This window comes from Coturnix japonica, chromosome 21 (genome assembly GCF_054131305.1).
Source record: "Coturnix japonica strain WE chromosome 21, WE-NBRP24, whole genome shotgun sequence".
NCBI classification, from domain to species: domain Eukaryota; kingdom Metazoa; phylum Chordata; class Aves; order Galliformes; family Phasianidae; genus Coturnix; species Coturnix japonica.
This window is the reverse complement of record NC_140683.1, coordinates 5,299,238-5,582,691: the sequence shown is the minus strand read 5'-3', so window position 1 is coordinate 5,582,691 and position 283,454 is coordinate 5,299,238. Positions and strand designations below refer to the sequence as shown.

Sequence of the window (283,454 nt, the reverse complement as noted above, 5' to 3'; positions counted from 1 at the left end):
AAGGATTTAATTCATTGGGATTTTGGGATCGGACCTGGCCCTGTTTTGGTAACCAGGGCAGTGCATTCTGCTTGGGGCAAACCAGCAGTTCCCATCCAGAGCTCTTCAGGCCCCACCTGCAGGGCAGGTTTAACCTGTGGGAACAGGAGGCTGTGGGTCACCGTGGGGTTGCTGAGCCCGGGTGCTTGGTTTGCTCACGGCTGCTGCTTTTCCTCCAGGGCCGGTCGGCCGGGTGCTGCACCATGGGAGCGGAGGCAACACCATGTCTGGGTTCTGCAGCAGAGCCTTGGGGCCTCTGGGTGTGTGCAGGAGGTGTTGCAGGGCAGGGATTTCTCATGGGGAGCAGCATTGTAACCCACATAACTCCCCACATCCCCTGGACTCAGGCACTGTGGGACTGAACCATGCACCTGCCAGATCTGCTGCTTGGACCCATTGGCCCCAGGTTTCCTTTTGTCACCAGTTCAATCCAATGGATGGATGATGCTCTTATCCCTACTGCTCTGCTGTGTGGGGCTGGGAGCAGAGGCTGTATGGAAAGCTGGGGACTGTACAAATGAATGAAGTAAAAGTGACTCTACCAAAAAAAAAAGAAAGTGTTGGCCTGTCTCATAGTTATCAATGTGGAAAGGACAAGCACACAAGGACTGTGCAAATGATTAAACCCACAAACCTGCTCCAAAATGAGCCCTGAGCTGTGGGGCTGGGGGCTGCAGGTGCTCCCCCCCACCTTGACTGTGGAGTCAGTGTTTGTCATTGACCCCATTGGGTGGGCTGAGGGTCCCAGCAGGGAGTTAAGGGCTGGGACTGACATGCAGTGATTTGTTGACTTTATTGTGAAGGCAATAGGATGGTTGGGGTGGGGAGCAGGAGTTCCTGTGTTCCAGGCCTTTGGTATATGTTTTGCTGTGAAAAGGTGAAATCCTGCATGTGCTTTGGAGGAGAGTTAGGAGGAACTCCTGGCCCTGTCGGTAGCTGCAGAAGAGGAATGTTATAAGGAGCTATTCATCATTGCAATTACTTTATTAAGAGTACACAGTGTGCTTGGGAGCTGGAAGAGATGGAGCTTTGGGATGTTTTCAGCATTATAAATACCAGTTGATTACATCACCCAGCTTTTAAAATAGGATATGTGCAGCCTTGGTGGCAGAGGGGCTGCAGAATGGAGCGGTGTTGTCAATGGGGCTCTAATAGGGGTCTGACACCCCATAAGCACAGCACTGCCATCGCTCTGCAGCAGCACTGTGTGACCTCACCCTGCCTTCAAACCCCACTCTGCTCTGAGCCCTGGTTTGCAGTTTCCTGTCCTGTGTTCTGCAGGGGACGCCCACCTTGGCAGTACCCATCCTGCAGCTGCCCCGTGGCACTGCTGTGTTATCGTGGCTGTGCACCAGGGCTAAAGTCCGCAATGGGAAAATGCCCGGTGGACTTTAAACCAACGAGCCCAGCTGGAAAACCTTTAACTGTTTCGTGGCAATCTCTGCTGGGAAGCAAACAGAGCAACAGGGCAGGGTGCAGGCAAAGGGGTGATGCATGTGCTGTGTCCCTCATGTAGTCCCACATCTTGCTTTCTGCTGGCTGTGCTGTCGGCCCCTTGGCTCTCAACCTGGCTGTGCAGTGTGGGTTGGGTCCCCAAAGTCTGGTTGTAGCTGCAGCACCGGGCTGTTCTCTATTGGGCCCATCATCTCACCCTGCTGCAGGGCTGGGAGCTGCCCTTGGCTGTGCAGCAGGCAGGGGGTGGGCATGGCTCTGCTGCATCCATATCAATGGGAAGCAGCATCTGTAGCTTAAAAAGGAGACCTGCTGCTGCTTTTTCCCCTCTCCTGTAGGCCTCCTTTATATGGAGGGGGGTCATTCCAGCATCCTCACCCTTAATCTTTTTGGCCTTTTCTTTTTGCTTTTGCTTTTTGATCCTCCAACAGGGCCATGGGCTTGTAGGGTGCATAGAGCTCAGCTCCCATAAGCTGTAGGGCATTGCTGCCATTTCCAGGCCCCTTTCTCCCCACTCTGGTTGAGGCTGGGCAGGCTTTTCCTGCAGCCTCAATACTCTGCAGAAAGGCCCCATTCAGCTCTAAGGGCACGAGGCCAACACGGGAGGGATGCTGATGCTCAGAGCTCAGCACTGGGCTGGCATTGCGGGTCCGGGTGGATATGGGGAGGCACAGCTTCATATGGGAGCCCAATGGCTTCCCCTGGCTGTGCCGTCAATAGAAGCGATTCCAGGGTGAGACATTCCAAACGTGAAAGCCTTTATTGCTGGGTAGAGCTGGGTTTGTTTTGTTTATCATCCATTTACTTGGCTTTGGAGGCGTGCCCAGATCTCTCCAATTTGGTGTGCGTGGATGTGTGATTTAGGAGGATTCAGGTTGGTGTTATTTTTTTTTTCCCCTGCTTTAATTTCACTTCCTCAAGCTGACAGGCCGGGTGAAGAAACTTCTTTTGGATGATTTCCTCTATAGTTTGAAGGGGATGCCTAAAAATAAAGAGGGGAAAAAAAAAGCTGAAGTGGGGCTGGCAATCAGAATCCATGCGCTTTGCTGCTGGTGTGGCAGCAAGGAGAGCTCTGAGTGCAATGGGGTTTCATATTGGGGTATATATGGCCATGGGCAGCCCTATATGCCTGCAGAGCCCATCGTGCTGCAGTCCCCACTCTTAGGCACACTCATAGCATGCGAGCGGCCCATAAAAATAGCTGTGCATGTCTAAAGCTTTGCCAGCTTGAAGCGTCGGTTTCCTCTCTTTGGTTTGATCTGTTCCGCAGCAGTCAGGGAGGGGGAGGGGAGAGAAAAATCCATCTAACACTGGAATATAGAACTGCAGCCCAAAGGAAGCAGGGATGGGGGGGAGGAGGAGCAGGTAGGTGAGCATGGAGCACCTGCGGCCGCTCGGAGCTCTGTGTGTTGCTGCTGTTCTCGGTGGAGTTTGGTGGGTTTCGCAATTGCTTTTGGGCTTTCGAAATGAAGAGCTGGGATTTTGCTGGGCGTTCTCCTGGGCCGGCCCTGGGTGTGCTTGGTGACAGGGAAACCACAGCGGGGAGGGGTTGGGGGGGGACATGGAGGGCTGTTCTTGGTCCATCCGTCCTTTTAGTGCCTGTCAGCAAAGAGATTGAGATGAAGGCAAACTTCTCCCCTTGTGAGAGAAGGAGGGAGGAGGAGGAGCGAGAGGAAAAGATTTTCCCCCCGGGGATCAGCGGTGATAAAAAGGCTCTCCTTTGAAAAGCAACGAGAGAAAAGAAGTGTGTCTAATCCTGCAAGAGAAGAAAGGCGGAACATCCCTCCACTGAGAGCTGCCCTGGGGATGGAGGGACCCCGTGGGGATACGGGCGTTTGGGCTGATCCCTCTGCAGGATGCTTATTTGGGATGGATGAGGGTTGGCTGGGAGGAGGCTGTGCCCCACTGCTCTCCCCGTGCTGTCATTGCAGCTCATGAACAGGTTTTCTTTCCCTTTCTACCCTCGGTTCTGGGGTTGGGGAAGAGGAACGGGGAGATGCTGTGTGATGACAGATGCTCATCCTTGCAGTGAGCATCCAAGGGACTGGTTGCTTTTCCACACTGGGCCTGGAATGCTTCCATCATAAGGCTGGGAGCCTTGATTCCAGTGGGTTCCCCTTGAGCTACGGGCACCATCAGCCCTGCACAGCCTCCTGGTTCTGTCCTGTCGCTGTGGTTGATGATTTATCCTGAGTTGCATCCGCCCTGTCTCATGACTGGGGTGAAAAACTCCACGAGGGCAGCTCAGGGCTGTGAGCTCAGAGTTCCTTCCCTGTGCCCTGAGCTGCACCGTGCAGTGCAAGCAACGGTGCCTTTGGGGGATGCTTTTAGAGACCAGAGAGGTTCACCTGGCTGCTGAGAATTTCCCACGTCCCCTTGAACTGAATGATGATGACATTTAGACAGCTGAAGTCCATACTGTGCTGTAGTTAAGGAGGTGGTTTCTGACTGAGGATTAGGGAGAGGCTGTCAGTGTTCTGCTGTTGGAGAATGGGAAGCACTGACTGACTGGTGGGTGAGGATGGAGTGTCCCTGCGTGCCATGAGCCTTTCAGGAACTCTGCATTAGCACGTATGGGGTGTCACCTCCTGCCCTGTCCTGCCTGTCTGTTGCTCTCCTTGCAGGGGGAAAGCAGCACTGAGGTTTGATGTCCCTGCTGGGTTGGGGCAGCCAGCAGCACTTGGGGTTTTGGCAAAGCCCCCCCACCCCCAACTCTACCCCCCCCCGGCCTTTGTTTGTATACAAGAGGGAGTGAGTGACTCACAAACCCTCCCGTGGAAAAGGGATCAGGAAATTAGCTCAGGCTCTTGTGAAAGACTTGAAGCCAACTCGAGACCTATAATTAAAGCGGGTGTCAAAGAATGAAGTGCAAATTCCTCCGTGGGCATATCACTGGGAGGGAGGGCAGTGCTGGCCCAGCAGCAGCTCCTGGGGGGGGCATAGGGCTGTGTGTGACCAGGCTGGGACTGTGCCTGTCTGTGTGCCCCAATCTGGGCTGCACTGTCTCTTTGGGGAGAGCAAACCTATACAGGAGGTAATGCCAACGGTGTCCCTTCCCGTTACCATCCATAAAGGATCTAGCTGCAGGACAGTGCTTGGAACAGGTTTGCTCCATCTTCTTGCAGTATTAACATCATTATATTTATTACTGGCTCCCACTGCTGCTTCTTTTCCTCTCTTTTGGGACATGACCAGGGCTGTTCCAAGCACTGCTCTGAAGGATGGGCTCCTGCTTTGGGAGGGGAAACTGAGGCAAGGAATTGCTGCTGGTGGTTTGTAGAGTGCTCACTGTCCCTGCTTTTCCCTACCTGCATCCCCTGGCTTTGTGACAAGGACACAACAGCCCCTGCTCGGTCCCCCAGCAAATGTCAAATCTGCTGAGCAGATGGAAAAAAAAAAACAAACCCCAAACCCAACCCCACTGCACAAGGAAGAAATGCTGGTGTGTCCTGGGTGGATTAGCAGAGACTCCTCGGCGGATTCCTCCGAAGGGAGGTGCTGGAAACCGGCCACCAGCCGGGCCTGCTGCATTTTTCCTGGATTCTCTTCCTATTCGGGGACTGAACTTTTGTCTGAAAAATATGTATTTTTAACTCGGCGGTGTCTGAAGCTCGGCTTGGCTTTGGGCTGTGCTTGCCTTTGTGTTGTTTGAGATGGAGGCAGGGCTGAATACTGCCACCAGCCCAGGGTGGGAGATGAGGATGGGAAGGTTCTCCCTAACCCTCACCCTGTGTTGGCTACAGCTTCCCTGGGAACCAGTATTTGAGATGTACCCATCCCCAGTTGCTTGCTTGCATCCCAGCTGCTGCAGGGCACCTGAGTGCCAGCCAGCCTCTGGGGCTGCACTTTGGCTGCTGTGAGCTCTGCAGGCTGTATTTCCATAGGGTTGCCATGCTCTGTAATGCTATTAGCTCACTCCCCCCCCATTAGCACAGCGCCTGCCTGAAGCAGCAGGACCATCCGGGCTGTGTTTTTTCTAATGAAAACAAATAAAACAAACCCATCCGCGGCGCTGTTTACAATAAGGAGCTTGGGAAGAGTCAAGCTGAATATTGCTTCCTCGCTGAGTTTTTTCGCACACGAGTTTGTTGCTGTTGGCCAGCTCTGTGTGCTGGGCTGCCGTCAGCCCCCTGGGGTGCTCAGTGTGGGGACACACATGGCTCTGACATTGGGAAGATGCCCCAGCAGCGTGGTGGTTTGCTAAGCAATGAGGGTCTGGCCATGGGGATCAATTTGGGGTGAAATAATGCTTTCTGCAGAGGGATGGAGGGTGGGTTGGCCCACACTTGTGCTGCTCGCATCCATCCAGGAGCATCACTGCTATGGTTTGGGGTGGGAGCTGTGCTGCTCCTGCCACCCTGGGGATGGAGAGGGGATACAGGCTCTAGGAGGGGAGGTGGGCAGGGAGCTGTGTGTGTGTAGGGATGGCTTCCAGCTGCACACAGAGGCTGAAGTCTAGCTAATGAGTCAATGGCAATTAATTAACTCCAGGGCACTTAACAAATCTTAACTAATTGTTTTGCTCTAAGCAAGGTCCGTCCAATTACCCCACGGGTTAGGCTGAGCGTGGAGGTTGCAAATTGCACGTGCAGCTTTGCAGCCTGAGCATCTCTCTGTTCCCCTATGGAGGTTTCCAGTGCTGGTGATGGTGGCCTGGGTTGTGATGGAGCTCTGAGCCATGTCAGCAGAATGCCACGTTGCCGTGGGTGGTAGCAGTGGTCGTGTGGGTACATTTATTTTTAAAGGGAACAGTTCGGCCCTCAGGTGGTTTCCAGTTTGTTTATTTATTTACTTCATTCGAATGGCCAGAGAAGTTTGCAGAAAGGTTGCAAATGGCGGCTTAGGGTTAGGAAAGGAGTCAATCTCTGAGGCCCCATTGTGCAAACAGAGCTAATTTTAGACCTCAGAGCTTAAAATAGATGAAAGGGGGAGGGGGGGGAAGGGCTTTTCCCCTAGGCCAAGGGAGGGATGCCCCAAGGAAGGGATGCAGCCAAAGTCAATAGGGGGACAGTGGGCTGCTGGTGGGTGGGGGAGCTGATCCCACTGTGGTGCTGGGAGCATTGGGCAGCATGGCTTTGTGCTCTGTTTCTATGTCCCCATCCCCAGCTTGGAGGGGTTGGGGTCTCTGCAGAGGTTAGGAAGCGTTTGGTGGTGGGTGAAGTCCTCCTGTGAGCAAATATTCCAGCTATATTAAAATGCTTTGGATTTTCAAGCCAATGCAAAGCATATCGAGTGGTGCCAAGAAAAATTCAGCAGTCTCCAAAAACAGCTTTCCCAGAGGGCTGTTGGCTCCCACTGCCAGGAGGAGCCCGGTGGGTGCAGGTGATGCAGCCTTGTGCACCTCATCCTGGGTAGCATCACCAGGGTCCTTGCTCTGCTGGGACGATGCTGAGAGCGAGCAGGGTGTCTTGACAGCATCCTGCAGGCTTGTCAGCGCTTTGTAATCTCCTTTCTCCTCGCTCCCCAGGAAACTCCTTGCAAAGGTGTTGACAAATGCAGAGGATATTGCAGCTGAGGTTCTGCTGAGCCGCAGGACTGTGTGTCCATACCCTCACCTGGCTCCTGAGCTGCAACCCAGTGACCAAAGCGGAATAATTCCGGCCATTCTCCTCATAGCAAAGCTGGAGGGTGCTGAGAGCAGCTTTGCAAACCGACAGGCAGCAAAAATGCAAGGCATGTGTCCCAGCAGAGCGTCGCTCTCTGGGTGTTTTTGCAGGGCTGAAATCTGTACAGTTCCATTTGCTTGGGGTTAAAAGCTTGTCCCATGCTTCCCCCATCCTCAGTTTCCATGGGTGTGTAACCAGCAGCTCATCTAAAGGCTGTGCTGGGAGATGCTTTACTGTGTGCTCCTCATAGCTTCGACGTGCACCTGGGAGGGGAGGGAGAGGTGGGCTGCTGTCATATCATGGCATGAAATCAGAACCACTTTGCATCCATCAGAAGCACCCGAGCACTGTTAGGTGTGGGGGCTGCGGGGGGATCTTACCCTTCATGCACACACACACATACACATTGCTGTCATCCCAGTGCTGAGCTTGCAGAGGGAGAATTCCATCCTGCAGCCGGAATTTGGGTCAGAGGTGTTTTCAGTACACGGCGGAGGGATGTGATTGGGGCCCTTCTTAGTGTCTATTTGTTTTCTTTTGCTGGGACTTGTGCAGGTGGGGGGGCTGGGAGGACAGCCTGGTGTGTATGTGTGTGTGTTGGGGTGCTGGGATTTCCCAGGGTAGGGATGGGATATGGGATGAAGGTATGGGGTGGTGCTGGGGAAGAAGGGTTGGGTGCGTGGTGAATTCTCCCCATAAAGATCCCAGCTTGTATGAAGAAATGCATTGGTTGTTTTCAGCCTCTTAAAAACTGTTTTCATCCCTGCCATTAACACGGGGTCTAAAATAAGAACTGCAATTTGCAGGCACTTTTGCTATTAGCGATAGGCAGGAGTTAACCATTCGAGCTTAAATTAATTGTGCTGTATGGGGTTTTTTCTTTGCCTCCTCCCCTCCCTGCCCCCCCCTTCTCCTTATTGATGCATAATGTATGATGAGAAAAAGTGAAAAAATAATTAAAGTCTGAAGAGCGCTGCATGGATTCATTCATTATGAAATCTGGGTCAGCAGTCGGAGAAGGAAAACGAGGAAGGCGGGGAGGGGGGGGGGGAGGAATGTGGAGTGGAAAAACGGGACTTCAGAAAGGCTGTGGGCATGGGGGGAGTTTGCAAAAGGTCCTTTGGAGGCAGCCTGGGAAATACAGGCTGTGTGGAAGGGATTCCCTCGCTGAGCAGTGATGTGCTTCCTGAAGCGTTGCTTGCTGGTGGGAAGGGCTGAATCAGGATGGGAAGTTCAACCATGATGAAGCTGGGGTATGGGAGGGCTGCTTGGTGTGCACAGTGGGGTGATGGCCAGCATCCATAGGAGAGCCTGGATGGGGACAAAGCAGAATGCCACGTGTTTACCTTCCACTCCAAATTCTTGCTATTCTTTTAATAGGACTCAGTAAACCAAGAGACCCTTTCTCTTATTTAACCCCTGTAAGCGTGGAGATGTGCACAGCAAACATGGAGAACCCCTGTAATATCTCCTTGTCTGCAGGCACGTGCCCATTTTGCTTTATCTTTCTCAGGAGGTCCGTTTCCTGCTGATGCACAGATCTGTGTGTGTTATGTGGAGCCCACAAATCAATTGATGCTGAGTTGTGATGCTTCTGTTGTAGCGGTGAGGCTGATGTGGTGCTGTGGTCTGGTTTTAGGGCTGGATGTCGTCCATTGGTGTTGGGTTGGGGATGGGTACCGATGTGCCAAGGATGGGGATGATGGTGATGCTCCAGCTTTGGGGAATGGTGGTTTCTCTCCCATTGCCTTCATGCTAATCTATCTCTAGGGTGTATATAGGGATACTTTGAGGTCAGGAATGTTGGGAAGAAATGGTTAAACACGGAGGGTTGGGATGTTTTCCCACACCCTGAATGGTGGGGGAACACAGAATACGTATTGAATCGGAGGGAAGTAATAACGCTTCTAATTTTCCTGTGTGATTTAATAAAAATGTAAATTGACTTTGGCTGGATGACTCACTATGGAAGGTGGTGTCGATCGAGATTCATTGGTGGCTGTACGAAACCAGTTGGGCTTTGTTCCTTCCCCTCAAAGGCAACTGGAATTCCTCCGCTGTAATAATGATGTGATGTCCTGGATGGGGGCTGTACAGTGCTGGGGGGGGGTCACAGCTCCAAAGCCATGGGGTGAGGGGGGTCCTGGTGCCATGGGGAGGCAGCCCCATTGGGTTGGGTCTTGTTAGAGGGTGGGATGTGGCCCCACAGCACAGGGATGTCAACGTCCCACTGTCACCGAGTGTGGCAGGACGCTGCACTCTGACCTGAGTTCAGCTCTGGACACTAATGGATTACAAATAACAGTAATAAATTACAGGAGATGGGATAATCTACCTACTGTAATGTTGTATTACCGTGACTGTTAGTTATATATTAATGTATAATTGTATTACATGAGCTACATATGCATAAAGTTCATGCTTCGGGGCCTCAGCCAGCCTTTAACTCTCTGTGGTTCACAAAGAAACGTGGGTCAGGGCTGATTTCCCACAGCATCCTCTGCCTGGGCGTCTTGTTTGGTGATAGCTGGTCAAGGAAAGAGGGGTCCCCATGGTCCCCCAATTACCTGTGTCCCCATTTTGCTTTGGTTTGCATGGTGCCGGATGGCTCCCGGCTGGTGCTTGGTGTGACCACAGCCCCAGTTCTGTCGAAAGGAATGAAAGGAGAGCCTTTCCCTTCAGTTATTTTTAATGCACTGAACGCAACGATGGTTCTGCTTCAGCTCTTGGAAATGGGAGCGAGCTGCTGTTGGGTCGCAGAGCTGCTTCACATGCTTTTCCTTCATCCCATCCCCAGCAGTGCTGGTTGCCTGCAGGGTGGAGAATGTAACTGTGGAGGAAGGGGAGAAGGGGATTTCTGCCCTTCTGCCCATGCTTGGAGCACCCACCCCCACCATCCTGCCTCTCTGCTGCAGTCTCCGTCCTCCCGCAGGCGCGAGAAGCAGGGGCAGGAAGCTCAGCCTGCTGCCAGATGGCTCCAAACGTAGCATCTGTAATACTTGATCAGAAGAAATTACGGCCGAGTCGCTCTCCCTGATTAAACAGCCTGGCCAGATCTCCTGCCAGCCAGCTGGGAGGCCTCACCCTCCCTGTATTGGTAGGGAGGTGACAGAGATGGGGACATGGGATGGAGATGGGGTCGGACTGACACCCCGCAGTGGGGTATTACTTTCACCTCTGTGACTGCCCCATGGCACAGCGGGCATCCCCTGCTGGCACCTTGATATCCCAGCTCTGCTTCCTGTGGGATGCTGTGAAAGAGGAGCGTGTAGGAAGTTGAGTGAGCAGGGAAACAGAGTGCAGGTCTCGAGCTGCTTCTGAGCTCTGAAAGGTCACTGAAAAGCTCGCAAGCGGCTTCGGAGCAACCTGTCCTCTGGCTCACCCTGCCCTTGTGCTTGTACTGAGCTCCGTGGCCAAAGCGCAGCACTACTGCTTTCAATGGACTTGGCTTAGGGACGGCTGTTAGATGAGTTCACTCTGTCTGGCTCCATCTATGCTGGTGAAATGCAGGCGTGGACTAACGCCATTCAATTCCACTAATACCGGTGGAAAATCTCTGGCACTGAGCACGTGGTTTGCAGGGAGCACATCCAGGTTTGCTGCAGCGGTGCTGGGCTGGCATTGTTTTCTGAAGGGAAAACAGGAGATATCTGTACTGTTAAATGCATGGGATTGAGTGTAGGCTGGAGCAGTGCTAAGTCAGGGCTTGAAGCAGTGATTGAGCACCTGGTGGGAAGGCAGGGCCAACCCAGGGGAGCTCAGGTGTATTCAATGCACTGAGTGACCAGAAGGGCTGGAGCCAGGATCCACCCCTGCCCAGACCTCATTTAAGGGTTGGAAGTGAAGGTGAAGGTATCTTCCTGGAGATCCCTGCCTACCTGAGGCCTTACAAAGGTAAGCAAAATTTGTTCTTCTGTTTTTGTGTCTGTGGTTGCTCTACTGGGGTTTGTTCTTATTTGCTCCAACATAGGATTGTGCTGCCTTGCTTTTACTGCTGGACTTTTCCATCGTGTTGTAGCATTACAAATGCCATATCCCAGCATGTAGCTACTGAGCCCTGTGGCATCAAGTTTATACCCTTGGTGGTGAAGAGGTGGCTTTAAAGCAAGCTCTCATTTAGCACGTTTTGCACATGCAGGCAGCTGGAAGGTGCTGTGCCTGCTTAGTATCAATGCAGAGCAGTGATTTAAGCAGATCAGTGCAGGGCGATGGTGTGAGAGGGTCTGGCTTAGGAGGGGCTGAAGAAGCAACATGGTGATAAAAGTGAAGTGTGGGGCATTGCTCTATGGGGTGAGAAGGGGCTGCTGTGGGGTGCACCCAGGCCCAGCATCCCTCTGTGGGGTTGGTTCAGTGCAGCTGCCCTGCTCCTGTGCTCACTGGGAGCCTACAGCTCAGGAGGAATGTGCTGGGGGGGAACCATACACCCTGAGAAACGTTATCCCTTTCCTCACCTGTAAATGTTTCATGAGCAGATTAAATAATTGAAGCCCAAACGAGCCCTGCCATCAGAAGCAAGCGGCTCGGTTTCAAGTTCTGTTTAAGTATTTTTCTTGATAATGTCGCTGTGTCAATTAGAAAATGACATTGCTATTTAAAATGCTGTTCCGTAGCCCTCTTTAATTAAGGCAGCGATATAATACCAATCTGCTCTCATTAATGAATTTTTAACAATCAAAAATGAGGGCTGAATGGCGCACGGTTGGCTTCACGATTCTGGCCTTCCTGGAGATGCTGGGAAAGGGGAGGAGGGGATGGATGTGACCGCAGAGTAACACGTTGGCTGCTGTAAAGGGAAATCCGAGGCTTCAGCCTTCTGCAGAGGGGAAACACCATCAGTGTGTTGAGGCAGCAGGGAATGGGTTGCATGAGTTGCTGACACCCAGTAAGTGGCAAGGTGCTGTGCTCTGCCATTGAAGGGTTTGTTCAGTGCTGTTTGGGTAGATGGAAGGATGCTCCCTTGCCTGGCTCTTGTTTGGTTTCCCTCTTGAGCACCCGCTTGTGGCTCCATCCTTTCCCCAGATGCTTTGAGGATGGCACAAGGATGTCTCCATGCTGGTGTCGGGTGGCCGTGGGCTGATGGCAGCCCCTGTGGTGTGACCACAGCTGCTTGAATGGGTTGAGGTTTCCTGGCTGAGTTTGTGTTGCCATAGGGAAGAGAAGGGAAGCCTGGAAACCATCTTGTGGGTGATGGGAGGAAGTGTTTGGGGATGGGGCAGCAGTGCTGTGCTGAGTGGTTCCTCACTATAAGTAAGAGAGGTGTTTGGGGGGGCTCCCTGGGTCCCCCATAACAGCTCCTCATTGCAAGGCTGGGATGGGGAAGAATATATTCCTAGTTAAGAAACCAAACATTGCATATCCTTTGACAGTTTAATATGGTGGAGAGAAAAGTGAAGGCGGCTCTGAGCTTTTGCCCAGGAAGAGCCAGAGATGTGCTTACATCCTCCTGCAAATAATCTGGGAGCTGAGTCATCTGCATTTTTGCTGCTCTTGAGATAGGGTCAGGAATAAATGTCCCCAGCACATCAGATACACATATTTTTTTTGCGTGTTGACAATAGGCTGCATTAAGTAAAACGTCCCAGCCGACCTCTCACACAGACATCCTTGAAGTCTGGGCTCTCGTTGCTCATCTCCACTTCAGACGCCTCATGGGGACGTGCCTGGCTGGGGAGGGTGTGCAGACAGACAGACGGACGGGTTCGAGCGGTGCATTCCTCCTTGCCCATAGCGTGCCTTGCAGTGCAGGCTGCAGTTGGAGCTGGGGCTGTGCATGCTCGGACTGTGGGATAATTAATTGCAGAGGGGCAGGGGATGCAGCAGGGAGCTGTGTTTTTGGGGCTGGATAGCCATGAGGTGGCCTCACTTGCATCTGGACTTGCTGGGATGGCACAGAGGTGCAGTGAATGGATGGAGTGCTGCCCTGTGCATCCTCAGCCCCTGCAGCTGCTGGCAGCTCAGGTGTTGGCTCCTTGTGCTTAGGGAGATGGTCCAGAGTAGTGTCACCCCACTGCCCTGCAGCTCTCTATGCCATTGCTGACATGGTGAGGGCTCACCCTATGGCTACAGCTATCAGAACAGGTTAACGTGAGTGGTGCACAGCACTGAGCTGGTGGGCCTGCCCTGCAGTGCCCATCCCTGAGCACCTGAAGCTTAACCCATGGTGTGCCAGGCAGCTCTGTGCAGTGCTCTAAGTGCCAGCTATGGCTGTGCTGATTGCAAGGGGAAAAAACAGAGGCCTGGCCGTGCCCCAAAGCAACACGAGGGAACAGATTTCCCCATGGGGAGGAATGCCTTTTGTCATCAGCATGGTGTCAGACGTTTGCTGTGGGGTAGCTCTGTGCACCAGAGATGCACTTGAAAAAGGGAAAGTTTTTATTTTAGTTTGGTTTTCCCATGTCCATTGCTCGGGGTGTTGTTGGGTTTGCACTAAGACATGGGAACTTCCCAGTCCCAGGATGCAGCCATGAGCTCTGCTGCTGTGTATGGATGGCTCAGCTGAGCAGGGAGAAATCCATTCCCCTTCTCTGCACTTTGGCAATGGGAAAAACTTTCCAGGCTGGAAAGTCCCCTTCTTCTCTCACTTGTTGTTACTGTCCTGCAGCTTTTGGCACTCAGGGATTGCAGGAGGGACATCCATCCCTCTGGCATCTGCCTGTCTGTGCACATCCAAAGCTCTGCAAAAAGCCACAGCCCCTACAAAATGCACTTTTTGCCCCTAAAACTGCCTCCTTTTGGGGGCAGCCAAGACTGTGTCCATCGGTGCGGCTGCCTGCAGCAATACTCCATCACCCAGCCCCACACCTGCTCCTTCCCAGCACACGAGTTTCATTAACGTACTAATTAGGATGTCTCTGTCAAGTCCTCAGGGAGGGTGGCTGGGCGCTAACGAAGCTGCTGTCACAACAAACACAGCACATGGCACCGTGGCAGTGATGTATGGGGAGGCCTCGAGGCGCACTGCTTTGGTTTATGGAGGTGAGAGATGTTTCCTCCTGCTTCCCCATCCCTTGAGTTTCCTCCCAGTCTGGATGCCATCGTGATGCTGTTTGTATCTGTAGTGTTTTGGTGTGTCTAGAGGTGGCTGCTTTGCACACAAGGGGTTGGTTTTAACTTTGGGGTTTGCTTTAACCCTGTTCTCCCCAGCACCTCATGCAGTCTCTGCTGGGATCCATCTCCCAGCAGCGCTGGTGCTGGTGTTGCTGTCAGTGATGCTATTTGTCTGCGTGGTGCTTTCTGTGGCTGAGCAGCGTGTTCCTGTGTTGTCACGAAACAGAAGATGGGATAATTAAATTGCCCTTTTCCCAGAAAAAATATTCTTGTCTGCGTATGCCGGGGGCTGGAGGTGGCCCAGTGCCAGGGGCACATGGCTTGTGCTGCTGGGAGGTGTGAGAAGTGCCGGGTTGGGGATGGAGGTGGCAATTTGGGGCACTTTGAGATGGCAGTAGCAGTGCCATGGAGTGATCTTAGGGCACCTGTGGGTGATTTCCATCCCATAAGCAGCTCAAAGGCTCCGGGTGATGATAATGGAGCTATTCTGGTGTTAAGGCCCTGGGTTGGAGGTGGGTGTTGCTGTAACACCTCCATTAAGACCCCCGTGGCACCCATGTGGATGTCTGACATGAAGCTGCCGTGCAAAACCAGGGTGTATTTATGCTGTTTGTCACCCTTCATCATCTGCGTTCTCCTCCTCCTCTTCCTGCAGCGGCAGCTCCTCAGATCCGTCAGCATTATTGCTTTGCCTTCAGCTATAACCCGCTCGTTGACTTCCCAGGGATGGCTGTCCCCAGCCTTTGTCACCCTTTCTCTCCTCCCCTGCCCCCAAATATTAATGCCACAAATCACAAGTGACAGCAGCTCTGCTGGAGCCCCCCGCTCACTCCATCTCCTCTCCGGAGGGCAGTGATGGAGGGAGGGCTGGGCTGTGCCTGGCCGTGTGCTTCTCCCTTGGGGCTGTATTTGGCTCTGGGGTCAGAGTGCAGAGGGTTAATGCCTGTATGAGGTTGGGAGGCAGAGGTTGGGGGGGGACCTAGGCTGGGGCTGGCTGTGCTGGATGCTGGTTCCTTCCCTTCCCAACCCACGTGCCACCCCTGCTGTGTTTTCCTCTTCTCAATACTTTCCAGCCAAGACCCCCTTTGGCTTTTCTCCCTCCCTTTGGCACAATCCAAAGCCAAATCCCTGCTCTGTCTGGAATGTTTGGGTCTCTCCTTAGGGTGTGAAGTGTGCGATGGACACTCAGCCGAGGCACAGCAATGAATGGGAGCTGCTCATCCTGCACTTGACAGACAGTGGGTTTACTCAGTGGGAGCAGCAGGCACAAGGGAGGTGATAAACAGCTCTCAGTATGTGGGCATGTATGTGCATGGTCTTTGGCCCCGTGCCTCAGTTTCTCCAGCAGTGAGGCAGGAGTGGGAGCTGTGATTTGCTTCCCACATCTCCATGCATCCTCCCAGATTGCAACCCTGGGGGCTTCTCTGCTCCTCTCATCGCTTTAGGAGCTTGCCAGGGGAATGAGTAGGGGGTACCAGGTTCTTTGGGTACATGGGGCTGAATGGAAGAGGAGGGGTTATGTGGGCAGGGGTGGGTGGGAGCGTTGGGCTGTGTAATTCAGGGACTTCGGCTCACTAGCAGAGGTTAAAAGGGGAGCGGTGGGATCTGTTGGGAAAATCATTACTGCTAACCTCTGCCACTTGAGCTGCTCATTAAGCTCCCTCTGCACTTTCACCTGCCTGCCTCCTGCAAATAGAGTAGGAGGAAATTGCTGTGGGGGGGTGAGACTGCTCCCCATGGCCCATCTGTGTGGGAACAGCAGTGTTGGTGCTGGAGAACCTCCAGTTGTGCCTCCATCAGGGCCCCTGAGCATCCCCTAGGGCTGAAGGTTGGTGCAACTTCCATGTCACCCTGGAGCCATCCAGTGCTACAGCTGAGTGGGGAATGTGAACAGCAGTGTAAGGATGTGGGTGATAAAGGAGCAGTGCATCTGTGGTTTGCAAATGTTCCTCATCACCTCACTGGAGCCACACGCACCGGAGTCCCTTCATTGGATTACAAACGGAAATGGCACTTGGGCTCTATGTGTCCAATTCTGCAGATGGTTGGCACTCTGCTTGTGGTGTTCCTGGGTGACTGAGGACCCCCATAGACACTCCTTGAATCCCTTAGAGGTCTTTTATGGGGGTTCCACTCTTTGGATCAGCCTGTTGGGTCTCTGGAAGCTGCTCTCGGACTGCAGAAGTGGTTCTCCATCTGGGGGAAGAAAGAGTTGAGATACCACAGGAAATGCTGTTTGTCTGAGATATCTGCCTTGGTCAGAATGGGTGGAAAAAAACACCAATCTTGGTTGGCAGTCTGGCTTCTTTGAGGATCATTTCAGCCCAAAGAGCAGGCAGGGTGTGAGCACTGAGCAGGCACAGCGTGGCCAAGTGCTGGTGGCTGCAGTATCACCGTGCTGGGCACATTGGGCTGCCTGCACCCTGACAGCTCCAGCCTGGAGCAGAATGGGCTGAGTTTTGTTCAGCTTGCAGCAGAATTCCCTTGGCACAGTGCATTCCAACCATGGCATTTCCCAGGCAGCAAGAGGAAGCAAATTTCAGCTGTTGGGGACATGGGGAACAGTGTGGTGGCTGTCCCATGGTGCATGGGCTGCCCTGGAGCTTGTAGCCAAACCAAGGCTTTATTTTGCAAAACCAACCATGCTTGTGGGTTTTGATGCATGTCAGCCTCGTATGGCTGACTCAGAGGTCAATTTCCTGACTCTGGCTTCGGGTCCTTTTTTTTTCCTTATGGCAAACATCCGTTTTATCCCTCTGCAAGTCCATTATCACCAGCTAAACTGTATGGCCGGCTGTGCAAACACAGCACTGTGAAGGCATGGGGAGCACTGAGCTCTCTGCATGGGGGGGACCCCAAGGGCTTTTTGCTCCATCCCAATGATGAGGTGTGCGAGTTGCATGGAGCAAGGGGTGTGCGTATGTAGGTAGATGTTCATATCTGTTGCATGGCTGTGAGTTTGCAGTGTTGGAAGAGTGAGGTTGCAGGGCAGCGTTTACTCCAGTGGTGGGCTTGGGTTAGGGGTAGGGTTATCCTTGCTTGTTGGGGGGAGCATGAGGTTTGCATGCAGGGCAGTGTGCTCAGTGCTGCACTTACCTGGCGAGGAGGCTGAGCCTCCCCCTCTGAAGAGGAGGCAAAACTAATAATGCACCAGCCAAGAGGGTCGGAGCTGCTGGGAGCGTATTTATCACCACAAAGAAAAAGGCTCTGTTCCCTGCTTCTCCGCAGCGCCTGTTTATCACACACACACAAGGGATGGAGAAAATGTTCCATTTGTTGGCTACGGCCGTCAACCCACACAGTGTATAAATTAAGGGCTTTTTACATGCAGGGTTCCCGAAATAAAACACACACACAAAAGAGAGAGGAGTTTTGTATCGGCCCCGGCTCTTTGCCTCTCTCTCACTGTCTCTTTGCCCCGGCAGGCGTTGGCTCTCATTCAGGAATTCCACATTATCTCAGCCCGTTTCCAGCTTCCTCAGCAGGGAACAGCTCTGCTTCTGTCTTCCTGCAGCCACATCTGGAAAGCGTTATGCGGGGTGTCAGCCGTCAGAGCCGGGCGGCTGGCATGCGCTTCCCCCCCTGCTTGGGGTTCTCTGTCTCATCCTATAGGGAGATCTGGGGGGATTCTGTAGGGTTGGAGTGAGGGAGAGGTGGCTGTGGTGCCCTCGGGTTGATCTGGATGCCACCAGCAGGGATGCTCTGCGCCTCAAGCTTGTAACAGTTGTGGGTTTATCTCAATGGGTTTCTTAATGTGTAATGGGGGTATTGGGGCTGTAAAGACATTGGGGTGTCAACATCTCAATCCTAGAGTCAGTGCTGAGGGGGACACACAGCTGTTTGCCCAGGGAGTGATGGAGTCCCCATCCCCAGAGGTGTTCCAGAACCACAGAGATGTGATCAGTGGGATGTGGGCTCTGGGGGTCTGAGAGCTCCTTAGCCATTCTGTGGGGCAGTAACAGTGACCTGGAAGCAGACGTGTGTGCCGTAATGGGTGTGTGTGTGATGCACATGGGGGTCTTTAGCAGTGAGACATGGTGGAAGTGGTTAAATGGGCCCTAAGTCATCATCAGTGGGAATTAGAGAGGGTCCCCAGGGGCAGACTTCTGGCTTCTGTCATCTTTTGTTGTTGTTTTGGGGTTTTGCTTTTAAGCTGGTGGGCCTACTATTATGGTATTTAAAATTAAAAGGGGGGGAAAAAAAGGAGAAGAAAAAGCAAACAGGCCTTGGTTTTATAGACCCTACAGATACATCCGGCACCAAACTGGTCCCAGATGCAGCACTGTCAATAGCGTTACACGAGGGATCAATCCCATTCATTGTTTTATGTGGCCTCTTCAGCATCATCAGCTAATTAAAGCTAATGGTTCCCAGAGCAGCACTGACAGCGGCTGATGCTATCGGTGCACAGCCGGGGCAGTTTGCTGGGGCATTGCAGAGCTAGATCCTGCTCAGAGCCTCTATGTGTCACCAATGGGTGCTTGTTGCCCTCCAGGAGTGGGACCCTGGGGTCAACCCTCCCTTGGCTGCTGCCCTGGTGCCTGCGTGGAAGTGGATGGGCAAACACAGCATGGCTGGTTTCACTGGGACCTTGGACTCTGACCTCCTGGAGGCTGAATGGAAATCAAGCGTACTAAAATTAGCTGCTCCTGTCCCTACAAGGCAGGAACTGGTGGCCAGGGGAATCCTCGGGGTGTTGCAACCCCTGCCTCTTTGGTGTTGCAATCTGCCTCATTGGTTTCTGTTGTCTCACTGCAGCTCTGTTGGACCAGGTAATGTCACCTAGCAGAGAGAGCTGGCACTGAAGGTCCTTGTGTGAGGAATGTTGGTGCTGGTGTCCTTTGGATCTGCCCTTCTGTCCCTGTGCACTGCTGGAATGGAGTGGTGCTTGTAAGGATGCTCCCCCAAAAGCATATGGGTGCAAGGATGGTTTCAAAGCCTTTAGGATTTACACAGTATACTCCTCTTGTTGCTCAGGTCTGGACTCTGGGTGCTGTCCCTATGCTTGGGGGTTCAGATAGCCCATACTGCCCCAACAGCCCAGATCAGCTGGGAGGCAAAGTCCAGGCTGGTTAAAGGGCAGAGGAATAGGGGCAGGCTTACAGCACCCTGCTCAGTAAAGCGAGTTGATAATTAAATCCTGTAGCTTTTATATGAATTCCAGGGCATTTTCCTTGGGCTGGAGCCATCTGCACCGTGCACCCCACCCTCTCACTCCTCTCCCATTTGCTCTGTGCAGCTGAAGCTATTTGCTATGGCACTGGGTGAGCGCAGTGCTGCAGGGAGCTGTTTTTAATGGGGTTTGTGGGGATCACACAGGCAAAATGGGAGACGAAACTCATGGGGGCTGCAAGTGGATCAGGCGTTGTCATTGTCCTGGTTCCATTGGGTAACAGTGCTGTGCTCACCTGCTCAACTCTTCCATGTCATGAGTAGTTGTTTGTCCATGGGTGTCCGCTTAGTGGGGCTCTGGTGGGACTGTAGGCATTTCTTTAAGCCGATGGGATGCATCCCACAGCCCAGAGGATGCTCCAGCACCAGGAGGCATCACCCTGAGGAGCCTTGATTGGGGGGATGTGGGGTTTAACAGCAATTTCTGGCTGTGACAGTGTTGCCCAGGGTCCATCCTTTGGGACTCCCCCTTGGATTTGGACTGTACGCTCCCCTCTATCTGTGCAAGTCTTATAGAGAAAAGAAACTCAGCGCAGACTCCTTCCTCCCTTCCTATTTATCCCTCTCCTCCTGCACCTGCTCGCGCTGGGTGCCTCTTAACCAGGGTGTTCCCGCTGAGCGCGATGAGAAGATTTGAGCACTTATTTGAACTGCAGACTCAAAGGAAGCGACAGCAGAACTCCCCAGAGCTGTTACCAGCTGACATCTGGGCGCTCAGCCGAGCTCTGGTGTCAGTGAGACGTGCGGTTGAAAGAAGAGGAGGTGGGAAGCCCAAGACACCTGCAATTTGGTTAATAAATATTTATTCGGAGGTGACAAATACTCTTCTGGATAAAACAGAGCAAGCAGAAGGATTGCGAGGGAGTGACAGGGCGTGCTTTTAGAGGAAGGTTTTGCAGCGGGGATGTTGAAATGAGCTGATGATGTCGAAACCTGCGTTTGTTTCCCAGCTTGTGATGTCAGAATGCAGGCAGGAATCCCTCCTCACTGAGCCCCTGCTTGGGGAGAACCCCTCCTGAGCTGGGTCAGAGCATCGCTATGGGGCCCTTCTCTGTGCACCTCTTATGGGGTAAGGAGCAAAGGGGTGGGCTGGGAGCTGGGACAGAAGAGCAATGGGGACAGCCCATGCTGGGGTTGGTGTCTGTGTTTATTCTCACCCATACCATGTCCCAGGGAGCTCTGTGGCTCTGCCATCAATCTGTTCTTGGTTGTATCTCTCTCTGGGCTTTGAGCCCCAGTGATGATGCTGAGATGATTTGTCCCAGTGAGACCATCTTTGCACAGGGGACCCAATCACAGCAGACAGCTGATTTGTGGGCACTGCTCATTTTGGGGTGAAAGCTCAATGCCAGCCCTCAGAGATGCTCTGAGGACAAGGAGCTGCCCCTGCCCCACTGCTGCCTGCTCACCTTTGCTGTCTCAGTGATACCCAACCTCAGCAAACACCCAGCCCCACACAGGGAAGTGGTTTTGCTTCCCCAGGAGCAATACAGCTGATGTGAGAGCAGAAGGAAGGGGCTGCAGCGCTGCTCCTGTGGGGTCCAGGTTGTTGATACTGGGACTGATGATGAGCCTGTGACCTGGGAGGTTGGTGATAGAAGCACTGGCATCTGTTTGAGCTTAGTGAGAGAAAGCTCGGTGCCCATCTCGCCCAGCATGTAACTTTAATGTGGAGATAATGAGCAGTGATATTTATTTGTAAAAGATCTGGAGATATCACTGCCCGGAGAGCAGCCAGGAGCTGTCAGAGTCCAGCCTGGCCCCGCAGCTGCTGCGTGGGGCTGTAACCCAAGCGCCCTGCTCCGATTGCTTTTCATGCTCCAGCTCTGCTATCCCAGCAGGGCACGCAGTCCCGTGGCTGAGATTTACTGGAGCTGATGGTGGTTGGGCTGTGGCAGCAAAGGGAACACCCTGGGTCCCCAATCCCAGGAGCTGGGGGATATACAAGGCTCTTCCTGGTGGGGTCAGCACAAGGGGATGCTTGCGCAGAGATGCTCTCATGTTGTGTAATGGCAGGCTTAGGTGGGGTATGGCAGGTGGGTGTCCCGTCCTTATTAAGCTATCCCCTGGGTAATTACTAGGTTAAGGCCTGATGGGATAACGCTTCATTATTTTTGTGCTGTGGAGGGATTAGGAGCAGCAGGGATTTCTTGGAGCTTTATCTCTGCTAAGGCCTTGGGGCTGCAATGGCTCCTTGCACCCTTCCCAGCTCAGCAGTGCTGGATGTTGATGCAGTGCAATGAAATCTGTGCATTTCTCTTACATGATGTGAGACAGAGGGGGGAGAGGAGGTGTCACTTGGAAATAAACAGGGAAGTGGGTGGCAGAGGGCTTCCCAGGTGGCTTCTCCTTTAATTTATGGCCAAGGCAATGCAGAGCTGTTAGCGTGGCCTTTGGAGGCTGATTGCTGAGTGTCTCCTCCTGGCATGGGGAGCAAGGGAAAGCGTGCCTGGTACATCCAGCCCCATAAGCTCCAGGGCTGCTTGCACCCTTCCCCAGTGCCTGTCTGGCTGCTGGTGGACCTCAGTATCCTGTGTGTGTCCTAGAGATGCTCCTGGGATGGATTTAGATGGTAGGAATTGGAGTGAAACGCATTCAGAGGGCCCCAAGCTGAGGGCTGGAGCTGGCACAGCATGGGGAGCAGGCAGGCTGGCGGTGGGCCAGGCCGTGCACTTGATCCAAACACAGCTGGAGCTGATCTGATGAAGTGAGAGGTTAAGAAGAGAGCATCTGTTATCTAAAGGGGACACACAGTGGGAAACTGTAAGCTCTTTATTCCCCCCCTACCCCCCCAACCCTACTGCCTCTGTTCAGTGCATCATCACTGACTTTATTTCTTTGATTTATTAAGGAAGCCTATGCTTCCGGGGCTGTAATTAAGTGCCACTGTGTGAGCTTTTGATAACAGGCGGGTGATGCAGCAGCTGACACATTCACTGGCTGGTGGAGAGCTGTAGGACCAGGGTAACAGGAGAGACCCACCTTGCTGCTCCCTCGCCCTTCCCCAGGGCTCTGTTCTACCTTGGTCAGCCCTGATCCCCTCTGTGCTTGGTTGTACTGCTCTGACATCAACCACCCAGGCAAGCTTTCAGGAAGATACAGTTCTCTTTCTGCTCTACAGGCTGTGTTTTATACATAAATGGGATTATTTCAAATAATAATGCTTTGGAACTGTTAGCTGGAGATGCTCAGAGCTCCAGCACAGCATCACCCCAGCGAGGGTGAGAAGGAGGAAGGGTGAACACCCCACCTGTAAATAAAAAGTGACGGAGATTATGCTCTGCTTAATGAACTGAAGCATCCAACCTCCCGCCGAGCGCCAGCGCTGTTTATAAACTACAGAAAGGGCTTTATTTTAATGGGCAGTAAATCTCATTCATCCCAGTGCTGGCAGTCACGAGCACATGGGATTAATGGGATCGCTGAGAGGGGCTCCGTGCCTCCTCGCTCTGCTCCCTGTTGCCCTCCTTTGCCCACAGTGGCTGTTCTCCTCCCTTCCTTCTTTCCTTAATCCAACCCCCCTCCATCCCTGTGCTGATAACCAGGGTTATCTGGCCAGGAAGAACAGAGGGCTCTGTCCCTGTGACTCTGCATGTCACATCCGCTGGCTGCTTAGGGTTGTTTATTCACTTGAAAATTGCCCCCACCCTGGCAGCTGGAGGAGAGCTGAGCTCATATATGTATATATTACTTCTTTTTCTCCTTCTAAATGAAACCAGCATCCCCTCCTCCAGCACCCAGTGCCCCCATCCTGAAGCCCAGGTGGTAGCAAGCACAAAGTATTTTGTCTTGGAGAGGAAAATAAACAGAATGTGACCTTCTGGGGAAGGGGATAACACCGGAGCTGCTGGGGAGGGATGGTGATGAGTTGTTGTGGGCTAAAGCCACCCTGTTGAGGAGGTAATCAGGCCTGGCGTGACACACAGCTGTTCTGGGCGAGTGAGCTGATGAGATTTAAGCCGATCACTCTCGAGGCTTTGGGAGCTGTTGTCACCATGCTGGGGTGATGGGACGGGTGAGGGACTGCGGTGACATCAGTGGGGTATTGGGGTCCTCCTGTGCCACTGTATTCTGTGGGGCTTTAGGGTGGGATGTGGGGCTGTGAGCTGTGTCCCTGAGTGCTGTCCCTGCAGGTCTGGGGGGCAGGTGTGGATTTGGATGTGCCTCAGTTTCCCTCTGGACACAGCGGGCTCCTTGAGGACTCCTGTAACTCACAGTGTGATGTACTCCTAAGGCAAGATAGAGAAGAGCGAGTTATCTATTGCAGTTTTAGTTTAATATCCATAATCTGCCATTAATCAAAATAGGGCTGTGAGATCCTTACTTAGGCCTAATCAGTGCATAATGGATTATCTGCAGGAACTAATAAAAGGTAATTATCTATGCTTTGCAAGTTCCAATTACTGTACTTATATGATCAATTAATTCTTGTAGCAGCTCCGCAGGTGCAGGCGCTGTTGGTGGGGATGTGTTCCTTCCCAAAGCAGAAGGAATGGGACTTTGCAGGTAGAATAAAGCATCGCCCTGATAGCAGCCTTCACCCTTCCCATTGTCAGCCCTGCTCTTGTCAGGCTGTGGAGTTCATGGGGTGGCTGAAAGGAGGAGGAAATAGTGCAGAGATGTCCATGCAGTTGTAGGGATGGCTTAAAATGACAGTGAGTTGGAGGCCTGCTCTGTGTGTCCACTTGGGACCCGGCACTGTTGTGGTAATAGGAAGCAGATGTAGTGTCTATAGCGAGTGGCAACTTGTAGGGCTCTAAGAGGAGCCCAGCATAGGGACCAAGGGGTGGTGGTGGGAGGAAGGAGAGAGCACAGTTTTGGGGATGCATTTGGAGTGGTGCAGCAAATCTGGCCCCATGGCAGCAGCTGACCCTTGGCTGCCTCTAATTCAGGTCTCACCTTGTTGTCCTCCTTTCTCTGTGTTCATTCACCTTCTGTACCTCAACAGTGCATGTTTTGGTGTCCCTGAGACTGTGTTATGTCTGAGTGGTGCTCACCTGTAGTCCTGGAGCCTTATGGGTGGTGTTATGGGGACATGGGTAATGTGTGACCACCTCTGATCCCATGGGGCTGGGGCAGGAGCCTGGGGGTCCCCAGCACTGGGGGTACCAGATTGCACAAAGGGCTGAGCAATGAGCAGGATCCTTACTCAGGAAGGAGCAGTCAGGACATTTTGGGTTGATTTCAAAGGTTCTCATGGCACTGCAAAAGGATTTAAAGCAAGAGTTTGTTTCAATGCAGAACTGCCTTGAAAAAAAAGAGTCTGCATGGGATCATTTGACAGTTTCCATTGTTCTCCCCCCCTTCCCTCTAAACACAAAATTAATTCATCTCTGTAATTTCTTGGGAACAGCCTTGGTTTCATTGGCTTTTCTGTTTAAAGAAGAAAAAGCCAAGCCACAAAAAAAAACCCCAAACCCTTTTTCCCCAATCCCTTCTGCTTAAAAATGGAACCCCCAGCTCTTCCAGTGATCAGGGTGCAGCTGTGCTCAGTTCCCAGCATGGCTGGGGCTGTCCCTGCTGCTTGGGCAGGGTTTGGGACGTGGAGGTGTTGAAAGGTGATGCTGCAGGCATTGCACTTTGGTTGGGGTTTGCCAGTGCTGCATTAGAGGTACGAGGAGCTGGATGGGGGTTGGCAGCTCCTTCACCTGCAAGGGAAACTGAGGCACACAGATGATCAAAATCCCATTTGACGATGCTAAGGAGTGAGACCCATCTTTTAGCAACACCATCCCGTGGTGGGAACATCCCACAGCCTCCTGCTCTTAGGTTTGGGTTTAGAAGCCATGGCCACCAGGCTGGCCGTGCACAGTGGGCAGGATGTGCTCTTCGTGCTGCTGGTGACCACAGTGCTGAGCCTCTGCCACCCTCTTCTCTGCCTTTTGTTTCTGTTCCCCTCTCTTTTTTGTTTCCATTTTCCCCAAGCAAGCCACCACAGGCTCCTTCAAACATTCCCCCTAAGGTTATTCTCCTGTCTGCAGTGTGTTTTCAGTGCTGAACCTCTCATTACCCCAGCCCCCTATGCTGGTTTTCTACTCTTGACTTCCCTTCTGGATTGTAGGGACTGAGTCTGGGCACGTCAGTCCCCACTCAAAGCATGTCTGTACCTTTTGATTCCACCTTTACCTGGCAGTTCTTGGGCTGGATGCTGGGGGACTTGGAGAAGTGAGTCACTGCTTGCAGACCTGGTGCATGGTTGGGTGCAGGGTTAGGGGTCAGGTTAGAGTTAGTGATAGGGTTGGGTGGGGTTAAAGTTAGAGTTGGGTAAGGCTAGAGTTAGTGATAGGATTGGGTAGAGTCAGCATTAAGAGTTAGGGATAGGGTTAGAGTTTGAGAAGATTGCCAGGCAATCTGACCAAGACGCCTTTAGGGCTATAAGATCCCCAAATGCAGCCCTGTGTGATGGTTGTATTGAGTAGAGCTGGGCACATTCATGGTGCCAGGCAGTGCTTAGCATTCATTGAGCAATACTTCCATCCACACCAGTCATAGGTGCTGTTTGATAAAAGCAACCAACCGAGCCAAACTGGGCCAGTCAACCTTTGTGGATAGGATTTGCTTTCCTGTGTTCTCCTACAACCCAGCAGGTGTAAAAGACCAGAGTACATCTACAAATGCAACCCTGGGTGATGTAGTGCTGCTACTGGACACTGCTTGGCAGTGGGAGAAGCCAAGCAACTGTTGGTGTGGATTATGAAGCGTGTGGTTTGGCTTAGGGAGGATTGCATGCAGATAGACACACGTTCTGGGCAATCTTTGCATTTGTTTGCTTGCTTTATTTCAAATGGAAGCCTGTGCTCTGTGGTTGGACCCTCCCAGCTAAGCAGCTCTGTGAATACATGAGTTTCATAAGGAAAAGATGCTGGATGGGGAGCAACTGCTGTTACTGCAAGCGTTCTCTGACCTTTGTGAACAAAACCACTGGCACTCCTCAGTTTGCTTCTCTGCTCAGCCCCTTTTCCAGCACAGTTACTTTCTAAGCAAACGGTTGCAGGTTTTTATTACTGCCAATTGTTATTTAAATAGCTCTGGAGGTGTGCACAGCACCGTGCAAACATGGGGAGGGACAAGGTCGTGGCTCAGGGGAATGGCTGGGGTGGTTCAGAGGGGTGTAGCAGTGGTAATGAAGGCTGAGGTTGGTGTCGGAGCTTTGAGGCTTTGCATCAGCCCTTGGGAGGGGTCTCCGTGTGGTCCTGCAGCTGAAATGGGGCTGCTGATCTTTAGCGAGGTAGGCGATAGGGGATGCATTGGCCCTGCCACACCGGATTAAGCCACTGCACCTTCAAATGCTGCTGTGTGACGTGGGTGAGAAGTGAGGGCTTGGAAAAGAAAAGGGAAAAACCAGTCGAGGGCTTGTGCCACCGGGTAATTCACTGACCCAATTGTGCAGTGCTGTGTGAGGGGAGAGAAATTCCTTCCTGACCCTTGTGCTCATCAGCCTATGCCCTGAAGCATGAGATTTGATTTTCTTTATCTGGCTTTCTGTAATTGCAGATGTCATGATGGTGCTCCCTATCTCCCACCCCTCGGAAGTGGCATCTGCCTCACTTAACTCAATGGACCTTCCCCTCTGGGGGTTTGTTGCTGACCCCTTTCTGGGACAAGCAGGAATGGAGAATAGGTCCCACCCACTCACCTCTTTCCCCTTATTTGTGGCCCTGTTTCCCTCCGTTGCTGTCAGTGTGGGTCATTCAGCTCCATAATTCCTGCCTTTCTGCTAGAGGCAGAGATGGTGCAAAGCCCCACAGCCCCCATTGCCTTGCAGTGATCTGCAGTGCATTGCAGCAGTGGTACCTCTTGTCCCCAAGCCCGGGTATTCCATGGCAGGGGGTAGGGGGGAGGATGAGGAGCTTTGCTGAAAGGGTAATGCACGGGGAAGTGGGATTTGACACAGCCTTCAGTCTGAGTGCTCCTCAGGTTATAAAAATGACTGATGAGCACAAATCAATAATGAGGTTACTGTTCTCTGGGCATGCCAGGCATGAACCCATCAGCTTGGGTGTGATGCATTGCCATGCTGTGCTGGCATCCTCTGTCCTGCAGGGCATCCCCATCCCTACCCCTATCCCTACTGGTGCTCTGCTCTATGCCCTTTGCACAGAGGCTTGGGGCAGTGTTTCCGCAGCACCGAAGTGGTTCAGGAGGCCTCGTTTCCTTTTCCAAAGTGACTCTGGTATTTCTGGGAAGGAAGCAGCCTTCTCCTTAGATGGCTGCAAAATCTTTAGCGTTGCTCTTTGCAAATGCAGTCGTCAGCACATACTGTGGTGCAAAACAGATGTTGTTGTTGTTGTTATTTCTTGTTTCGATATGGATGCCTATGGAAAGGGATGTTTAATCCCTTTCCATGTTCAGCACTGGCTGTCTTTGCTGCCCCGCTCTTCATTTCAATTGTTTTGTTCTTTTAACCCAATTCCAGGTGTCACAAACTCCTTCTGCACCATAGGTGTGAGTGGAAGCTTGATCTGCATGAGGTCCCAAGCAGCATCATGCAGTGTGGGCTGCCCAGCTTTGCATTGTCCCTATGCCAATGGGTAACTCCTGCAGCCCCTTTTCTCCAATGGATGGGGCTGCTTCTGATGTGCCACACTGCAGCTATCCCAGTAGACCCAGTATCCAGCAGCTGGGTGCCCACAATGGCTCAGGAAGAGCACTGGAGTCACTTCCATCGTGGAGAGTAACCCTCAGGTCCCCAGGGAGAGTCAACTGCTTCACAGCAAGTGCATGGGGTTAATGGAGGATGGGGGTGATGGATGCGTGCCAAGAGCTCATCAGGGAAAATAGCATTCCTTCGAGGAAATCGATAATCCGGGGATGCTTATGTTGCTAATTTGCAGTGGGTCGGCTTCATCACGCCTGCTGGGTGTGCGGATGTGGGTTGGTGTGAGCGGGGCCTTTAGCTGTAGATTTTAAGTGGCCACATTTGTGTGCATCACCTGTAGTTCCCAATAGTGGGGCTGCTCTGAGCCGTTTGCTCTTCCTTCTCCCCCCTTATGATGTTGGTGGGAACTTCCCATGTTCTCAGTGATTCGAGATGCAGCAGAATGGGGAATGCAGGGAGCAACCCAAATGAGAACCTTTGGCTCCCAGAGCCCCGAGAACTCAGCAGACCTAAAAAAAGACCCCGGGCTGACCCTAAGACCTACACTGTGTGCTTGGAAAGGGTGAAGCAGTGTGTTTCCATATGACAGGTTGGCTGGTGGTATGCATGGGGAACCATCCCCTGGGTTGCCCCATTTGAGGTAGAATACAGAAGAAGGGCAGTTGGTACAAAGGGGATGCTGGGGGTGCTGAGTACTTTGTTCAGTGGCACTTCTTCTGCTTTTTCCCATTGTTGAAAGGGAAGAAAACATGGGATGCACTGCATGGGTGTGAGACAGACCCTGGAAGTGCCCCTGCTCCCACCCCACCTGTATGGGGCACATCCTTAGTGTGCTGCTCAGCTCCATCACTGCAGCGCTTGCGTCTCAGCCCCACATCCCATAACACGTGGTGGCACGGGGCCAGGCTCTGTGCTAATGAGACGGCTTCAAATCAGAGTTAATCATTTACTAGCCTGAATGCTGTCGGGGTGGATCTGAATTCCTGGCTCCTATAGAAGCGCTGTCGCGGATTTGATTGTCGCGCTCTCCCCAGAAGCTGCTTTGCCAAACGTTTTGGAACCAAAAATAAAACCAAACCCCAAACCACATGAAAGCAGCTGAGTTTCACGTTTCATTGTAACCCCAAATTCAGGTTTGCCAGAGGGTTTCAGTCGTTTTGCAAACCCTTTCCCATGAACCTTCAGCAAAGGCTGCAGCTTAACCTGTTTTTGATGAAAAACCAGGTGTGACTCCGCTGCTTTCAAACAAACCCGGAGCTTTGTGCCACGCTGGAGCTTGAGCCCAATTGCACAGAGCATTGTGCATGCTGTAGGAAAGCCCTATTACACACATCTGGGCCCAAGCTGCAGTTCCCTATGGGGACACAGCCACCATAGCGGGCCCATAACAGCCCCCAGCAAGCTGTGAGTGCATCCAGGTGTTATCCAGCCAATGTGAGCACCGTGCTGTGCTTTGGTTTGTTTTTAGAGCCAATCTCCATCACTGTGCAGGGAGTGCCAATGGTTTGCATGGGGGCATCCCATAGCATCCATCCCATTGCATTGCTTTGCTCTGGAGCAGCCAGGGGCTGAGTCTGGGTGTTGCTTAAGGAATAACTGTAAAACTCAGTGCTATGCAAAGAGCTCATGGCCTGTGCATCACAGGGTGGGAATTGGGCTCTTTGTGAGCCCAGCCTGGGGTTGTTGATGTGTGTTATTGTATCCACACGCGGATTGCTTTTTCGGCAGCGCCGGTCTTTCCTTTCTCCAGCAATTTCCTGAAATAACGTTAGGGAAATGTGAAAATCTTGAACTTTTGAACCTCCCCAGAGGATGGTGTGCAGGGGGTGGGTGGTGGCAGCAGGAGGAGGGGTCGCCGGCCCGCTGACTGCCGTTTATTTTGGCTATGGGGCCCTGGGGGTGCATGGTGGGGTTGGGAGAAGAGGCTCTCTGGCCCCCAGCCCCACAGAGGAGCCCCTTCTTAATGGCTGTCCCATTGGTGGGCTGTAGAAGCAAGGAAGGCAGAGGAAGTTTTCTTTTGCTTGCAGATGCTGGGAGGAGTAAGGGGTGCCTGGGCTTGATGGTGAGGGTAGGAGGTGACACGCGGGGTGATGGATAGGAGTGGGTTTTCAGCTGGGCTTTGGCCATGGGCAGAGGAAAGGAGAGGGGCAGACGGAGGGGGGGGATATGGAGAGCCTGGAAAGTACTTTTCCCTCTGATGAACTTCAGAGGCGTATAAATCACTGCCAGGCTGCAGCTGCGGAGCATGTGACGCTGGCAAATGAGTGTTCCTTCGGAAAACGGCCCGGCTGCGTGTTCCCTGCTCACCTCTTAAAGGCACAGCAGGGGAGTGTGGGGTGTGGGAATGGGGCTGGGGGTGCTGCATGCACCTGTGGAAGGGAAGAAGGTATGAAGGGGGTCCTGCAAAGCTCCCTTTGGTGCAAAGCTCCCTTTGGTGCAAAGCTGTGGTGTTGTTTGTGGTGCTAAGCTAGCCATGGTGCCAAGCTTGCAGTGATGCAATGCTTTCCATGATGACAGTGCAGTACTCTTCATGGTGTGGAGCTCTCCATGATGCAAAGCTCTCCACAGCGCCAAGTACTCTATGGTGCAAAGCTCTCATGGTCCAAAGCTTTCCCTGATGCTCTCTGTAGTGGACTCCTTTGCTAGGTGCAGTCAGGATCAAGATGTTGCTGTGGACAAGCTGCTCCAAAGTGGCTTGGGTGCATGTGGGATCTTTGGTCTCTGTGTCACGGTGCTGCTTCTGTGCATTGTGGGGACTTGCAAAGAATGGAGATGCATAATGTGGGCTCCAGGGCATGCCAGAATGTTGCGGTGACAGTCATTGAGCTTGCAGTGTAGGTGGCATCACGCTGGGTGCTGGCTGCCTGCTCTGCACAGCTGTACCAGATGCTGGGGCAGAGGGTGGAGGAGCATCTTCCTCACGAAGGCGTCATGGGAGGAGAGGAACCCAGTGCTGCAACTTCTGCCCAGAGCTGCTGGCATGTGGGAGGGAGCCCAGCCACCAGCAGAACAGCTAAAAATGACTCAGTACTTCCATAGTACCATTATGTTTCCGTGCAAGCAGTTGCCTGAGGGCCATGGTGGAAGCTGTACTTCCTCACCCGTTACCCCAGTGCTGGGGTGGGGGATGAGGTTCCCAGTGAAGCCTGAGTGGGGAGTGAGTTTGGAAAAGTGTTTGGAAGGCGCAATGAGGTTCTCAATGGGAGCACTGGGGGGCTGCACTGCTTTTAGTTACAGTGGGAGAGAAGCTGGGGTGTGCTGCATCTTCATTCACTGCTTGTTCTCTCGCTGCTGTTTGAGCAAGGAGAGATGGGTGGGCAGACAGGGAGGAGAAAAACCCAAACCCAGAGCCCTGTCCGTGGTTTACATGGTGAAGGAGATAAGTGAGGATTTGAGGAGAAAGGAATATCTAATTGTAACGTGAGCACAGATCCAAACTGAGAGATCATAAATAGAATTCTGTGCTGGGAAAAGCAGAGGTTTTTAAATGCTTTAGCACTGTTGTTGGAGGCAGCAGCAACCTGCCCAGGGAAGGGACATCTCTGATGTCTTCTATCTGTCATTCAGTGCCCATTTCTCTGGGTGAGACCCTGAGAGGTGCACACTGGACAGGGGGCAGATTACCATGTTACCTGCTTGCAGCTCTTCCCATTGGGACCCCTCCATCTGCTGGGGCTCCTGGGTTGCGATGCTGGGGCTGCCCAAGGGGTTAACCTGGGGCTGCTCTCTATTATGGAAAGGCTCTGGCCCTTTTGTGCATGATAGGAGCATTTTTAAGGGTTATTCCCCTTCCCAGGCCCTGCCTGTTATCTGTGGGCTGTCAAAGTGCCTGGAATGCGGAGACCCGCTGGACATTGACCCAGCTCAATTAGTGAGGCTATCTGATTGGACTGCGTGCAGCCTAATTAGCTTTGGCCTCCAACCAGGAACCCAAATACAGGCAGAGCATCCTTCCCTGCAGCTCACCTTGAGAAGGGGTTATCCAAGCTTGGGAAGAGAGAACCTTCCCCAACCTGTCCATCTGTTCCTCGTGGCAGCTGATTCTGGGGAGAAAAAACTCAATTTGGGGATAATCTCACTTCTGCCCAGCCCTTGCTGCTGAACCTTGGAGGTCATGTAAGACCGGAGGCAGCTTTTTTCCCTTGAAAAACAGCACGTGCTGTCTGGTGTCCAGAAGGAACTTGCTTTTACTGAATGCGCCCTGGCTCTGGCGGCTGCCTTCCCTATCTCATCAAGCCTTCCTGCAGCACGTAGGCACCCAGTTCCCAGGCTCCTTGCCCCGAGACCTCCTGCTGCTGTGGATGGGGATGTGGGGATGAGGTGAAGGGGTCAGTACGGTGCTGTTGTGTTTTGGGGACAGCAGTGTGGGGAATGGACTCTGTGGTTGGGAAACCCAACTTGGCTCGCCTTGGGTTTCCAGCTTTGAGTGCTCTTCAGGCACACAGAAATGGTGGTGGGGAAGAACCCCAGGGGATCCCTTGGAACTGGAGGTGAGCACTTCCCCATGGAGCCCTTGGAAGTGCTGTTTGTGGGCTGTTCTGATGTCTTCTGTCCAAAGGCTCTGTGCATTGCTATGCTGGGTCTCACCTGGATGACCCACACAGTTCTGTCCTTACCATCCCCTGTCACAGCTTCCCCTACTATCCCAAATTGCTTCCAGCTGCTGGAAACCCACTTTGCAGCATTGCCTTTTGTTGCCTGTGTTGTGACCCATGGTGTTGCAATGCCAGCTGCATGTTGGTGGTGCGCACCGGTGCCAGCCGCATTGGATCAATTAAAGCCCATTATGCCAAACGAATGACTGTAATTATCTCAGATCTGGATTAATGCACGTGCACAGCACCGTAACTCAATCCGTCTGGCTGACGATGAGCGGGTTGGGGCTGCTGGGAGTCAGGCAGAAGGGCTGCAGGAGTCGCTGCTTAGGATTTGTCTGATCCTTGGTGGGAAGATATTGAGAGCTTTGGGGTCTGGGCAGGGTGGGTGTTCTGGTTAAGGGTTAAGACTGCACAGTGCTCACATTACATGCATGCACCCTCAGCTCTGTTCATTTAAGATCTGTTTGCAGGAAGGGAGGGGTTGGGCCAAGCCCAGGGCTGGGCAGTGGGGGGGGGGATCAGGAGACCTGGTCTGGGTTTTCCTTGGGTTTGTTGGATCAAGGTTGGTGTGCAAACTTTTATTGAGCAGAAGCTGACTGCAGTGTCAGCAGTATCCTTCCCTTTGGCCACTGGCAAAGCAGCGGATGCTTTGGGGAAGGTATTTTTTCACTGGATCTCCAGGTTTTCCATTCACACCTTCCACCCACATGATGTTGGAGTGATTCTCTCTTCCATGTTGCTATTTGGTATTGTCTTATCCCATGATCTATGAGCAGTGGTGCAGCTCTCCTTCCAACAAGACATGTGGGTGGTCAGCCCCATTTTGGAGATGGAGCTGCAAGCTCTCCTTAACCAGAACCCTCAGCACTGCTTCCTTGCACTCTTTTTTGCTGCTTGTCTCCCTGCCTGCTTTGGAGAGGAAGACTTTAGGGTTTGGTGGAGTAGCTTTCCCCAAGGCATGGAGACAGGAGTGCATGGCTCTGTGTGGGTATGGGACCTTTGTGCTGGGGATGGTAGGAAGGGCACTGGGGATGCTGGTGATGCTTTGCTGGTGCTGCCCAGCCACTGCCATGCATGCAGCCCCAAACTTCTCCTTTTGCTGCAGCTAAAGCATGCCTAATACTTCCCTGTTCCCCTTGCATCTCTCTGCCTCCTGCTTGGTTTTCCATCGCTCAGAGCGTAGCACCCCCACAAGGACAATTAGATCACTTCCAATTTGCCCATGAGCTCATAAAACTGCAATTGAATGTAATTAAAAGGCCATAACGAGCTTCAGCAACCTGCGGGACCGCTGCGTTTTGCTCTTGCTGCATTGGTTTTGGAGAAAGGGATGAAGTCGGGGAGGATGCAGAGGACAGTGTAGGCATGGGGGGATCTGAGAGTCATAGAAACTTGGGATGGCCTGGGTTGGAAGGGACCTTAATGATCAGCTGATGAGGAGCTGTCTGCCAGCCCTGCAGCCCCAGCAGGACCCTGCACCTCTCCTCTGCTATTCCTACAGCAGGTTCCCAGCCTGTAAATCAGGGGCACTCTGAGCCGCTGACAGCAGAACAGAGCGCATTGTGAGAGCAGGGACAGCGCCGGCCCTTGAGGGATGAAATAGGAGCCTGTAATTTCTCAGGACTGTTGTGACATCTTTGCACAAGCGTGTGATTGAGTCACATTTGCTTTATCAGCAGAATCCTTGTTTGCTTGGGTGCACCCCTCCGCCCCCTCCCCACTCTCCCTGGCCCTGCCGCAGCGTTCCCCCCCCTCCCATAAGGTCACGCTCTTTTCTTGCTCATGCTTCCTGCTTTTGCCTCCTCCACCCATAGCACTGCTCACAGCGAGGAGGGCTCAGATCCTGCCCTGGAATATCTGGGGGATGCCAACCCCAAAAGTCAGTGTTGTGGGTCCTGTGGTGTGGAGCCAACAGAACTCAGGGCTCTGGCAGTGATGGGGTCCCCATGGGTGAGCATCTCCTGGCAGAGCCCTTGTGTTGCTTTTAGGGTAGGCTGTCAAAAATACAAATGTTGGTGAGCCCTTCCTTGCCCCTGCAGGTTGTGTTTCCATGGGTGGTGGGGAGGTTTGATATTATCCACAAAGTTGTGTTCAGAGGATGGAGAGTATTGAAAGGGAAGGAGTGCTTTTGCTATTCTTGCCCTTGATATGTTCAGGAGGAGAGCAGGAGCTGTAATGGAGTCGGGGATTGGGGCTGGGGATGCACTGAGTGCCAGGGAAAAGCTGCCCACGGGTGCTGTGATTTAATGCTGCAGTCTCATAAGATAGAATGTAGGTTGGAGGCAGCACATGTGCAGGGCTGGGTTGGCAGAGCTGCACCCTGTCTTGATGCTGTGAGCCTCTTCTGACCAAGGAGGAGACCCCAGGGGGACCTACAGCCCCCAAATGTGTCTGTGCCCCATCTGACATCACTGGGTCTATGGAGATGGGGCAGCACAGCTGTGTGGCTTTGAGGTTTTAGTTCGATCAAAGCAAAAACCTGCAGGGAGGGGGAACCCACTGTAAGCAGTGAAACTGAGCTCCACGTCCTCCCTGGGAGGGAAAGCACCGCGTGGCTGCAGAGATTGCTCCTAGAGGAGCAGAGTGAGGCAGTGATTTCTTAACACCCACAAAAGAGGCATTTACATGCACTCTCTCCTGTGCAGCTTTAGGGGAGGGCCTGAAAGAGAAAGGGGGGAAAAAAAGATGAACATTCAAGTGATGTGTGTTGGTTTTTTTTTGGGTGAAACCGCATGACTTCCTCGTGGCTGCTTTGGGGGGATGGGCTGATTCTCCTCACAGGGTGAAGGGCTGTGAATGCTGTGTGATTTGGTGTCTTTGGCCACAGGATGCTTCTTGCTCCTTGGTCCCATGGGTGCCGCTCTGCTAAGCAGAGGTGTAAAAAAACAAAGTGTGTTTGGTGCTGTGTGCCACCCTTCATTGGCTGCTCCCTCTTTGTAAGCTGCAAGTGCAGAGCTCAGGGGGAAGGTGGGTGCAAGCTGGATGTGACTTTGGTGCTATGGATTGTCACCTTGGAGGTGGCAGGATGGGATCTTGTGCTGGTTTAAATCCAAAGCAAACTCACTCCAGGCTGGGGGCTGTTGAGTATCACACACTGCAAACTTGCTCTCTTCCCCAGGGACCAAAGTGAGGACCTGACCTCTGGTGGTCACCACTCCCACAGCAGTTCCAGGTGAAAGCTGGGGTCAAACCCTTGGCTCCTACCATGCTACAGGGCAGGCACACATCTCTGCACCAAGGTTTTGTGTGGGAAAGCCTGCTGGGGGTGGGGGGGGACTGCTGTGCTGCTTTTGAGGCACGAGAGCAAATGGGCAGTGATTTTTCAGTGCTGAGTACATTTAGGGAACCTCTCCACCTACAGAGTCACAAAAGGAGCAAGGAGAGCTCACCACGTGTTGCATTGCATTGTGGATTCACGTGTGTTTGGCTGTTGGAGCTTTGCTTGTGGCCAACCCCAACGTTATCCCTGTGAGCAGAGCAGGAGGAGCGTTCTGACAGCCCCATCCTTACTGCTGGTCCTGACCCCCCGCCTCCAAACACAGCCCTGCAGTGTAAGGACTGCACACTCCGGAAAGGGAGAGGCTTCCCAAATTTAGTATTTCCTGCATTGCAATACCCAGAATTGATCTGTGTGCTGATTACAGAGGAAGAGGTGCTGAGAGGAAAAAAAAAAAAATGAAGAAGAAAATAAAGCAAATAGCGGAAGCGTGGGGGTGCAGGCACTGGGCTGGGGATGCTCGGCTGTGCCACCATCCGCAGTGTGGGTGCTGGGGGCTGGAAATGGGCTTTGGGGTTTCCCCCCTACCAGCAGCACAATGGATAGACCAGAAAAGGGTTTCCAGCAGAGCTAGGTCACTGTAGTTTTACTGGCAAAGCCTCTTAAGCATCAATGAAGATTATACTGGTGAAAGCTTATGCTGGTACAGTTTATTCTGGTACAAATGAGCTATCCTGGGAAAGAAAAAAAAATCACTCCTGTGCTGTTGTAATTGTTTCTGCTCTGGTCTAGGAGCGTTAAAATCACAGCCTGTGGTATTGCTGTGTCAGCAGCTGATGGGCTGCCTGGGGCTCACTGGGCAGAGCAGGGCTGAGAAATGCAGCTCTGGTGATGAATGCAAGTGCTGAATGCAGGAGGGAAGTGATGCAAGGAGTGCTGGCTTGCTCAGGTGCTTTAGAAGAGCTGGGGGCTGAAAGCTGCATCCCTGCTGCAATTGGGAGCTTCAGGCTTTTGGCCTCAGGAGTGCCAAAGGGAATGGAAAATAGCCGTGCAAAGCTGCAGAGGGACGTTTTGTGCTTGTCTGCTCTGCTCCTAATGTAGCTGGATGAGGATGGGGGCCAATGTTTTATAATGATGTTTTCTTATTGGAAACTAATAATAGTTAATAAACGCTGCTTGGCACAAAGCCATCAGGCCAAAAAAAACCCGAAACCAAGGAAGGCTGATTCAGCAGCTGAGATACTGCCTGGGGTCTTGCTGTACCCAGGATCTGTTCCCAGCTTTGGCTCTGGTTTCTTTCATGACCTTGGGGAGATGGTGGGGCTGTGCCAGCGTGGTGCTGCACTGCTGCAGCAAAACCAGGCATTGTAGGGTTCTTATATGCCTTACTTTCTCCAACCTAGTACTGTGCATCCATCCTGGGCTCTTCTGTTCCATGGTTCTCCCAACCAACCTCTTCCATGCATTGCTTTCCCCAGCCGTGAAACCATGATAGTGGCACCCAATGGATGCATTGCAAGAGTGAAGGGCAGTGATGAGCACAGTAGGTCAATAAAAACCCGTTATCTTGCAGAATGGGGCTCCTTCTTGTGTGGTTGGATCCAAACCCTCTTGCTCTGCTCTGTGCAATGCTTTATGTTGGGACACATGGAGCAGAGGCCAAAGCGTGTGCATGGCTCTGCGTTCCCCACACCATATGGCCCTGCTCTCTGTGTCCGTATCTTAGGGAAAACATCCCTTCAAATTCAGGTTCATAGTTCAGAGAGAGAAAAGAGCTCTGCTGCACATTCTTCAGCTGCTGAGCATCACTCTGTTCTCTCTCTCCCTACTGCCATGGGGCATCTTATAGGATATATAGAGGTCGTTGTGTTTAAACAAAGGACACACAGAGAAAATAGCCGCAATTTATGGGTGCGGCGAGAGGGGAAATGCTTTGAGAACTGCTCTTTTTTTTTCCCCCCCTTCTTCTTGTGTGTGTTTAGAAGCAGATGCTGAGTTTATTTTGGTCAGGAGATGGTCACACACACACACACAGCAGCTTTAAATGGCAAAAGGACGCAAGAAAAATGAACTCACACTGAAGCAGCCTTTGGGAAGTGACCTCCCCGGTTTGCTTAGCCAAAGATGTATCCTTCGGTGTAGGTGTTTATTTGCTTGGAGTTGTTTATTTGAAGGATGTTTCCTCAATCTGGGTGTTAGGGTTTCAACGTAGAGAGACAAGCACTTGGGCTGTGCTTGGAAAGCGGCTCATCCCAAGGCTCCCTGCTCTGTTTCCTTATAGCTGGGTGAGATTTGGGGGTGAGCATGCTTTGCCAGAGGCAAACATACCCTTGGTTGTTTGGGATCTCTGTAGACGAGGAAGCATTTGGAGGGGAGGAGTGGAAACTTCCTGGTGCTTTGGGCCATGCTCCTTCCGTGTGCATGGCTATGGGTGCAAGCACAACCCAACACGTGGCCGTGCCTACACACACCTCTCCTTGATTTGCGTCTTCAGCACGAAGTAAACAGGATAGGTGCGGGGTGTCGGGGAGCTCTGTGCCCTGGGGATGGTTATTTCAGGAGTGGGGCTGGGACAGTGGGTCGGGCCCACACGTGCTTTGCTGTCTGACGTGCTGCAGTCGGCACGGGCTGCTCGCCAGTAACCTGCCTGCGACCTCATCTCAGCAGCGCCTGAAATTCCCAGGACCTGCTTGTTGGAGGCAGGGCTGTATGAGCTTCCTTCACCCCACTGCCAGCACAAGGGCCCTGTTCCCTTATGCAGCTTCAGGGCTGTGGGCTCAATGCATCTTCAGATGTGGCTTGAGACATCCCCATCCATCGCCTCAACCTGGGATATCTCCATCCCCATCCATCATTTTAGACCCCAGCTGCTGCAGTGTATGAGGCTCCTCCAGAGCAGGGCTCCGTGCCCAGATGCACAACTATGCTGTGAGATAAACACCTCCTTTTGCTCTGAGCACCCTGAGAGTGAAGGACAGGAGGGTGACAAGGCACAGCCCTCATCCCCATGTCTTTGGAGCACTTTGTGGTGCCAAGCCCTATTCCAACCCCTTTAAAAAAGCCATAAAGCAGAGAACTAGGAAGAACGGTCCTGAAGCCTCGAGGAATGTCCTGAGGTTCCTGTTGTGCAGCACTCATGTCACTCATCTGCAGATGACGCAGTGGCTGGTGATTATTTTAAGTCAACATCCTGCAGGAGCCAACGAGAGGCCGAGACCCCAGGGAGCAGATGGAGATGTGTGCCAGGGCTGGGCTTTGCCATTGCTGGTGGCATTGGATTTGGAGCATGGGGTTGGGATGTGTGTACCTTGTATGTGTCCAAGGTGGGATGCTGGGTGCAGTGGTATGATGCTGAGTGCACTTTTGCAAGAGGAGCATCCAGAGTCTTGCTGGGGGTCTATGCTTCCCTATGGTGGGGTTTCCTCACTCACTTGGTGCTCTATGGGGGAGCTGGCTGGGCTCACTGTGGGTTTGTCAGGCACATTTCCCACTGTGCAATGCTTCTGTTGTTTAAAATCCTTCTGGTCTGTATCTGTTTGGCAAGAGATGTGTTTAGAGGCAGCAGACTTGCTTGCAGCTCTCTCTCCTCCCCCTCCCATTCCCTGGAGCCATGGAATTGCAGTGATGAGACAGAGCCTTGTTGCACTTACACCAGTTCTACATGCCTGTAGGGGCAAGAAGTGGGGACTGGGGAGACACCTGACCCCATGCAGGTGACAGAAGCCATCATTTCCAAGGACAGCATTAACTTCAGCAGCCTGCAGCCGAATGCAGTGGCTCCCAGACCCCACCACGAGCCCCAACTCTCCAGTCAAGGGGCTGTGCTGTCACCTGCCCCTCACTGCCCATGTGTTTGCTGCTGTGAGCCCAAGGCAGCTTGGGGGTCCTGGGGGGTTCCCATAACTCCACCCCACTGCCTTCCGGCTGCTCCCCCTGCAGTCAGCCTGGGGGCCACGAGCCTGCCCCTTCCTTGCCTAGGATTGTTTAGCAAGCAGCGTGACAGGATGAGGAGGAAACGTGCCAGGAATGGCTCCATGTCTCCTCTCGGGAGAATTGCTGGCTATTTTTAAACACCCCTCTCTCACTCCCATGGGACAGCGGAGCTGCTCAGAGCAGGGCGGGTGCAGCCCCCCCCCCCAGTGCTGCCTGCAGCAATCAGTGTATCCTCTGCACAGCTCAGCTTGCACAGCCCCCCCAGCCCTGTTCCTTGTGCATGGTCTGGTGGCCTTCTGCACCTTCCCTTCAGCATCGCCTTTAAATCTAAATTGTTGTCCTGGGTGGGCCCTGGTCCTCCATCCTCTGGTCCTCCATCCCTTAGTTCTATACCCTCTAGGTATAGAACCCTTTGGGGAGCAATGCTGCTGAATACAGGGGGTGAAGGAAGGAGGAGGGCAGTGACAGCTCTGGAGTTGGAAACTCTCTATGCTGGTGATTTTTGGGTTCTACGCCAAAAAGACCCAAAACAAAAGGGGATTTCAGAAGCAGCGCTGATGGAGGAGAATGCATTAGGAGGTTGGGGGTGTTGAAAAGCAGCCTCTGGAGGTCTGGCTGCAATACCAGATGAGACTCAAGCCCTTTTCTCTTTTTCTTTCTTCCAGATTTCTCAAACCAAGTCAATTCCCCATCCCTGAACTCTCCGACGAGCCGAGGCCCCATGGCCACCCCATCCCTGCACCCGTCCATTGGGCCGGGCATCGGCTCCTCGCTGGGCTCTCCGGGCCAGCTGCATTCACCCATCAGCACCCTGAGCTCACCCATCAATGGCATGGGGCCACCCTTCTCCGTCATCAGCTCCCCCATGGGCCCACACTCGATGTCTGTCCCCTCCACACCCAGCCTGGGATTCGGCACCAGCAGCCCACAGGTGAGGGGGAGGGCGGCAGGGATGTCTCTGGTTTGATGGGACAGAGTCATGGCTTTGGGGTTCTATCCAGACCCACTTCTGGTTACATTCTCCCAGGTTCTGAAGAGTGAAACCCCACTGTAGATAGCACAGGGAGCAAAACCCCATTTCAGACAGCGTGGAGACATAGGCAGGCACCACAGGGTGGCAAAAAGCAGAACCCAAAGGGGGAAATGAAGCCTGAAGCTTCCTGCTGCTCCACCATCATAAGGGGGGGACCACTGGGGCGCAGCGCAGGACCACAGCCATCCATCAGCTGTCCCCTCCCTGCCCACTGCCCCTCTTTCCCTTTGCAGAGGGAGGAACCGGTGTTGGTTTGCTGAAGATTATGTAAAGAAAAAACCCAACTCCAACCAGCAAGAGATAAGCTCTTTTTAAAAATAGCAAGATCGGGGAGAGCTGGCCAGCCCCTGCCACCTGTTGCTGGCTGCTTGCACGATATATGTTTAGTAAAAGGGCAGATTAAGGCATTGGCTACCACCTGCCACTCAGAGCTGGTTTATTTATCCCAAGCCCTCGCTGGGAGTCAAGCACCTGCCAGCACCTTTATTTTTAAATATTGGCCTGATTTATTTCCAGCAATAACGGGGTCTTTTTGCCCTGGCTGGGGAGGGACGTGTCGTGCGGGCACAGCCAACCCCAATGGAGATGCAATGGGAGAGGCAGTGGTAGGGTTTGCCACTGCCCCATAAGTTCAGAGGGAGCTCTTTGTGCTGCCTTTTATCCCATGGCAAAGGGAACCAGAATGGTACCTTAGAAATGGGCAGTGCCAGCTCTGAAATGGTGGGAATGAGCTGCCAGCCTGGGGGGGTGGGAAACAAGGAAGCTCTGCTGCTAGGCACGATGTGATGTAGGAGCTGGAGGAACCGAAATACAACCCAACCACAGGGCAAAAAGGGGAATTGAGAGCATGGTCAGATGGAGCTGGCGACATGGTGTCTCCCAGCCCTGGCAGCACAGTGCCGGCACCATCACTTGTGCACGGATGTGTCTTAAGTGGTTTTCCTCCAGGAGATGGTGAGAAGGTTTCCAGCCTAATGGCTCCTGCCATCTGTCCCCTGTCTGGGCACATTAGGGGCCCTGGCCCTACAGCAGGCACCTACCTGGGTCTGTATAGGAGTGTAGGAGGAGGAGGAGGAAGAAGAGGAGGGAGTGCAATCCCCCCATCGTGCACTGGCCGGCGAAGCGCCGGGGTAATGAGGCGTGAGACCCCAGCCGCCGGGTGGGGATCGCCCTGATGGAAGGTGGTTTGCATCAGATGGCAGATGCCACTTGCCATCAGGCCATGCCTCGTTGCCTCTGGAAAGGCAACAGAGCAGAAGGGTGTGGGGCAGCCACGCCGGGGTGGGATGGAGATGTCAGCTCCCAAAACCCCGGTTGCGTTCTCTCTGCTGTTTCTTCCCATGCAAGATCTGACCCAGCTCCTCCCAGCCTGAGCTCTGCCAAAAGACATCAGCCCTGACCTCGAGCATCTCGTCCTGCCTGGGATCTCACGCAGCCTCCAGACACAGCCCAGCTCCCAGGGGGTCACTGGGGACCCTATGGGGAGGGGGCATAAGCACTGAGTTGGGCATGAGCTGGCAGAGAGCCTGAGCAATTTGCAGTGAGAGTAAAGTCCCAGCCTGAACAGAGGGCTGTTTGCTGGGTTTTAGTGCATGTTTAAGCCCTCTTACTTAAAATTGCTGGGAAAACAACAACAGCAACAACAAAAAGTATAGTTTTCTGTAAGAGATGGAAGGGATGGACTTGTCATGCTGGAGGCTTCTTCTTCCCTCTTGCTCTGTGCTGCCCCAGGCATTGCTGGCAGCAGCCCGGGGTGCCTGGGGGCGTGGATCAGGAGCAGGATTAGGCTCCTCCAGAGCCTTTACACCATGCTTAGTGAATCTGAGCGTGTTATGGATGGAAAAAGAGGAAAGCTCTGGTTGCCATTAGACCAAAGGGGATTTGATCCCCTGTTCAATGAACTAAAAAGGGAAAGGAGAGGAGCCGAGGAGTCCCAGCGCATGGGGTTGCCACGTCATTGGGGAAGCAGAGCAGCAGTTCTGTGTCTCTGCTCCACGCTGTGTAGGGTGCTCTCCCATGGCACGTGCTCCCTGCTCTGCTCCAGCCATAGGGGAAGGAGTGGGGCTGGCGCCAGGGTGGTGTGGGAACCTCATAGCACGTGTGGGGCTGGAGCTGCAGGAGGAACTGGTGACTTCTCCCATCCTGGGGCTGACTCAGCTCTAGTAGGGCCGAGTTGTGGGGGTGGTGGCACCTCATGTCCTGGTACCCTTCAGAAGGATGCTCACATGCTTCTCATGTGAAGATTGCGGCTGGGGGGGGCTTGGTGGTGAAAAGCTTATTTTGAGCAGATATTTGAAGTCCTCTGCCCCAGCTCTGATGTAGCACCTGGTGATTGGCTCCAAAAAGTGTTCTGGGGGTGTTGCTAGAGCCATGTGCAGTGCTGCAACTTTGTGAGGCTCGTGCCCTTTCCCTTGGTGCTGCATCACATCCCTGCAGGATGCTCCTGCTGCTCACTGGGGTGAGTTTGCCTCTCTGTGTGCTGTGGTTTTCAGCCCTCTGCCTGCCAAGTATTCCCACCAGCTTGGAGGCTTGAAAGTCAGAGAAGTGGCTGTGGTTGTCTAATGGACAGAACACGAGCGCTGGGACATCCCTGAATTAATCTGTGACAAGTGCAATTGCCCAGTGTCACTATTAAGGGAGAGAAAGACAACAAGCTGAGACACAAATCCTGTCTGTCCTGCTTGGTTTTAGCAGTTGGCAGGAGCTGCAGAAGCCTGACTGCCCACATAGAACCCCATTGCACCTGCCCTGGGCTGGGTTTTGGTCCCCATTGGGTCCCTCCTGCATCCCTGTCCCCTCTCAATGTGTCTATAGGAGGACACAGAGACACCAGCACAGAGCATTTTTGCAGAGGGATCTTTCTGTTGGCACTGAGCATAAAATCTTGTTGCAGAGAAAACCCCGAGGCCCTGAAGGTGCAGATGGTTGCTGCAATAGGGATGGCAGCTTGGAACCTGCGGGCCAGAGCTGCAGCTCTGTCCTCACACCTTTCCTTCACACCTCAGTGGGTTACTGGGGCTATGCAGCCAAGGGCAGGGGCAGGATAGCAGAGCACAGGCTGCTGTGAGCTTGTTTCCATTGCCAGGACTGAGCTTGTCTCACACCTCCATGCCTCAGTTTCTCTGTGTGCAGGGGGGGAGCACAGTCCTCTGCAAAGCCAGGCCTTGTTGCACTTGGCTTGCTGATCTTTGGGGTCAGGTGCCCGTATCTTTCTCTGGGCTCAGCACTGTGGGTTTTACGCTGTTTGTCCCCTATTTCATGTGTTTTCCTGCCTGTACCCAATCCCATGTGCTCTCTGCTTATGTCCTTGTAGCTCAACTCACCCATGAACCCCGTCAGCAGCTCAGAAGACATCAAGCCACCCCTGGGGCTCAATGGAGTCCTCAAAGTGCCAGCACATCCCTCAGGAACAATGGCCTCCTTCACCAAGCACATATGTGCCATCTGCGGGGACAGATCTTCAGGTAAAGCTCCTCCTGTACTGCATGCTGCCAATGAGAGTGCTAAGGCACATAGGAGCTTAACACCATCCCCTCTGCTTAGGGACAGTAGTGCCCCATGGAAAAGGGAAAGCATCCCCAGGCTTGCGTTCTCCCAGGTGAGACGTGCTGGGCTCAGCTGTTTGACCTCCCCATCCTTCACACTGCCTTAATGGTTACGAGAGAAATAAACAGTTTGTCAGGCTCCTTGGTAGAGCCAATCCCATGCTTTATCCCCAGCCCCCAGTAGGGAGGACCAGCCATTAGCTGACTGTCCCTCTCTCTGTATCCTTTGATCCATGGCTGGGCTCATCACATAGCACCAGATAAAAAGATGTGCTTTGTGGAGTCTCTCTACTGGTGGGAGATAAAGATGTGCTAATTCCCTTTATTCTTACGCTGCTTTAAAAGCTTTCAGCTCAGTTAGTGCCCTGCTGTCTAGGTTTTGTGGTCTGGTGGGATGCCTCCTGCTTATCCTGTTGTGGTGGGGAGGGCCGTAGGGAGGTGCCCCCAGTCTTGCTGCATGGATAACCAATGGTGGTTGGGGCAGTTTGTAGCCCCCACAGGCCATCCTGGTGTTATGGAGATCAATGAATTCAAAGCCGCATTGCTGATGCTCTGCCTTTCCCAAATGCTGCCCTGGGAAGGATCATGGAACAACAGCTTTGGGTTGGGAGGGTCCTTTGAGAAGAACTGCAGGTCCACGCAAAGGATCTGTGGGGCACCCAGCACCTTTGCTGAGCCCTTTCACACCTCTGCAGGTAAACATTATGGGGTGTACAGCTGTGAGGGCTGCAAAGGCTTCTTCAAACGCACGGTGAGGAAGGACCTGACCTACACCTGCCGTGACAACAAGGACTGCTTGATCGACAAGCGCCAGCGCAACCGCTGCCAGTACTGCCGCTACCAGAAGTGTCTTGCCATGGGGATGAAGAGGGAAGGTAAGGCACTGAGCCCCCCCTGGGGTGCTGTGTGTCCTATGGGCACCTGGCTGTGTTGTTGGGGTGACACACGGGGCTGTCAGGGACATGGTGTGCCCTGTGTGTCTATAGTTGGGGTTGTGCTGAGCCAGGAGTGTTCCCTAGCAGTGCTGGCTGGTTAGGTTTTTTTTCTTATTGGGAAGAAAGAAGAAATTCAGTCTTGTAAAAAGATATCCCTTCCCCTTAGTGGAATTTAAATGAAGGATCTAAAACTCCCTGGCAGTGCCTCTTTGAAGTGCTCTTTTTAAATGCTGACTGCATCTCTCTGAAACTGCTGGCAGAACGGGCTTTTAGCAGGCACGATGGGAAAGTGACCCCGTGGTGCTGCTCAGGTCTCCGCTGCCTTCTCCCCTTACACCCTCACTGGGGCAGGCAGAGCTCTTTCCCTGCTGACATCTCAATGGAAAGCCCCTGGGGTGCCTTCCCTGGTCCTATAGATCTTTGGTGCTTGGAAACTGGAGCAGCGATGGGTTGGCACCATGGAGGTGGCTGTGCCTGATGCAGCAGTGAGCAGAGACCTCATTTGAGTGTGGTTTGGGGGAATGGGTTCTCCATCCCCTTGGTTTATGAGCAATCATATCCTGTGATCATCAGGTACTGCTCCGTGCCCACCAACAGCAGCGATTGCACGGGCATCACCAACTGAAGTCACAGCTCTATTAATTAATCTCTAAACGGTGGTGGAATTCCCCGGGGAGCTCGCGTACAGTGAGAGGGCTCTATTAATTCATCTTGATTAACATTATCGCAGTGAATAGCAAATGAATTCAGAACGATCAGCCAATTATTTAAAAGTGTGACAGATGGGAGCTTCGTAACTCTCCAAGCGCGCTCAGGCGGTGCTGCCATGGCACAGGGATGGCTTTGGTGGTGCATAGGGTATGATCCCCATGCAGGCAGAGCTGGGCTCAGTGCCTTGTTCCCTAGGTAGCAGTAAGCCTGGCAGTGCAGTGGCTGCTGGCAGTGCAGAGATGTCCCACTGTTACAGCACACACCTGGAGCTGGAGTTCTCCAATCTCTAGTTTTGAGTGGTTCTTTAGCACTGATCCACCTGATTTCCCAGCAGATCATCTCTGTCCCATTGCATCCATCCCACTCTTGCTGTCCTTCCCTATTGCCAGCCCTGAGCTTTGGCTGTAGTTGTCCCCACAGCACCTCATTTGGGAGCAGCTCTGGGCTGCATCGTGCACAATGGTTCCTTTAGCCCCAATGCTTGCTTACAAGAAAGCTGGCCATTATCCTCTGGTGTAAACTGTTACCTCTTTTAAGTAACATAGCTGGGGTAATGAGCCTCATTTCCTCACAAAATACTTCACTCTGGAGACCTAATTTATAGCCCCATAAATGGCAGACTCCTGCTCAGAGGAATCTCTCCTATAGCCCAAACGTGTTTGTGTGTCATGGAAGGACAGCAAAACCCTCTACATTAAGTAGTGAAGGAGACATTGTTCAGTGGTTCTCCAATGACTGCTCTACAGCCTGGTGCTGGGAAAGGGTAGGACATAGGGAGCTGTTTGGGTGGAGGCTTTAGGAGCCAGATCTGGGGGATCGAGGCTTATTGCAGGGAAGGGATTCCTTCTGGAGCATGTATCTCTGGCTGTTCCCTGTGAAAAGACATTACAGCACATCCTGATGCTGTATGAGCCCTATGGATTCTGGAGCTATTGAGGCTCCGATTAATAAGCAGCCAGGAATGTTTTCTTACTGTGAATTACTGCCAGCTGTGTGAGCATTTGATTTCTGTGCTGTCTCCCAGTGAGTACAACAAAATTCAGGTTACCTTCACTAATGCAAGGACTGTTGTAGTGGGGATGGCAGTCGGTATCCACAGGCATGACTCTGCTTGATCTGGCACTCATTAGGGTCTGACGTGAGACTTTGTTCACTATACAGCTTTAGAGCCTCTGTGTGTCAGCAGCTTTTCTATTTCAAGGGAAAAAGTGGAAAGTGAGTCAGTTAGGTGCAGTGCCATTAGGAGGGGTTGGCTGTGGGCTATACTGGGGTCCCTGTGTAGCTGCAGTTCACCATATGGAGCCCCAGCCCTGCATTGCCACCAGTAGGAAATGCTTTCCAGGAGCTGAGCCACTCTGGGGGCCCAGCACAACAGCCCACCTCATCCTTCTGCCTCCTTCTTGTCTCCAAGCAGCTTTGTTAATTGCAGGCCTCACTAATTGCACATGTGATTGTACCCAGTGGGATGGGTGCTGGTGTGTGTCCACCAGGGAACCTTCAGCACACCTGGAGACAGAAATCTGCCCCCTGGCATTGCTCTTCAGGTGTCACACCATTGCCTGGCTCCATTTACAGCTTGCTTGCCCTATGACAGGACCATCCCTGTGTGCCGACATCCTCAGGATGAACAGGAATATGGGGGAGAAAGAGCAGGAATTGGGTCTTCATTTCAGTGCTCTGAGCAAATGCAGAACCAGGCAAGTGGCCACAGCCCAGTGAAGGGGCAGAGTTCAAGAGCACAGTTATTTTTAGGAGTAATTTTGGAACGGAAAATGCTTTTCAGCTTAATGAGCTTGTTTCTTCTATCCTTTTAAAGTGCTGCTCTTTAAACCAGCTGGTTAAGTGAAGCTGGGTTTGTTTGTTGTTTTGAAGGATGCTCCGTGGTTGAGAGTAAGGGTTTGGCTTGTGCTTTACTCTCGTTGCTTTGGCAGTGCTGTGGTCAGGTTTTGAGAGTGAAGTGACCTCCAAGTTCTTGGTCTTTCAAATCCACTCCCTGCATGGATTGATTTCATGCAGATGCTTCAGTCCACTTTTTAACACTCCCATTTCCCTGATGTTACATTCGTAGCGTCGCAGCAGAATTTTGCCCATCTTAAGACACAACCAAGTGTGGGATTCAATTGAAATGTGGAAGAAAACGGCGCCGTTGATTTCCTGTATCACAGCCTTTGAGGTTGTTCGTGGTAATAAGAAGCTGCAACATAGGGGGGGTGGGAAAAAAAGGAAGCACAGATACGTGAGGGTGAAGCAGAAGAAATGTGCTCGGATCTGGTTTCCTATGGCAGTGCTTTCACTATAAATGGGTACCTGAGGAATAAGCACTTCAAGATGCACAGCTATGATGTAGCGTCATAAAAAATACCAGCAGAGCCCAATAAATTCCACTGCTGGTGAAATGGAAATCTCCCAATAACCCTTCCTGAGCACATGGTAAATGAACATCTACCCACTGTAGGCTATGGCAAATCCATTCTAGTTGGAAGGGGCCATTGCCATGGAACCATAGAATCATAGATCGGCCTGGGTTGCAAAGGCTCACAATGCTCATCCAGTTCCAACCCCCTGCTGTGTGCAGGGTCACCAACCAGCAGCCCAGGCTGCCCAGAGCCACATCCAGCCTGGCCTTGAATGCCTGCAGGGATGGGGCATCCACAGCCTCCTTGGGCAACCTGTTCCATTGTGTCACCATCCTCATGTGTCTCTTCTGTCCATTACTGGCTGTGGCTTTCACTCTACCCAGGGATGAGTTGAGCAAGGTGCCTTCTCTGCAGAGCCCACCTGTGGCATCTGACCCCAGAGAAGATCCCATTGTGTCAGTGGTCAACAGTTCATATTCCGGAGAATTATTCTCCTTCAAGAAAAGAAACAGAGTCCACAGTATTGTTCCTGGAAGGACGGACTTTTATCTTGGAAAGAAGTGCTCATTTACATCAACTCAGGGTAAGCTGTAATTACAGGGCGCTGAGGACCACAGTGCTGCTGTTGGGGGCACCCCAGCTGGCTGCTGCCTGGTGGGTGGATCCTACATTTTGGACACATGAGCCCTTGGAGATGAGCAGCTCACTGTAGTCTGCAGTCCATGGGACGAGATGTTTTGGTGCTTTCAGAGGAAGAAGCTGCCAAGAAGTGGTCTGAGCACATAAACTGCTGTGCTTGTCCTGGGAAAGTGCAGATGGGCTTGGGATAGCAAGATGAAAAGTGACAGCGAGCGGCCTTAGGCAAGAAGAAGCCAAATCAAGCGGAATAACACGAGCACATCTTCATCAGGTGCCATGGAAAACACAGGCTTCTGTCTTTGGCTCGGCTGAGACATAGCTGGAGGAGGCGAGGCTCTGACTGCAATAGCTTTTTTCTCCTCAAGTGGATCGCAAGTTTTAAGCCCTTCTCTTTAGTTAAAATCACACTACGAGCCGTATGAATCTCCTTGAAGCAAAAGAAAAGCATTGGCACAGCCATCAAATGGGGCTGGGGCAGATGCTCTCCATGACAGGAGTGTTCCTGAGACATGGCGAGTGGAAATCCTGCTTTACCTCCTGCTCTTAGTGCTGAGCAAGTGCTGTGCTATGGCCACGAACATCAGCGTGGCTGGGAATGAATGGCCTTGAGACCTCCAGGTCCCTGAGCTGCGTGCGCTGGGCTTGTCCATCTGTCCAGCAGCACACGTCAGATGGGAACAGAAGCATTCTCCAGGGCTGAACATGGTTGTTTCTTCTTAAATACATGTTGGTTGTGTCACCAGGGAGAATTTGGGTCGAGAAAAGAACGTATGGGAATGAGAGGAGAGATTGAAGCAGGTTTGATGTTAGCCTGGGAAAGTACAGAGAGAGGAATCAGAACCAGACAAGGTCCAGATGGACAGAAGGCACTGAGTGCTAACAGCAGCAGCTTACCTGGCCCTGGGCAGCCAGGCAGAAAACACTGTGTGAACCTTGAGAGCCTCCGCAATACGTACAATTAGAAGCAGTTTGCAAAAGTAACCTCTTGCTTTTTGCAGGAGAGCTTTCAGCCAGCAAACAAAACGTCCTGTTGGCATGGAGGGCTGCAGAGCTGGGCAGCAGGAGGGCACTGCAAAGTGGGCTGGTGTTAATAGGAGCAGTATCCATATAGGATAGCACGTGCTTTAATTTCCTGTTGTTTTATATTCTGGCTTGTATTTTGCTTTTTTGCACTCGGGATATGGAGTTGGTTTAGCAACCTGAAGGGTCTGATTGTGCTGCAGACGGCTCTGGTTTCACTGCTGCAATGCCTGTGCCCCTGCTGCTGCTCCTCACATCACACAGCCAGCTTCAGATCCAGCAAAGAGGGAAAGTGTTGGGGTAATTGTTAATAAATAGCAGGTTTCAGCGTGGCTGAGTGCCTCATTCAGCCCTGAACAAAGAGCTGGGGAGGTTCAGGTGATGGTCTCTCATGGTGGCAGCTCCTGTTGCTTAAGCTGTGTCCTGTGGGAACCATGGATTTAGGGCATGCAGCACTGTGATTGAGACAGAGATAGTTACCAGTGTAACTGCCTGCGTGAAGCTGCTTTCCAGGTTTAGCGACAGCTTTGTGCCAGCTTCAAAAGGAGATGATTAATAATCATGCTATTAGCATCTAACGAGCATTTTTCATCTATGTACTCTTCAGACATTGACTCATCAGCATGTGACATGCTTCTGGCTAGGTTGCTTCTCCTGCATGGGACCTGGGGCAGGTCTCTCCTGTCTGGTCGGAGCTGAGGGCTGGGTCCTGCTTTGCAAACAGCGCGTGATGGCACAACCCCACTGCTGCTCCAGGGGCCTCCGTGGGAATCCAGCACCAGCAGCTTCAGGAGATGCTCTGACTTTAGACTTTGAAAGTGACCCGTTTCTCTTTTCTTTAGGATTCCCCACTGCCATCCCTTCACCTCCTCGTTTTCTCCCCCTGCAGCAGCGCCCATCTGTTCCTCGCGCCCACTGAGCACACTGCTGGCAAGCTCAGGTTGGAGAGCAAGGCAGCAGGTGTGTGTGCTCTGCAGCTCGTAGGGATGCTGAAGGTGTCTAAGGCTCTGTGGAGCTCCGGGGTCCAAGCTCACCCCTGGCACCGCAGTCAGGAGCCCTGGGCTGATGCTGTCCCTTTCTTCCCCTCCCCAGCTGTGCAGGAGGAGAGGCAGCGGGGGAAAGACCGCAACGAGAACGAGGTGGAGTCCACAAGTAGCGCCAACGAGGACATGCCTGTGGAGAAGATCCTGGAAGCAGAACTCGCTGTGGAGCCAAAGACAGAGACGTACATTGAGGCAAACATGGGCCTGACGCCGAGCTCGGTGAGGCACCTGTCCCCTGCTCCTTCTGTGCTGTCCTTTGGTCCTGCTGTGTCCCTGCACAGGGATGCAGCATTGAGCTGGTGCTTGGTGTTGGCATGGCACTAACCCAGCAGCCAGCTTGTATTTGGGTCAGGGCAAGGTTAGCTTGTGGGAACCGGAGCTCAGCAATGCAGCTGCTAGATGAGCTCAGGTGAAAGCAAACCCCTCTGCCCAGTGCAACCAGCAACACTGGTGCTCTGCTGCCTGGCAGCCATAGAGAATGATGCTCATCCACAGCTGCAGAGAGGAACAGACGCTGCAAGGTGTAATTAAAAGGACTCAGGGAGATTTTGTTTTAGTTAACAGCCATTAGTGCTAAAAGCAGGAAGGCACTCCATGCTCTGAAGAGCTCATAGTCCAATCAAGGCAGTAAACAGAGCTTTGTGGCTGAAGTGCAAAGAGATAAGAGCTGTAAAATTGGGGCGTGACTTGTTGGGCGCTGAATTACGCAGCTGGGAGGCTGTGAGAAGGGGAAAGCTGTCGAAGTTGGCTCTCGAGTCCCTTTCCCATTGGAAGCCTGTGTTAGAGCAGGGCCTGCTGGAAGCAGCATTGCTCTCACAGGGCCTTGTGCAAACAGGAGAGAGCTGGCAGGAGGAAAGAGTGAGAGGCTGTCAGAGAGAAACTCTCTCGGTTCTTTTTCTTAGAAAATTCCCTTATCAGCATCCTTGCTTTGAGAAAGACTCACTGCAGAACAGCTGCCTCCAAATGTGAGAGCAAACCTAACCTTTGGAACTTGATTTCTAGGACAGAGCCTTCAAAAAGAGCCTTATTGCAGAGCAGCACAGGGCCCAGCAGTCAGAATGCAGTGCTGATTGCTCAGTAACCTCAGTTCCCGTGAAAGCAATGTCCCTCTAACTGTAGGGCAGCCCCTGGCTGTCCAGGCCTCCTTTAGGCTCCAGCTGGAGCTCTGGAGCATGCAACTGCCTCAGCCAGGACAGCAGGAACATGTGCTGAAACATCCCTTTGCAAATCCTATTGCTCTGCGTGTGAGGACTGAGCAGGGCAACCTTGGCAGGGTTTGGCAGGAGGTCTCTGTTAGGGGTTAGGATAGATGCTCTCTTTAGCCTTTACCTACAAGGGTGCTTTGTGGCTTGCTAAGTGAAGTGTAAGTCATCTTGCTTAGCTGATTCCTAAGTGAAACACTTCAGAAGCTCCTCAAGCATGGCACTGCTGCCCCATAGCCAGGAGCTTGGCTGGAGGGAGCAGCGCTGCCATGGCCAGCAAGGGGCTCAGAGAGCTCTCAAGAGTGGAAATACTTGAGGGGAGTTGGAGGCAGCATTGTGCTGGCTTGAAAACAAACCCCAGAGAGCAAGGTGAAATAAATGGGTTCGTCTGGCACTGCGTCTCCTCAGCCTCTTGTAGCAAATTGAAAGCTGGTTCCTGCATAATTCAACACGCATTACTGTGAACAAGGATGTGTGTTGCATCTAAATAGAAACAGGAGGCTTGTTGAAATGCCCTGTTGTTGTCGGGCTTCTGCTGTTGAGGTGACATTTGTAGCAGGTTTAGTGGCTGTATGAGATCAGCAGCGTGGTGATGGTGAAGGGGGGATGGAGGTGTTACCCTTCTCCAGTGCTCCACTGTGACGCAGAGGCACAAATTCAGACCTTAATAGATGCATGCAAACTGTATCCTTTAGCAAGGCAGGTTGGGTCCATGTGTTTGTGCCCCACACCTTGGCACATCAGAGCACTGCTGGAGGGGCAGCACCCAGGTGACACTCTGCTACATGCTCTTGTGCTTGTGGCTGTCACCTTCCTATCGCTGTCCCCTGGTGGCTGTGGGAGCAGAAGTGCCTTTGCTTTGCAGCCTGGCAGTGGTTTTATCCTCTAGCCATTGGGCTTTGGCACAGCTCTTAATGCTGATTAAAGGGGAGGGCAGTGGGGGGAATGCTTGGCTCTGTCCCAGCACTTTGGTTGGCATCAGGGGAGGTGGGTGCAGTCGTGGTATGAAGCCTGTGGTGGGGAGGGGTGGCTTTGCCTCTGCCCCTGCACCCTGGCAGCCTCAGCACTACCTTGGATGGGCTCCTGATTGCTGAAAGGCAAAGCCTGTAACTGAGAGGTTATATCCCCGATAGTTCTTAATCGGCCTTTAGCTGCTGGTTTCAAGTCACCATTTTCTGGAAGATGCCTCCAAGCTCTGGTTTTCCAGCAGGATCAGGTGCCCTCCTGTCCTTTCATTCTGTCACACTCCGGCACTGTGCCCTTGCTATTTACTGCAGGAGTGGATTTGCTTTCCATGCACAGGGGCAGTTCTAAGCACCGCATTGCAGAGCCCTTCCTGGAGGAGAGTAGAGCCCTCTGGCCCACGGGGGGTGATGCCTTCAGCTGCCTCTCAGCACTAAATTCTGCCTGGAAGCACCGTGATGGTTCCAGGAACTGAGATGTAAGGAGGAATTAGCACCGAAAGCCAAGTGCAGATCGTGCTGCCTGCAGAGCAGCCATGGTGCATGTAACCTGTGGGAGTTGGGTGCTGGCATTCCCCAGGGAATTCATACAGTTACAGAATTTGGGTTGGAAGAGATGACCTTAAAGCACATCCAACCCCAACCCATGCCATGGACTGCTTGCCCCAGAGCAGATCAGGCTGCCCATGGCCCCATCCAACCTGGCCTTGAGCACCTCCAGGGATAGAGCATTGCCTGAGCTCTCTTGAGCAGCCACTGGAGCTGGGGGACCATCCCCATAACGCTCCCCTCGACCCATGGTGCTGAGTGCCAGCCCGTCCCCATCCATCTCTGTGAGCAACAGGTGAGAATACTTTGAAGGCGGGTGCTCCTGCTCCTGCCAGATGCTGGTTATTTTAAGCCTGGGGATGAGAGATGTTGGCCACTGAGACACAGAGGTGGTGTTTGCTGCCAGGAAACAGCAGAGCCACCCAGGCAGGGGAACATAGGAATGGCTATGGGCAGAATTGTAGGGCTTTTTCCTTTTCTCAGAGTGGCATTTCTCATCTCCCTTTGGTTTGTGAGCACATGGTCAGCTCTGCAGTCAGTAAGGGAAGGGTTCTTTCCACACTGTTTTAGTCTCTGACCTTTTCCCTTTCAATCCCCTGGGACCAATGCATCCCTTATGGTGTGTCCACCTCCTGCTCCCTCCATGCAGCTGGGTAAAGGGCATGTATTGCATGCAGAGAGTCCCCCAGTGTACTGGGCAGGTACCCCAAAATCCACAATATTGAGGGAATTTGAGTGGAAAAGTGAGAAGTCAGCAGTGTGGGTGGCAGAAAGAAGGTGAGAAGGAGGGAGCACACCATGGGACACAGACATGTGCCTGGGGCAGCTCCTGCCTTGCCTGCACAGAACCCATGCCCCAGCCCCATGCAGTGCAGAGGTGCAACAAACTCTCCTTCTCTGAGTTTGAAACTGTTCTTTTAAGGACATAAAGAAAAATAATTGTACAATCAGTGCTGCTAGGTATCAGTGGGGATTACAGCGGGATATGTGGAGGGGCTCATACATCCTTGTCCGGAGAGGTAAACCATATATACACACTTGTGCTGGCAGGGTTTGTCTTTGCTGGGGTTAGACGGTCTCTTCCCATTCCTAATCACAAGTCCACTTGAGCTGTTAGCAGTTCCTTTAAACAGGGATTTGGTGTGTTTAGGCTGACTGTCCTCCTTGAGAGCAGATGGTTTGTGTTACTGGGTAATATTTCAAAGGAGAGGGTTTTTCTCCTTACTGTGATGCCCGCTCCATGCTGTGGGGTGCAATGAGGAGGTGCTTACACTTGGGCTGTGCACACTGCAGGGTCCCTGCAGATGATACCCACTTAAACTGAGCACAGAGCTCCCAAACTTGGGGAGCAAGCAGGCAGCACCCCCTTCCCTCCTTCTCCTACTCCTCCCATCTTTCTCCTTGCTTTCTCTAAACCTTTCCATCTCCTCTTTGCAGCCCAACGACCCGGTGACGAACATTTGCCAGGCGGCCGACAAGCAGCTCTTCACCTTGGTGGAGTGGGCCAAGAGGATCCCCCATTTCTCAGAGCTGCCCCTGGATGACCAGGTCATCCTGCTGCGAGCAGGTAAGCCCCGATGCACTGCATCCCTCAATGGTCACGCTGGGATTTGGGTGCTGGCAACTGGAGAGGCTTTAGCTGCATCTGAGGAATAGCTTCAGATCATTCCACTGCTAACTATGATTGACAAAGCCCCAAGGGATGTATTGCTGAATGGGATCCAGAATGTTGCACCAGCTGCCAATGGGCTGAAAAATGGCCCGGCCTTGTGTGTGATGAACGAGATGCTCAGGAAATCAAGGGCACGATGTGCCAGCATCCTCCTGAGCTGGGACTGGAAAGACAAGGGGGTTTGGGTCTGTCTGAAATGTCATAGAACTGCAATGTTTGATCATAATTAAAAGCAGACGGGGGAGAAAAATATATATCGCCTTCCCACTCCCACCCACCAAGATGAAAATGAAGTTCTTTGGGTTTATTTTAAATTTCCTTATGCTGCAGGGGGTCTGGGAGGTTACAGGCTGTCAGCTGGGAAGGAGGTCTTCTTCCAGCAAGTAAACGCAAGCCTCAGCTGCTGGCAGGTCCTTCACAAGGGCTAATGGGGGGGGGGAGCAGGAAATTACAAGCAGACTCGATGAGGGTGCATTGTAGGCACGAAGCTCTTCACATAGCTCTCATCATCAGAGAAGTGAGTACAAAGGCTTTGAGTCAACGCAGCAGTTTTGTTCCCTGAAACAAAGGGGCAGGCAAGTTGTTGGTGGGACGTGGGAAACCCCTTCCAGCAAATGACAAACTCAGTGGGAAGGAGGATGAAATTGGGATTGGAAAGGAAAAGACCTCAGTAGTTTTAATGTTCCCATATTTTCCTCCAGATGCACTTAGAGTTGTATCCCAAGTGCATGAATCCTAATAGTTCCTAAGGGTGGTGAGACATTGGCACAGGTCGTATCTCTGCAGACAGCCAATGTCAGGCTGGAGGGGCTCTGAACACCCTGTGGAGCTGTGGGTGTCCTTAATCACTGCAGGGAGTGGGACCTGATGGCCTTAAAGGGACCCATCCAACTCAAACCATTCTGTGATCCTGTAATTGCTGCAATTGTTTGTCTAAAGGAGGCTGATGGAGGTTGAGCTGGAGATTGAAGGTTGAACTGATGCTGTCTCAGTGTTGGTGAAGGGAGGGTGGGGGCTGCAGACACCATCATGGAGTTTTGTCATGGGTTCCCAAGCATGAGGAGCTCCCACAGGTTCCCCACTCCCAGCATCTCTGCAGGGGCCTCAGATAACCTCCCCCAAGTCCTTTAAGCTGTGGCTTTATCTATTATTGAGTGACGAGAGCACAGCTGCCCATGAAATATTTAAGTATTAAAATATAGCTAAGAGCCTCCATCAGGTGCACTCATGCATCCTCTGAGGCAAAACTAAGTGGAGCACGCATGGAGGAGCAGTGCTGGGTGGTGGCTGCAGCCTTCCTCTGCAGTCCTGAATCATTTAAAACCTTCCAACCTTGGGCTTTTTGGAGGAGGAAGCCCAACTTTTTTTCAGCTTGTTTTGCCTGGTTTTCCTTTGTGCCAAACCTGCTACGGCTGAGACAGCAGTAATGTTTTATAGGACTGAGAGGGGGAGAGCCTGGTTCTGGTTCCTTTTATAGGGCTGAGCCCACAGCACCTTTCCATGAGTCACCATCTCTCCAGGTCCCCTCCAGCTTCCTGCAGTCTCTCTATTCTCAGTGTTGCAATCGTTCTGCAAGTGCCAGACCTCACCCAGCGTGTAACCAAATAAATGGTCCCTTGATTGGGGCGGAACCGTCCTGTGGCCACTTAGGGAACAGTGAACTTTATTCCCTGGTAATGTTTTGAGTGGCACAACCCATCGCTGCAGATGTAGGTAAACACAGCACGCATGGACCTTGTGTTTATTGCAGTCAATGAGAACAGGCACATTGCTGTGGATGGAGGGGAGCTCAAGCTGGTTTCCAAGGCATGGTCATGGCCATGTGGGATGCCCATGGAGCAGTGCTGCTCCTCCAGATACCGAGCTACAGAAGCCATGCCATCTCAGCCATTGTATGCACTGGTGCCAGGGCAATGGATGTGGCTGATTCCCACACTGTGAAGATGCACGGCTCTGACCCATGGCCTTTCTGTTGTTTTCTCTGCAGGATGGAACGAGCTCCTCATCGCCTCCTTCTCCCACCGCTCCATAGCTGTGAAGGATGGGATCCTGCTGGCCACTGGGCTGCACGTGCACCGCAACAGTGCGCACAGCGCCGGCGTCGGGGCCATCTTTGACAGGTGGGAAAATGGAGCTGGGTGGGCAGCGTGAGGGAGCTCCAAGCTCTGTCCTTGTGTTCTATGTCCCCCAGTGGAGAATCTCCTATGTGTCACAATGAAAAAGCACTAGAAATACCCAGTGGGATCCATAGGCACATCCCAGCAGCTCTTCAGTCATTGTGTTTTGGGAAGTGCTTCTGGTACTTGAAGGGAGCACATAAAGGGGAGGAATGGCTGTCTGTGAGGGTGGGCAGTGATAGGAGAAGGGGGAATGGTTTGAAATTGAGACAGGGGAGGTTCAGGTTGGATCTTAGAAGGAAGTTTTTCACCCAGAGGGTGGTGATGCACTGGAACAGGTTGCCCAAGGAGGCTGTGGATGCCCCATCCCTGCAGCCATTCAAGGCCAGGCTGGATGTGGCTCTGGGCAGCCTGGGCTGCTGGTTGGTGACCCTGCACATAGCAAGGCGTTGTAACCAGATGATCACTGTGGGCCTTTTCAACCCAGGCCACTCTAGGATTCTGATTCTGATTTCTCTGTCCCAGCCTCATCCTGAGGCACTGACTTGGAACCAAACCACTGATGCTTCCTCACTCTGCAAGGAAATTGCTCTTTGGTGCTGGGTGACATCATTTGTTTCCTGTGAGGTCATAAGTGCAAGCGCATGACTTCACTGCAGGCTCCAACAGGAAATACAGGGCAATCACTGGAAAATATTTCAAGTCCGGCACCTGCAGAAGGAGCAAAGGGAGTAATAAAAATTACCAGCAGAGGAAATTGCTTTTAGATACCTGCCCTTTTTTATTATTATTATTATTACTATTTTTTATTTTTAGGCAGCTTTCTCAGGTGCCAAATTCACAGTGAACGCACAAAGCCAGTCCTGCTCATCTCTGCTCTGTCTCACAGGAACCACCAGTGTTCCTGATGAGCGCTTTTAGATACAGGAGGAAAATGAGGGCACATCCTGGTACAAAAGAGCCCTGTCCCATTAGACACCCGCCTCTCTCTGGGTCTGACACCTGTTTTGCTTTGTTTCCTGTTTGTGAATGCTGATGCCTGTGCTGCTGCTTGTGTCCTTTGCAGAGTACTGACAGAGCTTGTGTCGAAGATGCGAGACATGCAGATGGACAAGACAGAGCTGGGCTGCCTGCGGGCCATCGTCCTCTTTAACCCCGGTATGTGCAGCCACCTCCTCTTGTGGCTGATGCTGTGTCCTTTGGACTCCTTTTATTACCCATACAGCTCTCTTGCAATTCAGTGTGTGCACTGCTGAGAATGGGGCAGCAGGGACAGCTTACAGGCATGTCTCCTGCCAGGTCTGGATCCATGCATTGCCCCTAATGCCTCTCCTTTCCTAGAGGTGTTTTCCCCTCCCTCTTTGGAGGGGCTTTGGTTTGATCCATGTGTGCCTTCTCCCCATTCTTAGCATCCCAGCTGTGCAGAGTTGTGCTGCTGTAGGGAGTTGTTTCTAAACAGGAGCAAAAGTGGATCTAGGTCTTTAAGAAGGACACAGGTATGGATCAGGGCAAAGGCAGAACATGTTGTTATTATTATTGTCCCCGTTCCCTGATCCCACGCCAGGCTTTTCAGCAGGGTTCAGCGCTGTCTCTTGGTTTCGTTTTTCAGCTTGGCTTTTTATTTCTTTCCTTCTTATAATCACCAGCAATTTGTTGTCTGCTATTTGGGATGTAGCCGTATTTGGTAAAAGAAGGCGAATCTGGAGAGGTTCCCATCATGTATGTGCTTGGGGACAGTGACTTTGTCCCTGCTAAATCCAGGTCCTTGTCACATCATGGGGTCCCCGAACAGGGGCTTTTCTTACATCCCTGCTTATAGGGCTTGGTGTGGGAGGGAGAAATCCCTCGTGCTGATGCCTTGAAGGCTTCAAACCTTTTGCTGAGGGTCTGTGACCACTGGAACGAGCCAAATGGTTTGGGTTGGGATATGGAGTGTGGTGAAATGGTGCACGGGGAGGCCTTGTACCCATCATAGGGCTGGCAACTGATGCTCCCTTTCCTCACCCTTCAGACTCAAAAGGGCTCTCCAACCCGGCTGAAGTGGAGGCACTACGGGAGAAGGTGTACGCATCGCTGGAGGCGTACTGCAAGCACAAATACCCCGACCAGCCTGGGAGGTGAGTTGCTGCTACATTGCCCCACCACACTGCTCCCATAGAACTGGAGAAGAGTCCTTGTCCCATTGCTAGCCATTGACCCACAGCCCAGCAGGACCGGTCCAGGGGAGCCCTGGCTCTGCTGGAACACCCACAGGGGTAAGGGGTATCGTTTCCCTTTTGGAAACCACGGAGAGCAAACCACAGCTGAAACAGGACACACACGGAGTTAATTTTCAGTGGCAGATGAGCATCATTGCTGGGAAGTGAAAGCCTCAATTGATGCTCCTCTCTTTTCCCCGCCTCCCCCAATCCAGCTGGGAATGGGAGGGGGAATTAGGAATGCTTTCTTGGACTGCTCTGGAGCTGAGTGGGCGCATTTTCCCAGTTGCAGCCTTGAAGCTGGCAACTGCCAGTTTAGAGACTGACAGTCATTTGAGAAACCAAAGCAGAGCACTCAAAAGCACTGCTGAGGAAAGAGCACTGAGAAACACGGCCTCAGCTGCTGGGCTTCGTGTTTCACCTGCATTCCTGGTGTGAGTGGATTGGAGAGAGGATGCTCTTACAGCAGTGGATGCAGTGAACCTGGTTTTGGGCTATCATTGTGCTGGCAGATGAAAAAAGACGTATTGTTAAGAGGCTTCTTGGTGTTTGTGGTTGGATTGTTGGGGTATAAAGGTCCTCCCCCAGTGGGAAGCACTCTGAGCTTTGCACAGACATCCAGAGTCTGCAATGGGAGCCATGCTGGCACCAGAGTGGACTCTGGAGCTTGGTTTGCTGGCTTTGAATGGATGTGGGGACCTGCTTGTGCCAAAACTTCAAGGGGTAAACCTGTAGGGCTGCCCACAAGAGCCAGCGTTGAGCCCTGCTCCAACATAGGACCCACTGCAATAAGCCCCAGGGGCTCAGCAGGGTTAACTCTTGGGCTTCGAGTCTGGGGTTACACAACCCATGGCACACTATGATCCCCAGCTGGGGCTGGAAGCAAGTGGTGGAGCATTGCCTGCTCCCTACTGCTCTGCAAGGAGGGCACGGGCTGTGCATGCTTCAGGGAGCAGGGCTTGTTCCCCCCAGCACGCTGTGCTGCAGGCTGGTGAGCTCACAGTTAAATGCCTCTGAGGGTTGCAGCCATCATCTGGTTTGGTTTAAAATGAAACTTCCTGAATGGGATGGTAGGGCTGATTTGTTTTTCCTGGCTCTGCTCCCGCTGTTCTCGCCAGCTCAGCAAAAGAAGAGAAATAGGGAAAAGAGAGAGAGAGGAGTGTGCATGAGTGTACAGCGTTGGTGTGTTCGTGCGTGGGGCTGTGTGTGTTTGTTCTGCAACCCCTTCTCTCTGGGCTGGCTCTGTCCTGGCATTTGCTCATGTTTGAAACCCTGACTTTGCTGCATTAAAGCCAATCAGTTAAAGGGCTTTTCTCCCTTCTGGTGGGGAGCTCCCAGGGTGGTCCTGCTGACCCCCCCGGGACCCCTTTCAATTCCTCAGCTGCTTTCCCTTTTGTCTGAGCAAGCTAAGAGCTGCTGTGCTCTCCTCACTGCAGGGACCCCACAAACATCTCAGGCTGCTGTCCCAGCCCAAGGATGGACCTTGGTGCCTTATTTTCCTCTTTCAGCTGAGCAGATGTTTGCTTTAAATATCTGCTACAGATTTTCAAAGCTAGGGGTGTAATGAATTATTTCCCATTGTGATTTCTTTGCTTTGGGAGCAAGAGAGCCTGTGAGCTCCCAGCCTATGGGAGGTGCAGCTGAAGACCTTCTAACTAGACCATGTTTTCTACCCCAAGGTTTGCCAAGCTCCTGCTCCGCCTGCCAGCCCTACGGTCCATCGGCCTCAAATGCCTGGAGCACCTCTTCTTCTTCAAGCTAATAGGCGACACGCCGATCGACACCTTCTTGATGGAAATGCTGGAAGCACCCCATCAAATGACATAGAGAACTGCCGCTGGGTCAGTCCTTCACCCGGCCAGGGCCATGCGGGCTCCGTCCTCTGCTTCCTCCTCCTCTGCCCCAGCCCCTTCCCTCTGCTCCCCAAATGCTGGAGGCACCGTCCGAGCTTCTCCGCGTGGTCCCCGGGGTGAACCCGCACCTCCTTGCCGCCTCATCACGTTGACCCTTTGTCCGTTCGCTGTCACTGCTGCATCTAAAGACTTCTGATGGCTGTTTTTTCCCCCCTGCGGTAGATGTAGAGGAGTGGGGACGGATGGCTTCGCATCAGTGCCAGGATGGCACAAACGTCATGGGAGCAGGGATGGTCTTATTCATCCCATCCCAGCCCCACAGTGGGGTATGGACTAGTCAAGGGAGTTGTTCGGCTCGCCGGATTACAGCTGGCAATTATCAGAGGATGGAGTTGGTTTTTTTTTTTGGTGGTGTTTTTTTGGTTGTTATTTTTTTGGTTTTTTTTTTTTTTTTGGACAAGAGAAGAGAAAAAAAAAAAAAAAAAAAAAAAAAAAGAAAAAGAAAATGATTCTATTTTTGGTTTCTAACTATTCTTAGTAGTCTCAGCAGTTCCTTCGCGAAGGGAGAGGCTGTGGGGAGGGGTGGCCCTCATTGGGCCCTACCGGTGAGTCACCGCATAGAGCCTCATCCTCTCTGCTCAAAGCAAAGGGTTTGGGACTGAGCTCGATCCCCCTTTGAACAACATGGAGCTGCCCTGACCCCCTTCTGCTGCCCCCCAGTGATGCTGCTCCTCTGGGACACGTGGCTGTGGTGCGCTTGCTTTAAGGCTGACAGGGATGTGGTTCCAGCTTCCTGCAGCTCATGTAGGGTCTTGCTGGGCCCCCTGCCCTTATTGCTGTGCCCAACGTCCTGGCACAGCCCTGCAGGAGCTGCCTTATTGCAGGTGCTGTCATGCTGGAGCTGGTGGCTCAGCAATGCTCCTGCTGGATTCTGTAGTCCTGAGTTTGTGGAGGGGTATTTCCAGCCAGAAGGTGGGCTCAGCAAAACACCCCACATGCAGACTGTGGGGAGCAGCAGCCCTGCAACTACCAGCAGCCCATTCATGGTGTTTCAGCAGCTGCAAGGCACTGCAAGGCAGCAGTTAGTGGGAGCTCTCAGCCCTGCTGCTCCCTGGGGGTGTTCATTGGCAATGATGCAGGAATGGGGTTTACTGTCCCTGAATATCCCTCATTGGAATGGTGGAGTGCCTGTGCCCTTCACCTCACGCTCTTGCATTAACCAGGTGAGAAAATGAGCGAGGAAAGCCGAGTGAAGTCTCTCAATGGGGGTTTCTCCCTCTACAACAGGATCGAGTATCCTGAACTTGCCATGGGCTGGGGGGAACCAAGGCTGAGTGCCTGCAGTTGGCCCTAAAGTGAGGGCTTCCCTGTGGCTTTCATGTCTGTTGTGCTTCAAAACAGCAAAGTGTTCGGATCCAAAGAGAATGCGATCTCCTGCAGAGCCCACCACCATCTGCTCTGTGCTTGGGGAATGCAGTTGTCACCTGCCTGTCCTCACCCCACTGGCAGCTTAAGTCCCAGCTCTATCCCCATCAGACCATCTCCTCGCTACAGAAGTACTCAGGATTTCAGGTCTGGCCCGAAATGGCAAATCCACAGAGGTGGGGAAAGTCTTTTGGCCGTCTTTCTCCAGCAGCCTGCATGCCTCTGAAAATATTATTAAACTGCTTCACCCTGGAAGAATTTGCCAAGAAAATAAGGCGAGAGAAATGAAATGTAGTGAGGGTGCTGATAAACAGGGCTGCTCAGTGCCAGCGCAGTGTGAGGCTGGGGGCTGGCAGCAGTGGGGTCAGGGCGTGCTGGGGGTCGGTTGGCTGTGCACTATAATAAACCTGGACCCTTGTTTATCTCCCTTGGGTAGAACCACTTCTGTTTTTTGTTTCTTTTAATGATTGACTGCTTGGAAGGGGCTGTTTTGGTTTGCACTGTTGGGCGACTGAGCATGTGCCCTCTTCCCATCCTTATCCACCCCATCCATCATATCCATCCCATCTCTTCAATCCCATCCCATCTAATCGTGTCACATCCCTTCACCTCCATCACATCTCATCCCATCCCATTCCATCCTTCCCATCTGTCTCATGCATCCCATCCTTCACACCTCACCCTCTCCCATCTATATCATTCATCCCATTCATCCCTTCCTGTCTCACTCCGTCCCATCCATCCCACCCTGGTTACTGTTTGACCCCTACAAACACAAATGCTGCGAGCATTGGGCTGCCCTCAGCATACAGCAGGTTGCAAAGCCCCCATGCTGGGGTTCCCAGTCAGGACACATCTCCATGCCTTGGTTTCCCCAGAGCAGCACATTGCTGGGATTCCTGCCCCATAGAGATGAAGCTTTAGGGAAAGGCTGAGTGTTGTCCTGGCGTCAAGGGAGCTCCCACCTTGCTGTAAGTCAGCATAGCTCTCTTTCACAGCAGCAGCCTTTTGGGGCTTAGCTCCCAGAGATGAGCCCTGATCCCCCATCCAAGGCAGAAAGATGAGCTCCCATGCCCCGCTATCACCTGCCGCAGCAGCCTTAAAGCAACCTGCTCTTGCATGAGTTTGGCTCTTCAATCTATATTCCTTTCCACTTTTTGGCTTTTAATTAGTATTATTTTTTCCCTTCATCGTAGTTATTCTGACTATATTACATGCTTGTTCGAAGAGGTGATACATGGGCAAAAGAAAGGTAAAAAATAAAGGCACATTATCCGCTAGCGAGGTAGGACTTTCATTTAACCAGATCTTAGTACTCTTGCCAACAATCTGGTTCCCATTAGGGCAATTAGTTTTGAAATATATCTATATTTTGAATTTCTTTCTTGGTGGGACAATCTTTAATTTTCTAAAGATAGCACAAACATCAGCTTTTCAGCTCCCATCATCCGGGCTCAAAGGTGATGCTGTCCCCATCAGAGACTGGGCTCATCGATATGTGCGTGTGTATACATGTATGTACTGTAGATATATACACTGTACAAATAGCCTCACTCACATATACATATATTATGCCTGTAGCAATGACAGACTTATTTTTTTGTTGTTGTTTTATGTTGATTTCCCTTCTTTCCCTCCCCACAACGTGTTGTTTTTGCTACCCGTGAGCGAGTCCGTTGTATGCGAACCCCTTTCCTGATTGGCAAGCAAGCGCCAAATCTGGGTCCTGGTAACTCGCGACAAAGGAGATGCATCTATTTTAAGATGCCTTTTTGTTTCGTTTCTGTTTCATTCCCTTTGGTGTTGTTTTGGGTTGTTTTCCCTTTGGAGCAGCAGGTGGTGGTGAGGAGAAATAGCTTTAGATGTTCCCAATGCTTAGCAATGGATGCCTTGGCTATGGGGGGTTGCATAGCTGAAAGAAACTACAGTAAAATATAGAATGATAACAGGAAAAAACACAAAAAAAGAGGAAAGATAAGGAAAAAAAAATATCTGAAGTGTCAATAAAAGTTAAAAAAAAAAAAAGAAAAAAATAAGAAAAAAAATATCTATTTTTGTACAAATGTAATTTTATCCCTGACGTTATTACTTGGATATTTTTTTTTCTCCTGGATTGTTTTTTGTTTCTTCTTACAGAGGTTATTATAAACGCTGTCTCTCTCTTTTTCTCTCACTTCTCCCTCTCTCTCTACATGTCCGGGATAGCGCTCATAAGGGAGGGAGGAACTTCTGACCGTGTTTTAAAGGCTTTCTATGAGATCTCTTTTTGTTTGGAATGATTGGGGTTGGTTATTTGGAACGAACTTACTTCTTTCTTATTTCCCCCTTCCCTCCCCCTATATCTCCTCCCCCCTGCTTACAAAAGTGTTTATGAAGGGGGTTGGGAGGTGTATATGGAGGGAGGTGGGGGGAGTTGGGCTGGGGGTGTCTTTTGTCACACGTATATCTGGCGTTCCCGCAGGGCTGTATTACTGTGAACTCACAACTACCGTCTGTTATTATTCACTTTAAAACAAAAACAAAAAAAGGCAAAAAGGAGAGAAAAAGAAAAAAAAAGGAAAAAAAAAAAGAAACCTAAAAGAATTGCTGCTGGAAATGCCAGTATTTGGATGAACAATTGTTGGTAGAATTGTGGAGAAAAACAAAAAAAAACACAAAGAAAAAAAAGAGAGAAAAAGAGAAAAAAAAAGAAAAAAAAAAAAAAGGAGAAAAAAATATATGAGCATTTTAAAATATAACCCAGTGCAAGTCCTTGTTTGTTCTGCAGGGGGATTTCCTTATGGTGAGGGGGTTCTGTCCATCCCAGGGTGGTTCCCTGTGGGGTTCTGCCACTATTAGGGGGGCTCCATCCTCCTGTACCCCTCTCCCACCTTCAGCTCTGCAGAAGGAATTCCCCATTCCTTTCACCTTTCCATGCTGGTGGGGCAGCTCAGAGCCATGTGGGACATCAGTGCTGGGGGAGTCCCAGGCCCCATGGTATGTCCTGGGATCATGGTATATCCTAAGGATATTGTATGTCCTTGGATCATGATACCTCCTGGGGATGTGGCACATACTGGCATCGTGGTACATTGCTGGGTTATGGCACATCCCAGGGACACTGGTACCTCTTAGGGACATGGCATGTTCTGGGGTCATGGTACTTTGCAGGCACGTGGCACATCCCAGGGTCATGGCACATCCCAGGTAGCAGCAGCACCCAGCCATGGGGATGGACACAGTGATATTGCCATCCCCATGCACATGGGCACAGAGCTGTTCTCAGCCTCCCTCTCCTCCTAGTGTCACCATACTGAGGTGCCCTGAGTGTCACCTGCCCTCGTTGCCAGGTGCAAATGAAACTGAACTCACTCTTGGGTTTAAAGCAGAGATAATTCCCCAGCAGTAGCTGCCGAGCAGTGACACAGAGATGGCAAATGGGTGTTTGGATGTGGTTAACACTGATCTGCATGCTGCCAGCTCTGCCACAATGTTATTTCATTTGGGAAGCACAGGGTGATGCTACTCAGAGGTGACGGCTGCTGCCTGCTGTGGGACATTGCCTGATGTCTCCCAACCCACGTGGGCAGCACCCACAGGCACTGGGCGCTGCGCTCACACATGGGCTGGATGCTGTTCCAGTGGCTATTTGTCTTGTTAACCTCCAGGCAGCAGTTTGTGTTTGGAGAGTAAATATTGACCTCCTCCCTCCCTGAGGTTTATTTTTTTTTTCCCTTCTTTTTCCCTTTATTCCTGAGCTGGGATGCATGGCCAAGGCTCCCTGCTGTGCTCATCCTCGTGCCACCACCCATTGGCACCAAAACCATGCTATGCTTTGGAAATAGGGCTTGCTTCTCTATTTAAAGCAGCTAACACCAAAAGGAAAGGGAAAGCTGAGCTGCCCACTGTTTCCTTTCTTGCCCTGTTCCCTGTCCCTCTCCATGGGGGCACAGAGGAGTGGGAGTATGGCCCTTTAGTGAACTAATGCCTGGTTCTTAAGCTTCAACTGGAATCAAGGTGCATGTTCTGCTCCCCTCTCCTGATTCCTTGATGACAGAAGGTGGCTGTCAGGGGATAGAATGCTTTGCATGTGCAGTAGTTGGGGTTTTGCTTTGCAGATGGGCTGGGTGTGCTCAGGATTGGCCCTTGCCCTGGGAGCAGCATGGATGGGGCACAGGGATGGCACAGAGGGATGCAGAGCTCTCTGATCTCCTAATAGCAGACGTGCCTACAGCCCGAGCTCTTGAACATGTGGCACTGGGAGGGGATTTCAGCTTCCTCTGCTCCTCCAGATACTTTTTGGGCACAGTGTGGAGGACGTTGTTTCAGTGGGTGCAGAGCTTTCTCTTATAGATTCATCTCACTTGGTGGCACCAGCCTGGCTGCTTAATTCCTGTGCATCCCAGAGCTGACAGAGATGGAGTGAGGTGTCAGCAGACGGTTTTGAAAACCTTAAGAGAAGGGCTGTGATCCCAGTGCTCTCCATGCCTTTGCTTTGCAGCAAGGAGGGGCTCTACAAATAAATACAGACAGATGAGCTCTTTCACTGGTCATTTGTCACTTCGTAATTGCCAAAGAAAAGCAGGTTAGTTTTCTCCTCCTGACCTCTCTCAAGGAGCCTTTCCACCCCAGCTGGACCCGTGGCCAGGTCAGGTCCCCACGGAGCAAGGCAGCCTTTGCCCTGTGCTGGGGCTGCAGGGGGCACCTCAATCTTTGGCATTTCCTGGGGCTTTGCGTGGCATTTTGTGGTGCTTTATCCACACACCTGGGAGCAAAGGGGCTGGGTGAGGGCAGAGAGCCTGGAGTGCTGGGAGGTCAGCACATGGATGGCTTAGGGGATGTGGAGTTTAGGGTCCTTTGGTGCAAACAAAGTGTGCTGAGCTGAGCTGTGCCAAGCCGTGCTGTGCCATGCTAAGCCAAGCTGTGCTGTGCCTTACTATGCTAAGCCATGCCATGCTGTGCCATGCCGTGCCATGCCGAACTGTGCCGAGCTGAGCCCAAGAGCAAAGTGCTGCTGCCCCCTCCCGGCCCCGCTGCCCTCCATTCCCTCCACCTCCTTCTCATCCATCAAGATTTGAACACAATTTTCCATCCAAACTCCTTCTTTTTTCCTTCGCAGTCCGATGAAGAGTTAACACAGCACTTGCAGGCAAAGCATTGCCTTAAAACGAGTATCCTTCATTCCCAAAGAACTCGAGATCCCAAGGCACAGGCGAGAAATACTAGCCACAAAAATCCAGCATCCCTCTCCCCCTTACAGCACTGGCAGTGAAGCCTTGTTTGGCTTTATAGGCAAGATTTTCCATACCGTGCTCCAACGCAACTCAATTCCACCCAAGCCCACATCTTGTTTTTCTACTGACAAAGTGAGGTATGATTCTTGGCTGGCTGATTTTCTGCTGTGGAGGCCTAAATGAAAAGATGCTTTTAAAGCTCATTCACTCAACACTCAGCCCGAAACCCGGGGGGAGGGTCAGATGGAAATTCACTGTAGCTATCGGATGGGCTTTCTGCTTTTACACTGGGGGTGAGGCTGAAGAAAATGAAATGAAGGCTGAAGTGTTTGCTAGGAAACCAGTAAAGGTAGAACGGAGCGCCGAGTAAAACAGCCAAGTCATTTGATTTGTTTTCTTCTAAAAAGCTTCTGTTTGAGTCACTGTGATTCCTGAGGACACGGCTGGCGGGTCTCATTCTGTCTGGATCTTTTAAGTTCATAAAGTTATGGCATAAAGTTATTCTACCCCACAGGAAGGGCAGAGCATCCTTCTCTTTGCGCAAGGAGCAAGCAGCAGGGCCATAGCAGCAGGATGGGACAGGACTTAGGGGGGACAAGTGGCTCAGTTCAATGCTTGGCAGCCAGGAGCAGAGCAGGAGCTCTGCATGGCACCTTTCTGCCTGGGGATTTTACACTTTGCAGCCCCTTCCTGGAGCTCTGTGGCCAGTTTTCACTTCTCCAGCAGTTGCTTTGGAGTGGGTTGGGGTGAGCAAGGGGCAGAATGGGATGTCCCCAAGGACAGTGTGACATCAGGAGGGCTCTATTGGGATGCAGGGCAGGTGGTCCCTGATGTCCTTAAGCTTTGAGCAGCACCACACTGCAGGGTCTGCTCTGCTGTGTCCACAGCCCCCAACATCTGCTCCCTTCCCACAGCAGGACGTGGGTTCCTGGGCGATACAAAGACATTACCTAATGCTTTGAAACCGGATCCTCCCGTCAGACTCCAGTTGGATGGGAAAAGCTTGCTCCGGCCTGTCTGTTCCTGCTCCAAAAAATGTTTCCCTCCTTAATGGCAAAGAACAAGTTGTGCACAATTTCCTGCTATCTGGAGGGTGGAGGTGGATCCCCAAAGACCCCACGGATTAACCCCTGCCTGGGATGTCCTGCTCTTCACCTGCTGATAGATCCTATTGCCCTTAAGGGAAGCACCTTTCTATGCTGGACAGCCCCATATCCTCAGCCCTGCCCCATGGAAAAGGCTTGTTGAATGGGAATTCAAGCAGCTCCTAAGTGTTCCCCATGGGTTCCAGCCTCCAGTATGGCTCAGCCTAGCCCTGAAGCTGCACAGCACAGTGTCCCCAAGCACCAACAGACTGTTCTGCTGACAGTGGAGGGAATGGGGTGGCATGAGCAACGTTCCCACCCTTCAGAGCCATTTGCACCATCCATCCAGCTGTAGATTCACCAGTGTCTAATACAGGATGCTCTCACCCAAGAGCTCTGTCCCTGCAGGGACAGTGATAGGAAGGGTTGTCCAGGGCTGGGTGGGATTTGGGGATATCCCCTGGATGTCTCCTTTGGCTGCACACAACCCATTGCAACCCTGTTGGTGGGTGATGCTGTCTCCATTCGCCTCTGCCTGTGGAAGGCTGGCAGGAGAGACAATTTGTAGCTGGTTATTTGCTGTTGTCACTCCAACCATTTTACCTTAAGAGGCAATAAAGATGAAAGCCAATAATAAGCAGCCAGCCGTCATTTTGGGGGGGGAGAAAAGCTATAATTCAACCCGTCAGGGCTGCAGGGAGTCCATTTGAAGCCGGTGTTATTGACAAGAGGTCTATATGGTTTGTTTCTCACAGTACTTACGTGCACTGCGAGCAGCTGAGGGTGACATTTTTGTAATCTAAAAATACACAGCCAGGAGCAAAGTCCCAACAGCACTGAAGGGAGAAGGATTTATGCCCAGAATGTTTTGAACCTTATAGAGAAATACGGTTGCAGAGGAGGCTGTCAGGGGGTGGTGGGAGGGGAGCTGCCCTTGGCTGGATGGGGGCAATGATAGGACCTCATTGTGGCTCAAGGTGAGTCCAGGCCCAGGACGGACCCCCTTTGGTCCAGAGGACAGAATGGCTACATTTAACTGTAAAAACATCAAAAATGAGGTTTTAACCTCAAAAATGGTCTGGATTTTCATTTCCTTCTGCTTAAAACAAGCAGTAGCTTTGCTGATAGCAACACTTCCCCCCAGAGCATAAGAGCTTGACCCTGCAAGTTCGGGGAGCCCAATGGTTAAGAGCCATCGTAGCCTTTCTCACACGGGTTGGATCGTCAAACCCTTCCTTCTCCTCTTGTGGGGGAGGGAGGAGGTGGTTTCAGGAAGCACAACGGGTGACTAATCTCCCTCCTGCCTCTGCCAAGGAGAGCAACCAGCCGCAGCACCTCCCCGCTGCCTGCCGTGTCAGCAGGGCTGTGATTTACGGCCATCAATCCATCAGCCTTATTTATAGCAGCAGCTCTCTGTGAGATTTCACACACGAAGGTTGGCTTGCTCCACAGCCTCACTCCTGCCAAAATCCTCTCTGGGCCCCATCAACCTCCCAGAGGCTTTGCTGTGCCATGCCCATATGCCCATGCAGGGAGGTGCTGCTGCACGCTCCTTCCTACCCCGTTTCTCCCCCTTTGTGAGCACACGATTCCCACATCACCTCCTTTTCCCTTCTCATTGCCTCTATCTTTAGAGAAGCAGCCAGAGTTTCCACGCTGAGATGGGAGTGGAATTGCTTCTGTCCTGCAGCAGTGGGCAGGGACAGACATCTGCACGCAAGAACCAGTGTGATCTGCATGTTTCCTTATTCAAGAGGAGATCTTTATCTCCATGCTATGTCCACCATGACTATTCAACACGCTGAGCTGCTTGCCAGCTGTTGTTGTGCAGCCCTTCCCTGTCCTGCTGTTTCTGGGTGTCTCTGTTTCTCGGGTCTATGTGGGACAGAGCTGATTCCCAGCTCTGTGGGATCTCCATTTGGGAAACTGCAAAGCAATGAGGACTTTGAAGCTGCTTTGTGGTGTAGTTTGAAAACTGTGGCCCTCAGAAAACACTTGGCACAGGAATATCCCTATAAACCCCTTGGTTCTATGACAGCAGAGGCGCCTTGGGGGTCACCTGGGGATCCTAATTACATTTTCTCTCTGCTTAAGCTGGGAACGGGAAACCCTTTTTCCTACGGTCACAGCAAGAGAAAGTGTTGCAGCCTCTGTTTAAACCTGAGCTGCTCTGCATGTGATGGATGGGGCCTGGGGTTGGGCTGCCTGTAACAGCCGAATCACTTACCTTGAAAATGCAAACCTTATGGAAAGAGAATCAATAACTCCTGCAGCCTCCGCTCTGCTGACACGCGGCCCGAGCCCGCAGGAAATAAACCCTTTGTTAATCTTTCTCAAGAGGCAAACGGGCTCCTATAAAAAAGGCTTCTGAAGTAAGTAACTCATTATGGGCTGCGCGAGGCTCCAGTCTGTCACCCCGACAGCTCCGCGGTGCTGGGATGCAGTGCTGCTGGTGGGGATGATGGACGAGCACACGAGCTCTTGGCTTTGCTCTGAAAGAGGAAGGACTAATGGGCAAATAAATTACAAATCAATTATTAAACCTTAGCAACGTGCAGAGCCCCGTTCGGGCTGGGTATCAAATATACATTTCTAATTAACTCAACAATTCTTGTCTAAGGCTCAGTGGATGCTGCCTGCTGCTAGAAATATGAATTTGGGTCACGTGTGCTGGATGGAGCCTTGCATTTGTCGCTTTCCATCTGTAGCAGAGCACTCCTCGTGCTCAGGCTGTGCTGAGAGAGGGGCAGCTTTATGCAGTGACTCAGGGTGAGCTGGGAGGACTGGAGGGGGGGATTTAATGCTGGAGTTGCCATAGCACCACTCACCCCAAAAGAGCCAAACCTTGAGGTGTCTGAGCTCCGTAGCAAGGCAATATTTCTGCTGCTCACTAATCAATTACAACTCTTAGACAAGCTCCCATATGGCACCTTTATAAATCACTCTCTCCAGCTATCGAGCCTGTCTTGTTTGCCTGACACGAGCTGCAAGGAGGGAGGGAGGAGGGGGGGAAGGGAGGGAAAGGGGGGGGGGTGTTAGGCTAATGTTGACTGTACACTGCACAGAATGTGATTTATTTATAGAGTTTGGTAAAAGCATTTTAAAAGTCAAAATCCGGGTCCTTGAGGAGCTCAACCAAAAGCTGAGGTCTCGTTCTGCCTCAGAGTCTTCACCCACAGACCCTCCCTATCAAGGGATCCATCCCATAAACCCGCAGCGCTGAGCTAAGATAAGGGGCTGAGATAAGGGGCTGGGGGAAACCAGAGCAAGAGAGGAGCTCTTGGACCCCTATGGGAGCAGAAAGCTTGAAGTGTTTGGAGCACACGAAATGTGAGCACAGAAAACGGGGCTACGGCAGAGCTGTGCGATATTGGCATGGGAAACACGACAGCCCTGAGTGGCTCTGGATACTGAGTTTCATATCAGCTGTTGCTCATCTCGGCTCTCTCTATGTGACTCTCTTGCTCCCCCCAGCGCTGAGCTCACCCTCCTCAGCTGAGGTCCCTGAGCATCACCTACCCCCAACCCCCGCCCACTGCTGTACATTTTAACCTCTCCCTCCAAAGACCTTTGGTTCTCTTTAATTCCAGAAGTGTATGTGTGTGTTTAGGGCTATTTCTACTCCCGATAGCTCTGAATAAACAGCATATTTCATTTTCCCATGGGAAAAAAGGTCAACCTGAAAGGAAAATCCAAAGCACGAGCTCGGTGCCTTATGGAAGGGGAACCTCCCTGTTAATAGCGCGTTCGCATGATTTGCATGAGCTGAAGAGGGATAAATAAAGAGAGTGTAAAGCAGCGTTAGGATGCAGGGTGAGAGCTGCAGGCAGGTTGCTCAGGATGCTGGCAGCACAGTGACAGCCCAGCTGTCATCAATCTGCTTTGATTCCGGGTGTGAACAAGTTAGAACTTGCACTTGTCTCAGAGCAATTTGGGGAGGAAGGGATGAAACCTGCGTCTTGTTAACAAGTTGCTCAGCTGGAGGGTTTATAAGCTCCATTCTCAGTTGTTAATCAAGCCTGAGGAGGGAGGTCTTGGGTCTTGGGTCTTGGGTCTTGGGTCTTGGGTCTTGGGTCTTGGGTCTTGGGTCTTGGGTCTTGGGTCTTGGGTCTTGGGTCTTGGGTCTTGGGTCTTGGGTCTTGGGTCTTGGGTCTTGGGTCTTGGGTCTTGGGTCTTGGGTCTTGGGTCTTGGGTCTTGGGTCTTGGGTCTTGGGTCTTGGGTCTTGGGTCTTGGGTCTTGGGTCTTGGGTCTTGGGTCTTGGGTCTTGGGTCTAACACTGTGTGGCAAAGAGTTGCTCTACAATGAAGCCGACTGCATGGAGTTGCTCGGGATGCTCTCAGCCCATGGGTGAGTTGAGGGGTTCGGGCACCCCTTCTTTCCCCCCTTCCCTTTGATTGGGGTCGTCCCGGGGCTGCGCTCCGATGGTGTTGTACCCCCTGATGCCCACCAGGTGGCGCCATAGCACCGCGCATCCTGCAACGCCCTGGGTTTGGTCCTATGCTCCCTCCCTCCCCATCACTTCGGGGGCTCTTTCTGCCTTCTTTTCTTTCCTTTTTTTCCATACTTTGAGCATGTTGTGGAGGTGTGTGGGCACAGCTGGCCCCCAGTCAGACCCAATGGTCAGCTGCTATGTGCTGAGTTCTCCGTCTGTGCTGTCTGACTTGACTTTTATGCAGCTGAGCAATCATTCAGCCTATCCATCTCCTGTTTGGAGCAGGGAGATGCATGCATTGCATTCAGTGTCATCCCTAAAACAACTCAGAGATAGGCCTGGGGGTGCAGCAATGCTTCCTCCTTCCCCTCCATTGAGGGCAGGGCATCTGGGATGGGTTTGGTTGAGCTGTATTTGCACTCTTACCATATAGACTGGAATCCACCCTCTGGTTATTAGGGATCTGAGGCTGTGAAGGCACTGAATGAGACTTAATTTCGAGGCCTTTAAGTTGATTCAGGGAATGAGCTTGATCCAGACTCTCAGCAATTCTTGGCTGGCTGCATCTCTTCCTGCCCCTCCCATGCTATTGGTTCAGAGGGCTCTCCAGTCTCTAGGAAGTGCTTGATTTGTTTCGGGTAAACTCGATTTGAACCATCCCCTGAGATCTGTGTCCTCTGATCAAGTGGTGTCATCCTGGTCTCTGTCCCTGGGGTTGCTTTCCCAGCCCTGTGTGCTGCTCATGGAGAGGAAGAGGCATTTCCAGCAGGGTGTGACCCCCTTTCTCCTCTCCCTTTGGGGAATGGAAGCTCAGCAGAGAGCAGGCAGCATTTCAGGCACCTCCTCTTGAGGTTGCGTTACCATCCTCCCATCCAGCTCAGCCTCCCATCCAACACAGGGAATTACAGCCCTAATTGAAACCATGCCTGGGCTGTGAGCGCTTCAGCTCAGAGTGAGGCTGTTTGCAGGGCTAGATGGGCTCTGCTGTGTCACTAACAGGGCAGTGAGACTTATACCCTCCAACACAAGTGAGGGTCAGTGGGGGCTTAGATACCACCAATACACTGGCTTGGGGGGGGGGGCTCTGTAAAGCTGTATGGATTCAGACAGTGAAAGCCACAGGGAGCTGGTGTTCTGGTATGGAGGGACTGGGATGGATGGAGAGCGTGGTCCAGCAGCAGGGCTGCTCCAAGTCAAGGAGCTCTCACTGCCACGTGGCCTTTCCCATTGCAGCCTTGCTTTGCATCTTGCTTTTCTCTTTTTTTCTTTTCCCCTCCAGGAAACATCTGGAAGCCGAGTGAGAAACATGAAAAGGAGGGGAAAAGAGGAGAAGGCAAAAAGCAGAAGGGGGGAAGGGATCTTGGGAACACCATATGATTTCACTTTCCTAAGACAACTGCAATTATACCTTTGAGGCTTTACCAGTCGCTGTAGATTTGAACCATGTTGGATGATGTAAGTGGGAAAATATGAAGGCCCTACTGGCTGCTCACAAGAAAAAATAAGAGAGAGAAAAGGATCCGTTTCTGGCACTTTATTTAGTGTTATGAATCAGAAGAAGGGCAGCAACCAGATGGGCTTTATCTTTATTGCTTTCCTAGGCTTGGATGTGCCTTGCTGATCCCTTAGGAAGGGGGAAGTGCCTTCTGTGGCTGCAGGAGCCCAAAGCAAACACTTCTTGCTGTTATTTACCATGAGAACTGCTGTTTCCAGTTCTTTGTGCCTGTCTGGTGCTGCTTTCAGGAGCTGGGGATGTTGGTCGAAGTGGAGCCTTGGGTCCAGCGATGGGACAGAGCTGCTCTGAATGGATCAGGATATTGCAGTCAGATTTAATGGGCTTTCCATTGGAGAAAGCAGGAGGCTGCTGAGCCTTCAGCTGACCAGGGGTTAAACTGCCATCAAATAGGCTTGGGAGTAATGGAAAAAATACTGCAGCTCCCATGGGAAGTAATTGGGTGAGCAGATGGAGGGGAAGTCAATGCCACAGGAGCCATCCTGGGGTGATGTGGGGAGAAATGGGTGCTGAGCACAGGAAATGCTCCAGGAGTTTGGCTGGGGAATAAGAGAATGATTTCCTAATCTTTTGGCTACTGAAGCTCAGGAAACTGATGCTCGGATGGAATTTCTCAGCTCCCCAACACTGAAGGCACAGAGCCTGAGTTAAATGAGAGCAACAAGGAAAGTATCCAATGTAGAAAATGTGGGTTTTATCAGGAGAAATAGGGGGGAAAACCCCACAAAAACAGCTAAAGAAAAACCAAAGGGGAGCCCAGGTGGAAACCCAGGGCTGTGTCTCACTATCCCTCCTGTATTTGCTCCTCCATGCCTGGCTGATAGGCAGGAAGGTGCTGCTGAAGTTTGGCTCTCCTGAGGTTTTCCTGGCATTGCTCCATTGTCTTGTCAAGTTTATTCTCCCTTGCTGTGTGAAATGGAGCGATCCTGGCAGGAGTTGGGCTGTGCAAGAGGGAACTGGTGATAAATCCAGGAGCTCATAAAACTCAAGGATGGGAGGGAGCCTCAGGGTCACTGCTGCTCCTCCCTGGCTCCAGCTCCAGATCTCCTTTCTGTCTGACTTTGAGCAAGGTTTTCCTGCCTTCTCATGGGGTCGGTGAACCCTGGGATGGCAGCACTCTGCCTATCCAGCAAAGCTGTATGAACCAGACCCAGATTGAGCCTGTACAGCTCATGGGCAAAATGGACAGGATATGGGAGTGTGGAGAGAAAGAAAATGACCTGCCCAAGGTCAGGGAAAGCGACTGGGTTGCCTGAGTTCCTTCAGTGTTTGAGATGTGCTGAGGGTAATCTCTGTGCAGTTGGAATAGCGTCATCATTTGTCCTGGCTGAGCTGTAACCACAATGGTAATCACAGTCACAGATACTCAGCTTTTTCTATTATTAAGCTAAGACAATGTTAAAATATCTTCTGGGCTGGGCACTGCATTTCAAGGGCCATTCTTAAGGAGAAGCAGCAAAGGATACTTGGAAAAAGCAATGACTTTTCCAAGGATGCCAAAGCCATGGTTTTACTTTTACTTTGCCTGAGGCCAAGCAGTGTTACAAACTCAGTCACCGAGCTTGTGAGTTCTACAGAGCCTTTGTAAAACATCATCTTCCTTCTCAAGCCCAATTATTTGAAATGGGGCATGAACTGTTACAGAGCCCAGCTCTCATCTGGCGCTGCTTTTGGGCTGTGTTGGAGCACACCAAGGCAGCCCAGACCCAACCAGCCCACTTGGATGTGCTTTCCCCATGCCTTGCAGTGTGCTGTAACTACAGGAGACAGCCAGGCCCCCATTACAGCTCACTCAAGCCAATGCAAATCTGTCACTGTCTCCACCAGGCTTGTTCTTAAGGAATTGGATATTTGCTGCTTTTTGGAGGGTTATCAGTGCCAAAACTTAGTTTCCTTCCATGCTGGAAACAACAAAACAAATGTTCCTGGAAAGCAAATCCATCAGGATTGCAAGCATGGGCACAGTAACAGCTGTACTGGATTTAAGCAAAGGTATAGAGGAGAAGTGGGGTGTGCAAGTGCTGGGTGTCACCTTGTGCATGCAGCTCCTGTTGAGCTGAGCACCAGCAGTCCCTGCTCACAGTGCCCACATGCATGTGCTGTATCCCAGCCAGGTTACACCTCAGCCCTGTGTTTCTATCAGCCTGACCTTTTCAAGCTGTCTGTGGGCTGATGGCTGCAAAGCTTGCAGGATTTTCAGCCGTGGCAGTAAATAGCTTCTCCTGATATGTCTGGAGAGAGTCAGCTTTGGCCTTTTGGTGATATGCTATAAACAGCCGACCTGCCCCGCTCGCAGCATCCTGAATGGCTTTGCTGGCTTCTTCTGAATCCTTGGGGGCAGACAGTAGTGAAAATGTAAACCTGAGTGCTGACAGCCCCCTCTGTGCATGGGATCCTCCTGTCCCAATGGCCCCACTAGTCACACCAGTTTGGGTGTGAAGTGCAACACGTCAGACCTGGATGACAGCAGTCAGATACTGTTTTCCTGTTGATCCGGCTATGGTTGAACATGGAAGTATAGGAAGTAACAACAGGAAGAGCTCTGGGTCTTTCTATAGCGTGGTTTGTGGGGCAGCAGTTCTGCCAGGTCACCCCACATAGTGAAACAAGCAGAGCCTGGTGTACCTGCAAATGTTGCACAGCTCTGCAGAGATAACCACCCCCCAGTGCTCACTGCAGCTTTTCTAATGGCAAGAGGGTGAAAATATCATTCCTTCACTCCTATTCATTGCACAGGCTATTACCCTGTGCTATTGCAGCTCATGTTACGGCTCCAACCTCCCGGTGTGCAGCCAAGACTTGTATTAAATCATGAATGGATATTAGGCAGGTGGGGTGAAAGCCAGGGCACCTCACAGCGTGCTCCTGTTGGTGCCATTGCTGCTCTGCTGCTTCCTCCTGCACCCACTGCAGCTCTTCCTCCCCTGTGGGGCTGCAGATCCCACAGAGCCCCCATGGGTGCTGCTGGTGCCCCTCAGCATAGGACACCTGGCTCTCAGTAAGTGCAAAAAAAGCCCTGAATCCTCATTTATTTCACCCAATGAAAAGGACTTCAGGACTCAGGTTACTGCTGTTAAATCACTCCCTGTCCCAAAGCACATTGCAGTCTCTATCGAAACCTGTAACTTCCACCCTCCCTTTGGTAGCTGGGAATGGCTCCTAGATGTGAAATAATGAACTAAAAACCCCTCCATGCATTGACCAAAGGAAACGAGCTGTCAAACAGAAATATCCCCTCTCTCCTTTCCACGCTGCGCTGTGTTGGGAAGGCAGCATGAGTAACTCAGCATGGATTCATCAGCAACGGTGTGTGGTGCTGTTTGTGCAGCATTAATCAGTCTGGGACATGAAGAGCCCCCATCTTCTTTCTTCCAGGTTTGCTCAGCACTTTATACCTCTGCAGGGAGGTTACGAAGGAGGCTTTTTGGCAGCTTAAACTTGCTGTTTGGGCCTTAATTATGTGCCGTCATCTCGGTGCTGTTTGCAGGAGGTTGTAATATCTCTCTTTCCTGAGCTCCAAAAAGACCCCAGCGGTGTCTGTGATGCTGCTCCAGCACAAAGTGCTGCTGGAGAGGTTGGGTCTCTGCTCTCAGGGCTCAGCTCTTATGCTTCCATGGCTCTTCAGGCTGCACAATGTGGGCTGTGAGTTCCGAGCACAGAAGCAATTAGTACCAATTTTCCCAGACAGCTGCTCCCATCTGTTCTGTGGGCTATTTGTATTTGTTTGGTGTGGGCAGCAGATTTCTTGTGGGGTTTGACAGAGTGAGATGGGCCGTTTGCTTTAAGCCCATTCCTTGCTGTTGTTGCACGGAGCTTAGCTGAGATTTCTATTTTTTGACTGTGTGTTAATGCTACATAGCACAAAACCTCCAAGGAGATGCTGGGGTTAGAAATGGCTCGGATGCTTGGCTGGTGAACTGCAGGAACTGAATGAGCTCTTCACGTGGCTTTGCATTCAGTGCAGTCATTGCACTTCTGTGTGGTTTTGCTCAATGGTGCAGGTTCTGCTCAGCCCCATGGCTATGAGCACCTTCCTTCCTCTCTTTCTGCTGTCAGATTGTAAACCCAGCTGTGGCCAGCAGACCATAATGGTGTGCCATGGCATTTAGGGCAAGAGGATGTGTGCTGGGAGGGATATACCTGCATGGGCTGCATGCACCAGAAAGTAAGAAGGAAGCTGAACAGTATCTATTTTCTTTATATATAAAGGTGGTTATTTGCCCATAGAGTTATCAGGAGGTGTTGCTACAACAGCCTTGCAAAGCTGGTTTCTGCTGTGCTCTGCTCCGCAGCCATCTGGAATGCGTTTGGGATAGTGTGCAGCCCAGCTGGGCTCAGAGTTAACTGCACAGAATGGAGCTGCCACGTCGTGGTGCTGCGCAGCACAGAGCACTGATGCAATGGGTGGGAAGAGGCAGAGGTATTACATGAAGCTGCTCACCCCATGGAGGAGATCTTAATGGGGAGTTGGAGATGACAGGCAAATAAGCTCATGATTTTTGCATGATGTTTGAGCTGGTAGTGAATGCAGGTGATGTTGTAGAGGGGAAACAATAAGAGATAGGGAAAGCAGGTCTTGGGGCAGCAGAACTAAGCTCCCACCCTGGGCACTGCTTCACCTCACCTGTGAGTGCCTGATGCCCATCCACTTGCTGTGCCCCAGTGCTGCCCAATACCTGCACAGGGCTGTGTGCTCTGGGGCTGCATTGTCTGAGCGGTGCTGGCAGAGCAGCGGAGTCTCTACTAGGGCTGGATTGATGGGGCAGGGGATGAATAGCACTTCTGTTTGGTGTGGGGGGCTTGGGTTTCAGCTTGGAAAGGGAATGTGTGCTGGAGCAGCAGGAGAGGCCCTGGTTTACAAAACAAATAAACCACTGTGGTTTAGAAGCATGGGTAATCTGTTATTCTAAAGGGTCCAAGGATAATTTACCACCTGATGTCAAACTCTTACATTCTGAGAGGGGAGGTAACAAATGGAAGCTGGTTCTGTCCCTTTTGACCCAGGCTATCCAAACCCAGCACAATCCTCTGCCTGTGGGGCAGGGGATGGAGTGGCTGAAGACCATTGTGGGCCAGGACTGGGGATGCTGGGTCCCTTCCCATAAAACCCACAAAGAGCAGAATAACCCAGCCCTGATTATTTTCTTCAGCAGCTCCATCTGCAAAGGACTGTGGCATCCCCTTCCCTATTTACATGACATCATTCCTGCACAGTCTGCAGTGCTTAGGCTTGGCCTTTTTGTTTGGACTACTTTAATCTTTCCATTTTCAAAGTAGCTGATATTTCTAAACAGTTTTAAGCAAGAGGCAAAGCTCGATGCTCTGTTTCCTTTCAGTATGGCACTTGCCCAACAATGCTATGTGAAAGCTGCATCTGGACCGTTCTGTAACCATAAGCAATTTGGGTCTGAGATTCCTAGGAACAAAGTGTAACAGATGGGGCAGGCAGCGTCAGTGTTGTAAGCAGTCAGAGTGACTTAGGAGCCAGAATTATCCCCTGGCAGCTGGGTAAAATGCTGGTACTGTGGCTGTGCTAAAGGCTTTTGTAGGAGTTCAGAGTGTAGTAGAGGCATCAGATCAACACCTTCCATAGTGGAGGCATGAAGGGCTGTGAGGAGTGTGGGGTGGGCAGATGTGATGGTCAGGATCCTGTTTCTAATGAAGATGGGCACTGATATGGGGGGGGAGGGGGGGGCAGGGAGAGGGGAGTAAATGTGGAAAGAGAGGGGGTGGGAAAAAGTAAAGGCAGGAACTCATCTCAGCTTTCAGAAGCCCTTTTCTGACCTCAGCCTCTGCTCTGACCCCACTGTCTGCTCACCCTGCCTGCTGGCTGACCAAGCAGGATCGTGGATGGCGGTGTGGGTCCCGCTGATGAAACATTTGCAGGAGTGGATTTGAGCACTTCCAGATGCTGGGCTGGGGTCAGCTGGGGACTCTGATGGTTGTCGGGGCTGCCAGGAGTGGGGACAAGCACAGGACAGAGATGAGCATGTGCACCTCCCAGCATGGGGTGCCCAGTCCCAGCCTGGTGCATGCACCTGATCCTGCAGTGCTGTAGGATGCTGAGCTGCATGGGGAGCTAAGGAGGGCGTGGAGCATCCCTATAGGACTTAGGAGGGGTGCTGCTGTTGTGCTTATAGGGTCTGCATCTGCATTCTGTGCTGGGAGTCACTCAGTAGCTGGCTGAATTATGGGTGCCTTGGTGATGCTGCAGGGATATGCAGCCAGAGCCGGGAGGGAAACACTAGATGGCAGGTTGGGGCTGTGTTGCACCTGGATACTAGCTCAAGTCTCAGAGCATGGCGATGGACTACTGCTAGTGGCTTATAGCCTTGTGCTCACCCTGCAGGCTGGCTCTGTGGGATGGGATAGATATAAGAGCTTTCCTGCTTCATCCATCTGTGTGTTTTCATAGAAGTTATTCAAAATTCTTCCCCTCAAGGCTCTGGGGCTCTGCCAAATTTGGCAAGGAGGATTTAGAGAAGGGCTGATAGCTGTGCCAGCATCGTGTCCTGAATGCAGGCAGTGTACTGTGTGCGTTGTGTCCTGAACACTGTATGGGCAGAGATCTGGACTGCAAGATAGGCAGAGAGAATTCTAGCCCAGCTCTGTGTAGTCCCTGTGCCTCTCCATGCCTGAGTGGAAAGAGCCATGCATAAGGATATGGGGCAGGACCCTGTGGAAAATGCATCCCAAAATACCCCCTGCCAGCCATCCTCAGGGGCTTTGCTCACACTGCAACACCCTGTGAACCCAGGACCATCTGGGGCTTCTCATGCAGAAACAGCTGCTGCTGAAGGATGACTTTTGAGGAATTGTTTTTCCTTTCTCTTTTTATTAAACCCATGCGAGCTGAAATCCTGCTTTTATTACTCTCCAGGGATCCAGCAGGCACATGAGGGCTCATTGGAGACGTGCAGGAACTCCTTGAGGACAGCCCATGGGACGAGAGGTGAAGATATCTTTGCACTCTCGTTGCAATTCAAGCAAGTCCCGCTGCTGTGTGTTGTTTCCAGGCTGCTTCACAAGGTCGGGACAAATGATGTGGCACATCTAAAGCTTAATACATCCATTGCTCTGTGCAATGCAGCTGTTCACTGATGTTGGGCGAGAGGGGCTGGAGTGAGCCTGGGCCACTTATTTAGCATAGGACCCTGCAGGCTGTGAGGTGCAGAAGGATTGCACTGAGTTCCCATGCTTTACACGTGTGTTGCTTCATGTGCAGTGCAGGTTTTTAGCCGCTCGGTGTCTCTGTGGGTTGCCTGGTGCCTCAGCAAAGCTGGGAGGTGAGCTGTGGAGGTCTGGGCTTCAGGTGTGCATCTGTCAGCAAGCATGAGTAGCTGTGAGGAGCTGTGATTGCATCACAGTCTCTTTGATTTCTGCAGCAAAAGATGGCTAATGCAACAGAGATGAGAGCTGTGGGATGGTGCTTCTGGGCTCAGTGCGGAGCATCACCAAAAAGCAGCAACGTGAAAATAATCAGGGAAAGTGGCAAACGAATGCATTTGGGCTGTGTGAGCAATGAGCAGCTGGCTTGAGGGTGCTCAGTTTTTGTTTTGTTCCTTTGAATTGAGGCTGTGATGAGAACTTGCAGCAGAGCGCAGAGGTTTGGGTGAGGAAACGGTAAGTCCCGGTGTTGGTGTCTCCAGTGCTGGATGCACAGGGTTGTCCTTATGGGGCTGCCCTCCAGTGAGTGCTGGGATCCCCAGTGGGGCCACGCAAGGCTCACTGCTGCCTGTGGATCTGGGCTGTGCCTCAGCAGAAGGGAATGTTCTTCTCGAGACTCTGCAGAGGCAGCAGGAGCTGCTCAGGCCAGCTCTCATGAGTCACCCCCGGCGCACATGTGGACCACGGCTCTGCTTCTTGCCAACAGCAACACTATGTAGCCTAGCAATCGGGAGCAACCCTACCATAATAAACCCTAGGGAGAAGCTCTCATAACCCTATGCAGCAAACCCATCTAGCCTCGTTATGTTTGATGAGGATTTTCCAACAGGGTCTGCAATTACAGGGAAAGGATGTGCCAGAGGATCTGGGAATTGTTCATTGTGGGAGGATTGGTTCCAGATCCCAGGTTTCCAGAACAAGGCACTAAATGGGTGGGTTCTGAGTGCTGTATGCTGTGCCCTGTTTACTGTGGGTGGCTCTGGAAGGGAGAGCTCCTGCTGCTGCCCCTGTATTATGGCTGCCCATCCATCCTGGTGATTCTCATGAACTACATTGCATTCTACAGTAGGGCACTAACTCAGCTGCATTTACCTGTCTCTCAATGGGATAAGCTCACCTCGTGGGCAGCTTGGAAACACAGCCCAACAGTGCTCTATTAGTGCGCAGTAGCAGTGGGAAAGGGCAAACACAGTAACATGGTGGTGATGCTGAGGGGTGCTGTCTCAGTGGCCTCCAGAAGCTGTCATTACCTCCAGGGTGGAAAAATGAGGTATGAAGAGGGAAAATAGAGACAAAGAATTCATCTGATGCAGCCTTGGGGTCAGGGCTCTGTTCTCCTTCAGGGACTGTAGCAGAGAGTCCTGTCTGGATGGTGCTTCCATGTGGGGTTGCTGTGAATCAAGCATCTCCCTGGGACTTGAGCATGTGTTGAATGCTGTTATTTGGAGGGGGAGGGGAAAGGGGCTATAGCTCCGACCTGGCAAAGTCCCTCAGCCTGAAATACTGCTGTTGGAATGCACTGATTCTTGGAAAGGGAAACTTGTCACAGCTACAAAGCGGCTCTGATTGCACTTCGATGTGGAAAAGGGCTTTTCAGGTCCGAGATGGGATTTCTGGGCTAGAGCCTGGCCAAGGGAGGAAGGCAGCAGTGTCAGGAGAAAGACTGGGGGCCTGGACAGGGATGGGACAAAATTGCTTCTCACCACCTCTGGGTATCTGCGGTTGCCTCTGTCATATGCAAAAAGCCTTGCAGGTCTTTGGCTTTCAAAGGATGGCTTAGGAAATAGATCAGCCCTCAGGAGCAGCTCTGTGATGAGGGATGGTTTGCTCGCTCACTGGCTCGAGGTGTGGGAAGAAGCACGGTGTGGAAAAACGCCGACTATTAGAGTCACCGATTGCCTGCTTCTGCAATGAGAAGAAACCCCATTAAATGTTCCAAAATGAGATATAAATTAAGTGGCTTGGCTATGGCCATTTATGATGTCTTTCAGGTTAAAAAACTGTCCTCATTTCTAAGGATTTAGAGTTCCCACCTGCCTTTAATGGAACTATTCTCCTTGCAGCTATTGCTTCAGGTAAAGACTTAAAGTCAAGCAATAATTACTCCCAGGAAAGAAACACTGTTTTCTTGTCATGTTTCATTAAATAGTCCACAGCACGAGCCAAAGAATTAATAGCCTTATTATCTGGCCTTCAGAGTACATCATATTAAGGAGGAAAAGAAGCTCTGAAGAGCGCAGAAGACTCCAAAGGTCCCAATGTCCCCCAGCATAGGGCTGGCGGGGTGTTCTGTGCCACTCAGCTCAGTATAGGTTCAGTCTAAAGGGTGGATGATAGCAGAGGGAAAGGACACCCTATGGGTTATGGCTGTCCCTGGATCAGAAGGTGTTTCCACTCTGCAGAGCTGAGGGTGATTTTTCCTCCTCTCTCAGTGTGTCTGATATGGGATGGTTGCAGCAGGTATCTTCGACTGGCATCCATGCATCTTCGCATGATGGCAGATGTCAGCTCGGGAAGTGAATGTCCCGCAGCCACGTGCTGACAGCAGGAATCTGAAATTCATCTGATTAACGCGTGGTGTTGTTGTTTCCCCTTGAGCTGGAGGAACCTGGCAGCCTCCCCATGGCTTGGAAGTACATCAAATCCCCCAAGGAAGAGAGGCAGAGTTCCCAGCCCTCCCCCGTGACTGCATGGCTCTCATGGGGAGGATTCTGTGCTGTTCTTCTCCCGGACACCTGCAGATGCACTCAGGCGTGTGTGCTGTGTTGGCAGTTGAATTTCTTGTGGCTGAAGAGATTTGCTCAGTTTTAATGAGATTTGAGCAGTTCTGGGGTAGTTCTGATCATAGAATCATGGGATATCCCAAATGGGAAGGGACCAATAAGGGTTGCTGACTCTGGCTGGACCATTTGTGATAGAGGGGATGAGGTGGCAATGGAGCACCCTGAGGTTCTTCCTTTTCCCTGCCTTTCTAAGAAGCTGCAGTAGAGAGATCTCAGTGTTCACCTGATGGCATAGACATTGGTCCTGTGGTCATGTAGGGTTGAGTGTCTTTTGGACCATTTGCTATGGAGCAATCCCATGGGTTGTTTTGTTTCCTAGTTCGCTTTCAGATAAGAGATGATGTCACTTCTCTTTGTTGGTCTTTTCATGAATATTAACTTGCAGAATGGAAATGAAGGGGGAAATCACTCACTTCTCTCATGGGCTGGTGTCCGTGCTGCTCATTCATCAGTCCTTAATTACCTTAAGGACAGGTCTGACAATATTTCCATCCCCTCTCTTTCTGTGGTCGGTGGGATAGAATGAGAGCCCTCAGATTGCATTCCCCCCCCCCCCCAACCCCCTTTTTTTCCTATATCTTTTTTTTCTCCCAAGTTTCTGCTTTACAGCCTCTTGTAGAGCAAATGTTGTCTTTCAAATCTGAATGGATGTAGCAGCTGTAACATTTTCAATAGCACCTTCCTCTTCTCCAAACCAATCCAGCAGCCCTACTGTTATATGCTTTGGCTCCTATTGCTGTATTTCCTTGCTTCCATTTCAATGCTGGTATTGCTGGAGAACTTAAGCTTCTTTGGAGGCAAGGATAGGTGGGCCTAGGAACTGTTGGAAGCAGCATGTTGGGTTTTTAATGTTTCAATTAATGGAGGGGACTAAAAAAGCCCAATGACAGGCATGAGAAGAAAGCCAGGCTTGCTGTTATTAGCCAACCCATCTTCTTACAGTGCTAGGATCCACGGGGTAATATTCCCACAGTTACACTTGGGCACGGGAAAGTGGAACATTAGCCAGAAATCACCTTGGGTTTCTCTGAATGGGGAAAAATATACAGCTCATGCCCTCTAGTGGCTCTGTAGGGTGAGGTATGCCACTGTAGGGTGCTAGCAGGGCTCTCACTGTCTGGTTGCTATGGGTAGGAAAAATAGTAGGGATCTCCTCCTGCCCCTTGCATTCAATGGGAAGTTCATAGCCGTGGTTATAGGAATATGTGACTCGGTTCTGTAGGTGTGGAGATGAGCCAAAAGGGACCAGGGGACAGAGTAGGATGCTGCTTGTTGCCTGTCATCCATCCATGGGGTCTGTCCAGGACAGCAGGCTTTGCAGGAACGTGGAGCCTAAATAAATCACACACAGCCCTGTTGTCATCTGGTTTTGAACTGCTCTGGAATGTCTAGTCATTGCCTGCCATTGGTGCAAGCCACCCCCCCTGACACACCCAAGTGCGTGGCTGAAGTGTCTTTTAAGTCCTGGATGTTAATGTATCATAACAATAACAAAAATCCTTATAATTTAAAGCCCATATGCCTCCCCCCACGTGGACATCCATTGGCATCTGCTTCTGATTAAACATCATTGGGTTACATCCTGAAATAACTTCAAAGATTTCTTGACTTCCATGATTTCTAAATAGCTCCTGAAGAACATTGGAGAGCTGGTGCTGACCCAGGGGGATGAATCAGTGCTTGGTGCTCCTTATCACCCAGAACCAGTAGTTCTCCTTTTGCATGTCAACCTGAAGCTGTTTCTACTGTGAAACTTCAGGAATTTACAATGAATACAAATGATGAGCTGATCAGAGATGAGTCCAGTGATCCACATTGCCCAACACAGCAGTGATCTCCCATTGCCTCTGAGAAATTCCCATTCCTTTGAGGTTCCAGTCCTAAAACAAGAGAACTGCGGCTCCTCCCTGCATTTGTTTCAGTCCTTTTAATTCTAAATGGTTATTCTCCCTCTCTCTCCAAACAAATGCTGAGCATCTGCTCAAGCCCTATAATTATTTGGTGGTTATTAGAGTGATTGGCTCATTCCTTTGGCTACAGGCCTGTAGGGTCTGTCCCACTGGTGGTGATGGTAAGTCACCATTGGAGCTTGGTGGCTCTGGGATTGCCTTTTTGTGGCACATGAAGGTCAGGGTTGGATGGCTGCTATGCTTTGGGGTTGGGTAGGGCACACAGGAGGGAATCTACAGCCTCTGAGGAGGGTTATGTTGAACTGCCCTGCTTTCCTTCAGGCTCCTTTCAAAGCGTGGTGCTGCTTTCTGCCTTGAGAGCAGAGGCTCTCAAGAGGGCTTTTCTTTCAACCAAATATAGATCTATTAAAAAGCATGGCTCTGGTCTCTGCCAAGAGCTCCATTTCTGTTGGGATTTCAGAAGCTATTTAGTGTCTCCACATCCCGTGAATCTCTTTCCAAGAGCTTTGTGTTGGTCCTTCCTCTCTTTGCTGTGGGTCCTTGGGGCGGGGGTGTGGGGAGAGTATTGAGACGCCCAGACATTGGGGAGGAGAGGAGCTGAGCTCTCAGCCAGCTGCAGAGCACAGTGCTGGGCACCATATGTAGGCTGGACCCAGAAACAAGGTTCTTCTTCCCAGTCCTTCTGCTTGGTTCCAAGCCAGAGACAACTGGCTTAGACTGAGTGTTTTCAGTTGGGTTTGCTTCCCATTGACCCAAGTGGTGCTGTGCTCGAGATGCTCGCACCCCATTTCCATTGCGATGATATCACTGAGCAGGCAAATGGCAGAGCACATCACTCAGTGTCAGCCTGATCTAAGAGGCAGAGACTCAAATGGGTTTGCACCAGAGGGCTGCTTTAGGGGAATGGCCATGCTCTGCACAAGCCAGAGCTCTGCCAAGTCCCTGTTAAGCAGCACAGTTCTGAACGAGGATGAGAGGATGCTGCTCCCTTCTGCCTGCCGAGAGGGGGAGGGATTGCTCACCAGAGCTGCTGATCCCAGACAAAAAGGAGATAGAAAAGACTCCATCCTCACGCGTCTGTTGTGGCCTGGGTAATGTGAGTCACGCTGAGCGCCTGGGGCTCCCGGAGCTGCCTCCCTTGTGCTGTCCTCAGCTGCTTCCCCAGCACCAGGGCTGCCTCTGTGCCTGGCCAACGTGGCACAGCAATGCTTCTGCCTGGGGTTAAATGTAGGATGCAGAGGGACAGCCTCCAGCACGGAGTGGGAAGAACATGCCCCAGTACTCTGAGCAGCTCAAAGCAGAGCTGGTACACAGTGCAGGGCTCCAGCAGGAGCGTTCCCAAGCCTTCGGATCAGTGGTGGGACAGAGGAGTAAATTCGACACATATTTTCCATCCTCAGCTATTCACATTGCCCCTAACCTGATCCCAATTAGATACACAGAGGCAGCTGCCAAGGAACTTTTATGACTCATTTGAAAGGGAGCCTACACCAGAGCCGTGTATTCGAATCCAGCTGTCTGCACTCTGTTGTTGTTTAAAAGGACATTTGTTCTTGCTTAGCTCACCTAGGAAAGGGCCAGTGGGCCTCTGGACATGGGGGAACTGGTTGTCAGCCCAGGAACATACTGTGTATGCCATGAAACAGAGAAAGTGAGGAGCTGTTGGCAGGGGCTTGAGAAGGGGACCCCTCCCTTAGAAAGTCTCATCCCAGTCTATTGTAATCATAGATCAACCTAAACCCTAAAGAGTGAGGATAAAAATCCTCTCCCAAATACTCGCTGTTATTCTAAGTTATTCTGGGTGATCCCCCGACTCGTAACCATTTTGGTTTTAGTATGGCACAGGCTGCATTCACCACTGACACCCTGCAAACTTTTGTTAAGTAGAATTGTCCTTTAGCATGTCCTAGAGCATCCCATCTCTAAAACTCATTGCCTGTCACTCACCCTTCACCTGGCTTTTCATGTTTCTAGGAGACTACCACAATTTTAGCTCTTATTTTTCAACATTTCCAATGAAAGCTGGGGTTTCTGCCATGCAGAAGAGTGAGAGCTGAGTGGGGTGATGCGGTGAGCTCAGTGAGCACCATCCCTGTGGTCTCTACCTTGGTTGGGATCCCCCAGTTTCCCAGTCTCTGGCACTCTTTCCCTGGGACAGGACACCCAAAGCACTAAAACCACATCCAGCATCACTAGATGGTGCTAATGCTTGTGTTTTCCCCAGCTCAGCCTGGTAACCTGCAGCCTGCACCTTGAGGAGTGATGCTAGGGGCCCTTCTGGGCACCCATGTGCTGGGGCAATGCTTGGCCCACCCTTGGCAAGAGCTACTAATAGCCACGGTTACTAATAGCAGCAATTCCCATCTCTTGGCTTGTCTGCAGGCTCGTCAGGGGCAGAGCCAAGGCTCAGCACATTGCAGTAACCCTGCAGTGTTATGCCTTCCCCACTGCTGCTCACTTTAGGGGTGCAGAGCCTGGGATGGGGCACAGGGATTGCATTCCTTCACTGCATTGGTTTTGCATTCATTTAAGCCTGTGGGTTGGTTGTCTCTGAGGGACCAAAGCTGCACATGGGTGTGCTGTAATTATTGGTGCTCCTTGTGCTGGTGACAGGCTGGGGACACACACCCAGCTCAGAGCAGAAATACATATTTTCTAGGTCCTATCCTTGCATCACTGCTGGGGTTGGGCATTTGGGTGGGATGTTTTGTGGTGAGGACCTTCTTGTGCAAGGCTCACCAACTTTTGGGAACCCTGCTCTAAATGCCTGGTGGATGAGGCATGGATGAAACACAGCTGGCTGAGTCTTCCTCACTGCAGGAATGACCCTGAGGAGGTGCAGGGGCACCAGGAGGAATGAGAAGGGCTCACCCACGCGCCTGACTCAGTGCTGATAAGCAGTCACAGCCAGACACTAAACTGGGAATGGCACAGAGACCTCCACATCTCATGGGGCTGAGCTGGGGAACCGAGCTGCCCTTGGAGGACACCACATAGAGCTTTAGGGGTGCTGAGTGGGGATATTCTGGGTGAGCAGGGTAACAATTGGCTGTGCCTTCCCATGTTATCAGCCCAGGCTGTGGTCATTCCCAAGTGGGGAGATCAACTCCAGCCAAGGACGTTTGCCAGCAAGAGCCAATGTGTTCAGTAAGAGCAGCACTCACCCTGCCTGGCACCCAAAGGGTTTCAGTTCTGTATGGATGGAGAGATGGTTGGAGAAAAACTGTATCTAAAAATAATTTTTTCTTGCAGAATTAAAAAAAAGGGGCATCAATAATATGGATATTTCAAGTCTCCAGAGAGCTCTACTTGGAAGGAAAGAGAAGGCAGAGCGCCTGCAGCAGAACCAAAGCTTCAGCTCACTGAATTCTCTGCTTTTTCCTCCTCCTTCTACGAAACCATCCTTCAGACCAGCATTGGAACCGATGTAGTGAAGGCCCATGAGCCCATGTGGGAGGAGGAGGAGACCCAATTGGCTGCTTTCTCAGTGCTGAGGATGATGTGCCCTGCTGCCATGTGCCAAACCTTGCACTGGGCTCCTCCACCCCCCATGGGCATCCCAGCACAGTGAATCATTGCAGCCATTCCTGCACCACATCCTCCAGACAGAGCCACGCTGCAGCTCTGGGCATTCTGTGAAGAAATTGCTTTCTCATAACTAAATGTCAGCATAGAGAATGAATGAAGGAAGACCACAGATTTACATAAAATCTGCAACCAGCTCCTCAGCGCAGGGGAAAGTCAGGTGTTGGTGTCACGTCCTGAAGCAGATGCAGGAAGGATGATCACTCGTGTTCATCCACCAACATCATCTAGTCCAATTGTATTGGGGCATTTTGCTTGGACACGTCTCCTGTCTAAAAGCTTCCAACTTACTACAGTTTCTTATCCTCATGCTTAAGGGAAAGCACCAAGGCACAGAGTCCTTGTAGGCACGGCTGGCTGCCAGCCACCCTTGTCCTCTGGTTAATAGAGGAGCAAATGGAACCATTGTAGGTAACTTGAACACTGCACAATCCCTTCATAGCCAGAAATGTTTCAGCTTCATCATTGTTATATATATTTTTTTCCCTGCAGTATCTTATTTGCCCTTGGTTGTAAGAGGATTGAGCTGATATTAGCATTGTTTCCAATTCTTTGGCCAAAAAAAAGGGTATTTTTCGTAAGAAAAAAGCATGAATGGACACTGTAGTTTTGACTGACCTGATAATAAATATAGGAGAAATCATTTGGTGTGGTTGCATTGCCTTGTTGTCATGGGCTGCAGGTGGTCACTGAAGCTGTGCTCACCCCTCCCAGGTGTTAACACTCAGCCTCTGCTGGGCAGATGGAGCACAGCTGGGTAACAAACAGGTCTTGATGGGCATTATCTGTTGGCCTGCCTTGCCTATTTAAGGACCTGACCCAAACTTGGGAGCTCAGAAATGTGGTGATCTCTGCTGTAGCCATTCGTGTTCTTCTTCTAATTCAGCAGGTGTGTGCCTTTGCCACCAGCAGCAGTTCTTCTCCTTGGACTCCGGGCACTGTTCACATCCAGCTGTTTGGGATACAGCCATCACTACATTAATCTACCAGTCTTGGAAGGATGTGTTGCTGCCCTGCTGATAACCCACCAGAGGTGCCTTGAGGGCTGGGATGCACATTGCTTTCTGCCCTGAAGCTGTAAGGTAAAAGATGTTCATTGTAAATGAGAGCCCTTTGCTTTGAACAGGGAGATTAAAAGCAAAACTCTCTGAACTTCTTCTCCTTTGTTGCAGAAAAAATTAAGTTTGTTTAAGTAGGGAACTGGAACAGTTCTTTATGGCCGCTGATTCCTTTCTTCCTCATCTCAGTAACAAGGGCCAGAGTAGTGGACCATGCTGGACACAGCTATTTCCTTGCTGATACTAATTGCAGCCCTTCCTGGGGAGGAGCAAGGCAGCTGATTTTTGGATATACTGAAGGCAAAAAGAATTTCTGCCTGGGCAAAGCAGAGCAGAAAGCAAAGGAGTGGGAAGGGTCAGGAGTGCTGGCTGTGGGGCTCTGCAGGGTGGGGAAGGACGTGCATGGGTCTAGGAGAAATCCAAGGGGAAGCATAAGGAGGCAGAAAGGATTATTTGCTAATGGAATGAGCCAGCATGCTGCTAATTACCCAGACTGTCACTGTTTCACCCAGGGCAGGGCTGACTGTGGGGCTGGGCACATTGTAGGGTAGTTTGGGATGGTCCCAGGTTGGTGCTGGGTGCACTGAGAGTCTCCTGATGCTCTGTGAGACCTGGGAGAAGCAAGAAGGAGCACGAGCAAATGTGTTTCCACTTAGCTGCTCTGCAGAGCCAAATGATGTAACTGCTCGAAGCCCCGCACTATGTTGGCAGGAGGAGCCCAGTGACAGCTCCAACTGTAAGTTCCTGAGCTAATGAGCAGAAAAGTTGAATAAAACTTATTTTTTTTTATATTTAAAAAAAAAAAGCCTTTTTATTTGGCTTAACACAGCGATCCTTCCCAGGGCTGTTCCTTCAGCTGTTCATCTGCTCAGAGAACAAATCCAGGCCCAAAAAGATGCTGGCTCCTCTCCTTTGGGTCTAATGGGGTCAGAGCCAAGGGGTCAGTGCCCATTGGGAGCAATGCTTCTGAACGGTGCTGGGTGCTTTGCTTGGTGTTGAATTACATTCCTGCTCCAGGAGAAGCACTGTGTCATCCTTTCTTCCAGCCTTTAAGGAGTTAACCACAATTATTATTACTAAGGGTGGGTTTTTTTCTCTCTCTCTCTCTCTGTGTTACCAGCAAAGAATGTTTTACTACAGCTCTCCACACAGCCACCAGCCTCCAAATGGACCACGTTACAGTAGGGCTAAATATTGTGTCAGGGACCATGTGTTTCTTGTAAGATGGGCTCGAGCCATGCCTGTGGAGGAAATTGTTTATCTCTTCCCCCCCCCTGCCCTGCCCCTTTTGCTGCCTTCATCCTCCCATGGGCTGTGTGGATGGCTGGGATGGGAAGTTTCCTGGGATGCTGGCAGAGATTTTTGCATGCAGGCTGCTGGGAGGGCTGAGCTTTGGGTGGGACAAAGTGTCGCCATATCTGCTGGGTGACACTTAGGTCCTGCTGTCCCCAGAAGGTACCGGGCTGCCCTGAGGCATTGCATCATGCATGGAGGAGCACCACAGCTGCCTGGGGAACCCTCTGCTAGAGGGTCTGGAGAGAGGCTGTGAGCAGAGCATGGTGCTGATGTGTGTGTTTGGGAGTGAAATTTGGCTGGAGGTCAAGGTGGAGGTAATGCCATCAAGGTGGACTGAATTCAGCATGGATTGGGTCTGTTGGCCGTGCTGCTCCAAGCACTGCTGTCACTATGGCCCTGGTGGCACCCACTGCTGCTCTTCTGTCTATACCATCGTGTTTGGAGAATAACACCCTCCTTGCAGAATGGGGCATGTTCCTCTCCTGCACAGCTCTGCAAAGAGGGATGGCAGGGAAATCTGAGCTTCCCTCATGCCTTCCTCTCCCTATCTGTCCATCTTGACGCCATCCCAAAATACTAAAAGGCACTTTTCCTTTTTACTGTCCTTGCTCTCTCCTGGCCACTGATCTGCACAATGGCATAATTGTACATAAACATCTGATTTCTTTTACTTTGCCTCAGTAATAGCTTGTAGCAACTCCTTCCAACAACTATTAATATTGTGCTATATATTAGATCCAGACTTCAGATCCCCAAATGTGATTGTCTTCAGAAAGAGGGGGAAGGTTGAGAAGAGATCTAACATTCACCCTCTGGTCAATCTTAAATATAGCATAGGCTGCATCTCCATATAAACTCAAGTGGGGCTCTTAATGCTGAACACCTTGGACTTTTGCTGTGAGAGATGATAGATAAGGCCCTGCTTGATCAGAGTGATGATCTCTCACCATCAGCATCCCACTGCTTAGGGAGGGCTGGCTGACCCCAGGGCAGCTCTCCTCCCTCTGCCTTTTATGTGGAGTGGAACAGAGATATAGCAGATCAAGATCTGCTCCCTTTATAGGGGAAAAGCATGAGAGCAGAGAGATGGAGTGGCTAAGGTGGCTGCATGGTGCTGCTGCAGAGGCAAAAGCAAAAATCAGTTAAAACATAGGGAAAAAATAAAGCCAAAATATAGCTAAAAATAAGCATCATGCATAGCTCTTGTTCCTTCCTGCTGTGGAATAGGAGAATTTTGGAGCAATTCTGTAAATACCAGCCTATGCTTTAGCCCAGCTGCTCAGGATCTGCAGGCTGCCAGGCCAGGTCAGAGTGAGGGGAGTGGGCAGCACTTGGGCAGCAATTCTCATTGGGGAATTGTCTTCTCTGTCCCAGGAGAGAAAATCCACACAGGCTGTAATAGAAAGGAATCATGTTAGCCCTGATTGTATTGCTGGGAATGAGAAAATCAGCTGGGATTCAACCTTCCAGCTGGTCATAATCACTGGGAAGTGCCCCTGCCCTTCCTTGCTGGGACACTGAGATCCAAATCTTAAGACCACAGTTCTGCAAAAACTGAGGACCTGTGTCCTCAGCTACATTTGGGTTTTCTTCCATTGCTGCATGGCATGCAAGCGTGCTGCTATCGGGTGGTCTGGTTTGCTGGGGCTGCTGCTATAAAGCAGGGGCTGCTCTGTGCAGAGTGATCTATCAGAGGGCACTGACAGGACATGGTTTGGAGAGAGGTCTTTGAGGAGCATTTGGAGCTTTCTGGTATGTTTCCAGGCATGGTCAGGCTGCTAAAGGTGATCACATTCTCCCTTTTCTTCACCAGGAACAGCAGTTTGGTGATTTCCTTGGCTCTGTGTTGCTTGCCATTGGACCAGCTGGGGCTGGGTAAAAGAAACTGGCTGCACATCTTCCTGCTCCTGGTGGCTGGAACTGTTGAAAGTCAGCCCTGTGCCATGGGTTGCCCCAGCTCTTCAGGTGATAACCTTCTCCAGCAGCAACTGTGCTCAGAATTTATTGGGCTGCAGCTGGGAATCTTTCTCTTTGATCTATCTCTGCTATTAAACAGCTTGTGATAACACCGCCGAGCTCACATCGAGGAAGGGAAGCCAAGCAACCTCAATTGTGGAGCTGAGCAGCAGCGGGGAGCCCATCTTAAAGATGCATCACCTCGACGGCTTCAAAAGTGAAGGAGCTCCTTTTATTGCATTGAGCTGCTCTCCAGGAATGATTAAAGTCCTGTAAACGAGCACCTTCCTCATCACAGAGCTGTCTGCTGACAGGGTGCCAAGTACAACAAGCCCAATCCAAAGCATCATCCCCTCTGTGGGGCTAATTGTTGTTGCCTTGTCTCTTGAACAAGAAGAGTGGTAAGGGAAAGCAGAACCTGGAGGCACATACAGATCCCTGTACAGAAATAACCCCTGAAATAGCACTGAAAAGCAATTGAGGAGTTGGTGTATGGGCTGCAGACAAAGAGCAGAGTAAAGGAGATAACCGGCAGCGAGATCTGGGAAATAATGCCCTAAATTCCCTCTGAGCCCATCCATCACTGTGGCTTTGGTGATCATCTCAGCAACAAATACCCTTATCATCCAAGTGGAATTTGATGTTAATGACCTGTCTGTTATTTCAGAGGGAGATGGACTGGAACCGGTGGGTAATTGGTAGGAAAAATCACTGGGTACAGCAAAGAGCTGATGCTACTGGAGTAGTTACACCATGAGAGAGGGAGATTAGGGAGCTCTGCTTACTACAAGGGGCTTATTCATCCTGAATAAATGCGTTAGCTGCCCGGGGCTGTCCTCCTATGCCCTTGTTCCTGTCTGGTGGCATCTCCCCACCACAGCTTACACTGCTTTTCCCAACAAACAGCAGAGATTCAGCCTGGCAGAAGCTGATAGAATCATAGAACACCCAGAGCTGGAAGGGACCCATAAGGATCATTGAGTCCAACTCCTGCTGTTGAGATGATCACAGTAAGGAATAACCTGCTCTCTCCAAGCTCACAATGATGTATGCGTTTATTTTGGAGTCCTCTCAGGAAAGACCATAATTGCTCTAATTTCTTAATTACCGAAATTATTCAGAATGACTTTACAAACACCTCTGCCCTGCAATGTTTTGCACAAGCAGCCTCCCAGGTTGCAGCAGCGTTAGGATTTGGGTCTGTTTCTCTGCTTGGAAGGATTCACTGTGTTCACTGCCATTTCTCCTTGCCATCACGTTAGTGGGGCAGCCTGCAGGCCTCAGCAAAAATAGGATAACTGGAGAGCATCAGGGGAGAGCTAGAAGCAAGTCCAGAGGTAAAGCCTTGGCTCTGTTGCAAAGAAGAATAGCTTTGCTGGGACTTGATGCCTGTGCTTTTTCTCAACAGTTTCCTATTCCCACCTTGCATTTCCCAGCTAACGGGACCAGCACCAGCCATGTTTCGGTGAGCACACACCTGCTTTATAAATTAGCTCCCAGGAGTATTTGCAAAAACAAAGCTGAACTGCACAGGCACAGGACTGGGTTTGCTGCAGAAATACCAGCACGTATTCATAATAAAGCAGCTGCATGCTTTGCCCAGCTCTGTCTGTAACTTCCCGTCATGTCCTGTACCTTTCTGGGAAGAAAGAATGGGTGATGGTGGTGGGAAATTTGCTTCGTTGAGCCAAGAAGGATTTTGCAATCGCTCTTGATGGAGCTGGAGCTGCTTTTAACCCTATGTATTCCATATATCTCTGTACAACCTTATTGGTTTTCCACTGTTGTAGGTAGCGATGGAGAAGAAAGAATGGGTGAGTGGGATTTAACACTCAACCAGAACTGTGCATAAGGGTCAGCCCTATGCCCTTTATGCACAGTAGGCACCACTGCTGCCTGTCCTCAGCATCACCTCAGGGTGGCACAAGTTGGGGACCATGAGTGATGAGGAGCTCTTGCGGTGCCCTTTCCATTTCTTCCCTATAGCTGTGTGAAGAGCTGCTGACTGCTCCACCAGGAACCAAGGCAATAATCCCAGCTTGTCACTTTCCATCAGCGGAATGAATCAAACACTGTGGTTGTGGCCCTGTTCCCACGTGCTCTCTGTGTTCTTCCTCTTGACTCACCAGTGGGGAGGTGATATCATGGGGAAGCTGTTCTGGAAATGCTTTAATTGATTTAATTCATAGCTGCATTGGAGCAATAAGGTGTTCCCTCCTTGTGCCCAAGAATGGCAGAATGTCCTCCAGCTGCCCCCGGAGATGCTGCTGGCAATCCATGCCAAGCCTGAGAATGAAAGCTTTGGCAACATCCTGGACCAAGCTCTGCTATCTTTCCTATTGAAACGCGTGTGGATTACTGCAGACAAACTGGAGGTGAACACACATCTAGAGCCCGACGTATCCGTAAGATAAATCATCACATAACTGCAAGACAATATTTCTGCAAAAAAAGGTTTTCTTATCATGATTTTTTCCCCTCTGTCTTGGACTCATCGCTACCAGACCAGGAACCTTTGAACAGATTTGTTTGAAGCCTTGGCATAGGCTCACAGTGGCTGAGAATCTTCTTCCTATTCCTAAGAAAAACAGATTCTGGCTGGAGGGGAAGAAGAGCTTCAGCATTAGAGATGACCTAAACAGCACATGTTGCAAATGAGATGGGAAGTGGAGAACTGCTTGAAACATCTCTGACCCTTTCAGCAGAACTGTTTTCCCTTTGCCTTCTTAAAGCTGAGCTGCAGATGTTGTAAGGATGAACCCAGTGGCCTGCTGCTGTTTCTTTTTGCATGTTCACAAGGCAGCTTCTCTAATAAGTTTGAACTCTGTTGATCTTGCGCTGAACAGCCTCACATCAGGCTGCATGGTAGCCGGCTCGTGCTGCCTTGACCTTGCTGTACTTACTTCCCATGCTGGAAATGAGATGGTGCGGGATGGTTTCTTTGGGTTTTGCAGTAGAAATAGGTTGCTGGGCTATTGAAGACATCCCCAGGACTGCTATAGTCCAGAACAGCCCTGGGAAAGATGCTCTGCTTCAAGCTGGGGTTGTACTGGTGTGAGCTGGAGATTTCATGTCTTCCTCTGGTTGGGTATTTCAACCAATGGCACAAATAATGGAAGACCTCCCAGAATAATGCCATCCTAAGGGCTGTCCCCCTAAGAGGAACTGCACGTCAGGAAGTACATTGGCCATATGAGTTTGTGAGTTGTTTCAATTGTGAATAGTGTATTAATCAAGACTTGGCTAATGGGTGCACTGGGACATGCACATAGATGTACTGTTGAGCCCTTCTCTTTACCTTTCAACCTCTGAAGTCATCCAAACTGCTAACACTCTAAGGAGGATGACTCAGCAAAAATAATAGTTTTAGCAAGAAGCAGAAAAATGAGATTTGCATATGTTGTTTTTTTTTCCGGGAAAAATATCAAGTTTTCCTGCTTAGAAAATGAATGGGTTGGAAACCAGCTTGTAAAACTTGAAGCCTGACTCAGGCACTGATCTGTCGCCGGGCTGTCACCTGCAGTCATTGTTAGTGAGGAGTCCTCAATGTTCTGTCCATAAAGGAAAGATTGCTGTCTGTGTTACTGATGGATTCTTATGTGGGGAGGAGCAAATTTGAGCTGGAGGACTTCAGTACATGTTCAGCAGCAGGTGAGCAAAGTTAGGGAATACAGAACCATCCCTGCTCACTGCAGAGCAGCTCCCAAGGAGCGCAGTGATAAATGAATTGCAAAAAGCTTGTGGGGTTCAGCTTGGCCAGGGGAAATAATGCTGGTGTCTATCTGATCTCTGCAAACCTGATTTTCCACTTACATGCCTGATGATAAATCAGTGGTAAATGCGCTTATGTTGGCACGCCAAGTTTTCCCCTGGATGCTGCCTTATATGCACGCGCTTTCTTGACCGCAGGCATTCAGATCTGGTGCAGAAACCTTGAGCTGGTAGGTGGCATCCTATCCCAACAACACCACATTGCCCTTGGCCTGCACAATGCAGCACAGCTATGGGAGAAGGACAGCAAACGCACCAGGAGAACCTCTTCAAACTGCATAGAAGGTCTGATTTTGAAACTAGGGCAAAAGTTGAAATAGGATTTAATTTTATCTCAGTTGATTCATCTGTCCCTAATTAGTAATAACTTCCTAATGTATGACACAAGGATATGCAGAGGTTTGGTTTTTTTTAATGAATGACTCTTGGCTAAGATAAAATATTGCTGTTCTCAGATTGCCTCAGATAGTTCTTTTTATAAGCCAATAGAGATTTGTGTAGTCTTAGATGAAAAATACATGAGATCCTGCAGTCACACATGCTGAAGACTGAACTCTTATAGATCCTATCTTGTTCCCAATTTATTCTGTACATCCCGTTTTAGTGTCTCTATTTGCTTTTACTGATTGAGGAGCCTCAGTCTCCCAGTATTGCAGTGTGTGATGCTGTGCAGGGATGGAGCATAAACTGATCCTTACACCCAGGGCAGTTTCTCATGGGTACAATGTACAATCGCCAGTTTTTCCTCTTTTTAGGATGAAAGTTATATCTGCTTTGTCTTGCTTTCTCTTTCTGTCCTCTTCCCCATTTTCTCTCTACTTCCCAGGGCTGGAAGTAAAGCTGATGCTGCTTGGTGGGGATGCAGGAGGCGGAGCAGTGTCTGTGGGCAGTGTTTGGGCTGAACTACATGATCCCAGGCATCAGGAGGTGCAGGCTGCCCACAGCCTGTTCCTGGACATTATGGCCAGGAGATAATCCCTCTCACCTTGTAATGCATTGCACTTCCACATCATTCCTCTGCTCCGACTCATGCTTTGCTGTACCATCCAACATATTCCATCCCAATCCTTTTTCTTCACACCCTCTGAAACCCTTCCAGGCTTCCTGCTATCGTGTCCCTTTCTCCAGCTCACCTCTCCAAGCCAAGCCATACACCCAGGCTCCAATCCCATCCCATAAATCAGTCTCTCCAAGGCCCTGACAGTATTCTGAGATTTCCAGGGGCTGTGCAGCCCCTCCTGGGCTCACATCTCTTCTCCCTGCATCAATAAAAGCCCGGAGACACACAGCAGGGTGAAGCTCAGGTTTCTGGGCTCATTTTATAACTGGTGCTGAGCTGCACAGAGCACTCCATGCAATGAGGAAGCAGGGCAGAACACGTTGAGCAGATGGCGATTCTGGACTGCAGATGAGGACTGAGTTACGGCGCTTGCAGCACATCTTTGATGCACGTCCAGCTTTTATCAGATGGTTCCACTCAGTGTTTGGCACAGCTGATACAAAGGGAAGGCTGAGGAGCAGCACAGCAGTGGGAGCAGCCCCCCATCATTAGGGCTGTCCCCCTCTGTGTGCTGAGCTGGGGCTTCTCCTGCTTCTCCCACTCCTTTAGCACCAACACAGCTTTACCCCCCCATGCAAAACTGCTGATATGCTTAAAGCTCCCCCAGGCTGCACAGGCTCCTCTTCCTTTGCCACATCAGTGTGTGTTGCAAGCGGCTGGGAGGATGGAGAGAGAGCATGTGAGCACTTCTTGGAGCTAGAAGGCTCTGCTCCTCGGGTTTTGGCTTCAGATGACCCACACTCCTAATGCACTCCTCACTTAAATCACCCTTGCCAGTGCAAATGCTTTTATTTATGGGGTCGGTAATCATTTTCTATCAACACATTCTGGAAGTCTGCTTCATCCACAGAACTTTCCTTCAATAAATCCTTCCTCATGAATATTCCCAGCCTGAGCTGAGCCCAACGCCTGCTTATGGTGTAGGAGAGGCTTTCAAAGGACTCTCACTGAGTTGGGTTGGCTGAAAGCACACCCCAAGCCTTGATGCAAGCGGCCCCAGGTAAGCTCACAAGAAGGAAACCTAAACCATTGTCAGAGTCCTTGGAACCACTGAGTTTGTTGTCTTTTTTCTTCCTTAACTCAAAAGCCAAGAAATGTCTGTGCAGGAGAATCAATCGCATCACAAAGGAACCTTCTGGATCCCATGAATGCCCGTTCTTTAAGCCTTAGAATTTTACTCATCCCCCTTTCAGGAGGGAACGCAGATATGTTTTCCATTGGAAACATCCCCAGGATCTCGTGCCTCATGCTGAACAGCAGTCCCCGTGTCAATTAAAATGTGTTATTATGCTGAGCTCATCCTTCTTTCAATCCATAGGACAGCAGAGATCCACACCAGGACAACACCAATGAACTCAGAACGGGGCATCTTTAGCTCAGAGCTTTCTGCTCTGTATCTTTCAGCTCCTTCATGGACCAACCAGAGCTCAAATTGGTGCCATTTGCTCAGCTGTCAAGTGTTTTGTTTTGTTTTTTTCATCCTAATGCTCCACAGTAGGGAAATAGGAACCTGCAATGAACTTGCTTCAAATCGAGACATATTTAACTCTAATAAACCAGTGGCTGGGCTGAATAAACACTGCAGGCACTTCAGAAAGGATGTTAAGTTGACATAAGATCTGTTGGGTGAATTCAAGAAGCGGGAGATTTGATGCTGAAGTCATAAATCTCCTGGGTTAAAAGGGGGATACTGCTGAGCTCTGCATCTCAGTGAGAAACAAAGGCAGGATGTTTGCTATCCCAGTCTGTGGGCAGCAGGTTTCTGTCCTATGGCAGCTGCTGAGAAGCGTTGGCTTTATCTCCGCTGCTCTCTTCTGTCTCTGCTGCAGCCACCAAAGCCAAACAGGTTTTGCTGTTGAACCCTGGCACTTGGACATCATGAAGAGCAATGGAAAGCAGGGCTGCCATGCCAGTGTTGCTGGTTCATCATGCAAAATCATGTGTTGTTGCATGTTTCTGGGGCTGGCACAACTCGGGCTGAGCAGAAGGGAAGGTATGAAGGTGACTATGGTTTCTGCCTCCAGCTCCAGCTCCCATGTCTTGACGACGAAGGCTGTGCTTCCTCTGTCCAGTACAATGCATCTGGGGCTGCTCTGAGCAGAACACGTGCCACGTCCCCGTGTGTTCGCTGCCGGAGGGACTCAGTAGGTCAAGGGGTGAGAGCTTGCCCCAGCCTGAGCTGAAGGATAGCAGATGTTTCATATTTCTGCTCTGAAAGGGAGAGAGAAGCTGCAGAGAAGACAGCAATATTTTTTTTTTCCAATACATTCCATATGTTTCCTCCATAAGTCAAGATTAAAAAGTGGTGCTGGTCCAAATAGAAATAAGCCTGCAGGCTTTTCTGCTGCTTTTGGAGGAAGAATCTGAATCACCCCTAAGGGCAGAAAGGCTCTGAGCTGCCTTGAGAACACATTTCCATTGGACTTGTCACCCATATTGTCCCTGCTCCCAGTATTGCTATTCCTTCCTGGTGGAATGCACCCAAGTGCCTGACATCAATACAGGGTGCACAACCCATCACCCTGGGACCAGAGCACACAGGGCCTGTATATTACTTATTTCCTCGCTACCATTGCCACTTTGCTTGCTGAGGTCCAGACACTAAAAGAAATATGGCAGGTCTGGAGGGAGGAGGAAAACCCAGCAACCACAAAGAGAAGGAATTTGCTCTTTCCAAATGGCTGTGCTTGGTATAATTGTGCCAGCCAAACGTGCATGGAAGCCCTCAGTAATTGCTACAATAATCATTTCATATGTGTGGGATTTTTTAGGCAAAAGCATAATTACGGCTAATTGCTGTTTGATTTTGTTCCTGTTTATATAGCCAGGAAGGGAACTGTTGAAATGTCTTTACTAAAAGACTTTCTCCCTTCCTTTTTCTTCCCTTTTTCTTAAATCATCCTGGAAAAGACTGGATCGTGTTGCAACGCTGCGAGTTATGAATGGCCACCAGCTCTCCAACATCTCACAGCAAAGAGCCACGTTCAGGGCTGATGTTTTCCCAGCATTGGGAGCTAAAGACTCTGAGTTGCAGCACTAAGGAGAACTTGCAGAGATCTTGGCTGCTGGGTAATGAAACCCTCCTGGGTAAAAGGCTGAGCCTGAATTTATGTGAGGAGATGGGAAGATCTAAACTGCTCCTTGCAGTCTGTCTACTACAGCCTACAGAGAGAGAAGTGGGGCTGGTGGGCCTCAGCCCAGCTCCACCACCAGGAGCTCCTCTTGGTACTGCCATTGCCTGGTTATCTTTTCTCAGCCCTTGTTCTTAACATAGTTGTCCCACAGCATGACTCAGTGGGAATTAAGCATCAAGTTTGCTCCAAATGTTGGGAGTTTCCATGTTCAGACGGCCTGCAGTGAAGCCAGAAACCAGATGATCCCTACATCAACCCATCAAAACAGACCTATATGTCTTTGGGGCTTTACTTTTCTTTTGGAAAATTGGCTGTATATTTGGTGCTTGCGCTCACGCTGCCTTTAAACACATCCTACCTCACTTGAATGCAATGTTCCTCCAGAGGGAGAAGAGACAGCAGCTCACGGAGGCTGTGATATTCTCCTTCCTTAGCACTGCAGCCTTCGGAGGGGACCGAGAACACACAAAAACTCTCTTGGCTGTGGTCAGCAGCTGCCCCAGCCCTGTGCCAGGCACTTGTTGGATTTGGAGCAGGGAGCAATCGAAGGGTGTTGTTGCTATGGGACAAGGTGGAAGGAGCAGGCGAATGCCACTTGTAGCTTTCTGCTATGGAGAATGCAGAGCTTGTTTGCTCTACTTATTTTTTTTTCCATTTTAATGTTCTTTCTATCTGGCTTCTGCCTCTGCTCCAGGAAGCCAAATTAGCTCATGGTCTGAGGCTCCAGCATTGAATATAAGCAGAAGCAAGCTGACATTGGCTTGAAATAGAAGCAGAAATTGAGCTGTTTACTGTCATGTTTCACTGTGACAATTCAAGGGAGCAGGAAACAATCTCAGGGCATTGGGCACTCACACAAGCACCAAAAGGGCATCCCTGAGCCCCACTGTATCCATCACAAAGGCTTGGGAGCAGCAAACCGAGGGGAGTTTTAGTGTGAACACACCCAGAAAGCATTAAAATCCATCTCTGTGTGCTCTGAATCAGCAAAGCCAGGAATCTGGTAAACCAGGCACTTTGGCTGTGCTTGGGGTGTATCTACACAAGTGTGGGACATCAGCTACATCCCTCAGATTGCCACTGCATCAGCTGGGTGTTAATTAACAGCTATGTATGGGGCTGTGTTTCTTAGCCTGACTGAAAGTTGGAAGCCTAAGTCTCAAAGTCTTCCAGCCAGGACACATCATTTGCTCAGGGAATACCAAAGAAAGATGGAAACGCAGCCCCACAGCTGCCTGCTTGTGCCTTGGGCAGAGCCCTTCTGGCTGCTGGCTGTCCCTAGATGCTACTGTCTCTCCTGGCACCGCATTCTGCATGGTATGGAGTGTATTTTTAACTAGGAAGATAATGAGACAGTGGCAGCTCCTCCCTGCAATTCTGTGTTTGGAAAATTTCAGCCATGGTGCTTGCAGGTTAAATAGCAGGCAGAAGGAGAATGAGCTCTTGATTAAAATATGTCTAGACAGCCTTCTGTGTTTTTCAGTCCTAATTTAGAGGACGGAGGTAAGAAGGGATTTACATCATTTCCAACATCTGACCCGTTGTTTCTGATGGTGGTAAGACAGCTGGCACAGCCAGCCCTCAATTTTACCTGCAGTCTCACGATGTTTAGTGACTGCAGCCACGTGTGCAGCTATGGAAGACTTCTTTTTTTATGTGACAGTAGGAAATATTCATTTCTGATGGTAGCAGAGCAAGTGAGACCCATATGAATAATGTTGAGTTTGGCATATCCAAGCCATCTCACGACTTTTGAAGGCTTAGTCTAGGCCTTGGGCACACATATACTCCACTACAATTATCGCTGATGCTTGGCTTGATTTGGAAATCAAGCTCCATAAGAGTCCTGTCTCTAAAAGCTGTCACTGAGCTTGCAGTTTCCAACCACCACCAACACAGCTCTGACAATCACCTCCAGTGCTTTTAGCATTTACACCACTCAGCCATACATTTGGCTGCAAAGGCTCGAAGTGATGCAAACTCACTGTCAGATGCAGTGTGATGGAAGGGCACTATCGCTGTTGCCCTCACGTTTGATAGCCAGGGTTGGCTTTGTTGAGAAAAGAGGAACTGAAACTCTTCAAAAACAAGAAGTGACGTTTGTGTGTATTTTGAAGAAATCCAGAGAGAAAAAAGGTACTGGAATGTTTGGGCACCAAATTGCTTCTGCCAAAATGTATTTGTCCTGTTGGCAGCAGATTGCAATGCCATGAGGCAGGGAGCTGCTGGGCATGGCTGGGTGCTGGACCATGGGCAGCAGGTTTCCACAGGGCTGCTTGGAAAGGCTGTCTGCTCTAGGGAACTGAAGCAAAAAGGAAGGGAGACACCAACGGGGTGAAAATGGACTCAAAATGAACTCCTAAAAGGGCTCTAAGGGCAACACTGGAGGACCTTCTTGGCCCTCTGCAATTGTTGCCATGACCAGATGCATTGAAAAGAGTGACAGGATAAGAAAAGTGAAGACTTTGGATCTGAAAAGATTTCAGTTCCATTAGCTTTAGTGCCTCCTTCTTAAGAAGGACTTCGCCCTCTGAATGTGTAACCAGGATCAGGGTGAGGATGGCATTGTGCATCTGGAATAACACTTCACAGTGGTTCTGTGGGGGCGGTGGGGCTTGGAAACTTAATGAGAAACACAAGCTTGCAGAAAGGGGGTGGGAAACTGGGTTAGAGATACAACAGAGTGGTTTTCATTCAGATCACGGGAACTGAGTAAGTTTTTGAGCTAGAGATGTTGTCAGCTCCTTAATGACTTCTCCATCCATCGCCCATTACGTTGGGTTCGATGTATTTAAGATGTGAGTCACTGCTCCAACCTTCACAGGGTGACAGGACCCAGGGGGAACACACAAGAGGTGCTTATTCTGCCTGTGGGTGGCTGCTCTGAGCTCTCTGCCTTTGTCATCACAACGGTATCATTCTAAACCAACAGAACCTCGACGTGTTGCTATGGGCAGGGCAGCCCAGGCCATTAGGGAGAGCTTTATTTTTGGATGTGGGTATTGCTTTCAAGCTTTCAGCATCCTACACTTTATGCAGCTGGGGATGGTCCCATTTCTCAGAGGGGAGCTCATTTGGGAGGCAGACAAGCTTCCCATAGCCATTGCCCTGTGGCTGTCTGCATATTTCAGCCCATCACTCTCCCTGCTCTCAGTGAGCGTTTCTGTCATCTGAAAGCCCAGAAATTAAACTCTGAACTGAACAAAAGCCCCTCCTCCTCCAACATTTACTGAAACACTCTTTAAAAAACAAATCTTTATATATTCTAAACCCAAAAACATCTGGGTTTCCAAGCCCCAGGAAATTACAGCCCCCATTCTGGAAATAAAATACATGTTTGTCCATAGATCGCATTAATTAAACCCCATAATATGGAAAAGAGACGCTAAAATTCTTTCCTGATGGCTGGCAGATTCGCATAGCAATTTCTCATGTTACTCATTGCAATTATGATTTAAAGGGTCAAGTTTTCCTCCATGTCAGTGCAGTGTAGGAAGATCAAGATCTCTCTTTGTGATCAACAGAGAAGACTTTTGGGTCCATTTGCATGTCTTGCAGTGGTAGATCCCAAATGAAGGCCCGAATCCTTCAGCTCCTGGAAATGCCACATCAGAAACATTCCTGCTACTGTGGAAAACGCTTTGAGAACTGGGAAAACTGCAGATTTCAGTTGTTCTTCGTGGCTTCTGCAATTTTTTCCTAGTGAGGTACATTGCACGGAAAACCATCGTGCCCGTTGTGGTCAGAATTCTTTTATACCATAAGCAGAGCTGTTACACATTGTTAAATTATTATTAGCTTAGCTACCACTGGGAAGGTTGCCTCGGCCCCTCCAGCAGGGCTGAAACAAACACCCACTGTTGCACGCAGTCAACCAGCAGTGAGTTGCATGGATGCTCAGAACGTGCCCTGCTGCATGGCAGCCCTTGAGGAACACAAGCTGAGCTGGGATCTCACGCAATAGGATGGGTTGAACGTGTGGATGATTCGGAGCTGAATCTGAATGTTCCCAGTGTGAGCCTTCATTCACCCGTCGTGTCAGCCCATCCAAAGCTGAAGAATTCGCTGCCAAAGGAAATCTGGAGCTAAATTTTCAATTCCAAGCTCTGATGCTGGCGATATTTGCACCAAGAAACCTGACAAAATTCAGGAAGTTTTTCATGGCCGATTCTTTCTGCCTGGATAGAGCTCGTGCCAACAACAATACCAGCTTTGTGAAAGAATTTTATGGTGTTTTGCTGTTTCTGTGCCACGGGAAAAAGGGGCGAGGATGGACTTTATGGGGTGTTTGTAAAAGGACGAAGCACATCGTCCTCACCCAAGGGGCACCCATCAAAGCAAAGCTGTGGCAGCAGGTGGCTCATGTCCTCAGCCTGAAAGTGCAGGGAGCATCCTATGGCTGGGAGGTGACTGCAGCCTCCAAAGCACTGCTGCAGGCAGACAGCTGAGACGTGGCATTCCGCACACACCAGTGGCTGGCTGCAGGCTGGGCCACGTCCCACATCCCAGCACCTCAACACTGACCCCCCCAGGATTGTTTAGCAATTAACAGCTCAGTTGTTAGTCGAGGAACCGTGCCCTCCATGTGTGAAATGCGTGAAGTCTTGTGGCAGCCACCTCATCCCACAAGGCAGGGGCTGCTGAGAAAGACAAAACATCCCATTCCCTCTCCTCTCTCGTTAAGCTAAATGTCATCGGCTGTGATCAGCCTCTGTGTACATGCATGCAGCCAGCAGGAGAAAATCACACATCAAAAGGGAAAGAAAAAAAGAAGAGACCCAAACAGGATATTGACATCAATAGGAGTTCTGCGAATGGAGATGATATGTAAAATGAAGTCTCAGTCTGGCTGGTAGAAGTTAAGGACATGTTAACCCTTGGGCAGACCTGCTGCTTGCAGGGATGGGAGGAGAGCTGCTTCCATGAGCACATGGGATACGATTTGCTCAGGAATCTATGGGGGGAATCTGACACCCGAATTCCTTGAGAAGTTGGACACGTCATGCCATGGGCTGGGAGGGAATTGCCAGTTCTCATTAATCTCTGCTGTGGATCTGACAAGTCAGCTGGAGGGAAGTGGTTCATTTCAATTTGCTTCTCATCGCGATTTTCCCACTGCTCTTTCCCTCCCTGTCTGTCCCATTGATGAGGCAAGAAAAGGATGACAAAGCAGAACACGAAGGAAGACGCCGGGTGAATATTTCTGCCAGGATTTTTAATGATGAGAAAGAAAAGAAAGCAGCAAAAGAAGTTTCCTGATGGAAAATTCTTCGCGGCTTTCATGTCGCAGCCCCTGACCTTCTGCTGCCCATAAACGCCCTGCAGCCACCCCCAGCACATTCCCAGCAGCCCGGTGGGGCTCTGAATTGAGCCACCCTTCCAGCAGTAAAGCTTAAATTGGGAATTCAAACCCCAGATCTGACTGTGGGGTGTGAGCAGCCAAACACAGCCTGGCTCAGCACCCCGTGCTCTGGGACTGTACCCCAATGGCCATCATTGCCACCCCCTGTGATGTGTGGGCACAGAAACCCTCCAAACCAAATAGGGTATCGCCATCGATAGGAGCTCTATGAATAGAGATGAGATATAAGATCAAAACAAGTATTTCCTTAAGGTCTTTTTTGTTTGTTTACTTGGGGAAATAAGCATGCACGGAGCTGGCATTTAGGACTGGCTTTTCTGGCACATTTTTAGCTGACAGAACAAAGGGATTTATTTCCGCGGCGGAGAAACAGAGGAATAACTTGTAAAGGCACTGTAATTCCATCCATTTGAAGCTGACTGTAGCTCTGAAGCAGCCGCGGATAACTTAAGATGTTGCAAGTTCAGAAGGGATTTTTATCTCACTGTTTGGAGAAGCATCGCCTTGACTTCATCGGCATGATCTCAGTGTGAGGCTGTTGTTTAAATAACAGGAAGGAAGAGAGGCTGCCCCGAGTCCAAGTTTGCCCCAGGATTTGGGATAACAGTCAGGCTGCCTGGCAGGGGGTCCCTATCCCCATAGCAGCCCCATCCCATGTGCTCTGGGACCATGTGGGGGATGGTTGGATCAGGGCATTGCTGCCATCCAGGGGACCTCGATATGAAGTGTACAATGAAGACTTGATGGAAGAAAACACAGCAATGCCACGCTGAGCTTCCCAGAGCAGGGCAGGGTGAGCAGGTCCCAGCCCTGTGTTGTATCCCCACTAGAATGGGTCTGTGTCTCAATCGCTGTCTGCTCCCTGTGCCAGCTGTTAACCAGCACCACTTGCTCGGCCTGAGCTGACCCAGCCAGTACCTGGAATTAATGAAGCAAAAAGGCCACGAAGCAAGGAGCTGTTGTTACTCAGCTTGTCTCAGCCCCTGAGCAACGTGTCCATCAGCACAGTGCTGCACATCAGGAAGGAAAGGCAATTTGGGTGCCTTGTGGTGTGCTCGGCAGCTCAGATCCCCTCTGCTGCTTCACCTTTCAAACCTGCAGTTCTGCTGTTTTTATAGAGATAGCCTTAATTATTCCCACCCTGTTTTAGTGGGCCTAGGGCCAAGCTGCTTAGTTGCAGGTTTTCCTGCTTATGAACAGCAAGTAACACCTGTCTACACGATGCAGAAGAAGCATCCCAGTGGGTCTGCATTTGCACTTTGCTAAAGACAGTGCTTTTGGGGCTGAATTTCACCCAAGAGAGGCAGCAGAAAACTGCAGTGCTCAGCACCAGGCAGGACTGGGGCTGTACATCACTCCGCCATTCAGACCTGGGACCCCATCTACATGATGGCATAGGGATGGTAACACGGGACGTATGGAGCTGTGTGGTTCAACATACATTTTCCAAAAGCTATTTCATACATTCCATCGTGCTGAGTAATGCCCTGGAAACGATCCAGGCTTGGGGATGTTTCTGTAAACACATCATCTCTGCCCTTCCACCGCTTTTGCTATGAGTGGAGGGGACCCGATGCTTCCCCCTCCTACTGTGGGAGCTGGAGATGCTGCTAAGACCTCACTGCTCCTTTGCAATGCAACCTTTTGTTTTCACTCTGCTTTCACAGCAGCATTTCATACGATCTGTGTCTTCATTTCCTAGAAGCATCCCTCCACTTCTCCAGCTATGAAAACACCCCCACAATATCCTGCACATACAGATGTATGTATGCAGGACACACACCCATTTGCTCTTTATTTGATTGAATGGTTACCAGAGGGAGGTGACATTTTCTCCCAAAGCTTTTCCTACTGCAAAATTCAGCTTAAAGACACCAGACTGCTCAGAAAACGTGTTTCAAACCCACCTATTGCACCAGGTAGAGAAAGCAAAACATGAGGAGATCATCTGAAATAGCTGGAGGTGCACCTATAGAACCAGCAAGCTGATATATGGGGCTGGCTGGAAATACCAGAACTGTTGGGTTGGGATCTGTTTCTAAAGAAGAAAAATGAGAGTAAATCTTGGAATGAAACCTGGATGCTTTGTTCAAAGCCAGGCAGATGTGTTCCATCTGGGTAGGAGGACGTATTCAAAACAAGGCCTGATTGTTTTCCAGCAGTTTCTAAATCGCCAAAAAAAAGCCAAATCAGCATTGGTTGTTACAGTCTGATATTCAAATCCACCCATACTGTGCCTAAAACACAAAGTGGTCATTGCTTGGCACTGGAGGGGCATGCAGTGATGTTTTATATAGTACAGTAAGCACAGAATGGCATGTTGCCATTCAGAGTCTGTTCTATTAGAGCCAAAAGGAAAAGACAGCAAGTGAGGGTCGTGTTCCTATTTGATTCCAGCATTTCATCAGTGTCTTTGATTGCATCCAAGCAGAGGTGGCCATTCTGCTGCATTTTATTCTCCTGCTGTAAACATGAAATATTACTGTTAATAGATCTTTTCCCCCAGAAACAGAGGCTGAACGCGTGTAATTAGAGCAACAAGCACGTGTCTGCATTCAGTGAGACATCCCCATAGAGGCAGTTTGCATTCTGAACAGTCTGGAATTAAATCTAAGGGCTGGATCCAGCCATCTCCTATTTTATCATGAATGCTAATTAGAGTCTGAGGGCCCTTTGATGGAAGTAACGTGGAAAACACAGTGTGCACCACTTCCTCCAATTTCCAAAAAGCAATAGGCAAGTGAAGTGGACGTAGGGTTTAATTTATATTGTGAGAATCCCTCACTGCATAATGCCTCTGTTTCCAGATATTATTAACAGAGCCGGGGCGTCCTTCCACGTGTGCTGGTGGAAAGGAACGATAAATCAAACATGCTTCTGGGATGATTGCAAAACCTCTGTGCAACTTGACTCACAGTCTAAAAATGTGCTTGTGGAATGGTTGCGGTTGCATCACGTAGGTGCTGCAAAGCAAACATTGATTTGGGGAACCTCCTCTCCCCATCCTTGCTTCCCTGCAGCACGTGGCTGTAGATTTCCTGCCCTCTCCAGGGGCTGCTGGATGCTGAAAGCACGTCCCTGGGGTCGATGGTCCTCTCCTCTCTGCTACCACAGCAGCAAGAAGGGAACTGGAACTGGGATCAAAGAGGCTTGATTCAGCTCCTGAGAGGAGAATAAAGAAGGGAAGGGACAGGAGGAGCACATCTGGAGGCTGGTGCATGGCAGCGTGGCCTTTCCCTCCAGCAAGCAGAGTTTGGAGAGGAAATTGCCTCGTGGATAGCTGATACGGGTGTTTGCTCAGGGGGAGCGGTGAGCCTGGGCAGGGAAAGGAAATTCCTGGATGCCAAGTCAAATATAGGGAAAAGAAAGCAGATTCTGCAAGAAAAACTATAGGCTGGAGGGAGAAGTTGAGCAGCCAGTCTCTGGCCTGGCACTGCATTTGGGCATGTGGGTGATGGTCCAAGGGCTGTCATGGAGTGAATCCCAGTACACCAACATCCCAGTACACCAACATCCCAGTACACCAACATCCCAGTACACCAACATCCCAATAACCCAATATCCCAGCATCCCAATATCACAACACTGCAGCATTCCAGTGTCCCACTGCAGCCCTTGGGCTCCACTCAGGAACGCAGGCATGGCCATTCCATGTGGCTGGCTCCATTCTTTTGTGGTTTTGTCCATTTTAGGTGCTATCCTGCACCAGCTTCTAAATCAGTAGTAAAGAAGAAAAAGAAAGGAAAAAGGCACAAATGAAAAAAAAAAAAGCAAAGCAAAACATCACTGCAGTGTTTTCCATGACCCTTCTCTGGCCTCTGGTTACACAAAAAAAAATCCTGGCATCCATAATGATCAGGCCTTTGATTGAACGACGTTTTAATTCGAGATATATTAAAACAGCATGTTTTCAAATGAGCGGTCCCAAAGCAGGCTCCCCAGAACCTCTCCAGCTTCAGAGTCACAAGCTGTGCCCCAGATGCCATCACTGCAGCTTTGATAGGCAGGCCCCTTGATTTAAAATAGGGCAGGGGGGTAAGGGGAGGGGGGGGGGGGTTGGCTAATTGAAACCACTGTGTTATGATAACCAAATGTCTTCTGCCTTTTGCATCTCCCATAGATGGCAATGCATATTGAAAAAGAAATAATAATTCTGTGTCCGTTTTCAAGGAGAGATCAAAGGCTCTCCTGGAAAGAGGAGCCCAGTTGTCCCCCCGATGCATCTGGGCTGCAGGCAGTCAGTGGTAAAGGCGACTTCATTCATCCATAGGGCAGAAGAATGCTGTCTGGGTGCTTTGAAAAGTGCAAGGGGTGGTGGAGGGAGGAACAAGCTGTGTGTACGGGGACAGGGTGGAGTTATGGATCTCATGCTGCAGTGGGGTCCTGTGGCTGGTTTGGCTGATCTTAGAAGGCATCTAATTGCACCAGATGGTAGTGGCATGTTTTATTCACTCTCCAGGGAGGATGCCCTGTGAACCACCTAACGTGGCTTTACTGCTTTCCTCTACATACCCAGCAAATCTCTGAGTGCAAGAACTCTGCTTTGTTTGCATGTACAATGGGACATTCTTAAACACCTGCCCAGTGCTCAGCAGATGCTCAGCCCACTTGCAAATACATTTGAAACCATAATTAAAATGACATGCCATCTTCTCCTCATACTACATAAGCAGAATTATGGGGTATGGCCTCCAGAAATCCAGATTAACTCAAAGCAGGAATGGTACGTATGCTTCATCATAACAAAAAATAATGAAGAACAAACAAACAGCCCCATACTATTATTAAATGCACAGCACTGAGTGGGGATTTTTGCTCATTGCTGATGAGGTATTGGAAAATTCAGCTCTCGTGTTTCATCAACTGCAGTGAAATACTTTGGTGCAGATGGACAGAGCCCAGATGGCAACCTCGGCTGCAGAGCATCTCTGCCCCAAACATATGCTGCTCTGAAGGGATGCAGAGTTTGCTTTGTGGCTTTGGGACTCTCAGGTGCCACGTGGATCTCAGAGCTGCTTATCTCCACTCAACCCACATTGTGGTGACGTGGTGGGGATGTGGCACTGCTGTCCTGCAGTGGGAAAAGGGCATGGAAGGGAGCCAGGGATGCACACACAGGAATGCTTTGTGGGGCCACTGATTGAGGCTGATAGTGATGTTATCTGGGCAACACACACTGTTAGGGGGAGGACTGTTTGGTACCATGGTTTGAGGGCTTTCTGCATGAACAGGAAGGTTTTCTTTTTGGGAACATGAGAGCTGAGCAAGCACCTGCAGCAGAAGTCTGCATAGGTTTGAATTGTGTCTCATCCCCGAGTTGCTTCTGTTTGCATACATAAATTTGCTTTCTTTCTTCTGCCTCATGAGACATTCTGTGGAAGGTGCCAAGCACTGGATGAGTTACATTTCCCTACTGTGCATCAGTTTAATCAACAGCTCCTTGGCCAAGCAGCAGTCAGTGTAAGAGGAGGACAAGTTGGGCTCCAAGACACATGGGGAACAGTGACAACAGTGACAAAGCTGCCATGGTTCAGCACCCAGGGGCCCTGCCACAATCCCAGCTCAGAGGTGGGATGGGAGGTAACAACCTACAGGTGGAGGCTTGATAAGAGGGCACACTACAAGAAGGGGAGTGAGCAGCTTTAGTTCAGCTGTGTTAGGGCTTATTCCTTGCCTCTTTTTGCTCTTGGTTATGTTGTGCAACTCTTTGCTGGTTCCATGAGAGCTTCTCCATGGTGCTCACACGGGGACACAAAGTGTGGGGGGTGGCCTTTGTCCTTCTGGCACTGTGATTCTCTGAGTGCAGCTCCCTTCCTCGAGCAGGATCAGACCAAGGCTTTGGAGAGCCCTACACAGAGAGCATCCTCCAGGGACGTGTTTTCAAAGGTAACAGTTGTTCAGAAATGTCTCCTTTCTAACTCTCTATGGTTTAACTGCTGTTCCAGGTGACTTTTCCATCTTTATTTCCTTGGGAAACAGCAGCCTGGTGTCAGCCTGCATGGAGATGCAGCTCACTGACCTCCCTTCACACTATGTGACTTCTCCCCTTTGCACACCTGTGGCATCCCTGGGCAATGAGCACAAGGCTGGACCCATCCCACCCACCTTCTCCCTCCATCTCCCATTTCTGCAAGGCTCTGGTGGTGGTGCATCCCCTGTATGCACAGCTCTGGGTATCTTTTCTGTAGCATTTGTTTTTCCTAGATGTACGCTCATTTGTCCACAGCCATTTCTGCTCTCAATGATGGTAATTTGGCATCCTCAGTGGAAAGTTTTAGACATCTGATCAGGATCTGTACAAGCTTCTGGGAGCTGCTTGCCAGCTGAAGGAGAAAGAAAAGGCCCAAATTTCCTTCATAAACATAAGTACTGCAAAGATAAACACTCCAGCTATTAACTGCATGCAGAAAGTCTTGGTGAATCAATAAAGCGCGGAGGTGAAAGAGCCAAGCAGAAGCAATGAAGTACAAGCTCTGATTTTCTTTTTTCTTCCTCTTCTTTGAGTGCCCTTAGAGCCAGGCTTCAGAAATCTGCCCCTCAATCTGCATGTCTGCTTTTCTATGTGCAGCACAGCCTGTTTGCTTCAGGCCTGACCTAAAGTTTCCCTGTGCCTGCCCAGGGCTGTGCTTGTACCCATCGCACCCTGGTACACTGGGCTGCAGAAGAGGCAGAAGCAAAGCTAAAGCTGGCACCCAGCCTGTCCCCAAAGTGATGCCATTGCAGGGGAACCCATTTGCTTTCCCTACAGCTTGCAGCTTTGGTCCCATTACCATTTGGATGGGGCTCTGGAAGAATGAGGGTTGTGAGTTTGGTGTACAAACTGCAAGCTGGCAAGAAGGTATTCCTTCTGCTCTGCAGGGGGGCAAAGAAACCGTAGAACAGCATCTTTTTGCAGGGTTTCTAGGTTTGTCCTTGGGCAGACAGCAGGACAAAAGGCCAACAGCTGCCCCAGCATCTCAATGCACTGCTGGTGGGTGTGGGAGCGGATGGGAGGAGCAGTCTCAGCTTTGAGTCACCACTGACCCTTGAAGAGGTCTGCCTGTGGTGAGCCTTTGGCTAGACATGAAAAAGTCTTTGCAAAATTACAGCCTTCCTCCCATCCAAGTGACGGATCTAATGCTGCTACTGCCTCTTCCTGAAGGGACCAGAGGATGAGAGCTGGGAAAAGCAGAAGGGATAAAATCCACACTTGGTTCTCCAGCAGTTTCCAGTATCTGGGTACCTGTATGATTTGCCATCCTCAGGATGAACCTAAAGGAAGTCCAGATTTCTTCCCTCTGCTGGAAAACATGCTGTAGATTTGCTTTTGGCCCTCTATAAAGAAGGAGATGCTGTTGTGGCACAGACTGGCTTTGGCTTTGCCCCCCACTTAGCTCTGCATGCACATTGCTCTCATTCCTGCCTCCTCTCCCAGGAAGAACATGGGAAGTTAGAGAGCATTGCAGCCAACTTCAGGGCCGTGCCTGTTATTCATGGTGCTGGGATTTAAAGCTCTGCCCACACAAGGCAGCTGGGCCAGCGGAGGAGCCCAGGAGCCATGGCAATGGCAGCTCTTTGGGTGGTCTCCATCATTGCAGGACAAATTGTTTGTTCTGCATTTCCCTGTGGGAAGAAATGGGAAGGTCTGACTCAGATAAAGTTCAGCTGAGCACAAGCTGCATTTAGACAATGCAGACTTTCTCTTAGTTAGAGACCTGATATACCTGTGTTTCCTCCAGCACGTGGGGACTTGTCTATGGCTTCTCCTGCTCTTCTTCTCACCCCAATGTTCCCATTTCTTTTATCTCTATGCCTTCTTGTCCCATCCTCTTGGATCCAGCTTCCCGTTTCCCTCCACTGCCAGCATGGGATGTGAGCGTGGAGGTTGGGGCTCTCCCATCACTTACTCTCTTCTTTGCACTGAGGATGGAGCACGTGTTTGTCATGGGTGAGAAAGCAATTTGAATCCGCATAAACAGTGAAACAGCAATAAACAAACCTAATCGAGAGACCTGGAAGAAGTCATTTTGCCCAGGAATAGTCAAAAATATTTCTTTTTCTTTTCCTTACCATTTTATTCCTTCCCAGTTCCTGGGCTCTCCATCTCCTAAAGCTTGAAAAATCTCAAGAAAGGACCCAGGAGGAAGTGAAATCCTCTCCAGAAAGGTTATTTGCAAGACTATATTTCCATAACCTTGCATTGTTACTGCATCACAAGGATTCGTCTCCTCTTCTGGCTCTAGCATGCATGTTCCTGGCTCTCATGGAGGCACTGTGGACAGCCCATGCCACATAACATGCCAGAAACATGACCTCCCTATGAACTTCAGGCCATATTTTCAAGTCTGCGCCCAGCTCCTTGCAGGCAGAGCTGTCTGGCCAGTGCATTCTGGCCTTTTTGCATGGAAAATGAGCTGTGTCAGCCTTCATGGCCCTCTGGCTGCCAGCTGTGTCCCTAACAGCACTTTGCAGCCTCCCCCCTCTGTGCTCAACATGTTGCCTTCACTCAGCACATGGGACAGCATGGAGGGGACCGTGAGCTTGTCCTCTGTGGCTGGGGCCCAGCTGGCCATCCCCATCTCCCCACTGCAGCCTCCACACGTCCCTCAATGCAGTAGAACTCAATGTACAGCCTTTTTATTTCTCCTTGGTTTTCCTGTTTCCAAAACAGTTGAATATTTTGTTTGCATCGTGCCCCAGTTCCCCAGTTTCTAGCAAGCAGAACAGGGTGATCTGTACCCATCTCTTGCAGCACTTGGTGCTTGCTCCCCTGGCAAAACCCCAGTTTGGAACTGAACCCAACATCGCTGCTGACACCAATCAGAGCTTTCTCCCCCAGCCTAAAGCACCTTATGGTGGTATTAATAACCAGACACTGAGGTTCAGCACTAAGGATTCCTTAAATCTTGCTGCTTGGGGTGTGATTGGGTTTTGTAACCATCTCTGCTTTGCCCAATGATCCATCAGGGTTGATGGGAGCACCTGGACCTCTTCTAGGAAGTTCCTCTACAGCCACTTCTTCCCATAGGACCCACAGGATCAAAGACAGACTGGGTGCTCCAGACCTCTTGCCCTTAATGCATCATCTTGTTAAGCAGTTCTCTGTTAACCCTATTCATGAGTCTTTCGTTTAGTGTTGTCTTCTGCTAAGTAATTGCTCTAGCATTAGCTCCTAATGTCTGGGGTGATGCAGACACAGCTTCAACAGGGCCTTGCAGGAGCTGCATGCTGCTGTTCTGCCTTCTGGACCTGCTTCTGCTGGCAACTATGCCCTTCCTTTTGCACAGACCCCACAGTGCCAGAGAAGCCCACTAAAATTTGCAAAAAAAAGCAGAAAGAAGCATCTGCAACCCCACCAGGAGCTGCAGCAGGTAGAGCTCTACCCTTACATCTGGGAAACCTCCAGCTCAGCTGAATCCTGCTGATGCTCTGCTAAGGGAGCCTTTGTAGTGGCCCTGTTCAAAGCACTCAGCTTTGTGGGCACGTTTCCCCCAGCACTGAGGAGCAAAGTTTCCTTTGTCAGTTCAGGATCCCCACCAATCTACATCACCCCGTGCTTGGAGGCAGCGCTGCCATGGCTGCCTTTTATCCCCAGCATCCTCCAGCAGAGCTCACAAAGTGGTACTTTGTACCAGTGCAAGAAACAAGAGATGTGAGCTGTAATACAGGAGAGAGAGAGAAAAAAAAACCTCATCTCACCCCTTGTGTTTTTCCTGGAAATGTCACTGCCCTTAATGCACCAAATAATTAGAATCACTTCTCCCCTTTTGTTTGTCTTGGCTCTCGCCACTCGCATGCGTTGGGCCAACATAAATCTGTGAGCACCACAGGAATTTTGGGCACAGCCCATTCTGCAGTGCTGGGTGCAGGGGAAGAGGTGGCTGCAGGAGCTTTGGTTCTGTCCCATAGGTCCCTGCTGCTGTGTGGGCACAGAGCTCCTATAGAAGAGACCTCACTGTAATGCTAGCACTCAACCAAGTGCTGGCCCCTATGGGAATCCACTGTCAGCAGCTGATGCCCATTTAATGCCCAGATCCCCAGGTTTGTGTTTGACCTGAGCAGTGGGTCTGAGCGTGATGCTGGTGGTACGGATGGGTAGAGAGCATCCCAAATTCCCAGTGGGATGTTACACTTGTTGCTCTGTAGTTATAACCTTCTCCTCTGGGTGCTGGGGGATGCTCCAAGGTCACATGGGAGAACAGATCCCTTGTGAATGCTGGAGAGCTGTGTTGAGTGAGGTGGCATTGTGCCATTAATCCACACATAGAGGAGCTCAGCACCCCTTACAGACACAGATGAATGCAGAGCCAGCATCATAGCCCAGCTGGCTGCCTTCCCCCAGCACTGCTCCCATGGGCTGCAAGTATGTCAATGGGTTATTAAAGAAACGGATGGGGGATTAGCTGTGCTGTAGGTAGAGACCCCATTCAGATTTGCTAAGTTTCAGCAAGTATGTTTTCAATAATTGGCTGGTATTTGTAAGAAATGAATAAAACCTAGGCTACTAAATCTGGTCCTTCTCTTGCTATAAGGCATTTATTGCATGCTTAGTAGCATATGTCTTTAATATCTGAAGCAAAGGAAGGTAATATATAAGGATCCCTTCTTAAACACGAATATATGCAGCCATAATCACAATTATTAGCCGTAGTGAAATAGCTAACAAGCTAAAGAAGCCCCATCAGCAGCAGCTTTACAACTGGGGGTGCATAAGAAATAAAGACAAAGGAGAGAATTTCCCTCTTAGCTGTGTGAGACTCCACAAGACAGAGGAAGGATCAGCTCTGCATCTCGGAGAGGGTTCACAGATGAAGCCAATGGAGAGACTGTGCAGGAGCAGGGCAGGCAGCTGGGAAGCAGAGCTGCTGCTGCTGGTTGTATTCATCTGAAGAGAGAACACTGGAAAGCTAAAACTACCTGTCACTGGTGCTGTCATCACAGAGGTATTTGGGAGAGGGTGAGCAAATGTTTCTGCAGAGCTGCCTGCTGATTTATTGGTGTGGAGGGAGGTACAGCGGGGAAGTCATTGTCCGGATTCTTGGTGAGAAGAGGCACGTGGTTCTGCAAAGATTTTTGCCTGAAAACGCAATCAGATGAAGTCAGAGCTTTGCTGAGGATCTGAGCAGAGCTCAGTGCTGCTCGCGGAGGCACTTTCATGTAAGAGGGAAGAAATGGGCCCTGGCTCTGTGTATAGACCCTGTTGGTCTTCTAAACACTTTGTGTTGTGTCTTCCTCCTCACTGCACTGCCCTGAAGCACGTACAGAAAATAAACACCAAAAATAGGGAATCCAGGACTCACAGTGAGTGCAATTAAACCACAAAACAGATTCTCCGGGGATATCACCCATCCTTGGCTGCTTGGAGGAGCCTCAGAGCGGGCTGCATCAGCTCCTTCCCTTTGGTGGAGCAGCACTGTGCAGCCAGTGATTTGCTCCCAATGGACAGCTCTGCTCTGCTCCAGCTGCTCGGTGGGTTTCTCTCCAGCACGTTGTTGGTTTGCACATCATTTCAAGCCTGCAGCTGTTACTGGGCTGTTGGTATGAGCGTTATTCACTTCCAATCCCAACCTCATTGCAGGGGGAGACCATCCCTGGAGATCCTCCTCTCTCCCATCTCTGGGGCCATTCTGAGCATGATGAGGACACCTCACAGCTCCACAGGTTTCAGTGCCTCTGCCATCAACTGCGACTCTGTCCACAACGATTTGGCTTTGTTTTGTTTCTTAGTTGCTGCTCGAGCTTTCTTGGCTCACAGGCAGCTTTTCCCTTCCAAGGTTTCAGTGGTGGAGGACCGTTTCCCTAATCCCCAATAGTTTGAGATTATCTCCAGCCAACAATTAATCAAAATCAGGATTTTGCACTGCTTGCTTGTATCGCTGCATTGAGTGCATGTCAAATCCTCTGTTTCCTCTGAAGAAAAGCATTTTCTACTTTCCTACGTTGCCTCTGGTCCCTTTAGTTGTCAGGGCATTGTACCAGGATGCTGAATGGGCCAAGGGATGCCTATAACACAGCACTAAAACAGGCAAAAGTGGATTCGGGAATGGCTCAACACAAGCTGAAAGCTCAGTGTTCAGGAAGCATCTCTGCTGGAGTGAGGGCTGGCTCTTCTCATGGGCAGCTTTGTTTTTGTGCATGGAATGCTCAGAAACATTCTCTGGACACCGTGTTTGGGTAATAGCCCTAAATTAACCAAAAGAGCCAACAGAAGCATGCATCCTTCCTCCTGTTCTGGGAACATGTTGCACTGAGTGCGTTGGAAACAGCACCAGAAGTGATCTCTGACTGCTGCAGATCCCAAACCGTCAGTCAGGCGCTGCTCTGTGGGTGACTTGGATGAGCACAGCTGGATCTGCTCCTTTAGGATCCACTGCAGATGTGTGACTGGGGAATTTTTCCCAACCACTCAGTCTTCTGATATGGCTTCCATCAGCTGCAGCTGCCTCTCTGTTCTAGCATCTCTTCAGGCTTGAAAGAAATCATATTTCCTGAAGCAACACCAAATAGAGAAGTGGTGCTGCTTTGTCACATTCAATTTCAAGTAGCTCTTCTCCTTAAGCTGCCCACAAACAAGCGAGGAGAATGTAACACACAACTTCTTTCAGAAGCAATTCTCTCCCACTGAGCCTTGATCTCTTGCTGTCTGCAGCTCTGTGCTCCATGGATGCCATATGATGCCAACTCTGCCTGGCAGCCACAAGCTGATGGGATTTGCATTTGTCCCATTACCCCATGATCTGTCACAGGGGTAGATCCCACTCCCTCCTGGCACTTGCTGTCTGCTGAGGATTCCCATGTTATCACTGCTGTCAACTTCTAAGCTGTGTTATATGGGAAGGAAAGCTGCCAGGCTGCTCTGTGAGCCAGTAGGTATTCTTGGAGACAGAACACTCAGCCTGGACCCAGCACTGGTGGTTAAGCTTTATTTGGTTCTCATTTCCTTGAGAACTGGATGCTCTGTCAGCTCACAAAGCTGGGTTAGGACGGCTGCATCCTCTGCTACAAAGCAAGGACCCCAAAAGGAGTCAGCTCCCCTTGATGCCAGTGGGATCTGGTTTGGGCCCTGGGCAAAGGGGCAACATGCTGCAATTTGGGAAGTGGAGAAGCTGCAATTTAACATGGAAATAGTTGGAGAAAGGAGATTGTTATTACCAAAACTCAGCTTAAACAGAGAGTACGGCAAGGTCAGACACTGCAGCCAGTCACACAGTGTTCTTGAGGATTATTACACTAGACTTACAGGTGACAAGGTGCTTTTGTGATAAATGGAAGACACAGCTCAGCAGAGACGAGGAAGCTGCAGCAAATGCACTGCTGATGTTAAGCTGCTGCCTCCCTGGGGCCAAGCAGCATTGCATGTCTGGGAACATCACATCTGTGGGTCAACAGCTGGAGATTTCCAAGGCCGGGACCCCCCAGCCCCTCCTAAACCTCTCTTGAATGATCCCACGCTGCTCTGTACAAATATGTATACAAATATAAGTACATCCATATACTTGGCTGAGTTGTATAAACCCTGCAATGGACTTTGGATGTAAGTGTGGTCTTTGCTTGCTGGCTCACCGGAGAGGGTTCTCAGTTAATCATGGGTGGATGGTTGGAATAGGTGATTGTATCCAACCTTAATGAATCTATGATCCTATGACAATAAACTGTACCCAGCTTGTCCCTGCTGCTGTCCCCTCCAAAGGTGCCAGCCTGCACCATCATAAGCAACAGCAGGATGAGTCCCTGAGATTGTACCAGCACTTATACTTAGTGTCAAGGAGGACAATATGGAAACTGTGCCAAAAGAGGCCCAATCTGTCACAAATACCATCTCATCATTTTCAGCTGCTTTGAACTTCCCAGTGACTTTTATTTGTTCCTCCCTTTTCTTTCTATGCCAGAACTAACTCACATCTTGAAAAGCTTTTTTCCCCACATAGCCATTATCCTGCAGCCCTTCCCAAATCCCCCCAGCTGTGCCCCCTCTGCTCTGCCTTGATGGGATAAGCAAGAGAGGTTCTTTATCTGCAGGTGACTTATCTGTTGGTCTTCTTTTCTAGGGGAAGTTGGAGGGCTCCTTGTGGACCCACAGGACCACAAATGGATGGATAGAGAGCTGCAAGACCAAGATCTGATGTGAATTAGAAGAGAGATGGAGAGTGATGGACTTAATAAGGAATTGGACTTGATGATCCTTGTGGGTTCTTCCAACTTGGGATATCGTGTAATTTTATGAAAAGAACCATTTGCCAACATTACAGCCAAACAGGCCAGACGTGGAGCAAAAAACAGCTTGATAAAGGTCATGCAAAGAGCATCAGAACATGTTTCAGATGTAGTCCTTCAACCAGATGGCTGCTGTCTTGTGAGAAGTACTTGCAGCACAAGCAATCATTACTCCTAGGCCATGTTCTGTCCACAAATAAAGTGTAGGGTGGGTGACAACCCTGGTGGGTGACCTGGAGCTCTCCAGGTGGGAGGGCTGTGCTCCAGAAGCTCAGATCCAATATGGTTTTCTCTTGGACGTGGGGACAGTGAGAAGAGCAATGCAGACCAGAGGTGCCAGGGTGGCTCTGAACCCTTCTCTGAGGACATGCTCCACCTTCACATCTCACCTATGTCAGAATGACCTCATGTTCATAACAGCAGGAATTTCCAGCTGGCGCAGCCAAGCCCTTTGCTGCTAAATTAAAATCTCTACCTCTCTCCGGAGAGTTATTTCCCCTCCATTCTTTTTATTAATAAATTAATAATAAAGCAGTTTGCTGGAGCGATGAGGTGGATTCGGCTCCAAGCGTGGCAGAGCGAAACAAGTACAAACATCAGCTTGTTTATATGCACGTCGGCCTGCAGAGCTGAGTACCCAGCAAGCAGAGCTCTGCTGAGCACTTGCCAGAGGAGCTGTAAGGGATGATGGATGCTTTTGCAGACACAGAGCCTCCTTCCCTCTGCTCATGCCATGGCACAGCTGATTCAGCACCAGGCTCCATTGCACCAGGCTCTGTTGCCTTGCATGGGTGATGCAGATACAAAGAGTGTTTCAAGCCTGATGTAAGGAAGGCAGTGAGGCCCCTGTGTTCCCCATAGCTCACTGGTGAGGTTCACTTTGTCCCCTTGCAGAGGTTCACATGCTGTATCTCCAAAGGTAAATCCCATATCAAAGCTGATATGGCGCAAGGCAAGGGTTAGTGCTGGGGTCCTAAGGGTGCAGCTCAGCAAAACACCTTGTGGAAAACAAGATCCATTCTTCTTTCTGCAAGGTGGTATGAAGTATTCCTTCTTACACATAGCTTTAGTAGTTACCAGCAATCAATGTGTGGCACCACTCCTACAAGGTGCCTTCAGGTTTTGCCCACTGGTGAACGATTGGATGTTTACTGCTGGATCAACATGTATTCTCTCTTATTTCTGGCTGGCTGTAATGTGACTGTGATGGCAGGGAGCTCCATATGCAGGCAGTGAGCTGAGGGCTGCGGCTTGGAGCAGGCCCTGAGTGCTGCACATCTGTACAGATGCTATCAGCTCACACGTGGGCAAGGTTCCATCAGGGCAGGACACCAACAAACCATCCCTCTCTCACTGTGGCTCTGGTTTCTGTTCTGCTCCGAGCTCTGATGCCAAGGGACGTCACGCAGCCTTAAACACAAATGGAAAACTGCAAAGTCTGCAATCTGTGTGTTCAGTAGAGCCTGTGTGCCTCCTCATCCATTAAGCTGGGACCTGGCTGTGTAACAGCCTCACAGACCTCCAGCTGAATGCTGATGCACAGTGCAGCCTTTCCCCAGCATTTCTGTGCTCTATAAGAGCTCCAAGCTGACTGCACACGGGATTTCTCAGCACTGCCATGTGCAATTGTCTCTCTTTGGACCACATGAAGCAGCTTAAATAGCACACAGGAAAGAGGCAGAGATGGGGAATGCAACAAACAGATGCTCCTTGAGCCTGCAAAGCAGTGGCATGGTGGCAGTGCAGAGCCGACACGCTCTGACATGACACTTTATGATGAATTATACATATGATGCTGGAGAGAAAAAATTACCAGCAGTTGGCTGGGAATAAGAAAAAACCAATTCTGCATTCATTTAAACCAGAGGGACTTTGTGTCAACAGAAGCTGCATCCCTAATGTGGGAATTAGCCAAGGGAGCGCTGGCTGTTCCCTCTGCTCTCCCTCCCAGCACAGCAGTGCCTTTGGGGGATCCATCTTTTTTACACCCCACCTGGAGACCTGCCATAGAGCCCTTGCTTGCCTGCACTGGGACAGCTGGACAAACCCTGCTATGCAATCCCATTGTTACCCATTGTATGGCATTGTGCTAGCAGAGGTTAGGGGCTCCTCACTGGGAACAGAAGGTGGGAAATGCTCTCTGGATGCTCCATGCAATGCTCTGTTCCTTGCCCTGTATGGGTGACCCTGGGGACCACAGATCTGCCCAGGACAGCCAGAGTGGAGGAAAAGGGAATGTTTTCTTTCTTAGGGGGATTTTATATATTCTTTGGTTGCTGATCTAAAAAAAGCCTGTATGATTTTGATGTGGGCTGGGCTGGATACTGTGGGTAATGACAGGCTAAAATCCCTGAATAGCTCTGTAGAAACAGCTGGCTGAATATTACAGCCTGAATCTGACCGAGCTTGCTACTGGGTGATCTAGAAATCACACACATGCTTCTGTGTGTCTATAGTGGCTGAGTGGGACAGAGAAGTGCAAAACGTGCTCCCACCTTGGTTTGATTCACTTCAACCTGAGTTTCAAAGCCACATTAAAGTCAAGAGGTGTGAACTTGCTCATGTTGAAACTAATTGACAGATGGCTGGGACCCCTGGGGAGGGGAGCCATGGGGGTATGTGTGCTTCCCATTGAAGCTGATGGGAAAATGTTGAAACCTGTGTCGAGGGGAATGCTCCCATTGGCTGTTGGTGGTAAAATCAGTGTATATATACATCACCTGCACTTGTAAGCTTGTCTGCATATGGGCCTGGTGTGATGGACGCTCATTTGAAGCCTAAGTCTAGAAGTTGGGGTTGGTTACTTAGGTACAGGCTGAGTTCCTGAGGAGTTGTGGGGAAGTATGCAAGGAAAGGAGATGGTTTTCAGCCTAAAGAATTAAAGTAATTTGTGATGTGACCACTGAGTAGCGTTCCAGGAACTAGAGACAATGTGTTTTCTTCAACATTAATTAAAGATAACCCAAATATGTGGCTTCTAACTACTTGCAGAGGATGGCTTAGTACTGCTAACTCCACGCAGTGTTTGAAGCTGAGAAGTTCCTTGAGTCCAAGCACAGCACAAACCAGCATCCCTTCACGGTGCCACTGATGGTGAGTATCTGTATGAACAGTTAAGATACATGGCTCTTAATTACTGATGACGGTTGGGGTGCCCACAGCATTGGGATGTTGTTCTGGTGCTCAGACGTTTGGAGGGCTGGTTTGCTTTCTTCTCAACTGTCCTGTGTTCCTAGTTCACAATGGCTATTACCAATGATTGTCAGCTTCCCCTTGAAGGGGCTGTGGGGTGGTGACTGTGGGCCTGCTGGGAACCAGAGCTGCTGGTGGGTTGGCACCACCCTGTGCTGAAGCAAATGAACAGTGAAAGGGTATAGGGTGATACTACTGCAGTTTGTATGACACTGTTTGCCAACCAGGCCCTTGAAAACGGTGCTAAAAGCCTGGGGAATTTAATTGGGAAGTGGTGTGGGGGAGACTGGAGCTGGTGGAAAGTATGTGGTTAAAAAAGCACTGTTGGCAGTGTTGCTAAATAGGTGGGATTTGAGCTCTTAAATCTGGCGCAGCTGTTGCTCATCAGGCACCAGGGGTGCTGCCCTGTGCTTCCAGAGCAGCTGAGCCCGCAGACTCACACAGCTCCCCTTACCCAGCTTCAGCCACACTCCTGTAGTGTTTGGTCTTTGTTTTATGGATTGCTGTAGTCCTGTGGCTCCTGAACTCATACTTTCCTATGGAGCAGCTTCACAGTAAATCATCATTAACCGTTACCAAACTTGCTTAGCTTCCTACTCTGATTTCATGCTGAAATAATTCCTTACTCTTTTCTGGAATTACGTGAGCTTTTTGTCAGTCCTTTGGCATTGCCATACTGTAATTTAAGAGGGGAAGAGGCACAGGAGATGCTTTAGAGAAACTGAGCTGTTCGTCTCAATGCAGCAAAGCTGTCTCCTAAATGTGCACTTGCTGCACAAGGGATCAGACTGATGCATTACTGTCAAGATGTAGGGGTGTTGGTGCTGTGCTTTGTGAAGAACTCAATGGAGCAGGGAGTGTTCGGTCTCCCCCAGCCATTCCCTGTTGGGACAATCAGTGCCATCACCTCCTTGCTTAGGAAAAAAGGGAAAAGAGTGAGCAGAGCTCTGAGAAAAACCATCTGTAGTTCCATCAGGGCTTGCATAAGTGTCACCTCATAGTGTCTAGCCAAGAGACAGCAGTGTCTGTAACTGAGAGCAGAAAGCCTATGGGCTTGTGCTGATGCTACCAGCCCTGTTCTTGCAGTGTGCTGCTGCTGAGAGCAGGACCCAGTGCTGGGCTCTCCCAGCAATCAACCCCTTCCATCGTGTTGGGAGCTTATAGGGAGGGTGAGTTCTCTCCCCAGTAAGAGCAGCAACAACAGTTACTCTTAGAGCCTGCCAGCTGAATGGAAGAACTAATCAATCTGTCCCGCTCTGCTTGTTTAATGTTCCTCTTCTGCAGAGAAGTGAGACAGTTACTTACACTTTCCAATATGCCGGGGCAGTCTTTTGGCCTCAAAGTGCTCCAGAATAATGAAAAAGTCTATTTACAGTAGCAAAAGCTCAGTCTGCTCCCTCCTGGGATTAATTTACTGCACTGGGATTTCTGAGAAGACTGTTTTCTGTCTCAGAAATAAGAGTGGCTTGGCAGCTCCTTATTAATGCCAGGTATTAAGCTTTCTCAAAGGTACCGTGTGATTTATTTCTTTAACATTTTTTTTTGGGAACCTTATTGAGGGAAAAGGGGAAAACTAAAACCTCGTTCTTCCTGCGATGGTAGAAAAATGGGAGTTCTGCTCTCGGACCACAGATGTATTGTTGGAGGGGAGATGGGCAGTGCGTGCAGGAGGGATGAGCTGCCCAAATGCTCTCAGCCTGCTGGGGAAGGTCTCAGCCCCATCACCTGCAGCAGCAGGCCAGGAAACGAAGGCCCTGCCCTGGGGCTGGAGCCAGTGTATGCACTGTAATCCCTTTTGCTTTGCTTGCCTTGATGGCTGGCCAAGGTTTCAGGGAGCTGGGTTTGGGCGAGGAGCTACTGGGACAATCTTCTTAGCTTAAACTGTCATTTCAGTTTAAGGCTTTGCTTGGTTTTCTGCTGGAACCCTGGGGGTTGCTCCTGCAAAATGTTTTGCTGAGTGTTTGGCCACGCAGCAGTGCAGCAGCCACCACCATTGATATGAAAGCTGGTTTAGGAGCAGCAGGAGCCTGCAAGTTGCTGGTGTGCTGCTGGATGCATCCTGGGAGGTGCTGGAGCTGCCCTTTGCTGTGGCTGCTGGGTTCTGTGCCGTAGCAATGCAATGTTTTAGTGGTTAAATGGAGAAGACATCACTGTGAGCACCAGATACATCCCACTATGTGGAACTGGCTAATTCTGTCCCTTTTGGAGGCTGCAGTGTTTATTACAGTTATTTGTTTTGCTTTGCTGTTTTGCTGCAGAGGAGTGCTCGGGAGGTTCTGGCCTTCGATGTGTGTGTTTGCTCAGTGTCACACAGCACTGTGATCTCTGCTGCCCTAACCCATGGGATATATGTATCTCTCCCGTAAATTGGTGTCTGGAGCGGTGCCACAAGGGAGGGCTCAGCTCTGGGCAATGGGGAGGGATCTCTGCCCCTTCTCACATCTCAGTGCTCTATGAGTTTCCCTATTGTAAATCCATTCCCTGCTGCAGTGTCGCAATTTATTTGCCCGTGTGAAAAATGAGCAAAACCAACCAAGTGCTGAACTGAAAGGAGTACAAAGGAAACAGTTTTTCCCCTCTTCCTACGTTCCTCTCCCCCTGAATGCAGACTCTGGCCCTTCCCATCCCCGTGCTGCTGCCTGCATGCATCTTGCTGCTGCATTTACATTCTTTGAGTTGAAATTGGACTCGCAGCTCCTGCTGCAGTTTTGATTCACAAAATTCCAGGCTCGCATCACTGGAGGCAGTTAAGAACATAAGAGCAGAGATGAAAATGACAAAGCCAGCTGCGTGCTGTAGTAGAAGTGCTGGGAGTTTGGTATTCCAGGTCACAACTGGGATTTCACTTCTGGGTAGGGATACCCATTATGGTACACCATCCCTGGGCTGTACAAAGGCATTATGAGTTCCTTCATTGCAGCCTATAGATTCTGTAGTAAGATGGCTGATTTTCCATTACTGAGAGTCTCTGGACCCCAGAGGGTTCCTGAACTCAATTATTCCTAAGGCTGACTGGCTCATAAATTTCACATTTCATTAAGTTGGGTTGCTCTTGGTTAAAAACAACATCCCAGCTGTTCTGCATGTCCACCTCAGGTCTAACAAGGGGGGGAAAAAGTAAGACCTGTCCAACAGTCCCAAGGACGAGCTATTTCCATCTGATACCTCCCTGTGCATTAAAGATCTGGTAGACTCGTTAGGATGCCTTTGAGCTGTGAGGTGTGTATGGCCAGAAATCCCTTCCACCCCACCCCCTTTTTGTGTCAAAAGAAAGCCACGGTATGTATGAGAAATGCAAATTGCTTGGCTCGCTCTGGAAAGCAGTGGTGAAGATGATGGCCCATGTCCCATAGAGTGGGATTGCCTTGGCCCCAGCTCTCCATGCAGTGTGTATTGTCAGCTGTAACTGCACTGTTTTCAAACCCTCTGGATAGAATAAGTGATGAAGGCAGCGAAGCCAAAAGTAATTCAGCTCTTAGGAGGCAGTTGATATACTGTGCTGTTCTTCTTCTTGCAGGAGATTTATTTTCAGTTAGCCTTATTGAATAGCCTGAAATTTCTCATGTTTAACTCTTCCCTAGGCATAAAAGAAAGCCCAAGGTGTTCCATGCTGGTTGCAGTGCGTGCAGGCTGCCTGCAGCGTAACCAGGCAAAAATCAGACCCAGTGAAAGCTTTGTGTCTGTGGCAGTAATATTTCTTTTGTATGCCACTATTACAGCTGTTAGAGCTCATGGCTCCTCCAATACATGAGCTGGGAGCAGATGCTAGTAGTTGTCTTTAGTACCCCCAGAAGTGGTTGTGGTTGTCAGGCCAGATGCACATGGGAAAGGGGCAAAAACCACCAGGGCAATGGCCCTTCTTCAATGGGAGACTCAAATAGTGAGAGCCCCATGGGATGCTGTGCATAGAAAGGGCTGTTTGGAAAAGGATGCTGGTAGAATTATCAAAAGCCACAAAGGTGGGGTTCTGCTGCCTGCTTGTTAACAAAGCCTGTAGATTATCTTCTATTCATATTACCGTGCTTTAAAAGGAAGGGAGTGGTGGCTGGAGAGTGCAGCTCTTCTCATCCCCAGGGCTATCGATGCCATTGCAGCATCCAGGAAACAACGGAGCCCCTGTTTAACTTCCTAATGTTAACTCCATAGCATAGCATACCCAGCAAGGGGATGAATAACCCTGTGCAGCTAATTACCTTTCAGCTTAAGCACAATGATGAAAACATGCTGTTTTACTGTACAACCTTCAGAGTGCCTGCATGAGAAATGGTGATGTTCCCACCCAGAGCTGGAGAGCCCTGCTGGGAGGTGACCACAGCCCTGCTGCCCATCGCTGGCTGTGCCCCCTCTGCTCTTTAGTGCTTTATATTCATTGTGCACCTCTTCAGAGTGACCAGGACAAGTTCTGCCCATCTGTCCTCAGGGCTCTGTAAAAATGACCCAAATTTTATCTCCCTCCACTCACTTTTCTTGCTGTGATGCCACTGCTATTATCAGAAGCGCCGTCTCTGCTCTGTTGTGTGTGTTAAGCTTGCTGGGCAAAACTCAGTTTTGTGCAGGAGTTACAATCTCAGCCTCTGAGAGGACCCACACGTGAATGAACTGCCACACTTTGCCTTATGATAAGCAAATGTTGATCTCGATCCTGCTAATAGATGGTACCTGTGCTGACAAGCTGCATGGCTTCTGTGAGCTGAGGCACTCAGCGTCTCTGAAGGATGATCTGTGCATTGCAAGGTAGGATTCCTTCTGTGCTCTGGTGACTATGAGACTCCAGTACATGAAGAGCAGAGGATAAGGATGATGCATGTGTGGCTTTTGTCAAGTATCATGTATCAGACTTGCTGCAGCTCACCAGGGAGTGAAGCCTGCAGTTAGCAGCAGATTTTTTGCCATGTTACATGGGGTAAGTGTTGATTGTGAGGCTGAAGCACAGAGTGCAAATGGAGCGTGGTGAACCACTGTTGGGATAGGAGGCTGCTCTTGCTTTTGAATTGCACTCTGAGAGGCAACATCCTTTTCTCTCAGCCCTTGAGAGAGTTTCTCCATAGCAAGGAGAAAGCAGAGTAAGCTGGGCTTGTCTGTATTGAAGCCATGGGGATTTGTGTGGGGGATAATGACTTTTCAGTGGACTCTAGGCTGATATTTCCATAAACGTGTTTCCAACCTGTCTGAAGAATTTGCTCAATGGCCCATGGTCGAACTATAGACTTGAGAAGTACAGATATTCAGAAGTATTTCGTTACTCATTTGGGGATGCAAAAATGCAGGCACTGGAGAGGTCAGCATAGAGCTCTATTAGGAAACTTAACTCTCACATCTGTGATGTTCCCAGGGTTAGGACACAGCTCAGCTAAATTGCCAGAATCTGAACTTTCTGTGATGTGACTCTCATTGTATGTGAACTTATGACTGACACCTACCTATACTGGAACTTGGACTGAATTGAGTCCCTGGTACCTGAGAGACCGAGTGGTTCTCTGAGTGGTTTTGCAGCCCAGCGCAGGACTGATGCTGAAATTCAGTGGCTGATCCACCAAAGAGCCAGTGAAGGGGCTGGGAAATAATTCAGGTTTCTTATGATCAAACTGCTGCCTTAGGGAAGGTGCTTTCCCCTGGCTGTCACAGTGAGCTCCCAGTCCAGCTGGGAGCTGTGCATGTCTTGATGCTGGAAGTCCTCAGCCCTATCCTTATTGCTGTCTCCTGGTATCTGTGAGAGGCTAGACTGCTTCCTGCTGAATTAAGACACTAGGAGAGGATATGAGAGAGAGAACTCTGATGTGACAGCCTCTGCTGCAGAGGCATTTTGTTAGGAGCTGGCTTTAGTGGGGCAGGTGCTGTTCCTGCTGGCTTCTCGGTGTTTCCTTGTCATCTGCAAACCTGACTTCCTCCACTCCACTCACATCTGCTTTCCACATTTGTTGCCTCCTGCTCTAGCAAGGGTCAGGCTGCTATGTAGGAGCACAGCCTGCTCTGCCCATGGGGCCACCTAGCAGAGACCCCCTCTAGCAGTGGGCAATGGGGAGCTGCACTGCTGCTGCCACAGCCTGGAGTGAGTGGGGAGGGATGGTGGACCCACATACAAGAAGACCATGCTGACTTCCCAGGATTGGTTGTCCTTATTCAAATATCAGCCCTCAGCACTTGGGCCCTCTTGCACAAGGAAAAACCCAGCAGCCCAATGAATGAAGCCAAGTAGAAGCTCACGGGCAATAGGATTTCTTTACCTCTAAATAGTTCTACCAACGCATTTGTGTGTCAGTAGGCAGAGGTCAGCTGTAGGCTCTTTAAGAGAAGACTTCTAACACACAGAATCTTTAGTTTTGGTTTAACACGTTGCTTTGTAATTGCATCCTTTTCATTGGGTGCCTCTGATGTGCCCTATGACAGGTGTTCTTGAAGAGCAGAGTGAACAAGCAGCAGATTCACTGAGGAGCTCTATTGTGAGCTCTGTAATTTCCAGCAGCACGTTAAAAAGAAACCAACCCCAATCATTTAGCTTAGAAAAACAGCAAGTGTTGGAGGTGCTTAGCCAAGCAGCAAACATCCTGCGAGTCACTTACAGCTAATCAGAGGCAGGCAAAATTGCTGCAATGAGAAGTGAAGTGATTTGGAAGTCGGAATGCATTTGCATCTGAGTGCAACTCAGAACGTAGTTTGTTTTCGTTGCTTCTCTTTGGGAAGTGGGGCCCCTCTGTGCTAATTATAAAGAGCCTGTAAAAATAAGGCATTTGGAGTGAAAGCTGCTTTTCTTCAATGATGCAAAATGCAATGATGAATTCAAGGGTGGGCACGGCCATAGCAGTTTCCTGTAGTTATTAGTGTTGTAACCACTAATAGGGGAAGCAATGTGGTTCATGAGACTCTGCATTTTGGGGATCCCAGCCTTGCAGTAACTGCTTTTGATGTGACCACAGCAATTGGCCATTCATTCTAATGGGGGCTTCATTCTAATGGGGCTTCATTCATTCCATTCATTCTAATGGGCTTCTGCAAGGCTGTCCCAGAGCCACTGGGATGCAGTATCAAGGACAGGTCAGCATCCATGTCTGGATTTTCCAATGTTATGTCTGTTCTGTTATTGTTTCCTCCCAATATCTTTAAATGTCTAAAGAAATACTCTGTGTATGTAGTCTTAGAGAGGTAAGAAATGCAAAGAAAACAGGAGATGGACCCTATGACATGATGTCACTGATGGGACCTGCCAGTCCAAACTTGGCTAGTGTATTGAAGCAGTATCCCAAACAACCTCTTCAATGTGCAGGCAGCAGCCACAGATCCTCACGGAACAAACACGTCCCCTTCCAACCTGAGAGACAACACAGGCTTCTTTGATTCCTCCTAATTGCATTTCAGTGTTTGTGGTCCAATTGTACTGTTTCTGCAGAAGCTCAGCAATTTTGGTTGCTGGCTTCCTCTCCGAGCTGACCTACAAATACCAGTTTTCAGGGGAAGATTTATGAGCAGCATGAAATTACCGTCTTGTAAAAGCACAAATCACGACTATAAATAGGGGTCTGGAATATGTGCAGAAACCCTGAGGGAATGGAGACTCCTGCTTTGTCTGTGCAGGACAGCCCTGCTAACCAGGTTAAGGAGCTTGGTGCTCTGACTCTTGTAAGCTGGCCCAGTGCCCACCAACCTTCCATTAATCCCTATCCCTGCAAGGATGGAAATAACATCTGGCCAGACTGACATTGGTCAGGCTTTATAGCAACTGAGAGCTCTGAAAACTGAACCTTCTCAAGCCTCGTATGCATTTATCTTCCTTTCCAGAACATTGGTAGGCAAAGTTTGTTTTCAGTGAGTTATTTAGCAGAAAGAAGGATTAGGCTGAGGGCTAGCATTGATTAACCCCTGCACGTTGAGTTGTTTAACAGCGTAATGGATTAGTCATGTTTGCTGGTGACCTTTTGTCAATCGAATCCCTCATCTGAAGTCTCTTCTGTCTTTCTAAATACACATACGCTTAGAAGTGGAATCTGTACTAAAATATCCCTAAAATGAATAGTTAGCTTAGCACAGCACAGGCCTAGGCTGAATAGCCCTGGTATTTCTGATCTTGCTTTGGCATTGTGTGAGCTAAGCCATGGGTACCCCATTTCTGCAGCTGGCTGCTTAATGTTGCCCATAGAATGGATCAAAGTGTTTGCAGGGTCCTGCCTACGAGCCACGTGTGGAGCACAAATTGTCTGGTTAGAAATGCATTGCTGGAAAAGGACTGAGTTTTTCTATGGGATTTGGAAATTAAATACTGTAATGTTTGGTGGTGAAGCAGTCAGCTTCATTCAAAGGAAAGGTGGAGTTTCATTGCCTTTAGAGCTATGTCAATTGAAATTGGCTGGGCATCTGAGGTAGATGGTACGTATTTCTACTGCTGAAGCCAGGGACTGAGGGGGAGAAAAGCTGCTTGCTGAGGCCAGGTATGACCCCAACATGGCATCTCCAACAGCAATAAAGTAATGATGGCTCTTCAAGGTCTCTTCATGCTGTCATCTTCATGCTGCCAGAAGGGTATAAAGGGCCCTTACATAAATCAGCCTTGGACCCAGCAGAACGTCTGGGATGAGGATTTCTCCTCAGATCTTCCATTCTCTCAGCTGTACCGTGACAAAGCTGTTATACTTGACTTTTCAAGCAAAATAAGGAGTTTTCTGCCCCTGTTTTGCTGTAGTACAAGTCAGGTCAAGAAGCTTGCTGGGTTTGCTAGAACAGATACTTTAGTTCAAACAAGACATAATTCAGCAAAGCCCCCTGGCCTCTATGAAACTCAATCCCCTCTGGCCTCCTGATTTATGAACACAAAGCCATGGGGAACTCCTGCCAGAAGAAAAGGCTGCATGAGAGGTAAATAAAAGGCACTGGGCAGGTAGGTGTTAGGAAGCCATCAGTGTGGGATCATCCTCCAAATAGGCATCGTGTTTCTGCTGTAGGACTATAGGGAGCACATGGGTGCTGCAACCTGGAAATCCAACAGCAGTGAGTTTGTCTGGTTTGCCTCAGAGTTACCCAAACTGGGAATCTCATCAGTGGGAAGAGGGACTACAGTCACTGTAGGGACTTGTGGCAAGGTGATGGTGTGTCTGAAAAGGTGACTTACTGGAAACACTGAATGGACAGCAGTAGAAATTAGTCATGTCAAAGACCGTTCGGTGGCTGGGTAGGATTCCTTGCATGAATCATCTGCAAAAATGACTGCTTTGCCTGACGTTATATTTCCCCTCTTTATTTAGAATAGAGTTTAAGCTGTGGTCCGTTGTCTGGATTGCTTTTTGATGGCTGGGTGGTACACATAGCATCCTTGTATTCTCATAATTTCTAAACCACTACTTGAACCAGGGGGGAAAAAAGGCAACCAAATGAAGGGCTTTGTCACTCTAGAAGCCCTCAGTGGAACGAACCTGTAATCTTAGGAAATCAAAGGGGAGTCTAGGGAATGTGTCATTTTTAGTGTCTTTAAGGCAGCGAAATTAGAAGTGAAAATAGCTGCCTGTAAATTGTGTTTATAGGGTTAATTGACAGGAATATTAGAGAAGGGAAAGTCTGGATGAAAGCCCCTGGGTCTGAGCTGCTCTATTTCAGGTGGAGGTCTAAAGAAAGGACTGTGGCCTGGTGGGACCAAAGTGTACTGGGATGCATGGATGGGTTACTAGAACTCAGCAGAGGAATGCGTAAGTGATGCTGCTCCATGGCAGTGCTGTGACCACTCATTCTTGTGAAATTCACTCAAATTCTTGCCGTATTACTGAGCTGCAGAAACCAGCAGTGGAAAAGGTCTCTGTGGTGTCTCTCTCAGCCCACTGATGGTGGAGTGGGACCGTTCCCAGCTATGCAGGGTTCTGTGCAGACCTATCTGATGTGATTCACACTGTTGGATGTCTCACAGCTTCCTTTGAGCACTCTAATTGACCTTCCACAACTAAGGAGGCCTTAATATACCAATCATTTCCCTTCTACCTTAGACTGAGTTTTATGCCATTTAATTTCCATTCTGTTCTCATTCAAGCCATTCCTTCTCATTCACTTGCTGGGTGCTGCACTCTCCCATTGATGCAGCACTCTCAGGTGGCATGGACTGAATTATGTCAGCTTTTGCCAGTGTAGAGCTGAAGAACTGCTGTGATGGAAAGGAATCACCAACTTTACATGTGGCTGCAGAGTGGATACCCATAAACATGGACTGCCATACATGCAAAAGTAATTCTGCATCCTATGGGTTAAGATTAGTATCTCCCCGTTTCTTATTCAGCTTATCCCCCAAGATTTCCAGCAATTTGCTTCAGGTTCAGGATGTCCCTGGGAAGGATTCCAGCTCATCTCTGATGAAGCAAGAGGGCCATCTTGAAAGATGTAATTAGCTAATTGTGGTAAGGGAAAATGAAATGCAGACTTTTTCTTGCTACAACACAAAGCTTGTTTGTACTTAGAAGCCACCAAAGCTGATCTTTAGCAGTGGAATATTTGGCTAAACCAGAATGATGGTAGCACAAAGAGGCTGGTAGTGATTGGTGGATGTGATCACAGTTAACATCTGTGCAGATCATTATTATGGGGAATGTAAGGTAGCAGGGAGGTGGGATGCCTCATTTCTGGAAAATGAGCTATCCCAGCACAACTGCTCATCAGCATTCCTGGAATAGCAATGAGAAACAGGACGACTGCTGGGGAAAAGCATGTCCCAGTGACCACCATTAACGTGTGTAAAGTGGAGATGCATGGATTGCAGGCTGTCATCTGCTTGTGTCCTGTCCGTTCCCTTTCATCCCTGTGGAGAATGCTGAAAGTCTGCCTGCTGGAGGCACTTGGATTTAAACACAGGTGGTCTAGATGGAAATATTCCTAATGGCACACAAGGCTGACCCTGGAGGCCATTGGGGAATTGAGGATGTGCACATAAGCCTTGTGGCTTGGGCTCACCTCTAATCTCCAGCCATGATTATGATGGACAAACTAGAGCTCAGAACTGAGTTTTGTAGCCTGTACTCAACGAAGCCCATGTTAGGGTTAAGGTCACCCAGAGTTTGAGAAACAAAGGAATGCCTTCATTATTTTTTTTTTTTTTGGCCCTTGTGAAGATCGGAGGGTAAGTTCCAGGCCCTTGTGTCTTAACATAAAGCTTTCTGCAGTACCAAGGATTATCTGCCTGGAATCTAGACAGAAGATAAAGGGTTTAGCCTGGGCCATTGGCCACAGATCACAGGGCATGAGGAAATGGGATGTGGGGATATGGAGAAGGAAGAGCAGCTCTTCTGTTCGTCACTCAGGCTGATACTGGATGCAGAGAGGAGACCGATGTGGGGTGAACTGCGTTCATCCTTTGCAGGCACCGTGGTGTGATTTCTGTCCCTATGCTTAATGTCAGTGTCATTCAAACACAAGGCTTGGAGTTGTTCACATTGAACTGAGGGGAAGGCAGCAATGCTGGAAAAAGAGGAGGAGTGGAAAGTCTGTTCACTTCATAATGCTATTTCCTCTCTTAAACAAGCTTCTTTGACTATGAAACATTTCAGTGCACAAAAAAACAAGCCCCACCTCGTGCTGGCTGCTCTCTCCCCTGATGGGGTTTGTCCTGGTGCCACCTCATGGCAAAAATCAGATCTGAATTTCCAGCAGAATGACTGAAGGCTGGAAGAATGGGCCGCCCAACTCCCAGCCTTGCAAAGCCAAAGCAGGTGTTTAATGCTGGACTGGTGCTATTTTAATTCTTGTTTTGCAAATTGGCTTTCGGGGATGGATAGGTCATAAATATAGGAAGTTTTTCTAGCCCTGTGTTTCATCTGGGGCATATCAGTGGCAGAAATTGAGTCTGAGAGGTGGGAGATTGCAGGTCACCATTGTCTTTCAGTTTGTCTTTCCTGGCTATTCATGCAACAGCTCAGGCAGTTCTAAGAGTTTTATTTTCAGCCTGTTCTTGGCAGGCACTCAGAGGATTTAACTTATTATCAGTATAACCTGGAGTTTTTCTGGTTATCCCAATATTTGCTTTCAAATCACTGAATGCTTTGGAGTGCTTTGGCAGAATGCTCGTGTCTGACTGGTTTTGTGGCACATGGGTTGATTATCAGTTTATTTTACCTGTGTGTTTCTTGGGTCTTGAGGAAAGCTCACCAACATCTCCCATCCTGTAAGCAATAGTTAGCTGAGCTCAAGATGCTTTTAGCTGCAAAAACAAGTTATAGACAGCTGCCATTCCCTAGAGATATTTGACCATTCACAACTGCTGCAGTTGCTGGTGACTATTGGGATGTTACCCTGACTGATTGCTGGAGGGTCTGAGTTGTGAACAAACCCATATGGTATGAAGGTGTTGGGAGCTTGCAGCACCATATAGAAGACCAAGGCAGGGGCTGGCTCTTTAAACTTGGCATGTGAATGCTGGAATTTTCCAGTTTGCTATTACAAGCTTAATGCTGTATTGCTCTGCTATTGTTGAGGAGGGGCAAACAGGTCTGTGCAAGCTTCTACATCACCTGGAAAGCAACTGGAAACTCAGACTTTTCAGCAAAGCTCCCTGGGCCTGGGTGTTCTCAGCTGCTGTGTAAAGCAAAGTGGCTTTGCATCTGATGAAAGTTGAGGTTTGGGTATTCTGGCTTGCTTTTGGAGTGGGGGCTTTGGGAGTATTTGGAGTATGGTTGTAAGTGAGGGTTGTACTGCTCTGACCTGCTTTGATTTCCTTGTCTGCAGCTCTTTCAGTGTACCAGAAATCCTTCCTTTTGCTGTATGCCTCTATGAAAGGGTTGGGGATTTCAGCATCTGGGCTAGTGTTCAGGTGTTAGTGGGATTTTCACTTGCATCTGGAGAAGACAAAAAGGGGTTTCATTCCCAAACAATGAGCTGTTTGTGAGGTCTGAAATGCCAGCAACATCTGGAACGGGAAGACGAGGGGTGCTGGCATTTGTGCTTTGGAGGCTGAAATCTATCATTCTATGGAATCAGATGCTGGTGCCCTGTGAGGGTTCCTGTGCCTCTGTGCAGGAGATAAAGCATCCATAGAAAGACTGCAGGTTGAGTTATTGCTTTGTTCTGCTATCGCAGCAAGAGGGGTTTCTGGTTAGCTAGTGCAACCTGCAGGATGCGTTGTCCTTGTAGCTGCCCTAGGTCTGTATGCACACACCTGAGATGATTTCTCTTCGTATGACAGAGGGGAAAGTCAATATCTCCCTCTGTCCCATGCCAGAGGCACCTGTGAACCCATGGCAAGCTGTGAGTGTGACATGCAGTGCTGATGTGCCATGGCTGGGCTGTACCCAGTACGTGCTGTGTGCTGGTGTTTGCAGGGATGCACAGGTGTTATTTGTACTGAAAGAACGTGCCTCCAGGCTCCTCCTGAGTATAGAGCACAACTTAATTTGTCTCGCCAGCCTCCTGCCACACTGTTACTCATGAAAGGTGGGTATCCTGGAAGAGGCTTTCATCTGAGACGTGCCTGGGAGTGCCATTGGCACAGTGCTCACCTTGTGCCTCCCAGCTCCTGCTGTGGGGCAGCCCACGTGTCTCTCACCTCCCTGGTGAACTGGTTTCATCAGGCAACCTCCTCGCATTGCAGCTCGTGCTGCAGCCTCCCCAGGTTTGCAGCAAGGCTGCTGGGAAGGGGAAAGCATTCAACAGGTTGAGGTGAAGGGAAGTATTTCCTAAGGGTAAGGATTGATGTCGAGCAAGCTGCTGGAGCTCTGTGCAAACCCCTCTTGTACTGAGACCTCTTCCTACAGGTGTTCCAAACAAGGAACAGGATGGATGACCTCTGAACTATGTGTTGTTTCCTTATACATAACAAGCAGAAATGGCCAGCAGCTGCCCAGGTCTGTGCAGTGCTGAATGACCAAACCCATAGGCAGTGCAGGAATCTGAGTGACAGCACTGATTTATCCCCTAAAAGCAATGAAGGCCCTCAAGGTGCTGCTCAGCAAAGACTGGGGAGGGCTGGAAAGCTTTGGTGTGGCTGATGGCATGAGCCTATCAGTGAAATCACTTCCTTGCCCTCCTTTGCAGTGACTGCTTCATTTTATTTGCCATATCCTCGCGTTTTGCCACCGTGTCCCATTCTAAACCCCCCGCTCGGGCCTGGGAAGGGAGAGGGGGCAATCGGCACCGCTCCATCCCGGGTCAGCTGCCAGGGAAAGGGACAGGGGGGGATCGTTTGAGGGCCGGGACAGCCGGACCGCTTTCAAACTTACCGCCCGGCCGGGAGCGGGGGGCGGGCGGGGGGGCCGGGCCGGGGGCCGCTCCGCCCGGCCCTGATTTGCTGCGCTGCTCCGAGATTGACAAAGTCTCGCCTTGGGTTTAAAAGAAGAAAAGGGAAGGAGGGAGGGGGGGAAAGAGAAAGAAAGTTTTCGCTGCAGGAGCAGGCAGGGGCCGGGGGGCAGCGCGGCGGAGCGGAGCACGGAAGAGCCCCCGACAGTTCAGTGGCCGTCCCATGGCTTTATAAAGCGGCTGCTCCCGGGGGGTGGGTGGCGGGGTGGGGTGGGGGGAGAGAAGAGAAAGAGAAGAAATCCCGAGCGACTTTTCCTCGCTGCTTTTTTTTTTGTTGTTTGTTTGCTTCCCCTTCAATTGTCCTGAGTTGCTGCCCCGTTGTTTTTTGTGTGGACCATGGATACGCACACGCGATGGAAAAGGCGCAGTTGGATACGGAGCTGGCAGCTGCACGTCGCGTTGGTGCTGTTGGGCACCGCGGCCCTGAGCCGGGCAGGTAAGCGGCAGGACCCCCGGGACCCCCCCCCTTATACATCCCCCCAACCCCAGGAGCTTGCAGCGCTGAGCCGGAGCGGGGAGACGCGATGCCCTCCGGGTGGGCTTTGTGCAGTGGGCGACGCGGTGTGTCCGTGTTCGAAAGTTAAGAAAGAAGCCAAAAGAAGCCGAAAAAAGTCCACGCTCAGACAGACTTTAGCAGCTCGGGTCCGAGCGCCGTTTGTCAGGGGGCCCGTAAAAGGGGGGGAAATGTTCGAGCAGTGCTTTCTGCTTCTTTCTTAAAGAGGAGCCGCCTGTTGCTGTGCTGCTTTTTTTTCTTTATTCTTTTTACTCTTTTCCTTTCGGAGCAAAGAAAGAAGCCAGGAGGTGTTTCTGAAGGCTGTGGTTCTTTACGTGGCTGTGGGTAGATCTGTATTTAATCAACTGGAAGCCTCACTTCTCGTATAGCTCTTCTCCCCGTGGGGAAAGAAACTTTTGTCCAGCAGTAATCTGCTCTCCCCTCCGTGCACATCTCATGCACGAAAGCCTGCAGGCTTTGCTCTGCACCTCAAGGCTCATTTCTCTGCCCTTTCCTCCCATCCCAGCCCCAGTTTATGGGCTTTCCCCTTCAAATGATGACTCCTGAGTGGGATGCGAGGAAGCACAGTGAAGCAGCAAATAGAGAACAGTGCAATGAGAGACCCCACAATGTCATCTGTATGACCCTGCAAAAGTGGGGCTGAGCACTGGAATTCACCAAGTGGACGCTTTGGTTTGCTGGGAGTGCATTTTGAGAGCTCTGCTTTCCAAATGTCTGCCTTCCTCGGGCTGAATGTGAAATGCCAGAGCAGGCTGCGTGCTTGTGGGAATGCTGTGAGAGTTTCCAGGGTGTTTGCTGGGATTTTAGCAGATGCTTGGAGCTATTGGTGCTCTGGGATCTCTTGAAAGTCGTATTAGGGAGGAAAAGGCTGAGGAGCCGCTTGCTGGCAAAGCTCATTTTCAAGGCTGAAAAGTTGAAGATGGAGTTTGGCAGGGTGACCTGAAACAAAGCAGTGCCCCATGGAGCTGTGCTGTCTGGGGTTTTGATGTTGGTGCTCCGTTCCCCAGGGCTGGCATCTTTCCTACAGAGCCTTATGGGGCTGTTTGTGTGGTACCAGCACTAACACTGGAGGTTGGGGGGGTTCTGTATATAGCAGCCTGTTTGCTAATGGCTGTAATTTCAGTGTATCTGAAATGACCTTTAGAAAAAGTACCACGTAGGAGTGCTTTCATTGCTGGTTTGCTTGCAAATCTGAGCGGGGCAGAAAATGAATTGCTGGTCAGGGGGTGAAATGCTTGTGGAATATCACTGCCGGGAAAAGGGAATGGAGCTGCTGCTGGAGTTTGTCATAGAGCAGAAGTGTCAGAGTGATGAAGCTCTGACCAGAAGAACACTGGGGAGATGCTGGCTCCTCCTGGTTCCTTTTGGTGCAGCCGGCTCTCTGACTTTGGTGGTTCGGTTTTCAACTAACACAGTCGCAACTGTTTCAAAGGAAAGTTCACAATGTTTTCTTTTTTTCCCCTTTTGGTGTTTCAACCCTTTGAGGGCATCCTTTGCAGCTTAGCAGGGTCTGCCCTTCAGCCAGCTTCATTGCAATGCCCTTAGAGCCGCCAGGTAACCTTGCTGGAACGCTTGGCTTGCTCTGGGTTGCAGCTGCAGGAGTCTGATCCAGCTGGAGCAGCGATGCCGCCGTGGCTGGAGAGCTTTAGTAGGGCCAGCTTCTGCTCCACCTAATGGCTCTCACTGCAAAGAGCTTTCCTAATGAACCTCCTAATAGGACATCAGCTAATTTAGATGAGGGAGGAGTCAGATTTGGACTCTTGATGATGTGGGCTAACAGACTTTGGAGCTTTTCTTAGCATCTGTCCAAGTTTTCTTGGGTTGTATTTCAGCCCAGATTGTTTGTTTCGTTTTCATTTTAGCCACTTTCTGTGTGTGTGCGTGGAGAAACAAAATGCTTGTGCTCGTTCTCAGATGTGGATCCATCAAAAACTCCAAAGAAAGAGGGAAGAAACCCAGGAGAGAAGGTTTCCAGAGCAAACAGAGCAATCACAATGTCCAAAGTGACACGAACTGAGCTGCCTCTGAGCGCTGCCCTTCCAGCTCACTTTTTCCCATATTTTAACAGATGATGTCACACAAAAATCTAACCCACAGACAAAGCTGGAGCCTGTCAGTGCTTTTACAAATGCCTGTAAAGTTGGATTGGGTTTTTTTGGGTGAAAACTTTTGGAAGCAGCAGTTTCCTTTAGTGGTGAAGAAGTGTAATAAGAATACATGGCGTGCTCTTTAGAAGAAAGAAAAAATGCTGGAAATTATGAAGTATTCTGTTACCATCTGTTGCTTCTCTCCTTGGCTCTTCCCCAGCCATCTAGAATGAGCTAAAAAGAAAAGAAATCTTAATGGAGCCAATTAAAAGCCTTTTGTTTAATATTTTGCCAATTGAATGTGTTGATATCGTTTTACAAGGAGAAATATGACTTGAAGTTTGGCACTGATGGTAGCTCTGATTTCCAGTCTAAAACCTGGACTGTGCTGTCTGTGTACCGCCAGGTTGGAACGGGGCTTGAGTATGAAAGCACCCCAGCTGTTGGCCATGCTCCGTCCAGAGGATGCATAGAGGCATTCAGCTTAGGTCATGTGTTATCCTTCCTTGTGAGCTGGAGTCAAGACTAAAACCCTTGTAGACCCTTCCTTTAGGGGCTCACCCCCCTGCAGTGCTGGTTGCTGACCCATAGTAGAGGAGTTGGTTGTATTGGCTCCTACCAAATGGAATGGTGACTTTGGTTCTTCAGTGTTGCTGTGTTGCTTGGGCAATGATTCAATAGGGGACTGGAGAAATCCCACTTCATGATGACCATAATGACCAAAGGGTCGCTGGGGTGCGACTCTCTTAAGGCAAACTGCTGAAGGGCTGATGGTTTTGTGGGTGTCCTCCCACCTGCTGGTGTTGCTGTGTCAGCTCTCCAGTGCTGGTGCCTCCTGTATAAAGTGTCTTTCAAAAAGCAAAAGCAATCCAACAGACACAACCGGTGCTAATCACAGTGCTTGCTGATGGTCTGCCCTAGAACAGATAGGGAGGGACTGCCAAAGGGATGTGCTGCCTTGTACTGTCCACTGCCTCTTACATATTGCTGATCTTTGTAGATGCATCTTTAGGTAATCTGAGTTCTGTCTGGACTTAGAAATAAATTGGTGGAAGTGCTTTCTAGGAAAAGGTTCTTCAGTCTGAATTTTACTTATCTGCAGCAGGAAAGCAAAGTTGCCATTGAATTTGACAGTTTCTTTTTACTGCTTTCTTTCAGGGAGTCTTATGCCCTGATTCCTCAGCTTGTTGCTGGCTTGCTCTTGTGTTTGAGATAGGCTGCCCTGCTTACACTATAGTTTGGATGCAGGGATGCCCAGGTCTGATTTGATTAGAGCAGCTGCATGTTTGGGCTTGAAGCACTGAACACCTGGTGGGAAGGCAGGGCCAACCCAGGGGAGCTCAGGTGTATTCAATGCACTGAATGACCAGAAGGGCTGAAGCCAGGATCCACCCCTGCCCAGACCTCATTTAAGGGTTGGCAGTGGAGGTGAGGGCTTCTTGCTGGAGATCCCTGCCTACATGAGGCCTTTTGAAGGTAAGCAGCTTCTTCCCTTTATTTCTGTGCTTATGGCTGTTGCAATGGAGCAAATCCTCACATGCTGCAGCCTGGGACATTGCTGCTCTGCTGTCACTGCTGTGCTTTCCATTGCATTACAGAAGTAATTCTCTCTATGAATGGGGAATTCCCTGTTGCATTACAAGTGTAAATTTGGCACTTCAGCCCATGTTCACATGCACCCACGTCTGCTCGCCTGGTTTGTTTAGCAGGAGGTTTGCTTGAAAACAGTGTGGTTCTATCAAATTATTTCCAGACAAATTATTTGGGTTTGGTTTGAAAACAATTAACTCTTCAACATGAATATTTTGGAACGTGGAAGTTACGCTTTAAAGCTTTGCTGTGTTTCTGTCCAGGATAGGTTTCTATTCATGTATACAGAATACACTGACGCAGGCCTGGTAGTGACTGCAGATACTTTGATTGCTGAGGCTTTTCAGTCATTTGCTGATGTTGGATCAGATTTAATATCTTCAGTATTTGTCCAACAGTGCCAGCGTTGCCATGAAGGGCTGTGCGTGTGAGTGTGCTCCTGCAATGTAGCTGGGAAGTTTGTTGCTTTCCCTGTGCTGTCTGTCAGTGCTGTTGGCTCTCAGGTTCTCTAGAGTAGCAGAACTGGGTTGAGTTGTGGAGGTTTCACTGCACTTGGTTGTGTTCTGGAGCTGGGTTGCTTCGTGTCTCTTATAGCTCTTTATAGCTCTCATCTCTGCTTGGATTTGTTTTGGGTTGTGACCTCTGCATCTCTTGTATGGAACTGTCAGGAAGGTTCTGACTCCCTGCTGATGGGAGGATGGCTTTCTGTGAAGGCCTTAGGGGGTTTTTGGAAAGGAAAACCTTCCTGGGAGCCCTGTGCTGTGCTTCTGGAGGAAGCAGGAAGCCTCATGTCCACAGCTGTGCATGGTGATAGCTGCAGTGCAGCTCTGCCCATAGCTGGGAGCTCAGCTGTGTTCCAGGGGTTGATTTGGCAAAGCTCCTGCCCTCATGTGGAGTTCCTTTTGTTAGGAGCTGCTTTGTGCTTTGCAGAGCTGCCAACATGCTTTACCCTTAGCTTGAAGCCTCCTGAGCCCCATCCTTCAGCATTAAATTACCTGAAAATCTGAGACTTGAGTAGACTTTGGAGGCTGAGTGTGGAATATCTGGATGATTCTGTTTAGAGCTGAAGCCTTCTGCAAGCTGGAATTTCCTTGGACCAGTGGCTCATTGCACTGCTAGGCACTGAGCACCAGCCAAGCCCACAGCAGCATCCTGAGCTTACAGATCCACTGTAGGTACAAATCTTTGATGGAGCTGAGCAGAATGCTGTCATCTGAAGGCTTTCTATTGCCATCCAGCATTGCCCTTTAGCTGCTTTTTACCTCCTGCTTCTCCTTCTCTCTCCTGGCTTGCTCAAGGGGCTGCTGGATCCGCCTCCTGCAGCTGCAGCCTGGCTCTGCTGTGTAATATCAAAGCTTTGTGCCTTGCTAGCTGGGCAGGAGCTGGTGGGGTATGTGCTGAGTTTGCAAAAGGGCAGTTTATTTCTTTAAAATAAATTTGAAACCTTTGTGCAAAAGGAACAAATAGAGAAAATCCCATTATGGGAAGAGTGACCAAACCCGGAAGGGGGAAAAAAAAAAGTTGAGACATGAAAGAATGGAAAAATGGTTACAAACTGATGTTATGTGGAAAAAACCTGAGGTTGGCAATGTGGTGTAATTCACCACCGGGTTACTGCTGGCAAATTTAATGGCTCTTGAAGTGAGCTGAGTTGAAGCATCCGAATGATGCCGTGGTTGCTTTGCGGATATGTCTGGAAAGCCTTTAGAACTAAAATAAACGGAGGAGCTGCACAAAAGGCATTTTTGAGGTTGATTGCTCTGAGTCTAAGCTCTCCCTCCCTCCAGAAGCCAACAGGATTCTCAGCATCATCTGGAAGCCTTCACGATGTTGAGATGTTCCCTTTTTGAAAGGAGGGAAATGACATTAATGTGTTTACAGTGCTGGGATATTTTTTTTCTTCAGGATTGTGTAATAAGTGGGAAAGAAAAAGGCTGGTTTAGGGATTGAATGTAAGGAGTGAGCAACACCGGGGATGGTTCCTGAGCTCCCTGGCTTTTGGGCCTGTCCCTGTGACATCAGGTGCTCTATGAAGCACTGTCCAGAAATGAAACCTGATGCAGGTTGAAGGGCTACCAGGCAGCTACACATGTAATTTGGTTTACTGGGAATAAAGACCCTTTGGAAGCTGGAGGGATGCAGATGGAGGTGGGGTGCTGGATGCTCCAGTCGGGTGCTGGTGTCGGGTACTGCGTGTTAACTCTGTGCTGTGATGCAGGGATAGGTCAGGTACACTGCTGTCAGTTTGTCAGCTGGCTTTCAGCTGGTTGTCTTTGGCTGTTTTGCTGATATAACCCAGTGTATTGCTATGGAATGCTCTGCCCCTGTGCCAGTGCTGGACTGTCTTCATCCCCAGCGTGTTTGGTGTGAATTCTCCTGAGGTCCCTTTCAACCCAAGCCATTCTAAGTCTCCTATTTCTGATGCTGCCTTTCTTCTGATGCTCTGCCCACTGAACCCGGAGCAGCAGGAAAAAGGCCAAACTGTCATCCTGTTGTGCTCAGGGGCAGCTTCTCATTCATCTGAGCAGTGTCTGGGTTTCACCTAGAGCAGCTGGGCACCCTGTTTGGATGAGGTGTGTTTCAGAGGCTGTCTGTTCTCCCAAGGAAACTGCAGCTTGCTGAAGATCTGAGTGCTGGCCTGGCTTAAACACAGCTCAGTGTTTGTTAGCTTGAGGTGACCCTGCGTGCCATCCCTGCTTGCATCAAGCTGTGCATCTGCAGCCAGGGAGATGCTAATTCTTTCAGAGTAAATAAAGTGAGTTTCTTTCCTGGCTCGGCTTTTAAGCAAACTGCTGAAAGCCCTTTTCTCTCTCTTTGCCTCTTTGCACTTCAGTGCTACAGCTTGCAGAAGGGATGGGGGAAGTTTTGCAGTTCTGCTGGAAATGCTGCAAGAAGTCAATAGGGGGAAACTCCCAGAGAGGGGGGTCACCCAGGGGTCTGCTGGAGTCCCTGCTTTAAGGGGCTGGCAGGAAGTTTTAGAGGCCAAATTTAGTTCCATTGACATGTCAGCTGGAGCTGCTATTTTGTATGTGTGTGTGTGTAGACATACAGGAAAGCCGTGCTGCAGCTGAGAGCAGCTCATGTGTCCTCTCAGAGAGCCCTGCTGGCCCCTCTTCCTCCTCGTTCCTCCCTCCACCCCCTCTTCTGTTTCCAAGACAATACTTCAGTAAGAATTTGTTGCAGCTGAATTCCTGGAGGTGACGCTGCCAGTTTCCCAGGATCTCTTGCACTCGTGCAGCATTTTACACCGTGCTTTTTTAACAGTAAGGCATGAGCCCCTCCAGATGCACCCCTCTCCTGCACAGCAAGAAGGGGTGGGTTTAGGTTGGTCTTTGAGGGGGCTCATCCTCGGTGCTTTGGAATGAGATGCACACACACCCTGTGTACTCATCTGCTGCAGGGTAGAGGTTTGGTCTGAGGGTTGCAGTTCACCGACTGAATAATGAATGCATTGTTTGTGTGCCCTTATTTCCAGCTTGCACCATTAAAAGTGAATAGAAAGGTCAAGGAGATGAGTCACTGTGAATACAAGTGTCATTCTGCTTAGAAAAAATGGGGGAAAAAAAGAGGAGCTTCCAAGCCAGGTGTTTCAGCTGGTGCCAAGCAGCTCTGTTTCAGTGCACTATTAGAGTTACAAGCCCAAATCTTAGCTGAAATCTGAAATGTTCAGGCACCTGAATGTTAGCAGGGGCTGGGGCTGGGATTTGGCAGCTGTGATTGCCAGGGGTGCTGACACTGAGTGCTGATACAGGCTGTGCACAGAAAACCCCAATAATATTCTCAAAGTAGGCTTGTGGCTGCCCTGCTGCTGCTGCAGTTTATATGCAAAACAAAAAGCTGGAGCTGGTTGGGTTACTAAACTCCTGTTCCTCCTTGTATACCCAGATGAAAAGACCACCTCCATATTAGTGTGTTAACCCTAATACTTGGGCTGCTTTACTCCAGCACTTGAGGCTAGTGGTGCTAAGGTGCTACCCTGGCACAGCATCTCTTGAAGTGCAGGCAAGAAATGGTTCAGTTTGGTTAATTGCTTGGCACTGTACAAACCATTTTACTTGCCTGCTTAATGCAAGGTGATTTCCAGGAACAACTTTTGGATGAGTTTGCTGCTATAAGTTTTATCCAAGCTGGCTTGAAAGCTCCGCCCAAATTCCATTGGCTGTCAGATGCTCGGGATCCTGGACTCTTTCACTACTGATGGGACAGTTTGGTCTCCAGATGCAGGAAGGAGCTGTAAGCTGGGCCTGGTTTGTGCATTGCAGCCTTGGCTCTGATGAGTTGCTGCGACGTGGAAGCTGGAGGTTTCTGCAGATAGATGGGGAGAATTTCCCTTCAGAGATGTGAGGCTGTCTGCCCTATAGGTATCACTGTTCCCTGGCTGTGGGCTGCTCAGTGTCTCATCTTGGAAAGCTGTCGATTCCTTGAAGGATAAGGAGCCCTGTGGCTGCAGATGCTTTCCTTAACGAGGCTGATGCTGTTTGTCTCCCCATCCCTTTGGGTCTTCTGCTTCTTGTAACAAGGGAGGGCAGATCACAAAGAATCCCCTTGTTGTTTCTGTGATCCGAAAGCAACGTGAGGGTGGGAGGAGGAAGCGCCTTTCATCCTTGTCGCTGCCTTTGGCACAGGCAGGAGAGCACTCATATAGGGAAAACTGCTAGGAATGTTCTCTTGTAAGGCTTTGCAGGGATTGGGAGAGGCGTATTATCACGTCTTGTACACTTTGGGAGAAAGTCCCTCTCTGAAATGTTTAAATTAAAACAGTCTGTCTTTTTGCAACTGTTGGATGCTTTCCCTGCTGACCTCAGGAGTGGGGACTGGGAGGAGCAAACTGAGCAATGTTTGTAGCTCCGGCTCCTTTAGAAACTTCACTTCTGGTTCCCTGCAGGACGCAGAGCAGAACAACAATAAGGGCCATATTTGTGCTGGAAACATCAGTTTTCCCACTGTTCTCATGATTACAAGAGCTGTATCAGGAAGCAGCGAATCCCTTCTGTACTGGAGGTTGTTGTCTTGCAAGGCTGTGAATGGAAGGAAGGCAGCAGCACTCGGTCCGTGCCATAATTGGTCCAGGGAGTGACAGCATTCATGCTTGGACTGGGATTCCATCCGGGGAAATGCAGTGTGAATCCTGTCCTTAGGGAATGGGTTCCTATAAAACATGAAGCAGAACCAAATCTGGAACTTCTTCGTCCAAAGTTAGTTTTAAAAATGCATTGCCAGTGAACTTAGAGGTGCTCTGAAACTTTCAGCTCGTGCTAGAAGTGATGTGTTCTGACCATTCAGAATTAACTGAGCAACCCAGAGCCCTTCCCTGTCTGCAGCTCCCTGCTCTGCAGCCTTGGCCAGACAAGCCGGGGCCCTCCTTGCCCTGGGGACACATCCTAAATAAAAGCATTGCTGAAATGGGCATGAGTCCTGCAAGCCCAGAAATAGAGCTGAGTTCAAGCTGCCTGCTGCAGGGTATGGATGGGGTGGGGGAGTTAGGGATGAAGCTGAAACATCTGAACTTGGGGGTGTGTGAATTCCACCACGTCTTCGCTCCAGGTTGTGTTGCTTCTAAGGAGCCAGGATGGGATTTGGACCTTACATGCCTGTCCATCTTGCTGTGCTGTGGGTAGTTAACTCAATTACTATTGATGGTGATGAAATGCAGATTCTTACAGTAAATCTCTGTCAGTGATAGAAGGGCTGAAAATATGTGGATGGAATGGTGTGGAGCTGTGTTGAGGAGCATCAAGTGGGGGTTGGAAAGGTTGTGGCCTAAAGGTGGAACACATGGGTATGGCACAGGTATGGCATGGGCTTCTCAAGGCAGTGGGCATTGCCCTGAGCTGCTGGAGCTCAGGGAACATTGAGGCACTGCCCTCAGCCATAGAGTTGGGGTTTGGGTGGTGCTGTGTGGAGTGGGGGTTGGACTCAGTGATCGCTGTGGTTCCCTTCCAACTTGGGATACTCAGTAGTTCTAATGTACATGCTTGTAGGCTCACCCTACAGCTACAGACCTAAGCTTGAAGCTTTTAGGAATGCAGATGTATGGGAGTCCAGCTGTTACGAATGGCCTGGTATCTTTTAGGGTGTAGCTGCCTTGAGATCACTTGAAAATCCCAACTTTTGAAGCTCTTTGAAACAGATTCTCCCATGCTGAGATCCAAATCTGCAGGTGTGTCCCAAGTAATACATCTGGGGGAGGTACGCTTCAATACCTTTCTTTCTATTTTAGTGAGCAGTGCACGATAGCAGAGGGGGCCATTAGAGCAGGCAGGTGTGTCACGCCTGTGCAACATCAGTTGACACAGGATTAAATAAGGCATGTGGAAAATTCTTCTAGGAAGTAAAGCGTAGTGAGAAATAATCACCTGGGAGCTGGGGAGGTGAAACAACCTGCTCTAGACAAGCAACAGTCCTCATCTGTGCCCTTGGGGATCCGCCAAGTGATGGATCAGCATTTGGCATAAGTGAAGCTTGCAGGTCTGTGAGAGCATCTTGCTGAGGGAGCAGCTCTGGTGTTGTGCTCAGGGATGTCTCATCAAGTGTGAAGTCTCTCAGTGAGCGAAATGGATGTGAGTGAGGTGGGGAGCCTTTTGGTAAGGCAAAGTGTTTGTACCTCTTGGATTCCTCTGTGCTTGTCCTGGTGGCTTTTGGCTGGAATGGGCAGAAACCAAGAATAGCCACGATGGCACAGCAAAGAGCAGAGTCTTTTTCAAGCTATCATGGATTTGGGTCTTGTATGCAGCTGATGCATGTCTGTCTGAATGCCAAACGGAATGGCTCTCCCTTGAAAACCTCAAGGTATTTTCAAAGATTTATTGAAGGGAGGAACATACTGTAACCCTTTTGCAAGGATAAAACTTCGCTTTCCCATAGCTATGGAAGGTCTGTCCTCCCTTTGAGTAATAAATGATGGCACATCAAGTGTGTGCAGATTGCTTTTAAGCTGTTGCGTATATCCTCCCATACGAGGTACCTTGCACAAAGCTTATTTTCTTGATGGAGGGAATATCAAGCACATTCCACGTACAGATCAATCTTCTCAAAACATGCAGGTAACTCTCCTTGACATTTTCCCTGTCTCCAGCTTCCCACATATTTCCTTACCTCATCTGGCTGCTTCTACAACTCAACACGCCTCTTGCTCATTTGTGTGACCAGTGGCTCTGGCCTGCTCTGCTTGTCTGCATGAATTGATGCCCCGATGTGTAATTTACCTTCTCTCTCCATATACATTCCTTACACACGTTCACGAATGGATGCACAAATGATTGGAAGTGTCAGCAAGGCGCTTTTCCAGATGGTGGAAGCATGTTCCTTCATTTATTTCAAATGTCAAACTCAATGAAATTAATTACTCCCAGACTTAACTGAAGCGATGGGGAGATTCTTGTCTCAGTTGGCCGGGTGTGGGGTGAGGTTGCATGCACTAAAGCAGCAGCAGCAGCATTCAGGAGGTGGAATGCAATTATTGGGTTGAGCACTGTTGCTGTCATCTTGTGGTTGCTGTGCTGCCGTCCTGGTGCTTTGCTCTGGCATCTCACTGCATTCCTTCTTTCAGATGGAGCTGTAAGCCAGTCTGCTTTGCTGCTTACCATAGGGAAATAACTGTTATCAGAGAATTTCTAATGACGGCTAATTTAGGATTAATCTGTTTTTAACCTCGTGGTCTCCGTGCCTTTAAGCCCCTTATCGGGGCCTGACACCGTCTTCCTTAGTGGCCACTTCTCCCAGCACTATGTGTGAAGCCTCCCTTGCCGACCATACCCAGAAAAATAAACAGCCAGGGCTCCTCTTGCCCTCTATTGTCTCTCTCTTTTGTATTAAGTACAGTAATGCCTCTGAGCTACCCTGGGGCTTCTTCGTTCCCATGCTTCCCCATCCCTCTTACAAAGGACCTCTTTTCTCCCTGTGTTCTGGGTGTTGTGGCTCAGCAAATGTGCCAGCGACCCTTTGCTCCGTATGAAAATAGCCCCTGCCTTTTTGTAGCTGTCACTTATTCTTGCGCCTGTAATTAGTCTTGATCCTGCCTGTATTATTCCCCTTGACCCTTCTCTCCTTACTGCAGCGAGTATGTTTTTGAACATGCTTTCAGCTCCCTTTCTACCTGCGTGTATCCAACTGTGCTGGCTCACACAAGCCTTCTTTGGATTGAGTTGGAAGTTTAATTGCAAGACTGCAAGCTTTCCCAAACCTTTCCCACTTGTGTGTTGTAAGACTCCCCTGGGATGTGGCTGCATGCTCATAGTTCAGATTGCTCTTCCATATGCTGTTGCCTAAGACTGGTGGCTATTTGTATGGCTCCCTCAAATATCCACCTATGTGGGTGTTTAAATGCTGCTGTTGTCATTGAGTTTGAAGTAGTCTATTTGGTGGCATCTTCATCCATCCTGGCTGGTGGCTTGTTGGGGATCAGAGGTGCAACAGGCTGCCTCACTCATCCCGTTTGCACTGCTTGGGATCCTATTAGACTGCTAAGGGGCAATAGGGCAAGCAGGTTGGGTCTTTGCAGGTTGGCTGGCATCATTGTGGGGGTGGCAGTGGGAGGACTGTGCAGCTGAGGTGGGTTTTCCTGCATGCATTAGAGTGGGATATTAAGATATGTTTTGGGGCTGAGTAGCAGTGGCAAGAAATGCAATGTAAAGCTGATAAAGCACACGCTTAATTAACTGCTAGTCTCTAATGTAGGTGATAAAGGGGAAGTGTATTGGTTGGTCAAGTCAGTAATGGACAGTGCTCAGAGTGGAAGATGAGTTGTCTCCATTTGTCACTGATTGCTGTGACTTTGCCCAGGGGCACTTGTCTTATCCTGCATTTGATAAAGGAAGAAAATAAATCCAGCAAGCACGGTGAGCCCTTGAAGCAAACAAAAAGGGCAATGCCAATGTAAGTATATTGTGCTACAGAGAAAACCATTTACAAATAGCTTATCATGTCAGTGTATTCTGTGCAGGTAGAAAACCTGATACACAAGATGCATCTCTCTTGCTTAGAGCTCAGGTGCTGGAGGTGCCTGTGGTGGTTATCATAGCTTGCTTGGAGTGCTCTGCCTGCTGTGACTGCATTTCTTAACACTGTGCAAATGCTGCTTGTTGTGCTCTGCCACAAATCTAAGTTTTGATTGTCTGCCTCTTAGGGACGGATTCTACCAGCTTTATCACCTTCCCTTAAGCAAATTGCTGCTGAACATATTGGGGTTGTTTGAAAGCAGCGTAATATACTGTTCCTTGGTGGGAATAGGGCCTGGAAGAGTTGTGGGGAACATATGGCTGTGCCAGGCATCTGCAGCAAACCTCAGCTCTGCTGAGCCATGTTATGTACAGAGGTGGAATTTTGCTTCCCTTTAGAGAATTCAGTTGTCTGATAGAAAACCAGCCCTTCGTTGTTGCCAAGTGTCAGAACAAGACTGGGAGCCTTCACTTATAGTACTGTCCCTGCTGTGGGGAGCACTGTGCTATGTGGGTCCAAGCACTTTCCTCACTTGCAAATTGGTTGCTAGCAGCCAAGGTGCTGGAGGTATTTCCTGCAGTGCTGTATGTATTGGGATATGGAGAGCATCGTTGCAGTGGGCTGTATGATGAGAGGCAGCTTGAGAAAAGGTGTCCTGCAGGCGGAGCTACCCACATGCAACCCTCATTTCCTACCTGCTGCAACAACATCAGCAGCTGCTTTCATGCATGGGAAGGGTTGAGCAGAGGAAAACGTTTCAGCTGCAAAATGTATCCTGCAACCTATAGCTTGTGATATGAAAGGAAATCCTTGTGCTTGCTTTAAGCCATCAAATGTGGCTGCATGGAAACTACTGCTAGGCTGTGTGTGTTTTTAGCAGTAGCAGGACTCTGGTTTTGAAGAAATCCATTTGGAAACTGGGTCTTCAAGTATGGTTGAATTCAGACTGAGAGTGTTTTACTAGAGAAGTTTTATTGGTGCCATGGGACTGGTTCATGGGAAGGTTACCCTACATTTATCTGCTGTTTTACTAGCAGGGAACACTAATTGCTTTCTTGCTCAAGTTAAATGGGCTCATAGTGAGTCAGGCTTTCCTTATGAGTGTGAATAGGGCCCAACCTTTGCATTGGGCTCCCCAAGAGCATCTCCAGGTTTGTATTGGGCTGAGCAACCGGTGACCAGGCACTGATCTCTGTTGGAAGCAGCTTCCAAAGAAAACATGTGCTGGGTTTGAGGTGCTCACATCCATCCTGGGGGTGGAAAGATCAATGGGATGGAGTGAGGTATTTCCTTTCTTACTGTTCCAGCTTAGCTTAATGGCCCCGAATAGCTTTATTTCTGTTCTCTCTGCTGTGTTCTGATGGATTGTCTTGCTTTCAGTAACTGGAATCCCAGCCCTAAAGGTCTTGTGAGCACAATAAAACTGAGAAAAGCAAAGGAGAACGCTGCTGATGAAGTGAATAATGTATTTCAGCCATCTATTGCCACCCACCTGCCAGCTGGTGGTGTGAAGGTGGCACTGAGGAGGGGAGATGAGAGGATAAACCTGAGCTTCTTGTGATGAAAACAGGTTGTACCCAAAGGCAGGACTGTGCCCTGGTCCTTTAAAGGGGTTCAGGAGGAAATGACATGAAGAACCTGTGTGTGTGTGTGCATGGATTGCAGTGTATCTCCAGCTGCGTGGCTGGGGATGGTACACAGGAGTGACTCAGTCTCCTGGCTGCCCCTCTCTGCACCAGGAACGGCTGTTCTTATCTTCTGCTTCATCAATGTACTTGAAACCTCACCTTAAAACTGGCTTGTGCACATTTTATTCATGGTAAAGGCCGCTGTGGGTACTTTGGCGTGCATTTATCTTGATTTTCTGTGCTAAGCGGATTGCTTGTAGCCCTGTTATGCCTGTATGCTAGAGTAGGGCCTTGGAATTGAAGCCCGTTTTGCTGGGCAGGCTGCATGTGTTTAGGGGAAGACTAGGCTGAAAAGTGAAGGCAGAGATACACAGAGCTTGCAGCAGGTGTTGTGACTGTCACTGGCCTCTAATTATTTGGTTAATGCCCAAGTAACAATAATAAAAGGCTTTATTTAAAACAAACAAATGTGAATAATTATGTAAATATTGGTCTGGGCCAGTGTTAAGAGTCCTGGGAAAGCTTTTTGGATGGTTATCTTGGATGTTTCTTTTAGCTTTTATAGTAGAATATGTCGATTTAGATACTATCTTTGGGTCTGAATTCTCCTTCGTGTTTAACAGAAGACCTGAGGAGTAATTTCAGTTGCTAAATGCAGCAGATATTTCCTTTGAGCAGTGAATGTACAAATCAGTGTAATCAGATTTAATGGGAAATATCCGAAAGGGGAAAAACTGATGGTGCTGACCCACACAAATCTTGGTCAATGCTACAAAAGGTCATCATGGCCCCTGTGGGTTCCCAGCCAATACAGCCATGATCACATAGGGATGCTGTTACACCATGAGCAAAACCCCATCAGTTCTCAGCAGGAGTAATGAGATTTGTGATGGTACCTTTGCTGTCTCCCACCGCACACAGGTAGGGGGAGGCTCATGGCTGGTAATTAGCTCCTATTTGCCTCCTGATTGCTGTTTGTAATGGAGCTGCTGCTCTGAGTGCATGAGGGAGTTAATGGGTTGACTTTCTCCTCTGATGACCCTGGGTCAGAGATTGGAAGGGGCAGTGGAGGCCAAACACCAGCTTCTTGATATCACACTAATGCCACTTGATGTGCTCAGCTGATGGTAGTAAAACCCCTTCCAACCTTTGCCTGGGCTGGGAGGATGCGACGTGGAGGAATTCTGCTCATCCCAGAATGGTATGACTGCAAAACCTCCCCCGATGTGCTGTTACTTAATTTGGGCAGTAGGGAAATACGTAACGTACCATAGGATTTTTGATTTGGAAAGGAATGGAAGCTGAGTGTTGTGTTTGGATGAGCCTCTCTTTCTGTGCATGTTTGGACGCGGGCAGATGATATATTATTCTAACGGGTCCATAAAACCCTCTGGTGGTCTGAAGTAAAACGATGCTCGTTCCCTGTTGGAAGTAGCAGATGTTGGATCAGGAATGGGATCTGGATAAGTGTGGGTTGGAACTGAGAGCACCACAAGGAGGTGACCATGTAAGCAGTGGATTTCTCCCTACCCTGAGGGCATCCAGACTGCTGCGGTTGCTGAGAGCTGATGAGCTCATGGCCGTGGGTCTGTGGCTAACACTGGAAAACAAGCTTTAGAAATGGTTTTAATGAAGGGAAGCAGGTATTGGAAACTTGCCTTCCAACTCCATGTCTGGGGCAAATCAGATATGGTTATTAAGCAATTGCTGCTAAGGTTTCATTGACTGGAGCGTCTGAAAGGAAGAATTGGTTTTATATTTATTTCCAAAACACCCAAGTAAAGATTAGTGCTGAAAATAATTCAATGTTGGGTTTTAAAAATAAAATACAATAAAAAATCAATAAAACATTTGCAAATCAAAAATTATTTAAGCTCGATTCCGTAAACTTTATGGACAGCGAAACACCCGCAGTGCATCAAAATGAGTCTTCAGTGGCTGATCTGGAAGCATTGCAGCCACCCGTGCCTGGAGGAAACCTTTCTGTGGTTTCATTCCCCGTTTAAGTGCCTGTTGTGATGCTCTGGTGATGTGATGCCAATCACTGCCCCACCTGTAGCTGCAGCATGTTGGAAGCAATTGTAATGAGGTGGTTGTGTGTGTTAATGTGTTTAATTATGCTCGTGGTTGGGTATGATGCTTGAAGGACTGAGAGTGTTTAAGGGCTGTGCTGGCCATAGGAGACAGCAGAGAAGGCAGTTTGGAGTGGTGGATGTTTAAGCATTAAGCATCCAGACCTTGTCCTTTTGTTCCCTCTTGCACATGTGGTGGGGTGGTCACTGCATGAAATATACTAAGGGTTGTTCCTTTGCTGACAGTTTCTTAATGGAAGGTTTTGAGCAAGATCTCACACAGAGGGGATCAGTGGCCTCAATCCATGTCTCCATGGTTTCAAACAAGGTGATGCCCTTGTTCTGGTTTCAGTGCCAAGTTGGTTTGGATAGGAAAGAGAGAAAGCAAGGTATTCTCTGCCTTGACATCCAGCATCTTGGAATGGATGGGCAGCCCTGGCAGCTGGTGATGTGCAATGCCAATGCTCTGAGAGGTTGTTATTGCAGTTTTTGTGTGTGTTATTCTTCTCTGCCCCTTCTGGGAGATGTACATGCCAGCTGCTTTGTTCCTTGCAGGAGGAACAATTCTGCAGCGCATTAAAACCGATTGCAAAACTCCTGACTTAAATGCGCTGTTGGATTGGGCCCTAATTGAGGACTGTAAAGAGCATTAATTAGTTGATCATTACGAAGTTCTTTGATAATGCAAATGTTGTCCAAGTGCCGGAGTGTCTGGAAACACATCACGCTCCTTAGAGTGGGGACAAAGTGCTGTACTTTCCTCCCCCCCCGCAGCACACCTGCATTGGGCTCTGTGCTGCCTGCAGCTGGCTGAGCTGTGAGCTTGGTGTCAGAGAGGTGCTGCCCAGGGATGGGGGGTCCTCCCTGATATGAGCTGCAGTTGGTTTTATGCAGAGATGCTGGTCTTCAGTGCTTCCTATGGGGAAAAAGAGGTACTGTGCAGAGAGGGGACAGTTCTTGCATCAGTTATTTCCCTACCTGAATCCAGAAAACATCATTGCAATACCCACAGAGCTGCTTTCCACAATGCTGTGCTCAGGTGGGTGGCAGATCCTGAGGATGAAGTTTCTATCCCTGTTTGCCCATCTGCCCATGTGCCCACAGCACTGCAGCAATCTGCAGCCTTACAGGGATTCAGGTGGTTTGCTTTTCGTATAAAGGACCCAGATAATTTCAGGGGGATGGAGAGAAAGGGTGTCTATAAACCTCACTTACATCCATTCATGGCTGCCATTCAGAATCTGCTCGCAGAACTGAGCTCTAAGAACACCGTTCATCATTCAGAAGGTGAAGTCATGCACTGTCACCATTTCCTTCTGCAGATCTGCTGAGTGTTTGCGGCTCTAATAACTTGGGTAGTTTTAAAGCCCATTCACCCTCACTGCTTCTAAAGGGCAATGCTCCTGCCAGCAACCAAACTGCTGCTGGAAAGCTTCCCACAATGTCACAGTGACTGAGAACACCATCCAAGTGGTGGGGAATGGGGAAGGTTCCTCACAGACGTGATGCTGCTTGCCTTCCTCCTTCCACAGTAGAATCTGAAACACTCCATCCTTTGGAATGAATGGGATATTTGCTTGTCTTGAATGGGGATTTTTTTTCCACCCCGCAGTCTTCAGTGCTTGCCTGTTAGCTGTGAATTGCCCTTAAGTTCTGCGTGGCATTTGCAGCAAGGATTTTCTGCGTGGTTTAATCATATTCTGCGGAGGGAAGGGCTGCTCTTTGCTGCTGACACCACGGCTTTGTGAGGAACCCGGATGGCTGATTACTTCAAAAACAATTATTTATGCTCAAAGGAGCAAAGATTATTTGATCGGTTGGATTTTAGTGGAGCTCTTGTGCAGCTCCGGTGTCGGTTCTGGGTTTCTTTCTGTCCCTTTTGGGATTAAACACACGATCTTTCGAATCTGGCTCTGCATAATGGTTTCCTTTGTTCACAGTTGGGACTATTTGGGCCATTGCAAACCCCACAAGGGGATGACTTGAGTCACTGGTGAAACATTCAGCAATCTACAGCAATGTGAATTGACACAGATCTGTTGTGGTTATTGGAACCGAGCTGACGTGCACCAGATGAGCATATATTTGTAAACGGCCCTTTTTCTTTTTGCCACGTTATTCCCCTTTCTAGGGAACAAACTTTATATCTTCAGCCCCATGGTTCAGCCTCCCCACTTGTCCTTCTTAAAATGCCTTTCCTTTGTCCAAATGTCATTGCGTTTTACTGGGCTGCTGCCATGCTGAAGAATTCAGGGGGCTCTTAGTTCAGCCTAAAGGATGCTCAAACAATGGCAACCAGAGCTGAATGTTATTGTGTGTTTATATTGCCTTAGCCTCTGCCATCTTGTTTGTTTAGTTAATTATCCAAGGGCTGCAGCTAAAAGTTCAGTGGTGGTGAGCAGTGAATAGATGTTGAGATTCTCCAGGTATGGACTGCACATTGCCCAGGGAAGCAGTTTGATTCCCATCTGTATTTAGCTCTCTTTTGGATCTCAGTGCCGGAGCAGTTACCTGTTGGTGCTTGAATAATTCCTGCTATAATCTTACATATTGATGTAAACCTTTGGGTAGTGGCTTGAGAGCAAGCAAACCCCCAGCACTAGTGAAGTGGGCATGTTTCCCATTGAAAGCTGTGCTGAAGGGCAGCACTAACTCATGGCTTGGGGGCTTTTGGGCTTTGGTTGGAAATCACTTTTTTCCTTTAAAAGCAGGCAATAATCTCTCCATCTCTTCCCAGGGGTGTTTTTTTTGCTGCACGTTGCAGAACCTTCCCTGCCTGTTTGAGAAGATAAGAGATATGGTGTTGTTCTGCATAGTGCTGTTTGTGTGAGATGTATTGGCGCTATTAACTGGGGGAAATATGGTAATAATGTCATATTTGTCATCTGAGTACCTGGGAATCCTTTCCAAATGATGCTTTGTAACCTCCTCAAAACAGATGTTGGTGATTGTGAGGCTTAAAGATGAGAGAAATGAGATGGGAATGTTAAGGAGCAGCCTCTCTGCCATCAGTAAACCTTGTTTCATTGAAGCTGGGGAGCTTCATATCTGCCTTACATCCTCCAGCATGCCTGGTGCTCAGTGGCTCAGCCAAGGTGCTGTGTGTGACCAACAGCACATCTTTGTGCAGCAGCTGGATCTGCTCATGCTTAGGGCCCTGTGCAGCTCTTGGTGGTGGTGATGGGGATCCAGGGCGACTCAGGTCTGATGCAGGAGATGCAGGGCAATTTAAGCTGGTTCACCCTGCGTGATTGTGAGCAGGGTAACAGCAGTGCATCTCCTCCCTTTTTCTCTTACAGTTCTTTCCGCTTTTCTCTGAGTCTCAGGGATCTTCTCAAGGAGATGATGCTTTGGAATTAATCCTCATTCACGTTGCTTAGTGCTGCTACGTGCTGAAGGCAGAGACTTGAGGGTTTTCTCTTTTTAATTGCCTGCTCCTATAGAAGGGCTTTCCTTCCCAGTGAGCCTGAATCCATCAGCAAAGTGGCACTTGGATACAAACACCCAGGTTGGTGGGTTGAATGTTAAGTGATAAGAGAGTTGCAGAGGGCACCTGGGATCAGTCAGGAACATAAATACCTCTTCATTCTTCAGCTTGTGACCTCGACTCTTTGGCAATAGCTGCATGTAAGCTGTAGTATGACTCAGTGCTGTGTCATCAAGTCCTGAAAGTCTTTGGATGCCCTTTGGCTGTTAAGAAACCAAATATAGAAGAACGGTTCTCCACCATGGCGGGTTGGTGACCTATTCTCCAGACACTCAAATGTCACAATTTTTTACATTAATACAAATATACACTGGCTGTGCAGAATAACTGCATTTCATGGTATTGGAGGGGAGTATTTTCACTTAGAAGGATATTATAAAGCAAAAGGGTGAAGAAAGGGTGTTTCCTTGACTCCTATACTTTGACCATGTTATAAATTAACACTGAACAAGCTCTGGATGTATCTTAAGATGGGAATGGTATGTAGTGAATGGGGAAGGCTTTCTTAAGCCTGCCTTCTAGACGCTGTTATCCATAAGAAGTCACCTGCACAACAGCTACGTGTGTGTATGCACACAAGTTTTCCTCATTAAACTATTGTGTTTAAGCCTGTTCAGCTTCTGCTCCATTGAGGTTTCTGGGGACTTTGTGATCATTTCAGTGATGAGCAAAAGGAGGTTGGAAAAGCAGGTCTGTTTTCAGCCATAGCAAACTTTGCTGTGTAGCATCCTTGCTGGAAAACGCATAGAGGTCTGTGAATGGGTTTAATGAAGTGCTATGAAAAATGATGGGAGGAATTGGTTTGAGTCTTGTGACATGTCATTAGGTAATCTTTCAGACACTGGGGCTGCAGATACCCACAAGTAATGTATAAGCAACTTATGTATCCTGACGCTCAGCCAAGTGCTTTGGGGAGTGGGGTGAGCAGAGGAATGCTGAGAAGTTCAACTCGTGCAGGTAAAAGCAAAACAAGATGCCTTGGCCAGGGGAAATGAAACATAGGAGAGCCTGGGCTTGCTATCAGACCTGGTGAGAAAGCATCACAGCCTGAGGAAAGCTCGGTGCAGGTTAACAGCTTGGTGGAATTGGATCTGACAGCTCACTCTCTGCTGCTTTGCATTGCGGAGGGCGGTATTATAAACCTAATACCGGCTGCCTCTATGCCAGGCTTTAGCATGTAATTAAGTAATTACAAACCTGATTAACACGCATATTGGTCTTGTGGTTTAAGCCCTGAATAGAGGTGGAGGAATTAGGGATTTCATTCCTGCTCTTGTCACTGTGTGCTCAGCAGAGGGTCCTTCATCTCTGCCCTGTGCAGAGCGGGGAGTGATGCTCTTTTGTCTCATCACAGGGCTTCCCACTATGGCAGGTGCTGCTTTTGGGGCACTCTGAGGCCCAAGAAAGCCCCAGTTTGGGTCTGACGGTGGGTGTTTGTCATTTGCTGCTTTGCCATTTAGGTTTATGGCCACCCTCCTCTGGTGCAGCAAGGGCAGAGCTGCTGCTCTTCTTGGGCAGCCCTGTGCATCTCAGGTGAAAGAATGATCCAGTGTGTAATGTGGCACAGTGATGTTATTCATAAAACATCATAAAAAAAAAATAAAAAATAAATAAAAAAAAAAAGGAAGAAAAAGAGCTTTCATGAAGCAACAACTAATTGAGCTCTCAGATGCAGGCCAAACCTGGTGGTGCAAGCTTGTAAGAAATACCCTGCAGGGCTGGTCCTGGTCAGCCTGGGCTCTGTCCTTCTGGGGTGATTCCATTTGAGCTCCTAACAGGAGATTGTGGTGCAGTGGGAATGGGCTGAGGGCTTCAGTTGGTTCCTTGCCTCTTTGGGAATGAGCAGAGGTGATACGTACACATCTGACCCATGTTTTTCCTCTCCTGTTTGCTGATGTGACCCAGGTTGTTGTTAGACTTGAACATCTCGCTTTGAGCTCATCCATCATAGTTAGAGAAGTACGGCGAGTCTTCCAAATGAAGATGAATTGCACGTTGTGTTGGGAGCCTGAGATCTGCGTGGGGCAGCAGATGCTGAAATCATCCTTCAGAAAGGAGGAATGCAGCACAGAGTGCCATGATGGAGGGTGAGGGTGGGTGGGGGGCTCCAAGCAGCATCTGGAGGCCTGGATGCGGTGTGATTCTAATGCATACAGCAAGCAAAACGTGCTGCTGGTGCCTTCGCGCTGCTCTTCCTCCCTGTACACTGCACAGTTATAGCAGCGCGATGAGCGCGGCTCCAAATCCCCTGCAGCCGCCTGGGGAGCTCGGCTGATGTCAGGAGTCTGGAATTCACATCCCCTCCCCCTGCCTCTGCCTTTTTCCCCTCTTCTCCATAAATAAGTTCTGGAGGTGGCTGGGAGCTGGCTGATCTGAATCTCCCGGAGCACAGGGAGGGGGTTGGAAGCAGAACTGGAGGAATAAGCAATTGAGTTGCTTAAAGGCGGCTTGTGCTGTGAGCATGTAGAAATCTCTGCATGAAACAAAGCTTGGTCAAAGGCAGTGGGAAGATCCAAGCTGTAAAGGCAGCTTAGACAAATGTCATCCATATTCTGTGTCTAACAAGAATGAGACGTGAGGAAACGTTACAGCTGTGTGCTGCTTGGGCCAGACTCTCAGCTGGTTTATTATCTGCAGCGTTGACTCGGATCTGCCATATGTTTGTAATCTCCCAGCGAGGACCCAATTTCTCAGGATTATGGAAACTTTTTAAAGCTGCCTAACAATGTACATGACTTTTCCATGCAAATATTAGGCGGATCATCTTGGTAACCAAAGCTTTTTCTGCTGTAATAGATCTGCTCGTCGTATTTCTTTCCATTGCTGGTTTTTATGTGTGTTCAATGCTGATGGGTGAGCTGTAGCCCTTCCCCACGGATGCAGTCAGTAGCATAAGGTGCAGACTCTTTGGATGTTCTCTTGTGAATCCTTTCCTCTGGTCTTTCTGGTGAATGCCTGAGCCCAAGACGAGGCCCTTTTTATAGTATTATTATTTTTCCCTCCCTTGAAAGCTTTCTCCTGTTATTATCTTCCTGTCCTTTTGGAGATCATTTATTTCTTAATTAATGTGGGGTTCTTTTTTTGCCATTTTGGTGATGCCTTTATGGCCATTGCAGTGATGGGATGCCCTGGGACATGGGTAGAAGCTGCAGCCCAGGGGGATTGCCTGGGACATTGCGTATGTCAGCATGCCTGGCTGCCCATGAGCTCTGAGTAATGATGCTCTTCAGGGAAAAGAATGGATCATGGGGCAAAAGGAATACGGCTGTAATATATTGTTCATGCAGGGCTAGATGAAGCTTTCGTGCAGGTGTTTGCTTTGGGTGCTGCCATGGGTTTGCTGAGTTGGGCGATTCATCTTTCTGATAGCACTTTGCTGCATGTATCAGATCAGGATTCAAAACAGTTTATTGTAAACATTTAAAGTTGAGTCTGGTTACTGCACTTCTGGAGGTGCCATCTCTCCCAGTGTGAGCAAGACCGGGTGAGGAAGTTAACGAGATGGATCGCTCACATTATTGAATCACTAGAGACCTCAGTAACCCTGCTGGTGTGGGTGTGCTGGGTGTGAGAACCTCTCCTTTACCTACTTAGAGGTTTTCCTGCTGCCCTGTAAGGATGTGAGCCTGGTGGATAAGGACAGGGAGGGCTGAGGCCAAGGAGTCTTTTGCTTTGTGCTGTTGTTCTGTGCCTGTACACTTGCTTCAGGGCATCCTCAGGTGAAGGCTCACTGCATGTCCTGAATTCCCACAGAAACCAGAACATCCTTTTGGAAAGCCATGGCATAACTAGATTTTTCCCCTTCCTTCAAGCTTGTGTTTTGCTGCCTGTATGTGTTTTGTGCAGCAGTTGACACAAGACAATGCTTGCCAAAGGGGAGATCTCCTTGCCTTGCCCCAGGCAGGGCTGGGTGCTGTGCACAGAACCCTCTGGGGGGTCTGAGTGAACCTAGAGGAACAGCATGAGCACTATGACACATCATGCTGGGATGATTCTGCTATAGCTTACTTATAACCCTGTTCTCTGCTCTTCTTTTTGCAGCCGAACCTGCAGACCTCTTGAAGGTATTAGATTTTCACAATTTACCTGATGGTATCACAAGAACAACAGGGTTTTGCACAAGCAGAAGGTCTTCGAAAGAAGCAGATGTTGCTTACAGAGTAACAAAAGATGCTCAGCTCAGCGCTCCGACAAAGCAGCTGTATCCTGGTAAGTCCGCACCTTTTTGTGTTAGCCATGTAGAACTACCTGATACTTCTTCTCAGCTCTTCTATCCACATACAGGGCACTGCACAGTTCCTTCCTATTCCCTATGTCTGCTCCCTTGGCAGAGAATGAGTGATTCTGCTGTTTTTGGGGGCGGGTTGCAAACTCACAACCGTCAAACGCAGCAGCAAGTTCTTTTGTCATTGTATTTGCATGTAGTGACAGGTTTCATCGAGGGAGATGTAGCCAATGCCTCCACATATGTTCCCTCCTATATTAGAAAGTTTGTGCTGTCTCATTATCACACAGTGACATCCAGCTGGGAGAGACTTGGAAGATGCAAAGGAGCGCAGACCGCGTTGTGCTCTGCGTTTGTAGAATGCCAGGCACAGTAGGAGCCTATTCTGTGGCTGTGGTGTCTCATAACACAAATAAGCGCCATAAAAAAGAATAGGCTGCCCCACAAGAACAGATGTCCCAAGAAGCTTGTTTGAAGAGGCTGGAGGTTCATTAGAGCAAGCCACAAAAGACACAGGAGTTTACAGAGCCCTTGAAGAGCGCTGCTTTGAGGAAATGTTTCCAGTTTGGAACAGGGTGGATTTAAGAGCTTCCCAGTGGTTGCTGGAGCCACTGTGAGGTCTTGTCTGACAGCCTTTTTTTGGTGCAGAAAGCAGAAAAGTAGTGACTTCTGACCAATTTAGCAGAGATTGGTTGCCCCTGCTTCAGGGAGTTCAACACAAGAGCATGAAGAACTGAACCATGGTTGCAATGGATAACTCCATATCGCATGAGACTCATCTCGCTGTTTGGACATCCTCTGAGTTCTTGGCTTGCATCTGCTGTTTTTCACCAGTGAGATGCAGATGGTGTTTCTTTGATGTCGTCAGGCAACTTCTCAATCTCTTCCACTGGACGGCCATGGAGCAATTGAAATAGCTCTACCTCTCTCTGGACTCTTATGAAATAACCTGATCTGCTTGCTCAGGAGATGGGAAGAGCAGAGAGGAGAACCCCTGCTGTTTTCCATCAGATCCACAGCTGTTTGCTCAGTACATCCCCATAACGAGCTGTGACATGAGCTCACACCACCAGATGAGTGAGAAAGGGGAGGTAAAGGCCTCGAAGTGCTTGCAGCGCAGTGTAGTAAGGGAAATGTGGCTTTGGAGACTTCATGTGTTGCAGAAAAACTTGCCCTCTTTGCTTTTGAGAACCACAGGCAAATGTACACAGGGCATAATATTTTGTACTAATTAGAAGTTGGTGTTTTTCTAAGATGGTAATTTTATGGGCTTTGCATTCTGCTTCTGCAGTTACCGCCAGCGAAGCAAGTTATATAATATATATATATATTATTTATATATATATATATATATATAAAGCCTGTCTGTTTTTCAAACCCACAAGAGGGAGAAAATCTGCTGAGATGCTTGTTGTCCTTGCTCCATGAATAAGTTCTGCTTCCCCACAAAACCGTGCTCTTCCAGCAGAGGCAAGAGAAAGGCAGGCTTTTCAGTGGCAGCCAGGAGAATGTCATTTGCATTCTTTTAGCAAATTCTGCCTTCTCTGTGCTGCTTGTGGGTGTCTGTATGTATAGATCTGTATGCATTTAAGAGCTGAAGAATTATAATTCAGTCATCTCCATCCATTTCAAAACTGGAAGTTTTCTCAGGTGAAGAATGAGGCTGGAGCTTGGTGACACCACCAAAAAGCTGTTCTGCTCTGAGAAGTGGCTTTGGGAATGGCACCATCTTGCACAACAGTTCTGGTCTGTGGTTGTACTGGGAACTCGATCAGCTCATTGTTTTTGCTGGGCTTTTCTTTTTGGTGTTATATGGCTAAAGCATTCCAGTCCTTCCTGGATAGACTCAGGGCTTTGCCAGGCCCCTCTGCTACACCAGCAGCACCAGCACTACGAAAGCATCCCTGGTGTCTGTGTTTCGAAGGCTGAGCTTGCATGAGAGCCTGCCATCCTTGGTCCCAGTGTTAGGAAGGAAGAAGCTGGGCCTGTTGCTGCTCTGTGTGCAGCAGAGCATGCTGCAGATGTCAGCTGCTCATGTGAAGCAATGAGTGTTGGGGCCGTGCCACCCCTGTGCCCACCCTACGCCTCAGTGTTGTCTGCTGGAGCAGCAGTGCCAGCTCTCCCTATGGATCCATCTGCAGAATGGGTGTCTGAACCCTTTGCTGCTTTTCAGGACATTGATAAGTTGAAAGGCTTTGGTCTGAAGGTAAAAAATAAAAGTGAGCAGTGAGCCAAACTCAGCATTAGTGCAGGGCTGTTGGGAGGAGAGAAGGATGTGCAATGAGCTCACTTGAGTGGACTGAAAATGAAGACTTACTCCCAAACCCCTCGTTGGGGATGACTTCTCTGTCTTTAAGGGGATTTGGAACAGTTTCTATGTACTCCATGTATTTATTGTCATGTATATATTGTCCATGTGGATGTGTTTTCATACATCGTTCAATAGCCTGGGTCACTTCTGTGACAGTGAAGGCATTGTTATTTTGCCAGGACAGCAGAGCAGTAACAGTAATGTCAGCTATAATTCATCTGTTATGGTTATTTGGGTTGAGAAACTCACGTCACCATGGAGACGTTTTAATAATAATGAAAAAAAAAGAGAATTAAAAGCAGCTTTTTAATGAGTTGGCAGCTTGCTCAAGTTGAAAGGTACTGTATTGTGGATTCATAATGAAATTTTGGACATGAACTATTTTACATAAAAGGCCCCAAACTTTAGGCTGTAATTGGAACCAGGAAGGCGTATGGTCTTGATTGAACATTACAGGAGGATTTGTGTATATTCAGCAGGAGGGAGATAAAGCTCAGTTCATCCTAAGGGAGGCACCGAGATCAGATGCCTGCCTTCGCCAGATATCTGGGTCTGTGTCTTAGGAGGAAAATCTGGCTATGATAACCACAGCACTGGATTATTGACTGACTCCTCCGTTCAGAAGATGCTTTCTGCTTCTTTACAAATGTGGTCTAACTGGGATGCTGGCTGTGTGTCTGTGCAGGTGCCCCCTTGGTGCCCCATTTGCACTATTTGCATCTCTTCTCCTGCCTCCTCCATTGCTCTGCAGTGCAGTCTTCTGCTGGAGGGCTAAATCCACTTGCAGGAGTGGTTAATAAAGTTTGAGCAATTCCCAGGCAGAAGAAAAGAGTGATTTCATGGCCTCTTTCCTTTTGAACTTGTGAGCTGTGCTGTAGTGAGAAGAATTCCCTGCTTACGCCCCCATACCCGGGTCAGAATCCCTTCTGTACCGCTGGGATACCATCTAAGAAAAGCCTGTGGGGGCAGAGGAAACCTACTGGAAGCTTTTGGGCACTGAGCTTGACAGTTTTTTGTGGTTTTATATGGCTGCGAATCTGCAGTTGAAAAATGCTCTATTGTTGTTCCCTTCGCTGCGCCCTGCCGCACGCAGATGGTCACACACACACACATACCCTGCTGCCCATGGCAGGGCTGCCCCACTTTGCTGTGCTTGGTATAAGATTTCCCAAGCAGATACCCAGCAGTACAATGCAATCCTTGTTGTGAAAGCCTGGACCTTGGAGGAAAGATACCCTGCACGTCTCACACTGCTGAAATGAGGTTATGCCTTGGAGGGTACCCTCATTTCTTTGTAGGTCCTGTCACCCACAAGAATTTGATCAAACTAACTCCTTTTCTAATGCATCTGGAGTTTTTAAGGCCTCCTCTCCAGCGTGTGCATCCGAGCTTCTCCGTTTGCGATGGTTCTGTATGAATGGCACAGAAAACACAAGCCAAGGAGATGCATCGTGCTCAGGGCATGACTTGGCGATGTTTGTGCCCACTTGAAACATGGAGTTCATCAGCCCAGAATTGCAGGGGAGAGACCCTTCCCATGCAAAAATGGAAAGATATCACCTGAGATCAGAGCCTGAGTGGAGAGAAGTCATGGAAACTTGTAAGCAGCTCAATATGCAGACAAACCAGCGTTTCCTGCTGTTTGCCGGATTTATTTCTGCTTGCAGATATATTTTTTTTCCCCCCCTGTACCAGCACTGAAAGCCAAAGCCACAGAATGCTCTGTTCTAGGCCTGGAATAGATGAAACCTGATGCAATTCCCTTACGTCTTTACATACAGTATTGAAGAGTTTTATTTGCCTAACTGGCATGGAATGCTTAGCTCCCTCCATTTTTCTGATGTATTAAGTTAACTTGGAGATGGTGTGATAAATTAAATAAAGGAAGTTTTCACCTTCCTTCCTTAATTCTCCAGGACACATTGAGGAGGGGTTTGGTGCAAATAATAGATTTTTATCCATAACAGCTTTTTTAGAGCCTAGCATTGTATTCTCACCCTAGAAGACCTTGAACTGTGCTGTGCTGCAAGTTGAAATACGGAGTGGCTTTTGGCTCTATGGCAGTGGGGTGAGGGCTGGAAAAAGGCTTTCTGATAATTAATGAGAGATCCTTGGTGATGTTCGGTTGTGTAGGTAGCCCTTGAGAGGCAGTGCCCTGCTCTGGCTTTGCAGGTGCAATCTGCTTTAGGTTTCAACCCTGTACATTAATAGGCTTTGGGGGAAAAGATGGATCATTGATTGGCAGCTATTTCCCAGTGTGTGCTTTTGGAGATGCTGATGTACACACATCTGGAGGGGTGAACGATCAGCGATCATTGGGCAACCCATTGTCCCTGTAGGGATTCATTGTCAAGGAAACCTGACTAACCTCTTTGCTTTTCCACTCCAGCTTCCCCATTCCCAGAGGACTTCTCCATTTTAACCACTGTAAAAGCGAAGAAAGGAGGTCAGTCCTTCTTGATCTCAATTTACAATGAGCAAGGGATCCAGCAAATTGGTGTGGAGATGGGTAGATCTCCTGTATTCCTGTATGAAGACCATACAGGAAAGCCAGGCCCAGAAGACTATCCTCTCTTTAGAGGCATTAACCTAGCAGATGGCAAGTAAGTGAAATTTTGTGCACAAAGGAACAAACAGTATTTTGTTTATAACAGTACCAGCATGTGTTGTGTAAAATTGGAGTCATACAAATGTATATACATACATCCCATTCTTGAACTGTACCCTTTGGCAGACAAACATTGTGTATGAAAAAGGTGAACCCTGTACCAGTTAGTGCAAACTGTGTTGATGCTTATGGGAGATAGCAACGTTGTTGGCTTCTGTTATGAGTCCAAAGGGAACTCTTGTCAATAAAAATCCCCATTGGATCCTTCACAGGACATAAGGAGTGTGGAAGAAGGGTTAGCCAAGAAGTTATCAGGGTATTTTACCCCTTCTCTGCCTCTCACTGAAACAAGAGCAGGCTCTCTCCAAGCTATTTTGGAGGGTTGAAAAGCAATAGGCATCTGCCAACACAGTCATTTCTCTTTCCAATGATTCACATAGAGTCTGCCCTAAGCTGATTTTCATCCATTTGCAGATAATAGCTGGGCATGAAGGTTTGCAGGAGAGTTTTGACGAGGGATTTGTTGTTATTGCAATCATTGGCTTGCTCTTGAAAGACCAGAGCTCTGTGTAACATCTGTGGGCTGCATTCTTCCAGGTGGCACAGGGTCGCCATCAGCGTGCAGAAGAAAAATGTCACCTTGATTTTGGACTGTAAAAAGAAAATAACCAAGTTCTTGGACCGAAGTGACCATCCCATCATTGACGTCAATGGCATCATTGTATTTGGAACGAGGATATTAGATGAGGAAGTCTTTGAGGTAAGTCAATGATGATGAGCAGCTTTAGAGGTGTTCTGCAGAGCTGGGTTTTGGTTTTGAGGGATTGACAGCTCCGTTTTGAAACTTATATTGGATTTTTGCATGGAATCCTTTAATATGTAGCTTAGTTTCTTAGAGATCGCATTCTAACTATGGAAATGTTTCATGGAGTATTGATGCAAGCAATGGGCCAGGTTGGCTAATGGAGAATCTCCCTCCTATGGGTCTGTAGCTCTTGTGCTCTGTGTTGATGTTAAAGGCTCCGCTTCTGGAAGTAGCAGGACTTCATTTATCCCTGTGTTATGACTTAAACCCTATCTGAGGGGCAGTAAACAGAGGAGTCTCTCTTGCAAATCAGTTCTCTCAAAGTCCATAGGAATCTGCTCATTTCTCATACGTTGGTCATTGATTTCTGGTTCCTTGCACTGTGACTCAAGGAGTCTCCTTGACAGCTTGTTTGGCAGCCCCGTCACCTCCCACACAGTGACTGCTTTTTCAAATGCAACCCCAAATCATGATGGGTGGAATGTTCCCATGAGCTCCTATGATTTAAGTGAAGAGATACGGGCTTATTTATAGACGAGGTACATATGGTAGCAGTTCTTTACCCGTAGTTGCTAGTTGAATACGTGCATTTTGCTAGCAATCTCAGCTTCTGTGCTCTGCTGTACTTCTGAGGCTTTTATGTGTACAGTAATCTTGTCTCTTATCTTGCTTGCAAGCTAGAATTGCTTCTCTGAAATCAGCGCCGGTGCAATGGAGTGTAAAGCAAGGTCTGTTGACTTCCCTACCTCCTTATTTATTGCACTCGCACGGAGGAAGTGCTGTATCCCATGGGCCTCTCAGTTCAGCAAAGGGATAGGAAACATTTATTTGGGGGATAATTAGAGCTGCAGCCAGGCCAGCTCCTGCCTGCACAGTGCTGTCACTTGGAGGGAGAGCTGCAGTAACATTACCAACAAACAGAGCAGGGATGCAAGGACTGAGCATTGCTGCCAAAATCCCAGTTAGGGAGCTAGCACCGAGTTTCTACATTTCATCAAATAAATAGGCAATCCCTGGGAAGGCTGACAATTAAAATAGAAAGTAAAAGCTGGGTTTAACGGGTGCTGGAGTGTCTCGCACGCGTTGAATGTGCTGCCAGAAATGCTGCACTGGTTGCTGTATTCTAAGTGGAGCTGCTACCTAAAGAGGTGCGCTCCAATGGGGACATGCTGGGGTCTGGGAGATCTATGTGCAGAAATGAGTGTCGCATCCAAACTGATAAATGCTGCTGTTTGGTGAGGACCATTTCTTCCTTCCTGCAGAAGAAATACTCCTAGATAAACTATTTCTATCGAGGGAGAGGGCTGTGCTCAGTGGACCCCTCTTAGGTCCTGGAAGGTGATGTAAAATAGAGCAATAGAGCAATGCCCTTTGCTGGAGGCTGCTGTGCTGCCATCAGCCCTGGGTGCAGGATGCAGTTATGGGGGTTGTTGTGGGCACTTGCTGAGAAACAGTTCTGGTAATTTGAGCAGACATGAACAATTAGCAAGTTTGTTTATTTATTTTTGCCTGTATACTTCACATCTATGTTGTAAAGCATCAGTATAAGCTTTGGAGGAAGGGGGGAGGGAAGCAAGCTCTCCAGTACTGGAATTTGTCCTTTCCTCTTGTCATCCTCATCAAACAAAGAGGGTTTTCAACATATGCTCTCACACACACACTAATCAAGATACCAGCAGCTTTAAACTGAACATAATTAATAGTTTTCATGAAGGCAGTGGACTAGAACCTAATTTCCTCCATATCTCAGCGACTCAATTTCCTTTCGGCCCTCCTTTCTTCTCTGCAATCTGCACGCCTAAGCAGAAAGTGCGTGGGGAAGGACTGTGGCTCAGGACAATGGGAAAAGGGGTGCAAGTGATTGGAATGCTGTGCATTCTGGATTGCTTCTGGGCTGAACCATGGGCTGAAGCTGCTGCTGTCCTGCAGGCAGCTGCCCTGCCAGCCTTGGCTTGATGCTGCTGTGCTCGTCAGTGTGTTTGCAGCCTGGTTGTGTGTCTGTCCCCACTGTGGAAGTTTCTCCAGCCCATTGGGTGCTGTGGGATGGAAGGCAGCGGCTGGGAGGGCTTAGAAAGGCTTTGTCTCATCTGAGCACTAAGTAGTGGGAATTCCCATCCATCTGAACCCCGGGCAGGGCTTGAAACCAAATAAAAACCCCATTGCTTCTTGTTTGGAAAGTCATAATTATTTAAACAGGGGTCACGGCAAAGCAGCTGTGCTGTGTTGGTCGCTTGGGTGCGTGGATGGCAATGCCCTCACTTGTGTTCTGCTGCAGGACCCAGCCTGGCAGAAGGGACTGGGGGAGAGGGGGTGGGGGGGATGGTTGAAAACATTTCTGTAGCGCAGCGTTCTCCTGGTGGAAAAACGACTTCCTCTCATTAAAATGCAATTAGCTGGGAGGCTGAGTGGGTCTCTGTGAGGCTCTGGGAACTCCGGGTGGGTTTGAAGAAGGGCCAAGCTGAAAGCCTGGGTTGTACAAGTTAAGTTTTGTGCCGAGCTGTTGTTTGCAACAGAAGTGTACAAATGTCAGGACAGGCTTGGGCAGCAGCGGCTGGCGTCAAGCTGTGAGTGAGAGGCTGCTGTTGTGAGACTGCAAAGGCCTTTTGCAGGGGGGAGAAAGCAAAGAAATAGCCCACGGGGTGGGAGAAACTCTTGGCACGCAGGCTGCAGTGAGCGGTGCTCCTGCGGCTATGGCAGCACTGGGAGGAGGTCGGAAGGCACGTGGATGTGTCTTGTTGTTAGAAGGATTAGCAGTTTCTTTTGCAGTTTGGATATGTTAGAATGCAAATTCCTTGTGGTCTCCTTGTCACCAAAAGGCTGAGCACCAAACATGGGGGGACTGTTCCAGAGCCTCACTGTGATGTTGCTGGGTGGTGACCCCTCTTGGTGCTCTGCTCCTCACCCAGGTTGTTGGGATGCTCTGTGGGCTTTCATGAGAGGCTGCCCACAGAATATGCCCTTGACAGGTAACTTCTGCTCCATGCACAGCTCACTGCTGGGTTTGGGGGATGTCAGTGCCAAGCCAGAGCCCCACAAGGCTTTGTGTGTAGCGCAAAAAGCATGCTGCTCATTTAACCCATTTGACTGCTGCATCCATGGACTCTGGGAACAGCATCTCCCATGGGATGGCTTTTCCAGCTCAATGCAGAAGTGGTCCTGGGGAAGGGCAGCCTGAGCTGAGGAAAGTCTGGTTTAGCAGATGTGGGTTGAACCAAAGTTCAGGTCCTGGCTCTGTAAGGTCACCGGTGCTGTGTTTCAATCCCAGAAGTGTTTGTATAATAGCAGTGAACAAAGAAATCCCATAACCTGCAGCTGGAGGTTCTTTATGAATGGAAAGTGCTGCATAACGTCTGAGGCAGGTACCCGTTACCTTCACGGCTGGGTGAGGTGAACTCACAGCCTCTGCAGTGCTGTGTTGAACCATCTCATGTAAACCCACAGAAGCTCATTTTCTGCAGCAGTGTGGGACCCAGCCCTTTTCTAATGCTCAGCCCAGCACACTCAGTGATGGGATGATGAATAACAAGCAGTTTGCCCAACCTTTACCAGAGTCCCAGGTGTGTCTTATCTTCCATAGTCCTGCTGAATTGCTTGTGGTTCAGGGGACTGTCCCATGAGAAGAGTGGCATTTTGATCCTCAAGTAATAATAGTGGAATAATGGCTGGTGCTGGTGTAGATGAAATGAGTTTTCCCATGAGTAGAAAGGTTCAATGTGTGTGCTGCTTGTTTGAGGTTGGCTTCTCAGGGAATGAGAGGAGCTTATTTTGTGCAGCTGAGTACCATAACTGTGTCTTATTGGTCCAGTTGGTACCGTAAAACCAAATGGTTTCTTTTGATGCTGCCAAACAAGGTGTGAAGTGAGAGGGTCTCCCAGACACCTGCATGTACCTTTCAGCCAATGCAAGGAAGCTGAGGGCTGGTAGAAACATCTGCTCTCGGCTTAAGTCAAGTGCTGGCCTGGGATGAGACACGGTGTACAGTGCTAAGAGGATGGCACTTATGCTCTCTTTTCCTTTGTGTTTTTATTGATTTTTGTTTGTGTTTGAAGACCACCAGCAAAATGAAGGTAGCAGAAATGAAGGGAGGGTGAGCACTGGGGCTGCTCTTAGGGCACCGAATGCTTCAGTGTTCTCAGCTGAGACGTTTGTGCTGCTCGGGTGCTCTTGGGTTGAAATGCCAGCTCTCTTTTCATCTTCTGCCTTGTTTACACTTAGACAAAAGCAGTTATCACTGGAGTTGGTAATCCCAGATTCCATTTCCCTGTCCTCATGGCTTTCTCCTTCCCTGTGCCCTTGGATTTAGCATTTCTCACTCTGGAGAAAGCTCTTAGCTTTACCTTTTCTGAACGTTATTTCTTTTCCAGTTACCTCCAAGGCTGCAAGATTGGATCAATAAATTTTGCTTTAGCAAAAGGTGCACCACAGAAAATAGTCTTTCTGTCCATACAAATGCACCTTACTGTATTTTTTCTGCTGCTGGAGGACAGATTTAGGGCTCACTTTTGCAGGCAGATGCGCTGTTAACGTGTCAAATAGCCTCTGTTTGCTCCTGCAGGAGGGTAACTGTGCTACTAATACAGTGGGCTTTGGGGAAAGTCAGGCTGGTGGTAACTGCAAAGCTTGCAGGCTTTCTCACCTCGTGGGGGAGGCCATCAGCTCCAAATATCCTTCATGTCCAGGCCCTTTTGTGCAAGAGCAAGATGCACAAGGCGCTGGTGCAGCTGGGAGCACTTATCAAGGAGAAGCAGCAAGATCCCCAGCATCCTTAAACCAGGAGCTGCATCCTGCACGGTCTGGGGCAGGAAGGAACTGGGCAAATCTCGTGCTTAAGCTCTTGTCAACCTTCAAAAAACACTCTTAGAATTAATTACGCTCATATACTAACCTGGATTTCACTGTCGAGATGCGCTGCAGACTCGCGCTCCCGTGTACTTTGCCCTGCCTCAGCAGACTGCTGAAAGAAGTTAATTTACAGTTCTGGCTGCCTGCTTTCCTGGCCCTGCCAAATCTGATTTCACCTCTTTTGCTGTAGAGCCTTTCAGGGAGTGCAAAGAGTCGATGTTTTACACCACCAGCTTATACTGTGGTGTGAGATGATGGAAAATGAAACGTCCTGAGCCAGCATTAAGGTTTTTTATTGAAGATGTCTGTAGCTTTCCCCAGTCTCCTAATAATTCTCCATTTAGTTGCTGGTTTTCTCGTCATTTCTTCTGCTTTTGGGTTGGTTTGTGTGTGTGTGTGTGTGTTTTTGTTTTTTTTTTCTTTCCAAAGGGATCCTCTTTAGTGAAATGGTGCACTTGAGACATATGGATCGAATCACAGCTCTAGGCTCTTCCAGAATAGCAATGCTGCCTAGAATATGTCTGCAACTGCTGAAGCTTTTGCCTCCGGATGGCTTTGCAATTAATAGTGAGATTTTGGTGCCAGAGGCCAAGCGATGCAGTCAGTTTAATCAAAACCCCAACGTGATACTTGGCTCGGGTTGGCAATTCTCGTGTATGGGATTGTCTTACCCAGGTGCCCAGGGACGTCATCTGGTTTTATCAGTGTGTGTCTGCGAGTGCGTGCAGGAGAACTGCAAAGCAGCCTGTGAAAGTTGCAGCCTGTGCTTAAGGTGGTTTATTCTCATCCCTAAAGTGGCACCGTTCTTTATGATCCCTATCTGTCAGCTCCCTGTAAGGAGAGTGAAGGTGTTTGGGTGGAAACACTGGGTTAATTGTTTGCATGTGCTTTGTCCAGATGCCTCTTTTTCGCTGAGATATTCTGGGTAATTGGTGGCTCAGGCACCTGGACTGCAGTCAAGCTTTGTGACTGGGTCAGGGTTGCCTGTCATGATGTGTATTTTGTAATTACGGCTAATAAAGCGGCATCGTGACTGTTTTAGCTCTTCTTGTTTATTGTAAGTGATAAATTCCATTTCTTTAGCTGTAAAAGACACTGTGTGCTTGTCACGTGTAGGTCATTACTGGAGTTTGCTGGTATCTCGTGTCTTCTGGCTGATTACTACATCCAATGCAAGGAGGGATGTGCTTTATAGTTCAAACAGACCATAAAAGTGCTTTTATTGATGCTTAACAGCAATGCAGTGCATCATGTAACTTTTAATCCAGCCAAGATACACACCCAGGCCTGGGAAACTCTATGGCATCGCTTCATGCAATTGCCTGAGCCAAGGCCTGCTCTTGTAGCCAGAGTAGAACAAGGCTTGATGGCACAGGCTTATCCTTGGCATGGGTACCATTGGATGCTAGCTTCAAGGCAATGTGTTGCTCTTATTGGTTGATTAACATGTAATTAACTGTATTTGGATAGCTGAGCATCTGAAATGCTGGCTGTACGGAGGTAGCGCAGCGATACTCAGTTTGCAGTTGTGCCCAGGTGTTGAAACAGGGTAGTTGTGTTACGTAAATAGGAGGAGATCCAACTGGAGGAATTTCTGGAGGGGTCCTTCTTTGTGCTTTTGCTGGCAGAGCGTGGCAAATGCTGAAGATACGAAGCAATTAGCAGTCATTAAAATCTATTAGTAATACCTTTTGTAAATGAAGGGCAGAGGTCCTGCTGTACATGGGGGACCTCTTGGCTTCCTTGCCTACTTCAGGACAGTGGATGCATCAGCAGCACTGTGCAACAGCCAAGTGATGAAGGGCTCTCCATCACTGCTGCCCCTTTGGGTCACAGCAGCCTGGACAGGAGGGCTATGGCCCAACTCCCCCTGGCCTGGAAACCCTCCTACAGAGAGCAATAAGCAGTTCAGACAGCTAACAATGGGAACGGAGTGGTCTCTGGAAGGCGAAGCTCATCCTTCAGTATAATTTCCATTCACTGCAGGGCTTGAGGGGCTTGGGGAGCAGAGTTCTGTCTGATTGTTCCTGGCGCTCACCTGGCAGAGGTTTTGTATCTAAATGCTGGCAGGCAGCGACAAGGCAGGCTCATTACACGTGATGGATGCTGTTTGGAGCCTCCTCATTACTCTTTCAGCCCATGGATTCCTTTGTAGCTCACTTCCCCTGTTGGCTGGTGGGAAGGAGGGGGGGAAGAGAAGGGGGCTCGGTTCTTCCATGGAAACTCTGAGGTGCAGAGGGCTGATGCAGAGCCCAGACGGGTGATGTAATGCTGGAAGCCTGCTCCACTCCAGTGACATCACGCCAGGGCTCCCAGTGGTGTAGGGGTCGTGGGTGCCTGCTGGGAGCCACAGAGAAGCTGAAAGAGGACCTGGGATGTGGGAGACGTTGCATGAGAGCAGATGGACACGTTGGGAGACTGGGAAAGATTTTCTTCACCTCGAGCATAGGGGGAAAGCCAAATACTCATGCTATTGGGGAGAAGTTTCCAGCTGAGCTTTGCTGGCAGCACTGCTGCACAATATGTAAAAGCCATTACTGAGAGCAGCGAAGAGCCATGGTGTGCCACTGGCCCAAATCAGTGCATGTTTCCCCTTCCCTGCTAATTTGGAAACCTTGTTCAGTGTGGGAGGTCACACCAATTAGTTTTATTTGCATAAGTGAATTTTTGGCACCGAGGCCTGGGGACAGGCAGCCATTCTCTTCCATATACAAAAAGCCTGCTTTGCATGGTTGCAGCAAGTCATTAGAGGAAGTGCATGCTCCATGGAGCCAAACTGGTGCCTGGAGGAGCAGGGAGACAGGCGCCCAGCTCTGCAGTGTGCTGCTCAGGCAGGGGCTGTGCTCACATCCTCACTGACCCACCCGTGCTCAAACTGAGGTCTCTTTGCAGCTTAGGACTTTGTTGTCTGTCCTCCCTTTGCAGGACCCTGCTTTAAAGGGGGGGCATCAACAATCTGTTGTTTCCTTAAGGCACAGAAAATTGTCCTCTAACTGAGAGCCTCTCTTAGTTGACTTGGTGTTCAACCCATTCCCTTGTCATTTAGGTACGAACAAATGAAACACATGTTCTTTGCTCATGGGTGAGGCCCTTCTTATTTTCTTCTATTTTATTTGTTGAGGCAGTCTGGGCTGCTTGCCAAAGCCCAAAGGAAAATCCAAGCCTGCTCCAGACATCCCCGGTGTGCAGGTGTACTGCTTACTTCCACAGAGCCGAGCAGGATCGAATTGTATGTGTTCACAATAAATATATCACCCTGGGGATGGGAGCTGGAAGAGGGTATTCCTAATGAGTTGTGCAGAGTGTTGGATGGGATTTGTGTACTTGTGTGTCTATGTGTGTTTTCTATTCCCTCCAAGAACACGGAAAAAAGCCTCTCACCGTGGGCTCATTGTTCTCCCCACGTAGCCACATGCTGGCCATGGTTGAGGAGGTCAGAACCTGTTTGAACAAACAGTGCTCAGGTCACTGAAGCGAAATGTGTGAGGAGACGAGAGAACTGGTGGTGAATATTACATTTGTGCACTGTTTTCTGCTCAGGAATGTCTGCAAACACAGCACGGTTTTCCTGGCTTTGATGCCTTGAATAAGCAAATGTAAAGATAATTTGCAGATACCCTTTTCCAGCTTGCCACTCAGAATGCTGGAATCCAAGCTGTGATGCTCAGCCATCCCTGGTCTGTAATGAGTTTGTTCAGGTAACCTCATTTCTAGGCTGAGAGTCACATCTGTATACACAGAGGCCATAGGGTAGCACAACCCAGTTCCTCTTTTGGGGTGAAAAGCTTGGCAGATGCCCAGTTAGCTTTGTTAGGGGAGCTGAGCAGGATGATGCCTTTAAACACAAGGCTTTGGAATGGTGTATTTAAGGTGGGAGAAGAGATGTGTTTGAATGCAGCGGGCAGGCAGTCCTGTCTTGCTGAAGGGAGGAAAAGGTGTGCAGATGGGAAGGGTTAAGAATACACATGCACCATATCTCTGTTCTCTGTTTCCAGCTCCGTACTGAGCAATGTGGGGCACATTTGCAGGAGTGTTGGGAAGCAGCAATGGGAACCTGCACAAAAGTTTCCTCCTCGGGTGGTCCCAGCAGATGTGACCCATGCAGCTCTCTGTCGTTTGGTAACCACTGCCTGCCAAGCACTGGAAAATTCTTTCCCAACCAAAATTTGGTGTTAAGTTAAATTCTGAGCGTGTCAGCAGATATCCCCATGGCTAAGCATGTAATCCCACTTACATCCTGAGATAACTTTGGCAGCCAGGTCAATTTTCCCCTATTCCCCTTAATCCATAAAACCTGGATTCTGTAGTTACCTCTTGGGGCAGAAAACATTCCAAGTGCTGATTAAAAGCCTCTGTGTAGACAAAACCCCTTGATCCCGAGCCACCTCAGCAGGGAGGGCCAGGGTAAAACCTCATGGTGGATCTCGGGGTGGTGATGGTGCCAATGGAATGCCCTTCAGCAGAGCTGAGAACAGCAGCTCCACTTCCAGGTTCATCCAGCTATGAGAAAAGAAGAATTGGGATGGAAGCAAGGGGCATGCAGCTTTTTACCTTGGTACTTAAAAGAGCTCCAGCTGCTTTGGGTTGGGAGCAGGAAGCCCTGGTGGAAGCAAACAGCCACCCTTGGGCAGTGGGTGCGAGTCCATAGAGGGAGGCTGATGCTCTGTGGAGTGAGCCCTGGGCTTTGGAGCTGCCTGAGGGCTCCCTTGGGGTTTCTTGTTGAAGTTTAGGAAGTGTTAAGAGAGGAGAGGACAGGAAGGTAACCCATGAAGAAGCAGCACCTGCTTGTAGCAGGTGTACACCTTTGTAGCAGAGTTGTGTGTTGTCTGACAGAACTGCAAAGCATCCTGTTTGTGAGAGGTGTGTTTTCATTACCACGGATGGCCATGTCTAGATGTTTGCTGGAGGCTTTGGTTTCCTTTCTAGCCTCTTCTTATTCTGTACCAAGGTGAGGACGCTTTACCCCCTTCCCCAGCCCTCTGCTTCTCTTTACATCTTCCTCCATCATCATCAGTAGGGTTGGGGACAAAGCTTCCTGGGATCCACACCCCCCAAGGCTATGCTGCCTATGTGGGGCTCAGCAAGATCTCGGTGACAGACTCCAATGGGGCTCAATGTGGCTCCGACACTGAGGTCTCAAATGTGCCACTTCAGCCAGCAACTTCACTTCTTCACCGCCTATTTTCCACCGAGCGAGTCCCCCGTGTGCTGTTTGCATCTCCAGCTTTGTGTGGGCGGCGCAGAGAGCAGAAGCTGCTCTCGTTCCTCATTTTCCATAGACGAAAGGGAAATAAATCAGTGTGAAACTGGAGCCAGGAAACAGCCATGCTCGGCGCAGAGGGGGGAAGGCACAAAAGAGCAACGCCACGATGTGCTGTGCAGCAGCCTGTAATAAGGGGGAATCTGTTTTTAAGCTATCCCTTATGGTTCGCACATATGTCATTGAAGAATAACTTGTGTAGGGGAAAAAAAAAAGCTCACCCCTTACTTGGTTATTAGTGGATTATTTGATTTGGATGAAGAGGGGAAACTTTGGAACAGTGTGATCAGCACTTGGTAACTCGGTGACATCAGGAGGTGAGCTTGGATGGGGGGAATGCAGCAGTAAATGGAACAGTAAAGAAAACAGGGAACTTGAGTATGTGGTCAGGTCTGCGAGACCACAAGAAGAAATTTGAAGGCTGGGCAGCCTTTGGCAGCCTTTCCTCTCTCTAATTTGGGTTTATGTGAAGTTTGCAGAGACTGCACGCTCTCCCCAAGGCTGTCTCTCCTCTCCAAGGAAAACTCTGCTGTTTTCTCATTTTGCATGAGAAATGGAGCTTGGCTGTAAGTGCAGAGCCCTCAGCCTGGGCACGGGGCTGCTTAGGTCGAGCATGGTAGGGAATGACCCCCAAAGGATGAGAACTGGGAGGAGAGAGCAGTGGTGTGCTCAAGGAGCTGTGCTGGGTAAAGGGAATAGCAGCTCGATACACCGGGCACAAAACGAGGGCCTTATTTCAAAACTGTTCATTGTTTCATCTTCTCCTCTCAGCTTTATTAACTGCTAGTTAAGTGCCGGCCGATTGTGACAGACAATGACATCCATTCATTTTGTCCCATTCATTTCTCAGAGGCCTGGGCTGGGCTTGCTTTCTTTTAAATTCTGGACAGGCTGATGCTATGGAAATGTCTCTCACTACATGCAAGCTATTGGTTAATAGTTTTCCTGTGGGCCTGAAGGCCAGTTTTGTGGGATGATGCCTGTGGGGCTGTCCTGGCAGCGATGAACAACCTGCATAGGTCCCCATGCCAATGGGCAACCCCAGAGCTGTGGGCAAGGCTGTGGAGGGCAGTTGGGTGCCTGCAAGCAATGGCTTCAGGGTATTGTATCACCTTGTTGCGTGCTGCCCCCAGTTCATCCTTACATGGAAACTTCTTACCTTGACCATCTAAAATCCCATTGGTGACTGCATCCTGATCTGCCCCGTGTACCCACCAAAGCCAACTTCAAAAGCGATTCTTCATGGATGTTGGATAGAATGGTAAATAGTCATTTTGAATAATCTATTGCTAGGAAGTCCCTCTCAGCTCCTGGTGTTGGCTTTGTAGAGGGACGATGGTTATGTTCATTAAAAGGAATAGCTGGGAACTCAGCGGTTCAATCTATGAGCAGGCCGTAAAGAATTCCTGTAGAAGTTATCCTATAGATTTGCATTATTTCTGGCTGAACGTTTGTAATCTTCAGGGGGGAAAAATACACCAACAAAAAACCCTGCAGTGGTTTAGAGGTTGTGTCTGGTCTTGAAGCAGGAATAGTGACAGCAGAGCACATAGTGATTGTAGGGCCTCTATTTTTAGGGAGCAGAGGTGTAATTTGTCTGCATGGGCTATGACACGTCGATGATTTGAAGGCAGAAATCACAGCGTGGCAAACTGCTGCGTGGTCATACAGGGGGAAAGGACTCAACCTCCATGGTTTGGTCTTGGTGTGTTTGATGGAGAGCCAGGAACAACGTCATGTCTGCTATGCAGATGGATGGCACTGTGTGAGGGAAGGCTCAGGTGTGGTCACCTTATGGCAATGCCATCCTGAACATGGCCAATGTCCTATAGTGTCAACCCTTTGGGCTCTGCTGTATCCCATGCTGTTCCTCTAACAGCCTTGCTGAGACCTGGTTTTGTCCTCTTGCTCTTCTTGGGTTTGGAAGGTGGAGGAGAAGAAGGATGTCTGCTATGTATAGGCAGAAATACAATAACTGCTCATTTTGTGGTGCTTCAGCTCATCTTTTTCCAGTTACTGTTGTAATTGGGAACCTCAAAGATGCCTTGAGATTAGTGCGGTTGGTGTTCCTTTTAATTTGCCTTGTGGTCAATTGCAGCTTCTCCTATGGCAGGAACATTACAGAGATGCCTTGTCCTGAATGCTACAATAACCAATCAGACGTGAACCTGTTGTAAAGCCTCCCCTCAACCTGCCGTGCCTTTCTTTTACCTGGCTGCCTGTTTCTATGATGCTTATAGGAATTTAATTAGCTCGAGCCTTCTTCCTCTGTCACATGTGATTGAAATCAGTGTTGAGATGCAGGAGTTATCGAGGCAGACAGACACACCTGTAGCTGCACGGATCACACATGGCTTGCTTTCAGGGGTAAACCAGCCAAAAAAATGCATTGCTGTCCTAATGAATCCATTAGAGGGGAATGCTTCCTCATGTGTTAGAGTTTAAACCTTCAGATTAAATAACTCACTGTGGTTTCTGGCGTATGCAGCAGAGATGAGTATTTGGTTGCTGGGGGTGTGGTGGTGGCTAGAAGGTTGATGCTTCAGTGTATGTGTTTCCCCCACCATGTTCATATGAAGGATGTACCCAGCCTGTCATAACAAGGCTGGATATGCTCTAGCTTCTTGTATTGGCAGAAATGGGTCTCCTCTAGGCCTGACCTTAATGCTTCTCGTTCCCTATAAGATGGCATGTATGTGCCAAGTCCTACTGCCAGGCTGGCCCTGTGTGCAAAGACTAAACTTGTTCTTCCCTCCTTCCAGCTCTTCTCAGACTCAGCTTTCCTACTTTTCAGTCAAAACTAGACAGGGGAAAAAGAGATTCAGGCTATTTACCACATTCATGGGAGTTTTGGAGCAGCCAAAGAAAACGGAGTCGATTTGGAAGGGCTCCTCTGCAGCCGGCTTTTTTATCTTTTCTCTTTTTGTTTTTTCACCCTGTCCCAGAAATAGAAAGAACACCTTTGCCCAGCCAGCAGCTCAGAAATAACTCAGAGAAAGATTTATTTCTTCCGTTCCTGCCTGCTTAGTAGCGTGGTCTGGATGGGTCACTCTGTGAGGTTTCTATCCCATGGCTCTGGGCTTTGGTGGCTCAGCCCCAGTGAGCCAAGGGGCTCTGATTGCTGTCCTGTTCTCTCTGCTTGGGAAGGTGTCCCTGCAGGAAGGAGGTATGCAAAGGCAGAGGGGGATCGATAGAGAGATGCAAAAGGACCCAAATCTGGATGCTTTCTAGAAAAGCTCCTCTGTCAGTGTATGGGCTCATTCAAGTCACAATCATAAAGTGGTTTGGGTTGGAAAGAACCTTTCAGATGGTCTATTTTGAACCCCCTGCTGTAGGCAGGGACACTTCCTCCTAGACTAGGTTGCTTACAACGCAATTCAGCCTGGCCTTGAGCACTGCCAGGGAAGGGGTGTCCCCAGCCTCACTGGGCAGCCTGCTCCATCATGGAGTGGAAGTACCCCATGGCCTCACGTTGATGTCTTTGGGGCTTATCAGCAAGGATGTGACATGCAGTAGATGGGCACCTGAGTGTGTGCCTGTATGTGCAGATATGAGCTGCTTTAGGGAGAAAACATTTACTTCAACGTGATGAGATTTGAACTAGAAGTCACGCAGTTTAATAAGAACGTGTGGTTTGGATTCCTTGTTCTTCCCATGTGTTTCTAATCTGCTGCAGGGTTCAGACAGCTGCCCAGAGCATACGATATACCAAAAAACCCAAAGTTTAAAATTGCTCATTTTTGCACATGTAAAGACTGACTTTACAATAAGAAAATGAAATCTGGGAGTCATATCCTGCCTGTGTAGCGAGGTAGAGAGATGTTGGGGCTGTCGGGGTGTTTCTTCTTTTCTTTGTATTTCTTTCTTTGACTTTTAAAACTCCGAACTGTGCTCTATTCTTTTCCCCCCTCTTTGAAATAGCCACGGAAACCTCTCATATTATTTTTGCCTGCGTTACCGCAGCGCTTGGCTGGGCTGTAAAGGAGGAGCGAATATAAAGCAGCCTTTTGTAAGACGGGTCTCTCCCCGTCTGTCCTTCCTTCCAGGCTGGGTTATGCAGTATGAGGAAGCTGTCTGGTGGCAGCTCCCTTTCCCTGTCCCTAACTGACTGCTTCACACCCGAAAATCCAAGCAGATAAGATTGTGCTTTGTTTAAAAAGCCTTAAAATGTATAAAAATAGCTAACAGAGCCGGGCACAATGACTGGTGAGTTAAGGATATCTCTCTTTTTGGAGCGTTTCAGCAATCTTTTGTGTTTGCTTAATAGTTTTTTGGAAGTCAGCTTGGCTGCCTTTTCCTTTCCTGCCGTCCCTGCTGCTTGGCGGCTGCTTTGCCCTGCCTGCACCTTTCCATCCCAACCGGCGTTACGGTGTTTGTGCTCACTCAACAGAGAGGAACGCAGACACATCGCCCCCAGAACACTGGCCCCAATGGAAGGCAGCAGTTCTAAGGGGGATCTGGAGAGCTTGAAGTGGAAGGGAAAAATCAAAGCATGCAAATATTCTGTCCCAAAGGGCTGCGATGCGTGGTGGTGATGCTGGCGGTGATGCCACCGCAGTCAGAGCAACTGATGCCGGCAGCTGTAGGGCGTGAGAATAACCAGGAGTCGTTTCTCATCACCACATCCCCAGGGTGGGTTTGGCTCCCTCCTGCAATTAGCCGTAATCATTATTAAGAGTAGCTGTCGGCTCAGCGATGCAGTCGCTGTCTGGCTGCTCACAGCCCCAGACATGAGTCAAGGAAAGCTGGCCCTGACCCCACTACGTGCGTGGGACAGCCACTGCCTGACCCGGGATGCTCCCACAGGAGCTCAGCTTTTAACCACGGTCCACTTTCTGATGTGCTGCCCATGTCCATCCTCAGGTCTTTTTCTCCAAGGTCTCAGTATTGGCTTTAAGCTGGGAAGGATATGGGGTGCTCTGGAAGCAATGCTCATTCTGGGTTTATGGGGCCAGGAGCTGCATGGTGCACACGTAGGGCTCTGTTTGACCACCACAGCCCCCATCACAGTCTGTTAGGTTCAGGGTTGGGTGAGGTTATGTGCAATTGCCCATAAGAATAAAACAGCCTGAGAGCTTAAAGCTGGTGATTAGATGTCCCCTCTGAAAGGACAAGGGTTTCAATTAGGCGCTGTGCCGGGGCTGGAGCGAGGTTGGCATAGGAATGGCTGTTTGAGCATGGCTGGGTTTTTTCATCTTCTCCCTTTCTTTTCATGGTATTGACAATGCATACATGAGATGCTCTAAGGGTGGGATGTGAGCTTTGTGAATGGGCTTGGGGGTAGGGATGTGGGATAGGGAAGGGAAAAGGCTGACAGAATTTGGTGAGGATTCCATGGAAAGTCTTGGGAATGATTAATGGCTGTGACAAACTCAGGCATTTGGAAAGGCAAGAAAATCTTTCATCCATTACAAATAGGAAAGTCTCGGGGATAGCGGATGAATCTGTTGCCTGCAAAGCACTGTTGTGTAAATAATCCATACTGTGGATGAATGCTGTGTATATTGTCTTTGGGAATTAGCTGAGTTATCACTTAGGCAAAAATGGACTTAGCTGTGAGCTCTGGCTCTGCGTTTGCTTCATCCACTTCCACAGGTGCTCGGCACAATGCCTGGGGCTGCAGCCACTGCACAAGGAGTGTTTACATGAGCATGGGATGTTGTTGACACTGGGAGGCTGTTAGAACTGAGGCTAGTGAAGAAAAATGGTATCTGCTTGGAAGTCAATGTTGTATGAGTGCCTCCCACTCTGTTAACAACTTGAGTCCTTGAGTGCTGTTTGGGTATTGGCAGAGCAATGGCTTCTTCAGGGGAGTTCTCCAGAATTAGCAAAGCTATTTGGCTTTTGCTCTCCTCTGAGAAACTTGCTTGTCCTCCTCTTTTACTAAGGAGCTGTTGCTAAGCAGCTTGCAATTTGTATAGCAATGTTATGCTGCAGCCTGTCATAACAGACATTGTGTTGTGTGGTGGTCTGTGCAAGCACACAAGGAACAGAGTCCCCTTGCTTTGAACATCCCTGTTCATAGGAACCCACGAGGAGGAGATGATGTGAGGGGGTTGGAAGCCATCATCAGTCCTTGAGAAGAGTTTGTGCTTGAAAGCGTATTTGTTTTTAGCGAGGCATCCATCCTCTTTTCTTTGCAAGATCATTTTCTTCTAAAAAGGGCTCAGAAGAAGCTCCCATCTGAGTGCCAAAAGCCAGGAGGGATCCATTTGTGTGGTGACCTGAGCACAGGAGGGGAAAGAGCGGAGGTCTCACAGCAAAACCTCCTGTCTGCTCCTGCAGCCCCCCTTGAGCAGGATGAGGAAGCAAACATCCATGTTGCCTTTATCCCAGCCACCAAGTATTTGCAGCTGACTCACGGCTGTGTGTGAGACGAGCCCTTCCCTTCTTTATTTTTTTGTGTTCTTTTCTTTTTTGAGGCAGCTCTCCAACTATTGGCTTCCACTTTTGTACTGCAACATGTTTGGAAGCCCAAAAGATGCCCGTCGCTCCAGCTGGTCCAGCGAGAGCAGTCTGGGATGCAGGTCAGGGTGTGACCCTGTTGCTGCCATTTGGCTGCAGAGTTGTGTTTAAGGGATGGACCCTTGGGTGATGCCAATACACTGTGTCCTTTGCAGTGAGCCTTCATCCCTGGGCAAGAGCTGATGACAGCTTCTATCAAGCGGAACATCTGGGGCTGGCAGGCCATCTCTGAGACAGGGATTAGGTTTGTTGGAAGCTTGCTGGTGGCTGGGATCTCAATGCTTTCATCGCAGAGCCATGCTGAACTACTGCCACTCTTAATCCGGCTGGCTGGGTCTGTGTTTGTGAAACCAGTGAGTTTGTCATAGTAAAACTCAGCAACGTCCCGATTGCTTCTAATAATTAAGACTTCTTTAATATCACAGCCACATACAGGTTTTGGTGGCTGAGTTAGATGTGGGAGCTTAAAAAGGCTCATCGAGCAGTAATTCTTCTTAATGATGCTCTGTGTCACTAAGGTGCCTGTGGCAACACACTGAAACAACAGTCCATGTAATTATTAGTGTGGGAGCCCTGAAGTAGCCCAGTACTTCTGGAGCTGCTGCCAACGCCAGATGAAGTCACAGTGCTTATCCTCGCCAGCTGTTTGTTTTGTTGAACCACAGCAATTTCTCCAAGTGACTGAAGTTGATGTCATTGGAAGCGATGTGACATTATTGCACACGTATAGAAATAAGTGTTAAAAAATGCTCCTGAAGAGCTTTTCCAGTCTTGTCTGGGAGCTGGCTGGGGAGCTGAGTTCAACCGCCTTGATGGAACTTAATCCATAAAGCAAATGAGTCATCAGGCACCAATGGCTTTACCATAAATGTCAAACAGTTTCTTACTGGCCGTGACAGTTAGCACTTACATCTGTTTGGTGGAGCAAAAAGAAAAAAGCCTCCCAATTCAGAATCATTTCCATCAGCGTGCTGTGCTGCCTCTTCCCCTTTGCAGGAAGTTGTTGGAATAAAGGTCAGCGTTTGATTTATTCTCCTTTAGAAGCACTGGCTCTACAGGCAGGTGAAATATTGGTTCTTTTCAGAGGAAAAGAAAGAATCGATTTATCTGTGCAATGCTGGGATAGGCAGCAGTTGGGCTGCAGCATTGGAAGCCTTCTTGAGAGCCCTCCATGCTATCCATGTGTCCATGATTCCCCCACTATAGACATGGGGCTGGAGGTTGGATGCTCCCTGGATTGGATACCCCTTTATTTGAAACTCGGTCTTCAAACCTCACTGATTTGGCTGGTAAAGTCTTTAAGCCATCAACGGAGAGTGTTCCCCCTCTTGCAAAGTCCTCGTGGAAAATGTGCAGCTGCAGCATGGGTGTGGAAGGCAGGGAGGTTAGATTTAACTTTATGGCATCTTCATTATCTCTGCTCGTGCTGAAGAAAGCAGATGCTGAAGTAGAAAGGAGAGAGGGATGGCTGTTGTGTGTAACCACAGCAGTGGAGCGAGCACTTGTTGTGCAGAGGAGCAGAGCTGGGGTTGGGGGCAGCTCTGGGTGATTTATTAGCAGCAACACATTTGAGAGGACACACAAGCAGCAAACCTCCCTGCACTGCTTGCTCTAGTTAAGGCCACCTTTCTAAATCAAAGAAATGGGGCACTTGACAGCAGAGCTTTGTGGATCTTTTGTGAAGTTCAGATAGCGGAGCTTTTATTAGGGCCTAAATTAGCCCATGTTATTGTTTTGTACTGAGGGATGAGGTCCGTTGACTGGGAATTTTGCTAACAAGGTTTCACTCCTGTCTGTGTTTTACAAATGTTAACATGGGGTGCCCACTTGCTGTTAATGAAACAAAGATGAACAGTCCAGCAGCTCACGAGCTCTCCTCCTTCCCTTGCCCCTGAGCTGCTCGACCCACATCAGTGCACTTGAGCTCAGATGCTCCCTGGGGCTCTCATTCCTCCAAAATCTGGTGCATTGCTTTTCCTTCTGGTTTTGCATGCTTGCACACTGCTGCCGGAACAAGAGAAGGATGAGCTTTGCTGGGCAGGGTGATTGATTGGGTTTGGAAAGGAAATGGGATAATAGGAGGTATGGTGAGTGATGCTTGTGGAGCGTGGTTGGTTTGGAAGGAGCCCTCCGAGGCAGCTTGTGCTTTGTCATTGCACCCTTTGTGTGCTGGAGTCATTCAGGTGCATGCTGACTTTCTTAAGCTCTCAGCCCAGAGGTGGCAGGAAGCATCATTTGTTTTCCTCACTGGGCCAATGACATCCCCCAGTGTCTTGTGCTGAGTTTGGGGTTTCTCCAGAGCTTGAGTCCACAGTTTCTGGGACTTGCAGTGATGTCCTTCCATGTGCTGCAACGTCTTGAGCAAGAGGATGCTCAGCTCCTGTTTTGCTGCTGGAAGCAGAGTGTGGTTGAGACAAGATTTTGTCCCACATGTAGCTCAAGAGATGCTGTCAGCTGAGGCTAAAAATGAACTCAGCTATAGCAAATTCTCTCCTGTGTAACCTTTTGCACCGTGTTTAGCCAACATGCCTTTCTTTGCTTTATCTCTTCCTCAAGAAAACACAACCTTAATTCTAGTCTCCGATAGGATACAGACTATCAGCTCTCCTTGAGGTGTAAATCCCACCTTATCAGGAAGAAAAGCTTTCAGCCTTCCTTCCCTGCCTCTTGGAGACAAAGACCAAGCCTGCTGTTGGGACTGTTTTATTTCAGCTTCTTCCAACAGCACCAGCACTCCTCATAACCTCGTGCAAAATGGGAAGCTTTAAGCACCTTGCTGAGAAGGGCATCAGTGTCTTCACGTGGGAGTCAGGGGGGTAGATGTGGCTGGGCTCTTGTGATCTGATATAACTGCTGGAAGATTATTCCCGTCAGGAGCTCCAAGCGAGTTGTCATGGCCAGGCTGGGTATCCTACAGTGATGGGGCATGTTTTCTGTTCATTTTCTAAACACAAAGAGCAATAGGCTTAAACCAAGGCTGAATTTTAGGGTAATGTGGATGCGGAAGGCGGTCACTTCTGGAGTGCATGCATGGAGTTGAGCCTGACCTCTTGTTTCAAAAATATCCTTTGGTTTTCCATGGGGCTTTGAGACATTCTGGCCAGGCTCTGAGCTTCTGGTTCCTATTATGTGCCCAAGTAGTTGTGCTGTAACGCTCCTTTTTTTTCCCCCTACGCCTTCACAGTATTTTTCTATCATTAAAGAAGGCTTTTTTTTTTTCCCCCTTAACTAAACCATCAGCTGCAAAAGCCCAAGCAGTAAAATCTTTCCTTATGCGACTGTCTGCTGTGAGTAAACTGCTTTTGGTGCTGTCATTAAACCTTCTTTTTGGCTTCCCTCCCTGCAGGGTGACATCCAGCAACTGCTGATCGTGTCCGACCCCAGGGCAGCCCACGACTACTGTGAGCACTACAGCCCCGACTGTGACACTGCTGTCCCCGACTCTCCGCAGTCCCAGGACCCCAACCAGGATGAATACGTGAGTAGGAGCTCATGGCTGTGGTTGGGGATGCTCTGGGGGCAGTGATATTGGGCTCTGTGCTGTGGTTGCAAAGCTTAGCTTGCTTGTTTCAATCTGAAGGCCATATGTTCCCCTTCCTTGCAATGAACAGGGATACCCACAGCTCCACTGGGTGCTCAGAGCACCTCCGGTCTGCAGGGATGGGGCACAACTGCCTCTCTGTGCAACCTGTGCCAGTACTGCACTACCCTTATAGGAAAAAACTTCCTCCTTATAGCCAGCCTTTCTCCTGTCCCATCTGCCTGTAAATCCTTTGTAAGGCAGTGGCTGAAGCAGAGGTTGATTTTAGGATCCTGAAGTCCTGGTTTCCTGCCCCCATGGCTTTCCCATCCCTTCTGTGCTCCTCCAATGAATGTAGTACAGGTTCGCTCAGAGCCTTGCAGAGGACTGATCCTGAGCTGATGGAAGCACCAAACCCCATCCAAAACATGCACCTGTTTCTAAAACCCAATTTTAGCTGTTAAACCTGAAACCAGATTAAGCACTTATTTGTTTGACTGGTGCTCCTTTGAAGTGACAGGTGTCAAAGGCAGAAGGAGGAATTTTGTTGCCTGTGTGTTTGCCTGTTGAATTTCCTTTTGGCAGAAGTGGTCCCAGCTGATCTGTAATGATTTCTCCTGTATGAGGTGCTGGGCTGTGCAAAGCAGCTTTCCCTACAGTCAGGGCTTACTTTCTTTATAAAAATTAATGGGAAAAAAGACAAAAATGGGATGCCTTCATATTTCTGCTGCTCAGTCGGAAATGTCTGAGTGGGGCTGATTTCCAGAAGACCATCATCTAAATTTGACACATTTAGACGAGGTCTCAGGCTCAGCTCACAGCAATTAAAGTGTCTGGCACCCTCAGGCACTTCTCAGCGCCTTGGCTGCTGTTTCTGCCCAGTTTGCAGCAGTGCAGTGCCCTCTGCTTTGCTCTCAGCTGCTCCCCACTGATCTGCAGTACCATAGCCGTGCTCTGGTTCACACACCTTGGGGTTTGGGTTAAGATGCTTTGGGGTGCAGAGTGCATCTTGCAGCAGAGCAGCCCATGGAAGCTCTAATCATGTTGCCAGCACTGCTGGAGGATAGACTATGTGGTGTGATCAAAGTGCATGGTAGTAGGAAAAGAAAGCTCTTCTTCTGGAGCCAGCAGTGCTACAAGGGCTGGCTTGTCTCCGGGCTGTGTTGCTCCATGTAAGAATAACTCATCCATGCATCTGCTGCCAGCCAAAGCGATGGGCTGGTGGAGAGATTGGCTGTGCCCGGCTGTAACCAAACGTTTGGTTTGTATTTCATTCTGAAGAATGACTGACGCCTTGTGGAAAGCTCTGAAAATATCTGGGTCTTGAAACCCCTCCTGCCTGCGGGTCACGGGCAGATAGGAAATCATAGGCATGTTATTAGGAGAGAAAAGAGCAGCCCAGCTTCTTGGAGCGGTGGTGTGATGCACGTTGCCTGCTGCAGATCTGAGATGTGACCCAGGAGGGCTCATCAATTAAGTGCTAAAAACAACACAACTGTTTTTCTGTTTCATAGGGTTGCCGGGGGTGACCAAACTCCTGCTGGGTGGCTTTGCTTTCTCCCTGGTCCCCCTGGGCTGAGAGATTAGCAGGGACCTGAAAGCACAGAGCAGCCCAAAGTCAGGCTCCTGGTGTTTCAGAAGCTGAAGAATGAGAGGAAGGGAAACTGTCGTGGTCACTCCATAGCAGAAATGTAGTGCTGCATGGGCTGTTGGGCATGCATTGGGTGCCACCAGCTGATTCACTGTTACTTATATTCTCTCTGCAGTATACCGATGGGGAGGGAGAAGGGGACACCTACTACTATGAGTACCCCTACTATGAAGACGTTGACGAAGCTGTAAAGCCTGAAGCACCCACCACCAAACCTGCACCCCCAGGAGTGGCTGCTGGAGAGAGACCCGAAACCAAGCAGGTACTCACATGAGATCCTGGTTGATAAATGGCACCTTCATGGAGCTGTGAACCTGGGGTTGATGCAGAACATCTCCTTTGTTCCACCCGTTGTGGTGTTTTTCATATATACTCGTTTGATTTTTGTTTTCCACACTAGGACTATCCTTCCCCCACGCCATCCCCTGAAGCAGGGGATCCCAGCAGGCAGACCAAAGGGGCTGCACCCGTGGACGACCCCCTGGTGGATGAGTACAACTATGAAACCATCAACGAGGAGTACTTCACGCCTCTGCCCTATGAAGACATCAACTACAATGAAGAAGTAGACCCCCAGGGAGGGCTCACTGAAAACGCAGTGGAAGCAGAGCTCCCCACGAGTACTGTCATCACCTACAATGAGACTGATGTAATTTAATGAATCCTTTCCCTTTCTCTTTGTTTTTTGTTTTTGTTTTTAATATATATGTATATATTATTTCTGCTGTTTCTTAGCCCTGTGCAAAGGAGATGCGATGATCCATATGGTAAATGCAAGGTGGTTCGGGCAGCTCTGTGAGAGGAAGTGTCAGGTTGTGGGATATTTAAATGGCACCTTCACATTTTTCAGATAGAAACATAAAAAAACCAACCATAGACTTCAACACTGGGACAAGCCCCTTCATTTGAGTTACCCCGTTTGCCTACAGAGGCCCTCTGTCTTGTTGCAGATGTACCAACAATGGGATCAACCCGGATCCTACAGCTGAGACTCTTTGGAGCGGTTGCATTTTTAGTTCCCTGCATTTAATGTCACCATGTCACACTTGAGACTGCTCTGCCCTTAAAGCTTGCCCAGTTTTTGCTTCTATTCATCTCATCCTCCGATGAGACTGGAATGAGCTGTCATGCAGCTGTGTCGTGTAGCTCGCCAGGCAAGGAAATAACTTTCTAGTTGATGAGGCAACTTCTTTGTTACCCAGAAGCATCAGCATGGAGAGCTTGATGGCAGGATGAGGTTTCCTGGGGTGGGATTTGGCAGTGCTCTGTGGTTCTTCCTCAAGCAGAGCAGAAGTGAGCGATGGGACTGTGAAACTCAAGGCTTGCTGGGAGGTGTCAGAGAGTGGCAAAGGAGACAGCAAAAGCTGGCTAAGATAATTGGAGCTGGGCCTGAAAGCGTGAATTAAATGGGTGTCAGGGAAGGTGTCCAAGGAAGAGCTGAACAGTGAGGGGGGTTGAGCCCAGATGGATGGGATGGAGCTGTTGGGAGAAGGCTGAGTGGGGTGGGGAGATGCTCAGGGAGAAAGGAAAGCACTCCAGCAGATGGATGGACCGAGCGCCAGCCTGAGGGAACCGAAGGATGGGAAATGTTTCTGTTTCCTGACATGGAGCCAGAAATCTTTGGCCAAACTTGAGCTTTCTAATAGGGAGGAATTAAAGATTGGGCAGGGTGATCTTAAGAATTGGAAGTAGAAATAAAAGGCTTAAGGGTCTCTTTAAATTGTTAGGAAAATCAAACAGAAGAGGAGCAAAGCTCAGGTAGGGAAATGCAGGGCAAAGCTTTCCTGTGTGAAAACTCAACCTGTTCTCCCCAAATATAACAGAGCATCCTGAGGCCGCCCACCTCCAGCAGCTCAGAGGTGCATGTAAATGGGAAAGGCCATGGGACTGCTTGGGGTGGGATTCAGCTCCACTTTGTCTGCTGGCTCCATTGAATCCTGCAGTGATGAGCAGAGAGGGGACACAACTTGCCCAGCTGCAGGAGGTTCCCATGCACCGAGGGCTGATGCAGTGTGACAGAGCCCTGAAAGATGCATATAGCCAAGGGTGGAATATAGCATATAGTGCATATAGCACTGCAGGGTGGAAGCTGGGAGCTCCATCTGCAACCATGAGCTCCTGGTGAAGCTGAATGCTTTAATCCAGAAGCAGAGCAATCTGGTTGGTGTGGATGTGAGGATGTCACCGCTGAGTTCACCTGTCTATATAACAGGTTGCAATTCTAGGGGACTTGGTCTTACAGGAGGTTGGGGGAAGAGGTTTTGGAGGCAGGCTTAGTCTGTTAGCTCTCCTAGGCTTGGGTTTTCTTACAGCTAATGACTGTGATAAATGCCGGCAGAGCAATGCTGAGATTTAGTAGGCAGCAATACTCCTGTGAGCACAAGGAGCTGGGGACAGATATATTCTGTTCATTGCCTGCTATTCATCAAGCAGTTTGCTTTGCTTGTCCAGATGCATACAGCAAAAGCTTCCGAGCTGCATCTCTTTATTGAGAGGAAAGGCTAAAAGATGATTTAAATGAGGTTGTTATCAGCAATGGAGCATCACAGTACTTTGCACAATGATTTTTTGACCTCCTGTTTTCTTTTTTTTTGCACTTTGTTCTGAATCCAGGTTGCTTTTATTGTTCTTTCTCTTTCCAAAGCACCTGAAGATCTCAGCACAGAGAGCTTTCTTTCTGCTCTGCCCAGTTATTCAGTGTATTATCTCTTTCCAAGCAAATTGATTTGGGGATATCAAAGCATCAAAGGAGGCATTTCTGATGATTGTGTCACGAAATGCAATTTGAGGAAGTTTGCTGTGTTATCTCTGAAAGCTTTGTAGAGAGATGAACAAGCTTTAAGGTTTCAAAGTGCAAATGCTGATTGAAGAGTTCTAGCAGGATAGCCGAGGTGTGACATCACCTGATGCATTTGTGTGGTGCAAATGAAAACTGATGCGAAGCTTTCCAAGCTTTCTTATCAGGAGCCACCATCAAGTGGTTTGGAAAGGAGTCTTTTAGAATCGTGTTGTCAAAAGATGGATCTGGGAGCAGCTTGAATCTGTTAGCTCTGTGCTGCCAAATGCTTGTTACAGGAACGCGTAGAGACTACATATGAGATGTGTCAATGTCTGGTTAAGTGCCTGCCACCCACTTTTGGCCTTATCGAGACTTTCGGGTTAAGAATCATTCCTAGAAGATGATGTGAAATATTGGGCAAAGAAATTTACTTTTGAGGCTCTTTGCTCCATACCTTGAATGGACAATTCACTGTTGCTGTAATCAGACATTTCCTAAATGGGAATGGAAAGGGGAGGAGAGGTGGGTTGTTGGGAACTGTTTTGTAGCAGGGCTATGGAATTCAGTGATGCCCTTCTGGATTTTACCTCTGTCCCCAACTTTTCAATGCTCTGAATCAGGAAAATATGAGATGGGATGAGTTGTCATGAGTTCTCCCTGCTGATTAAGTGATGAAAAGTGGGCAGGAGGTAGGAAGTACACTGCCTTTTAATGAGGCTTCTTCTTTAAATCCTCCTGCATGCAGATACAGATGCTCATGCTCATGGATTCTGAGCAGTTCTGGCACAGAAACAAGGTCTGCAAATGATGGTGGCATTTAAGTGATTTTGAATTCATAGCAGTGAAGAGATAATCTCTCCGGGAAGCACTGGAAGTAATTCAATTTATGGACCATTTTGTTCATTAACAAGACGGGAAGGAAACAAAATGATTATCAGCACATTTCCTTCCTTATGGTGCTCTTCCAACTGAAGGATGCTGGGAGAGAAGTGCCTACAGAGAGGGCAGGGAGGTGGATGTAAGCAAGGCAATTCTGGTGCATGTCTGGTGTCTGCTTGTGTACTGTAGTATCTGTTGCTGCAAAGATGCAGAAAGGATTTTGGCAATCAATGCATCAGCTTTGTAAAATCTGCTCCTGCTCTTTGCAAAAGCAGGGTGGACTTGGATCACAGACAACACAAACAGGAGGGCTTTGTATAAACAAACAGGGATTTTTCCCCATTTCCTCCTGTAATTAACTTCTCACAATGACACGTTGCGTTTTTGACTTGGGTTTTGACAATGGGATGTGGTTTTATTTATTTATTTGGTGCTTGTTCATCCCATGGCTCCAATATTCGGGCTGTGGCAGGCGAGCAAGAAAATGCAGTTCCACAGTTCTTAAAGCCTCTGGAGTTTGAGGGGATGTCCCAGCAGAAAGCTGGGAAAGCTCACTCAGACCATTGCACTTTCACTGTTATTCTTTGCTTAAGGGTGATAGCTGCTGGTGAAGGCCAGAATTGTGTGAAGATCCTTCCATTCTTCTTGCCTGCCATTGCGGAAGACTCATTGGAGACCTTAAAACTTCAGAATTAAACTAATCTTGTGCTTTCTATTGGCAGCCATTAACATGAGGCTGTTGCCCTACCCAAACCCCAGAGTCCCCTCAGCCCCCCTACCCAAACCCTTTTGTCCAACGCCCCCCCCCAGGTCTTTCAGCATGCACATCCTGCAGAGATTTGCAGCCCTGACGCATTGCTGTTCTCTCATTTTCAGGCTGCTCAAGGAGGAGACGACCTGGATAAAGACTTCACCGAGGAAACGATAAAAGAATACGATGGGAATTACTACTATTATGACAGAACAGTGTCTCCTGACATCGGGCCTGGGATGCCTGCCAACCAGGACACCATCTACGAAGGGGTAAAGGGAGTTGTTTTTTTCCATCAGAAACAATTTTCTTCCCCCTCAGCTCAAGATGAGCAATTCAAAAGGTGGCGATCCCATCCCACTTGGGTTCATCCACCCAAGGGGCCATGTTTGCCATTAACATCACCGTGCTCAGGGCAGGTGGTGATGACCTACTTGTGCTGTGCACAGGTGTTGTGATGTTGCTCCCTGTTCCTGCTCAGGACTGTTGGTTCAGGTGATGCTCTCTCTCTGATTGCTTGTCTTTATTCTGTTCCATGCTGCAGATTGGAGGCCCACGGGGTGAGAAGGGGCAGAAGGGTGAGCCTGCCATTATTGAGCCGGTAAGGACAAGCTCTCTGCATTCTGTATGGTGTGGTGCTCTCAGTAGCACTGCTGAGAAGAAAATATCCCATTACTCGGTCCATTTTAATATAAAATACTCCAATTATTTCTTTTTAAGACACTTCACAAAGCAGCTTAAATTAGGAAGGAAGTGCTCAATTTCCCATGACATCTCATTTGCTATAGCCCAACCCCAGACCTGCCAAAATGGAAGTGCATGGCAGAGGCCATTCCCCACCTCAGTGGGGGTTTCAGAGGCCCCTCAATGCTACGTGTGCAGCCTGGGGCCACACCACGCTCTGACCCAAACCCTCAGCTTGGGGATGGCTTTAATAGTGCAACCAATGGGTTTGGCTCTGTGCAGATAAAGGGCCCTCAGACCTGCCTGCTCTCAAGTCCCAGCAGCTTCCAGAGAAGCCCTGTGTTGTCCCAGGGGGAACATCAGTGCTTTCCTTCCTTACAGTTCCACCCTGACCCATTTCTGGGGTTCTTCTGCTTTCTAAGGAATGGTTATAAACTGTGCAGTGTGCACAAAGAGTAGGTGCCCAGTGGAGCATCCCATAGGTGCAGATGGAGCCGGGGGCTCCCCAGCACTGCTAACGTGCCCTCAGAAGACAAGGGGCTGTTAGACATGGACACACAGACATGTGCCGTGTCTCTATTGAGGTGCTAAGGTGCTGCTGAGCTGGGAATTGCTGTGCTCACCTCACCCGCCACATCTCCAAAGGGCCAAGCTCCCACCAGCAGCTCAGTTAACCCAGTTTCTCTTGGCAGACAGCCCAAGCAGTGCCCAGCAAAGCAGTAGTACTTCCCATTGCCCACAGTCCATTCTTTCTTCTTCCAGTTCTTCCTCCATTTCTATCTCAAGGAGGCTTTGCTGATGCTGGCAGAGCAAGGGAGGAGCTGGGGGCAGCAGTGAGGCTTCACAGGCCTCCACCACTGCTTCATGAAAGCATTTCCAACCCTTCCTTCCCTCCCTCCTTTCTGGGTCCTGCTCTCACTCTGCAAACAAAGGCAAGGAGCAAAAACTCTTTGCTGAACCATGCAGCGACACAGAGAAGGCAGCTTCAGCAGCCCACCCTGGGCCGGAACCAATCTGAAATGTTACAAAGCGAACAAAATAATGGTTAAGTTTAATCATCCAGAAAGAATTTGGCCGCCTTTGCTATTTCAAAACACTGGAGCACGTATAGCTTTTGCCAGAGAGTAAACAAGACCAAATGCTGCCGTGTTTCTCTGTTCAGTTCCTCTTTAGTGGAGAGAAACTCGCATTTGCTGCGCTCTTTATCTGGTTTTTGATCGGAGCTGCAGCAGAGAGAAGGGGGGAAAAACCGAAGGCGGGTTCTGCTGTATTCTCTCATCTTTGCCTTCAAGCTGCCTGTCCTTCAATCCTTGCTCTGTGCTGACGCTCACTGGAAGCAGCAGGGCAGCACAGGCTGCTCGGGGATGTGGCCAGGATGCTGGGACCCCCCGTGTCCCCATAGCCCAGCTGGGGGGTGATAGGCTGCCTTTCCCTGCTTAAGGGTAGACTCAGGTCCTCGAAGCTGCCTTCAAAGAGGGTTTGATCAGCCTTTGCACAGCTCCTCCATGCAGTGCAGCCAGTTTTTGTGCTTTTTCTGCAGTGTTAGCCTCACTTGTGGGTAGCAATTGGGTGTTGGGGGGACTGACATCCCTTTTTCCCCTGGATGGCCCCAAACATGTGCTCTGCTTGCTGCCCCCCAAGGCAGTCCCCTCTGGTGGCATGCCCCCAGCTGGTCCCACAACCTCCCATATCCCCACCCCTGTGCTGATGAGCGGTCATGTAAACAGCAGCGATCTCTTGCCGAGGAGAATCTCCAGATGTCCCTAAAGCTGGAGCTCAACATAAACCAACTGATAAATATGGGAAGATGCCAAGGATGTTTGCATCGTGAATGGGCTAATTAGCCCAGGCTGTGCATAGGAGCATCCTGCAGCCGGTCGTGGGAAGCAGAGCTCAGCCTTGTGCATGCTCAGGCTGTGGTAACCCTGACAGCACCCCCAAATGTTCTGGGAGGGAGAGATGTGGGCTGGGGTTCTCTGCATCAGACTGGAGACACCGTTAGCACAGAGAAGGGGAAGAGATGGTGTCAGGGTGTGTATTGGAGGCTGAGACACACCTATGTACCATCATTTGTCTCAGTGGGGATGGACTCTGTGGTTCCTGTATGGGGAGATGTTTGCTGTGGATTTTCCATGGATAAGGAGGTAGGGATTTGTGGATGTCATTCCTGAGGGATCAAAATCACCTGCCCCATCCTGGTTGCCCTCAACAAGGAGCTCGTATTTAGTTGAAGTGGGTTGAAGGAGTGTTGTGTAGGGATTACTTCTAATTCCCAGCCATGAAGAGAGCAGTGCCTCCATGGTTAGCGGTGAAATTACTTCTAGAAAGCATTTGCCTGGTTGAATGGGAGGTTTCTTTCCTGCCTCTTACATAGCCGTGAGGGGGAAGAACAACCAAATAAATAAATGAACAGAAACAGCTCAATTCCACTGAGTATGTGCTAGACCTGATTTAAAGTCGGGACAAAATATTTCGATGAAAAGGAATGGAATAACATAATTCTGCTGTTTTGCCTGCACAGTGATTTCCTGAGTACACAGAGTAAATCACGGTGTGCAGCCTGCTAGGAAAGTCATTTCAGACCTAACCAAAACCCTTGCAGTTTGCTTATTAACTTTCTATTGTGGTTTTTTTTCTCCAAGCTGCTTGGTCTTAGAGACTGCTGCTACCCCAAAGGAGATCTCCCCATCTCCATAACCAAGGTTTGCCCTTTAGTGAATGGAGGAAGGCAGTGGGCAGGAAGGCAGCTGCATGCTGGGGTGAAAGGCTATTTCTCCATGCCCTGTATGATCCAAATGAATGGTATTTGGCTTTGGTGATGTCACTGAGGGAGTGTGGAAGCTGGTAGCAAGGCCTGAGCTATTTAAGGATAAAGGATGCATTGGGTTTCCACCCATGAAGTTGGTTGCTTTGAGGATGTGCTAATCACTGTTATTCCTTCCTACTGTTTAGGGTATGCTTGTGGAAGGCCCCCCTGGTCCCGAAGGCCCTGCAGTAAGTGGTTTTGGGGTTATACCTTGCAGCTTGGTGGAGCTGGATGCATGCATTACGGGGTGCTGATGCCTGCATGGGGCTCAGCATTCAGCTGGTCCCAGGCTCTATTGCTTCCATATGCCATGTGTGTGTGTTTGTGTGTGCAAAAGCTTTGAGGTTGATTTTCTGGACTCAAAATAAACAGAAAGCCCTATTTCTTTTCCTTCTTGTTGCATGAATGTTACAGATAATGCCACATTTCCATTTGATGGCTTATTATATTTTATTTTTTTTTCTGTCTTTTCTATGCTAGGGCCTTCCAGGACCTCCAGGACCAACCGGACCTGTGGGCTTAATGGGAGATCCTGGGGAGAGAGTGAGTATCCCTGTTCTTCTCCAGTTTGGCTGATGCCTGTCATCAGTTTGTGTGTTCCGACTGGGACAGCACTGGAGTCCTGAATGCTGCTGGTTGCACAAGGCATTTGATAGCAGTCCCTTCTGAGTCTTCACTACAGCAGTGGGTTGGGTTTGCTTGCATTTCAGCACAACCCCTGGGGTCACTCCATTACCTTTGCTGTGTTCCTTCCACCTTTTTCGTGTCCCATACTGCTCACGTTGGGAGGATCAGTCTGCAACACCTCTCCTTTGCACTGGCTGGGTTATTGCACTGAACCAGCAAGGATTAGGGAGTAACTGATGTGAATTAGCAGTGCTGCACCTGAGGGTTTGTGCATTTGGTTTTGATGCAGCTTGAACTTGATTTTGAAGGAGGAGGCATCCCCCTTGGTGCAGCCAACCCCTCTTGTGTAGGTAGAATCATTGATTTCAGCAAGTTTGCATGAACAAAGCACATGGAGCTCTACATCTGTTTCAATGCCTTAATGCATCATTATGTTGAGTGCAGTCACTACTGCCTTCTGAATAGCTGCTAGGACATTGCCATTCTGTCCAGGGCACTTTTTATGCCCAAGACACTTTGTGCATGAACTTCTCTTTGGGATGTATATGTTTTCTCCCATCAGCAGTGAATGAGATTTGTTTTGACTTGGAACAGCACAGATTCCTATGGGGAGTGGCCTTAGATTTTGTTGAGTTCTGTCCATGCAGAGTGGGAAGGTCTGCACAGACAACTGGTGTTGTGTTGTTCTGATGCATCTTAGCACAGTTAATTGCTGCAGCTCCTATTAAGGATTCGTGATGTGGCGTTGTTGTTTATCTCTTCTTTTCACTTAATTTTCAACTTTAATTGCATAACCTAAGACCTAGAATGAACAAGAGAGAATTTGCTCCATTACAGAGAATCAGGACAAGATCTCTACATGATAAAGGAGCTCGGTGCCAACTCACTTTTTAATGCTTATGTGATGCATCACCCTTTCACCCTTCTCTCCCACCCATCAAACTGCATCTCCATCCCACCCATTGCTGGCCCACACTGGAGGTGTCTCTTCTGGATTTTCAGGTGTATTTAAGGAGATAGTTTAAGGTTTGGTGTATTCTTGTGGCGATGACCCTGACTTGAGCCCTGGCCTTTAATTAAAGCTCTTTGTTACAGTGCTCGTCTCTGGGGACTTGGTTGGAGTACATAAGCTACCACACTCCTGCAAACCCCCAGTGTGCTTCTGTAAAGCAACCCCCCCTACACCTCATTTACGCTCCAGGTGTATTTATTGGTTTTTGATGGAACAGTAATAACATTTCTTGTGGTTGTGACATGATTGAGAACGAGAGGCCCTGACGGAGCTCCATTGATCGGTGTCTGCGAGCTCAGAAAGTCAATATGCAGCGATAGGCTGAGCCACTGCTTTGAGAAGTTAGTTTAACCCATGAATCACTGCACAGAGGTTGACTTAACCCATAGGATGCTGCTCAGAGGTTGGTTATGTGCTGTCCAATTTGCTCTTCTATTTCTTTTGTACCTCTTCTTTGGCTCCCAGCAGTTCATTTGCATTATAAGATGGATGCTGACCCTGCTGATGAGGGGGGCTGGTACTTCTGCCAGTTATCCATGCACATGCAGAAATTTCCTGGCCATTTCCAGGCTCCCCTTGAATGGCCACACAAAGTCCTTGATGTTACTGTTACACACCTTGAAATAAGAGGCTTAATTCCCATTCAGGCACAGTGTGCACATCCTGCTTTTTCTAAGTGTCCAGAACAGAATATCATACAACATATTGTATGTAGAGAAGTAATAATCTTGCAAAGCCAGGAACTGCAATGTATTAAAAATACCCTTTTCAATTAGAGCAGCTCCTCTTTAATTTGTTTATTATTAACCCTGCACATCGCTCATGAATTTACATGGCGCTTCTATGCGTGCAGTGAGGAACATTGCATCTGATAAACTTCGTATTTGCAATCAGACAGGTGCACTGAATTAATACAACAACAATATTCAGCTATGTTAATATTGGCCAACACTCATTTAGCTCTGTTTTATTCATTATGTTGGTTGGTTCATTTATCCCTGTAATTTTACAACACAAAGAAGAGCTTGTGATACCAGTATAGCTGCAGACAGCCTGTTTGTGGGAGGAGTGATCTGAAGGGAGGGGAAGGGGGTCTCTCCAGTGATGGAAAGAAGGAAATGTGGAGTATTCCAGAATGGAATTAAGAAAGTGGGACTAAAATATGGTTCTTTTGAATGAGGTGCTCTACAGCACTGGAACAGACCACAGCTTGGTCACTGACCCCATAGATGTGTATTAGATCCCTAATGCCCCTTTTGTGCAGTTCTGAAGGTCTTGAAACTTTTAGTTCCTCCATCAGATCTCAAGTGGTGCTTTGCACAGAAGACCCTGAATACTTTGCTTGTCTAATTCTCTGGCCAAGACCAAAAATGGGAGGAAAATAATCTGTGAAGGTGATTTAAAGCTCAAAACTGGGCTAATGGGGGCACATGGCTTGTGCTATTGGGCACTGCTCTGAAGACCATCAGCTGTTGCTGTCTCCTACTCAAGGAGCCAGATAACAAACGCTGTAAGATTTCAGCTAAAGCATTCCTTTGAAATATTGCATGAGTGCTTACGCTCAGCGTGGCATTTTAGAGCACTGCACCAAATGAAAGCTGAAGTTCCCATCCTTGGTTGGCTATACATCAGCAAATCTCTATTTACATAATGAGAGCGACACAGATTTACACTGACTGAGAGTCTGGTGTATTGCATTTCTCAAAGGCATTCTAAGACTTCTGCAAACCAGCCTGAATTACAGTTTACCAAGTGCTTTATGGTCTGGATTTCCCTCCATTGCCCCCCACTGCAAGGAGAAGACCTCACACACCCAACATGGAACAAAACGAGGCATTGATGCAGAAAACCATTCCCTCACTGTTTGTTGGGCAGAGCACACAATGAGAGATAAACAACCCCATTCCTGATCCATCATCTGTGGGACCAGAGCTGAAAGAGAGGAGAGAGAGAGACGGGGGGGGGGGGGGGGGGGGGGAAGAAAGTTTATTATATAAAGGTGAACCTGGCCTCAATTATTTATGTGCTGTGCTGCAGCATATGGAACTGCCCTCTGCACCTCATTGGCAGGGCTGGGGATGCTGGTGTCGACCAGGCTAAGTAAACAGCACAAATGTAACACCACGAGCTTGTCTTGAAAAATGGATGGTCTGGCGTGTTACACAGCTCCCTTTGGTGCTGAGGGAGCTGCTGTGTGCTGTGCTGATCAGTCACCAGCTGCAGTGCTGGGGTGTTATTCTGGGCTGGCCTTGGTGCTGGCTGCCCTGTAATTGTGGTGCAGGGCACAGAAATAGCCATACTCCACCATGGGGTGGAGTAACCATGGCTCTCGTACCCCAGAGCTGGGCTTTAATTTATGGCTTGGTGCTTTTGGGTTCCTTTTTTTAGGAGGGAGGTGACAAAGGGGGTGTTAGGTTAAAGGAGATATGGAAGGAATGGCCTTTCCAAGAGTGCTGGTTCCCCAAAGATGAATTTATTATTGGCATTTACTGAGCAGGGGAGTATCCAAGCCTTCAAACCTGAGCTGTTGGCCAGGTTGTCCTGTCTGCCTTGCCATGAAATGAGCACCAGGACTCCTTTTGCCTCCCTGGGATGAGATCAATTCACTCTTGCTTTCAGCTCCTTAAGCTGATGTGAAAGTTGCACTTATTGCACATGCATTGAGTGGTTGGGTGTATTTCTCCTCTTCCTTTGTAGGGTTATGGATGGATGTGCAAATTTGGGTTAGTTTAAACTTCTTGCCAAGTATGCAGCTGGGAGTGCAAATAATCCACGGGCTGTCGTAGGAAAATTGGACATATTTGATTATTTATAGCTTCATCAATACATCTTTTACTGCATACTTGTTTCTTTAGTGCGAGTTAAAGACACTCAGCTGATGTTAATCAACACAGCTCCATTCAGGCCCTTGGAGTTTTGTTGATTTATGGCTGCTGACAGGATCACTCCATTGTAGACAGAAGTGGTCTCATAGGACAAGAAAAGACAGAGGAGAGAAAAATGGAATGACCCAGGTGACTGAACATGTACAGAAACGTATTTATTTTTCCACTATCTCTATTTCACTGTCTTGAGTTATGAAGTTTCACATACCTTTTTAACAGATTTTAACAGACCCAACTAAGCACTGATTCCATTGCTTTGGGACATGGCAGAGGCTTTTATTATTCACTCAAATGTTGCTTATGGCAGATGCAGAAAACGAGGGAGCCAGGATGTAAGAAGAGGGAATCACTAAGAAAAACCATGTGCGCTTACAGATGTACTTCCACACAGTTTGCCAGACCATCCGGATGCCAGCATGCTCAGTATGAGCAGTTGAGATAGGGAGCCCTTTGTGTTGTGACATATGCCTGTACAACCTTGGCCACTTGTGTATGGACATGGCTAAGATGATGCTATAGAAGTTTATTTTTATTTCTCCTTCTGACAGGGACCTCCTGGCCGCCCAGGTCTTCCAGGAGCAGATGGTTTACCGGGACCACCAGGGACAATGCTTATGTTGCCTGTAAGTACAAATGAAGCCAAAATAGAAACAAAAAAGCACTAAAATGAGCTTCACTTCTTGGCTTTGCTACTGCCGAGAGCCTGTTCTTGCAGAAGTCCCTATCCCTTATGCACCAAGGGCACATTTTCTCTTGTGTAAAAGATGGATTTGGGTCATTTCCCTTATGAATTTACTTTTTGCCAAGCACTGGCACGTTTTCACAGGTCAAAAGCTCCAGGCAGGTGAGCTTAAATTCCTGAAAGCAATGATAACCATCATTGCTTAGGCCTTGGCATGACGTGGGAGGGGGAAAATTGTGAGGAAACAACTGAAGACACCTCCAATGGCCAGCTTTTATGTAGAACCCTGCCTTTAGGGTGAGGAACCTCTAACGGGTCTTCAAAGCAGGTATTGAAGGTGTCAGCACCTGAATTAACTGCTCTTTTTTGGTGACCAGGGGTTAATTTGTATGTCCTTTTCCCTTACACGAAGCTATCTAGCAACAAGTCAGCTTTCTTGGTCCTGGGACACAAAACGAGCGGTTATATTTTGTGTCTGCTTTGATGTGAGGTTTCCCTGAGGAAACCAGCTGTTGGAAAGAAGTGGTTAGGTACCAAAGGGAAAGAGCTTTGAGTGAAAAACCGCAGCACTCTTGTACAGGCTCCAAATCGTGGGGTGATATGCATGTAGGATACTGGCAGGGTGCCGAGGAGAGCCCAGGCCAAGCGCTCGACATGGAGCTCAGCTGGCCATTACAATGCATTTGTTGGCCCCGATGGTAAGCAATCGTAGGCCTATAAATTGTTTCTTTGAACCTGTTTGCCAAGTTTGTGTGGTCGTACACCTAGTGCCAAGCAGGCACGGAGCTGAGGTGAAATAGAGGTGAAGGAGCAGTCCAGGGAGGTTCTGTGCTCTGCAGTCCCTCCTGCAAAGCCCCAAGGATATGTGTAGCCAAAGGAGGAGGAGGATGTGTGTCCCAGAGGGTGGGTTTGTAGCCCTTGGGGGTGGAAGAAGCAGAAGAATACAGTAAACTCTTTCAAGTTCAGGAAAATAAAAAGCTAATGCTTTCTGCTTTAAAAGTCCTTTGTGTGATGAGGGGCTGTGGTTTGAACATTGGGACGAGTTCTGTTCTCTGAAGTATGCAGCCACACATGGGAAAACAGCCTCTGTCCTGTGGCAAGCAGGCAATACTGCATGGAAATGCAGTGGGAAATGCAGCCCAGCATCCTGACCTGACCCTGTCTCCATCCCCAGGGGTCTCCTGGCATCTACATAGGGAGCACCAAGCCTGGGAGAACTGTTTGGAGCTGTGCTGTGTGAGGTCTTTGCAGTGCAAAGCCCACAGGCCCTCCTGTGGTGCGCTGCTTTGAACCAGCAGAATTTGCTGCATGGGTGTGTTGGTAGGAAACAGCTGGTGTGACCTGAGAGTACTATGGTTAATGGGGCAGCAAGGACAGCGGTGGGTTTGGGTCAGTCGTGCTGAACAGAGCTGTGTAGGAGCAATGCTTCCATGGAGTGACAGCAAGCAGTGACCTGTGCTCTACCTTGTTCCCACCAGTTCCGCTTCAGTGGAGGAGGAGATGCTGGCTCCAAAGGACCCATGGTTTCTGCCCAGGAGGCCCAAGCCCAGGCCATCCTGCAGCAGGCGAGGGTAAGTGCATGAAAGGGGGGTCTATTGAAACCCACTGAAATGGAGGACCAATTGGATAGAGCACTTGTCTGCATGCTTTCACCATCCAGGGTGGTAGCAGCCTCTCAGCTTGACTGAGATGGGATGGCCACATGGCTTGAGGTGGTGATGCCTGCATGGCTTGGGCTTAAACCTCAGTCTTTCATTATCTGCAGAGCCAGGAGTGGGCCTTCTGCTGATGCCAGGAGACATAGCAGTCCCTGCTGTAGCATTCACTGCTTCTGCTGACAGTTTAGAGAGTCTATATGAAAAGCTGCAGTAAATGCTGTAGGGGATTTCTTTCTTTCGTTTTCTTTTTCCAGCAAGTCTCGCTCAATAATTGAATGTATGTCACAGATGTAAGCTGTTCCCAGCCCCATGAATCTCAGCAGGCAGCTCGCTATTTCCTTTCATGTGTTCATTTGAAATTGTGTGATGGATATCCATGCAATGTGGGGTTTTTTTCCCCTCAGATGACCTTACTGATTGATGATCAAATAATCCCCAGCAATGTTTATTATTTAAGCTGACTGGTGAAACGAGATCGGCCATGCACGTTCCCAGTACAATTCCTGTTCTGTGGCTGGATGGGTATGTCAGCGTATCAGGCTGTACATACTCATCTCTTCAAAACAAGACTTCATTTCTAGCTGGTACAGCTTTGAATCTTCCCTTTCATGCGTGCTTCTCTGAGGTTACTTTTGATCATTAGCTTGTTAAAAGCAGAAAAGCAGCTGGCACAATTACAGCTGAAAGCAACGTGTAGGCACCCCTCTGTAAGCACATTGCTGCTGTATTTGCTCCAGTCCCATCCAGGCTGTGAGCAGCCAAGGGGAAGATGCACGATGGTTTAGGCAGGCTGTAAGCAGAGGGATGCAGCCATGGGTGCTTTGCTCCTCTTGCAGCCAAATGCAGTCACTATAGGCTTCCCTGTGCTCCTCTGCCCTGAATGCCATCAGCCTGCTGTTCCCAGCAGCTTGCGTTCACTTCAGCTGCTGCAATGGACTGAAAAACCAATCCCTTTCACCTCTGAGTGGAATCAAGTCCATTGGGATCACCAACCAGCAGGGTGACACTTCCCTCTTTCAGGCTTATAATGAGGACTTGAGCTCAGCTGGGGCTATTTTGCTTTCCATCCAGCTCTCCTCTATCTGAGGAGTTCAATTTTTCACATGCTCAGGCAGAGCACAGGGCCCTGACGCCACCAGCCGCTGCATTTTCCTATCCATTAACCTTCCTCTGAGAGTAACATTGGTGGATTATGATTCTTGTGTTACCTCGTCACTCTTAATTTCCAGGCTGCCTGCAGTTCTTTCTCCAGTATTTATTTTGCTGGCAAATGGACTTTTTGACCAGACAAATGTTTCACGGGGAGCATCTGCTTTCTCAGAGCCCATTTTTGTGTTGCTCTTGGGTTATTTTCTGCCTTACAAACAAAGTGCCCCCTCCCCAACACACACACATACACAGACAAAGAAAAGTCTCTTTTCCTCTGTTTTATTTTGTTAACCACTTTTGGATAAAGGTTTGCTTAAAAAAAAAGAACAGCCCAAATCCTGTGTGAGCTGAGAGCTGTGCAAGACAAGCTGAATATTTCTGCAAAGAAAAAGATCCATTTCTTGGCTAGCATCAACCCATCATCAGATGAGTTCAGCTGAAATCCCTGATACCATAGGCGGATAGGGAGATAAAAGGCATTTCTCAAGGGGAAATGATAGGCTGTGGCAGAGATGAGAAAGGAGTCCAGTAGGGGAAGTTCATCTCCTTCCTCTTCTTGTTGTTGTTAATTGCATCATTGGGTTGATTTATTCCCTTCCATTTGGCTTTCAGTAGTCACCGAGCGTTGTCTGAGCCAGCAGTGTTTCTGAGCAGCTCCCTTGTAAAGGGGAGTTGCGAAATGGTGCCACATAATCCCACGTTTATTGCAATATTTAAGCACTTTCAAGTTCAATCATGGGTAGATTTTAATTGCTGGAGAGCACAGATAATTACAACTCTTATGAAGTGATGAATTGTCATGAGAGAGCACAGTGCCCGGTGATGTTACAATGCATAGACATCCCCATTACCCACCATGGAAACTGCTGTCCTAAGGCCTGGTTGCATGACCCCTTATCAAGCTAAAGCCCCCAGCATTGGAAATAGAGTTGTTCTGTTTGTGAGATATTACATGTGACTGTGGGCTTGGCCCATTTATGGATGCAGGAAGGAGTTAATTGACATTACAGGGTACACTCTGGAGTAAATTCATTAAGGTGGTGGAAACTGATGCAAGGATTTGTGCTTCTCAGGGAGTGGAGAGAATGCACAACCCAGCTCATGGCATGGCAATGGCTTTGTGCCATTGTAGCAAAGCAATGGCAAAGCAAAGGACACAACTAAAGCAATGGTTTTCTTTCTGTTGCAGCTGGCGCTGAGAGGACCAGCAGGTCCAATGGGTCTGACTGGGCGGCCCGGCCCCATGGTGAGTGACAAAGCAATTCTGGCACAGCAGATGCTCTCAGTTGTTACCTGCATGGATGCCTCCTCCTTAACAACCTTTGGGTCTTCCCTCTGTTGGGACCAAATGCAACGGATCCTTTTCTGTGTCCATAGGGACCCCCAGGCAGTGGAGGATTGAAGGGTGAAGCTGGAGAAATGGGACCTCAGGTGTGTATGGAAGGGTAGGGGGGTGAGGGGACTTGGAGATGTGTGCTTGGAGGGCAGTGTGGGCACAGCAGGTTCACACCGAGCCTCTTGTTGTGCTCTCAGTCCCAACTGTTCTCTTGCTACAAACGTGGCTGGGAAAGAGATGAGGTGTGGGTGGCCGTGTAAATACTATAGAGCAGCTGCTCAGACCAGCACAGGTTCCATCTGTCATGCTTTTGCCTGACAGCATTTCTTTCTTTCTTCTCCCCGCATTGCAGGGTCCACGAGGCATCCAGGGCCCTCCCGGCCCGGCGGGGAAGCCTGGCCGCAGGGTGAGTGTCCCGGGAGCACTCCATCCCACTGCCAAGCAATTCCTGAGCTCTGAGAGCATTGCATAAGAGCAGGCTGACGGCCAGCAGGGCTGCTCCAGGCCCTTTCGGTCCATCTGGGCAGACTGACGTGGGGATGGGAGCTCAGGATGCGGGGGGAGGAGGGGTGCTGGGAGAGCTGCGTGGCCATGCTTCCAGAGCTCTTGTCCTCAGGTTTTGGCTTTGCAGTGCTGGGATGGGAAGTGCAGGAGTGCTGTTTGCTGCTTTGAGCAGTCCCGTATTTGCAGGGCATGAGGTCCCAGCCCCTGCAGGGTTTGGGAATCAGTCAAAGTGGTGCTGACTTGTTCTGTTGGTGTCCCCATGGCACAAATGCAAAATTTAGGCAGCCCTCAGGCTCTTTGTGTCGACTTATTGGAGGAAGAAATGAGAAAGCCTTTAATAAACCTTTATCTCATTCTGATTCATGGACATCAGCACCGACATTTCTTACAATGTACTGGAAGGTCATTTATTCCAACCAGAGTTGCAGACTGCCTCCCAACACCCATGCAGTGAACCCAGCCCCTGGTTAGCACCAGCCTTGAGCTTCAAGGGCAGAACAGTGTTTCCCCTTTACCAAAGTCTGCTTCTGCCCAAGCAGAGAGCTGTGGCTTCAACAGAAGCTCCCTGATCTGCCAACCGAAGAGCAGATGTCCCCGCTGCCCTGCCTCACGCTTTGCATTTGACTTTTCTTTCCTCTCCTGCAGGGACGAGCTGGCAGCGATGGCGCTCGGGGAATGCCAGGGCAGACAGGACCAAAGGTAACATCGTGTGTCTGTGTGCTTTGGGAACGTGCATCTCTTGTAGCAAGCAGGAACAGAAGGGCCCTTAGCAGGGGGAGCCCACCTTGCTTGGAGGAGGTGGTTGGAGCAGTCTCAGGACACCTATGAAGATGTGGGCTCTGCATTTGAGAGCTGAGGGAAATTAAGCACACAGTTATAAAGCAGAAGAGCAACAGATTGCCTTTTCTTTCTTTTTTTGGATGTAACTTTATTAAATTGCTGGATCCTCTTAAGAATGAAACACGCTCCCTTGGCTGCAGTTGTAGAACAAATACTTTGGAATCCTAATTACGAAAAACAAACATGAATGAGCAGTAGGAAATATCCTGAAATATAACTACCAAAGAAAAAAAAAAAGATACCTAATAACTGGGTGAGAAAATGTAGAAGGCGTGGTGAGGAATTTTAATGTGCTGTATTTATATCTGAGACAAAATCCTTTCATTCAGCTGAGATCTGTTGGTATTATCCAGCAAGAGAGGAGCTGTTCCACTGAAAATGAATGCAGGGAAAGTTTGCTCGGGGAATCGTGTATTAAAGGTTTAAGTACTTTATTATGTAGGTACTTAAAGCTGGAATAGATGGGGGGTTTTGATACAGAGACAGGAGACTGCGAATCATTTATCCAGTAAAGTGCTTTAATGAGCATCGACTGCCCCCAAAGGAGTGGATACCAGGGAAGAAGGGAAAACAGAATAACGAGCAGGGCTGGAAACGAGCTAACAGTGCTGTGTGCAGAGACAGAGCAATGTCCCACAACCTGGGGAAGACAAAGGAGTGACTGGTTACAGATCCATGGGGTCACCCCTTTTGTGGCAGCATCTGTGTGCAGGCACTGAGTCCACCAGCCTACTGTGCTCCTTATAGGGTGAAGCAGATCTGCCTTCTGAGCCTGGCTGCATTAAGACAGTTCCCAGAGTTTGTTTGTTTATACATCAGTCTCCTTGGACTGGAAGAGCATGTCTGGGAGTGAGATGATTTCAATGATAGATAGGCTCCAAAATCCACGTGGAAAAACTAATAAATAAGTAGGTGCTGGAGGAAGAGGGGAGAGGCAAAATGGCTTTATTTCAGCTTGTTCCTCTTTCCTTTATTCAATCTGTAACTGTGAAATCATCGCCAGTCTGATGGGAGGTGAAAGCCAAATGTCTGACAGAGAAAATCGATCCCTCCTTGACACAGAAAGGAAACAAATCAGAAAGGTGTTCATTCGAGAGCAGGGGGGAAACGTGCATTAACCTGGTTTTTCTTCTAGGGTGACCGAGGGTTTGATGGCTTGGCTGGTTTGCCTGGTGAGAAGGGGAACAGGGTGAGTTCTCTCCCACTTGTCTTCTGGCTGCAGTCTGTAAGGAAACATTGGCAGGAGGGCAACAGCACTGGGGACACGAGTGTCCTATTGGAGAGTGCTGGAAGTTGTGACACCCATCTGGGGCTGCCTGAAAGTGGGGGCAGAAATCACTCTAACAAAACAGAGGGTAAAAAAATAAGAGGCAAAGCATGTGCTGTTGTGGATGGGAACTGCCAGCGATAAAATGGGATCCTTCTCTTTGGCTTATAATTAAGCGATGGGGAAAAAAGCAAGAAGCTTGTTATTTCGGCAGGTTTGTTCATGCCTCCTCTCCCCAGAGGGAGCAGACAGTGCTTTATAAAGAAGGCGAGTGCTTGAGCAGCAGAGGTTGCAAGCTGCATAGGAAAGGGAAGACAATGCCTGAGAGAGATGCTTCATCAGCCAGAAATGGAGCAGCCAACACACCTTGGAAGATGGTCTGGCTGCGTGCAGAGCCCCATTTGCACTCTACTGAAGTTGCTGGAGCCCGTGTGTGGCACTGAGTATGTTCAGAGAGAGCAGGGAGAAGGGAATGCAAGGGTACAAGCATCCTCAGCACGTGGTGCAGACACAACAGTCAAGCCTAGCATCAGGTTTCTCAGTGCTACCCAATATCTTCCATTGCTAGAGCTGTGTCTTCCTCCTCTGAGGTTTTTTCTGCCTTTCCTTTGTAGGGTGAGCCAGGTCCCCATGGCCCCCCAGGGGCACCCGGAGAGGACGGGGAGAGGGTAAGTTTATATCTCGACACAGCGGTCCCTTGAATTCATAACTAAGCCCTGCAAAGAAGAAGCAGATGTGATGCCAGGCAGACACGTGGTGGGAGCCAGCACTGAGTACGTTGCCATCGAGTGCAGCACATCACCTCATGCATAGCGGGAGCAGAGCATTGGTGGGAGGAAACATTGTGAGGAATGTGTTTTCTAAAGGTCTGCTCAGAAAGCTCTGGTTTTGTCAGGAAAAAAAAATACCATTTCCATCGTCTGGCTGTGCTGCTTGTTTTCTAAGGTGGAGTAAATTGTAGCAAGAAATTGCAGACAGATGTGGGAGGCAAAGATGAAATTGTTTGCTGCCTTAACACTGTGTAGTCAATAATCAGAAGGCCTTTAGCAAAGCTCAGACTAAGTGACTACAGGTCTGGTGCAAGAGGAGAGATTGCAAATGTATAGCTCAGAGATATGTGTGGTTTAATTGGAGGGGTGAGTATGGATTTCCCAGGCTCTAATCCCACTCCACAATGTTCTCTTTCCACCTTTGGCTATTTGTTACCTCTGTAAAACACAGATAACAACACCTCCCTCGCCACAAAGTTGGGAGGATTAATTTGTTGTGGATGTGCAATGCTTTGAAGTTGAAAATACCTAACGTGTCTTTTAAGAGAGGAAGAGCCTAAAGTGAAAAAGAACCGTGTAAGAGGCAGAGAAGCTCAGAGGACGTTAGCTGGGTATGATAGAATGTATTTTATTGGCAGCAGAGGAGAGTTTACAAGTGCTGGCTAGGGCTGATTGCCTAAGAATGAGTGAGGTGGGTCTGACGTGGTGTCCCTAGGGGTGTTTTTGATGGTTTAAAGGTGACTTGAATCTATGTCCAGTTCTCCCCAGTAAGCATCAGCAGAGGGAGTGAGTGTAGGGAGATGAGAAACGACCCCTCTGGTTTATCTGAGGAGCCAATGGGTTAATCTGGCTCCATCAGATCCTAGGACAGCGTTCCCATGCTGGCTTCCCACTCTGTTAAGTACTAAATCTTGTGGTTATTGACTCACATGCCCTGAATTGTTCCTACAGTATCTTGTCTGTTAGCAAAATCCATCCTTATAAACACCGACATGAATTATGAAGTATCCTTACAGCATTTCTAATCCTTGGTAAATTCTGCACACGCAGTATTAGTCTCGCGGCTTACGAGGCCTCCCTTATGCACGGCTACCCTTTCCTTGCTCCGGGGAAGCTGCTTTTCAGTGTGATTATTATTTAACAAGAATGAAACACCTGTGATGTGACTGAAATATAACTGCTGTGCTCTGTCTCTCTGTGCCTTTGCTGCCATGCAGGGGGATGATGGAGAAGTTGGACCCAGAGGGCTGCCCGGAGAACCTGTGAGTATCTCCTTCTGCAGGATGCTGGGCAGGGGGCTGGGTATGATCGTGGCACTTAGGGGTCCCATGGGGCAGCTCTTCAGGTGCTGAGGACCCCTGAGGTCCTGCCAGGATTGAGCTTCCCTGGCTTGAAGACACAAGTGTACTCTCAGAGGGTCTGCCCTAATGGCTGCTCCTCTTTTCTCACTCCGGCCGCTGTAGAAACGCAGTCATTTCTGAGTTTTGGTTTCTGATGAGTGAAATCTTGTTTGCTCAGTGGCTAAACTTAAACCTGGCTTAGGTCAATCTCATTTTTCCTACCTGTATCCTTCTGGGTTATTTAGGAGTCAATTAGGTGGGGTGAGGAGCAAAGGATGTATGTGAAATGTGGGGTTTTGTGGGTGCAAACTGGGACTGCATCTTAGTGTGATTCTAGCACCCCTGGGACCAATGGGCTGATGCTCTGTTCAACTTGCATGGAGCTGCAGCTCACTGTGTTGTCAGAATATCCCACCAAAAAGCAACAGTTGAGTTTTCAGTTTCAGACTCAGAAAGCATTTTCTGCCTCAAGAACCAAATGTTTGTGGTGATACTGGCAGTAATAAACTCTGGCTGGCTGTAGACTTTAGTCTGTAATGCCGTTGTTGGCTGCTTGTTATATCCAAAATGCATTTCCTTCATTATATAAAGAACATTCACCATCTGCCGTTGGCCATCAGCTTTGATTTCAAGGTGTCTTATTTTGTTGTTGTAAGGCCCAGCGTGGTGGCCCAAGAGTAATTGATGGAAGTGCTGGACACGCTTCACGTGGGAAAGGAAGGCTTGGCATTTATGGGCTCGTTGGAACTAAATTACAGACAAGATGTCTGATTAACTTCTGGGGAAGATTAATCAACCCAGCTATCTGCTCAGCACAAGCCTCAGCAATAACTTATGTGTTATTAACTTCTTAAAAGCATTTATGTGCTAAGGTAACAGGGTAACAAAAGGGGAAGTTAAATGCTGATAACACATGCAGAGAAGTTGATCTTTATAGCAGTAACACAAGAAAAAGATATCTGTGATGGCCAGAGGAGAGGTTTTAATTGCACTACGAGAAACTTTTTGGTCCTAAGTATATATCCTGTATCTGCTTGTTTCTATCTTCTCTAAGCCAAAAAAGAATATTCCCAAATATAATGGGAAATAAAACCAGTGATGGGCCTTCCATTCCCAGAGCTGGTTTGTATCAGCATCAGAGCAGCATGGAAGGACCCCTGGGAAGGGGCTGCCTACCAAAGCTTCTTATTGGCCGCACAGCCACCAGGTAGAGGAGCTGCCAGGTGTGCTCTGCAAAGTCAGTCTTGGTAAACTGAAGCATTCATTGTTGAGTTTACCTTCTCAAATTGAGACAGTTCTCTTGCCATGCAGTTCTCATATGTCCCTGAATTTCCCTGAAGGTGTGATGCTGGTGAGGAAGCTGAAACTGGAAGGAAAGCACCACGATAAGCAGTTGTAGCTGAAGAACCAAAGGCCTTTTGAAAATGTACATTTGTGCTGCAGGCTGAAAACCTTTTCCAGCTTTGCTGGGTTGTACAGATTGTCAATGATTAAAATTAAATCTGGAGCAATTTGGAAATGCTAACCCTAATGATCCATTAGTGGAATCGGTTCATTTTTCATCACGCTCTCCAGCTAGAATGTCTTGGCTGCAATGTATTCTGCATCACTGTGCTCGTTACAGGGTAATCCAGGAACATGATTAAATTATTTATTAAAAAAAAAAAGAAGTGGCTGAAATTGGCCTTTTTCCAATCCAAAACAGAAAGGTCTGCATGCATATTATTTATCTTTCCAAAAGCACTTCAAGGGTGCTCGCACTCTTACTGGTTTTGAAGCACAGAATGATGCTGTTAGTGCAAAAGCAGTGGCCAGCCCTGAGGCTGTGCTGGGCAGTGTGATGCTTGCTGGGGTAGCATGGGGAGCACTGACCATGCATGTTTTCTCCCTAGGGTCCCCGAGGACTGCTTGGACCCAAGGGGCCACCAGGACCACCAGGGCCACCGGTAAGTTCCCAGGGCTGCTTCCTTCCTTGGGCATCTCAGCAACACCACCCTATGCCCATCCATCATTTGAGCACATAACACACCTGTGTAACTGTGTACATCTGTGCCACGTGAAGAAGCATTGCAAAAAAGGCTGTATTCTGCCCTGTTTTCTGTGCTGTCTCACCTATGTAAGGCAGCTCAGGGCTTGGCCCACTTGAGTAGAAATTAATACCTAGCTCATGGTGAAAGGAGAAGAATGAGAGCTATTAACACAGTGCCTTGTGCTATTAACTTTTGCCTGAGGGCTGTTGAGCCTTTAGAGTGGTTTGTTCACATTCTGGGTAAAAGCCAAGGCAGGAATGTGCAGTTAGTTTTGCAGGAGGCAGTCACCTTATCTGCTGTGCCCTGCTGGCCAGGGAAGTGTTGATGTAAGGGCTCGTTCTGCAAATCACTGCAGCTCACTGAAGTCCCCAGACTTAAGAGCTGAACCCTGTGCTGCTGCAAGAGCTGAAGGGGTCAGTGCTTTAATAGTGAGTGTTAGGAGGTCCTTAAACCCTCCCGGGACATGAAGATATCTTCACTTTGAACTATAGTCCTGCTGAAATTCAGTGTGGGTTGAAGATCCACTCCGAAACTGCCAGGTCTTCCCATGAGCATGCTGTTAGGAATGGATAAGCCAACTTGCCCTGGAGCAAAGTGGTGAAAGCAGAAACCCCATCCCAAGGTCTGCACTTGGCCATATAGACCTTGCTGGAGATGCTTAGGAAGCTCATGACCCCTTTTGTGTCCAGGCTGTGCCGCTGCTGGAAGCAATCCAGCTGGGGGTCATCAATCAGGTGCTGATTCTGCTTTTGAGGAAGGTTAAGCCAGTGGGAAAAGACCAAAAAGACTTTTAAAGTGTAAATTTAAGTGCAATATCACAGGATTGGCTATTTGACCAAATAGTGAATGGTTCCGTTTCCATGCAGTCCAAAGGGCCTCCTGATGTTTTCTTGTTTTTATTGCATTTTTCCCTGCTTTTGTGGTACAAAACAGGCAGATATTTTCTTCATGCTGTTTCTTAAATCCTTTCCCAGGGTGTGGCCGGCATGGATGGACAAACTGGTCCCAAAGGGAACGTGGTAAGTTCTTGCTGCCCATTTTACAGACAGTTCAGGCGTTGCATAGAGAGAGTGTGTGTATGCAAAATGTGAAATGTACTCTATTCAATTAGATTTGCTAATTGGTTTTTAGTCTGGTCTAGACTCCTATCAGAGCCTGTGAAAACCACTGAGAGTATCTTCCTACAGCAAATGGTTGTTAATTTATTATAATTTCCGATGGAATTACACATTATTTCCCCATGAAAGATCAAATGTTCTCATCGAGATGTGTGCTGTTCTAATGAATATCGAAGTGCTGTAGCTTAAATGATGGGGGGGGGGGATGGATGGATCTTTATATGTCTCATACATCACACTGCTGGGATGAAATGGACTCCTGCAGATTAGAGGCTCAGGATGCTATGAGAGGACTGGTGCCAGGCAGGAACTGGTGGCTCTGCTCCTTCTTTTCCTGCTTTCAGCTCTGCTGTTGCCTCCTCACAGGGTCCCCAGGGTGAGCCGGGACCTCCAGGCCAGCAGGGCAACCCGGGTGCTCAGGTAAGAGGGAAACTTTTTCTATTGGTAGCACAGAGAGATGCTGATTCTTGGCATGTTTTGCTCAGCAGCCAATGGAGGGACCAGCAAAAAGATCTGCTGGGAATTGGGGTGATGTACATTGATGGTCCAGAATCTTCCTGCAAGTGCTCCCAGATTCAGATACCGCTGGTTCCCAGCTGTGATGCAAAGCCAAGCCCAGGTCCAAGCAGCTTCTTTGATTGAGTCACATTGTGTAGGTCATTCATGACTTCCAGCATCCCATGGTTGGGTCACTGGGTGCCATATCAGTGATGCAGATATCCAAGTCCCATCATAAGCCCTCTGGGCACTTCTCACTCCTCAGAGCATCCCCATTCCCACCATGGGGGACAAAGCACAAAGCAGGGCAGCTCTCCAGGGGCTATTCCAAAGCAAAACTTTATCATCCCTCACAAGACGTTTTGAGAATGAATGGAGCCAGGGAAGTCCCCAGCCATCGCAGGCACTGGAATGATGCTCAGCTGAAGCACTGCCAAAATGCATTTGGAACGAATAGCTTGTTCCTTACTGACCCGAGTTTTTTTCTGTTCACAGGGTCTTCCAGGTCCACAAGGCCCCATCGGTCCCCCAGGAGAGAAGGTACGTGGAAATGCTGCTGCTCTGACTTAAGACAACTGTTACCATTAATATGCATTTGCTGGTTCAGCTGCTTCTCTACCCCATATGCAACATCTGTTTGCAGCCGTGTCTATGAAAGTCTAATGTGGCTCATTCCAGACAGAAGAGAGACAAGAAAACACAGTTTACCTCTAATTCATAATATTTGCATTCATTTCCTATTTTAACAGAAACATTTTGCAGGCAGCCTATGGCAAAACATTAGGAGAGGGCTGAAAATTGTCTCTTTCAGTGGGCTAAGTGCCTGTAAGTCTGAGCAGGATGGTAATGGGAAGAGCTGTGGTTTTGGGTCACGCTCCTTGTCCCCTCTCCTGACCCGTGCCAGCAATCTGTGGCTTTTCTTTGCTGTTGACATGGGGTAGATGCTGTTCTTACATCCCCCATCAGCCCTGAGACCATCAGGGTTTAGACAAGGGCATGGGTTTCTCCTATGAGGATGGCAGAGCTGTATTCCCCAGGTGCTTGTTGGCAGGGGGTCTGTGATGTGTGGATGGGGTGAATCCCATCCTGCAGTTACCCATCAGGAGGAGAGGAGCAGAGTATTAACAATTCCAGTGGCTAAAGGGCTCTTGGCTTTAAATGCTGAGTCATGGCACTTGCAGCAGTAGCAACACTCCTCAGTCAGGTGAGAAATCAGATGGCTGCTTAATTAGAAAGGTAATCACTTAGCAATGTTAAAGCAGCAAGACACAGTCAATGGGGGCAGCTCCACTCTTCTAATTTTCTTCCTTTGCCAGTTAATCTTCTTGCCATTTGTCATCAAGGAGCGGGCATTTCTTGGTGCACAGATGCATTGATGCCCTCCTACCTGTACCTGGAATGTTTTCCAGCCGGGCTGCAGCTGCTCCCAACCTTGGCTCTGCTCCCAAGCCTTGTGCCTGGGCTCCTACTGAGCTCTCCCTTCTATATTGGGTCTGCTGAGGTGTGGGATCCATCCTGGCTTGCTGTAGTGACTCTGCCCAGAGATGTGAGCAGATTCCTTGCAAATCAAGGCAGCTTTTCCAGCTGACCCCTTTGTCTGCAGCCTTTCACAACTAGGGCAAGCAAGAATGATGTTCTGGGGGCACTGACTGTTGCATCTGTTGATTTTATTTTCTCTGTTTTTAGGGGCCGCTGGGTAAACCTGGTCTTCCTGGCATGCCTGGTGCAGACGGTCCTCCGGTAAGTCTGCTGTCCCCAGGGCTCTGCTTGGCACAGGGGCTGTGGGGCTGATCCTGCACCCATCCATCCTGGGTGCACCATGGGCCTATGGTTTCCTCTTGGCTGATGGGGTCTGAGCTGGAGAAGCCCTGGCCCTGCTCCGAGCTTTGCTCAGCCTCACAGTGCTTTCTCTTTGGGCTTCTCCTTCCCATCCTGCTGTTTCTCCTCTCTGTTTCATGTGGGTTTGCAGTTCACAGAGGTAGGATGGTCTCGTATGGGTACTGCTAACATAGAGGGTCCTCATCTACCTGGGTGCTGCTGCAGAGCACTAATAACAGCAGGTTGCAGTGGCTCATCAGCTGGATTCTTGCAGCTTCCTCCTTAATCCAACTTAAAACATCTGCTCCTTTCTCCAGCAGTTGGTGTGTGGCCTCAAAAACAGACCTCATTTCTACACACCTCTGAGACACCTGATTTTGTGGATGACAAATGGGGAAAGAGTTGCATTCCACTAATGCAAATAGAAAGCACGGTCCAAAATAAATAAATAAATGCATTTTCCACCCTGGGCTTATCATTCATACGAAGGCATTTCAAACATGCTTATGATTGTTAGCAAAGTCAATAGAGCAGCTAAAGCAAAGCCCAGAACATCTCTAAGGCTGTAGCTTTCAATGTGAAGTTCTTGCAGCATCCTCCAGGGAGCTTCAACTGGAGAAGGTCTGCTTTGTGCACATTGAAGGCTGTGTAAGATCAGCAAGTTGAGCATGGACAGACCCTACATGGACACATGGCCATTGGTAGCCACATAGTTTGCAGCAGGTTGTAGGTTTGTTGCACTTTCCAAGGACAAGACCTGCCCATATTCTCTTCATAGAAATTGGTCTTGAAAGCCATCTGAAAATCCCTGAGGGCCTGGAGCACCTTGCTGTGAGAACCAGCTGAGTTGCTCATCAATTTTTGATCTTAGTGACAGTAATGGAGATGGGCATTTGGGGAACAGTGGTGATTGAGTGTAGAATGGGTAGGAGCCTCTCAAGTCCTGTTGTGCTTTCTCATTCTGATTCCCCTGGGCTGCAGGCAGATGTCAGGATCCCAAGGCAAGCAGTTATGTATCCACCCCCCACCCCCCTTTCAATGCACTGATGCTGTTGGTGCTGTTTAAACTCTGAGGACAAACTCAGATTGCTGTTTCTCCCCATTTTGTTGATGTATGACTGGCAGCTGTCGTTTTGTTTCTTTATTAAACCCACTTGTTTTATGAATTCCTGCTTGTCTGACGTTCCTGATATGAAGACTGATTGGGGAAAATAGTTCTGTGATTTCTTGCTGTATTGCTAGAAAGTTGCTTGTGTATTTCAGGAAGAGTTCATATGTAAAGCAACCACTGCAAAAGGCTTTAATCATAAAATAGAACCATAGAATGGAATGGGTTGAGAAGAACCATAAAGATCATCTCGTTCCAACCCCCTGCTATGTGCAGGGTCACCAACCTCCAGCCCAGGCTGCCCAGAGCCACATCCAGCCTGACCTTGAATGCCTGCAGGGATGGGGCATCCACAGCCTCCTCAGGCAAAAGGAGCTGGATGTGCTCTCATATTTAAAAGAAAAAAGAAAGGAAGTTGCCTGGCTGTGCAGCACTGCCCTTGAGGAGAGTTAATTGCTTTTGTACAGACATTGCCAGACAGAGATGCATCTTCTGACCTGGCTTCATTTTGGTTCCTGTAGTAGGAAAACCAACACTACAAACTGCTCCCACGGATTTCCCCATTTTCTCACTAATCCCTCCTGCTGTACCTGAGGCAATTCGCACTTTTGCTTTCTGCTGATTGAAATCCCAGCAAAGGGCTGCTTCTCAAAGCTGTGATTGAGGACGTGGTGGGAGCTCTTGGACACTGGTTATTCAGCATCAAATCCCAAGAGGAATGCTGGCCAGCATCCAGCCACCACTGGACAGGGATGCAGTTTAGCTGCGCCTTTGTCATGAGATCCTGTAACTGACTCCAGGAATTAAGAAATTAATGAGGGGGCTCTGACCAGTCTGGGCATCTTGTGACCTTCACAAGTTTGCTAACACATGGAGTTAATTTTCTCTTTCCAACCCCCCTCCCCACCTGCAGCATTTCTGTGCTGCTTGCTGCTGCTTTTACTGAGGTGTCCTAATATGCAACAAACACTGCAAAACAGTTTGCCTGAATGAGCCTGTTGGCCTCCAAAGCCTTAGACATGCACTAAACCCATTTTTAACTCTGTTTGTCTCTTTTATTAATAGGGTCATCCTGGCAAGGAAGGTCCTCCTGGAGAGAAGGGGAGTCAGGTAGGTGTCAATGAGTTCCTCATTACCATTAAGTATTGCAAAATATGAATTAAGAATCTAATGTTAGCTTTAAAACAGAAGATTCATTGCCAGGGCAGCATGGAAGTGCTGCAGCCAGTGAGCTGCTGCTTGTAGGAATGAGTGGTTTTGCTGTTAAGGCTCGTGGTTCTTCCCAAAATAAAACAAACATTGTTGTTAAGAAGATGCTTGCCAGCACAAGGATTCTGCTAGCAAAGTCGTATCAGCAGTTTCCCATTCCTGGCTGACACGGAATCACTGCAGACACCAAGGTTGCAAGCTGGGGCCAAGATGTAGGTGCTGGTGGGGTCAGGCCTGAGCTGGGGGGGCTGAGACAGCAGGACTTGGGTCAGTAACGGGAGACATGAAGCTGCAGAGGGAAGCCTTCTCCTAATCAGACATAAAGAAATATCCTTTGTGGTGCAGGGGAATGCAGAACATAACTCTGCCTGTATTTCTGCTTTTCCATTTTCTCCTTCTCCCCCCTGACTCAAAGTCCCTATTTAACAATATATTTGAGAATATTGCCGGAGGCCAAAGTCCTTGAATTATACAGCTGTCTGTCTGTCTGGGAGATTTACCATCTGCCTTCCCTCTGCGTCCCATTCAATTGAGAAACGCTGCATGTATCAGCAGGGTTGTGCAGGATCACAGCCCAGTGCCCTGTGGTCCCCATGCAGCACAGTGCCCATTTATCCATGCATCCCACGTGGCAGAATGTAAAAACCCAAGCGTGGCTGTGATGGAGGACATGAAACAAATACCAGGGAGTCAGCAGGAGGATTACAGGGCCAGAGTGCAGCTTTCTATGTGAGTTATTTCTCTAGCAGCATTGGATGCTTATTGGTGTCAGGCTGGAGGAAGTGGAAGCGTGTTTATTTAGCTGGCTAATTGAGCAAAGTAAAAGCCAAATGGTTCAGTAAAGAGTGTGATTGGTGGACAGCGAGGCAGCAGGGTGGTGATGGAGCAGCTGCAGGGTGCATGCATGCAGCATCGCGGTGTCATTGGTGCTTTGCAGCTCCCAGCACTGCAAGCATCTCCTCTGCAGTGCGGTGAGGCAGAAGGGCAGCACCCCAGGCATGTGCCTGGAGCAATAACTGCTCCCTGTGATACCGCCCTGAGCTGTGTCTCATCTGAATGAGGATGCTGGTTTGGGAGTGGATTGGTAATAGAAAAAGAGCTTTCTTCCTCCTTCAGAGTTGTCTTTCTTTCCAACCCAATGCACAAATCACCTATCTTCTGTACAAATCCCTTTCTACCAAGAAGTCATTGTCTTGTCCCTTGTCTTTGTTCTTTCCCACCATACACATCCTTGCTGCTGGCTGAGCTGTGCACATCTGCTCCCAGTGATGTTCCTGTACTGTTCTGAGCTATTTTCAGGTGGTTGCTGCCACTTCTGCCCAGTCTGAAACAGCCAGATGGATGGGATATTTGATTTCCACACACTCTCTTTATTGCTGCACCTTCGCATTGATTTGATGTGTTTTTCTTTGTGTTTTTTATTCACCCCAGGGTCCACCAGGCCCTCAGGGCCCCATTGGTTATCCAGGACCACGCGGAGTCAAGGTAAGAAGGTGCCAAAGCAGCATCCCTGTGTTCCTTGTCCAAACTTGTTCATCTCCTGCACAAGACAAAGAAGTCAAGGTGATCCTGGTTGTACTGAGCATCCTAGGGAAGGGTGCTCTGTGTGCTCTGGTTCTAGCTGAGTGTGCTTTTAGTGCCCTAGCACATAGGGCTACATCAGTGACGACATGTTTGTTGCTTGACCAAGCCTTGATCTTGTGTCTTCTCGTAGGCTTCCAAGCCTCCTGCTTTCCATCAACACCTTCTAGCATCATTCAGTGCTTTGAGGAGAGATTGCTCTCTTAATTCTTCTTGAACACGACTCAGTCCCCTTCCAATCATTTTCACTTTACAGCCAAAATAAATCTCAGCCAGAATGTGAAGGCTTCAACAGGGCTTGTTAATAAAACAAAATGCCTGCTCCTAAAACAAAGCAAGCTTTTCATGCTCCCAGTCCAAAACCTTGTGAGATGGTGCTTGTGTGTCTCAGCAATGTGCTCCTTCAGTGGGCTGAATCCCAGCTCTCCCCTCATTCCTGCTGCTGGCTGCATTTGCTGATAAGGAGGCAGCGGGGATTTTTCCTTGTGCAGTTCTGGCTGTTCCACCCCATCACCACGTACTGGTTCAGGTGCAGTTGCATCTCACTTCCCAGTGAATCAGCAAGGATCTGTGCTCATGGATACAAACACGGACTGGAGTCTATGGGTAGAGTTAAACCCTCTTAAAGCCCCTTCTGTCTTTTTTCAATAGCAGAAACCCATTTCCCGTTCTGCCTTCTAAACTTGAGCTGAATGCACATAGCCAAAGCAAGCTTTCATCTCACTTCTTGCAAAGTTACAGATTGAGCTGCAGTGGTCCATTAGGGAATGGCTTGCTATTGTGTTTACCACTAAAGTGGAACTGTTCCACATTACAGTGATCTGCAGAAAATGTGTCATGCACCAAATCCATGGTGCGTACAGAAGAGGTTTTGCTTCCTACAAGCAGCATCCTATTAACTGAAAGAACCTCCAGTTCTGAGGGAAAAAATGCCTCTCATTGGGTTTGCAGCTATAAATAATGTTCAGGTTATGCTTTGCTTGTGTTCTACTGCACACGTTTCGATGTGCTTTTAATTATCCTTTGGCTTGACATGTGCCACATAACACCTTGTTTTATCTTCCCCAAGGGAGCGGATGGTGTTCGTGGGTTGAAAGGCACCAAAGGTGAAAAGGTGGGTTTGTGCTTTGTGTTTCGATTGATTATCTACAGCTCCAGAGCAGTTTTGCAGACCCAATCCTGCAGGATTCTGCCTGTGAAATACTCGCACATAAGGGAATAACATTTGATGAACACCTGGGAGCAATGCAGCCCCATGACATGCTCAGGTCCGGGGCTCATTGCTGCAGTGAGTTGGTACCAGTAGCTCAGCTCCAGCTTTGGGATGATTTCCCTCTGACAGAATTTGCAGCTTGAGTTTTCTGGGCACGATTCCATGGAAGATGAAGGGTTTGTGGTGTGTTACAGCTGGGTAATTGCTGGACCTGGGGAGTACAACATATGGGATGTGCTATCCAGACTGGTCATTAGAGCAGCTCGTGAAACCCAAGTCAGAAAAGAAGCGGACCCAGTCTGTCTGTTTGCGTGTCAAAGATGCAGCTGGGTTCTCACAAACGAGATGGGGAAAAGTCTCCAGCTCCAGCCCTAACAATAATCAGCACCAAATCTAAGCAATTCAGCTAGTGAATCTTGGCAGGGACCTTCCGAACTTTAAAGGTCTTTCTGGGAATGGTGTCCTCATTACCTATGAGAGATTTGCTGTAGGATGAAATACATTATTGATTTGAGTTCTGCAATTAAACCTTCTTGGCTGAAAGAAATACTGCCACTGTCCTAGAGGTTCCCTCGAAGCGTGGTGTAAAACATCCTCCATGAAAATAAAGCCAGTTGTACTGCAGAAATAATTGGTTCCCGGTACTGGCAAGGTGTTGTTAGTCACATTGAGCCAGATTTGTGATATCCTGGCTGGCAGGCAGTGGGGGATGTGAAGGAATCCTTCCTTGTGAGCCCTTTGGGACCTTGGTGGCTGCTGCCTGCCTGGGTTTTCATCTGAGTGTTCTCACAGTTGTTTGTATGCACTGAGGTCTTACAGTAGCTGATGTTGTTCTTGCTGGGTAGGGAACATACAATAAGACTGGGTGAGCCTTGATTCTTTTTGTGTTTTATTTTCTTCCATCTATACTCTTTGTCTGTTTTTTGCTCTCTGCTATTTAGGGTGAAGATGGCTTCCCTGGCTTCAAAGGGGATATGGGCATCAAGGGAGACCGGGTAAGAACCTGCATCCAATGAAGTCTCATAGTGCTCCTACAGCAGCTCAGCAAGGCAGGTTTTTGTCAGGGTCCTTCTGGAGCACTCCTATTCACTTCAAGCACAGGCATTATAAATCCTTATATTCCCTAGTCCTGTCCTGAAGGTAAAATAAAACAGAGTAGTAATAGAGGATCCCTGTCTTGCTGCCTTGATTGCAAAGAATCCTGCACAATCTTGCTGTATCGTATCTATTTCCAGCATCTCTTCTCTCCTGTAATATTACATCTGGGTCTGGTAGGCATTATTTGCTGAGCATTATGTGCCTCCAGTGCCATCAGTGTGAAGTGCAGTTACCACAAACACAGAGCAGTGAAAGCTGCTGGGGGTGTGGGTTTATGTTACTTTTATCTTTAGCTCCAAAAGCTTTTAAAAGGAGTGGAACGTGCAGGTCACCATAAACCCCAAATCATGCTTGGGTGCTGTCTGTCCTCAGCACCTGGACACTGAGAGCTGTGTTCCCATCCTATCTCCCTGGGTGATGGCATTGCTTGGTGTTCAGCACATCCCCCAGCAATCAGGAGCACTCTGTGCTCATCCATCCCTGCGCTTAAAGGACAAAATGAATGCCTTGCATGAAGGCTCATAAAACATATAAATCAAATCTTCCATCTCTGCTTGGCATTTCAACGGATAATTGATCAGGTTGGTGCTCCACCTGTCACCTTGGAGTTGGTCGTTCCAAGGCACAAGGACAGAAGGTGGCATGCCGTCCTTGCTGCTGCAGACAGCCATAAGCTCACAACTCTGCTTCCCACCAGCACTCTCCCTGTGTTTTATGATGCTATGAAAGGCCAAGGGTACTCGAAAGCCTCGCAGATAAATCTGCAACCACCCAGCTCCTTGTGAGCCTGTGTTGGTGTGGCAGCATCTCCTGCTGTGCTGCGTGACAACATTGTTGTGTGTGCTGGAGCCCGCAGTGTCGTAACAATTCATGTTAATGGCTCATTCCTCTCCGTGCTCAGATTTCCTAATGGTTTTCAGCACAAAAGCTCCAGCCTGATCTTTATTCTCAGGTTGCCCAGCTCAGCCCTCAATTAAGCACTTCCCAGGGCTTGCTTGCACATCAAACTGCAATTTGGGAAGCGGGAAGTGGGTAAAAGGGTGCGTTGCAATCAGAGCTAATGATGGCTGTTTTGGTGGAGATGCTCTGCACGGAGATGGGATAATTGGGCCACCGGAAAGACGGCTGCTGCTGGGGATAATGGCATGACCAAGAATGAGAGCTCTGATAACGCTCTGTGTGTCTCTTGGTGACAGAATGCCTTCTCTCCGAGAGTCTTTCTGCAGTCTCTGATGCTGTCTCTGTGAGCTCTCCTGTCATTCACAGGGTGAAATTGGACCTCCAGGCCCCAGGGGTGAGGATGGCCCTGAAGGCCCTAAAGGTCGCTCAGGTCCCAATGGAGACCCCGGTCCTCTCGGTCCTGCTGGAGAGAAGGTGAGCTGATGGGATGGGGTTGCCTAGGCTGGTTCTGCAGCACAGCTCTTTTCTTTGGGACTTTGCTATAAGGGTTGACAATTCCTGGCGGGGTATAGGGGTGGCTTTGGGGCAGACAGATGGGAATGTGGGAGCTTCTTCAAAAGACTACAGAGAAAACAATGATCCATTGGTTGTGTCCACCCAGCATCTGCATGGCTCAGGGTTTTCCAGTGCTTGGCTTCTCTTTTTTCAGTTATAAACTTGAAGAAGAACCAATAACCTGATTTTCTTTGTGTTTCAGGGGAAACTCGGCGTACCAGGGCTGCCCGGCTACCCGGGCAGGCAGGGCCCAAAGGTAACAGTGGGATTTCTGCTCACAGGGACGAGGTGGAATGGTGACAGCACCGGGCTGAGGGACCCAGAGGGACACATGGCAGGAGAAGCAGGGCTGGTGTCTCAGCTCTGCCATGCTTGTGGCACTACACATTTTCACATCCAAGGCGATGAGAAGCCAAGCCCTTTGCCTTCCCTTTTAGAGCTGATGGGTGTGTGGCTTTCTCGCATTTCATACCACTCCATCCCTCCTCCCCACATGCAGAGGATGTATTTATGGATGGGTAAAAATAGCTGCCAGCCCTCAGCTGGAGGGGGGGGGGGGGGTGGGCCACATCCTGCATCATCTCCTGCATGGTGCTGCGAGGAGATGAAGGGGACAGGGGCTGCAATGTGCTGAGTGTGCAGAGCAGCTCCTGCCAGGTGTATGGGCTGCTCTGGTGGCAGATGGGCTCCTGAGAACTGCCATGCTGGCAGTAGGAAGAATGGAGCAATCCTCAAGGCTCGGGGCTACTGCTAACTAATTAAGGGGAATAGCTAATGACTCAGGGTCTCCCTGAAGTTAAAATAGAACTGCTATTTGCAGATTTGTAAGCATGCTTTGTGTCTTATCTACACGCCCACCTTCATTGGGGCCATTTTCAAGTCTCCTTTTCAACTTCAAACTGTGAATTCCATTACACAGAGTGAGGCTGCAGCCTGGCTTCCAGCTACACACCCTGGAGGCTCTGGGAACTTATGCCTGCCTTAAGATTTAAGGGTTGTTTTGGTTTTTTATTTAAGAATCATATTTTATTATTCATGTTTGTTGCTTGGGGGAAAAAAAAGCAAGCAGGCATGTTTAACACTGGAGACATAATTAAGTGCAAGAGATGGTTTCCTGGTTGTGGTGTTGCTGCTTTACTTTTTAATTTGCTTTTTTTTTTTCCCACCCTCCCTTTGCATTTATTTTTCCTTCATCCGATTCATATTCTAAAAGCAGTAGCAGCTGCTATTCTCCAGGCGCTCCCATCAGAAAGGAACAAGCCAGGAGTTAAATTTTCATGCGCACCGTAGTGACTTAGGAGCTAAACACAAAAGCCTGCTGTTCCCCAGGCACCCAGTGCAACTGTGGGCTTGGGCTTTGCAGCCACTTCCAGCAAGGCATGGGCCTTTTTATATCAGGTTGTTGTTTTTGGAGCCTGTTTGGCTTCTGAAGGTCGTTCCAGGTCTGTCTTCGATTTTGTTTTTATTAGAGGGAAGGTTTTAAAGCAAAAAGCACAGAAAAAAAAGAGCCTCAGGAGATGCAGACATCAGCAGGGTTGGTCGGGGTTATCCCGGGTCAGTGGGCGCCTGGTGTGGGCAGGCTGAGTTTGATGTCCTGAGCCCGTCTCCCTTTTCTCTCCCCAAAAGGGCTCCATTGGCTTCCCAGGATTTCCAGGCGCCAACGGCGAGAAGGGCACACGGGTAAGAGCTTCTCTCTGCTCACTTGGCTGAGTTCTCCTTCCAGAGGAGAGCCCTGGGGCAGGACTGTTGTGGTCCCCAACACGGGATGCTCCAGCCCTATTACACACTGGGAAGGTTCCCTTTGAAATGTCTTAGGTGATTCCTCTGAACCTGAATCCTTCCCTCACTGCCAGACGTTGGGCAGTGAAGGAGCTTTGTAATTAATGGTGATTATTGGGGATGGGTGATTCTGTTCAGAACCATCTTCATCCTAACTGGAGATTCAAAATGGAGTGTTGGAAACACACCTACAAGTGTCTCTTTTTAACCAGTGAAGCTATCTTAGATTCCTAACCTTTCTTCAAATACTGGGGGGATGGATCCCCTCCCCCCAACCAGCCGAGATGTGCTTTACCTCTCACCCCTCTCATCTTTGCTCCTGAGTAACAGGAATTTGCCTATATGCAGCAGTGGGTTTTTATCTACCTATTTCCCTTTCTTACTTTGAGGATAAGAATGTTGAGTTAGAGGATGGAGAGCACCAACATCAGCTCATTCTGTGCTCCAGCTCTGGTCACAGGGTGAAGATGGAGGGGAGCAAAGAGGGCGAGCAGAATTCATTTCCTTCTTCCTCTCATTTAAATACAGATGACTTCTAACAGACATGTTTGATGGGAGTGCAGAAAATATAAATCACTTTGCACTGCATTAATATTGTGCCACTGAAATTTGCTTTATATCCCTCTTTTCTCTCTCTCTCTCTTCATTGAGTAATTTTCATCTCCTTCTGAGTTATGAACTCCCCTCCCTCAGCTCCAGCACTGGATGTGGGCAGCAGGAGGGAGGCAGCTGCCACAACAGCCTCACATTTACTGTAGCCCTATAATTACTACCCGCATTACCCAGTGGGCAAAGAAATTCTTGGGCTGCATTTTCAGGTGGCTTAAAGGAGGACAACAACACCACAGCCCTGGGGAGATGCGCTGCTGTGTAACCCTGAGCATTTGCTGCCCTCTTGCTGGTTGAACTCCAGTTCTCCCCAGTGGTGGTTTGGACCATTTATGCCACTCTGAACCCAGTCCGGCAGCTTGTTTGTGTTTTATAACCGTGTTTGTTTGTCTGCATGGAGAGAGAGAAACACTTCATGGACAAATCTCTCCTTTAAGTGAAAGGAGCTGCGCTTGAAAAATTGATCAGAGTAGCAGAAATAGAGATTTTCACTGACTGCTTTGGTATCCTGTTTTCTTTTTTTCCTTCCCCTTTCTCCTGAGTATCTGATTTGAAACAAGTGAAAGCGATTATATACAGAACAATAGACTGAGTGAGGATCGCACTGCACAAACCAAATGGAGACCATCAAGTGAATTTAAGCCTCGTTGAGTTAGACTTGATAAATTACGCTCTGCTTCTCCCGACACCAGTAAATTTGCTGTTTTATGAGCATGTCCACACGCAGTCAGGAAAGTGAGTTTGGAAGATTTGCTTCTCCGGTGCATTGTGGAGTAACCTGATTTGCAGCTGAAATGACCCAAAATCATTCCTGTTTGTCTTTTCTTTTTATGAGGCGTTACTATTATGATACTCAACACAGTTGTTTATGTGTCCAGAATAATATGAATCACTGGTTGGGTTTTTTATTCTGGCAATTGGCATCATCTAGGGCTTGAAATAAGCCTTCCATATTAGCAAACATGGGTAGTCCCCCAACCAGTGCTGGCAGCCCTAAAGCTCCCCAAAGTTGAAACCAGGTCAAGAGTGAGGAAGTCTTATAGAAGCATCCTCTCTAACCATAGAATAGAATGGCCTGGATTGAAAAGGACCACAATGAACATCCTATTTCAACCCCCTGCTATGTGCAGGGTTGCCAACCACCAGGCTGCCCAGAGCCACATCCAGCCTGGCCTTGAATGCCTGCAGGGATGGGGCATCCACAACCTAACATGGCAGTGGTTTTGACCCAAGGCTGCTTATCATGGTGCCCTGCAACCAGAGGTGAGCTCAGGTGGGCTGGCTGGGGTACCCTCAGAGCCTGATTGTGAAGTCAGTATTTGGGAATGTGAGTAAGCAGTCTTTATTTTTGGAGCTAATAAACCTCAGCCATTAGCATGGGATAATAGATCTCCCTGCTCGCCCCATCTGACAGAGCCCACAGGGTTCAGGGCGGTGCTGAGATCCAGGCCATCTATTTGGGTGCCTGGGAAAATAATCTGAATTTAGATGCCTTTCCTTCCCTATCTGAAATATATAGGCTGGTGTGTGTTTACAGTGCTATATAAATTCCTAGCAGCGCTACACAGTGCTGTATGCATGATTAATGGTAGCAATAAGCAGGGGGGAAATTTAGCTTGAAGATAGAATTGAGGGAAAAGGAAGGGAGCGTGGGGGTGACCTGCAGGGGGCTGAGCTCTGATGGTGCCAAATCTGACTTCAGCCTCACATGGCACAGATGGGGTGCTTTGAGATAATCTGTGTAATTAATTGAAGGAGCGTGGCAGCGGTGTTTACTAAATGGAGCCGCAGAGCAAGGAGGATTCGGCAGGGCTAATTATAGCAGCTGGAAGAAAGTTGACTTGAAAGTTCCCCAGCTCCTGTGTTCTGCTCACCTGGTTAATGAGTGCTGAACACGAGAAGGTGAGATTGTTAGATGATGGATTTGGGGCAGAAAATGGCAAATGGTATTTTAAGCATCTACATTCCTTACGTAGAAAGTCTCTCTTCCTTCAGCTGTGATTGGTTAAAAAGAAAAGTGGACTGTCTGCCTAGAGGAATAAAATTGAACCTATTGGTGCCCTTATGATCATGACACGAGCCAAAATAGTGCCTTCGGATAGCGAGTTGTGGGCTGTTACTTTTCTTTTAGGCACGTGGAAATGGAGCTTAACGTAATTCCAGATTTAGGACCCAGCCGTCTTTGTCTTTCTTCTGTCAGAATTAATCACAGTCCCCCATTACAGGAAACTGAGTGCATCTGTCAGATCTCATAAGCCTGCTGTTTTGTTGCGGCTGCAAAGCAATGTCTTAAATTACTTGTTTAGCACAAGGTTTGCAAAGATGAAGAAGGATCTGTAAATATGTGGGGCGGCTTAATTGGCTCGTGTAGCGTAAAATAGCAGTGCAGGTGAGGGCTTCTGCTCTGCTGCTGCCTTTCCTTAAATATTTAATGCCATCAGCTTGTGCCCTGTGCACCGTGAGCCAGCCTGGGAGGGTTCACATGCATCCAAATGTTATAAAAGAAAACAAATGCCATCGTCAAGAGCTGCGTGTAAAACTGCTAGTGTTGTTTTAATTACAAGTGAGAGATGCAGAGGTGTGGGGAGCAACGGGTCTCCATTGGGCTGCATCTGCTGCAAGCCCGGCCTGTGGCTACTGCTGGCCAGAGACTTATCCGTGTTATTTTCCTTTGCAGGGGACACCTGGCAAACCAGGTCCAAGGGGGCAGCGCGGTCCAACGGTAACGATGCTTCTTTTCCCTCTTGTTGTATTTTGAAGTCTTGTTAATGCCAAGAGAAAGCATGTTCTGGTTCATGTCCTGGCTGGGTGGGATCCAGCCCTTTACGACTTAATGTCTTCACTAAGTCTTCAGCCTTAATGCTGAGCGGAGAGGCTGCAGTGATTTGGGGATGGGGTTCACTGTTGGTTCTGGTCTGATATCATGACTAAATAGCTTGAAACCACAGTGAAGAAGGTTCCTGTCACCCTGCTGCTGCTGCTGCTGGTGGGACAGCTCTTTGTCCCAGTGCAGTTGGGGTGCTGCAGTGCTTGCCTGATGTCACTGTAGCTGCTCTTATTATCCAAAGCACTAAAATGTCATCTTTTATGTTTTTCTAAGGGTCCACGTGGGGAAAGAGGCCCTAGGGGAAGCACAGGGAAACCTGGCCCAAAGGTAAGGTTCTGGGGAGCTTGTGATGGCAATTAGGAAGAAACTGCATCCTTAGAAGTGTCAGCATTAGAGGCCATCTGCTTCATTACCTTCCATTTCCCTTTTCTCCCTTTTCCATTTTGCCTTTTGAAAGCTGAGCTTTCCTGGCCTTCATTACCCAGCCAAATACCCTCATAAGCCAACTGTGAAGTCTATACACAGCTCCTAGAAACGTGCTGGCCTTCATTTCAGCAGGAGATCAACCTCATACGCGAACAAAGACCCAGCAGGGAAGGGGATACCTTGCAGCAGGGACAGCACAGCCCTACATCCCACTTCCCCTGAGCCCTATTTTGTGCACAACATTGCACCTTGCCGAGCCGCTTCGCATGCGTCCTGCTGGCCGACGACAATAGACATTGTTTTGCCAGCCAATGGAGAGGCAAGCTCAGCTCCAGCACCTGCTGCAGAAACCAATTAAGTGACCATCAATTGCTGGGCATAATGGAAGCGAAGCTGCTGTAATGAGGCATTGTCACCGCCACGCTGCTGGCTTTAAAAATAAATGTCTCGGCTTTGTAGCAGCATGAATTTTTGATAAATACTTCGGCTTTGCTGCTGCATTTATCTCTCAGAGGGCGGCCGTTATCGGGTGGAAATATCCTGAGCTCACTGATGTTATCTTGCCTGTATTTCTGTGAAGCTGTTTTGGGGGGGTGGGGGGAGATGAGCAGTTACTCATTTGTCACTGTGGCTCCCGGTATGGAGCTGTTTGATAGAGAGGGACCAGGCAGTCGGTGGGATGGGTGTCATCTGGGGTGGTGCCATTTGAAGCAGCCGAAACGGTGATCGATGTATTTGTAATGGTGTGTTGTTTTGTTTGTTTGTTAAAAGGGCAACTCTGGTGGTGACGGCCCCCCTGGTCCTCCTGGAGAACGGGTAAGGCCACGTGTGGGACTAGAGCAGGGATCGATGCTGCCTGTTGATTTCACACAGTAGAAGGGTTGGGTTGTTGGGTTGACAACGCTGAGCTCAGGACTTGCTGCAATGAGTGTCCTACCAAGTACTGTGAATCAGAGAGCAGTGGGGAGCTCCCTTGGGCTGGGATATGGCTGAGCACACCTCAGTCAGCAAAAGAAAGAGGTCACAGAACATCACCTGAAGCCTTTAAAGCCCTTCTGAGTTCTCCAGGCGAGGCTCAAGTGGGATTTTGGGTGTCCTCCATCAATACTGATCCATGTGAAGAAGGGAAAGGCTCCCTGTGCTGTCTGTGTGGACACCCAGAGCTCTTCAGTGGCTGATGGCTCTCCTGGTGTTTGCCCTGCTTTCCCCAGCTGAACAGAACTCTTGGTTAAACATGCATTTCTTTGGGGCACAACAGGCCAGCTTAGCATCTCTTTGCACTCACCTGATGTTCACACAGAGCTGTAATATCATTGTAAAGCACATGCTTTCCTTAACCCTGTTTTTCTGCCTTGTTTTGTATCCCAGGGACCACCAGGGCCTCAAGGACCAACCGGATTTCCTGGACCAAAAGGCCCCCCTGTGAGTAACGCTTCCTAAAACGTGCAGAGAAATACATCTGATCTTTTCCATCCAGCTGTGACTGCCTGTGCCAGCTCAACCCTCGCTGCTTCTCTGACGAGTGGTGCCGTGCCCAATAAAAGGCATTACTGAGACATCACGATAACAACTCGATGGTTTAAGCTTTTAAATAGCTGAGTAAATTGCAGCTGATTGTAAATGTTCGTTTCCTAATGACTCAGTATCTCTAGGATCTTTCGTGGCTGCTCTGTTCTTTATTCTACTGTGTGTTGGGAGGAAAGCACAACGGAGGAACGCTTCTGTCTATGCAATTGTTGTACACTGAGGGGGAGCCTCAGGAACCTTTTTGGAGTGATTTCTTTCCCTGTGGTGACAGCTGACTGTATATCTGTAAGATCACCAGGAGATGAGTGAGAAAGGGCCGTGTCCTTTAGGGTTCTGAGTCCCCCCATTTCTCTGTACAATGGGTGGAGATTAATGCAAAGATGCAAGTAATTGTGATTCAGTCCTTCTCATACTTGTACTAATGAACACTCAGCCATGTTCCTTCTCACCTTGGTTGTCTGCTGTAGGGTCCTCCTGGGAAGGATGGATTGCCTGGTCACCCCGGACAGAGAGGAGAAACCGTAAGTAGCCAGAACTCTTGGGCAGATCATTAGCCCTGAGCCTCATCTTGCTGGTTGGTTTCTCTAAACCCTCCTGTGCAGCTGGAGAGATGGGGCCACCAGTTTGCTCTCTGCAGAGGTCTGTGTGTCTCCAGCTGCACGGGGTGGTCTACAGGAAGCAACCTCCTTCTGAGCAGGATGGGTCAGGCTAATGATGATTTGCATGACGGCCACACACCGGCCCCTCTCTCTGTCCCTGTGGTACACTTGGGGGTGATGTGCATTGCACATTGAGTGAATGTGAGTGGGGAGATAGCGAGGCCAGTGTGGCACAGGAGCAGCTGAGGCTCTGTGTGCTGCAGGGGATGGGTGGGAGGATGCTGTGAGTCAGCACACCAGGACCTTGCCCATGCTGTGCACCCCACAGGCTCCCCAATGCCCTCCCGGGGTAAAGCTGTGCCTCACCTCTGCTCCTGTAGCACAGTGGTGAAGCTGTGCTTTCTTCCCCACTCCTCTCTTTGGAAATAAGCAGGTGTAATGTTGTAAGTCTAAGTCTGTGGGAACAGAGATGCAAGATGGGCTCCCTCCTTCACAAGCCAGCACTCAGCTTTCTGCACTCAGTTGCTTTAGCTCAGGGCAGTTTTACTTTCTCAGGAGCATGCCATGGGGAAAAATAAACACTTTTCCCTTCTTTATGCATCGTGCAGCCAGCACCAAGAGCAGCAGCACAGCAAAGAAGTTACAGCCCCATTGCTGCAGTGCTACTTTTGAGAGGGAAGCAGCTCCTGACCAGAATCAGTGGTGCCATGGCTTTGCTCTAGCTTTTCTGCCCACACTGGTTATTGCAGCACACGCGTGTATCCGCCCTGCCTTAGCACACCAGCATCTCTGCTGACACTGCCTTTGAGCCAAAGCAACTCACTGGGCTCCCCAAGCACATCTCTCTTGCTGCCCCCCCAAGGAGCAGCTGCTGGGGCCCTTATCGTGTTGTACACAATGCTGCTTTGTCAATATTAAAAGGTTTTGTTGCACAGATGTAATCAGTCTTTCTCACCAGAGGAGAGTGATGAGGCATGCGGAAGGTATGATGGCTGTCGTGCGTCTCTGGTGGTCTGTTTTGTGCACCTTTTTTTTGCTTGAAGGATACCCTAAGCAAAAAATGACTGTTCTGCCATGTATTCTTCTGCATGCAGTAATTAGTACCTCTCTGTTTGGCATTTTGGGGGATGTTGATTCTTTTTTTCCTCGGCTGTTTACAACCCAGCTCGTTTGCTGTTGTTGGTACATCACTCTCCCATCACTGCATGCTGCATGTTAGCAGATAGATTCTTTGTTCTGTGTTTATTCTACAGGAAAGAAACCCAACTTCCTCTATTCAGCTTTGCTATTTTCCCCACCGCCTTTCCAAGCAAATGAGCATAAAAGAGGCTTTGCACATTATGCATCTTTTCCCCTCAACTTATCACACAACAGTTTAATTAACTTCCCTGGCATTTGCTAAGCGAAGCAGTGCAAACACTGCTCAGTGCAACACCAGATATTTACTCATGCTCCGGGAGACTGACTTCATGGTGATGGTTGTGGTATTTTGAAGGCACACTCCTCACTTTGGGATTAACATCAAGGTAGAGAGAAGAGTTCTCACCTGCCAGAGTCTGACTGTGACATTTACACTTCCTTTATTGAGTTATCTGAAATATCCAGGACACTTAAGCTGAGATTAGGAAAAAGCAGTAAAAATTTGTCTGGCATCTGCAGCTCTCAGCTTTTGAGACTGGAATAAAGCATCACATTCCCAAGTCTGTATGAATACAAGTGGACAATGGACTATATGGGGTCTGAAAGCATTCCCTGGTAGCTGTTTTCTGTCAATTCAGGAGTAACTGGCCTATCTATCACCATGGAATATATCCAGAAACACAATCATAGTGTTAGGCCACAGAATCATAGGCTGGTTTGAGCTGGAAGGGACCTTTAACATCACATAGTTCCAATCCCCATACTATAAGCAGGGACACTTCTCTCTAACCCACATTGCTCACAGCCCCATCCAGCCCTCGTCTTGACCCTTTGTTTGTTCTCCTTCCTTACACAGAGCTGAAAAGGGAGGAGATAGACATAAAACCAAATTAAATATCATTTCCATGCTAGTAACCTTGCTAGCACGCTCTGTGCCTTCATGCAAGAGAACCTAGACTTCAAGTCTGCCCGTCAAATAGCTCCCCTTAATTAACTTTTCATTGAGGAGCAACAAATCATGCTGAAGGATGCCAAATATTGGGCCATATTAGATTTATTGAGACAGGATCTAGAGGAGACAAGAAAAAAGAGCCCTAAAAGCTCTGTGCTCATGGTTTAAAAAGGGTAACAGGGAAAGCCTTTCTTCAGATTAAAAAGGCAAGTCCCACACAGAGCTGGTTGAGGTGTTTTACTAAGATAAGGGTTTGAATTGTGCATTCTTTTCACAGCGATGGTTTGCCATTTTCCCATTGGTGACATGATATTCTGCCATCTGCAGACAGCTGAATAGCACTGAATGGCTTTGTAGCACGACACAGTACCATTGGCTTTGGGTCTTATCCCATCATCTTTTGTGGCAATGAGAAAATAGCCTGGATGCCCTGAATGGCATCTCTCAGGCTTGTCAGTGTGCTGTAGTAGCAGTGATAATTAATGTGCTGTTTAAGGAGTGGCTTAGGAGAGTTAAACAACTGCAGCGGTGATAGCTCGTTATTGTCACTCTTTTCCTGTCATTATCATTAGCTGCTGTGGAGACTTCGTTAGTCATCGTTTGGCCATCTAGAGAGAAGAACATTTGTGATTTCTTTCAGCAGATGCTGAGGAAGGAAATAAAACTCAGCAGGGCTGGAAAGTGGCTCTGTCTGTGCTGGAGTGCAGGGTGGTTACCCAGGCCCAGAGGTGAAAAGTGGAGCAGGAGCCACAGCAGAGCTGGGAGAGGGAGAAGGGAAATGAATGGCTATGAAGAATAGCTCAACATTAAGAAAAATGAGCGTTTTGACTTTTTAATAGTCATTTCCTCTGTAGTTTTACGAGTGTAGCAATTTTTATATATATGTATGTATTTGTATATGGCCAATCATTCAGCCAAACCACGGTAGCTCCATCATAACAGCAGAAGTGAACTGAAGATCTGATGGCTTTCCACCCAAACATCCATTCCCCCCCTGGGGCTGCACCTAGAACCCTCCACTGGAGCTGCAAGGCCCGTTTCTACCACTGTCTTTCCCCCTGTCAATGTACGAATTCATATTTTGCATCTCCTGTTTGATTTCTTCTTCCTCCTGCCTTTGGGTGTCCATCCATGGTCAGTGGTTCTGCTGGGGGGCAGCAGGCAGGCAGCACTCTGGGTCCCTCTGGGGAGCACCTCATGGCAGAGATGTCATCTCTTTGTTCTCTCCCTTTTCCTAACAGGGTTTTCAAGGCAAGACTGGCCCGCCTGGCCCCCCTGGTGTTGTAGGCCCTCAGGTAAGGAACAAGCATTAGTGTTTGCACTGGTTCTTTGTGGTTCCTCTTCATCAGTATGATGTGTTGTACCCCTTTGCTGATGTGGCTGGAGTGCTGTTCTATTTTGTTGCGAAGAAACACATCTCCGTTTTATGTAACACGCTGCTGGATTCTTTCAGTAATTGCTCTATTCCTTTAATTAATGTCTTTTCTAAATGTTAGTTGCCATGAACTCTATGCCATCTGGAGTCATAGATTCAAAGAATGGTTTGAGTTGGAAGGGACCTCAAAGATTATCAAGCTCCAATCCCCCTGCTGCAGTCAGGGCTGCCAACCTCCACATTTAATACCAGGCTATGCTGCCCAGGGCTCCATCCAACCTGGCCTTATCATCTAGAAATGATAACTGCACCACCAGAATTTGTACCCCTTAAGTACAGGCATGCAGGGTTCTGCATTGGTTTGATAATCACAGTCCTAGGCTGAGCAGCACTGGATTTGGGTTGTGTCTTCTTTCCTGAACTACTAAGAAGGTTGCTTTTTAATTACAAAATAATTAACTTGTCCTCTTTAATGATAGTGTCAGTTCCCTGGTTGATGAAATCCATGATTAGGGGTAATTCCTCGACTGTGTTTGTCCTCTCAAGTGCAGAACTGGGCTCTGTGGCAGTTTCATTCAGCCCGGTGATGTGCAGTTGGTGTGATTCATGGCTGCTGAGCGATGGCAGTGTTATCATTCTGCTGGTGTCAAGTGGCTTCGTGCAGCGTGACATGAATGACAACCTTGGTCCCAGCAGACACCAGCGTGCAGGGATGCTGTACTCCCATGCATGTGCCTTTTGTTCTCCTCCAGAATGGGCCGCTTGGGAGCTTTCTGTGCTGGGCCTTAGCATACACTTGTCACCATCAGTGCCCACATGTCAGCAATTGCCATGTAGTATAGGCCTAATCAGTTACTTACGCCCTGTATAAGGATGAACCAGCGTGGTAGTACAATACTTAAGAAGTGTCCCGAGTATGATAACTTTGGTAATAGTATCTCATTTGTGTGAATGCTTTCATTGCAGAAGTTCCCAGTTCCTAATGTCTGTTACCACTGCTTTCTCCCTGATCTCTGTTTCTTTAGGGCCCAACTGGTGAAACTGGTCCAATGGGTGAGCGAGGACATCCAGGTCCTCCAGGTCCACCGGGTGAACAAGGTCTTCCTGGCCTCACTGGGAAGGAAGGGACCAAGGTAGGGATGCACAGCCTGCTGGGTTCCCCCTCCTTGTACACCTTCCCCTCTGCCAGAGGTGGAGAGGGGTGATACAGGAAAGAAATGATGTTTCGCAGTGGCTCATCGAGGCATGAGCACAGAGGGAGGAGCTGAACCTCTGTGGCATCCACAGATCCTCAGATCTTTGTCCCTATCATTGCAGGGGGACCCTGGTCCTGCTGGCCTCCCAGGGAAGGATGGTCCCCCAGGCTTGCGAGGCTTCCCTGGAGAGAGAGGTCTGCCTGGCCCCATTGTAAGTATCAGCAATAGGATGCCCAGGCAGTGCAGCACACAGCTCCCCAAATGACTCTTTTTTTCCCATCTTCCAGGGTTCTCCAGGGCTGAAAGGCAATGAAGGTCCCCCAGGCCCCCCTGGTCCTGCAGTGAGTATCCTTGCCCTCCCAGGCACCACCTAACACGTTTACAAGCTTGGCAAGCTAAGTTAGTGGGTTAGTCACAGCTCAGGGCTTCATCCATTATTCCCTTTGCACTAACGAGTGGTTTGCTGGATATTGCTTTATTTTACCAGACACATGTAATTGCTCAGTTATTTTATGGTGTTAGCTGTGAATATACGTGACAAGCTGGGGGAACAAGGATGATCCAGGACATCCAGTATTTTGCTTCTAAGTCACCAGCTTTCCCTCTGAAAATTGTTCCCACTCAAGAGTCTTGCTCAGTACAGTCCTTCTGGAAGAAAGTAGTCATTGTGGAACCCTCCCTGCTGCATTAACTATGAAGTGGTCATGCACTTGTTCCAAACCTATACTGTGCACCCAGGAACTGAGCTTCCTACACCAGCCATTCCAGGGATTTCAATTGAAATGGATCTGCAGGACCCCTTGGGCTGATGGTACCAAGCCTTCACATGGAAGTCACCCCTTCATATGTTCTCATTTATTGAGTTGTGCGTTTGAAGCATTCTACTGCTGGATTTCTTTCTGTATGTTGATAGCACTTGATGTTCCAGTAATATTTTCCTTCCTCTTTCCCCACGCAGGGCTCTCCTGGTGAGCGAGGTCCTGCGGGCTCAGCTGGCCCCATTGGCTTACCAGGACGACCTGGTCCACAGGGACCTCCAGGACCTGCAGGTGAAAAGGGAGCACCAGTAAGTACCAGTCCACAGATTAATGGATATGGGCCCTGTAGAAATAGAGCTGAGCATGGAGACAGACTGAGCGAGGTGTAAAAAAAGGAGAAGGAAAATAAGAAGATGCTACACGCTCCTGAAGCACGAAGCGTGCTGGTCGTCTGCTGACACCCGTGCAAAGATGCTGTGAGCAGAGCTATGCCATATGGTCCTGCCCAGCACCCAACCCACGTGCTGTCACATCTTCTGCTCCCCCAGCACAAGCGTGAGATGCAGCAGGCAGGGCAGTGGGTGGGATGCTGCTCTTGGGTTGATGCTGAGCAGCTCAGAGCAGCTAGTCCAGAGGCAAGCATTTCCCAGTGAATCAGCCTTATGAACATCTGTCCTGCCCAGTATCTATGTGATATGCTCTTGGACAGATGAATAGGCAATTTATGTGGCACCTAATTATTCAGAAGAGAGCACCAAGTCTCAGATGCAATTAAATTATATATGAGGAAACTGAAAAATATCTACTGTTCGACTCCTATAAACAAACACATTTGAGCAAAGGCTCCAGGCTTGAGGAATACAAGTAGATGTTAACTGGGAGGCCAGCAGAGATTGCTTTATTTGCTTCATGTATTTTCCATTGTCCAGAGGTTCAGGAGGGAGCTCAGGGCTATTATTTAGCGATTAGCCATGGACAGGCAGCCCTAGCATCAGTAAGCACTGGCTTGTGGGAATTAAAATTAGTTGGAGACTTGTTTATCATCCAGAGAGAGACGGCAGAGGGTTCAGATTAAATCTAGTTATATTGCCACGGCAGTGAAATTGCAGCTGTGATCTGGGTATTCACCGTTTAGATTTGCTTGGGTTTTATCTCTGAAGATAGAAGTTTTGTCTTGTTCAGAGAGGGAGCACAGAGAGATATCAGCTGGAGGCCAGTCTTCCTACACATGCCCGTACAAGGCAGGGGTCATTAGCAGCTGAATAAAATGCTAATGGTTTTTAATGGGTCAATTGGAGAGTGGATGCATGACCTTCCTATTCCTTCTGCTTCCAGGGCGAGAAGGGTCCTCAAGGACCAGCAGGTCGTGATGGCATCCAGGGACCCGTGGGACTCCCAGGTCCAGCAGGTCCTGTTGGCCCCCCCGGCGAGGATGGAGACAAGGTGGGAACAAACAGCCTCCCTGTTGTGCAGTGTCACTGAGAAGGAACTGGGTTGTCTACCCCATGGCCACTCTGCTGGCATTGGGTCAAACATGCAGGCTGTTGTGACACAAGGGTGTTTTATGGCACTTGCAGTCCCATGGGACAAGTGGAATTGGGTTTGGGAAAGAATGAGGCTGATTGCTTTGCAAGCACTTCTCAGCTGAAGCTGTTAGCCTCCCCATAGACCGTAGCAGGTGGCCTGCCCTCAGGTGCCTGGCCTTTCCAAATTAATTACCTTTCCCCACACACTCATTAAGACCCTCTGGACTGGAGAGTTCTTAGGAAATGATAGCTGGGATGTATCACTCATCACTGCTAACAAGGTCATGGGATGATGCTTTCTGCATCACACAGTGGTTCAGGAAAGCTTAAGGATGCCAAAGGGTTTGGTTACACCTGGAGCAGCCAAATCTTTGGCCTCTTTCAGAACTCACTGGGTTGGTTCTGTGGGGATCAGCATCAGGGCATGGGACTACTGCTGAGTGGGGTGTGAGGTCCCCAGGTGAGCTAACAGTGTTCTTTGCACCTGGCAGGGCGAGATCGGGGAGCCTGGCCAGAAGGGCAGCAAGGGTGACAAAGGGGAGCAGGTGAGTGTGATGGATGTCATCTATGGCTGTTTTTTAGCTGAACGTGTGGTTATGTCTCTGCAACCAGAGAATGGTGCTGTTTTAATTTCTTCCTCTCTTTCCTTTGTCTTCTCCTTTGCTTTGTCAAATACACACACAGCGTAAAAATGAGTGTGTCTGCTGAAGTGTCCTCCTCCAGCTCCCTTGAGAAGCTTCCCTGTCACCTATATGCTATGTAAATATCTCAAGGATCAGCAGCCCTTGCCTTTGGAGTTGGGCGTTCAGCTGCAATTGCTTCTTCAAATGCGTATGGCACACTGAAGGTCCCTTTGTGTGCTCAGAGCCTGGGGAATGGAAAATTAATTGCACAAGTTCTCCTGCAGATGTGCTGAAGGATGAGGTCAGGTTGAGCTGGTTTTGGCTTCTTGGCCCTGCAAGTAGGTACCTGCACCTACATGCAGAAGGTGATGCTGGGCTAAGGGTGATCTGTCAGGACCCTGGTGCATCCAGGGGGCTTGACCCCATCCTCCCCCTGCTCTCATTTAAGAGTTTACATAGATTTAATGGACGCTATGCTCAAGGGCCTCTCATTGTACTGGTGAGGTTTTTCACTCTTTATACCTAAATGTGACTGTGCAATTCTGTTTCCTGACAGGGTCCACCAGGTCCTACAGGCCCACAAGGTCCGATTGGTCAGCCAGGTCCAGCTGTAAGTACTGTTAGCAGGAATTCTTCTTACCCCAAAATCAATGCTGAGAAGCACTGGACAGAACTGCAGTTTCTGCCAGGTGCTGCTCATACCCAGTGCATGCGGATGAGCTGCAGATAGAGGTGGTGGGGATGGGCTTTTTGCCTGCCATGTGCCCATGCTAAGCTGAATCAGGCTGTTTCCTTATAGGGTGCTGATGGAGAGCCAGGTCCTAGAGGGCAGCAAGGCCTCTTTGGTCAGAAAGGTGATGAAGGACCTCGAGGTTTCCCCGGTCCCCCTGGCCCTGTGGGCTTGCAGGTAAGCTATGGCATCCAGTGGGTCTGGGGTGATGAGGGCTGAGGCTCTGTGGGATGTATTCACAACTACAATTATCCCTTTCTGTCCCCCCACAGGGCTTGCCTGGACCTCCAGGTGAGAAGGGAGAAACAGGTGATGTTGGGCAAATGGTAAGAAGCTTTTCTCCTCCTGTTTTCATCACTGATGTACGCATTTTTCCAAGGAGCCTGTCTGAAATGTCTCCTCTGTCCCTCAGGGTCCACCAGGTCCACCTGGGCCCAGAGGCCCCTCCGGTCCACCAGGAGCAGATGGACCCCAAGGCCCTGCTGGGGGAATAGGAAATCCTGGTGCTGTAGGAGAGAAGGTAAAGCATGTACCCCAACCTGACTGAGGGCTGCAGGTTTGCTCCAACACTTGCTGTGAGTGGGGTGGTGATGGGGTAAATGCATGGCTGCGGTCATGCACAGTCTATCAATAAATAGGTGCCATTTGAAGGGAGGAGGCTTCTCCCAGTTTGAAGTGCATGTAGTGATGTCTGGGAGGTACTTATGTTAGTGATCATTTCTCAGCTAAGTAAACAGATTAATGTATACTGTGAATTTTTGTTAATATAAGCCAAGGAGGTGGAAATATACCTGAAAAAGAAAACAGTGATGCTCAATGTCCAATGACTTGCTGAAGCTTGCATCTCTTGGAGGCCAAAGGGGTTGAGCATGTCAAGGTGTAACTGTAGGCATCCTCTTTTCCTCCCTGTAGGGTGAGCCTGGTGAATCTGGTGAGCCCGGTCTGCCTGGTGAGGTCGGCCTGCCGGTAAGTCTGCTGCTGTGGGGGAGAGCTTTTCTCCACCAAGAAGTTGGCTGAAGGGGTTTCAGAGATGCACAGATGTTGCTGGGGCTGTAGGGACTGAACCAGCTGTGTCCTTTGTGTGGGCATCAGGCAGAGACACTGCCATGTTCTGTGGTGTTCATGGGATAAATTTGGTCACCGAATGCAAGCTGTGCATGACAGTGTCAACACCACTGAGTCTTTGTGTTTTAAGATACAAATGGGCTTCTTCAGAATTGATTAGAGGATAATCAGGGATCAGCAATAGTAATAGAAACACCTTTTTTTCTTTCACAGGGTCCAAAAGGTGAAAGAGGTGAAAAGGGTGAAGCAGGTCCCTCTGGTGCTGCTGGTCCACCTGGCCCTAAAGGTCCACCAGGTGATGATGGTCCCAAAGGCAGCCCTGTAAGTACCCTCTCCTGTCAAAAGAGTTCTTCCTTGTCTTGTCTTGTGGAGATTTTCACATGGGAAGTTTTTTTCTCCAGAGATTTTTGCAAAATCTGAAATAATTTACCAACCAGATTATTGCCCATCTAATATTACACAATGATAAGCCCATTCCTTCAGAGTGCTAATGAGGAAAAGACACAGTTGTACCTTGTCTTCCAGCAGTACTTGAAATGTTAGGCTCTTCTTGCAGGCTACCAGGAAATTCATCCCTATGTAGAAGGCGGTACCTCTACTTTGCACTTGAGTTTATACATTGCCAGTGTCCTCTGCACCAATGCAAAGCTTCCAAAATAGCCTAGAGGAGATTTATGTGAATTTGGGAGCCATATCTCCAGGGTCAGATCCCTGCTAATGCAAGTTGTTGTAGCTCTATTGAAGCCAGCAGGGCTGTACTGAATTTATACCAGATGACAATGGTACGATATTTGTCTTCCCTGGTCCTTTGATGCTTGTTGGCTGAAGAAATTCATCATGTGATAAGCAAAGATGGTACGAAGCAGCAGAGGAGGCAGGGGAGTTAGTCATCTCCCTTAACAGATGGTTTTTGGGATGCCACATTATTGGTTGAAACCTATTGTCTGAGCGCTGCTCTGAGGATCATTTGAAGTGCACAATAGGATTGTAGGGCGAACTGTGGTGAAGTTATTTTAGTCATCGAATGATCTGAGAGTATCTTCAGGTGAAAAATGTTACACATTAAATGGAAAGGAAAAGCAAAACCTTCTAATCTTCGCGTTGCCCAGAGCTGAGAGGATTCTGCTGTCACTTGTCTAATATATTTATGAAAAGCTCGATGAAATCCCATGTTGATACTGGAGCTTTGTGTAAACTGGCTGCAGAGCTGAACTGGTAACCGTGACGGGTCGAAATTACTGAGCACATAAAGCTGGGATGTGAACTGGGCTTAGGTTTGAGGGTAAGGATTTTGCTCCCCAGGGTGGATGCACACATTGGTCATAGGGTGATGGGTATGAGTGCTCTGCAGGTTTGCAGGTGCAGTCTCTGACTTGGGGATGTCTCTCCTCTCTTTGCAGGGTCCAGTTGGTTTCCCTGGTGATCCTGGTCCTCCTGGAGAACCTGGCCCAGCTGTAAGTGTTTGTCTCATAGAGGAGCAGTTGTGTTCCTCCTCTTGATGTTGTGGAACACGACTGTGTGCTGTTCATTCACCATTAGCTCTTCTGTCATTTACTTTACTTGGGGAACAGGTAGGAAGGCCCACCATAAGAACTTTCTTTTGGGGCAGTAGCAGTGTAAAGCTTAACAACAAGCTGAACAATACCTGCAGCTTCCAATACTTTATTTAGCTCCATTCATACCCTCAATGTGCCTGTTTTTCTTCTCATGTTTTAGGGTCAAGATGGTCCCCCTGGTGACAAAGGTGACGATGGCGAACCTGGTCAGACAGTGAGTAACCAGATGGATGGGATTTGTGTTCAGTTCCTGTGGTTACTGTGTGCGGGTGTAAAGAGTTGAATGCAGAACAATGTACAGCAGCTAATTCCCACCAGCTTCCTCTGAGCAAGTCCTCTGCTCCTTCCCAGTCCTGTCCTCTCTCCTGTCTATGTGAGCCTGGCTGCTGCCATCCACCCAGGCTGCTCAGCAATACATCCAGAAAGCAAACAGTAGCTTCTAGAAAAACAAAATCTAGCCTTTCATTTTAATTTTTCCATGCCTTATGGTATTACATGGTGGGAAGAGATAAAACAGGATACCACCTGCACCCTAGGGAGGTGTCAGGAGTTGTACCGACCACCCACACCCTGGCTTGAAACAAACTCTGTATCTCTGCTTGAGTTTTACACGCTTACTCGTTCCTCCCATGTCTCATGGTGCAGTTATGACTTAATCTCCATTCTCCATCTAGGGGTCCCCAGGTCCTACAGGAGAACCAGGCCCCTCTGGACCCCCAGGAAAAAGGGTAAGCAAGTCATTTAAGAATGATTTTCCACATGTATTGGTATTTTATATAAATATATATATTATTTTTTTTTAAAAGCTAATTTTAGTACTTGTCTAAAGTAAATGTAAAGCAGTAACATGAACAAAAGAACTGAAGCAGTCTGCCATCCACAGCCATTGGAAATCAATGGGAAGTTTGGAGCTGAATTCTGTCGTTGGTGGTTTTGCTGTTGTTTTCTTAAGATTCTAAGACCCAAAAGGAAACAAAAGTTGCTCCAGCATTTCTTCTCTTGCTGGTAGAGCCCAGGGGCTTGTGCAGCAAGAAGTGAATCCGTAAAGCTTTTCAGAGATTTGCCTCTGTGTTGCCTTCCTTCCTGTGGCCGTGGCATTGCTTAGGTAGCTCCATTACAGCGTTGCATCTAACTGAGTTTTGCATCTATTTTGTGCATTTTCTAGGGCCCTCCTGGTCCAGCTGGTCCTGAAGGAAGGCAAGGAGAGAAAGGAGCCAAGGTGAGAGCTGAATGGGATTTCTTTCTTACCGTGTCTTTCATGTGCCAAACCACTCACCCTCTGACATTGTTATTTGAAAGACAGTGATTTGATCTTTGTTGTGTTACAACAAATTAGCCTGAATCTGGGGCCGCTGGCCTCAAGTCTGAATGTGTGTTTCATCTTTTAATGAACTCCGTGGAGATAATCAGAGCTTGGTAAGGTCACGGGAGTGTTTTTCTTGCTTTGAAATGACAGAGTGCCATATTTGGCAATTTAATGTGCTGTAAATGAAATGGCACGCAGAGTCCTACATCATATCCCAGAGCTAACACAGCATTATTGGACCGTGGTTATTTCAGTAGGGGTATGGGGGAAATGTAAAGCGGGATTGCAAATTACAGATTCAATTGTCATGGCAGCCTTAGGAATGCTGATGGCGGAGGACATGCTCTGCTAGCACATCTCCCAGGACATGAGCAAAGAAAGCTTTGTGCTCTGGAGAGCTTGCAGCAAAGGCTGTTCCTGCTGTAAATCAGCAACTCTGAAAAGTGAAGTTGTTTGGGAGAACTCTTTTCTTCAGCACATCGAGGATAAGGAAGCAGTAAGAAAGTCAGCAGATGGAAAATTTTGTATGCTGTGCAGGGAATTGCATTTACTCTGTGATATCCTGCTGTGTCTCTGAGAAGATGGTTTAATGCCCCAATGCTTATTAAACCATGCTGTCTCTTGCATCCAGGGTGAAGCTGGTTTGGAAGGGCCTCCTGGGAAGACAGGCCCAATTGGTCCCCAGGGTGCTCCAGGGAAGCCTGGCCCTGATGGTCTTCGGGGAATTCCTGGTCCAGTTGTGAGTACTCCCAAATACTCCTCACACCTGAGAAAGCTTCGCAGTGGGGTTGTTTCTGTAACCCATCTGCCTTGGAAAATGCTTTTTGTTCCCAGCATAAGATGCTGTCAACAAGCAAACAGACAGTTTCCATGCTTAAGTGCCCAAGAGTAGATGAAACATCCTCAGTGGAAATGGCATAATGATGGAAACCATCACCCAGCATGTTTTATCTGAGTGCTGGGTCTACTTGCCCTCTCTCTGGATCAACGTTTCATTGAGCTCAGAAGCCACTTTTCCAGTAGAGATATATTTATGCTCATTTTGTGCTCATATTTTTGCCTTTATCTGTGAGAAAACATGGCAAATATCCTCTGGCATGGTGACCAGATGAGGGTGGGTTCGTAATCATCTGGGAGCACTACTGTTGTGGACAATGAGTTTGAGAGGACTGCACTGTTTTACAGGGTGAACAAGGCCTTCCAGGATCCCCTGGCCCAGATGGCCCCCCAGGCCCATTGGTAAGTCCAAACCATCAAACCTGATGAGTGTTTGAGATGGGAGAAGGCTTTCTCCATGTATTCATTCTCCCCTTTGTTTTCCCTCCTGTCTTCCAAAGGGTCCACCTGGTTTGCCTGGCCTCAAAGGAGACTCTGGTCCTAAAGGAGAAAAGGTAAGTTCCATGCATGACCCCATTGGGTGACCTGGCGTCTGTGTCTGGGTGTGGGGCAGAGGGAAATGCTTGTGATGAATGTTAACATACAAAATGAACAGGTGCTCCATTGCAGCACTTTTCTGTCTGTATTTATCACATTTCCTGTTGCAAAAAGGCAGTATTTTCACCTTGCTCTGCTACTTCCATGTGTCATGGATAACTATGTGCTCCTATCTCCTTGTTTAGATATTTGGGTTGCTCCCTATAAATGTCTTTCACAGATAACTTTGGCATTCTGTTAAGTCCAGAGAGAAGATTGTAATTAACATCTGCCATCTTCCCCTAGGGTCATCCAGGTTTAATTGGTCTAATTGGACCTCCGGGTGAGCAGGGAGAAAAGGGCGACCGAGGTCTCCCAGGCCCTCAGGGCTCTGCAGGACCCAAGGGAGAACAGGTAAATGTTCTGTGAGACCTTCATTAATATGCTTTTCAAGTGTGGGGTTTACTGCCCTACAGTAGGTTTAGCATAGCAGAGATGGTCAGTCTCAGCATGACAACGTTGCTAGTTTTTTGAGTCATCTTTTCTATCTGAATGTGGTCTATTCTACGTATGAAATACAGAGATGCTCCAAAATGATCCACTTTAACAGCAATTGGATTCTTGAATGTCACATGAAAAGATCTGAGTAGACTTGGAGAGATGTAACACAAGTATGTGCCAGGAAGACTGACATACAGAGCTGTGTGCTTGAACAAGATTCCTCGGTCATAGTCTTGTCTGGATCATGCACACATTTAAAAAGCAATTTAAGCTTCAAATTTGTATGTCCCCCAAAACAAGGTGGTCAGTGATTAATTCCACAGTTGTGGGCCAGCATCGCTGCCTGCAAATCAATATTGTTCTGCTCTTATTTTTCAGGGTATCACAGGTCCCTCTGGACCAATCGGACCCCCAGGGCCGCCAGGATTACCGGTATGTGACCAGTAAAAGAGTAACGTTTAAACTCTTGGGGGACCGTTCAGCCCTTCTGGGGTCACCTTGGGGCTCCCAGATAACCCAGCACAGCCTTTCTGGAGTGACCTCATGTGATGATGCTAACGGCAATGGGGATTGCCCAGCTGAGCATAATAACAGCACTTGGATGTGTTTTGGGAGTGCTTTTTGTGTGCTGTGTTCATTTGAAATGGACGGGAAAGAATAGGCACAAAAAGGAAGTGAATGTGAAGAGAAAAGAAATGCTGAAACTAGTATAATACAATGTATTCTGTCTCTCTCTAAGGAGAGGCTGACTTCTCTGCTAACAAAGATACTAACTCCCTTCTGTATTTTTCTCTATGCAGGGTCCACCTGGTCCCAAAGGTGCTAAAGGATCATCAGTGAGTATAGACATTGTTAAGTGAAGAGGCTGAGGGTCTCTTATTAAGTGCACAGCCTGCTGTGACTCTTCCGTATCAGCAGTGTTGAGGCAATTAGCCAGAGATGGCTGTAGCAAATTCTCAGCTCAGAAATGATAATTGGGGAAGGTTTCTGTTACATGCATTGTATTTCACTGAACATCAGTGTAGCAAAGATCACAAGGAAGAATGCAGTGAATAGTCCTTAGGAGAAAAACTACTACTGTAATGCAGAGGGTCTTAAAAATAGACTGTGAAGCAGGAGGTGGCAAGCTGAAAGAACGAGGAACTCAGTGAGAAATGCAACACTGAAGTGAGCTTCATGTTACAGATCTCATAGAATCGCAGTGATTCTTTATCCTATATCTAAATCCTATTCAGGCAGTTAAAAATTCCTCTTGGTCAGCTTCCTAAAGTTACAAATGCTTTTTACTGAGTCACTCATGTTTTTCCTTTTTTTCCACCTAGGGTCCAACGGGTCCAAAGGGTGAATCGGGTCTTCCTGGGCCCCCAGGGCCTCCTGTAAGTACAGACCATTACATAAACTTAATGGATGTTGTCATGTAGATTTCTAGAGTCCTCACAATGGAGTGATGTCCATTAGGGATGGCTGGGAAGATTGCAGAAGGTGAAGGGTGGGATTAGTAATGAGAGGAGAACAAGAGAAGAAGGAACCAATGTTGGTGGCTGGGGTTTTCCTCAATGCCACCATGGGTGACTCAGATGTCTAGTGTGTGTCTTGTGATGCTGCTCTCCATCACCAGTGGCTGCTTTGGCTGTTTCTTCTGTCTCATCCCCATTTGCACTGAGAAGTTGCATCTTCTTCCCCCATCCATCAGGGTCCTCCTGGAGAAGTCATCCAGCCTCTGCCCATCCAGTCTTCCAAGAGGACCAGGCGAAACATCGATGCCAGCCAGCTGGTGGATGATGGAAATGCTGACAACTACATGGACTATGCAGATGGCATGGAGGAGATTTTCGGCTCACTGAATTCCTTGAAACTGGAAATTGAGCAAATGAAGCATCCATTGGGCACTCAACATAACCCAGCTCGTACCTGCAAGGATCTCCAGCTCTGTCACCCTGATTTCCCAGATGGTGCGTCCTGGGACAGAGGGGGCACAGGGGAAAACACAGTGGGTTCCCAACTCTAGCTGGTGAATATGGGTCAGTGCAGGAACACAACGATTCTTGGGACTCCCTGACCCTTGTTGCCCCCTGAGGAATGTGGCTGACCAAAGAGGCAACACATAAAGTGTGGGGATATGTGTTTCAAAACAGCTGTTTGTGAAAGATCCTGCAGTATTATATGGCATCAACCACCATTTTCCTTAAAAATACATATAATAGTAGCCTACAATGGGGATGAAAGAGCCTGAGTAAGATGGTTGTTGAAATGCACTTGGATATCCCTTTACAGTGCTGATTCTTTCTTCCCCTCTCCTCCTATCCTGCATCCAGGTGAATACTGGGTGGATCCTAACCAAGGATGTTCCAGGGACTCTTTCAAAGTGTACTGTAATTTCACAGCTGGTGGAGAGACTTGCATCTTCCCTGATAAGAAGTCTGAAGGAGTAAGTCTTTCTTTTTCTTTCATATCATGAAGATAAAATATTGTTTCCTAATATGAATATTCATATACACGGTGTTGATTGTGTTAATGTGTACTGATCTGCTTCGTTGACCCATACTCTTAATTTTTGTCACTTATCCACGGGCTGTTTTATGGAGCTGCTCTCCCTGCAGCAGAGCTGCTCTGCTGGACCCAGACTGTGATGCTCCTTAAATGCAAATTGTGCTACTCTTGCAGGGTACCATAAGTTTGAGAAAGGCTCAGACTGCTGTTTTTTTCACAGGGAGGACCTTGAACAGCTATCACAGCAGCATTAAGTATCGGATGAATGGTTTTATTATAAGCCATAGCAGAGTTTAAGACATATCCCCTTTCTGTCCGTCCTTAACGCAGTAGAAACACGCAAATTTGCTTTATGGTTTGCAGACTGTAAGGAAAGGACAGTCCCAGGACACCTGCAGTAAAGTTTGCCCATTGGTTTTGGAGAGATTTACAGCAGAAGTGAGGGAATTTTTGGAAGAGGAAGGAGAGCACACAGCAGCTGTGCTCCTTCCTTGTGCTTTGCCTGGAAAACAAGTGGTTCAGCATCTCGAGTGGGGTGACCATAAGGGATGCTCTGACACCACCCTTCTTGCCAAGGTCACTCCCTGTTCCACTCCAGTTGGTTGGAGCTCCACCACGCTCAGTGGTCAAGCACTGTCAGAAGATGCTGCATGTGCTGCCCTGTGTGCTGCACAACTTCTAGAGGCACTCAAGAGGCTTTTTCTTAATGATGCTCTTTGCTTTTCCTAGCCCCACAGCATCTGGATTTGACATTAGAATGACAGAAGCCTCCTCCCTTACCAGCACTCTCACCGTTCATATTCATTTTTATTTTCCTGTATCTTTCCTTTTAGCTCTCCTGCCAATAGACTGCACTGATGGTTTTGCATCCAAAGTATTTAGAATTAGTGATCATTAGTCCTTAGCAAAGGAGGCTGGTGCAGGCAGTGGCATCTCCTTCTGCTTGAGAGGCTGCTGGCACCATAGGGCTGTGCCGGCTGGTCTTGTTACTGATGTCTAATGATTAAGAAAACATGCTTTTAAAACAAGTCGGCCATTTTCAATAAGACGTGCAGATGCTGCTGATGGAACTGAATGTAACTTCATTTCTTTCTTTTTTCTCTTTTCTTTCCTTCCTCATTGCCGTCCACAAACTAGGCTAGAATTACTTCTTGGCCAAAGGAAAACCCAGGCTCCTGGTTCAGTGAATTCAAGCGCGGTAAACTGGTAAGATGCATCTCAGTGCTTTCAGTTTTCTTTAACCCGTGTCGTATTTTACAGAGTAAAATGGCTCGTTGGCCCAAAGAACAGCCTTCCACATGGTATAGTCAATACAAGCGGGGGTCTTTGGTAAGTGGCTAACCTTGGCCCTCTAGTCTGAATCAGAGCACATCATCCGCTTTGGTATGGCCAGACCTGTTGCACTCTGCATGCTCGACTAATCACCATCATAAGTTGCAGTTAAAACATTTAAGGTGGAATACTTAAGGTGAAAAAGAAGCAAAACCCCACACAGGCTCTTTTGATGACCAGCTCTGTGCTATGCAGAGGGGTGCTGCTGCCCCTTTAGCTGTTCCCATCATAGCAAGGGCCAACAAACTGGGTGTCCCTGTGCTGCTGACCCCAGGGAGAGCAGCCTTGTCTTGCAAGTCCTTGTGTGATGCCTCAGCCTGGAGCTGAGCTCTGTGCTGCTGCACCACTTCCTTGGGGGTAGCCCAGGCAGGGCTGGTGAGTCTGCACATAACCAGATCCCCTAAGGAGGAGATGAGCCATGCTGAGGTCACCCACACCATTCCCAGAGCTTGGGAGGAGTGAATGCATTGATTCAGAGGAAGAGATTTCAAGCCATGTGTGTGCCAAGCACGATGGCCTGGGATTGGATGTAGTCACAGCTGAGGTTTATTGAGGTCAAACAGTGTTTGATGTCAGCAAGCAAACAAGGCATCAACATTAAAAACAATAAAAAAAAAGGGGAAGCAGCTCCAGTATTTTGTCTTGTAGCAGAACGTTCGTGTTGTGCATAGATAGCTCTCCCACTGAGCCCTTCATCACATGATTAGCATGAGCCAGCTCTCCTCCAGCAACAGAGATCTCCCACGTGTGTATCAGCTCCTACAGGATTAGCAGGGCGTGCACCATGAGCTCGATCAGGTCAGGATGATGAGGGATGGAATTAAACCTCAGCAGACATGAGCAGGTGGAGATGCTGAGGTCCCCACAGCCCAGGGCAGAGGTTTCCTGCAGAACATGCCAACTTCCACCTTAAAGGGCAAACAAAGGAGGATGCTGACTTGTTTCCCTCAGCCACATTTCATTGCCACTAAACACGTATGCTCTGATTCTGCCCACAAGAAGGATATGGCTTCTGCAGCTTTTCTGCACCATCCAACAAGGCCGCAAAGCCAAGGCTTCAGCCTCGTAGCATCTTGGAGGGCAACTACTCATAGCTTAATTACAGAGCACTTCATCCATTAATATTACAAGTACATCCATCTCTGCATCTTCTGTGCCTCTTTTTTCCCTTTATTTTTTTCCAGCCTGTTTGTTGGCTACTTTAGAGGCTGAATGGGAACCCCAGAGCTTGGGGCCCATTTTTTAAATAGACATTTCAGTGCCACTTGGTGCCCTTTGTTCCATCTTTCCTGTGCTGCTATTCTCTTGCCTTTTACCTGTTCCACATTTCCTATTTGCAAAAGAGCAAAACAAAAAAGCCACCAGCACATAGAAGACTTCCCACAGCAAACCCCAAAACTACAAAGTTTGACTTAAAAAAAAAGAAAGCAGCATTTTGTACCAGTCAATATTTAGAACTATGAGACTGATAAACTGGGGTGGGGGTGTTCACCTGGGTGTGAGTTGGTTGAATTCTATTTGTAGGATGGCTGTGGGTGCCCTCACCTCAGAGCCTTTGTGCCCAGCCTGGAGCCATGGCACTGCTTACGACGCATCCCATAATAATCTCTGCTTACACCAGGTGTGCCAATGGTTTGCCTTTCTTCTTGGGACACCCAAAGAAAGATGGATGGAGTAAATGGGGGAATACAAAGAAACCGTTTTGTTTTGATGCTTCCCCACCATCATTAATCAATGACACAGAGTACGTGGAGCTAAATTCCCAGCCTTCCTCATGATGCAGCCAGACTGCATTTAGAGGGATAAGGGGGTTGCAGATGTTTTCTTTTGGCCTCTGCTTTCCTCTTGTGTGCATTACGATCGCACGTAATTCCCTGTAGCTCTAACAAGACCTGCCACCCATCCATCCTGTTATCCCTCACTGCCATATGGCATCTGCCACAGGCAAATACTACAGCACACAAGAAGGGGAAAGGATTGATTTCTTTTGCAAAACCAACAAGCTTTGTGCACGCAGCCAGTTCCCAGTGGGTCCGCCTGTAAACCTTGTGCAGAAGCAGAACAACTGAACCCCCTTAGCACGCAGTCAGGCTCCCAAACCAAGCATCGATTTGGAATAAGAATACACAGAAAAGTAACTCTTGCAGATCGATGGGCAATGCCACGTGTCAATGAGTGTGCGCTGAGTACTCAGCATTTTGTGTCCCCATCCTTCTATGTCCTGGTGGTTTTCTGCTCTCTCTTCCCCTTGGCATGTGTGGCTCTCTATGGTCAGTCATGTTTAACTCTCAGGAGGACAGTGCAACAGTATCCTGACAACCGGTTGGTATATTTTATTTGTCTTTATCATGTTTTTTTACTCAGAACTTTGTTGTCTGGTTGTGAATCTCTTCTACTGTTTGCAGCCCACACCGTGATCTGATGCTTCACCGTACCTTGAAGAACATTGTGCTGTTTGTGTGTATTTTAATCCCAGCCATTTCTTTAAGAAGTCAGCTGTCTGTAGAGGGCAGTTTGAAGAGCTGCTCCAGTGACTTTGCTGGGCTTGGAGGTGCCACCTCAAGTGCAGTCAGTCCATAGTGTGCTCTGGATGGTCCTATAGGTGGTTCCTTGTTGGGGGGCATGAAGGAAAGTCACAGAAATGCTTGAATACTGAGGAGTGGAGAGACCTTGCTTAACATCCCAATGTGGTGGTGTCCAGGGAAGATGAATGGGAAACACCCCTGTGTGTGCAGAAGAAAATACCTACAGAGGTCAGATAACTTGTGTCAAATGGGGCAGAGAAAAAAAAGCTCCAGACCCTTCCACAAATCTTCTTTATACTCAAAAGCTGGAGAAATACACTCAGTACTGGCTTTATGCCTGGAGATAGACATCCCCACATTTGTTCAGTGTTGTGCCACTTTGCAGCTGGGGCTGAAATCCCTATTCCTTTCTCCTCCTCCTGCCCTCGGTTAGCTTTGTTGTTGATGCTTTTTAATTACCAACAGGTCACAGTCAGCAAACACAAATAAACTGCTGTCTGGCAGCAGGAGGACCAGAGCATCTCTGTGCCATGCAACATGGCAGGAGCAGGACCTGTGCCCTGGTGGGATAGGGAGATCCAGCCCTGGAGCAGAGGGCAGAGTGCCCATGCACATGGGCATAAGGATGGATGGGAAATCTGGTGGTCCTTGGAGCTCGCTAAATGCATTGCTTTGCCCCTCACTGCCCAGTGTTTCCCCTTCTCCACTCCCTGTAGCTCTCTTACGTGGATTCGGATGGGAACCCCATCGGAGTGGTACAGATGACATTCCTCAGGCTGCTGAGTGCCTCGGCCCACCAGAACATCACTTACAACTGCTACCAGTCCGTAGCCTGGCACGATGCCACCACTGACAGCTATGACAAGGCCATCCGCTTCCTGGGCTCCAACGATGAGGAGATGTCCTACGACAACAACCCGTACATCCGAGCTGCATTCGATGGCTGCGCGGTATGTGGGGAAGCAGTATAGCAGGAGGGGTCTCTGAGCAAACCACCACCTCATTTCCATTGATTCAGTTGCTTTGAGGATTGAGTTTCTGCCCTGAGCTCAGATGTGGAGCTGCAGCCCTGCCCTCCCCACGCACACGCAGCCCATGGTGCTCTTTTCCTTCTCTTTGGCCGTAAGCCATGTCCAGAGTTTCTAAAGGTGGCCCAACATCCAGCCTTTGCTTCTGCCTTCTGCTGGGCATCTGATGGAGGACTGAGCTCTGAGCAATCTGCCCTCAGGAACTGACAATTTGGCAAAGTAGGTGCGGCTTGCATTTATTTCCAGACCCAGTTTGGCAGTGCAAAGACATGCATAATTCTCACCTTCTGCAACTGCAGTGCTTGAAGCCCACGGGACTGAATGATAGAGATGTTTGACAGCAAAAGCCCTCCACATAATTTGAGATTAAAGTGATTCTGTTCTGGCAGACGTACTTTTACTGTAAGAGCAATGAGAAAAAAATCAAATTAGAATCACTTCTTTTAATACGCCTGCAAGGGAGGAAAAGGGCATTCATCCCTCTACTGAAAATGCTCAGAAGTCGTGTGGGGAGGTTTATCTTCAAGCACCACGTGTCTCCTGATAACACAACTCGTCCTCAGCAAAAAGAGCCCTCCTCTCCCTTCTCCTTCATAAGTCCCAGGGAAGCTGTAGACCACACGCTGCTCATTTTAAAGCAGGTGCATCTGATGAAAACCCTTTTAGGTTAAGTGATGCTGCTCAGGTGCTCTGTGTTCCTCTTCCTTCTTCTTAATGAGGAATATTTGCCTGGAAACAAGAATGGAGCTCCTTTGAGTTTATTTGCTTGGTTGCTTCTTACCGGAGGCTGTAGCACCAGCTGCTGTCAGCACAACCAGCCTCAGTGCTGCAAGGTTAAGACTGGCAGGAGCAAAGCAGGGAGCCATGTGGACTGGTGAGCTGGTGGGGGAGGTATAGGGCTTTGGGCATCACTTCCAAGCTTCAGCCCTTCCTCCCACCTCTCTCTGCAGAGGAGGTAAAAGACTCTAAAGGGACTCACTGAATTCTGCAGGGGTAGATTCGGTGCAGAGCCATATCCCAGCAAGATGCTGCAGAGCCTTGCAGAGCGATGCTCTGTCTCTCCTGCATTCCTTTAGTGTCTGTGGGACCTCAGCAGGTCATCCTTGCTGAAACACTGGCAATATCTATAAGGTTAAACCTTAATGTGAGAAATGAAGCCTGGTTACCCAGCATGGCGTTGCCACAGAGGCCCCAGGAGGCCCCAAACCCTGACCATGATTGAGGCTGCTGCAGCCAGCACCAGAGGAGCTCCAGGGCTAATGTTTGGGCCATTATTTGAATGTGTTTTTCCTGATCTTACAGCCCTTTCTCAGTAACTATGATACAGCCTGTTCTTCTGGGACACACAAATCAGAGGGTAAGGTAGAGCCAAAAGCTGCTCCATAAATTCACTTGTTTGTGCAGCTTTGTATGCTCCCGGGTGCACTTCTTCTCCTCCAATAATTATTTATATTTCAGAAATAACTGTATGGCTAGCAGGCACAATAAAAAGACAACATCACCTTGTGAATTCCATCAAACTTTAAATGTGGGCTTTTCGGTAGTGCTCAGATAATAGTCAAACTAATATATTCAAATTAAACTGCTTATATTTGCTCAACAACCCGTGCGTGTCCTTGGGGAGGCAAAACAACTATACCACAGCCACAGCAGTGCTGCTAAGCTCCTGTTCCAGCTCTGAGCTGTGCTGAAAGCAGTGTTAGGACCACTCCATCCTCGTGGCAACAGCTCCAAATTGAGTGCTCAGGGCAGCCATCTCCCCAGTATCCTCAGTGGGGATCTGGGTGCTGGGTGCCTCCAAATTAGCATAGGAAATGCCTGGGTGACACCATCTGTGCATTCCTAGCAGACCAGTGAATGTTTGCTCATGATAATCTGCTGGCACTGGGTCCAGAGGTACCATTGGAGCTCTTCTCTCTCCCTCTTCTCCCACCAGGCAAAGAAGGGCTATCAGAAGACTGTCTTGGAAATCAACACGCCCAAGGTCGAGCAAGTGCCTATTGTTGACATCATGTTCAATGACTTCGGAGAAGCATCACAGAAATTTGGATTCGAGGTGGGACCAGCTTGCTTCATGGGCTAAGAGCCACCTGATGAAAACTAGTCTCCAAATGAGCAACCTCGTAACCTCATTGCGCCATTTAATTAATTAAAAGAGAAAAAGAAAAAAAAAGAAGAAAAAAAAAAGAAAAAAAAGGAGAAAAAAAACAAAAAGATTTCCTCGTCGTCACATGCACGTTCTGAAACTGGACAGCGATGGGTTCTTTCCTCTTCGTTTTGTTTTGTTCTTCGTTTTTGCCCCAGTTCCTCCCACTGTGCCGCGGCACCCGCACAGAATCGCATGACCTGACACTGCCCATGTGGCCCACGGACCTGTCCCGCGTGTCCAGAGATGGAAACGCATCCGAGACTTCTTCTCTCCACCAAATGATGCCAAGTGCTTCTCTGCAGGTTTTTGTTCCTTTCTAAGGGGAAAAAAAAAGGATAATAACTTGAAACTCCCGCGCTCAGCTTGACGTTGAATTCCTGGCTCTCATGCGAACCCTGCTGAAGTTCTCATGGTCATCTCATTGACTTCTGTGAGATTTGCATCAGGTCTAGCAAGCAGATGTAATGGCCATTTCCAGAATCTGTAATATCTCCATTGAATCACCTAATCTCACTTCTTATAAAATCTAACCTGACCGATTTGATCGCTAAAAGCCACCCCAGGCATCTCTTTTTCATGTCTTAAAGGTGCTTATATTTTTGTATGTTTGTAAGTAAATATTTGTATTGTATATTATTTGAAATGTTCCCGCATTCCTGGCTTCAAAACATGCATGTGACCCCACCTGACCGCTGCCATCCCACCGGGGGTTGCAGCTGAGGCCGTACCCCCACAGCCACCGGTGCCTTTGGAATGATGTGCTCCAACATAAGGAAAGCAAAGCCTCTCTTTTTGCTACAGAGCACTACGAGCAGGCTGTGGTTTGCATCTCTGCCTCTTTGTGCCCCTGCTTTCACCTTCACATATGTCTTTTAAGTTAATTCTTCTCGCCTCCTTGTTTCCTTCGGCATTCTTTTAAAATAATAATAATTAAAGAAAAAATCTATTCCCAGTGGCAGATTGCAGTGGCAGGGGAGAATCCCTTTGTCCTGTTGGGATATCAAGTGTAAAGCAACAACAACAAAAAAATAGAGAGAAAAGACAAAAGGTGCTGTTTTGTTTTTACATGTCTCTTCGTGGTGCTATCTATCCAAGTAATGTTAATACTACACTGGTTGGACTCTGCCATTGGCCAATCTCCCACTGACCGCTGCTTCCAACACAGACTGCACATTTCTGCTCCGGTCTCTGGTTATAAATGCATGCCAGCTTCATATTTGCTATGCGGAAGACCTCTTCTTTTCCTTCATTGTATTATGGGAGCTTATATGGCCTGTGTAGGACGTATTAAAAGCGCTTACGCCTTGTCAAAAAGTATTCATGCATTTATACAATGCTGATCACACCAGGTTGTATCGGTGGCTGAATGTTTGTGGTGCTAATTGATGTAATTGTTGTGAAGAAGGAGCTGCGTGTGCCATTCTCTTCCTCTTCCCATGGTGGCTCCCAGGATGGCTTTCTTTCCCATGCAGCCTTTCTGAATCAAAACCCTCTGCTGCCCCATTCCTTCTCCATGTGTTGCTTTGTTTTCTCCCCATCTGTTTCCTTGTGTAAATCTCTTGGCTGGAAAATTGATGTTGCAGGGGATTTTTGTAATTATTATTATTATTTGGCCTGGAGTATTACAGTTGAGCTGAGGGGAGGTGGGGGAGTCTGTCACCATAAAGGAAAGGACATCACACTTACTGTGAAAGGAGGCAATATATGATGTCTTTTCCCCTCTCCTTCCCTAGCAGAGAGCAGCAGAACCCGCAGGGGTTGGAGCGGGGAGGGAGCGAGGCAGGAGCTGCAATGCTGCACGGTGCTTTCGGGTCTGCAAGAGCCGTGTCCATCCATCTCCCTTCTTGTATTGTGTTCTGTTGAATTACCATTAATTCTTATTATTTTTCTTCCACTCGGGGCGTTGGGGGGGGGAGGGGAGGAGTGGGGAAAACAACCTCAAAAGGTGCTACCCTAAAAAACTGCAGACTCCAGCAGCAAAGCAGTGAAAACAAGGATACGGTTGATCTGGTGCCGAATTCAGCTCCTGCTCACCTCGGCACGAGCCTTGGCTGGGAGCAGTGGGAAGGTCAAAGAGGTTGCACGTTCCTGTCTGCAACAGATAAGCCATATCTCGATGTATGTTACGCATGTGTGAGTCACGTTTAGGTCATGTGATTCTGTTCTGATGAATTCTCATCAAGGGAGCTTTTTTCTTTCTTTTTTTTTCTTTTTTTTTTTTTTTTCCCCCTTCTTTTATTTCCTTGCTTTAAGAAGAAGAAGAAAAAACAAACAAATAAATAAATCCTCTGTTGAGTTCCACAGTGTTGTAATTGTACTGAGCTCCAAACTGTTCCGATTCCCCCCAGACCACTTAGCCTACGGTATTATTGCAATAAAATTACTACTTGTATTTGCAGACCTTCTTTTCGTGTAATTTTATTTCCCCTCTTCCCTTAATATATATTGACTTGAACAAATGTTGATAAGAAAAATAAAACCTATGGAAAAAAATAATAATAATAAATAATAAATGTAGTACATAAGGCCCTTTTTAAACTATACCGTCAAACGACATCTTGTACATTTCTTCCAAGTCCAATAAACATGTCATAAAATTTAAGTGTAATGCCCGTTAAGAGCTATTTTTAAATATTTTAAACCTGTGTAATAAAGGAATAAATGTAATAGTTGGGGTTTTTTTGGTTGGTTTTTTTTTTTTTTTTCAATAAATCAAGTTTACTGTTTCCACCTAAACCGACGTGATGTGAATGTCTTCTTGGAGTCGGTCACAGAGGGATTTCCCCCCTGACCCCTGAGCTTGGTGATGCACGAAGAGTTCATCGGAGGCGATGAAAGGGAACGTGTGCTGTAAAGTAAGGAAGGAAAGACCTCACAGGGAAAGCTCCCAGGCCTGGAATGCTGTTTCTCAGTCAGGACGCACCCAGCAAGGTGAATGACTTCAGCTTCGGGCTGTGCACCAGAGCTGTGACCATTGGCCGCCAGTTCTCTGCTCTATAGCAATGGACCTGAGGAGCTGTTGCTTGCCACCGCAGCCTGTCCTCATCTCATTGCACCCTGAGGTGAAGCCAGGAAACAAAATGGTTCTGCAGGTGCTGGCTGAGTTGCTTGGCCACAGAGTCCTGCCTGCGGGTGCTGCTGGCACGTGGGGGAAAGCAGCATGGGTGCACCTCTGCAATCCGTGCTCCTGGGATGTACAAAGTGATGATGATTCCTTTGGAAACTGCTGGAGGAAATTGCACATCTGTCCACCAGCACCAGCCATAGCTGATGGTTGTGCAATGCTCTGGTTTTTCATGCAAAGACCTTTGGGTTGGTGCTGCTGGTTTGCAGGTTGGAGAGATGTCTGCACATGTTGCAATGCAGCAGGTATGTATGTATGCAAGAAATGCAAGCACATGCATGCACCCAGCTCTGTGCACAGAAGTTTGCAATGACCGTGGCAAGCTGGGTCGCATAGTGCCTCCCCTTCATTCTTTGGCTGCAAGTAGTGGTAAATCACAGGTAAAGAGGGCTGTCTGGATAAGGATTTGTCTGGGAAACCTTGGGGTACTATGGCCAAATCCTCATCCAAACAGCCCCCCAAAAATGCAGTGATACCACAGCTGGGGGAAGAAACCTGGGAGAAAACAGCATGAACTACACAGCCCTGGCCAGAAAGATTGAAGCAAATGCTGAGAGGTTTGAAGGTGATGCTCACCTCGCCCAGGCTGCCTTCCCATTTAGCTCTGCAATAGATCAGATCGTTGCAAACGCTTCTCGTGAGCGCCTCGGGGTCTCGCTGCTGAGAGCAGCTTTGATCTGCCATTAGGAAAAGGCAGAGACCTGAGCGAGGATCGGCTGTTTGTGGAGCTGCCAGACGTTAAAGCACGGCGTGTTTTTCACCTCTTTTCGCATAACAAAGAGTCCGTGGTTTGGTGTGAGAGCTACAGGGCAGTAATTCTGCCAAGTGCAGCTGGAGGATAATCTTCGGAAGATCCACAACAGAAAGCAGCAGGTCACTGAAGCACAAAGATCATTCAGTTTTGTCCTGTGCTCTAAGGTTTCCCTCTGCCCCAGGTGACCTCATCAGGGCAAATAGAAACCAGGAGAGAATCAGGCAATGGGCCCCTCACAGGTGCTGCATACAATGCTCTACCCCCACCCCAGCACAAGAGCTGCACTTAACCCAGAGCATCTGAGTTCCCAGCTGCCATTAAAAGAGCTGAGCCTGAGCTGGGTACAGCCTAAAGAGCAGTTTCCTTTCAGCTACCCATGCATGAGGACGCAGACATTTGTCATCAGGCTGTTTTTTAAGGTAAAGCATTAATTGTGGCTTGTCTTATGGGTAAAGTTGGAGTTTGTGTCCGTCAGTTCCCTGGTGCTCAGCAGGGATGGACGTGAGGGCAGATGCAGGGACTGCAGTGTGCCAGTTCTCAGTGTGCTCAGTTCCATCTACACCACCACGATCACACCCTGTTTGCTCATTGCAAGACATGCCAGCATCAGTTGCACTGAGCCCTGCTGCTCTATTATTATCTCTGGGAGAGATGCTGCTCCCAGCTCCTTAAATACCACGTTTGCATGAGATGGGTAAAAATACAACTGGCAAAAAAAGAGAACTGTTGGTTGCAGTTAAATTTAGAGAGCAGATCCTGGGGGTTTGTTCCCTATGATCTCGTGAGTTTGGGCAAAAAAAATATATATAAGTAGGAGAAAACCTGTGAATGGGTGTTTTACATGGAAAGGTTGGGCTTCCTGAGTGTGACCAAAGCCCTCCTGGAAAGAGGGAAACAGCAAAGAGAGGTGGGAGGCAGTCACAGGGAGGGAAAGGAATGAGCTCCAGCATGGAGAGAATGTGAAATGTTGGGCATAAGGTTTTTGTGGTGTAAAAGGCAAACTAGAATGACTCCCAGTGTTCAGCATCTTTCTGTCCAGTGTCTTCTCCCCAGCTTTGACCTGATTTCTTTCTAATAACTGCTCAATCAAATGATCTGTGAACTGAGCTGACTCGCAGCTCCAGGGGAACAAATAAACCAGCCCTCTCTGTGCCCATAAGGATGCATCCCCTCCCCTTTAGCCCCTCACACTTAGAAGGTGCTGCTGCAATTCTCTGCTCTACTTATTTATCTGTGTGGTTTCCAAGTTATTGTGATTTTTCACAAGTGTCCTGAGCAGGACAGACCTCAGAGGTTTTGGGTGCCTGGAGAGCTGCACAACAGAGCTTTTTGCTGTGTCCAGGTCCCACATTCTGGCTCTGCTGCTGAGGCTGGAGTTGAGCCCACTGCTCTCCCTTTCAGTTCTGTTTTTGCACAGTGCAAAATCAACAGGTGGGCAGCAATGCTTCAACATAGAATGATCCATAAATCATCATTGCAGTGGGATCTTTATTTGTTTTCTTCCCTTTTATATTTTCTTCCCGTGTATTTTTGCCCACTTTTAGGCTATAGTGAGGTCTCTGCTTGGCAGTCCTTGCAGCCAACCCGGGCTGCTGTTCTCAACATCTGCCAGCTGCTCTCCTGCCATTGCACAACATAGCAAAGTCTTGGAGCTTTTTGAGGCTTAATTCAATGTCTGAATTCAACCAGGAGGCATCGCTTAGGAGAAATTGTTTTCCAACCCATCTCTTTGCTACTGCTTCCAGCTGGGGGGGATGGCAGCCTTCCTGCAGAATAGCTGCATTTGTACCCTTCCCAGTGTAAATGCAAGGAGAGCTTTGTTCCCAGCACCTTCTCTGGGCATGTAATCAACCCGCTGGATTTAGGTTGCTCACTGGGTTTTCCTTATGTCACTACACTGAAAGCTATTTTGCTTTTGATCCCCAAAGAGAGAGGAGCATTAATGTGCTGTAGCTTTATTTATGGTACCTATTGCTATTTCATTTATTCCTTGTAACTTCTGGCTGCAGGTTTTTTCCATCCTGGGGCATCATGGCAGCAAAGTGATTTTCTCCAGAGGCACAAACTCAATAGCTCAGACAGGCCCTGTGTGTTTCTAGCTTCCCAGCAAACAAAACTTAGCAATTTATGCTTGTATTTAATAGGTTTTCTCAAATAGCCCAGAGCAAAACTAAACACCCCAAAGAAATCAAACATGTGAAAACCCTAAAGAAGAAGCTGTTTTTCTTCTTCAGAGAGAAGCCAACAAGCTTGTTTTCTTTTTAAAGAGATGCATAACCAAGAGAGCTCTGAAGCACTGAAATTACATCTTGTACAGCACAGGCTGTCACGCTCAGAGGCACCCCAGCATCACTGCTCAACACAGCTGAGCGCAGAGAGCAAATCTGCCATCCGCCAGCCCTGCGTTGGGACTTAGCGTTCTCATTCTGACTAATTACTACTATGTTAATTTGACAAAGAGATGTTCCCCTTTGCAGGAAATTTCCAGCGTTGTTCTGCTTTTATTTCTTTTCTTTTCTTTTTTTTTTTCAGCTGCTCTTTAGTTCTGAGAATCTTCTTTCCATACCCTCATACCCCACCGTACTCCTCTCGTATTGTACCTGTGCTGATGGTGACCGCTATGGGATGCTGGGGGTCTCCCTTATTGTGCCTGAGTCATGGTCTCTTGCCACAGAAACATGCTGAGCTGCTGCCCTGGAGATGTGGCAGAAGAGTTGGGTGGATAGAAACCTGATGAGGTTTAATGGGAGTGTCTGTAGAGTCCTGCACATAGGGAGGAATAATCATCAGTATGGGATGAGGATATCAGTAGAGGATGTCCTGATGGAGAGGAGCTTGTCCTTGTGTCCAGGAAGACCAATTGCATCCTGGTTGACCACAAGCCAAACAGTGTGCTTTCATGGCTAGGAAGGCCAATGGACCTCTGGGGTGCATTACGAAGAGCATGGCCAGCAGGATGATGGAGAGTTCTCCTCCCTCCTGCTCTGCCCTGGGGAGACCAGGGAGCACAGGGCCTGGTGCTGGGTTCCCCAGCTCAAGGCAGATAGGGAGCTGCTGGAGAGGCGGTGAGTCTCCTTCCCTGAAGATATTCTACCCCTCCCCTGAATACAGCTTCTTTAGCAGAAGGTTGCACTGGGTGATCTCCAGATGGACTCTTCCAGCTCTTGTAATTCTGACATGCCTTCCTCTAGCCCATCCACCCAAGACCTGAAACATCCCCACTGCAGGGCAGATCATGGCCACAAGTCCAATGCTGAATTTCAGGAGCAGCCACCCGAAAGCTCAATGTCCTTCTTTGTGCTTTGCCTTTCAAGCAGGCTGATCAGAGAGACTGTTGAAATGGAAATCAAAAAGCTGCCAGGCTTGGAACATTAATTAAGATACACAACAGGGAGAAGCGCAGAGGGGAGCGCCTGATTGTGAGTTATCTGCTTGGAGAGGAAAGTGTTTGTGGATTCGATGTGCATATATCATTTTGGTGGTGAATGAAAGAAATTGAATCCAACTACATGGGAAGTTTGTATAGCTCCGTGGATTTAATTTTCAAACTTGTATTGTGCAGAGATTAACCTTGCTGAAGGGCATGAGCAGAACAAGCAGAACATGTGAAAGTTAATCCCTGATATCAGTTTCTTCAAGAGGAAGCATCAAGCTGAGCTAAATACTTCTTGTATACAAATAACTTCTTTCCCCTCCCATTGCTTTCTTTCTAGCTCTGTGTTGTGGCTGATTCTGGTGAAGGCTCTGCCCAGCATGCCTGCAGGCCTGGACAGACAGTGCTAATGCATAGTGTAGCTGTTGAGCAGCCCTCTATTGCTAAGGAATATTAACGATATTTTTGAGTAGGAACCTGTGTCCTTGAGCATGCACTGGTGCAGCTGTCCCTTCCCCTTGCTCCTGCAGCCCTGTTTGCTACAAAACCCTGCAGTCTCCCTTCATTCACATCCATTAAGTAAAGAGAAGGCACAAATCAGCCCAAAGCCTCAATGCTCTGTGTAAGAAAACATGAGGGTTGAAGAATGCCTTCGGAAAAGCCATTCAGTCCCAGATGGCCTCTCTCATCTCTGTCTTTATGGGCTCTATCCTCAGAGCTAATTGCTTTCCTACCCATTCTGCTGTGGTGTTTATTACACCAAGCTCCTCTCCCTGCACCAGGAGGGATTGCACCAGGCAACCGTGTCCCATTGCTGCCAATGGAGCTCCAATACCAACCCTGACACAGATCAAGAAAGGGACCAGCAATGCTTCCAGCCTGCCACATGAAAGCTCTCCAGGGATTAATTAGCACTCTTCCAGGGCCCACAGAACTCCAGGAATGGTGTGTGTATTTTTAGTAGTACTGAGGGGGATGTATAACTCACTTCTCCATATTTCTCTCCCTTATCTCTTTCCTCTCATTTCGTGTCTGGCAAAACACAGCCATTTCTATGGTGGAGTGTTTTCCAATCTAATTAGCTAAATGTTTTCACTGGGGTTTGAGACCCTTGGTTGAAAGCCAGCTGTTTGCTATTAGGCACCACTAATAAGGTCAGCCACGCTCTGGGCTCAAAATATTTGTGTGAAATGCTGCAGATAAAAACAACCAGGAACCCACACATAACAACTGCTGCAGCATCTCCCTTTGCAGACAGTGCTTGCATGGCTATGGGGCATCCCTATCTTCTTATGGCTGTTCATCAAGGACCACACAGTTTTGCTTTATCTTCCTCTGTTTGGGCTGAGGAATAATTCATTTGCTACCTTGGTATTTATATTTTTTAACTCACTCCCCTCTGAAGATTGATAGTGCTTTACTGTGAAGGGGAGAAAATCAACTTGTGCTGATCTATGGCCAGACGTTATTTCCTCTCGTGGAGTCTCATCTACAATTTGTTCAGCATCTTTGAAATTAAAATCCTTTTGCAATCTCCCCAGATAGCTGAAAATACGCAGTTATTGCCCTCTCTCTGATGCCTGCTCCATCTGATCATGGCATGGCATTATCAGCTCTGTGCATTCTGCTTTGCATTCAGAGTGGTGGTGGAAGTTTGGGGCTATAAATAATGTTCCCCATGTGGCTCGGGGAGAATTATTTGGGACTGTTTCTTTTACATTTTTTTCCCCCTCTTTTCCTTCTTTCTCCCTTTTCCTTCCTATCTTTCTTTCTTCACTTCTCAGAATGGGCGATAAATTAATCACTTCTTCCCCCGTAGCAACCGCCAACGTACAATATGGAGCCGATTACTTCACACCTGTGATTTAGAATCAGGGGTGACCCTGAAAATGGCAAAAAAAAAATAAAAGAGCTTATTGTATAGATTGTATGCTGCCTGGGAGGCACAGAGCACAGTAGTGCAGTCCTAGAAAGCAGCAGAATGGCCTGGGTTGAAAAGGACCACAGTGAATATCCTATTTCAACCCCCTGCCATGTGCAGGGTCGCCAACCACCAAACCAAGCTGCCCAGAGCCACATCCAGCCTGGCCTTGAATGCCTCCAATGATGGGATATTGCTCTATTCCCAGTGCAGAGAGGGATGCCCAAGCCCCAGTGCATTCCCATTGCTTTCCAGAGCAAATCAAAACTAAAGACCAAAAAACAATGCCGTCCAAAAGGTCTATCCCATGGAGATTTTCCCACTCTTCTGGGGTAGGTCCAAACCCATTTATTTGCCCGCATCTCTATTTCTTAAAAGCTAAAGGTTCCGTGTTGTTTTGTTTCTAATTTTCCACAGAGCTAATTGGATTGGTGAGCAGAGAAAGCATGCAGGAGAAAGAGCTGCTGATGAGCAAATAGCACATAGAGCTGGGTGTGTAATCCCATCCTTACCCACAGCCTTGTTAAGATCCTTATTGCAGACATACACCCAGCTGGGCTTAGTATCAAGGTTTGTGCTTCTCTCCTCCTCCCTTCCTGCCTTTCCCCCCCCCCCCCCTCATCATATAAATTGCTGCTGTATGCTGGAGGAAAGTCGCCTTTAACTGGTACACATGCTGTACTGAGTGACATCCTCAATTTAAATGGAAATTCTATCAATAACCAACATGCTATCTCTCCTCGCCTAGGAAAGGGCTTAGAAATATCATTCAGAAGTACAAAAAAGCCACTGCTTGAACCCGTTGGTACCAGAGCAGGTACTGTCCTCTCAGAAAGGCCAATTGTAGATATGAGCTGCCCATTTGTTTGCAGCCAAGAGAGCGTAAATTATCTGCCTGAAATCCGAGTTCAGTAATCAAGGCTGAAAATGAAACGTAGGTGGGAGGAAATAGGAATCTCGTTAGGTGGTGACCACTGCCACGTCTTCCAGCAGCACTGAAAGGTGTTGGCTGAATACAGGAGCCAGTGTGGGGACAAAGAGGCAGAAACTGGAGCTACTAGAGCAAGAATGAACAGGAGGCAGGTAGGAGCAGCGTTACCTCTGACCACAGCAAGTTTGGGAGATGTTTTTGCCATGGAAGAGGAAGGTTTAAGAGACAGTGCCACAGGTATGAAGAGGTTGAGGTGTATAAAGAGGCTTAATGTGTGCTCAGGTCCCATCTAACATCCCCTCCTTCCCTGCAGCCTTTTCATCCTGTTACTTTTGCCTCTGTTTCTCACAGTTCGTCCATTCTATGCCAGACCTGACTGTACTCTCCCCAGGTCAGAGATCTTCCTGTATCAGTGTAACGCTATGGAAGCCCTGAAAGCCATCCCCTAAGAATAACTAGTAATGCAAAATGAATCAGAAGGAATATTTACCCATTTTCTTGTGTAGAAGGGGTGTGGGGGGGAAACAAAGACAAAATATTCCATTGTCCTTACATCATTCAGAATTCTGGAAGTGTTCACAAACAGCTCTTTTCTGGATGGGAAGGTTTTCAAAGCGAGAAACTTTTCCAGATCCCCATGTTGTTAAAAAGCCATTTGCTCCTAGAAAGGATACTTGGAAGCAAATTTTTCAGCCAGCTGTAAAAATAAGTCATTGAATATCGCTTCCTTTGACTGATGAGATTTATGGATGTTGTATAGATGATTTATAGAGAAGATCACTTAATGCTCTCTCAACTGTTCTTGATAAAACCATGATCTGCCCACCACCAACACACTCTGTTCTGCTGCAGGGCCATGCCCCATTGCACCAAGTAAGGCAAGGATCCTTATGCATAAAATCAGCCTCATTGCTTGTGGTCTCTGTTTGACCACACTCATTTAGGGAAGAAGTGGGATGAGTGGGGAGACAAGCAGTGTGAGAATGTGCATCCCTTAATTCTCAGAGGCAGGATTGCAGCACCATAGGGCTGGGACGTGAGTCCCTTCCAGGGCTGACATTGACCCATCAGGAGGATGGAGGAGGTCCAGCTGTGCAGGGATTTTGCAGGGGATAAACGTCTCTTTCAGTTCCTATCTGGGTTGGTGTGTTGATGTGTTTGCTGCTGTTCATGGCCTCCATCCTCTCTAGAGATGGGAATAAGTCACCGGTCCCTGCCCAGATCTGGGGCTTAGCTGCTTTTCTAAATCAGGCGAGGTTCATTTATGGCTGTAATGGAGCCTCTGCCCATATGTTTAAATCCCAAAGAAGTGCAGCTTTGCAAATGTCTGATCACTCACGATGAATAATTTCAGTTGACAGGCAGTCAAGGGAAGATGAGTGGCTTCTTTGCCATCCACGTCTCTAAGAATACTTGGTGAGAAGTTTCCATTTGCTGCAGCTGGTGTCTGCACAGCTTTGGTTTTTCTCTTCCTAACTGGTCAACCCCAGCACTTTCCTCAGAACAGACTCAAGCAAAGCCTTTCCCCTCATGTTGTAAGTAACAGTGGGATAAATGCATCACAGGGACCACCAGGCTGGGGCTGCTGCTTTGCTCCCCAGTCCCAGGCTCAGTGTTACACTCTGAAGACATCTCCATGTCCATAGCAATGAATGCACAGAGCAGAAATAATATGAGTCCATCTGTGTCGTTGTATTTGTCCCCAGCTGTGCTTGAGACCAGGCTGGAGTATTCACCTGTGTGAAATAAAAGGCTTTAAGGAATTAAGGGATCAGTTTCACCTGAAGATGCTTTTTTTTCTTTTCCTCAGAGGCTGAGGGTTGGAGTATATTTACTTTAGTGCCCATCCTCAGCAATGAATTCAGCATGAAATACTGCACGAGAAAAGAGCACCTTCATTCACTTAAATTGAGCTTTGAGGGAAAGCAGAGCTTCCTGACCAACATGGGAGCCAACAGAAGCTTTGCAGCACCCTCAGTCTGTGTGTGGCATTTGCTGACATGTCCTTCTTATGGAAAAATGAAGTCTATTGAAGAACAAATAAATACCAGAACAATAAAACAAACTGAATGAAGCAAATGTTCCTGTGAAGGAAAGGTGCTGGAGGGTTCAGCTGCTGGTAGGGTTTTGGTTCAGAACCCATTTTCTGTGCTGGATGCAATAGCAATAGGGTTGGAAGATTTGCTTTGCCTTAGGACATCTCAACTCAAAGATGTGGTGGGATTTTCCAGGATGTAAACAAGGAACGAGGGAAGTTTAACTTATTCAATAGTTTATTAACATGCTGTCAATTACAACAGGTGTGCCAACAGCCACAGCACTGCGAGCCCAGGGAGCAAGGTTAGAGCTTGTAGGAGCATCCCCAGTGCCAACTCATGCCCTTGCTAAGGACTGCAGTCAACACAGATTCAACAAATAAATAAACATTTGTAATAGGTCTGGTGCCTGACCTCATCCCAACGGTGATCACTAAGAGAATCATTGACCTGACCGTTTGCTGCTAGAGAGGTTTGGAAATGCCAGGTGGGTGTTCATAAATCAAACAGTTCTGCTCGTTTTTCTTCCTGGACTCAGCCTGATGCTGGGGTTGTGTAAATCACGGTGTACAGAGCCTTTATTGGGTGCCATAAATCTCAGAGCTCTCTCACCTTCTCTTTCTTTTTATTTATTTATTTATTTTTCCCTTTTGTCTTTAATAATTAAAGCTAAAGCGGAGAGCAAGAAAGGCTGAACCCCTCCACGAGCTCTGAGGTTTTTAGGGGGTTTCTGAGATATTTGCTGTATTTTGGGTTGGTCCCCAAACTCCTTGTCCAGCATGAGCCGGGGGCTGCCTGACCCCAAGTAGCTAAATAGCATCAAAATCAGAGCTGAAGGGCTGTTAGGAGATTTGCTGTCAGGAAATTCACACTGAGCACTACATAAAACCAATAAGACCCTTCTTTTTGTTTCAGTTTCTCCCTTTGGTGGGTCCCCCTTCTGAGTGAGGATGAATGAGATGATCATAAGGAGCCACGAAAAGGATATTTAAGGAACGGTCCAAATGGTTTTAGGAACGAGTCTCAGGGGGAACACGGTTATAAAAATTAAGCCAATTAGATTGACCACGGGTTGTTTTTCCTCTCCATGAGGAAGCACGTGGAGGTAGATAATTAAGGCTAGGGCAGGTGTAAGGATTAGTATTCCTGGCTGCAAAGCCCACAGTTTTAATTAGTCACTGGGTCTTTCTGCAGGGCCATGTTAATAGACAAGGGCGTGGTGACCTTTTGTGGTTTTTTTTTTAACCAGGTTCATTACAGTCCTGCTTATTGCCAGGAAGCATTACTGCTTTGTGCTTGCAGCAGCTTTAAAGGTGGATGAAAACTATAACGCCGGGTCAGCCCAGAGGCACACCAAATGCATCATCCCAGGTGAGAACTCCTTGGTTTCTGTCTTAGTTTCCTGCTGCTGTGCTCCATGCCTTGTGGGGATGTAGCAAATCCAGCAAAGCTTTTGGTGTCTGATAAGATTCAGTCTAAGCCAGAAGGACGTTAGCGCTCTTGACACAAGAGGACACTCAGCCAAGTTTGTCATAAAATAACAGAATCACAAAATCGTTTAAGTTGGATGAGACCTTACAGACCATCTGGTTCCAACCTCCTGCTATGGGGAGGGACACCTCCTGCTAGAGCAGGCTGCCCAAAGCCCATCCACTGTGGGTGTGTGTAGAGTAACCTGGCTGCTTAGCAAACCATTGATCTCTTGGGTTTATTGATGCACGAAAAGATTTTGTGGGTCCTTGAAATGAAAATATCTGTCTCCTCTGTTCTGTAATTGTGTCGATATATGTACCTGGCTGTAGTAAATCAGTTGGCCCAACTTTGTGAGACCTCTGCTGTTACACCAGGGTGAAACTCATGTAAATGAGACCAGAATCACACCAAAACCTGGCAGTAAATGAACTGCAGCAGCAAAAGCAAGCTTAATGGCTGTGTGCTGCAATTTAATGGATATGCACAGCCCTTGTTTTATTACCAGGTTTTAGGAGAATAACATCCATTTAATTGACTTTGATAGAAGGAGGTCTCCTTAGTACTGCAGAATAGAGTAAAACCAATCATGATTATAATCAAGGTATTTTCTTCCAATATGCAGTTTGTCTTGTAGTAACACCTGCCCCGCATACCTCACTGGCTGCAGAAGTGCTGTTCCCTTCCCTGTTATGGGGAAGAACACTCCAAGCCATCCAGGTCTCTCTAGCCAGGTAACCCACATGTGTGAAGCCTACAACAATCTGGCTGTAACATATTTGTCTCAAGCACAACCAGTGAGAGCATCAGTTCCCTCAGCAATCACACCCAGAGCTTTCTGAGCTTCTTTTGGGGCTGAGATGAGAATGCTGGAGTGGGATGAGCCACAAGGGCCATTGCTGGGGTTTGGGACCCAGTGTGCACCTCAATGTTCTCTCCAAGCAAATAAATGATTCTGCTGTGGCTGGCAGACACTGCATTTTGCTTCAAAGTGGGGCCATGCTGCTGGGTTCCTTCAGTAACAAAAACAAGCTGAAAATAAATGCCAAAACGTAGGACAATTATCACGCAATTAATTTCAGTCCTGTCACCATAACATTCTGTTTGACCTCATTCATTGTTACTTGATCTTCAGCTCGTTAATATTTCAGGTGACCTTTGGGGCTGGGAAGAAGCTGCAGTTTCCCACTGGCGTCCATGAGTCAACATGAGCATCGAGTCACAGCAGCACGCCGAACCTCATTTATCATTCCATTTAAGGTGTCAGAAGAGCCATTATTCAAATGAATGGCCACACATGCAATCAATCTTTAATGAAACAATAATTGCACCTTCCACTCTGCAAGACCTCTGCCTTTCTTAGAGGTATCTTGTGTATTAATTATTGAAAATGCCTGTGTTTTACCAGCAGTAAGTTATGTTTCACCAATTGCCACCTTTCAAGTGAGTTTTAACTGGGAAATTTATGACTCTCGATTTCACTAAGGACAAAACAAACAGCAGATACAATTCTTTCTCTTGCTTTAGCATTTCTCATAATTCTAGTGGGGTTTTGTGTCTGGCCAGAAACACAGAAAGATGATCCCAATGGGATGCTTGGCAGTAAAGAGGCAGCATATGTAGATGCCACCCACAGATGACACTTTTGAATGTCCTTGTGCAAAACACTCCTGTTGTATAACGGGTAGACTTCATGGCAAAGTCAATGAAAAGGGCTATAAGGTTTTCCCAAGGTGAGAATCCTCAGTGCTACCTGTGCCTCTTTCCCCTTGAGAAATATTCAAACTTGCTTTATTTGCCAAAATTTGAGGGGGTTAAATTCATGGTAGGAAACAAGGCTTTCACCAGGTGAGACCCCCTGGTTGCTTTTGCCACATAAAAAGCCACTGCTTTTACAGGCTGATTTGGGGTTGGCATTGATGCTGGTGTTGGGATTAGCATTGGTGTTGGCTTACTATGAGTACTATTTGGCCTTGAATCCAAGGGGAGGTGAGCCAGAAGGTTGAGAGCTGGCAGGATCTGGAAACTGATAAATCTCATCAACGTATAACTTTTTATTAAGATGAAAATTCGTCTGTGTTTATTGACTCTGAGGCTCTTCTCTTTCTGAAGGAGACTCGAGAGATAAAATGCATCTGGCTGTGGGCTGCCTGGCTGGGAGGCAAATTGCTCAGTGACAGAGCAGTGCTTTGGGAAGTGAAAGAAGTGATGGTGTGATAAGTGCCACTGTTGGTGGTGTAACCTCTGTGGATTATAGAAATGGTAGCAGTGCACCGCTTTTAATGCAACTATAGGGAAGTTAAAATTAACCAAATTCCTATTATTATGGCTTTATTATTATTATTAATATCTCAATATTCTATTATTCTCTTTATGCTTTTCTCTCGCCCTAATTGCAACTCTTCAGCTGAATATTTTGTCTTCTCTCTATTTATCCCTGGGATCACTGGCAGCCTTGTTGGAAAAGGATATTACAATGGCCCAGTACCCTGTTTGCACTGATGTCCCCACGGAGGGAACACAGTGAGCTGGCTGGGAGAAGAAAATGAACAGTTCTATTTATGCAGCAAGTAAATGATCACAGAGCAAGGTAAATATGTTAACAAAGAGCCTCTGCTTGCAGCTGCTGTGTCTTGGGGAGCAATCTCTCTTGCTGTTAAGTTTCTCTCTAGTTCCTATCGACTCTCTCCGTGCTGCACTAGGGCAGCTCATGCATTGCACAACAATCAAGCAACCCATTGTGCAGGTAAAACTTCAAGCACAGTGCTCTATCCTTTTTTCCTCTCTTTCCACGGTGATTTCCATTCACCTACGTTCTTTCCTGCTCTCAGCTGCCCCAGGTCAGGGTCTCCCTGTACTGACTGAGGGCATAGATCTGGCTTATACCAGAGAGGTGATGCATTCCAGACATCCCACTGCTGACATCCAGGTGGGATTACATGCCTTTGTACAGCCCTGGCCATAAGGAACTATTCTGGAGCAAAGCCCTTGAGCACTGCAGTGGATAGGAAAAAAAAGCCATTAAACCCTTCTGCCCGCACAGGATTAGCTAGTGCAAGGTTAAATCTCACTTCTTAAAAGGCTGGATTGCTTGGTGATAAATGGAATGATTTCCTGTATTGTTTGGTAATTAATTGTTTGAATCCTGTTGTATTAAGGGGAGGGAAAGAGGAAAGATAAGAGAAGAGGGATGCCCTGTTCCTTCTGTACGCACTGAGCTCCATTCATTGTGAAAGGATTTATAGTTTTCATCATAATTTAATTCTAAAACATATCACTTAATTAAAGGGATTTATGAAAAATCCCTTGGCAGTGCCTTTTTACGATTAGCTCTGGAATCAGCCCTTGAATGTCATGGAGACAATTCATCAGTTGGTTTGCTTAACTGCACAGGTCTCACCCTTCCCTGCTCTGCGTGGAAGAAAGAAAGAAATCTATAGTCAAAAGCACAACAATCCCGAGAATGGATCAGTTTGCAGATTCCATCCCTTGTTTTTCCTTTCCATTCCCTTCCTCTTATCTTAGGGACTGGTTTAAAAACCTTTGTAAATGAGCTGATGATGGAGAGCTCAGTATGTCTGTCCAATGGCTGTGGGCAGGGATGGGCAGCGCTCATTGTGATGTTCCATGCGGGCTCTGCAAGACCTGCACCCAACTCAGGGTGCTCCATCAGCTGTATGGGGGAAGAGCTCTGTGTCCTGATAGCACCACTGAAGACAAAGGCTTGGGAACATTTCTAGGCTTCTTGAATTGCCTCAAGGCTCTAAATATTGAAAGGGAATGAGAACACAAACAGGTCGTGGATGAGCATCCGCTTTCTTCATCCTTTCTGGGGAGGAAGAGACCCATTCAGGGGGCTCTGAGACAGGAGCAAATGGCTCCATGGGTGTCAGCTCACTGTCACCAGCTCTGGCTGCTGCCATTTGTCCCTCTCAATGTTATTCTCTTCCCATTTGAACTGCTGATAAAATGTCTTGAAATGCTATTTTCACAACCCATAATCCCTCCCCTAACCTAAGCGGAGAGCTTGGGAGTCTTATTAAAAAACTCATGAGTGAGCTCAAGCCTTCCCCTAGGATGCTGTGCCTGCAGCCTTTCAAGTCTTCCACAGTGAAATCAGGAATTTCAGTGCCGACTTTGGCATTGCTCCCCAAGCTAACGCCTCGTGCTGAATACAAAGCAGCTCTTAAGGGCTCCACCTCCGGATCCTCACATCAGGCTTAAATGCAGTAAGTCTTTGGATGTAGCTGTCTATTAGCCCTGTTTATTAGATCTGGAAGGACTGGTAGAGAGAGAAAAGGGAAAAAAGCCCTCAGAGGGAATGCTCTTTCTGTTCTTTTCCCACAGCACAATATGTGACAGGGACTGAAGGTGAAATATTACTTTGGGAGATGCATTTATGATCTACCCACACTGATATTTTAATTGGCCCTTGCATGTTAATAGGAGGTGATTCCAGCATTGGTCCTTTTCTTCTTGCCTCCACCTTCTCAGCTACAAGGAGCAGTTCTTCTTCAAGTCAACCAGCCTATAGGCTCAGTGTTTTAGGTGGCATTTATGAAGGGTTCTGAAATTGCTTGGGAAAACATTTCCCACCATTCTTATGGGTTTTGTCCCTCTAAATCTGAGTGACCCCCTCCTGTTTGTACTCTCCCTGCATTTCACCCCAGCTCATGCTGCTCTGACAGCTGTGTGTGACCAATGTGCTCAGAGCCATGCGACCCTATTTCCAGTCGGACCCAGCCAGCAGCCAGGACTTGTCTTCTGACACAAGAAGCCCATCTCATCAGTGCTTTTTCCCACATCCTATGCTTCCATACTGCAGGAATGGCCAAATTTCCTCTGCCCTTGTCTCTGTGGGGCCCCCCTACCCTGGCTGGGCTGGCCAGGATGCTCTTGGGATTCCATTTCTGAGTCCTGGGAAAACTGCTGACTGCATCATTCCTCTTCCCACTTGGCCCCTTGGAGGTGTTTTTTTCCCAAAGCTTTCAACTCTCCCATCTCTTCTGTTGAGGAGTGAAGGTTGCTGGTGTAGCAGTTCATTTGCATTACAAAATGTGAGCTGCTGTCCTTAGGCTTATGAAGAGCTGTCAGAGGACTGAATTAAAGCACAATGCCCCAAAGTCCCTCTTGGGTTTGTATTTAATTAAGGCTTTTCATTCATCATTTATTTCTGCATCCCATCTTCTTTGGTAGTTTATCAAAAAAGAGGGGAAAAAAAAAGGTTTCTTTCTGGCAAAGATGCTGATAAGTGTTTTCCGAAGGCAACAGGCTTTTCTGGTGCCCGTACTTCTTATTTCTTTCACACATGCATATTTTTTTAATGACACAGGCACTTTTAATGTACTTTTTACTAAGGAGAGTCCTACCAAGTTTACAAGTTTATATATATATATAGCGTGTGTGTATATGTATGTCTCTTCTCTTTTAATTCACAGCATTAGTGCCCATTGCCCTGAGGGATAGAGAGCTGTATATGGCCCTTCAGGACAGAATTCACAGCCATGAAGAAGAGGCAGAAGAAGTCTGTCTGATTCTTCCCAGGTGCAGCTCGGTGCCAAGAGCTCCCATCTTCCCTCAGCACGTGTTCCTGTGTGAGTCTTTCAAGTCTGGATATGGGAGTGATGTTGTGTACAAGCCTTGGCTCTGTTTCTGCAAAAGCTCATTCTGAAAAGAAGGGGTTTATATATATCCTCCCATCTCTCCTCCTGTTACACAAACGTACTCTCTCAGCTCAGATAATTAAAAATACTCACACATCCCCAAAGCAGAGCAGCTCAGGTGTGACCAAATGTGCCCGTTCCCGCATTTCACCCTTTGAGAGCTTCACAAATCAAAGAGAATCACTTTCAGACAGTGATGAATTGCTTATGCTCTCATTTGTTTGCTTGAAGTCCTCCTTTAACAAAATGTGAATGTCTTTGTTGGCTGTGAAAGTGTGGGGGAGGTGCTCCAGCCCTCTTGAGGTGTGAGGAGCAAGCTGGCACCCATCTCCATCCCCATAACGCTGCAATGGGGGGGGATACATAGCCACACTCCAGGCTGTGTGGGTATGGAGCTTTGTCACAACACTTCATCCCAGCTTGGCTGGATCCCTTTTCCTTTTTAAACCCCAACCACTTTGTTCCTGATCTGACCTGCCTCGTCTCTCTGTCTCTGCCTTTCTCTGTGACGGCTGCTGCTTGTGATCTGCTTTTACATGGACCTAAATCTGGATCGATGATCTGCCCCATCCTCTGAAGAGCTGTATCACAGTGATGACATTTCACAGTCAGTATATCACTGCACACAGACTTGCTGAAGCACTTCCCCAGCTCCCATCCCTCCTAACAATGCATTACTTAAGAAAATTAAAGCTGAAGCGTGTATGTGACCATCCTTCTGATTCAGGGGGTCGTGCACCAGAGACGTTGCTGGAATAAGGAAGGGTAACATTTCCTTTGCTCAGATCCTTCTGGCAGCTCTTATCAATTATTTGGGTCCACATTATGAAGCAAAGGCTCCATGCCACGACACTGGTTGTTGCTGACAGCTGGAATCTCAGGTCCCCTTGATCATGTAGACTTTGCTGCTGGGGACAAGTAGGAGTTTCCTCCTGTCCTTTACTGGAGAAAGGTTTCCTTAGCCAGGCTCACCCAGGGCTGCTCCTCCTGCACAGCCATCACATTGCAGAGTAATGGGAGGGAGTGGGAGATGGGAGAAGCTCTCTGATGGCTCTGCAACAGGAGATGCTCTGCTCCGCCTGCTCTGCATTTAGCTGCCTGCTGAGCTGCCTCCTAGTAAGAAACAGTCAGGGAGGGGAGAGCAGAGGGCACCCAGGTGCTTGTGCAGCAATAACTTATTTATTTAGAAATCAGCAGTGTGTGTTTGCTCTGCAGTACCTCTGAACACACTGGGGATGAGGAGAGTTGGAGAGAGGAGAAAATGGCATATCTCAATCCACTTTAACTCTTCCCTCTCTTCTTTCAGACACAAGGGTGAAATGCTTTGGACTCAATATGCAACATGTCACATGATGGTCTGGGAAATGGATACGGACATAAGAGAATTGGCTGTGCAGCGCTCAGAGCCCAACCAAACAGAGATTAACTGCATTCCTGGCTGCAGGCTCACCCCAAATCCATGCTGCAGTTCCACACTGTAGGGGCCTGGAAGGCAAACACAAGAGAGAATGAGTGAAAAGGCCCATTATGGTTATCTGCTACAGCTGTAGGGATATGGTAGGAAGTCTGCAAGCCTGAGCTCACTCTCTGCCTTTGGACATTGTCCTGCAGGGCTGGGCTGGGCAAAGCAGAGCTTTTACTGCTGCTTGCCTTGAATGTACCTGTTCAGAGGATGAATGTCAAAGCACTTTTCTCACTGTTGTCAGCTGGGCTCCTTTTACTAGTGAGTTTTGCTCATTTTGCTCTGATACTTAACAAGAGCTTCAGCAGGCAGAAGCCACGTACTGTGCTTTCTGAAATAGAACCCTGCTCAGCAAAGAGATGGTATAAGGGAAGCATTAGGATAAGGCAGGTATGTACCTAAATTCTGGAGCAGAAGCTGCACAATGCTTTGAGAACATACAGCCAAGCTCTGCTCCACGATGCAGAACTGAAACTGCCCACTTTGGAGACAGGGTCACATTTCATTTTGTAATTCAGTTTCTGAACACACAGAGTGCTTGCAATGGCATTACAAAACGTTCACCTTGCTGTTAATCTGTGATGCAACCTCAGCTCCAGAAAGGCACCTCTAGGGGAAGAAACAGCACATTTCCCCCTCTTTATTCTCATTGTTTTTTTCTTGTTCTCTAAAGGCATCCGATGGTATTGATTGGAGCCAGGTCCTGAAGGTTGTGCTGGGAGGAGAGGGGGGCACAGGGCTCACCTGTGTGTACCTATGATGAAATGCTTTGCTTTTGGAGAGAGGGCAAGGAAAGCAGAAAGGAGAGGGCTGTGGGGACCATTGCTGCCCCTTGGCACAAGTTTACAGTATGAAACACACAAACTTCATCATAGCTCAGGAATGAAAGATGCTGTATGGACAGGATGACTGAGATGGAGGATGCCGTATGGATAGGATGGCATGAAGGATGATCTATGGGCAGGTTGGCCAAGATGAAGGAAGCTGTGTAGGCTGATGGCTGCCCCTTGCCAGGAGCACTGGATCTGCTGTGCTGGCACAGAGCTGGGCTAGCTGGCTTTAATTGTGCTAACACTCTGATTGATTTCTTTTTTTTCTTCTCTTGTAGCTCATTACCCGGCAAGTCATTTTAATTAACACCATCTAATATGGGTTGAGGTGTATTTTGCAAATGTCAGCACTCTTAATTTTTTTCCCCTCTGTGGACCAAATGTGGAAAGCTACAAGAGGACAGTGCTAAATGATTTCAGTTGATTTAGCAGCGGTAAAGTTAGTCATTAGTGAAGTGCTTTATGAAGCCATAAAAGTCCTTTCCAAGTCCTTTATGGGATTCTTGGGGAAAATCCGTTTGTCACAGAAGATTATGCACTGACTGCTCCTCACCTGAAGAACCAATGGGTAGGAGAAAGCACAGAGTCCTGCATCTCACCCTCAGACACAAACAGCACTGCGCATCCCCAGGCAGCTCTGCTCTACCAGGTTCTGCAGAGCTGGTGGGTATAACTGCAGGGAAGCTGATGCAATGTCTGGGACAGACACTTCTGTAGCACCACTGCCATGTGAACCACTGGAAAAGAAAAGAAACAATGTCAAGAGCAAAGGATATGACAGAGGCAGCGACCGTGGACTGCCCTGTTCCCTGGGGTCTCATTAAGCTTGGTTTTGGAGACGATGTACGCAGTGATTTACTGCTTCCAATACACTCTGGAGTATCTAGTCTGATACTCCTTGCATAGAAATGGCACATTCATAAACTGGAAGCTTTGTGTAAAGGCTCCTCCTCCTCATTACAGCAGATCAACAGACTGTGTAAAACCTTTGAAAAACAGGGTACTATGCAGATCATGTCTACCAGCATGTGCAGAGATGTGTTCTCCAATACATGCCTTTTAGACTGGTGGTGTGCTGGCCCTGAACATGAAATACAACAGGTGCTGTGCTCAGCATTGTTGTCTCTCATCACCCACAGGTGTGAAACAATCTGTAATATTTAATATTTATTTGGCAGACAAGATTTAATGCAGACTTGATGCACAAGGCTTGTTGTTTTCCTCTCCCTTACATTTGTACAATTTCACTGGCTTCAATTCAAGCTTCATTAGGAACAGACTATTACGCACAACAGCCAAGGATGTATGGCTCATAACGAGCACTGGGGTTTGAAGGCTTCCTCCTACTCTGTACCAGTGAGCCAAGCCCGTAAAGCTGCTACAACATCATCTTTTTTCATTCATTGCCTGTGAATAGTGGAAAGCAGCATGTAACTGCATGGCACTGGGCTGCCCAGCTCCCTTGCTGGCAACCCCATCAGCAACCCTCACCCTGTGCCCTGTTATCTCCTTATCTCCCAACTTCAGTGGGCATCTCGGCTGCTGGCTGAGCAATTCCAGGCTGGAGATGTACTTGACCTAAATAAAGGAGTCTCGGTTTTAACCTTCAGTTGTTTCCTTAGGGGCACACGCATTCACATCTCCAGATTTCTGTCGATGGGTAATGGAGAGCTGCATTGTCCCAGAGAGCTGCAATGCACATCACATCCCATTCCTTAGCATCTCTCCCCCATTCCTCTCTGCCCAGCAGATGTGCTGATTCTAAAAGGAATGAAGGAGAAAAGAAGCATCATGTCTATGTTAGGAGACAGAACTTCACCCATCTGGGGAGAAGTGGTAACTTCCTTCAGGGAGAAATGTTCTCTGAGAGCTATAAATGGATCTTTTCTCTGTTTTACTCCGTGGCAATTACTTCCACGTGGCCAGCAGGAGGATGAGCCGTTAATATTTTAGGCTCCCAGTCAGCTCAGCCTGTAGCTCATTTTAGCGCCTGGCTGAGAGCTGCAGACCCAGCACAAAAGGGTTTCCTTGCTGGCCTTTGTAATGCAAAACGGATTCCTTTGTAATAAACCATAGGAGCCCAGAGTCCCTACAGCTGAAATCTCTGCAGAATTCGTTTTAGTAGCTGATCTGGGGGTCACAATACACTGTTAATGTGGTAGATGGGAAAAGACTGAAATATCTAACCTATCGGAGGTGGCTGAAGATTACAGGGTTAGAGTGGAATGATTCCCCAGTGATAAAGTAACCAGGATTCCCAGCACAGTGTTGGCACAGGACTGCCCACACACCCTCAGGGAGGCTGGGAAGGTGTATGTCTATGAGAACAGCCAAGGAGAAAAAAAAGAAAAAGGAACTTGGAGGAACTTTTTCACAGCATCAGCACTCTGAGAGTCGTGGGTGAGATGTGCAAATGAGATTGATTCATCATTCTACAGGGAGTTGGATGCATTTAATTTATTCTCAGGCATCTCTGTAGCATTCACATAAAGCTGTGTAGATGTGTGTGGTACAGCCCTTCACCCTGAAGCTCCAAGAATGCTGGCACAGTTACCTGCTCAGTTCAGGTCATTTCACTGTAAGCCCACAGCATTCCCAGTTCTGCACTGCAGGTTATGGACATATGTCTGTTCCCAACCCCAGCTACAGCACACCTGGGGATGAGAAGTTTGCTTTGCAGTCATGAGATCTTTGCTGCTCCATTTAGGACTGCAAACAGAGACAAGGATCACAACCTCAGCGTGCAGAGGAGCAGATACTCCAGAGAGATATTGCATCTTCCCCATTAGCAACAGCTTTTCCCCCTGTAATTCTAGAACTGCCTGCTCCTGGAAATATAATAACAGAAAAGAATTCTAACACAGTGCTTTGCAAGCTCCAATGCCCCAACTATGGTCATGGCTAGCAGGAAGGTGGATGAGATGCAGCCAGAGGACACAGGAAGATGTATGGCTCACGATACAAACATCAATCAGATCTCAGACAGAGAGCAGGGAGCAGCTCAGAAGTGCTGGGCACAGAAATGGTTAAAACACATTCCTCTGTAGCAAGCCCCCACAGCTTGTCATAGCCAAGCCTGAGTCAGGTGTGATTAATAACTTTAACAACTATTAATTAAGTACCAAGTAATTACCAAGGAGGCTGTAGAAGCCTGGGTAGAAGAAAGGAGAAGGGTTTGGGTTTTTTTCTTGCATTTCTAGGCTAGTGCAATCATTTTGTTCTTTCTCTTTTTCTTCCTTGTTTGGCATTTAGAGCTGGTTGCTATTTCTCTGAGGACTTGGTAAGTAGATTTCAGTGCTTTTTTGTGCAATGATCCCATTTTCTAGGTGTCAAGGTGAGGTAGGTGGGCAGTGTCTGGATATGGCCTCTCACTTGTGCTTGTTAAAGCCCTAGCAAGGCACAGAGTGGCTGCAGCTGACTTTCCTCCTTTGCCTGTGTGTATGGGATAAGAAATAAAAAACAGCAATCCTGTTTCTG

At 48.8% G+C, this 283,454-nt stretch overlaps 3 protein-coding genes and 1 long non-coding RNA gene across 11 annotated transcripts in view; all 4 read left to right on the top strand.

Moving 5' to 3' along the window:
* The window catches only part of RXRA (retinoid X receptor alpha), a 73,173-nt gene extending 7,511 nt beyond the window's left edge, over positions 1-65,662 (top strand). Inside the window, exons 1-10 of one of the 3 annotated variants that reach the window (XM_085520913.1) lie at positions 20,175-20,385; positions 40,329-40,594; positions 44,010-44,160; positions 44,937-45,116; positions 50,996-51,165; positions 55,097-55,226; positions 57,319-57,451; positions 58,515-58,606; positions 59,460-59,565; positions 61,326-63,348. In XM_085520913.1, coding sequence (XP_085377039.1) covers positions 20,355-20,385; positions 40,329-40,594; positions 44,010-44,160; positions 44,937-45,116; positions 50,996-51,165; positions 55,097-55,226; positions 57,319-57,451; positions 58,515-58,606; positions 59,460-59,565; positions 61,326-61,473 — 1,407 coding nt within the window. In that variant the 5' untranslated portion in view covers positions 20,175-20,354 and the 3' untranslated portion in view covers positions 61,474-63,348. Of the gene's footprint in view, positions 1-20,174; positions 20,386-40,328; positions 40,595-44,009; positions 44,161-44,936; positions 45,117-50,995; positions 51,166-55,096; positions 55,227-57,318; positions 57,452-58,514; positions 58,607-59,459; positions 59,566-61,325 lie in introns of those variants that run through there. The other 2 variants (XM_085520914.1, XM_085520915.1) reach the window with 2 other exon arrangements.
* Positions 65,663-73,475: 7,813 nt separating this feature from the next.
* LOC107321921 (uncharacterized) lies at positions 73,476-99,148 on the top strand. Its single transcript, XM_085520911.1, has 5 exons — positions 73,476-73,570; positions 82,049-82,120; positions 90,281-91,695; positions 94,781-94,932; positions 95,024-99,148. The coding sequence occupies exons 3-5, from the start codon at positions 91,664-91,666 to the stop codon at positions 95,197-95,199; spliced, it is 360 nt and encodes a 119-aa protein (XP_085377037.1). The 5' UTR covers positions 73,476-73,570; positions 82,049-82,120; positions 90,281-91,663; the 3' UTR covers positions 95,200-99,148.
* A 40,997-nt stretch (positions 99,149-140,145) lies between these two features.
* COL5A1 (collagen type V alpha 1 chain) lies at positions 140,146-261,080 on the top strand. 6 transcript variants are annotated; one of them, XM_015879297.3, is made up of 66 exons: positions 140,146-140,318; positions 164,239-164,406; positions 169,123-169,336; positions 169,939-170,101; positions 190,060-190,191; positions 192,000-192,146; positions 192,285-192,533; positions 196,419-196,565; positions 196,838-196,894; positions 199,930-199,971; positions 200,264-200,326; positions 204,856-204,930; positions 206,468-206,560; positions 208,986-209,042; positions 209,174-209,227; positions 209,485-209,538; positions 210,282-210,335; positions 211,612-211,665; positions 212,358-212,411; positions 213,731-213,775; positions 215,746-215,799; positions 216,858-216,902; positions 217,368-217,421; positions 217,995-218,039; positions 219,186-219,239; positions 221,491-221,535; positions 223,066-223,119; positions 224,285-224,329; positions 225,370-225,423; positions 226,793-226,900; positions 227,184-227,237; positions 228,608-228,661; positions 232,047-232,091; positions 232,470-232,523; positions 233,394-233,438; positions 233,991-234,044; positions 234,617-234,670; positions 238,082-238,135; positions 239,241-239,348; positions 239,533-239,622; positions 239,699-239,752; positions 240,370-240,477; positions 241,505-241,612; positions 242,187-242,240; positions 242,875-242,928; positions 243,118-243,225; positions 243,321-243,374; positions 243,461-243,568; positions 243,961-244,014; positions 244,327-244,434; positions 245,514-245,567; positions 245,830-245,883; positions 246,344-246,397; positions 246,835-246,888; positions 247,607-247,714; positions 248,161-248,214; positions 248,313-248,366; positions 248,695-248,802; positions 249,268-249,321; positions 249,690-249,725; positions 250,212-250,265; positions 250,583-250,841; positions 251,205-251,317; positions 252,640-252,708; positions 255,953-256,186; positions 258,201-261,080. In XM_015879297.3, exons 1-66 carry the CDS (start codon positions 140,219-140,221, stop codon positions 258,345-258,347), a joined length of 5,508 nt encoding a protein of 1,835 aa, XP_015734783.2. In that variant the 5' UTR covers positions 140,146-140,218; the 3' UTR covers positions 258,348-261,080. The 6 variants fall into 6 exon arrangements, with proteins under 6 accessions (XP_015734783.2, XP_015734782.1, XP_085377033.1 ...); XM_015879296.3 differs by lacking the exon at positions 252,640-252,708 and adding an exon at positions 252,517-252,585; XM_085520907.1 differs by having other exon boundaries at positions 252,517-252,708.
* A 9,736-nt stretch (positions 261,081-270,816) lies between these two features.
* LOC107321692 (uncharacterized) lies at positions 270,817-278,397 on the top strand. The gene is made up of 5 exons (XR_014936163.1): positions 270,817-271,039; positions 271,802-271,923; positions 273,174-273,387; positions 274,476-274,612; positions 277,461-278,397. It is a non-coding gene; the product is annotated as an uncharacterized LOC107321692 (long non-coding RNA).
* Positions 278,398-283,454: the final 5,057 nt, after the last annotated feature.

Excerpts from the sequence above, each read along its gene's own strand:
- LOC107321921 (XM_085520911.1), top strand. The coding sequence starts at position 91,664 with ATGCACATTGCTTTCTGCCCTGAAGCTGTAAG. Across the intron at positions 91,696-94,780 it reads TTCTGCCCTGAAGCTGTAAG|GAACAGCAGTTTGGTGATTT; the intron begins GTAAAAGATGTT and ends TTTCTTCACCAG. Across the intron at positions 94,933-95,023 it reads GGGTTGCCCCAGCTCTTCAG|CTTGTGATAACACCGCCGAG; the intron begins GTGATAACCTTC and ends GCTATTAAACAG.
- COL5A1 (XM_085520907.1), top strand. The coding sequence starts at position 140,219 with ATGGATACGCACACGCGATGGAAAAGGCGCAGTTGGATACGGAGCTGG. Across the intron at positions 169,337-169,938 it reads ATTAACCTAGCAGATGGCAA|GTGGCACAGGGTCGCCATCA; the intron begins GTAAGTGAAATT and ends GCATTCTTCCAG. Across the intron at positions 252,709-255,952 it reads AATACAAGCGGGGGTCTTTG|CTCTCTTACGTGGATTCGGA; the intron begins GTAAGTGGCTAA and ends CACTCCCTGTAG.